This window comes from Phocoena phocoena, chromosome 8, assembly GCF_963924675.1.
Source record: "Phocoena phocoena chromosome 8, mPhoPho1.1, whole genome shotgun sequence".
In the NCBI taxonomy this organism is placed as follows: domain Eukaryota; kingdom Metazoa; phylum Chordata; class Mammalia; order Artiodactyla; family Phocoenidae; genus Phocoena; species Phocoena phocoena.
The window spans coordinates 58715517-58966929 of NC_089226.1; the positions used below are offsets into that span (position 1 = coordinate 58715517).

The following is a 251413-nucleotide window of genomic DNA, read 5'->3' on the forward strand; positions in this document are numbered from 1 at the left end:
CCACAACAGTGAGAGACCCGCGTACTGCAAAAAAAAAAAAACAAAAAAAAAAAACCCCAGGTTATGTATAATGGATGTGTATGGTTTAAAGAATAATGATGTAATGAACACTTGTGAACCCACCACTTGGCTTGAAAACTAAAGCATCACTAATACCTTAAAGTCCTGATCACATCCCCTCCTCTCCCTTCCTGAATTTACCTATATTGGTCGACTATTGCCACAAAATGCCAAGTATTGCCTCAAAATTCAATGAGCATTTGTCTCACTCTCATGGTCCACAGGTTAACTGCTTTGCACTAATCTAGGCTGGGTGGTTCTGCTTCAGGTTGTGAGTCAGCTGGATTTGGATCCAGTCTGCTCTACGTGTCTCATCTTACTTGGATCAGAGTCTACCTGGGGCCTATACTTCTTTCGGCAGCTCACTGAAGCATGAGAGCCACGTCCAACGGCAGGAGCACAAGGCACTGCTCATGTTATATCTACTAACAGCCCACTGGCCAAAGCAAGTCACATGGCTAAGCCCAACCCCAGTGGGGCGGGGAAGTGCAGTCCTTCACAGCAGAGGGAGGCACAGTGAACATTTGCTAAACCATAATCCAGACTGTCACAAGCATGCCTTTTGTTTTCTTTGAGGCTTTACCAAATAGGGATGTATCTCTAAATTATATTATGTATAATACAATATATATAATATTACATAATATATCAGTTGTTTTCTTCTGTTTTTGAACTTTGTACAGTGGATTAAGAGTGGATATGTTTTTTCTGAGCTACTTTTCTCCTGCTTCCTCCTAACTTGCTCTCTCCCTGTTCTATCTGTGAGGATGTTGGTTATTAACACAGACACCATTCCCAGCTCACTTAAAGGAAGGGAATTTATTGGAAGGGTGTTAGGTAGTTCATAGAATTGATGGGAAAGCTGGAGAACCAGGCTCAGGGAGCAGACAGGTTGCAGATCAGGTAGTGGCCTGAGGCTGGAGATGGAGTAGGAATTCCCTGTAAAGGGGTGCAAGGAAACTTTGGGCAGTGATGGAAATATTTTGTATCTTGATTATGGCAATGGTTACACAGGATATATGCATTTGTCAAAGTTCATCAAACTACATGTTTTATTTTAATTTATTTTTTAAAATATATTTATTTTTGCCTGTGTTGGGTCTTTGTTGCTGAGTGCAGGCTTTCGCGGCGAGCGGGGGCTGCTCTTCATTGCGGTGTGTGGGCTTCTTATTGCAGTGGCTTCTCTTGTTGTGGAGCACGGGCTCTAGGCGCGTGGGCTTCAGTAGTTGCAGCACATGGGCTCAGTAGTTGTGGCTCGCAGGCTCTAGAGGGCAGGCTCAGTAGTTGTGGTGCACGGGCTTAGCCACTCTGCAGCATGTGGGATCTTCCCGGACGAGGGCTCGAACCCATGTCCCCTGCATTGGCAGGCGGATTCTTAACCACTGCACCACCACGGAAGCCCAAACTATGTCTTTTAAATGGGTGTAGTTTATTGTATGTGAATTAGACATTAAGTTGATATTTTTAAAAAAAGAACCTGCTTCATTTAATAATCATTTTAAAAAGTCTGTAGTGGCTAGGGTTTGAGAAAGCAGCTGTGGGGTTCTCCCCAGACCAGTGTTATATGATTTGGGGTGATATTTCTGTCTCCATACCTGGTTCCGTAGGCCTCTTGTTAATTCTGTGAGATCCCTGATAGCATTTTTTGTTTTTTGAATATAACGGGTTTATTGAGATATGTCTCAATAAACAATTCAGTGCTTTTCAGTATATTCACAGAGTTGTTCAGCCACCACCACAATCAATTTTAGAACTGTCACCACCCCAAAAAGAAAGCCTGGATTCTTTAGCAGTCCCTCATAATTTCCCTTTAGTCCCCTGTATTAGTTTGCTAAGACTGCCATAAAAAAGTACCATAAACTGGGTGGCTTAAAGCACCAGAAATTTGTTCTCTCGCAGTTCTGGAGGCTAGGAGTCCAAAATCAAGGTACTGGCAGCATCACGTGCTCTCTGCAGGCTCTAGGTGAGCGTCTGTTTCATGCTTTTCTCATAGTTTCTCATGTTGTCGGCAATCCTTGGTGTTCCTTGGCTTGTAGGTGCATGGCTCCAACTGCTGCCCCCATTGTCACATGACATTCTCCCTGTGTCTTGTGTTTTCACATGGCATTCTTTCTCTGTGTGTCTCTTTGTGTGTCTATTCTCTTCTTATAAAGACATCAGTCATAATAGATTAAGAACCCACCCTACTCTAGTGTGACCTTATCTTAATTTACATCTTAATTACATCTGCAAAGACCCTGTTTCCAAATAAGGTCACATTCACAGGTACAGTAAGTCCCCTACATACATACGAATGAGTTCCATTCGAGAGTGCATTCCTAAGTCCAATATGTTCATAAGTCCGAGAAAGTTAGACTAGGTACCCAGCTAACACAATCGGCTATATAGTACTGTACTGTAATAGGTTTATTATACTTTCCACACAAATAATACATAAAAAACAAACAAACACAAAAAGTAAAACATTTTTAATCTTACAGCACAGTACCTTGAAAAGTACAGTGGTACAGTACACAGCTGGCATACAGGGACACGTTTGCATCTTTGAAAGTTCGCAACTTGAAGGTTCGTAGGTAGGGGACTTCCTGTACTAGAGGTTAAAACTTTAACATATCTCTGTGGGGGACAATTCAACTACAACCTCTCATCCCTAGGCAACCACTAATCCACTGTCTGTATTTATGGATTTACTTACTCTGGACATTTCATATTGATCTTGGGTGGCCTCAACCTGCAGTGGGTTGAAGCAGGATCTGAGTTCCCTGACAAGAGACTGAAGCCAGGCCACGGCAGAGCAAGTGCTGAATCCTAACCACTAGACCACAAGGGCCAGTGGCTAGTGACAAGGCCCTGGCTTGTCTGCTTTGGAGAAATGAATTTCAACAAAGAGATGGAAAGTAGTGAAACAAATAAAGTGTTTATTAGAAGAAAAAAATGGTACATGTGGATAGACACACATGGGTCGGCTCAGAGAGAGAGAATCACATCTTTGTGGTAGTTTAAATCATTTATATGGGGCAGTTCTTCTGGGTTTCCTCTGGCCAATCATCTTACTTTGCGTGGCTCTGAGTCCACATTTGGTTTAACTCAGGGTCCTCCCCTGTGCATGTGCACATCTCTTAGCCAAGATGGATTTCAGAGCAGAGACCTACGGGAAGGTTGATACCACCTATTATGGGGTTGTGCCCCCTCCCTTTTTGACCCCTAAGGAGGCTTTCTGAACATGTGTAGTCAAGGAGGTCTCCTTGACCTCAAGAATGAGAAATACATGGTCTCTTTATCTCTTATCTGAGCAGGACTCAGCTCCTCCTTGCTCCTGCCATTATCTTTATCTTGGAGTATCTGTCCACAGGGGACAGATTCCAGCTGCTCAGCCTGGGGCCCATCTATCTCCTGCCTCAATATAGGTGTTATTATACAATGTATAGTCTTTTGTGACTAGTTTCTCTCACATAGCATAATATTTTCAAGGTACATCCATGTTGTGGCATGTTGGATCACTACTCCATTACTTTTTATTCCAAATAACATTCCACTGTATGGATATATCACATTTTGTTTATTCATTCATTAATTGATGGACATTTGGGTTGTTTCCACTCTTTGGCTATTATGAATAGCACTCTCTGAATATTCATGTACACATTTTTGCATGGACATACGTTTTAATTTCTCTTGGGTATATACCTAGGAGTGAAATTGTTGGGTCATATGGTAACTCTATGTTTAATCTTACGAAGACCTGCCTGATTGTTTTCCAAAGCAGCTACACCATTTTCATTCCTACCAACAATGTATGGGGTTTCCAATTTCTTCACATCCTTGCCAACACTTGTTGTTATCTGTCTTTTTACTTATTAGCCATCCTAGTGAGTTTAATGAATATCTCATTGTGGTTTTGACTTGCATTTCTCTAATGACTAATGATGTTGAGCATCTTTTCATGTGCTTATTCCCATATTTTTAGATAAATCTCCTCTCTTAAGGGCCAGAAATTTTTGTCATGTTTTTGTTGCTTACAATTGTGAATCCCAGAAATGTTCCTGAAGGTCTCCTTGAGAGGTGTCTGTCTTCTGAGTTGGTTGTGGGCCTAAGAAAGGGGTTCTCTAAGGGTCTTTTGAGTCCTCACTAAGGTCCCTGAAGATCCCATGGGTACAAAAGTTTCATTCCATGGAGACATTCCAAATTCACCAAGGCCTTCAGGGATGAGAAGCTGTTTCCTAACTCATTCAATCATTCAGTAAACACTCGCTGACTCTCCCTACCTGTCCCTTGTCTGGCTCTGTGCCTGGGGTTCCGCCTTCAAGGAGATCATCATCTGCTACAGAAGGCAGATGTGGACATAGCTGGTCACTGCTCAGAGTGACCAGTGCTACTGCAGAGGAAAACGCAGGGGCTCTCTGTCCCTGGGAACAGGAGGCTTCTTAGAGATGGAGACAGCTGAGGTAAGACCTAGAGGATGAATGGGAGATAGCCAGGTGACGGGGCAGGGAGTGTGGTGGTGATCAAGGAAGGACTCAGTCAGAGGGACAGCTTTGTATTAGTGGTGATATACGTTCAACTGCTGTAACAGTGATCCTAAGGGACATAAACAGATCATCTTTAACAGTTCAAGGTAAGCAGTCCAAGTAGGAGTATAAATTACCTATTTCTTCATAAGAAATTACGCCAAAACTTAGTGGCTTAAAACAGTAGAGATTTGTTGTCTCATGTATTTTCTGTGGTCAAGAATTTGGAAGTGGCTTAACTCGGTGATTCTGGCTCAAGGTTCTCATGAGGTTGCAGTCAAGACTTCAGACAGGGCTGTAGCATCTGAAGCTTAACAAGAAGCTTGGGTGTTGGTGGGAGGTCTCAGTTCCTCATAATGTGTATCTGCTCTCATGATACAGCAGCTGGCTTCTGCCAGAGCAAGTGATCCAAGAAAAAGTGAGACAAGCCACAAAACTTTTTTTTTAGTCTCAGAAGTCATACTCTGCAGGGATGTGAATACCTGGAGGTAAGGATTGTTGGAGGCCATCTTGGAGGCTGGTTTATGTAATCTGCCTTCTTAACTCCAGTGATTTATTTATTTATTTGTTTGTTTATTTTTGGCCATACCATGCAGTTTGTGGGCTCTTAGGTCCCCAGCCAGGGATTGAACCTGGGCCCTCGGCAGTGAAAGCGCAGAGTCCTAACCACTGGACCGCCTGGGAATTCCCCTTAACCCCAGTGATTTATAGCTCTCCTACATGTAACACACTCTCACCCTCCTTCAGCTCCCTCAAAAGACTCATCCCATTACAGCATCAACGTGGAATCCAGAGTTTTGTTATTTTAGTCCAGTTCAGCTGCAAATGAGGCTCCTCGGAAGTAATTCCTTAAGTATTCTTATCAAGTACAGTTCTGCTTTATTCGAACACTAGCAAGAGAGAGACAAGTTATCTGCTCTCTACCCACCCAACATACAATGATGGGACAGGCCTAGGACAACTGCTATGGACTCTCCTACTCGAAAAGGGAGGAAATAGGAGGCACAAAGGAGTCACTGCTCCATAGCAATTCTGAAATCAAGCAAGGCACATTGATTCTGAAATCAAGAAGTTCCATGATTCAGACCCAACCTGAGAATACACTGTGGGTCTCTGAGTCATCTTTTTTTTTTTTTTCCCATGAACATTAGCCTGTTTTTGTAGCTAAGTAGTTTTTTCAGCCAATTTCTTATTTGTACAAGTTTAGGAGTCTAAAGCCTTCTTTTCATCTTATATCATCTCTGTCTCTTTCAAATGTAGGCATTTGAATTTGTGACACATGGAATAGACAAAGGTCTTATATGAAAAAATAAAATCTGCATTCAGGAAACTAGGAGTTCAGCGTGGCCAAAACACTTGGTGTTCCCTGGGTTTCTTTCTACTAGAATGTCTAAATATACTCACAATTATTGTCTAGTTATACATCAGCCCTCACACCCAACTGTGAGAGCCTCTAGGACAGGGCCTCTTTCTCAAAGAGAAATGACAAATCCATAAATATGGTAGATTTTCACACAACTCTCTCAGCGACTGTTAGAATATGCAAATTGAAAAATCAATAAGGATAAACAAGATTTGAATAAGATGTTTAAAATTTTTGACCTAATTGACATATATAGAGAACACTGGATCCAATAACTATAAAATACAAATTCCTTTCAAGTGTATATGGAATATTTATTGATACGCTAGGCCATTACATAAGTTTAACCAAATTTCAAAGAACTGAAATCATGTAGAGAATGCTCCATGATCGGTGTTGGATTACGGTAGTAATACATTTTTTTTTTAATTAAAAAAAAAGGAAAAGAAAAATGTTTGGAAATTGAACAGTATACTACCAAATAATCTATAGGTCAGCAAATAAACCACAATAGAAATTTACAAAATATTTAAAAACTTGTGGAATGCAGCCAAAGCAGTACTTAAAGTGAAATTTATGTTTTAAATGTATGTAGTGGAAAGAAAAAAAATTGCTGAAAATTAATTATCTATATATCTACCTCAAATAGGTAGGAAAAGCACCCAGAAATTAAATCCAAATAAAGTAGGAAGAAAATAATAAAGATGAGAGAAGAGTTAATAAAATAGAAAACATGAAAGAGAGCATCAAAAGAACCAAACGTTAATTCTCTGATAAGACTCCTAAAACTGATACATTTCTGGCAAGACTGATGAATGAAAAATAGAAGATACCCAACTATCACTTTAGAAATGAAAAGAGTGTGTCATCATTACCAATTCTACATTCATCAAAAAGATAACAAGAGGGGAATTCCCTAGTGGTCCAGTGGTTAGTACTCAGCGCTTTCATTGCCGAGTGCCCGGGTTCAATCCCTGGTCGGAGAAGTAAGATCCCACAAGCCGTGCAGCGAAGGTATTATGAATAACTATATCCCAACAAACTTGAAAATTCAGATGAAATGGACAAATTCCTAGAAAAACAAAGCCTATTAAAATTGACACAAGAAGAAATAGGAGGGCTTCCCTGGTGGCGCAGTGGTTGAGAGTCTGCCTGCTAATGCAGGGGACACGGGTTCGAGCCCTGGTCTGGGAGGATCCAACATGCCGCGGAGCAACTAGGCCCGTGAGCCACAACTACTGAGCCTGCGCGTCTGGAGCCTGTGCTCCGCAACAAGAGAGTCCGCGATAGTGAGAGGTCCGCGCACCGCAATGAAGAGTGGCCCCCGCTTGCCACAACTAGAGAAAGCCCTCACACAGAAACGAAGATCCAATACAGCAAAATTAAATTAATTAATTAATAAACTCCTACCCCCAACATCTTCTTTAAAAAAAAAAAAAAAGAAATAGGAAAACTGAGCAGTCCTGTTTCTAATAAAGAAATTGAATTAAAAAAAAAATCTTCCCACAAAGAAAACTCCAGGTCCAGATATTTCCAGAGAATAGAAAAAGTGGAAGTACTTTTTGACATATTTTATGTGATCAGCATTACCTAGGTACAAAAACCTAACAAGAACATTGTGAGGAAAGAAAATTACAGGTCAAACAGAGATGCAAAAATTCTAAACGAAATATCAGCAAAACTAAACCAAGATCTATAAATAAGATAATATGGGACTTCCCTGGTGGCACAGTGGTTAAGAATCTGCCTGCCAATGCAGAGAACACGGATTTAGTCCCTGGTCTGGGAAGATCCCACGTGCGAGGAGCAACTAAGCCCAAGAGCCACAACTACCGAGCCCGCATGCCACAACTACTGAAGCCCGCTAGCCTAGAGCCTGTGCTCCGCAATGAGAAGCCCCTGCTCGCCTCAACTAGCTAAAGCCCGAGTGAAGCAATGAAGACCCAACGCAGCCATAAATAAATAAATAAATTTATATATTTAAAAAAGGATAATATTACACAACGAAATTTTGTTTATTCCAGGAACACAAAGTTGGTTTGACATTTGAAAATTAATATAATTCACCCCAATAACAGAATAAAGTTTTTAAAAATCGCAGATCATCTCAAGAGATGTAGGAAAATAACATTTGATAAAAGTCACTGCCCATTTATGGTAAAATCCTTTTCAAACTACACATGGAAGGGAACTTCCTTTATCTGATAAAGAGTAGGCACAAACAACCTACAGCAAACATCATGCTTTTTGGGAATATATAAAAATCTTTCCCCCTGAGATGGGGATAGAACAGGGTGCCCACTATCACAATTTCTATTCAACATTGTAGTAGAGGTTCTCCCAATAAAATAAAAAGAAAACTTAAAAGATTAGGGGCAAGAGCTTCCCTGGTGGCGCAGTGGTTGAGAGTCCGCCTGCCGATGCAGGGGACACGGGTTCGTGCCCCGGTCCGGGAAGATCCCACATGCCGCGGAGCGGCTGGGCCCGTAAGCCATGGCCGCTGAGCCTGCGCGTCCGGAGCCTGTGCTCCGCAATGGGAGAGGCCACAATAGTGAGAGGCCCGCGTATCGCAAAAAAAAAAAAAAAAAAGATTAGGGACAGAAAAAGGTAAAACTGTCATCATTTGAGGGTTTGGTCTGATTCTTCTGCCAGGGCCTGGCACAGAGTAGGTGTTTGGTGAATAACTGCTGAGTGGACAGATGGAGCAATAGATGGACCATGAGAATGTTAAGTAATGGGCCCCAAGGCAGGGGCCTTCACTATGGACACTGGCCACTACACAATCAGTAGAAAAAATAAAACAACAGTGAAATTCCATACAGGGAGAATTTTTATTGATGAAAAGTTGTTGGAAGAATCACAGAAATCTTGATAAAATGCAGACCAGCCAAGTCCTGTCTCCATTTCTATTTTCTCTCTAGGAGCTTCAGTAGAGTGGTCAGGAATTTGGCCCACTGTTTTGACCCTAAGGATGTTTTTGTCTTGTGTTTATAAATGCAGATTTTTAGATGGAATTATATCATATTGATTACTTTTGTCTGAGATAATATTCCCCAGAACAAATGCCATTAGGTCAGTTCAATACTTTTGATTTTTCTACACAGCCTATTAAATCTATTTCCAACCTATCCACATTCACTTAAACTGAGCTACAATTATCTTCATCTGAAAAACAGTTTTTTATATAAATTTTATAATGATGATATGAGTTAGTCAATTAAAAAGATCCATATCACAGTTTAATAATTATAGCTTCTGCCATCGTAAGGTATCTTCTGTGGTCATTATTTCTGTGTTTTAGCAGGTCTACTTTTCCTGGGACAAATATGCCAATCTACATTTTGTCAAGAAGATTTATTTGATTTTTCCATCAAGTTTTAGTCAATAAGTAATTTCTCTGTGTGCAATTTAGCTACTGTCAGAGTTATTTTTTTCTCTTGATTACGTAGTGGGTACAAATCCTACTCCACAAACTTAGGGGAGTAAGAAATGACATTATTTTATTCAATTTAAATCAGATTAAGTCCTGGTCATTATTTGGGTTCCTTCCCTTCCAAAGATCTGGGGTGTTAGGCAAGAAAAATATTTGGGGAGTCTCCTTCCCATGCTTAATGGATACCAATAGACTTCTGTCTACCATGCCACCTCCAGAGAACAGGCCACACACATGTCCAAGCCCCAGACCTCCCTGGTTCTAGGAATCTCCTCTCTTTCACTGCCTTCAAAGGCACTGGCCTTCTTTCCTCCACCCCTTAACACTCCCCGCCCCCAGCATAATCATTTCATGGCCTTTCCAGAAAACAGCCTCCCAGACTGTCTTGGGTGAGAAACAGACAAATTTCTCTTCCCCTTAATTTATCTATTTAAGGACTGGAGTATTTCAAGGGAAGTTTAGGAGAAAGCAAAATGCCTAGAAGAAAATATGAGAGCTGGAAAGGATGGAGTTGGTCTGGGAGCACAGATTTCTCATTCTCTTTGAAATCAGTCTTGATGGACAAAGGATGGTCATCCACAATATATAAAGACTTTCTAAAATTAGAGAAAAAAAGAACCGCCTCCCCCTTAAGACCACAGTGAGAGCAGACTGGTGGGTACACTGGTGGTTGCTATTCTGTCCTCAGACCTTTTCCATCTCTTGGACTTCATTAATGTAGCAGGCCCTACATATTTGGGCCAAGCCCCAGCCTTTGAGGGGTATCCTGGTTTCCAGGCTTTTCCCTCCTGGAGGTTGTCCTGTCTCCATCCTGCTCTCTCTGCACTGTTTTGTTTAACTAAAGTGCATTCTCTGAGAAGTGCTAAGATTGCTCCATCCTGAGACAACTTCTCCTTGCCTGAACTTGCCACTCTGCTCCATGCATCCGGTCATCCACAAGTGCCTTTTGTGAATCTTTCTGGAGCTTTCCTCCTTCATAAAGAACAAAAAAAATACAGTTGTAAGCAAACAAAACAGAAGGCAAAATACTTGTCTCTGTACAGAGCTTAAGGGTTAAAGAGAAATTTACATTAGACTCTCAGAACAGCCTTGTGAGGTGTATGTGAGTAAACTTTCCCAAGGGACCTCAGTCCAGAATGGAATTTGATGACTAGAGTGCCAGTGACCCCTGTCTTGCCCCCTTCCCATTCCCATCCTTGCGCAGCCATTGCAGGAGTGTCTGTGCAGGGCAGCCTATTTCTCTGGCAATGCAAGGAGCTTGCTTTGCTGGTGATCTTTGATGGAATAGGTTAGCAAGGCCAAGTCAGAAGCTGGAAGGAGGCCTGCTGAAGCTCCAGGTACAAGAGCCCTGAATGCCTTGGGGCCCAGGTGACTGCACAGCACAGAGCTGGGGAGAGGACCCATCTCTCCTCTTCTGAATGGAATCTGGTGCTCTACTGAACCTGAGGCTGAGCTAAGGGGATGTCAGCACAGGACACAGGGGAGCTGGGCCAGGGTTGAAGGAGCATGGGATTTACACAGGGAATTTTTTGTTTCCCTAGACCTTGAAGTTCATGAAATCTTGCTTGTTTTGGCTCACAACTCAGAACCCAGAATCCAATATGGTATCTGGCAAATGGTAGATACTCAGGAAAAGCCTGATGAATGAATAAATGCATGGACATTATACCTGTGGGAGTGGGGGTTGGAGGGGCTTTGTAGGGGCACAAAGTCCTGTGCAATGTGACTTAGTTTATATTCACCCACTTGACAAATATTACTGCGTGATTAATATGGGCCTGGCGCTGTTACTGTGTTGGGGATACAGTAGTAAACAAAATAGACAAACATCCTGGCCCTCATGAAACTTAAAGTGTCTTGAAAAGAATCTGCAGGTGGCAACACTATCCTCATACTTGACCTCTTGGCCTGGGTTAGGTGTTCCCTCTGGGCTCCCACAGTCCCTCACTTTCTTCCACCATGACACTGATCACATTGGGATATAACTGTCTGTCAGCAGATTCCCCTAGACTGTGAGCTCCTTGGGGACAAGGCCATGTTCAATTAACCCTGGGGCCCTATCACCAGCAAAGGATCTGGGGTCAGTACCTTAAGCTGAATGAATGATGAATAAATATCGAACATGGTCCATCTTCTTCCACAGGGGTCCACAGAACCCAGCTGGAGGAACCTCAGCTCTTCTGGGAATAGAAGCCCTTTGTTCTTACCCTTTTTATGGAAGGCTTACCCACCTTCTAGTTTAAATGAAAATTGGTGGCTCCCTCCCTCCTCCTTCCCCATCATCCATACATAACTCAGAAAAAAAAGGAAAAAAACGAAGGAAGGAACAAGGGGAAAGAAAAAAGAAAGGAAGAAAGAAAGAAAGGAAGGAAGGAAGAAAGAAGGAAGAGAGGGAGGAAGGATCTCTCCTGCTCTCTGGACAAAGCAAAGTTATGAAACTCCTAGGGGTCAGGCACTGAGTTTTCCGTGAATTAACTCATTTCACCCTATAGGGAGATAATTTTAGCCACATCTTACAAGTGAGGACTTGGAGGTCCCGTAAGGAGAAATGATTTTCCCAATGTTATAGCCTCTAAGTGACTGAGCTGGGTTATGAACCCAGGTCTGGCCTCCTCATATCTGTACATTTTGTATGACACCAGAGTTCTTCACACTGATTTGAAGTATGAGCCATCCCAGGAGGCAGGGAAAGAACTAAGAGTGCAAGAAGGATTAAGAACAGAAAAGGCACAGATTCAAAGACAATGGATGTTAACACCAGTTTTCCATAGCTGCTGTTAGAGATGACAGATTAAGTGAAACTGAGAAACATTTATTTCCCAAAATAGGTTACTCTGAATCTATTTGGGGGACTTAAGATATTCGCTAATTACTTGATTATGTGGGTTTCCAGTTTAATTGGTGTATTAGTTTCCTCCCTGCTGTCTTAACAAATTGCTACAAACTGGGTGGCTTAAAACAACAGAAATTTAGGGCTTCCCTGGTGGCGCAGTGGTTGAGAGTCCGCCTGCCGATGCAGGGGCCGTGGGTTCGTGCCCCGGTCCGGGAAGGTCCCACATGCCGCGGAGCGGCTGGGCCCATGAGCCATGGCCGCTGAGCCTGCACGTCCGGGGCCTGTGCTCCGCAACGGGAGAGGCCACAACAGTGAGAGGCCCGCGTACTGCAAAAAAAAACAACAGAAATTTATTCTCTTACAGTTGTGGAGGCCAGAAGTCTGAAATCAAGGTGTCGGCAGCGCTGGTTCCATCTGGAGGGTCTGAAGGAGAATCCCTCTATGCCTTTCTCCTAGCCTCTGGTGGCTGCCAGCAAGCCTCGGTGTGCCTTGCTTGGGGCCACATGCGTAATCTCTGCCTCTGTCCTCACATAGCCTTCCCCTTGCTGTTTCTGTGTTTCAGATCTCCTCTCCTTTCTCTTATAAAGACATCACGTATTGGGTTTAGGGTCCACCTAAATCCAGAACTGATTTCATCCTGCCTTCTTAACTGCCAAGACCTTCCTACCAAATGAGGCCACATTCACAAGTATGCAGGTATGGGGGTTAGGACTTGGACATATCTTTTTTGGGAGATGCAATTCACGACTCAACGCACTATAATTGGTATGCTTTTTTGGGGGTTAAGTTTATCAACATGAGCAGCTTTATGTAAAAGATTCTCCTAAGTGTAAACTTTCCTCCAAATTCTCTTCTAACCTTTATCACTAACAGCCCTCACCTTGGTCAGCTCTTCATAGCTTGTAAAGCATCTGGTGCCTTAATTAACTATTTTATCTACCCTGGGAGTTCTGCAAGGTCAGCCATTTTCCAGATATGGAAATAGGTGCAGGAGGGGAGGGAATGTGAGGACACCCAATCCTGGCTGAAGCGGCATTTGAACCCAGGATGTCAAGGCTCTTTCTTCACTGCTGCTGCTGCGCTGGAGCTTTGGTAGCTGTAATCAGTTTTTGCCGATTCATTTGTAATTTACTTGTGCCCTAAATTTTATTTAATGTGCTCTTTTCCATTGTCAGTAATTTTTTTCAGCTTTATCAAGATATTTCCCTTGTCATTTTAATTGATTATCTATAGCGTCTATATACGTCATGTTAATTGATTGATTCATTCATTAATTCAACCACCATTTACAGAAGCCTTACCCTGTGAGAAGCTTCAGGCTGAACTGAGCTCTATGCCACAGAGATGAATGGGACCACCTTGGTCCTTGTCCTCGAGGGCAGTAAATTGACAATGAACATCCAGTGTGAGCTGGCTGTGGGAGCTGAGTGATCTCCTAACCTAACTGGGGGGTCAGAAGAGGCTTCCTGATGTCTGAATTAGGTCTTAAAGGATAGGCAGAATGCAATGTTATTCCTTTACTATTGGCTATTAGAATTAAATATTAGGATGGGCATTTGACATTCATCTGCTGAATGTCAGGAGTGTGCTATTAGTTTTCTAGCACTCTTCCAAGCTGGCATAACAGGTTTATATATCAGCCTTCATCACAAATGGCAGAAACATCCATTTGCCCAATGTCGGGTCATTTACAAAACATTTTCACACTCCTGGTCTCATTTGCTGTCACAAAAACTCTTTGAGAATGCTTTGTTTATATCCACATATTCCTCTTGCTTTGTATCCTAGTCAAACTCAAAAATTTTAATTTTCCAACAAGATGAAGTGCAGGGACTTCCCAGGTGGTCCAGGGGTTAAGACTGCACTCCCAATGCAAAGGGCACAGATTTGATCCCTACTTGGGGAACTAAGATCCCAAATGCCATGTGGCTCAGCCAGAAAACAAACAACAGGATGAAGTACAAAAGTTTTTAAATTAAATCAGATAATTTTGGAAAGTATAATCATTCAAATTGCACTGAGAATTAAACCAGGGCCTGGTTTCTGTTCCTAACACGGCCAATATCTCCTTCTCTGGGTCTTAATTTCCTCTACTATAAAATGGCCATGTGAAGGAAATTTAGGCTGTAGGATTAAATGAGATAATGGATCTTAGACCCCAGCACAGCCCCTGGCTCATTAAAGATTGGTTCTCCTAACATGGTCTCTAACATCCATTTTCCTGCAATTCTGAGGCATTCTTAAAGTAATACTCCAGCCCACACTGTGTGCCAAGGCTCCTTCCTAAAGAGGTGCTTTGAGAGAGAGAGCTCAAAGCCGGCTCATTAACATAGCTGGGACAAAACCATTTCACAGTCTGAGTCAATCAGATAGTAACAGGCAAAGGATAATGTTTTGACACTGTCATTTTGTCCCTGAGTTTGTTTTTGTTGGGTTGCAGAAAAAAAATTGGACGGGTAGAAATAACACAAAATAAAACTGACAATGGCTAAAACTACACGTGGTAAAAATTTCTTATGGATGGAAAAGCAAACTGAATGATCCCATCTTTGTTGGTAACATTGAACATTGCAAAGTTGACCCCTGGGAAAATTCCACTTGGTAGAAATAATCAACACAAAATAAAACTGCCAATGGCTCAAATTGCTTCCAAGAAAAGGTGGACTTTGTGGAAATAATGACTAGAAATTTCATGACAGCTGAAGCAATAATCAGTAAAAATCGATAAAGATAAAAGATAACAGATGAATCAAATCTTATAAAACTGATAGAGAAAAGGATATATCTTATGAAATTTCAATTTAGAAAAAAGTCTAGGAAAGTCAGAAATTGTTTAACTGTGCTATATAGAAAATTTATCAAGAAATTAAATTGGCTTAATAGAGCAAATTCCTTAAATACTTTAATAAATTCATTAATAAGAATATAATTCTGAGTAAAAAGTTTACATGCCAAGGATTAGATGCAGGGATTTGGAGAGAGAGTTCTCAAATTAGATGAAGGGCTGGATTGTAAGTGGCAATTTACAGTCTTCAAAGCACTTTCATACCCACTGTTTTATTGGACTCTCCTAATAACGTTATGAGGTGACACGCCAGGAATCATCCTTTCATTTTACAGACGTAAACATGAGGTTCAGAAAAAATAATAATAATAAGGGACTTACTAAAGGTCACCCAGCATGCTCATGGCAAGGTCTAATTTAGGATCTGATTACCAGATTCCTAGTCTGGTAAGCTTCCTCATACCTATTCCCGTAGCTCAGATATGCTTTCCTCGCTGGACAGATCCATCCCTTTTAATTTTTTTTTTTTCATCCCTTTTAATTTTGATTGCCCATCTTCCACTGTCTGCCAGTTGGAGAAGTGGAGAAGAGGAGAAGGAATGAAGTGGATTTAGAAGATGGGATGGTCAGTGCCACACTCAGAGAGGGGAAGGGACTTAGCCCACATTTCATAGGCACATTTCTTATTATTCTCAGAGAAGGGAGCAGAGGATATAGGAATTTTGGTGGGGGAGGGGACCTGGAATTTTAAGGCTGGGAGAATAGGATGAAAAATGAGGTAGTTTGAAAAAGACAGTGCCTGATGTATTTGGGGAAAATGAGTCATAAGGCATAGGAGTGTAATTAGATTTAGGTGGGGTGAGGCTGCTGAAGAGATTGCAGCAGGACTATGGACTAAATTAACCTTTGATTCAGGTAACCTGGGCTTTCTCTGATAGGCCTGTGCTTCTCCAGCGGGCTGGCTAGTGGAGCTCGAATGTTCTGGTGTTTTCTTGCAGAACGGTGAGGAATAATTACACAAAATCTAAAATACTGTAATTGAATACTGGATTTATGTTAAGTCACAGATCATCTGATACTATATTCCATATTCTAGAAGAGCTGGACACAGAAGGAAACAAATTTTTTTTCACGTGCCATGTGGGATTTTAGTTCCCCCACCAGGGATGGAACCCATGCCTTGTGCAGTGGAAGTGCGGCGTCTTAACCAGTGGACCTCCAGGGAAGTCCCAGAAGGAAACAATTTTTAAGTGTAAGACTTATTTCTTCAGTCTATAGACAATGCTTTGTTTAAATATTGCTTTGTAGACCCTTTACAATAACTTTATTTCTCCCTCTTCATTCCTCTTCCCCACAGTGATCTCTGGCTCACAGATTAGAAACCATCGCTAGAAGAATTCAGACACAAGGAAAATCAGTATGCCTAAAATATATGTTCTAGGGAAGGTAGGACTTTGGCTTTAGTTTCAAGAATGAGTAGGAGAAAAGGAGGAAATGGGTGTGGAAAGACCAGAAGAAGGAAAAATTTGAGAAGAGACAATGAAAATTGAGAAAATCCTCTCTACTAACTTAATGTTCTTTTGTGAATTGTAAGTGACCACCATTATTTGTTTTACTTATTTTTATTTATTTATTTATTTATTTTTTTGCGGTACGCGGGCCTCTCACCGTCACAGCCCCTCCCGCTGCGGAGCACAGGCTCCGGACGCGCAGGCTCAGCGGCCATGGCTCAGGGGCCCAGCCGCTCCACGGCATGTGGGGTCTTCCCAGACCAGGGCACGAACCCGTGTCCCCTGCATCGGCAGGCGGACTCGCAACCACTGCGCCACCAGGGAAGCCCTACTTATTTATTTTTAAAATATTTGGCTGCACTGGGTCTTAGCTGTGGCACGTGGGATCTTTGTTGCTGAGCGCAGGACTTTTAGTGGCAGCATGCAGGATCTTTTAGTTTCGGCATGCGGGCTCTAGTTCCCTGACCAGGGATTGAACCCAGGCCCCCCGCATTGGGAGCTTGGAGTCTTGGCCACTGGACCACCCGGGAAGTCCCCACCATTATTTGTTTTAATTAGTGGAAATGTTGAGCTCCCAGAAAATCCAGACAGACCTCGTTTTGGAGTACCACTGAGGGCAATAGAAAGCCATGAAAAGCTTTTAGGAAGCAAAGACAGGCTGTTGTTGGATTTGAAAATTATATTTTTTGAAAATAGTTTTATAGCTTAAAAAGTTATGTGCTCTTTTTAAACAATTCAGGCAATATGAAAATGAAAATTACTTGAAATCTGACACTCTTTACTCCAAGATAATCACAGATGTTATTTTGGGGAACCTCTTTCCTGAAATCTTTCTATGCTTATAGAACATTGTCTCAAGCTTCATATAAATTAGATCATTCTAAACTTGCTATTCTCTTATCAATTTTTTCTCTCGATAATAAATTGTGAATAGCTTTTGATGTCAAGAAAAAGATCCATATCATTATTTTAAACAGCTGCTTAGTAATGCATTGTTTGTATATATAATTTAACCAGCTCCTGTTGAAGGACATTTACGTTTACCTCACTGTAATCAACAATCTCAGATAACAACCTTGTCCATTCATCTTTTCCAAATTGTTTGATTATCTTTCTAAGGTAAATTCTTAAAAGTAGCGGAGCTGGGACAAGAAGTACGCTCTTTTTATATTTGGGTTCAAGCTGCCAAATCGTCTACAGTTTTGCAGGGAGAGCAGAAGGAGGCTGCTGCATTAGCTCTGGTGCGAGACAGTGGCAACGGGTATTGCGAAGAAAGTACAGACTTCCAAGTGATCTAGCCAATGTAGGCCTGTTCTCGGTGGGTTGACATATTTCCTTCCTTTTTTCCTCTCTTTCACTTCTTTTTCTTAACATGGAGGAAGAACTGAGAACTGCATCTCCCAGCATTTCGCAAGGACCACACTCCCTGGGAACTGTAGTACCGGGTCTGAGAAGGGTCCGGAAGGAGGGCGAGAGTCTGTGGGCATGCTGGGAAATGTAGTCCAGCGGGAGGTGGTGGCGGGGCTCCGTGTGCGGAGGTGTGCGCGCGCGTAAAGAAGGCGGAGACGCTGCTAAAAGCGTCCCTTGGGGGATGGGGCCGCTGTGGTGCCTAACTTGCCTCCTATGTGGTCTTTGAGTCTACAAAAGCCACCCGCGGATGGTTGGCTTTATTCCACTGTCCGAGACCTAGGAGGGAATAGTCCCTCCGCATCGGGCGCGCGCCGGGGGGCGCCGGCTGCGCGCGGACCGGAGTGGGGCATGCCGGGAGTTGTGGTCCCGGCGGGCTGAGGCTGTGGGACGTGTCGCGGCGCTGCGCTGGCTCCTCCTTCCCAGCCCTTCTCAGCGGTCCCCCGCCCCTTCCCTCAGCCTCCTCCTCTCTAGCCCGCAGCCCAGCGTCCCCTCCCCCCACCCGTCGGGCTCCTCGGCGGCTACTGCAGAGGATTCAGAGCCGAGTCGCTGAGAAGGAGGAGGCTCCCAGTCCCTGCGCGCCATCCGCCACCTTACTGGACACGGGCGAGGGAGCGAGAGCGTCGCCTCTGTAGCCTTCAGAGAAGACAAGGGCATCGCCGCTTCAGCTGCCGCCGCCGCCGTTTTCGCCTGCAGCAGCTCGCCGGTGAGGAGATCACCCCCCCACCCTACCCCGGTCCGCTCTCCCTGAGCCTGGGCCGGTGGTACTGGGGAGAATGAGAGTGGGGACTGCGGAGCCCCTTCGCGGGTTGGGGGAAGGGGGTTGAGGTCGCGATGGAACGGCGGGCTGGCTGGGGAGACTTGTCCAGGCGCGGGCTGGGGGTGGGGTGAGGGTGGGACACAAGCAGGTTGGGGGGGGGAGAGACAAGGGAAGGGGACTTTTAATGGGAACGATCTGGGACAGGAGCGTGGGGTTGTAGGGTTGGGGTGGAATTTGGATGGTTTTGGGCGAAATGGATGTTGAGACTGGAGTGGGATGGCTTTTAATGGGGGAGGGGACTGACTGAGGGTGGTGGATTTGGGGTTGGCCTGGAGCAATTGACAGCTTGGGATCTGGGCCGGGTTGCGGGGTAAGGGGTTGATTGTAATAGAGAGTGCGACTGCAGAGTTGGATAGGACCCTGGGGGGTGACTAATTCAGGAGGGTGGAATTTGGGGTGGACCTAGGGCAGGCTGATAGAGGTGGTAGGAGCCGGGGGTGAGGAGGGTCTTGGCATGGGCTGAGACCTGAGCTTGAAGTGGGCGCTTGCCATCTGGGGGTGGTGGAATTTGTTGAGATTTTATGGAATAGCGTGGGTTAGGAAAGCAGAGGAGGTAGAATTCGGGGTTTTCCTGGGGAGTGCTTATGGAGGTTGGAATAGGAGCTGGTGGGGGGTGGGACTTTGAATGAGGGGAGTGTGAGGGTGAGCTGGCAGGAGGGGGTAAAGTAGAAGTTAGGCCCAAAATGGGCGAACAAGGATTGGAATTGGGCGGGGAGGGGAAGCGGGGGAGCACAGTGGGATGGGATTTAGAGTGATCTTAGAAGCACTGGTGGCTTCCTGGGTACAGGGTGAAGGCAGAGGGCACAGAAGATGCTTCTGGGCTGGACTTACTGAAAGAATAGTGGCAGGTGGTGAGCAAGGTTGGGGGATGGTATCTTGAAGAAAATGTCCCTTGGCCAAGGTGGCAGAGGGAGTTTTGGAGCAAGAATGTCTGAGATGAACTGGTAGGACTGGAGAGGTGGTTGCTGATAGTGAGGTAGCAGATGTGGCTAATTAAGGAGTGGGAAACCTGGGGTTGTTGGTATGGAGGGGGCAGGGAGGATAGAGAGGGGCAGTGAGCAGTGCTGGGAAGAGGTGGATTGGATGATTCTGGAGAAGGATTGAGATGGCCTCCAAGAGACACAAGAGGGTTGGGGGTTGGACTTAAATGGACAGCTTTGGAGGCTGTGGTTGGGGAGAGAGAAGGTACATAAAAGACTTTTCTAGAGGACTTCTTAAGCTGTTAGTTTTTGTTTGTTTCACTTGTATTAGTATCATTTGGAAGTAAACCAACATAAAGGGTAAAGTTGAGAGGGGCTTCAGTTAAGGTAGAATTGAGGAGGGGAAAGTATCTTTTTTTTTTTTTGAGGAGGGAAAAGTATCTTCTATTATTCATGTATTATAAAAAGAAAGTTGGGGGAGAAAACCCCACTCCAATAACTAAAGATGAAGAAGATGAAACTGGAATGTGATAGATGTCTTTCTATTTGACGTCTCTGCCTTCTCCTTTCCTCTCTCCTCCAGGTGCATTTAAAAATTAGTCTTGGAATTTGGTATTAAATAGATTTGATGAGCTTGAGGTGGTTAAGGGAGCATTCCTTGCTTGAGAACTGATGAATGAGACTGAAAAATACAAGGCTGAATTTATTTCCCAGTCAGGCAACGTGCATGTATTCAGAAAGAGCTTAGGCCTTTTTTTCCCCCTCCTCTTAAAATTGATTGCTTGAAGACTCCATTTATTGGTGTCCTGGTTTGCAAGGCAATTAGGCCCATCATTGTATTGCAGGCTAATAATCCAGAGATGAATCTTGGTACCACCGTTTTATGTAAACAGAGAGAAGACAGAAAATATGGAAATGTCATAAATATTCATTGGTGAGATAGTTTGGTATTTTCATTTGATTCTCTTTTGACATTACCTGATAAGATTTAAAATAATTGGACTATATTTCTGTAGATTGAATTTTCTTCTAAAGGAATTCAGGTGGTTAGAATTCTGTCAGATGTGGATAAAAACATAAAGAATCATTTTTATTTTATTTTATTTAGGAGATGTAAGCGTATTCCATTAACTACAAAAACAATACTTCCATCTATTCAGAAATTTTATTTAAAGCTTAATGATATGCTCATTCTCATGGCAGAAGAGTGATGCTGGAAAGTAGAGAAGGGTGTTAATGGAGGAGACATCTTTAGGAAAATAGTTTTCTGGACTTAATTGCATTAACTGTGATATGTTAAACCTGAAATGGCTGTTGATTAGAGCTTAGATTGGGGAAAAAATGGGGAGGGATGTAAAGAGGGATGTAAGGCACCAACGGGATCAAAATAATTCTTTTTTTGTTCAAGCTTCAGGGTTCAGCTTGTAAACAAACCATTTTCCTTGGCCTTCACAATTGAACACATGAAAATACCCAATATTAAGAATCTTTTTTTTTTTTTTCGGTACGCGGGCCTCTCACTGTTGTGGCCTCTCCCGTTATGGAGCACAGGCTCCGGACATGCAAGCCCAGCAGCCATGGCTCACGGGCCCAGCCGCTCTGCGGCATGTGGGATCTTCCCGGACCGGGGCACGAACCCGTGTCCCCCGCATTGGCAGGCGGACTCTCAACCACTGCACCACCAGGGAAGCCCCAAGAATCTTTTTTTTTTTTATTGTAGCTCCAAAATGGGCAGAATGATTGAAGGTTGGACTTATCCTTGGAATTGAAAGTGTTTTGTTATGAGGAAGCTTTCTGTATTGCAATAAAAATCAGGTTTGAGCAGTTACCCATAATTTGATGAGAGAGTAATCTAACTAATGCAAGCATTTCTCCTCATAACTTTACTCTGGGGTCCAGACGTTGCTTTTGTGGATCTGCAGGCTTGATTTAGAGGTGGGATATTTATATGAAAGCCCTAGCTTTTGAGAGCTCAAAATGGAAGGTAATCGCTTGGGAGAATTGTCTTGGTGGATTTTCTTTTTCCCCCTCACAGCTGTGTTCACCTGTGCAGTAGAAATGTATATAAAGTGTTTTAGTATCTTCATCTCATTTGATTCTTCCAGTATTCTGGTGAGAAGGGGATAGCAGTGGAGGTATTGGTAGACAGGTACCTTGGTAGAATGAATAGCTTGTTAATTTAGAGGTTAAGAGTCCTGAGTTCAAATCCCCTTTCTACCACTTGATAACCTAGTGATTTTAGTAAAGTCATTAAAAACCTTTCATACTTAGTGGTAATGGTTGCATAACATTGTGAATGTACTTACTTCCACTAAATTGTACAATTAAATACAGTTAAAATTGTAAAAAAGTGAACAAAAAACAGTTGTCAAGGAGCTTTCAGTGTCATGGGAGAGATAGATGATTTAAATGTCGTGAGAAAAGTGAGGCAAAACTAACGTAGTGGTCAAGAGTGTGGGTTCTGAAGTTTGTCCACCATTTACTACTACCTATGTGACCTTGGGCACCGTGGTCTCATCTGTAAAATGGGCATAAGAGAACTAATCTCATAGGGTTGTTTTGAGGATTAAACAAAAGAATCCATGGTAAGCATTTAATACAATGTGTTACATTGTACACTATAAAAATATTAGATGTTATTATTATTAGATAGAAGAGACTAGAATGTGAATAGCCTTGTGTGTCCTACCGCTGAGTTCTTAGTATTATGATCTATTATTTAGTAAGGAGGTATTACTTTGTATTATTATCTCACAGTTTATCTGCATATTAGTATGTTGGTACTATAGTCTAGGAACTTAAAAAAATATATATTTATTTATTTGGTTCCGCCGGGTCTTAGTTGCAGCTCGCAACTAAGCCCATGAGCCTTTATTGAGGCATGCGAACTCTTAGTTGCGGCATGCATGTGGGATCTAGTTCCCTGACCAGGGATCAACCCAGGCCCCCTGCATTGGGAACGCAGAGTCTTAACCACTGTGCCACCAGGGAAGTCCCTAGTCTAGGAACTTTAAACAGTAAAGTAGTAAACATATATTAGTTGTTAGTTTCCTCATCTATAAAATAAGAAGAAAAACTGCTGAGAGGTAGAATGACTTGCTTAAGATTACACAGTGAGTGGAATAGTTTGGGTTACAGCCCTGAAATTCTGATTCTTCAACCCTGTTTATATCTTCTTTTTAAATTGTGAGATAAACCATATGTATAAAAGTGCATATAATATAAATCTTTAATTTAAAGAATGATAACAAATTGAAGGCCTATGTTTTTGCTACCCAGTTTAACAAAAAGGAGATTTTTAGTACCTTTAAAGCTTCTTGTGATTCCCTGCCTGATTGAATCTCTGTCCTTCTCCCTCAGAAGTAACCACTTTCCTGAATTTTGTGTGAATCATTCCCTTGCTTTTAAAAATAGTTTTACCAAACAAGTATGTATCCTAAACAATATATTTTGTACCTTTATAACTTTATATAAATAGAATCATAGTGTTAAGTATTTTTCTGTGACTTGCTTTTTTCTTATTTATTATCCTTATTTTTTAATTTTAAAAGAGCTTTATTCCACCATTAATTAAAATAACATGCTCATAGCAGAAATTGGAAATTACAGAAAAAGTAAAAGAAGCAATATTATTGTCTATAGTCCCATTACTCAGCAACACTTCTTATTTGTATGTATATTATATATACACATATAAAAATATATTCTTTAGTATATGTCTGTAAGTATGCGTGTACATACATATATGGGTAGTCTAGATGGCAAGAGGAAGCCAGTTTGCATTTATGGATGATCAGATTATCCAGATGTGGATCAATCATACTTGGAAATAGGAATGGGAGAGGGTAGTAGCAGCCTTTGTGAGCTGTGAAAGAACAGCATCTTAAGAGTTTTTTCTTATTGGCGGGTTTTTTATTTACTAGATACTGATTCTTTTAATACCAGCTTAGAGCTTTATGTCATGTTTTGGCAAGTCACGTAACTCTTCTGATCAGAATTTCTGTGCATGTTTCTTTTTGCAGAAAGGCAGCCTGGTACATTGGTCCTCACCTGATTGTACAGGAGGGTCTGTCCTCTGATGTACAGAGTGGACCATGAATAGGAAGTCATTAGTTATGCATATCAGAAGCTTAGCAACCTAAACCCCAAGAATTTTTTGTCTAAGAGATGTGAAATCCAAATGCATTAATAATCTGTTAGAGTTTCAGTTTACTCTCCTGTAAAGTGGGGCTCAAATGAGGTAATAAATGTGAAAATACTCTTTAAACTGTAAAGCACTATATAAATGTTAGTTGGGGTTTTTTTTTTTTTTTTTTTTTTCCTCTTTAGTTTACAAAAATGAAGTCAGGGCACCCCACACAGAGGTGAAAAGCTTGTTATATTTGGTTTATTGCCTTTCCAAAGGGTTCTCCCAGTGGAGGAGGAATACGTGAAGATCAGTTCACAGTTTCTCCCTTAAAACTTGAAGATTGTTGGATATAGTGGGACAGAGAGGGTGCTAGAGGACTTTCTCCTAGTGAATTTATGGGACCTGGTTCTACATTAACTGTGCTGGCTTGCTCAAAATGAAACAATTGATGCTTTTTGAAGTGGAGAATGCAGTATACAACATTTGCTCTTCACTATCCTGACAAATACAGTCATTTTCCTCTTAGTTTTCTACTTGTAACTTATTACAAGGTAGAGTAGTACAGTGAGATGGATTATTTATGCATATGTAAAAGAGAGATAATACTCAGTTATTGGGTTGTTAATGGATTATATGAGATAAGGACAAAGAACCCAGAACACTGAATGGCACATACGTAGTTGATGCTTAATATGGTAAATACTACTGTTGTTATTTTTATTTTACTTATGAATTGTTTACAGCTAACTTTTCCTCCAGGCTATTCTTTTATTATTCAGTGTTTTCCTGCTGCTATATCTCCCCTTACTCATTTTACATTTGGAATATAAATTTATTTTAAAATTATCATAAGTAAAGCAAAACAAAGAATGTAAATCCTCAATGCATTCCAAGACCAAGGAGCTAGTAGTCGGTGTGTGACAGATATGTTTAAGACATCTGTTCAACAAGTATCTATTGAGTGGTTATTAGATGACAGTCAGGGAGTGCTGGGAGTATGGGATACAAAAATTAAAATTCCCTACTCTTAAGGAGCTTATAGTTAATCTAGTGTGGAGACAGACATGTCACACATAACTGTAGCATAATGGAATAATTGCTATGGTGGGGACCTGGGCAAGGGCCATGGGGAGGATGGAGGTTGACATGGCCTGACCTGCCTGAGAGAGCAAGGAAGAGAGAGATGCTTGGGGGAGTTAATGCTTGAGCTGAGACCTGAAGGATATGTGGATGTACTGGGGAAGTAGAGGTTACAAATGTTTCATGACGTCAACAGCACAATCTTCCTCGATTTTTCCCTCCCAGTGTTCTTGTAGGCCTTACTTTGTACCTCTTTTTAAGGGCTTTCTAGCATATATGCCTACTGTAAAACCAAATAAACCGGGGCTTAACCGCTGGTGGCGCAGTGGTTAAGAATCCACCTGCCAATGCAGGGGACACGGGTTCGAGTCCTGGTCTGGGAAGATCCCACATGTTGCGGAGCAGCTAAGCCTGTGCACCACAACTACTGAGCCTGCGCTCTAGAGCCCGCGAGCCACGACTACTGAGCCGTGTGCCACAACTACTAAAGCCCGCACGCCTAGAGCCCGTGCTCTGCAACAAAGAGGAGCCACTGCGATGAGAAGTCCGTGCACCACAACAAAGAGTAGTCCCCTGTTCGCCGCAACTAGAGACAGCCCACGCATAGCAACAAAGACCCAAAGCAGCCAAAAATAAATAAAATAAATGAATTAAAAAGAAAAAAATAAGGGGAGAGGTTCTCCCCTCCCTTTTAAAAAAAGACATGCTGTACTATTATGCCCTTATTCTTTCCATATGTTGTGCCTTCCACCTGGAAAGCCCTCCCCCTACTGAGTTCCTTAATCTTTACTTTGTCCATTAGATGAGCTGTACTAATGAATGTATTTCATGGTTGTTCTTTCCAGTCTGTTGTTTAGCAGGAAGAGATTTTTGAAGCTTTTGAAACTACCTTATATTTAAGAAGAGATCTTTATTGTTTCTGCTTTCTCAGTAAATGTTGATATTCCTTAGTGTTGGCTCTTTGACTCACTGGACTTTTTAAGTTTCTTTCTTTGAGTAGTGTTGCCCACTCTATTGGCTTTAACTGCTGCTGTATGGTGATGACTCTCAAAATCCCTATCTCCAGCTCAGACCTCTTTCCTGAGCTCTAGACTTGTATATCTCACTGTCTACTGGCAACCTGCATACATCCATTTTGATGGTCCTTAAATTAAGTAGGTCCAGAACAACTCATTTTCCCCATCTCCTTCTTCTGGCCTCTCCCCTTTTGTATCTCCCTCAAAAGCTAAAGTCATCTATTCCTGTAGTTTTGTCCTAACTTAAAGGCACTGCTGTTCATCCAGTCATTCAAGATATGAATCTGTGCTATTAGTTTTTTCTTCTCCATTATCTCTATAGCCAAAAATAAATCCTTCTAAATATTTCTGAAACTCATCTCCCCTTTCCTACGGTTATCCCCTTAGTTCAGGCCCTAATCTTACCTGGACAAGGGCAGTAGCCTCCTAACTAGTTTGTATATCACCCATGTAGTAAACCTGTCTTCCATCCAGCAGCCGGAACATCTACCCAGTGGTGTATATGTCCACATCACTCCCTTGCTTAAATCCCTTCATTGGCTCTACAGTCTTAAGCTCCTTAGCATGACATATTAGGCCTTCTATGACCTGTCGTTATGTACTCCTTCTGCCTGATCGCCCATCACTGGTAATACTGAGTAGCATGTAGTTTCTACAGATATTTTACAGTTTCACACCTTTGCTCATGCTGTTTCTCCTTTTATTCATCCCTCTGGGTTAAGTGCATCTCCCCTAAGGAACCTTACAGAATCCTTAAGGTTGTCATAAGTGCCCCCATTTTGTTCACAGGGAGTATCCAGTGTGTGCCTCTGTCATAATATTGATATTGCCCTGTTTTAGGAAAATTGACTGTTTCTGTCTGCTCCTTCACTTAACTGTAAGTTTCTTGGGGGCAGGGGCTGTGTTCTAGTCATCTTATACAGTCCTAGGTCCTTGGAGGGTGCCTTGCAGGTAGTGAATGATTAATTTTTGAAGTGAACATAGTAAGGAGAGATGACAAAGTATGTCATGTTCTAACGAGGAGTAAGGTGATAGGTGTTTTTCCAGATGTAGGTTTTTATTTACTTAGAATGGAATTTAGAATTTAATTGGATTGATAAAGGCTTTGATGATGATGGTGTATAGCACAAGGTTCAAAAGTAGAAGACAGCAAGATGGTGTGCTCAGGGGTTGGCAAATGCTTTCTGTAAAAAAATATTTTAGGCTTTGTGGGTCACATACAGTGTCTATTATTTTTTTCTCCTTCTCTTTCCCTTCCCCATCTTCTCCCTTCTTCCCCCCTCCTATGTTTCATTCTTAGCTCACAAGCCATACAGAAACAGGCCATGGGTGTACCATAGCTTGACAATCCCTGGTACATTATCAGAAATCAGACTTAAAGTTGTAGACTCCCCACCCCCAACCCCGCCACCCCGAGGCTTGCGGGGTTCCCCGAACTGAGCCCCCTGCAGTGGAAGCACGGCATCTTAACTACTGAACTGCCAGGGAAGTCCCTTAAAGTTGTAGCCTAGTGAAGAGCAAAGAGACTAAAGCAAGTTCATTTTTCTTGTTTTATTTATTATAAAATTAATTCCTTAGGAAATTATGCATATCTTTAGTACTAAAAATAATTGTACAGAATCTTTTTGTCAAACTACTGTTTATCTAAAAGTTTATTTTGTTAAATAGGCCATCGATTTAAAAAAATATATATATATTTATTTATTTATTTGCTTGTGCTGGGTCTTAGTTGCAGCAGGCAGGCTCCTCAGTTGCGGCTTGTTGAGTCCTCTGTTGTGGCATGCGTGTGGGATCTAGTTCCTTGACTAGGGATCGAACCCGGGCCCCCTGCATTGGGAGCGTGGAGTCTTAACCACTGCACCACCAGGGAAGTCCCTAGGCCATCGATTTCTGTATAAAGATGCTATGAAAACACCTTGGTTTATAAAGCTCCAATACAACTCCCCCACCTTCTTCCTTTTAGGCAGGTGTCTGGGTACTTTCAGAATATGCCTATTTTTATGATATTATAGATTGTGTTTTCTCTTAGATACAGACATTTTGAAGGAACCCTGGGCTGATATATTTTTCACAGTAAGCTTCAATCCCTGGCTGACTAGAGATTATAATCTCGATTTGGCTTCTGATCATGTCCTTCAGGCTTGATAGTTTCTGCTGATGCTCATATTTTCTAGCTTCTGTTTTATAGCCTTATATACATATCCTAGTTTTCTTTTCTTTTTTTTTTTTTAAAGTATTATGTTTTTGTTTTAGTTTTTTTGGGCCGCACCACGAGGTTTGTGGGATCTCAGCTCCCTGACCAGGGATTGAACCCAGACCATGGGAGTGAAAGCCCGGAATCCTAACCACTAGGCCACCAGGGAACTCCCTATCTTAATTTTCTAATGTGTTGTCCTCTCTCTTTTATTTTGAGTTGGTAGCAGAAATCCCTGTCTGTAAATATAGTTACACTATTTATACTTCTGCAAATATAATTATGCTATTTTATTTGATCTACAGTGTATAGGTTGGTCATGTAGCATTATTTTCATTTTAAGGATGAAGAAATCAAGAGTCAAGAGGGTAATTTATTTTTGGCCTTAGGAGTAGTAGGAGATGAAGGTGGAAAGACAGAAAGGACTTAATATTTGAATATCTGTGGTAGGCAATATGCTGGGTGCTTTCTCTCCCTTATATAATTTAATCCTCACATTTACCCTGTTTAGGGTATTGTGCCCATTTTACAGAAGAGGAAGCTGAAGCAACTGAGGCCTATAGGGATTAAGTAGCTTGCTTGCATTTGGTTACATAGTAAAAGAAGAGAAACTTGTATTAAAAACCTGATCTGCCTTGCTCCAAAGTCCTTGTTCTTTTTACTGTGTTGTATATAAAAGTTCCCTGGTTTTAAATTCTTAGATCAGTATTTTTCAACCTACTTAGGTGAGTAGTAGCTTGGCTACACATTAGAATCACCTGAAAATCTGTCTTTAAAAAAAAAAAAAGCCCTACTTCTACCCTGACCAGTGTTAACAAAATTTCTTCACGTGAGCCTAAAGCAGGTGTGTGTATGGGTGTATTTTTTTTTAGAGAATATAGATTAAAAAGAAATTGTATTGAGGTATATATACAAGAAAAAGTGCACAAAAAGTGTAACCAGCACTCAGATCAAGAAAGGGAACGTTGGGAATTCCCTGGCAGTCCAGTGGTTGGGACTCGATGCTTTCACTGCTGTGGCCCGGATTCAGTCCCCGGTTGGGTAACGAATATGCTGACTTCCAATACCATAGATTATTTTTGCCTACTTATGAACTTTTATAAGGTATGACTGGCTTTTGCACTCAGCTTTGTTTGTGAGGTTCATTTATGTTCTTGTATGTAGCAATAGTTTATCCTTCTCATTGCTATATAGCAATAGTTCTAAAAAATTTTGGCGTCTTCACTCTTCCTATTAAAGACTCCAAAGAGCTTTTGTTTGTGGGTTGTGTGTACCAGTATTTACTGTGTTAAAAATTAAAACTGTGCATTTAAAAATAATAAACTTATTAAATGTTAGCATATTTTAATGAAAATAACTATATTCCACAAAATAGAAGAATAATATTTAAAATTTTTCCAAATCTCTTCACTGTCTGACTGGATACATATCTGCTTCTACATTCAGTCTGCTGCAACTGGTTGTTTTGTTGGTGGTATATTAAAAAAATCCAGTCCCACATATATGTGGCTAGAAAAGGGAAGAATTTTTTTTTTAAATAAATAAATCTATTTATCTATTTATTTATTTATGGCTGTGTTGGGTCTTTGTTGCTGTGCACAGGCTTTCTCTGGTTGTGGCGAGCAGAGGTTACTCTTCGTTGCTCTTCTCATTGCGGTGGCTTCTCTGCTGCAGAGCACCGGCTCTAGGCACGCAGGCCTATTTGTGGCACACGAGCTTAGTTGCTCCACAGCAACTTAGTTGCTCCTCGTATTTGTGGCACGAGGGCTCTAGAGCGCAGGCTCAGTAGTTGTGGCACACGAGCTTAGTTGCTCCGCAGCATGTGGGATCTTCCCGGATCAGGGCTCGAACCCGTGTCCCTTACATTGGCAGGCGGATTCTTAACCACTGTGCCACCAGGGAAGCCCTGACAGGCGGATTCTTAACCACTTCGCCACCAGGAAAGTCCCAGGAGGAATGTTTTAATTGACTTCTTTTTTTTTTGGCTGCACCGAGAGGCTTCTGGGATCCTAGTTCCCCTATCAGGGATTGAACCCAGGTCCCCGGCAGTGGAAGCGCAGAGTTCTAACCACTGGGCTGCCAGGGAATTCCCTTGATTGACTTTTTAGATAACTATGGATATTCTTTTTTTATATACTACACCAAAACTTGTCAGTTGGTAGTTTCTTTAGAGGTCCATTATTTTGTGGAATCTGAAACCATATCAGTGAGCCTTTCATACTCTGTTACACTAAAGTCCATTGGTCGTTTTGTACTTTGAATGGATTTTTTACTCATGCATAATTTTGTGTCATCATGCTTTGGTCATTTCGAAAACACTGGTTCATTGAGTTACACAGATCTTCTAAAATGTTGACATATTTTATTATACAGTATCAAAAAATCACATTTGTTAATATCTCTACCCATTTCATCAGACAAGTCTTCTCTAGTTTTTGCTTGAAAGCCCAAATTCTATCATTGGCAACAAATACTGACAGTTGTTTTCCTTGAAGTGACAGTCTCACATTGTTCATTTTTGAAAGAATGTCTGCCAAACATCCAAGTCTGAATAATCAGTTTGTCTGGCAGTTGTTCTTTCAAGTAAAAATGGTGTTTCATGAAAAAAAGCAGGTAGTTCAGCTTGCAACTTAATTGCACAAGTGCCTAAGTGCTTTTCCTTGAGATAACTCTTGTACTTTGCTATGCAGAAAGATGTGTAGTTAAGGACTGAGACTTTTGTGGCTTCAGCAAGACCTCAGAATAGTTCTTTTTTTTTTTTTTTGGCATGGCTATGTAGAATGCAATGACACTATTACAGTTTGATGTCACTGCCTTAATTCAATACAATATGATATAGTTTTATTTATTAGTATAATTATGTTTCCAGGCTTTACTGATTGCTTATTGAAGGAATAGGTGGATTTGTTAAACCTTTACTAAAAGTACTGCTTTGAAAGCTAGCATGAATGCAGTTGGTCTTTCACTTAGTAGAACTTTAGAGTTGAGCAGTTTTACAGCTTTGTCAGGATGTTAGAAAATCATTGGGCTTGGGACTTCCCTGGCGGTCCAGTGGTTAAGACTTTGCCTTCCAGTGCAGGGCGTGCGGTTTCGATCCCTGGTTGGGGAACTAAGATCCCACATGCCTTGTGGCCAAAAAACCAAAACATAAAACAGAAGCAGTGTTGTAACAAATTCAATAAAGACTTTAAAAATGGTCCACATCAAAAAAAAAAAAAAAAAAGAAAAAGAAAATCATTGGGTTTGATGCTTATTCTTTACCACTTGTGTACGCGCGCGCGCGCGTGTGTGTGTTTTAATATTTATTTATTTATTTTGGCTGTGCCGGGTCTTAGTTGCAGCATGCGGGATCCTTTGTTGTGGTGTGAGGGATCTTTAGTTGCGGCATGCATGCAGGATCTAGTGCCCCTACCAGGGATCGAAACCGCACGCCCTGCCTTGGGAGCGTGGAGTCTTACTCACTGGACCACCAGGGAAGTCCCACCACTTGTGTGGAAAGAAAGGCATGAAGTAGTCTTTAGAGAACTGTGCATAGCTATGTATAAAAGTGATTCTGTGTCTTCCTACCCTTAACCTGGGGCATTTGCCGCAGAAAAAGAAAAAGATGCAGATGAAGCCACAGCCAAGTGATCTTGTTGTGTAATGACTTTGGTTTTTCACTATGATTGGGCAGAGGGGGATGGAGGAGGTTGGCTAAATAAGTCATAACAATGAGCATTGTTTTACCTTTCAGCCAACACCCCTATACAGCCTGGATCCTTAGTTCTGGGGGGAGGAGAATTAACATTCATTGTGTGCCTGCATTGTGCTAGGCCCTTTATGTGTGGTAACTTATTTAAACTCACAATTAGACTGTAGGGTGGCCATAATTATTTTATTTTACACATGAGAAAGCTTAGGCTCAGAGATGTAGCACCTACTCAGGCCCACCAGCCAGTAAGTGACTAGGGTGGGATTTATTCTCAGACTTTGCTACCTCCATAGCCTATGAATGGTCTTTCCTATATTCTGTGCTATCTTCCAAGGACAGTGTGTCACTGATTATTTCTGTATCCTTGATACCTGGAACCTAGTAGGGTTTAGTTTTTTTTCTTTTTTTTTTTTTTTGCGGTACGCGGGCCTCTCACTGGTGTGGCCTCTCCTGTTGCGGAGCACAGGCTCCAGACGCGCAGGCTCAGCGCCCATGGCTCACGGGCCCAGCTGCTCCGTGGCATGTGGGATCTTCCCGGACCGGGGCACGAACCCATGTCCCCTGCATCGGCAGGCGGACTCTCAACCACTGCGCCACCAGGGAAGCCTGGTTTAGTACATTTTTGTTGAATAATTGAGTTGGTGCTAAATGAGTGAACCAGTTTTTACAGAGTAGGATATAACCTAGCAGCCCTGGGCTACTGTGTAGATTGGTGCATGGTAGGGTCTGGTCACCATTTGTTGTTGTGGGGAAAGGGTCAATCTTCTTAATGATAGACTCTTTGAAACTATTTAAATAATTTGGATATTTAGGAATTGAAGAGATCTAATAGGATGAATTTTCCTTAGATTGTCAATAATCTCTTCAGAAATAGGTAATATATCTATGCTGCCCTTGTTTTCTCCCATACTAGCTGTGAGACCTTGGGCAAGTTACTTTACTTTACTGTACCTCATTTTTTTAATCTTTAAAAAGGGAAGGACAGCAATAATAGTACATAATTCCTAGGTAGTTGTGAGGATTGAATGAGACAATTCATATAAAGAACTTAGCACAGTGCTTGGCATATATTACTGTCAATGAATGGGAGCTGTTATTCATATTATCCTTCTAGAATGAAGCCTGGATTTAATGTGACTTTTAGCATGTGAAGAAGGAACAGTATTTTGGCTTTTAAAGCATTTTTATTAGAGAAATAAAGCACTGAATTTATTGGGGTTTTTTTTTTTTTTTGAATTTGTTTTCTGAGTTTAGTTTACTTGGTCTTCCTGGCAGGGAAGGTCTATAATTTTGGCTGTTTGCCTGGGTTTGTTGGTGAACCAATGCAGGTATAGTATGGCTTTTGGCTCTCCATCAACTTTTTAAACTTTTTAGTCTAGTTGAAACAGTTTGAATTGTTCTGGAGAGTTCACTGATGTTGATAGTTCTTTCTAGATGAAAAATGTCTGTGAATGTGAGAAATGCCCCTTTCTAAATTTTTTTTCTAACTATACCACTCATTACTGAGGGGATCAAATATTTCTCCATAGTACTCTGCCCCAGAACCAAAGGAGGAGGGTGTTTTTTGAATTTTTCCTGCATTTATTTTTGTTGGTGGTAATTTTATCCATACTTTTGAGGTTTATGGCTTTGACAGAACTTTTTTTTTTTTTTTTTGAAGTATAGTTGACAGTACATTTTGATCAGGCTGTGGAGTTATAGAGGAGAAAACCAGCTATCCATTCTAAATGAACATATCTGAAAGCCTGCCTGCCCTTCAGTCAAGTGTCAGTGTAGGTACACTGTCTCCTAGATGGGGTTCCCTAGTATGTTTTTTTTTTCTTTTTTCGGTACGTGGGCCTCTCACTGTTGTGGCCTCTCCCGTTGCTGAGCACAGGCTCCAGACGCGCAGGCTCAGCAGCCATGGCTCACGGGCCCAGCCGCTCCGCGGCATGTGGGATCCCCCCGGACCGGGGCACAAACCCGTGTTCCCTGCATGGGCAGGTGGGCTCTCAACCATTGCGCCACCAGGGAAGCCCCCCAGTATGGTTTTTAGTAAGAGAGTTAGCTCAGTGTTCTCTCCCTAACTCTCTCCAGTGTCATTCATTGTTTGCCTCTCCTCCCAGCTTACATGTTTTACCTTTAATACTAATGATGTGTATATTGTTTGGTGTTTGCAGTTCTCCAGACTTGCCAAGCTTCTTGCTTTAATGTCTTTGCACATACTCTTCTCTGGGCCTGGACATCTCCTTTTAACTTTTAACTTGTCTAACTCCTACTCAGCCTTTAAGACTCAGCCTAGGAGTTAACCTTTTCCAGAAAGCTTTCCTTGACTTTTCCGGGTTGGGATTGGGTGCCCTGTCTCTGGGTTGCCCTATCTCTGGGGTGTAATTATCCATTTATTATTTATTGGTCTCCTCTACTTGCAGTGAGCAGGGATTGCATCTAATCATCCTTTTATTCTCAAGAGCTCATTTTTGGACCTTACACAGAATAGGCACCAGTAAGGTCTTGTTGAGTGAATCCATAGTTTCAGCCTGGTCTGTTAGCACTGTAACTTCCCAACCATGTTGTTCTAGGCTGAGTTTTAGTAGAATGACTTTTCTTTAGTGGCCATTGCACCTTCCCCTGCCTCCCCTTGTGTTGTGTCCACTATACTTCAGCTTACACTTATCCTCTATTCTTTGCCCATAGCTGGGTCAGTGGAATGGTATACACACTAGACATGTATATCTTCATAAAGAACTTGATTTGTGACAGATCCTGGAATCTCACTTGGAATGAATGAAGTCACATTGATAAATGGAGAAGTTGGGACCTTATGATTGCTTTTCTAACTCTTAGCTCTTTTCTCCGCTTCCAAGTTTCATCTTTATTAATTTTTTTGTCAATTTTAACTTTTAGGTAACATAAAATGAATGCTACAAAACCAAACCACAAGTACTCTGCTTATGCATTTGATTTTTTTGAGCCTAAGTATAGGATTTGACCTCTCTGTTATGGTGGTGGGATGACTGAGACTTTAAGAAATGTAGGGTTTTTAACGCTTATTAAGCCCTTCATAGCTCCTGACACATGATTTAAATTATGGCTTCCAAAAAAAGTTTTGTTGATTAGAGTCTTAGTAGCAGGCAAAAATAATCATTTATGCTTGCATTCATTTAGTTAACATGGATATCAGGTTCTTTGCTAGGTAGGTTCTGATGATACACAGAGGTGAGTGAGATGTGGTCTCTGTCTCCAAGGAACTCCCAGGTGCAAGGGAGAAGCTATAAATAAATACATTACAGTTCAGTGTATGGTACATGCTGTAGAATAAGTAGCAGAGAGGGAGGTGTTAATGACTTTTTCAGGGAAGAGTTCTTGGAGGAATAGACACCTGAGCTTATTTCTGAAAGAACATTAGGTCTTGTGTATGGAAGGTTCTGGATATATGGTCATAAAATCTGGATTTGAACCCCACCTCTGCCACTTACTAGCTGTTTGACTTGGGGCAAGTTGTGTAAGCACTCTGAATCTCAGTTTTTTTCCCCTGTTAAGTGAGGATGACCATGTCTGTATCTGCTTTTGAAAGTTGTGAGGATTTAATATACGTGAAAGAATTTCATAAATGTGCTAAACAAATATTATATCCTATTTGTTTTTCCTTTTAATAAATTTATTCATTTATTTTTGGCTGCATTGGGTCTTCATTGCCGCACGCAGGCTTTCTCTAGTTGTGGCGAGCGGGGGATACTCTTCGTTGTGGTGCTTGGGTTTCTCATTGCGGTGGCTTCTCTTTGTTGCGGAGCACGGACTCTAGGTGCATGGACTTCAGTAGTTGTGGCACAGAGGCTCAGTAGTTGTGGCTTGCAGGCTCTAGAGTGCAGGTTCAGTAGTTGTGGCACACAGGCTTAGTTGCTCCACTGCATGTAGGATCTTCCCAGACCAGGGCTCGAACCCCTGTCCCCTGCATTGGCAGGTGGATTCTTAACCACTGAGCCACAGGGAAGTCCCTATATCCTGGTTTTTGTGTTTTATTTATTCATTGATAATAGTATTTTGACAGATTGGAGCATAAGTTTTCTTACTCAAGCCAGAAATGAGAAAAAGAAAAAGATTGAGTATGTTAGTGTATAGATGTCGTTTATAAAGCATTAACACTGTATAGACATCACGATTTAGAGCAAAGAGTTTTTAAGTCCAGAATCCATGAAACTTTGGTTCTGTGCTTCTATGGAAGATACTGCTTAAGATGCTTAAGGAGTGGTCTCTGAAAAAGTACTGAGTGTGGTTCTGAGTGACTTGGATGGCAATAAGCCAGACTGGAAAGAGCTCCATTTCTTGTCAGGAGACTTATATCTGTGCCACTATTAAAGGTTATTTAACATTTCAGAATTGCATTTTCCCCATCAATAAAACAGAAAAAAATAATAGTAATTTGCAGACTGAGAATTAGGGATAAAATGGGTAAAGTGCATACTATTAGCCATAATCAGTTAAAAGTTTGATTTGTAGAATATTAAAACAAATTTTCTCCTCTTTCAATACAAGAGACTTCTTTTAGAGAAACTTGTTTAAAGAATAGAGGGGAGTTTCAATCATTTGTACTATACTAAGACTTATAGTATTTTACTTCTTTCTTCAAGTTCATTCCTCAGAAAAATTTTGCAAGGTGAGTTTAAATCCCACCTCTTGCACTCACTGGCTGTATGACCTCAAAGTTACTTAATCTTTCTGTAACTTATTTTATGCATCTGTGAGATAGGGATATAGTGGTATTTACAATGTATAGTTGTTGGGAAGATTAAATGAGATAATTACATAAAGTGCTTAGATTGGTGTTTGGCACATGGTACGATTTCAATAAATGGTAGCATTGTTATTATCACTTTCATTTTATAAATGAGGAACTGGATACAGATTTAGCAACCTGAATAGATTCACTTGAATCCTGGGATTCAATCCAGGTTTGTGCAATGCCATTACTCTTTATCCTTTTACCAGGCTGCATTTTGTAATTAACATTTTATTTGTTTGGATACTATTCTGAAGTGCTGTAGAGTGTTTGGAAATAATCTATTACTCTTAGGTATTTAAAACGTCCTTTCTGTGATGTTTTACTAATAGTTTATATAAACTCAGAACTAAATTGGTTAGGGAAAGAACTCTTTGGCCTGGTTTTCCTGTGATTAGACACAATTTAAGGGCAGATATTCTGGGGTCATGGTCAGTGATTAGTAAAAAGAACAATGTGTTTTTTCCTTCCTGAACAGGTTTATTGAGGTAAAACTGACAAACAGTAAATGACACAAATTTAATGTAGTTTGCTAAATTTTAGCATGTGTGTACATCTGTGAAACCATCACTGCAATTCAAATAGTGAATATATCTATCACCTCCCAAAAGTTTCCTGGTACCCCTATGCAATCCCTTCTTCCTGCTCTCTCTGATCCCTTATCCAAGCAAACATTGGTCTGCCTTCTATAACTTTTTACTTCTATTATTATTATAGATTAAACAATGGTTTTGAAGTCAGAGCAATCAGGACTGAGATCCCCAGTCTGCCACTGTGTTAGTTGGGTGACTTTGGAGAAGTCATTTTATCTCTCAGCCTGGTTTACTCACGTGTAAAATAGGGATTCTATCACCGGCGCAGAGGACCATGAGGAAGAGAGGAACAGTGTGTAGAAAGAGCCTAGCGTGGCGCCTGACTCATAGCTGGCCTTCAGTCCCTGGAAGTTGCTGGCCCAGAGTGCATTTAGGAGTCAGAGCTCCAAAATGCTTTTCTATCACCTAGACCTTGTGTTCCCTCTTAGTGAATGAGCTTTCTTGAAATAGGAAAGTTTAGATTAGGCAGCTTAAGGACCTAAAGGGCTTTCTGGTACTCCTTCCTTCCCTCCTCCATGCCCACTGTTCCACGTGCTATTAATTATGAACAGATGTTCTTCATAAATAAGCAAAGAACTCCACCACAGATTTTTGAGTTCTTTATGCCTGTGTTTAAGTCTGGCATTGTGATAAAGCTGCATGAGCAATGAGGTTGTAGTCAAAGTTCTGGGTTTTAGTTTCCATGCTGCCTTGGGCAAATTGTAAAATCTTTCTGAGCCTCAGTTTTCTCAGATATAAAGCTGGGACTCGGCTTCCCTGGTGGCACAGTGGTTAAGAATCTGCCTGCCAGTGTAGGGGACACGGGTTTGAGCCCTGGTCCGGGAAGATCCCACATGCCACGGAGCAGCTAAGCCCGTGCACCACAACTACTGAGCCTGCGCTCTAGAGCCCGTGCTCTGCAACAAGAGAAGCTACCGCAATGAGAAGCCTGCACACCACAACAAAGGGTAGCCCCTGCTCGCACCAACTAGAGAAAGCCCGCGTGCAGCAGCAAAGACCTAACACAGACAAAAAAAATAAAATAAAATAAAAGTAAAGCTGGGGCGGATCATACCACACAAATTTGTTGGGAGGATTAAATGAGAATTTTGAAAATGAATTGTATGATGATGTCATAGTTCATCTGCATTGTCCCATGACTGCCTTGCAGTGTTAGAACTCTGTGAAAGGTTCAGGTAGCATTTAAATTTGTTATCCTAGAGGTTTGTTTGTTTGTTTTTAAAAGTATATTTTATTAGGTTTTACTAATAGGTAGCACAAAAAAGCAAAATCCAAAGGTTAAAAGTGCTTAGAATTTAAAGTCAGAGAAACGTTAATTCAAATTTTAGTTTTAGTGGCTGTGTGACCTTGGGCAAGTTATTTATTTTCTCTGAGCCTTAAATTCTCACCTGTCAATAAGGGATATCTGGTCTTCCTCTGAGGGTTCTTGTGAGGATTAGAAATAATGTGTATACAGTGGTTGGCAAATAGCAGATAGCCAGTGATGCTAGTTTCTTTCCTTCCATTTCCAAAATTGGTAGATTTGTGAAGTTCAGTGAACTATTACTGAAGGGATTACTTTTGTGTTCCCTATTCCATGATACAGTTTGGCCCAGGATAGCCATTAGGTGGTGTCTCAGATTTCCCATTTAAGTCTGAAAATGCAGCTCGAGGTTTATGATGCCAGCAGTTATTGTAAAGGGATTTTCTTTTTCCTAATGGAGGAACTGATGCCATGTTTTTGTACTTTGTGATTAATTTTCATTGCTGTAGATGGAGGTACTTTGTATTGTGGGAGCCAGGGAAACCGGTATCCATTTTCCTTGTCTCTTCTGTCTGTGTTTGTTTGGGTTGGAGAATTGTCTAAAGGCTTCTTAGTGAATAAAGTAGATTTGCTAAGTTCAGATTCTTCCTTCCTGGGTGAGCCCAGGAACAACCTAGTGGGGGGAAAAACAAATAGGAGAACGTGGGGGTGATTGGTGAGTTCTGCTTGTAAAGTTGTCAGCAACTTTGAGTTTGGGGGCAGCGGAGAAGAGTTGTTCCTCCGTTCCCCTCTTCCCCTCCAGAGCGTTTACAGCCCAACACAAAGGGAGCTTTAAGATGGAGGTCTGCATTGTAATTTCCTAGAAATTGCAGCTTCTGGTAACCGCTCATTCAGTTTGCACCTCTTTGCTGCAGTAGATGAAACAATGGGGACAATAAAGCCATTTATCTGATAGCTGTAGCCTCAATGGCATGTTTGTTTTAATAATGGTATAATTTGCAGGGCTCATAAATTGTGATTTTATTCTCATGGAAATACTGCCTGGTGGTATTTGGATTCTCAGGTCTCCTGTTGTGGATAATTTCACTAACATTCTGGCTGACAATTCTCTTTATTCCACACTTCGTTTTAGATTGTTCAGGCTGGTTGGGTAATTAGACCAGTGCAGAGCCAATTTTCTTTAGTTTGGGGCTGGCAGGTGGTTACTAGGTAACTAGAGGATCTTCTGAACAGGCAAGAAATTCTGCTTAGGGGTTCAAGGCATAAAAGCCGAGTTTGTTTTTGATTGTCATATGGAATTTTTCTTTTTTTTTTTGTGGTACGCGGGCCTCTCACTGTTGTGGCCTCTCCCGTTGCGGAGCACAGGCTCTGGATGCGCAGGCTCATCGGCCATGGCTCACGGGCCCAGCTGCTCCGTGGCATGTGGGATCTTCCCGGACCGGGGCACGAACCTGTGTCCCCTGCATCGGCAGGCGGACTCTCAACCACTGCGCCACCAGGGAAGCCCCTGGAATTTTTTTTTTAAGGTTTTGTCTATCCAATGCCAAAACATCTGAAAGAAAAAAAAATTTTTTTTTTCAATCATCTGAATATTTACTTTCCATGGTACCAAATATCCCATTCTATTTGGAAAATCATATAGTTGAGTTTTTAATTTTCATCTACATGTTTTTTTCTGGGAGTATTCACAGAGGGCAAAGGATGAGACTAGCTACCATGTGCTAGACATTGTCCTAGGTGATGCACACATTATCTCTAAATCTTAATTAGAACCCTGAGAGGTAGGTATTGTTTCTTCCATTTTACATATGCAGAAACCTAAATTCAGAGAATTTAAGTAACCAAATTAAGGTATCTCAGTTAATAAGTGGTGGGCAGTTTACTGGACTCAAACCTCATGTTAGGTTTTCAGTTATAGCATAAGATATTCTGAAGATACATTAAAGTTTCTCTTCAGCTCTTAGATATTACAGTGATTGGCTCAGTAATATACTGTACATGAATTAGTACCTGTCATCAGATGTATATCTGATTGTTCTTCCTGTCATCTAATTTTTTTTAATCTAATTTTTATTTTATATTGGAGTATAGTTGATTTACAATGTTGTGTTAGTTTCAGGTGTACAGCAAAGTAATTCAGTTGTACATACACATACATCCATTCTTTTTCAGATTCTTTTCCCATACAGGTTATTACAGAATATTGAGTAAAGTTCTCTGTGCTATACAGTAGGTCCTTGTTGGTTATCTATTTTATATATAGTAGTGTTATATGTGTCATCTAATCTTATATTATTATAGCAGTTAAGGTTCATGGAGTATTTTGATTATCTTACCGAAATTAAAGGCCTTCCAGACATACTCTGTTTTAGGAATTCTTTAAAAGTTTGGCACTATATCATGTGCCAAAACATGATAGAGTCGCTGGAAATAACCTCAGACTTGTAGTTTGGGAACTGGGTTTTAAAATCTGGGCACTGCCACTTATTGGATGGTTTTGGATAAACCTTTTAACCCTCATTGGCTAACTGTTACTCCTTGCATATAAGCCTCGTTTTGCTCATCTGATAAGAATAGGGATATGATACCCACATTAAGGGATTTTAGGGTTAGTGCCTAGTATATGCCTGTAACATAGTAGGGGCTCAATAAGTGCTGGCTTCCTTCCTTCTTGACTTACTCTATTACTGAACTATTGGGATAATTTGATGCTTCTTTCATCATTGGCCACAGGATTTATTAAAAGATGGCCAACTTCTAGTGCTATTTTGTTACATTTTATGTTGATGCTGTTAAACTGATAAGAGTTCATTTTTCTCTAGGAACTTGCTGCTCAAACTAGGTAATTTGTTTAAGGGACATTTAGACATCTGGTTCATTGTTTATACTCTCTTAGTCAGGAGAGTGAGTGCGTATATGGAAAGGGCATTGGATTTGTGATTATACAAACTTGGTTAAAGTTCTAGCTTTGCTTCTTACTAGCTGAATTGCTTGGGACAACTGACTTTCTCTAGCTGAGACTTGGAGGAGGAATAATAATAATAACTGACCTGTTTTGTTGTGAGGATCAAATGAGAATGGATGTGAAGATGCCTTTTAAATTGAAAAATGCTAGGTGAGATAGTAATCATTACGTGACTTTCATAGTTAGACCAGGTGGGGCTTAGTGAGAATCCACTGCTGTTTTAAGAGAGAAATTTTAAATTTGACTTGAACTGTATAAAGGAAACATTTTGTTGAGTTTTATGTTAGCTCTTGGGGACAGCTGATGAGAACAGGCCAGAATGAGTTCCTGGGTAGAGAAAGTATTGAGTGACTATAATTGGATGGTAGAGGTGAGAATGGGGTGGGGTGGGAGTACAGCTGTGAGGCAGGCCAAGGGAACTTAGAGAATAGTTAAGACATGAAGTTTGGATCTTGGTCTAGTCTTGATCCATAGAGCAAAATGAGGGAGGCTCCTTGATTAGAAAATCTTAGAACACTGAGCAGTGTGTGGAGAACTGGTTGAAAGAGTAGGGATGAGAGAAGCTAACAGTTTTAGCTTCTCTCGTGAGGACACTCAAGTTGAAATCCCAGTTTTAAGTCTTCTAGGAATACGTACAGAAGTAAAATAGATTTTGTTTCATTCCCAGCCCCTCCTACCCCACAACAGCTGTGTGTCCATCTGGGGGGGGGGGGGACGTTCCAAGTAAAGCTTGTGCTTATTGTGCATGAATCACTTGGTGGCTCTCAGGTGGGCACATCGGCATATTTTCATTTAAAGAGGTGCAGGTGGCTGGCAAGTGGGGGATCTGCTTTTACAGACTAGAAAGCTTAATTTTATGCAGTCATATTCAGGTTATCTCTTCCCTGAAAATTGGTTCTGTTTACAGCATTTCAGTAATGCAGATGGTATTTTTCCTAAGTGGAACATCAACCCAAAATTTTTTTTTTAAATAAATTTATTTATTTTTTATTTTTGGCTGCGTTGAGTCTTCGTTGCTGCACGTGGGCTTGTCTAGTTGCAGAGAGCGGGGGCTCTTTGTTGCGGTGCACAGGCTTCTCATTACGGTGGCTTCTCTTGTTGCGGAGCACTGGCTCTAGGCTCATAGGCTTCAGTAGTTGTGGCGCACGGGCTTAGTTGCTCCACAGAATGTGGGATGTTCCCAGACCAGGGCTCGAACCTGTGTCCCCTGCATTGGCAGGCGGATTCTCAACCACTGCGCCACCAGGGAAGCCCAACCAAAAATTTTAATGTGTTTAATTATTGATATGTCTGAATGGTGCAGTGTATTGGTTAAGATAAAGATTTTTTCATATGAAGAAAGCCTTCTGGCTCTGAAGTTTGGTACTACACCAGTTTTTTCATTTTTCTCTCAGGAGGATGTTTTTTTCTTTACTACAAGTGCCTGCATTATGCTTTCTGCATCATTGCCTTCTCTTTTGAGTGTTGAGGTAGAATAGTTGTTTTATAGGATAGTTTCAAAGTCTCCATTTTATTTGATTATCAGAACACATTTAGGCTTCTGTTTTCTACCTCCTTTGTCTATTAGTTTGAAGGTGTTGCAGTGATTAGGTAGGAGATGGATTTCTATAGGCTCCACTCAGAATCAGTCTGAGTTATTTTATATTAACTTCTTATATAATAATGTCAACTGATATTTGCATAATTTTTTTAGGTAGGTATTTTGTTATTAAAATTTTTTCTTCTGACCTGTTTCTTGCACTAAATTGGTAGCTCTTTTGGGGCAGGACCATGTATTTCTTAATCTTTGTATTCACTGTATTCAGCACAGATCTAATAATGATGATGCTAGCTGCACTGTGCTATATGTCTGACATTGATCCAAGGGAAATATTTGTTTCAATCCTCCTTATCGCCATTTTATAGAAGAAAAAACTGAGACTTGGAGAGAGGAAGTAACTTGCTCAGTCTCACATATAATGAAGGGATGCAGCTGTGATTAGAACCCAAGTAGTCTGGGACTTCCCTGGTGGTCCGGTGGTTGAGACTCCAAGCTTCCCACTGCAGGGGGCATGGGTTCGATCCCTGGTCAGGGAACTAGGATCCCACATGCCGCGAGGCATGGGGCACCCCCCCCCCAAAAAAAAAAGAACCCAAGCAGTCTGACTTCAGAGCCTATGTACTTAACCTCTACCCTATAATTTTTCAGAAACTGCTTGTAAGCATATATAGGTATATATAAAATGTATCTGATTTGCACCTTAAAACTCTGTGAAGCAGATATGCTGTATCCACTTTATAGATGAGGAAAAGTGAAGTAAATTAATTATACAAAGTTATGCATTTGTTGAGTGGCAGAATCTGGAGTCCAACTCCCTGGTTTCCTGACTCCAACTCCTATATTTTTCCCCCTCTATCATTACTATAGCCATTGGTTAGAGCTATACATCTATTTTAGGAATAATGTTTTTAGGTATGGAAATAAATTTCTTTATCTAGACTATCTGGAGATAAGAGGCAGGTTTAAAGAATCTTTCTGTACTCCCTTCTTTTTCAAATCCAAGGGGCAAAATTCCCCAGTAGATAGACTATGAAAGCTCCTTGAGAGTAGATAGGACAGCTGTGTGTGTGTGTGTGTGTGTGTGTGTGTGTGTGTGTGTGTGTGTGTGTGTGTGAGAGAGAGAGAGAGAGAGAGAGAGAGAGAGAGAGAGGGAGAGAGAGAGATTGGAGGTGGGGAGAGAGAGGGAGAGAGAGAGAGAGAGAGTGAGAGAGAGAGAGAGAGGGAGGATCTCTATTTTCCGAGTACCTGACATGGAGTATGTTTTCTGTAAAGAAAGGTTGCTGACAGACTGCATGATTGAAAGAGTTCATGCTAAGTCTAGTACTATTAAAGAGTGATGATGCTAAAATTGCTAGATTACTTTTATATCCTTTGCTTTCTCCTGATTGCTTCATTCTTGGTCACTGATTATGTTTGAAAATTACAGTAACACTAATTATAATGGCATTTAATATATATTTGAGCCAGTATATGGTCACTGTCTATAACAGAGCCTTCATATGAGAGAGGGATTGCAGTTATGCATTTGTAATACTTGAAGAAGCAGTTTTTCTATGTCTAGGGGAACTTAATTGTACTGAACTCTTTCTGATTGCCGTGTCAGATTTTCTTTTTGTATTTCTATAAAGAAGATATGACAGTGGCAAATTAGTTTTCCAGTTTTTTTTGCTTAAATATGCATTTTAAATAAATTGAAGTAATGCTCTATTGTGACTTCCTTTTTTTACACTGAAATATTAACATTAAAATAAGGCTAACTCAGTAGTATATCATTAGAATATTTATGAACTTTGGAACTTCGTAGAGCTGGGTGAGATCATCATCTGCTCCACCCTCACACTGTCCTACATTTCAAATGAGGACTGGAAGCCCAGGAAAATCAGTTAATTTGTCCAAGGTCATACAGTTTGAAAATGGATAACCTGGGACTAGAACCTAAGTTTCTCTGTTTTTTCTACTCTTTTTCTCCTTTGAAAACTATTTTCTTACTTTGGCAATTTTGAAGCCAAATATTGCCTTTAAGTTGACATCATACGGCTGAAATCACAAGCTCAAGAGTTTTGGCTCATCTGTCCTGTAAATAAATAAATAGATAAATATAGATAGATTGTGTGGCTTTTGATAGGAACATCCTAATAGCAACAAACATCAAGGAGCAAGTTCCATTAATAGCTTTCTTCCTGGTCTTTGAGAAGAAGCTGGTTTTGTTTCATTTAGCTTCTAGGCAATATCACATTCAAATATGGTCATGACATAGCCTAGCTACTTAATTTTCTGGGTACGTTGCCCTGAATTATTTTTTGCGTATAATTATAGTGCAACATGTTTGAGAATTCCTAAGCCCCTCTTATTTTAGTCTGACATGGTTGTTATGTTCATGTAAATTACCCCTTACCTAGGAATGTCATAATTGATTCCTTTGTTCCAGATTGCAGATTTGAGTGTCAGGTAGTATTCTACATATTACTTTATCTTTTAAGAGTTAGTTGTTTTATTGTGGGAACTGTATGAGATCAAAAAATTTGAATTTTCAATCTTGATTACTTGGCTACAGTCCTGGTCCTACTCTGTCACTTGGCATACATCAATCCAGCTGTTTTCTCATTTTATGTCTGTGAGTGCACACGTGCATCATCATGAATGTTCCCCTCAAATCTTAAAGGTATTACCAATATATAGTAGGGCCCTGAGATTTGTCTTGCATAGTTCCTTGCAGGTTTTACAAGTTTAGAGGGTATATAATTAGAGTACAGGATAGCTGCTGAAACAGATACTCAAAAAGTCAGTGGCTCAAACAGAGACATTTATCTCTTACAGCTGGGTTGCATGTGCCTCAGTTAAATCTTGGCAGAAAGTGCGGGTAGGGTAGTGTCTATACTAAAAGGGAGAAACGGAAAATGGATACTCTTAGCAGCTTCTTCCACAGAGTCATAGGTAGAGCCCTTAATGTAGTCATAGGTAGAGCTCATAATGTAGCCCTTCCCACATCCATTATTCTCTTCAGTACTCACCACAGCCTTTGAGGTAAGTGGTATTATAACCATTTTGCTAACTAGGAAACTGATTCTGAGGTATTAAGTGACTGATTTAAAGTCACATGGTTGGCTCAAAACCTGAACCCATTATCTTCTTCCCCAAACCTTCTTCTCTAGTGTTTCTTGTCCTAACTAATGCCACCACCATTCTCTCAGTCACTCAAGCTGGAAATTTGGGATTTCCTTATCTTCCCATACTCCTGCAGTCACTAAGCTATATGGATATTATTATTAGTTTAAGTTTATTTTATTTATTTATTTTTGGCTGCATTGGGTCTTCATTGCTGCGCCTGGGCTTTCTCTAGTCGCGGCGAGTGGCAGCTACTCTTTGTTGCGGTTCGCAGGCTTCTCATTTGGTGGCTTCTCTTGTTGCGGAGCAGAGGCTCTAGGTGCACAGACTTCAGTAGTTGTGGCTCGCGGGCTCTAGAGCGCAGGCTTAGGAGTTGTGGCGCATGGGCTTAGTTGCTCCGCGGCATGTGGGATCTTCCTGGACCAGGGCTCGAACCCGTGTCCCCTGCATTGGCAGGCGGATTCTTAACCACTGTGCCACCAGGGAAGCCCTAAACTGTATGGATATTGTAACCTTAATATTTCCCAAATCTGTGCCTTTCTCTCCTCCCATAGCTGTTGCCTCAGCTCAGACTCTCAGTATCTCTTGTCCAGACAGTAGCTTCCATTCTTCCCTTTGCTGCCAGGGTCACCTCCAGTGACCCTCCCCACCCTTCTCAGCCTGACCTTGCCAAACTACTTGCAATCCCTGGGATTTACCATATGCTGTTATACTGTCAAACCATTACTCATGTTGTTACTTCTGTTCAAGTGGTCCTTCTCTTCTTACCCTGGCAACACACAGCCTTATTGTATTTTAAAAAATCTAGCACCAATATCGCATCCTGTATAAAGCTGTTGCTTTCTTTTCCAGGTAGAATTGACTGTTTTTCTTCATGTTTCTCCTGTGTTGATGCCTGTCATAGAACCTGTAATACTTTGTTGTATTCATTTATGTGTCTTCCTTGAACCACCAACACTTACTAATTGCTTGAATGAATGGAGTATATGACAGGTACTTAAATCCAAATTCTGTGTTTTTCTTATCATAATGACTCATCTCATGTGAGTGTGTACATATTTCTCGGGAGTTGCTTCCCAGCACCGAATCTGGAGTTCTGACCTTCTTGGAGCTCTTTTCTTTGGCAGTCAGGAGCAAACTCTGCTTGAACAGGGCTATTTCAACAAATAGGTGCCATTGTGGTATCATCATTGCCCTGTCACATGTTTAGAGTTCACATAAACATAAACAGTTTAATTTGTAAGAGTCCATCTCTCCGAAAGGACCTTAGAATAATCAAACTTGTGGGAAAATTATTTTTCCATTTTTGGGTTTTGTTTAATTTGGCTTTTAATGCAGGTGCTGCTAATACGATTGTCCGTGACCTGCAAAATAAATGTTGGATGTTTGGACTTAATTTTTTATTGATTAAATCAAGGGACGAAAGAGGTTTGCTATACATTTTGGAGGAAAAGTAGACAAGTTAGAAAAAAATGCATCCCCTTAAATGTGGTTTTATTCTTGAGGTTATTTACAAAGTAAATGAAAATGAAAAATAAATAACTTCAATTTACAATAGGCACAATTTAGGGAAACGTAACATCTTAGCCATGAGTGTAAATTCAACTTGGTCATTATCATTTCTGATCACTGAAGCTTACTTATTGTGGATTGAAACCATCTGTTTTGGTGTTAATCCTTTAAAACTCAATTGGTGGATGTTAACATGATAAAGGGTAATAAAGCTTGAAAGATGGTAGTCATTTGGTCTGGTTTACTTTTCAACTAATTGCATGCAAACTTAAGTGTCTTTGGGAAAAAGGAGAGGGAGGAATTAATGCTGTAATCAACTATTTTGATCTCAGCTTGAGCCCTGCACACCTGTCACTGGCTTGTGGAAGTTTTCCTCTGTAATTAAAGCTCCTCTCCCATATTATTACTTAATTGGATGCCACTAGAGCCTGGTGAAACAGTGGAATCCTCTTAATTGCATACCAGCTCTTAAAACAAATCACCAACGTTTAATGTGGTATTGTTTTTATAAGCCTTTCCTGGAAACAGTTTTGATCTTCCAAGTCCAGAAGGAAATGTAGTCCCTGTATTTTGAAGCATTGAGGATTCTGGTCTTTATAGAAGTCTTATACTACTTTGAAACATCTTTCCACAAAGAGTTAAAAAACAGTAATGTTTACACGATGGTTTACAATTTGATCATGTGCTTTCCCTTGCTCTGTGTTGTTTTTTTCCTATAACAGCTTCATGAAGAAAGAATATACTCATGTTTCCCATTTTACAGGTGAGGAGACTGAAGGTCAGAAAAGTGACTTGCCTGGTGTTACACAATTAGTAACTGGTGGGGACTGATGTAGACCCCAAATCCTACCTCCTTTTGGTACCTCATGCTGTCTCAATGAGCATAAAGTGCATGTGTGGAAATGTCATTTTTGTGGGTTTTAATTTTAATTCTGTTTTGTCATATGATAATGTGGTCTCAGCTTAGTGTGTTTGGTTCTTTGCTCTTTGAACTTTCAACCCTTATACATATAGTGGAAAGAGGCAGCGTGGTAGTAGGTAAAGAAGCTAAAATGCTGGGAAATGATGGATTGTTTAGTTCCATGTTTGGACCATGACTGTATCTAGCGGAAACATCTTTCTGTAGGGTTGGCATAGTCTTTGCAGTCCTGCTGCTTATGTGGACAAGGCCTTTGCAGTATATTTAAGTGCTGAGCAGTTTTGACAGCTAATTTAAGTGAGCTTCTGTGGCAGTCACCTCCGTTGATGCCCCAGTACCCATCTTCCTCTCCTACCATTAGGACCTAGTAGTGGAAGGAGCTCTTGACAGGGAATCAGGAAACCTTTGTTCTACTCTTGTAGCTGAGTGATTTGCTACCTGACCTGGAGTAAGTTTGGTTAGTACCACCTCTATGAAGACTTCCCTGAGTCCCCTGGTGGCCTTAATGCCTTTTGTTTCTGGATCCTGTGACACTTAGCTGCTGTAGCACTTATTGCTTTGTACTGCAGTTATGTTTCTTTCTTTTCCATTGGAACCATAACTCTAACCCTTTTTTCTACCAGACATTTGCACTTATGAATCATTGCCCTAAATTCTAAATTCCTTGAGAGCACAGTCACAGGGTTCCTTGTGGTGGACGTTTGTAATTTGCTTCTTTAGCTTGATAATGGCCTCAGATGTTGGTTTTAGGTACTTGTTTTTTTGTGGTTTGGGTAGGAACTTCTTAGCCCTGGTGTATCTGAACTAGGCCCAAGCTAACCAGCACATCACATTCCTCTAGCCACAGTGATTGATTTAGGGGTAAAAATATGTTCTAAGCCTCTCTAAACTGGATGTTCAAGACTTTTGTGGGAGCTACTATAGAAAACCCTCTCTCAATCCTGCTGGACTAGAAGGGTGCTAGCTTCTAGAAGGACTAGAAGATGCTAAGCTGTTTGGCCACCATAAGAGGGGACTCTGGCTCATGATAGAACCAACATTGAGGAAGCAAGGCTAAAGAGATGGAGATGATGACTTGAGCTCTGAATTAGAGGCTCTTACCTAGGCTTCCCTAATCCTGGGCTTCATTTAATTAAGCCAGTAATTAGACCTTTTGCTTAAACTAGTTTTGATTAAATTTTCTGTCATTTACAATGGAAAGAGTTTTAACTGATCTATTTCTCTTCTGCACCTAGCATAGTTCATGGCCTAGAATTTGTTACATGCGTAAATGATCTCTATGAACATGAACAGGAATTTTTTCTCTCTGTCTGGTTTTTTTTAATAAAATGAGAATAATAATTTCTGACTGTGTGATTCAAAGAGTTTTTGTGAATTTCTAGTCTCCTTCAGCACTTAGTCTATGCCAAACAATTTACCATTTAATTATATAATTATATATAATGGTTAACTTGTTTTCTCTCAACTAGACTGTTGAGAGACCCTCTAAAAGTGGGACTGCAGCTATACCTATTGTTTCACTCTAGTGCTCAGCACAGTGTTGGGAGAATAGTGGGAATTCATGAATGCTTATTAATGATGGTAATAACAGCTATAATTTTTTTTTTTTTTTTGCCCCGGACGTGCAGGCTCAGCAGCCATGGCTCATGGGCCCAGCCGCTCCGCGGCATGTGGGATCCTCCCGGACCGGGGCACGAACCCGAGTCCCCTGCATCGGCAGGTGGACTCTCAACCACTGTGCCACCAGGGAAGCCCTAACAGCTATAATTTATTGTATACTTTCTTTTAAAAAATATTTATTTGATTGTGCTGGGTCTTAGTTGTGGCAGGCAGGCTCCTTAGTTGTGGCTCACTCGCTCCTTCGTTGCAGCACATGGACTCCTTAGTTGTGGCATGTGAACTCTTAGTTGCAGCATACATGTGGGATCTAGTTCCCTGACCAGGGATGGAACCCGGGCCCCCCGCATTGGGAGCACAGAGTCTTAACCACTGCGCCACCAGGGAAGTCCCTGCACACTTTCTTTAGGCCAGACATTATGTAGAGATTCTACGTAAATTACCTTTAAAAGTTACTTAGCTAATAACACTACCTGTTAGGTAGCTATTAGATAAGTAGTGTTGTCTTCAGAAGTTAGGTCATATAGTTTACAAGTGAGAAAGCTGAAATTGTTGGTTGAGTTATGATGGGAAATAAATGTGACTGAGCCTTCCAGAACATATACTAGAAATGTTTGAGGGGTCTGGCTGAGGTGAACAATAGAGGTGAACATCAAGTAAATACCTGACAGGCCTGGAATTGCTTCAGAAGCCACCGTCGAGTCTCTTCTTGGCATAATTTCATTGATTTCCCCAATTTTATTAGTATTAAATAATGAAAGATATAGAGAGTAGAGGCTTTGGCAATTCCGGTTGTGAGTGTAGTGTATAGTATGGTGGTGATGCCCCATTGAATAGCCCAGTAAATGCCCGCTTCCTGGGTCCTTCATGAATTAATGCCTTAGCAAATGGGCTTGACTGGTGCTCAGAGAATATTTTGCTCAGGTTCTGGCAGAACTACCTTGCTAGTAGGTAACCTTTAGTTTTTGTTGGTTTTGTTTTTTTAAAATATTTATTTATTTGGCTGCATCGGGTCTTAATTGCGAAACCTTTAGTGTTTTTTTATTATTTATTTTATTTGGTTGTGCCAGCTCTTAGTTGTGACAGGCGGGCTCCTTAGTTGTGGCATGTGAACTCTTAGTTGCGGCATGCGTGGGGGATCTAGTTCCCTGACCAGGGATTGAACCCGGGACCCCTGCATTGGGAGCGTGGAGTCTTATCCACTGCACCACCAGGGAAGTCCTGAAACCTTTAGTTGTTTTTTGTTCTTTTTTAAATTTATTTATTATTTTATTAATTTTTGGCCACATTGGGTCTTCGTTGCTGCTTGTGGTCTTTCTCTAGTTGTGGCGAGTAGGGGCTACTCTTTGTTGCGGTGCTCAGGCTTTTCATTGCAGCGGCTTCTCTTGTTGCGGAGCATGGGCTCTAGGCGCGTGGGCTTCAGTAGTTGTGGCACACGGGCTCAGTAGTTGTGGTCCACAAGCTCAGTAGTTGTGGCTCATGGGCTCTAGAGCACAGGCTCAGTAGTTGTGGCACACGGGCTTAGTTGCTCTGTGGCATGGGGGATCTTCCCGCACCGGGGCTTGAACCCATGTCCCCCGCATTGGCAGGTGGATTCCTTTTTTTTAAAATAAACTTATTTATTTATTTATATTTGGCTGCATTGAGTCTTAATTGCTGTGTGCAGGCTTTTCACTATTTGCGTTGAGCGGGGGCTACTCTTTGTTGCAGTGTGCAGGCTTCTCATTGCAGTGGCTTCTCTTGATGCGGAGCATGGGCTCTAGGAGTGCAGGCTTCAGTAGTTGTGGCATGCGGACTCAGTAGTTGTGGCTTGCAGGCTCTAGAGCGCAGGCTCAGTAGTTGTGGCACACGGGCTTAGTTGCTCCGTGGCATGTGGGATCTTCCCGGACCGGGGCTTGAACCCGTGTCCCTTGCATTGACAGGAGGATTCTTGACCACTGTGCCACCAGGGAAGTCTGGCAGGCAGATTCTTAACCATGGCGCCACCAGGGAAGCCCCTGAAACCTTTAGTTTTTAATGAGCTTTTTTTCTTTTCATAAATACAATTTATTTATTTATTGGCTGTGCCACACAGCACGTGGGATCTTAGTTCCCTGACCAGGGATCGAACCTGTGCCCTCTGCCTTAGGAGCGCAGAGTCTTAACCACTGGACTACCAGGGAAGTCCCTTTAATAAGCTTTAAAGTCAAAAACCAGATTAAGCAAGACATCAGATGGAGAAAGTTCAGCATTATAGACTTCATTCTATGATCGAAAATACTGTCACCTTGAAGCAAGCCATTTAAATGGTAGACCAGGGTCTGAATCGTATGATGCTATTTATTGAGGACCTGCTAGATGATTTGCATATATTGTCTTATGTAATCTCCAAAAGAGCCCTTCAGGGTAAGTATTTCTATCCCCACTTGTGATGAGGGTCAGAGAGGTGAATAGAGGTCATACAGCTGTAAATATTCCCTTTTAGTGTTTTGAATCATAGTCCTTCCCAAGATTGTAGCATTGAACCTCAAAGCAATAACCACAAAAGAGAAGAGGATACTTAAATTATCAAAAAAAAGGTATTTTTATTTTCCAGAGTGTGTGGTGTCACTTTTTTTGTTGTTTTAATTGGGGCCTAGTTGTTTTACAATATTGTGTTAGTTTCTACTATACAACAAAATGGAGTTCCCTGTGCTATATGGCAGGTTCTCATCAGTTATCTACTTTATACATATTAGTGAAAGTGTCACTTTTTCCCCCTTGGTTAAAGTATACGGATATGAAAATAAGGTCATTTCAGTAATGGAAGGAGGCCTGATAAAGACCTCCTTTATCAGGAGGTCTTTGGTTTATGGATTTTTCTTTTAAGTGTTTGACTTGCCATTTCTGGTCAAGTGTTTGACTCTGCCATTTCTGCCATAATTTTAATATCCTTATTAGGGATATATTATTACCAAATTTGTGTGGTCTTTGTTGTATTCATTCTACAAAGAATTTAGGGTAGTTTACAATAGTAACTTAATAAAATAATATAAAAAAAAAGTTATTCAGTACTAATGAAAATGGAATAACATATGTGTCTCCCTACTTGCTGTAGGTGAGCTACAAATTTACTTCTGAATTTCCTAGAAACCTAGGAGAGAAGGATGACTTTTAAAAGGAGAAAACAAGGGAGTTCCCTGGAGGTCCAGTGGTTAGGACTCAGCGCTTTCATTGCCGTGGGCCCAGGTTTGATCCCTGGTTGGGGAACTAAGATCCCTCAGGCTGCACGGAGTGGACAAAAAAACAAACAAACAAAAATAGATATATACACACACACACACATACATACATACACACATGTTTACATACGTTTATGTATATATGTATATATAATATGTGTTTATATATATATATATATAAATGTGCAAGCTATAGTTTAAAGTAGTACAGGGTAAGTTCCCAGAGGTGGGATTAATCTGCACTTCTGTGATTATAGGAGCTCCGAGGAGAGGGAGGCCACTTTTGGCTGGGGTAACCAGGAAAGACTTCTCAGCAGAGCAGTGGGTATGTTGGGAGTCCAGCAGGTATGTCTGGCTGGAATGGGGACTTCGTGTAGGAGCCTGGGCCATCTAAACACATAGGTATTCAGACACTCCTGTTGCAGGATAGGTTTCAACCTTTTCCCCCTTTTCAGGACTCAGAGGCTCCTCGTTTCTCTATACCAGTTGCATCTTCTGCCAAGGCCCTCCTTTGTGGTCTGGTTTACCCCCATTTCCCAGGATGGATATACTTGAAGAAGCTACTTTACCTCCTATATGTTCAAACATGCTTACTCTTCTTTCTTTTTTCCTGAAATGACTTTTTCCCCAGCTTACATGTTTTTTTGCACCTTTCAGGCTCTTCTCACTGGAAAAAGGAGAGCTGGTGATACATTTGTGAGCTCCTGATATATTTGTTAATGGTGTAAAAAAAAAAAAGTGCTTTGGCATGTAGAGGTAATAACATATTTCTTAAGTATGTTAATAATAAATTAAGGTTAGGAAGTTTCCATATTAGAGAAAATCAATAGATTAGTCTCAGCAAAAAGTACCTTAATTTTAAAGTGGATAAACCAGGGATATCAAAATTGAAAAAAAATTTGGTTTTAGACAACATTGTACTAGATAAGTTTTTTGATGAATTATATTACATTACAGAATATCTTTACATAGTACCTGATGTATTGTAGATATTCAGTAATTTTTTTTTTAATTTTAATTTTTGGCTGCATTGGGTGGGTCTTCATTGCTGCACGTGGGCTTTCTCTAATAGTGGTGAGCAGGGGCTATTCTTGGTTGCAGTGCGCTAGCTTTTCATTGCAGTGGCTTCTCTTGTTGCAGAGCACGGGCTCTAGGCGCGCGGGCTTCATTAATTGTGGCACGCAGGCTCAGTAGTTGTGGCTCACAGGCTCTAGAGCGCAGGCTCAGTAGTTGTGGCGCCTGGACTTAGTTGCTCCGTGGCATGTGGGATCTTCCCGGACCAGGGCTCAAACCCCAGTCCCCTGCATTGGCAGGCGGATTCTTAACCACTGCACCACCAGGGAAGCCCAGTAAATGTTTGTTTAATTGTATTATTTAAAAAAAACAACAACAAAAAAACCCTTTTTATTTTGAAAGAAAGGTAGACTAGCAGGAAGTTACAGAACTAGACATAGAGTCCTGTGTAACCTTCCAACTTTCCCCAGTGGTGACATCTTATATAATGAAGAGAATGTCAAAACCAGGTAATTGGGCTTCCCTGGGGGCGCAGTGGTTAAGAGTCCACCTGCTGATGCTGGGGACACGGGTTTGTGCCCTGGTCCGGGAGGATCCCACATGCCGCAGGGCGGCTGGGCCCGTGAGCCATGGCTGCTGAGCCTGCGCGTCCGGAGCCTGTGCTCTGCAGCGGGAGAGGCCACAACAGTGAGAGGCCTGCGTACTACAAAAAACCCCAAACAAACCGGTAATTGACATTGATACAGTATATTTACTAGACTACAGACCTCATTCATTCATTTTACCATTGTTTTAAAAATGCATCGCTTTGTGTGTTTGTGTGTGTGTGTGTATAGGTCTATCTCATGTATAGACTTGTGTAACAGCTGCCGCAGTCAAGATACAGAGCTGTTCTATCACCACAAAGGAACTCCTCGTACTGCCCCCTTTATATTTGCACATAAACCTCCTTCTCTCCTCCAGCCTATTCCTATTGCTGTCCTCTGGCAATCACTAATGTGTTCTTCATCTGTAAACTAGTTTTGTAATTTTGAGAATGATATATAAATGGAATCATATAGTGTATAACCTTATGAGATTGACATCACTAATCATAATGCCCTTGAGAGTCATCCAGATTGTTGTGTGTATCATATCATATTGTCCTTTTTTGCTGAATAGAATTCCATTGTATGGATGTACCGGCATTTATTTAACCATTCACCTGTTGAAGGACATTTGGGTTGTTTCCAGGCTTTTGCTATTACAAATAAAGCTGCTATGAGCATTTGTATACAGGCTTTTGTGTTTTTATTTCTCTGGGATAAATGCCGAAGAGTGTGATTGCTGGGTTGTATAGTAAGTGCATGTTTTGTTTTATAAGAAACTGCCAAACTGTTTTCTAGGGTGGCTGTACAATTTTACATTCCCACCAGTAGTGTATGAGAAACCCAGTTTCTCTGCATCCTTGCCAGCATTTAGTATTATCATTGTGTTTTATTTCAGCTATTTTAATAGATATGTAATACTTCTTTCAGTTTTTCTTTGATTAAAGATACATTTGTCTTTAGCATATGGTGGGTTGATAGCTTTTCAGATTTGTTGTTTGTACCCATTGCACTTAATTTTTTTTTTTTTTAATGTACTTTACTTTTTTTTGGGCCACGTGTTATGGCTTGCGGGATGCAGGGATTGAACCCAGGCCCCCTGCAGTGGAAGCTTGGAGTCCTAACCACTAGACAGCCAGGGAATTCCCAATGTATTTTACATTTTTTAAAAAATGTAGGCCTACAAGGCTATTTAAAACTTTTTCCAGTATTTTAGTTTTCTCTTTGTCTCTACCTGTATCCTGGATCCCAGCAACAGGAGTATTAGCAAAAGTACCTTCACTGGGCTTTCCTGAGTGAGACTAATTCTATGGATACAGCCACCTGGACTTATTTAATGTTAGTGTAGTGCAATTGAGAATTTTGTTTATATTCTCATTTGTGGCAGCTCCCTAGAGATCTTGTTTTCTTTCCTGATGAGAATCAAGAAATGCCTTCTGTCCGTTGCTATAATTTGGGCTATGGGAAGAAAAGGCAATAACTCAGTTTTGGGGATGTGTTTGTAAGGGGAGTGTTCTCTTATTGACTGACTGAAGTGTGAAGTTCACATAACATGAAATTAACCATTTTAGAGTGAACAATCCAGTGGCATTTAGTACATTCACAATGTTGACAACTATATCTGTCTAGTTCCAAAACATTTTCATCACCTCAAACAGAAATCCTGTACCCATTAAGTAGTCATTCCCCATCCTTCCCTTCCCCCAGCCGCTGGCAACCACCAGTCCAATTCTGTCTCAGTGGATTTACCTATTCTGTATATTTCATGTAAATGAAATCATACCATATGTGGCCTTTTGTGTCTGGCTTCTTTCACTTAAGATAGTGATTTTGAGGTTCATCCACACTGTAGCATGTATCAGTGCTTCATTCCTTTTTATAGTTGAATAACGTTACATTGAATGGATATGTCACAATTTGTTTATCCATTCTCCCGTTGATGGACATTTAGGTTGGTTCTACCTTTTGATTATTGTGAGTAGTACTGCTGTGAACATGTGGGTACATGTATTGTTTGAGTACCTATTTTCAATTCTTTGGGGTCTATATCTAGGAGTAGAATTGCTGGGTCATACAATAATTGCTTAAGTTGTTGAGCTGCCAAACTGTTTTTCATAACAGTTGCACCATTTAACATTCCCACCAGCAATGTATGAGGGTTCAGATTTTTCCGCATCCTTGCCAACACTTGTTATATTCGCCTTTTTTTTTATGACCATTTTAGTGGATGTGATGTAGTATCTCATGGTTTTAATTTGTATTTTCTTATTAGGTTTTTTTTTCTTTTTTTTTTGGCCGGGCTATGCAGCATGCGGGATCTTAGTTCCCCAACCAGGGATCGAATCTGTGCCCCATACAGTGGAAGCATGGAGTCTTAACCACTGGACTACCAGGGAAGTCCTGCATTTTCTTATTGACTAATGATGTTAAGCATCTTTTCATGTGCTTGTTGGCCATTTATATATCTTTAGAGAAATAACTATTCAAGTTCATAATCCATTTTTAAATTGGGTTGTTTGCATTTTGGTTGTTGAATTGTAAACATTCTTTATATATTCTGGATACCAGATCTTTGTCAGATATATGATTTCCAAATATTTTCTCCCATTCTGTAGGTTGTCATTTCATTTTCTTGATCATGTCCTTTTTTGCAGAAAAGTTTTTAAATTTAATGAAGTCTAGTTTATCCATTTCTTTTGTTGCTCATGCTTTTGGTGTCATATCTAAGATCCATTGCCAAATCTAGGGTCATGAAGATTTACCCCTGTGTTTTCTTCTAGGAGTTTTATGGTTTTGGCTCTTATATTAGGTCACTGATCTATTTTGAATTAATTTTTATATATGGTATGAGGTAAGGGTCTAGCTTTATTCATTTGCATGTAAATATGCAGTTGTCCTGGCACCATTTGTTGAAGACACTAGTCTTTCCCCATTGATTGATCTTGACACGCTTGCCAAAAATCAGGTGGCCATAGGTGTATGGGTTTACTTCTGGACTCAGTTCTATTCCATTGATCTATATGTTTCGCCTTACACCAGTACCATGCTGTTTTGCTTACTGTAGTTTTATAGTCAATTTTGAAATTGAGACTTAGAGTTCTCCAACTTTCTTCTTCCTTTTCAAGATTGTTTTGGCTATTTGGAGCTCCTTGTAATTCCTTATGAATTTGAGCATTGGTTCTTCCATTTCTACAAAAAAAGGCTGTTGAAAGTTTGTTTTTAATTTTTTTTTTTTAATAATTAAAAAGAAAGTTTTTGGCCGCATTGAGCAGCATGTGGGATCTTAGTTCCCTGACCAGGGATAGAACCCATGTCCCCTGCATTGGAAGTGTGGAGTCTTAACCACTGGATTGCCAGGGAAGTCCCAAGGCTTTTGGAATTTTGATAGAGATTGTATTGAATTTGTAAATCTCTTTGGGTAATATTGACATCTTAACAGTGTTAAGTCTTCCAGTCAGTGAACATGGGATGTCTTTGCAGTAATAATTCAATTTTAAGGTCTTCACTTTTCCAGCCTCCCCTGTGAATCACGTTTTGAAAGAAGAATCCACCTTCTTTAATAATGTGGAAAACCCACTTTTTGGAGTCTTGGAGATTTACAGACATTCATGAAGCATCAAGTTCATCCCCCTTCTTAGTTTTTAGTTAAAACTGCTTAATCTAATAATCTTTGTGGTTCACTATCCTCAGTGGCATATACTGGAAATACCCTGAATTTTGTAATCAGATAGATCTGGGCTCCAATCTTGGCTCAGATTGTATAACATTGTGCAGTACAGATACTGTGCTGAGCAAAAATAGATATAGTTCCCATAAACTTATGGAGCTTACAGTCTAGTGGATGAGACATTGATCAAATGATCATACACACACAATGTATAAAATTATAACTGAGGTAAGTACTACCAATTAGTGCTTTGTGTTGCTCTGGGTAAATATCATATGGGAACCTGACCTAGTCTGGAAGTTCTGTGAAGGCTTCTCTAAGGAAGTGATATTGGATGTGAAGTCTGAAGGATGAATTGGAGTTTTTTAGGCAAAGGCAAGGTGGGGATGGTGAGTAGAGTCTTCTAGGTAAAGGGAACAGCATATATAAAGCCTCTGACAGAAAAGGGCTTGGTATATTTGAGAAAATGAAATAAGGATTGCCTATCTACAAAGTATAGAGCTAGAGGGGGGACATAAATGAAAAACATAGAGGACCTGATGTTTTTCTTTGTTTTTTTGTGTTTGTTTGGTTTTTGGTTTTGGCTGCGCCACGCAGCATGCAGGATCTTAGTTGCCTGACCAGGGATTGAACCTATGCCCCCTGCAGTGGAAGTGCAGCATCTTAACCACTGGACTGCCAGGGAAGTCCCTGATGTTTTTCTTTATACTAAGAATAAGTGGAAGCCATTAAAGAGTTTTTTTTAAGTTATTATAAAATATTGGCTGTATTCCGTGTGCTGTACAATACATCCTTGTAGCTTACTTATTTTATACATAGTAGTTTGTACCTCTTAGTCCCCTACTCTTATCTTACCCCTCCCCATTTCTGTCTCCCCACTGGTAACCACTAGTTTGTTCTCTATATCTGTGAGTCTGTTTCTGTTTTGTTATATTCATTTGTTTTATTTTTTAGATCCCACATATAAGTGATAACATTCAGTATTTGTCTTTCTCTGACTTATTTCACTAAGCATAATGCCTTTCATGTCCATCCATGTTGCTGCAAATGGCAAAATTCTTTTTTATGGCTGAGTAGTATTCCATTGTACATATATATCACATCTTCTTTATCCATTCCTCTGTTGATGGACACTTAGGTTGCGTCCATATTTTGGCAGTTGTAAATAATGCTGCTGTGAACGTTGGAGTGCATGAATCTTATCAAATTAGTGTTTTTGTTTTTTTCAGATATATACCCAGGAGTGGAATTGCTGGATCACATGGTACTTCTATTTTTAGTTTTTGGAGGAACCTCCATATTGTTTTACACAGTGGCTGCACCAATTTACATTACCACGAGCAGTGTACAAGTGTTCCCCTTTCTCCACATCCTTGCCAATGTTTGTTGTTTGTGGTCTTTTTATGATAGCTATTCTGATAGATGTGAGGTGATATCTCACTGTAGTTTTGATTGCATTTCTCTAATGATTAGCAATGTTGAGCATCTTTTCATGTCTATTCAGTTCTTTTGCCCATTTTTAAGTCAGGTGTTTTTTTTGATATTGAATTGTATCAGCTGTTCATGTACTTTGGATACTAACCCCTTATTGTTTATATCATTTGCAAATATTTTCTCCCCTTCAGTACGTTGTCTTTTCATTTTGTTGATGGTTCCCTTTGCTGTGCAAAAGCTTTTAAGTTTAATTAGGTCACATTAAGGTTTTTTTGCTTTTGTTTCCTTTGCCTTAGGAGGCAGATCCAAAAAAATATTTCTCCAATTTATGTCAAAGAGTGTTCTGCCTATGTTTTCTTCTAGGAGTCTTCTGGCCTTACATTTAGGTCTTTAATCCATTTTGAGTTTATTTTTGTAAATACATAGTGTGAGAAAATGTTCTAATTTTATTCTTTTACATGTAGCTGTCAATTTTCCCAGCACCACTTATTGAAGAGACTGTCTTTCCCCCATTGTATATTCTTGCCTCCTTTGTCATAGATTAGTTGACCATAGTGTGCTGGTTTATTTCTGGGTTCTCTATTCTGTTCCTTTGAGCTATATATCTTTTTTTGTACCAGCACTGTACTGTTTTGATGACTGTAGCTTTATAGTATAGTCTGAAGCTAGGGAGTGTGATACTTCCACCTCTCTTCTTCTTTCTCAAGATTGCTTTGGCTATTTGGGATCTTATGTTTCCATATGAATTTTAGAATTATTTTTTCTAGTTCTGTATATAATGCCATTGGTATTTTGATAGGGATTTCATTGAATCTGTAGAGTGCCTTGGATAGTATGGTCATTTTAACAATATTAATTCTTCCAATCCATGAACACAGTTTCTTTCTTTGTGTTGTCTTCAGTTTCTTTCATCTGTGTCTTATGGTTTTCCGAGTACAGTTCTTTTACCTCCTTAGTGAGATTTATTTATAAGTATTTTATTCTTTTTGATATGAAGGCAAATGGGATTGTTTCTTTAATTTCTCTTTCTGATAATTCATTGTTGTATATTAGTTTTGTATCCTGAAAATTTACCAGATTTATTGATGCACTCTAGTAGTTTTTTGGTGCTGCCTTTAGGATGTTTTCTATGTATAGTATCATGTCATCTGCAGACAGTGACAGTTTTACTCCTTCCTTTCTAATTTGGATTCCTTTTATTATTTTTCTTGTCTGATGGCTGTGTCTAGGGCTTCACATTAAAGGGTTTTATGCAAGGGAGAATTGCAAGATCTGAATTTGGAAAACAGCACTATGACTGAGATGTAGAGAAAAGATTATAGAGGAGTATCAGTCAGTGCAGGGATGCTCTTGCACAGATATGGTCCATGTAAGAGACCAGATGGTAGGTTGGATGAGGAGGATGGTAGGCAGAGATGAGGAGAAATGTAAGAGATGTATTTAGTAGGTTGAATTGCTAGAACTGTGTGATGGATTATATATTGGGGATAAAGGAGAAGGAAGTGATAAGGATGGCTCCCAGTGCCTGGCTTAATCACTAGGAGGTAGATGGTAGTACCTTTCACTGAAATGAGGACACTGGAAAGGGACTGGCTTGGGAATGGAGTATTATGAATTCAGTTTTGGACATGTTGAATTTGAGGTGACTTTAAGACATCCAAGTGATGATGTTGAGTAGGCAGTTAGATAAATGTGCCTGGAACTTAGAGAAAGGTAAGGGCCAGAGGAAAATTGGTTGTATGTTTGGCAGTTAGATGGTGAGTAAAGTCATGGATGTGGATTAGATTGTCTAGGGAGAGAGAATAGAGTGAGAAAAGAATAGAGAATAGTATAGTCTTTAACATTTAACCACTGGGCAGAAGAGGATAACCTTGGAAAGCAGGCAGAGAAGGGGCAGATAGAGAGGTAGGAGGAAAGTTAGGAGAATGTAATGTTCAGAAGCCAAGGGTTTCAATTAGGAGGAAATGAACAACAGTGCTAAATGATGCTGAAAGATCAAATAAAAATAAGCACTGTTCATTGGACTTATCAGTGTGAAGGTCATTCATAACTTTAGTGAAATATGGTGAAGTGATTAATGGGGGATTGTTTAGCTGATAACCTGTTTCATTGAAAAATAGAATGTTAACCTAGAAGGAAGGTCATCTAGTTTAGTGAATTAAAAAAAATTTTTTTTTCAGCGCTAGAACCCTTTTTCTACCAATTATTACGAGGCTCAATACAAAGAGATCGAATGAGAGCTATTCTAGTTTAAGTGGGATTTAAAACACTACTCCTTCGTATCCCCCTTCTATTTACTTCTGGTCCTGGATACCTTTTCATAACCCTTAATTCTCTGAAGACCAGTTTGAAAACACTTATCTAGGTGGTCTCTTATTACTAAAGGGGAAACTGAGGGTTGGGGAGAGGTAGTCCCTTAGCAAAGCCTACACAGCAGGATTTAAGTTTAGAACTAGTATTAGTATAGTATAGTATAGTATAGTATAGTATAGTATAGTATAGTATAGTGTAGAACTAGTATTAGTATAGTACTTTTACTAAAACTAAAGACTCTAGATCCTCTTCTAGAGCACGCTCCACAGACTCTGGACTCTAGTCTGTTCTCTTTTCCCCAGGCCAGCAGTTCTGACCCCTTGAGTCTTCAGGGTCCCTGTGACATGAAGAAAGCGTACTAAGAGGGGTCTGGAGGCAGCCTGCTTCCCTCATTGTTTTATATTTGTGTCCTTGAGGTGATGGGCACTGTGGTGGTTGTGTGTTTGCCAACTTTCATTACAACTCAAAGAATTAATTTGTCAGGTGGTCATGGTAATCCCTTGCCTCTTGCCAGTGAATGACTTAGGAACGAGTATGTGCCCAAAGTCTGGCCAGGGAGACATGGCAGGAATGCTACTAGAAACTTTTGAGAAAGGTTCTTGGCTTAAAAAAAACAAACAGAAAAAGATACCTGAAAAGGTGGCCTTTTTTTCTGGTGGATATTTTCTGCTACTTAATTTTTTAGAATAAACTGAGTCAGTTTGGTCAAATGGAGATTTTTTTTTTAAGTGAATTAAAAAAAATTTTTATTTATTTTGGTTGCGCCGGATCTTAGTTGCAGTTCATGGGCTCCTTAGTTGCGGCTCATCGGCTCCTTAGTTGTGGCTTGTCGGCTCCTTGGTTGTGGCTGGTGGGCTCCTTAGTTGCGGCCGGTGGGCTCCTTAGTTGCAGCTTGTGGGCTTCTTAGTTTTGGCATGCAAACCGTTGGTCGCAGCATGCATGTGGGATCTAGTTCCCTGATGAGGGATGGAACCCACGTCCCCTGCATTGGAAGGCAGATTCTTAACCACTGTGCCACCAGGGAAGTCCTGGTCACATGGAGATATTAATAGTAATCTCTCAGAGTTGCTGTAGGAGTAAATTATTTAATGCATTTGGAAATCTCTGAGAACTCTTTGTTCATTGGATAGTATTGTAGATCACCCAGTAGAGCTAGGTAGAGGAATGGGCCACAGGATTGGAATGTTTTTAAAGTATATGGAGGAATAAAAGATCTTATTTAAATTACCCTTGAACTTGGTGGTGCTGGGAGTGGGAGAGGATGAGGTAAACCGGCCAGAAGGAGACTGGAGCTGGTAATGATTTCTAGGGGTGGTCTGGGGGAGGAAAGGGAGTCAGGGTTATTAATCAGTGAAGCATTGTTAAGCAGTAGCAATATCTTGGGCAGTGCCAGTGGAGTGTTTTTGTGCTCCTGGAGGAAACATTGTAAACAAATGTCCTAAGTGTCTTTGTCCTGCTTGGTCAATTTGGGGTCTGAAAGACCTGTGGTGAGCCTCTCCTCTTTTCTCGTATAGTGGCTCAGTGTTGAGAGCATCCGCATCTCTGGCGACTGGGGATTACCTAGAAAAGTACTTGGTAATGACTCAATCTAGGTACTCCTAGCTGGTAACTTCTAGCAGAGCTGGAGGGGAGGACAGGTCAGGGGCCTAGGCCCTGGTTCTAACACAGGAGAGGTACCTGCTTGGGAAGAAGGTAGCATTTTTGTTGTTGTTTGGTTTTTTGTTTTTTTTTTTAGACAACAGTTGATCACTCCTCAAGGGTTTTGGAATCAGATCGACCTAGATTCACATTGCATCTTTACCATTTATATCATCCTAGATAAGTCGGTATGAAAACAAAATTGTAATATTTACCTTTCAGGGTTACTGTTATGATTAGAGATAATGTTTATAAAGCTCCAACCATAGGGCCCCATGCATATTAGCTGTTCAAGTAAATGATAGTTGTTTTGCTGTTACTACCAATTAACAAGGTTAAGTCAATGAGACCACTTTCATAACACATCTCTCAGATTATCCATGGATTTGCTTGTTTGTGGCCCTTTGGGGGTTCTATGCCTAGTATTTGTTTTAATTAGGACTCAATTGCATGTAAAATTACTAAATTGGATGTGGATGGAAATGGCAATTGAAGGGAGGGATGGGGGAGATATTGCTGTTTTCCTTTGGCTCCAAGCTCCTAAGGGTTGGCCTTAGTCTTCAGAGTTTTACTTCTTTATCCTTTTTTCCATTTCTTTTATTTTCCCCATTTTTTATCCTTAAGTAACTCTTTTTTGCATTTTGTAATTTTTGAAAAATTGTGGTGAAATATTTATATACACATGTTAAAATTTACCATTTTAACCATTTTAAAGTGTACAATTCAGTGACATTTAAGTACTTTCACATTGTTATGCAACCATCCTACCATCTATCTCCAGAACATTTTTCCTGTTGCACAACTGAAACTCATTAAACAGTAACTCCCCATTTTCCTCTCCTTCCAGCCCTCGGCAACAACGATTCTACTTTCTGTCACTGTGGAATCATACAGTTTTTGTCATTTTATGAGTGGCTTTCACTTAGCATAATGTCTTCAAGGTTCATCCATGTTGTAGCATGTGTCAGAATTTCCTTTTTAGGGCTGGATAATATTCCATTTTATGTATATACCATTTTAAAAAATCTGTTCATCTGTCAGTGAACACTTAGATTGCCTCTACCTTTTGACTGTTGTGAATTTCGCATTGCTTACTTGCTTATCTATCTATCTGTCTATCTATTTATTTATTTTTGGCTGCTTGGGATCTTTGTTGCTGTGCATGGGCTTTCTCTAGTTGCGGCGAGTGGGGACTCCTCTTCAGTGTAGTGTGTGGGCTTCTCATTGCAGTGGCTTCTCTTGTTGTGGAGCATGGGCTCTAGGAGTGCAGGGTTCAGTAGTTGTGGCATGTGGGCTCAGTAGTTGTGGCACACGGGCTTAGTTGCTCCGTAGCATGTGGGATCTTCCTAGACCAGGGATTGAACCCATATGCCCTGCATTGGCAGGTGGATTCTTATTCGCTGCGCCACCAGGGAAGTACCCCCACTGCTTTTTTTTTTTTTTTTTTTTTTGTGGCTGTGTTGGGTCTTTGCTGCTGTGCGCAGGCTTCTCATTGCAATGGCTTCTCGTTTCGGAGCATGGGCTCTAGGTGTGCAGGCTTCAGTAGTTGGCGGCGTGCAGGCTCAGTAGTTGTGACTCACAGGCTCTAGAGCGCAGGCTCAGTAGTTGTGGCACACGGGTTGAGTTGCTCCGCGGCACATGGGATCTTCCTGGACCGGGGCTTGAACCCATGTCCCCTGCATTGGCAGGCAGATTCTTAACCACTGCGCCACCAGGGAAAGTCCCCTCATTCATTTTTATTTTTGCTTTTTTTTTTTTTTTTTTTTTTTTTTTTTTTTTTTTTTTTTTTTTTTTTTTTTTTGCGTTACGTGGGCCTCTCACTACTGTGGCCTCTCCCATTGCGGAGCACAGGCCCCGGACGCGCAGGCTCAGCGGCCATGGCTCACGGGCCCAGCCGCTCTGGGGCATGTGGGATCCTCCCGTACCGGGGCACGAACCCGCGTCCCCTGCATCGGCAGGCGGACTCTCAACCACTGCACCACCAGGGAAGCCCCCTCATTGCTTTTTAATATAACAGCAAATCCCCCTCTCTCTTTTTCTTCACAAATATTTATAGAGCACCTTTTTCATGTTCACTGTTTTTAGTATTGGAGACATGGCAGTGAACAAGACAAAGCGTTTGGAGCTTACATTCTGCTGATGAAAATGGGTCCCCCTTTGGAAGTCTTGCGGGGGCTGGTGCTCTGATTTGCAGAGTTTGTGTCAGGCCAGAGTTTGTATCAGTAGTGTGCTACCATCTTGAATGTTGCTGCCCTTAGACCCATTTTTCCTTTGTGTCTCAACTTTGGCACCTTCTCTCAGAGGCCTTATATGAGCCCCCAGGCTGAATTGTTTGCTCCTACTCTGTGCTAACCACCTTTTACTTATCTTTACCATAATGCTACCTAACTGTCTCTTCTGCTGGAGTTATCTCCTACTGGACTGGCACCCTTGTTGATTGGTTCATGTGCAGCTGCTTGGCTATAGTACATCAGGCATTCAGGTCCTTTGGGACAGGCCCCTGATGACTTCTGCAACCATGTCTTTCACCACTGCCCGCCTTGCACTTTGTACTCTAGCAACACTGAAATGAATATCATTTCCCCAGATAAATTGTTAAATTGTTTCTATTCTCTAGACTGTGCCTTTTTCCTAGAATGCCCTTCTCCCCTTCTCCAGGTTCATTCCTTTTTCCTTTAAATGAGTCGTCTTTCAGAAAGCCTTTGTGGACCCTCTCTAGACTATTTTGCCACATTCTTTTTGCTGGCTTCTGTCATGGTCTTTAAAACACTGTATGGTAATTGACTGGTTTCATGCCATCAAGGAACTCACAGATTTTAGCACTAGGTATTAGCTGGATTTCTGCCATCTTCTTCCAGTCATCAAGCTTCAGTCCTCACCTCACTCATTGAACTTGACTTTGCTGTTGACAGACATTCTGGAAATGAAAGTGACCTCCTGGGAATCTGATTGGATTTCCTTCTTATTGCTCTCCCATTGTGTTTCACCCTTGTAGTTTTGTCAGTTCTCACTAGGATTAACGTAATCCTTCTGTATAGAAATAATATGCCTTTTATATTCTTCTCACCTGGCAGAGAGTCCAAAGATCTTGATCAATCCTGATAGTATTTAATATTCTGACTTTTCTTCTGTAAATCTCCTCCACCCTGTGGTTTTTTGAAAAATGCCTATTATGGAAAATTGGAAAACTTGGCAGCATCTCCCTATAGCCTATTCTTCCTACGTCCTACCATGCAGAAATAAACTTTAAAAATTTTCAGCATTTAAAAAAGTTTTTTTCCTATTTTATATAAAGATCATTATATATACTGTTTGTGGAGTGCTTTTTAATTTAATATTAGGTTATAAGCATTTTTCAGTGTCAAATTTTTTTGTTCAGTATCTATGACTATGCATTGCATGATGTGATTTATTTACTCATAACCTTATTGTTGGACATGTAAGTTACTTTCCATTTTTGGATATTATAATACTGGGATAAGCATCTTTGTAAATTTTGGTCTGTATTTTTTGTTAGCTTTATTCAGATAAAAAATTTAGGAATACAGTAATTGGGATAAAGGTATACTATTTTTAAGGCTCTTGCTATATACTGTCAAGTTGTTCTAGTTCATTGCAGGGACTCAATAAATATAATATTTGTTAAAGGAAAGAATAAATACTCTCTCAAAAGACTGTACCTAGTCATGCTTTCAACAGGAGGGAATGAGTACCTGTAACCCTCATACTGCCTTTCATATTTGACCCTATAAGCACCCTCTGTCCTTATTGGTTCATAGTTAGGGCTTTATTCTCTTGTTAGTTTCAGATTTAGTTGCTTTGTCTATTTTCAGGTCACGTAAAATCAGGTCTTTGCTCCTTCTCTCTCAAAGAAGAGACACTTTCTCCTTATTTGGTCATGTTCCTTCTTCACCCTTGCATCATTCGTTGGTAGTATCTTCTGACTCAGCGGTCTCTTCCTGTAACCACAGAGTATGGAAAAACTTGACCAGTCTCATAGGTAATGTTTAAAATATGGAAAGAGAGTAAGCCCTAGTAGAAGAAAATCTAGTACTAGTTTCTGAGAGACCAAAGGGGATTCTTGTTTCTGTCCTAGCTGAGTGATCTTAACCTTTATTCACTCTGGGACTGTTTCTTATCTGTGAGACAGACCTACAAGAATACTTTCCCTGTTTACCACATAGGCTTGGTTGGATTAATCAGTTCTTGGTGTGATTAATCAATTCAAAATACATTCTTTTTTTTTTTTTAAAGGAATGTATCAGTGTTGATTTTTATTTCTACACTTATTTACTGGACAGAAGAAAATCATCTCTCTTGATTCGTTTTATACAAGTTAACTTCTAATTTTTTTTTCACAATACATTCTTATTGAATGGCTGCTGTGTGAAGATTGTATGATAAATTCAGAGAGGTGTTCCTCTTGTCACAGAACTGTGATATCTTCAGTTCATTCATTCAACCAGTCATCCATTATTTATTCAGCTGGTCAGCAGATGTTTATTGAGGTTTTATGCTAAATATTAATGTGGAGGAAGACAGCAGATAAGTTGTAATTCAGTGTTGGTAGTAACAACAACAGCAACTAACAGTTAATGATTGCCTACTATGTGCCGGGTACTATTCTAAGCCCTTTACCTGTATTAATTCATTTAATTGTCACAATAAACTTTTAAGGTACATGCATAATTACTGTTCTATACAAATTACAGTAAGGTACAAAGGAGAATGTAAAAGTAGTTAACCATTTAGTGAATGCCCACATGAGCCAAATATTCTTTAGATAGTTTATGTACATTTTCTTTCATCCTCACCACAACTCTGTAGGTTTAGGTATTATCATTTTACACCTGAGAAAGTAGAGTCTCAGGAAGATTAAGAAATGTGTTAATTTCATACAGTGTGTAAGAGGTAGAGTTGGAATTGAACCCACTTTTAGTCCAGTTCCAAAGCCTTGGCTCTTAAGATTTTATTGGTTCAAGGCAGGAGGGTAGGTAAAGCTCTCTAGGCTAAGGAATTATGGGATCAAAGATATCAGAGTCCATTGTCTTTTAAGAGAATTGGAGGTAAACTGAAAGCTACTTTCTTAAAATTGTGAGATTGTGCCTTCCATTTCCCCATATATCCCCACCTTTCCGGGACAGGCTAAGTAATCCTCTTATACCAGTGTGAGCATGTAGGTAGTTTTTTTTTTTTTTTTTTGCGGTACGCGGGCCTCTCACTGTTGTGGCCTCTCCCGTTGCGGAGCACAGGCTCCGGATGCGCAGGCTCAGCGGCCATGGCCCACGGGCCCAGCTGCTTCGCGGCATGTGGGATCTTCCCAGACCGGGGCACGAACCTGTGTCCCCTGCATCGGCAGGCAGACTCTCAACCACTGCGCCACCAGGGAAGCCCATGTAGGTAGTTTTTAAGTACTGTACTTGTGACTCTTGCTGTTTGTTGATGGCACATGGCAGTTCTGAATGCTTTAGCCAAGTGCCTAATAACTGAAAATGTTATATTCATTCAGGACAGCTGTACCATGTAACCAGATGGGATTTTAAATTGACATGTTCATATTTTTAAAGCTAATTAAAAAATGTCAATTTGCAACCTGATGTTGCCATGTTAGAATCAATTTTTTTTCTCCAATAAAGAATAGGCAGTGTTTCGTTAAACTCCTGTTAAATTGTTCACACTTGTTGCACACTGCACAGATGTGCTCAGCTGGCTGAAGTGGTTTTCCAAGATTGTGTGCGGTGAAAAAGAGAAAAATGTACAGTTTTAGTCTGAAGTCCAGAATGGCTATTGAATAAAAACAGTGAGTATGATATTTTAGAGTTTATGTAACTGACTTTAATAGTTGCTTTTGTAGTTGTGCTATATAATTGAATCATGGTGTTACAGCTTTGGGTGGCATAGACTAATGGAGAGAGACCCATTTAAAATAGGTTGTGTTTAAAACTATTTGCATCAGATGGGCCTTGTCTCATCACTTTTTTTTTTTTTCCCATTTTTGAAAAAGAATTGTGGTAAAATATACTGTCTCTTCACTTTTTGCAGCAACTTCCTGACTGGTCTCCCTGCTTCTGTCTCACCTCCCCCAAATCATCCTTCATACTGCTGCTCTGTGAGTTTTAATGTAGCTTTCACTCCTCTTTCCTGCTTTAAAACTTTCGGAGGTTTCCCATAGCTTTGAGGATAAAATTCAAACTCCTTAGTTTAGCTTGCAGATCTTTTTCGTGATTCGGCCTCTGCTTGCCTCATTAGCCTCAAATTATCTTTCTCATATTGTTCCAGCCAACCTGAACTACTTGACATTTACTGTCAAGTCAAATTCCTATACCTTCATCAATGACGTTGTCTCTATTTGTGACACCCTCTCGCCCTTTCTTCATCTCCCAACCTTTTAATTTCCTTTCAAAATGTAGCTTGGGTTCATTTCTAAGCAGCCTCCCTTGTGGTTCCCCCACCCTTTGCCACATCACACCACTGGATTCTGAGCCTGTCCTTTGTGTTCTTCATAGTTTCTGGTATTTCCCCTTATCATAGAGCACTTCGCGCTTTGTATTATTCCAATTTAAATTTCTATCTGCCCAAACTAGAACTTATTTATTTCTCTTTCTTTAGCCCCTAGCCCTTATAGATGTTCAGAAAATGTGCCAAATGACTATTTTTTAATATAATGAGCGTACTTTATATTTTTTATATAGAGAGGATATATTGATTTGAGTCCCCAAAAGTGTGATAAATTTTGAACAGTGTCTCTCTGTTTTTATTTCTGCCGAGTTGTAAGATTGTTCCAGTATTTGAAAGAAATTCCTTTTAGAATCAACTGCAGTTTAATTACATGCCAAACTTGAAACAAGAAATAAGCTTCTTCTTTATCAAGTCTTACATTAAATAGTGGAGCCTTGGTTTGGGGAGAGGGACTGAACAAAGACTTTCTCATTACCTCTAGCTATCGTGGTTCCTACCTCTTTCCACAAGTTGGGATGATGGTGGGTAATTATACTGATTCTAGCCTATAAGGAACATTGAACTTATGGAGCATAGACTCTGGTGGGCTGTGATAATACGAAAGGTGGGACAAGCTCTCTGTTACCCAGTGTCATTCCTAAGAGACATTTACTGGGAGTTTAGTAAGTGCTAGATGCTGCGATAGAGAAATGAATTAGGCATAGCTCCTGCCAAACTGCCTGCTAGACTGTGTTCCTCAGAAAACATACACAATCTAGACACAGCCCTGTCCAATTGAACTTTCTGCAGTGATGGAAATATTCTATATCTGGGTTATCCAGTGTGGTAGTCACCAGCCATATGTGGCTGTTGAGTGCTTGAAATATAGCTAGTGAGGCTGAGGAACTGAATTTTAAATTTTATTTAGTTTTAGTTAACATAAATTTGAATTTAAGAAGGTATGTGTGGCTAATGTATGGGAAAGCAAACATCCAGAAGGGCAAATTGGTAGGTAGACAGACATGTAAGTAAGGAAGTATAATTAAGTGTATGTAATAGGTGCTATGATAGAAATATATCTAGGGTTCGGTCAGATAATATCTGGGGTAAAGTGGAACCCAAAGGAAGAAGTAGATTAGTCAATTCTGGCAGTGGAGAGAGGGATTTAAGAAAAGTTTCATACCTTTATGAGTCTTAAAAGATGAATGGGTATACCTGATTGTCACATGCTAGCTTAAACAGTTACCACTGTCTTAGAGCATTCACAGGTTACTAGTTTTCCAAGAATCAAGACATAGTAAAACATAGTTACTCTTGAAACATCGCTGTACAAGTGTAATCTTATCTTTGATTCAAAAAGAAATTTGGAGATAGGAACTTGTAAAAGTTTGGAGATAGATCATTATTTTTTTTTGATCATTATTATGAGAGCACTTATTGTATAAAATTGATGAGAAAGCTGGTAAATTGGTAATCCCTTTATTATATAATAATATAATAACTTATATTAGTTGGCACTTGCACTTTAAAATGGAAAAAAATGTACAATTTTTGCATGAACAAACAGCATTTACTAGAGATAGGCTAGTTTTCTAGCCACTGGCAATAGAGTAACACAGGTATGTTCTTGCTATAATGAGAGTTACTGGTTGGAGGAGCACACCATATTTTTTTTAATTGTATTTTTTTTAATTAATTTTTTTTTTTGGCTGTGTAGGATCTTAGTTGCGGCACACGGGATCTTCATTGAGGCATGTGGGATCTTTTGTTGTGGTGCACAGGCATTTCTCTAGTTGTGCGTGTGGGTTTTCTCTCTCTAGTTGTGACACACGGGCTCCAGGGCACATGAGCTCTGTAGTTGTGGTGCGTGGGTTCCAGAGTGCAAGGGCTCTGTAGTTTGCGGCATGTGGACTCTGTATTTGAGGCACACGAGCTCAGTAGTTGTGGCGCGCGGGCTTAATTGCCCCATGGCATGTGGGATCTTAGTTCCCTGACCAGGGATTGAACCCGCGTCCCTTGCATTGTAAGGTGGATTCTTTACCACTGGACCACCAGGGAAATCCCCATACCCTTGTATTGATCTATGTGTGGATATATGCCCTCTATGTAAAGATAACAACATGGTATTGTTGAATATGGGATGAGAGCTATGGATAGTACTGCCTTAAGTCAGGAAAGGAGATGAACACTATGATCTGGGTCAATTATAACAGATTTTGTAAAAATGGATGGGACCTGAGTTGTTTCATGAAAGGTGAATTGAACTTAGGTAAACCAAATTTTGGTGGTGATGAGTCTCATGGGAACTGCAGCAACAAAGGTGCTGAAGCAGGTTTTCAGGGCATACTTAAGGGGCAGAGGGCTTCATGTTTGGCAGGTGCTCAGAGTTCTTGAAAAGGTGTATCTGGAAAGAAAGGCAAGAGCCAGTTTACAGAAGGACCTTACATGCTAATTAAGGTGTATAGAGTTTATTCTGAAGGTAGTGGGGAGCTGCTGATAGGTTTTATTAGGGACTTGCTGTCTTTTTTTTTTCCAGAAGCAGTTGTGGGTTATCTAGAGCTCTTGGGGAGATGGCCTGCAGATGCACCATACTTTTGTGTGTGTGGGTATTTATGAGGAATTATGGATTGCATCATGGTGCTTATAGGAACCCTCCTTGTGTAGTACTAGTACACTGGAAAAGATGGATAAGCTCTTTCTTTTAATCTGACTTTATTCATTTATGCAATTATTTATATATTCAAATATGAGTGCTTCTCTGTGCCAGGTTCTGTGCCTGGGGATCTAGATGTAGGTTATAATTTCTGCCCTTAAGGAGCTCATAATCACGTTTTCGTCTGGCGTGAGTTTTTGTTTGATAAATCAGGGGCACCTGACCCATCCTGAGGACTAAGGATGAGGGCCCCAGTGGGTGGTGCTGACCATCCATTTTAGATATTCCTTAGTTCCCACCACATGGCAGTGACTCCTTTTCCTCCCCAGTAGATGCTTATTTCTCCTCTCACTTTGCCAGCCAGAGAATTCTTGCTTCCCCTGCAGCCTTGCTGCCTGGCTAGAACACTGTGGCTTTTTCTATTTCTGTCACTTTATGTTAATTAAGCTAATTGTGGCTTAAAAAAATTTTCCACCTGCGTATGTGTCTGTTTGTCTAAGGGAGAATAGAGGAGAGGAAGTAGTCTCTATGCAAGTTTCTGAGCAAAAAGAGCTCTGCTGCAAGCATCCCAGCTGCTAGGTGAGCCAGAAGTGCTCCCAAGATATCCCAGGTTTATGAACGTCCTTGTGAGGACCAAGACAAAACCAGTTAATAAGATAGCTAAGAAAAACAAAGTGTAAACTTTAAAAAATTGCCATTTGTTTGGAATAAGCCAACAAACCAGACATTTCAAGCATGAAGGAAAAAAGGAATAAAGCTAACATTTATTGAGGAGCAGCCCCTGATCTAAGTGCTTTGCATATAATTCCTACATCAACTCTTCTTTTTTTTAAACAATTTTATTGATTTATTGATTGATTGGCTGCGTTAGGTCTTTGTTGCAATGCGCGGGCTTCTCATTGTGGTGGTTTCTCGTTGCGGAGCATGGGCTCTAGAGCACGCAGGCTTCAGTAGATGCGGCGCCTGGGCTCAGTAGTTGTGGCTCGTGGGCTCTAGAGTGCAGGCTTGGTAGTTGTGGCTCATGGGCTTAGTTGCTCCACGACATGTGGGATCTTCCCAGACCAGGGCTTGAACCCTTGTCCCCTGCATTGGCGGGCGGATTCTTAACCACTCTGCCACCAGGAAAGCCCCCCTACATCAACTCTTGAAGATAGGTAATATTTCTTGCTGATGAGGAAATTAAAGTTTAGAGAGGTGAAATAGAAGGTCAGAGTTTGAATCCTGGCTCCTTTACTTCTTTCCCTTTGCTTTTTAGCTGTGAGATCTTTGCAAGTTACTTAACTGCCTGATTCTCACTTTACTTGGTGGTTAAAAAAAAAAAAAAAAAAAGGAAGGGTGGCAGCCAATAATACTTAAGTCAAAGGATTCTTTTTTAGGATTAAATGAAAAACCTCCTGTGAAAAAATCTAATTCAGAAACATAGTAGGTGCTCAGTTAAGTTTGGTTGAATGTGAACCTTTTGACACTTTGTTTAATCAGTGATTCCTTTTAAGGAACAGATTAAAATTCCTAGAAGGACTAAGATGTTTTTACAAAGAAACATGGAGACTTAAATGCAGTCTAGGATTAAATAAATACAGCTAACAGGTATATTTATTATTTGGTGTATTATGTTTATTTGATAGAAGCAACAGGAGAGAAAGGAACTTATGTGCTGAGGAGGCTTCGCTGACCTTCCTTGAATAATAAGGTCTGATTATGCAGAAAGTTAGAAAGTTAGTTCCACGTACCCTCTCCTCCATCATCAAGCTCCTCCTTAGGTCCCCGTTCATGCTGTTGGCACTTTAGTTTGGCTTATTGTGCTGCTTTTTTTTTTCTTTTTTAAAGTTTCTGCTTTTCAGATAAATAAGCACTGACACATAAGTCATAAACTATGAGGTATGAGGGAATAAAGAACTTAAGTAGAAACAAGGGATATTTGCTTAGTGTTGGGCATGGAGTTAAGTTATAGCATCCATTTGTGGGATGGGGATACAGAGTGTGATGTTTGTTCTGCAGAGCCTTGGGCTAAAGGGAACAGTCCTTTGCCCAGAGCAAATATGAAAACTACTCAAAAGTACAAAGTGCCACAAAGTAGGAAGGTGGCACTTTGAATCTGACAGTATTGGAGGGCAGTATTGAAATTGGGATGCTGGAGTCTCGGGCAGAGGGGGTCTTAGTAGATTGTGTGTGTGTGTGTTTCCTGCCTGTGATGATCTAGAGCTGTCATTATTTTGCTTTTCCTTTTATGGGCTGCATTGGGGCATGGTTCTGAAGGGAGTGACTGTGGAGCCAGCTACATTTAATTATGTACTTTTTTTACAAGAATGCTCTTGATGTTTCCACAATGCTTTTAATCTGCTATATTGGTTGTATAGTATGTCTGCTTCTAATGTGGTTCTGTTCATTTGAAAGCTTAGGTCGTCAGGACTAGCCTGAGTAGTTATATTTGTCAACTTCTATCTGTGATATTTAATATAGTATTTTATGCTGTAGTATAGTGGTTAAGGGCCTGGGCTATAGAGTCAGACTGCCTGAGTTTGAATTCAGTCTGAGTTAACTAGCTATGTGATCTTGAGCAAGTGGCTTGGCCTTACTAGGCTCAGCCTTCTCATTTGTGAAAGAGAGGTCTAATAGTTGGGGTTATGGTCAGGGTTAAGTGAAATAATGTGCTCGCTCATAGTAAACACTCATAAACATTAGCTATTACTATAATTTTACTTGAAGTAACATTACCACATATGCCTAGCTTATTTATTCATAAATAAATAAATTGTGGCTCATAAAATTTACCGTTTTTTTAACTATACAGTTCAGTGGTATTAAGCACATTAATATTCTTGTGCAACCTTCCCACCATCCATCTCCAGAACTCTCTTCATCTTGCAAAAGTAAAACTCTACACCCATTGAACAACCACCCCCCATTGTCCCCTCCCCCACCCCTGGCAACCACCATTTTACTTCCTGTCCCTGTGATTTTGACTACTCGAAGTACCTCATATAAGTGGAAGCATACAGTAGTTTTCTTTTGTGACTGGCTTATTTCATTTAGCATAATGTCCTCAAGGTTCATCCATGTTGTAGCATATGACAGAATTTCCTTCCTTTTTAAGGATGAATAATTGTATATATACACCAGATTTCGCTTATCCCTTCACTGTTAATGGATACTTAGGTTACACATTTTAGCTATTGTGAATAATGCTGCTATGAACACAGGTGTACAAACATCTATTTGAGACCCTGCTTTTAGTTTTTTTGAGTATATACCCAGAAATGAAACTGTTAGATCATATGGTTATTCTTTGTTTAATTTTTTTTTTTTTTTTTTTTTTTTTTTTTTTTTTATGCGTTACGCGGGCCTCTCACTGCTGTGGCCTCTCCCGTTGCGGAGGACAGGCTCCGGACGCGCAGGCTCAGCGGCCATGGCTCACGGGCCCAGCCGCTCCGCGGCATGTGGGATCCTCCCAGACCGGGGCACGAACCCGCGTCCCCTGCATCGGCAGGCGGACTCCCAACCACTGCGCCACCAGGGAAGCCCTGTTTAATTTTTTGAGGAAACATTTTAGTGTTTTCCACAGCAGCAATACCATTTTACATTTCCACCAATGGTGCACAAGGATTCCAATTTCTCCACATCCTCACCAACACTTGTTATTTTCTGTTTTTTTTTTTTTTTTTTGGTAATAGCCATCCTAATGAGTGTGAGGTGGTATCTCATTGTGGTTTTGATTTGTGTTTCTTTAATGATTAGTGATATTGAGCATCATTTCAGTGCTTATTGAGCATTTATATATCTTCTTTGGAGAAATGTCTGTTCAGGTCCTTTGCCCATTTTTGAATCAGGTTTTTGTTGTTGTTATTGTGAGTTTTAGGAGTTATCTATATATTCTGGATATTAATCCTTTATCAATATATGATTTACAAATATTTTCTTCCATTCTATGGGTTGCCTTTTTACTCTGTTGATAATGTCTTTTGATGCACAACAGCTTACTTTTTAATATGTATGCAGGTTTTCTTAAATTTTACTTTTATTTTTTATAAATTTATTTATTTATTTTTGACTGCGTTGGGTCTTCGTTGCTGCGTGCGGGCTTTCTCTAGTTGCGGCGAGTGGAGGCTACTCTTTGTTGTGCTGCGCGTGCTTCTCATTGCAGTGGCTTCTCTTGTTGCAGAGCGTGGGCTATAGGTGTGCGGACTTCAGTAATTGTGGCAGCCGGGCTCAGTAGTTGTGGCTCACAGGCTGTAGAGCACAGGCTCAGTAGTTGATGGCGCACGGGCTTAGTTGCTCCGCGGCACGTGGGATCTTCCCAGACCAGGGTTTGAACCCTGTCCCCTGCATTGGCAGGCAGATTCTTAACCCCTGCGCCACCAGGGAAGCCCCTTAAATTTTACTTTTAAGTTAACAGTAGAGTTGACCTTTCTGTGTCAGAATTTAATAATGCTTAGGTTTGTGTAATCACTACCACAGTCAAGGTACAGAATAGTTCCATCACCCCAAAAAACTTCCTTGTCACAGCCTAGCTTTTTAATAAGTGCTTTTGGTGGTATCATTAAGATGTCTTGTTTCAGGAATTACCAAGGTCAGTTACAAACCCGTCTGAAGTGTGTATGGTTCTTGATTGGTTTACTGGGGAATGCTGTGAACTTTTTTTTGTCTTTCTCTCTTTCTTTTTTTCCCCCATATAGGTGACCTTGGGAATCAGATCCAGCCAACTCTTTTTTCATGTAGCATAGCACTGCTGACCCAGTAGTTAAACGCAGGGATATTGGATTTTGTGTTATACAGTTTTGATCATCATTCTGTTAATCTGTGATTATAAATGTGTTCTTATGATCTCTTAGTTCTTAGTACTTACTTTTATGAGTAAGTGCTACAGCTAGGTCTTAATTATGCTTACTAGCAAGAAGTTGGGGATGAGAGGTGAGAAAGAGCCCTAGATTTGGAGATAGTGAATGCAGGACCAACTCCTGGCTCTGATAATTTACTATAGGTCTGAAATCATTTATTTATTTGGCTGCACCATGCGGCATGAGGGATCTTAGTTCCCCAACCAGGGATTGAACCTGTGCCCCCTGCATTGGGAGCGTGGAGTCTTCACCACTGGACCATCAGGGAAGTCCCTAAATCATTTAACTTTTATGAGCTATGGATTTCTTACCTGCAAAATGGATGAGTTGATAACTCCTGTCTCACAGCCTTTTTGGTTGTATTGAGTAAAATAAAGTGAGAGTTACCTAGCCTTCAATAAATGTTAACTTTTCTTTTTCCTTAAATTTTTTTTTATTTACTGTTTTACAAAAACTATTTTAATTTTTAGAAATTCCATATATTTGGCAACCACAGCCAAGGCCAGTCTCATCTGTGCTTGGCTTTTATAAGCTCTTATTTTATCTCCTAATGCCAAGGACTTGTTCAAAGTCTGTCTGAAGATGAGCTCTGGTGAGCAATTTGATAGCTGCTGCTGTGAGATGAAAATCCTACCCTGAATAAATGTTAATTTGAATGTGAATGGTAAGAATGTTGATAAATGGAACCTGAAATAAACCCCAGATTATATTTTTAAAGTTTTTTTTACTTTATTGAGCTATAATCCATGTACCATACAATTTGCCCATTTGAAGTGTACAGTTCAGTGCTTTTTTATTCACAGAATTGTGCAGCCATTGTCACAGTCAATTTTAGATCATTTTCATTACCTGCAAAAGAAACATGTACCCTTTAGCAGCCACCCATACTTCTCCCATCTCCACCAGCCCTAGGCAACCAGTAATCTATCTTCTTTTTTTAAAATATAAATTTCTTTCTTTCTTTTCTTTCTTTCTTTCTTTCTTTCTTTCTTTCTTTCTTTCTTTCTTTCTTTCTTTTCTTTCTTTCTTTCTTTTCTTTCTTTCTTGTTGGGTCTTTGTTGCTGCGCGCAGGCTCTTTCTAGTTGCGGCGAGTGTGGGCTATTCTTCGTTGTGGTGTGTGGGCTTCTCATTGTGGTGGCTTCTCTTGTGGAGCACGGGCTCTGGGCACACGGGCTTCAGCAGTTGTGTCACGTGGGCTCAGTAGTTGTGGCTTGCGGGATTTAGAGCGCAGGCTCAGTAGATGTGGCACACGGGCCGAGTTGCTCCGCGGCATGTGGGATCTTCCTGGACCAGGGTTCAAACCCATGTCCCCTGCATTGGGAGGGGGATTCTTAACCACTGTGCCACCAGGGAAGTCCACTAATCTATCTTCTACAGTAGATTTGCCTATTCTGGATATTTCATATAAAAGTTATCATATAGTAGTTGGCTTTTTATGACCAGACTTCTTTCATTTAGTATAATGTTTTCAAGGTTCATCCATGTTGTAGCATGTATCAATACTTCATTCCTTTTTACTGCAAAATATTCCATTGTATGGATATACCACATTTATTTATCTATTCATCAGTTAATAGACATTTGGGTAGTTTCTGCTTTTTAGCTATTATGAATAATGCTGCTGTGAACATTTGTATATGGAGTTTTTGCGTGGATATTTGTTATATGTTTTCATTTCCCTTAGGTAGAAGAAATAAATTCTAGGAGTGAAATTGCTGGATCACAGGGTAATTTTATGTTTAACCCTTTGAGGAACTTCAGACTGTTTTGCAAAGTGGCTGCACCATTTTATTCCCCCCAGCAGTGTATGAGGGTTCCGGTTTCTCCACATCCTCTCCACCACTTGTCTTTTTTATTTTGGTCATCCTAGTGAATGTGAATTGAATGGTGTTTCACCGTGATTTGGTTTGTATTTCCTTGATGGCTAATGATGCTGAGTGTCTTTTCATGTATTTATTATCCATCTTATTACTATTTTTATGTACCTCTCTATGTTTTACTACCTAGCTAGGTAATATCCTTCTTTAATAAGATGGTGCTCTGTACCTAAAGGTGCTTATTAATACTTACTGATTTGTTAGCTGATTATAAGAGGATCCCAGAAGAAGAAAAATATGGCTTCATTTTACCATTCTCTCCTTTTAAAATTACTTCTACATTATCACTAGTTGAATTGAAAGTTCTCAGAGAGGATATCCAGAATTGAGAGATTTTCATTTGAAAATAATATTTAGTCTGTTTAGGGGAAGACTAGATTGAGGACATAAGATATTAATTACAAAATAATTAATGGCTAAATTGATTGCTGGTATGGATTATAGAGCACATACAATCTTGGCACTGGGGATATATCAGTGAATAAATTAAAGTCCCTGATTTCAATGGCACTCTAGTGGGCAGAGATATGAAAAATTAGGCAATGTATGGGGAAAGGGAGTTATTGAAAAGGAGTCTGTTTTACTTTTATTATTTATTTTATTTTTGGCTGTGCCACACAGCTTGCAGGATCTTAGTTTCCCAACCAGGCCTGAACCTGGGCCTCTGGCAATAAGAGTGCCAAGTCCTAACCACTGAACCGCCAGGGAATTCCCAGGAGGGGTCTCTTTTAGATATGATTGGTTGACCTAGGCCTTTTTGGTGAGGTGAAATTTGAGAAGAGATGTTATGAAATAAAGGAACACATCATATTAATAGTTTGAGGGAAGAATGCTTTAGGCAGAGAGAACGTAAGCATTAAATCCCTGAGGTGGGGTTGTGCTCAGTTTATCAATGAACAACAAGGAGGGAAAGAATGTTCCTGCTGTTCACATTAAGGAGTCCAATGCTTGCATATTCTTGGTCTTTGCTTTTGGCCACTTCAGAGTGGTTCCCAAACAACATGAATGTTGGTGTTAAAATTTAATTTTACTGCAGTGTGGCTGAAGTGTAATGAGCAAAGAGGACAGTGGTAGTGGGTAAGATCAGATAGGTAGAATGGATCCGGATTACATGGTGTCTTGTAGCCCATGGTAATAACCTTTATTTTATTCTGGTTGAGATGAGAAACCATTGCAGGATTTCGAACAGAGTAGAGTGACATGCTCTAATTGAATTTAAAAGGATCATTTTGGCTTCTGAGGAGAGAGGGATAGGGGATGGATAGGGCAAGGGCAGAAGCAGGGGAATCAGATAGGAAGCTGTAGCAAGAGTTAGGGAATGAGATAAAGGAAGCTTGAGACAGTGTGGTAGCAGTAGAGGTGGTAAGAAATTGTTGGAATCAGGATATGTTTTGAAAGTAGAGCTGACAGAATTTGCTGATAGATTGAGGATTATGAGATTAAGAAAATAGTCAATGGAAGGTTTTTGACTTGAGTGACTATAAGATTGGAGTTGCTGTTTTCAGAGATGGGAAAGACTGGCAGGTGCAGGTTTGTAGAGGGAGGTCAAGTGTTTGATTTTAGACATATTACATTTCAGATGGCTGTAAGACAACCAAAAGGAGATGTTGGGTAGGCAGTTGGATATACAAGTCTGGAATTCAGAGAAGTCCAGGTCAGAAATGGAAATCATTAGTATATGTAAAGTCATGGAGTAGATGTGATCACCCAAGAAATGTGTATAGATAGAGCAGAGAAGAGATCTGACATTTGAGCTCTGGACACGCTGACCTAGGTGGTGGTGGGGCGGGGGTAGGGTTGAGAAGATCAAAGGATCAGCCAGTGAAGTACAAGAAGAATCAAGAGAAAGTAGAATACCAGAGGTCAACTAGTTTGGGGGGTAATGGCAGGTGTCCCAGCTTGGTTGCCTGGAGACCTAGAGTCTGATTATTTTTCTGTTCTAAATAACTGTGGGACATTGGACAGTTCACTTACCTTTTTGGGCCTTAGAGTGATCTCTGAAGTGAAAGCCTTGACTAGATTGTCTCTAAACTTTTTCTCATTGTCATAATTTCTCATCATATTTATATAACACATTATAGTTTGCATAAAACATTTTCATGTGTTTATTGGATTTAATCATCATAATAGATCTATGGGCCTTATTTTTTTATACCCACTTTACAGATTAAAATTAAAGAAGTTTAGAGACTTGTCCAAAGTCACACAGTCATAGTCAGTTAGAGACTTGAACCCACATCTGCCTGATTGCAAAGCCAGTGCTCCTTATGCTATGTAACAAGTACTTTTTTTTTTTTTTTTGCGGTACGCGGGCCTCTCGCTGTTGTGGCCTCTCCTGTTGCGGAGCACAGGCTCCAGACGCGCAGGCCCTGCGGCCATGGCTCACAGGCCCAGCCACTCCGCGCCATGTGGGATCTTCCCGGACTGGGGCACGAACCCGTGTCCCCTGCATCGGCAGGCGGACTCTCAACCACTGCGCCACCAGGGAAGCCCTGTAACAAGTACTTTTTTACACTAATATTCTAGAGCTCTGTGATTTTGATCACAGGATTCATTCATTGATTCACTGAATATTTGTTGAGCACCTGCAATGTACTAGTCACTGTTCTAAGCACAGGGGATACAGTTGTGATCAAGAAAAAGTCCTTGTCCTCAAAAATCTTTCATTCTAGGGGCTTTCCTGGTGGCGCAGTGGTTGAGAGTCCGCCTGCTGATGCAGGGGACACGGGTTCGTGCCCCGGTCCGGGAAGATCCCACATGCCGCGGAGCAGCTAGGCCCGTGAGCCATGGCCGCTGAGCCTGCACGTCCGGAGCCTGTGCTCCGCAACGGGAGAGGCCACAACAGTGAGAGGCCTGCGTACCGCAAAAAAAAAACCAAAAACCAAAAAACTTTCATTCTAGTGGGAGAGACTGACAGTAAGCAAACAAATAAACTAATAAATAATACAATTTTAGTGTCATAATAAAAAAATAAAGCAAAGTAAGGGAACAGTATATGTTGGGGGGGATGATCAAGAAAAGCTTCTCTGAAGAGATGGCGTTTGAGCAGAGCCCTGAATGATCTAGAGTAGAAAACGTTGAGAAGATGTGAAGGTAGAGGAAATAGCAAGCAGAAAGGTCCAGAGGTAGGAGTCTGCTAGCTGTGTTTGAGGAACCTCAAGAAGGCCACTATTGGTTGGACAGGAGGTTGACAAACAATGCATAGAGCTTTGGAATCATTTAGCCCTGGGGGGTCATTTCTGACTCCTGTCACTTAATTTGCTGTGTGACTGGGCAGAGTACCTGACTTTTCTGAGTTTTAATTTCCTTATATACAAAATGGAGATAAAAGAAAGGGTGTCTTGAGAATTAAAAGACAGTATATGTACAACACCTAGAATGTTGCCTGGCACGTTACTTTATTAAATATATGTTTACTGCACATCTACTATTATCAGCTGTGTCATTAGACACTCATTCCACTATCATCTGGTAAATTCAGTTCGTTTTTCTCTGTTTTTTCAAGTTATTTTACTCTGTTTTATCAAGTTGTTCTAGTCAGCAGATCTTAAAGTTCTATTCTTGTGCCTGGGCTCTGCTAGGCATTCTCCCTGAACTCACCTTTGTATTGAAAAATCAAGGAAGAAAGTGTTGGACTGAAAAGAAAATGATTTAGAAGTTGATGAGTAGGTACAAAAGTAAGGGCTTGGGATTCTGGTAATTGCAGCCTCTGATATATTCATTTATTTTGGAAGGAAACTACCTGTGCATTTCTGTCATCTTTCCTCATCACTGAATGCTAGCTCTACTCCGGCACTTCCCAGCCAGGCTTCCTGCTGACCCAAACCTGCTTGCCTTAGGAAAATCAGATAGGAGCCAAGTCCTCCATCCTTATAAGACCATCTGTTTTCAGAGCCACAGCTGCTATCCTTACAATTGCAACCCAACACAACTGGAATGATTTATTCATCTCCAGGTAACATTTGTGCACCAGGCTTCCAGCAAACTATAGTATCAGCTTTACACTTAATGAAGCATCCAGCACAGGTGGGGAGCTGTACCGTAAAGGATGCTTCTGGCTTACGAATGGCTGATGGACAGGTAGAGGTAAGCTCTTAATCCTGAACGTGTGGCCAGGGAGAGTAGAGTAAATACTGGGCAATAAGGGAGCATTTCTTGTCCAGTAAAGAGTCTCGATTGTATATACAATATTCCTGGAATTTCAAGATAGTATAACTCATCTTTAAGTTAAATGTTGTACCGCTGTTGAGTTAGGTGAGAAAATTAAAATCCAGAAAGGGGAAGAAAGAGACTTCATTTAAGCTGCATACCAGTTTGGCACAGTTAAGTCTAGAACTCAGGTATTCCATTTCCCAGCCCACTGTTTACCTCCACATGTTTCATTGTGCAGTGAAAAACTTTAAAGCAAAAATGAGATGGCATTATTATTTTTTTGCTCAGTTTATAACTTTCTGATACTGTGAACAAATCACAACTTTTGTCCCTTAATAACTAAATGACCGAGTTGCTAATTTTTTTGAACCTCTCTTCTTATATATAAAATGAGGATAATTAACACTTGTTCTGAATTATTTTATGGATTAAGCAAGGTAAAGTATACAAAAGCTGTTTAGGTTATTTTTATTAATCAGCAGATACTAAACAAATGCTAATTTGTCTTTTTCAGTTCACTTGAGCAGACACTGGTTAAACATCTACTTTGTGCCAGCTCAGTTTCTAGACTCTTTACTTACATTATCTTTTTCTTTTTTTTTAGAATAAATTTATTTATGTTTGGATGCGTGGGGTCTTCTTTGCTGAGCGCAGGCTTTCTCTAGCTGCGGCAAGCGGGGGCTACTCTTCGTTGCAGTGCACGCACGGGCTTCTCATTGCAGTGGCTTCTCGTTGCAGAGAACGGGCTCTAGGCGTGTGGGCTTCAGTAGGCATGCGGGCTTCAGTAGTTGTGGCACAGGGCTCAGTAGCTGTGGCTTGAGGGCTCTAGAGTGTAGTTGTGGCGCATGGGCCTAGTTGCTGTGTGGCATGTGGGATCCTCCTGGACCAGGGCTTGAACCCTTGTCCCCTGCCTTGGCAGGCAGATTCTTAACCACTGCTCCACCAGGGAAGTCCCACGTTATCTTATTTAACCTTTAGTTTCCTTTCTTTCTCCCCTTATTATATTTATGATCTAATTGATACAATAGTACTCTTTTTCCATAACAAAATACTTCTATAGTGAAATCTCTGTAACCGAGCACAGTTGTTGCAAACAAGTGATTCTTGCTTTAGAAAAATCTATAGTGTTAGTATGAACCTGTGATGATATCTGTGGACCAGTGCAGGTAGAGCTAGTCTATGAGTCTTGGCTTCTGCCCCTCCTACAAGATGCTTTGGGGACCCTGTGTTTAGAGGGCAAGTCATAACTATGACAGCACTCTTTGTCACCTCACAGAAAGTTTCTGTTTCGGAATGCTTGGTTTTAGTGAATTGCTTCCTTTTCCACCTTAGGTTTTAGGCTCTTTAACAAGCCATCTTCTTCTCAAATCCAATTTTCCTTTACCACCAAGGGCTTGTAGACAGTAGTTCAGATGGAGAAAAAAGCTTTCTCCAGTTCCTGGTGGTTCTGTAAGAGTGAGAAGTCCTCAGGGAGAGGTTGCATCTGCTTAATGGAATTCATTTGTGATGTGTGCCTGACTAGGCTGTATTTTACCAGGCACTCTGCTGGGGCTGGCTGAGGAGACGAGATTTAGAAATGGAGATCTGTCAACATGAGTTTTGGCTATTTCTGTACTTGCCAGTATCAGCTAGGGCTCCAAAGAGCTTGTTGGAATCGATGTTGCTGCTGCTGCTTATTTTCTTTTTCCTTTTCCTTTTCCTCTTCTCGTCTTTTCTTCTTTCTTTTCTTTTTGCTGCCTGTGTCTATTGTCCAAGTTTTCCATCTGCACCTGGTTCTTCTGTTTGGTTGTTTTTCTAGGTTGTTGATCTGTTCAATGAGTGGCTCAGTATAATGCAGTTCAACGACTAAGTGGAGATTTAGTAATGACTAAAATAAGGTACAGGGAAACCTAGTGTGAGGTGTAGTAGAAAAGCATTGGTAAACCCATAGACATGTGGCTTCAAATCTCAGCTTTGCCTTATACCTGCTCTGTGATCTTGGGTAAATCATTTGTTCTCTTTGAGAAATAGTTTCTTCATCTCTAAAAATGGGAATATAAATCTGCTTTGCTCAAAGTTGTGGTGAGGATTAAATGAGAGATTAAATGAGAGAAATGAGGAAAGAATCAAGCATTAAGTTGGTGCTTGTTAAATATTCCTTTCCATCTTTCCTCCCATCTCCTTGAAGGAGTGTACATGGGAAAATCAGACATGTATACAAATGAGTGTGTATGAGTGTGTGTGTGTTCTCATGTATCTATGTGTTAGTTTAATATAGCTCTGAGAAATGGCAGAAAATTGCCCTAGTCATTGGGAATTGGGAGGTGAGGGCTTGGGGTTGATGCATATCTTCCTTAAAACCAGGCTGAGAGACATACTCTGATACAAGGTAACATAACACAATCTTTGTGCCTTTAAAGAAGACCTTAGGGGAGAAATAGAAAGAACCTGGTGGTGGAGGCCTTGGGATGCTACATTCCTCAGGGGGATCATTAGAGTGTCTCTGGTAGCTACTGGTCTCTTAGAGGTAGAATAATCTGCTTCACAGTAAGCTGAGCGTTTGTAAGCGTGAGAGTTGCCTTTTAGGAACAGTTAGTACATAGCTTGGAAGGTTGTAGCCACCAACCTTCCCTTTCCCACCCCCAAAATCTGTTATATCATCATCAGAATGATCTTTTCCTAGATTCAAATCTAATCATCTTAATATGCTGTTAAAACTCTTCATTGGCTCCAAGTTGCCTTCAGGTTAGAGTCTAAATTCCTTGTATAACATACAAGGTCTTCCTTGATCTGATTTCTGCTCACCTCCTACTGCTCTTGCCTGTGCTCTAGTGACACTGCATTATTTGCAGCTTCTTAACCTCTCCATCCTCATGTATGTTGTGGCCCATGATAGTCTTTCTGCTGTGCTGTACTCTTTCCTGTTCTTCTGTTTTACTTGACGCTCTCTACTCTTTCTTTAAAACTCTTCTCAACTACTGTGTTTTCTGTGAAGTCTTCCCTGACTTCTGAAGGTGAGGTGCCATGGGATGAGAGACTTCCCTTCTCTAGGTTCATCTAGAATTTTGTACATACAGATGTCTAACTACATGTAGCATCAGTGATTAGTAGGCACAGTGATGTCTCTTAATGCTTTTATGACCCATTGGTTTCTTTATTTTAGTGCCTTCATTGGGACACTCAATCCATCCTTATGTAGATCTATACACAACAGATATCTTTAGAATTAGAAAAATAAATGCAGATACAATATAGCTCCTTCCCAGACTTAGCAAACTCTATTTTACTATATGCTTCTTATCCCTGATGAAGTGAATAGCCATCAGTAAAATGAACTATTAAGTTTGGAGGAGCTATTTATTATCAGGTTGATGGCATAAGTCCATCTGATCTGATTTTTTTTTTTTTTTTTGGCCATGCTGCGCGACTTGTGGGATCTTAGTTCCCTGACCAGGGATCAAACCTGGGCCCCCTGCAGTAGAAGTGCAGAGTCCTAACCACTGGACCGCCAGGGAATTCCCTGATCTGATTTTTTTTTTAAATAGACTATTGTATATTTTATTTTATTTTTCTTGATTGCTCCACCTTTTTATTGTATTTAACATCTTTATTGGAGTATAATTGCTGTACAATGGTGTGTTAGTTTCTGCTTTATAAAAAAGTGAATGAGCTGTACATATACATATATCCCCATAGCTCCTCCCTCTTGCATCTCCCTCCCATCCTCCCTATCCCACCTCTCTAGGTGGTCACAAAGCACCGAGCTGATCTCCCTGTGCTATGAGGCTGCTTCCCACTAGCTATCGATTTTACATTTGGTAGTATATATAAGTCCATGCCACTCTCTCACTTCATCCCAGCTTACCCTTCCCCCTCCCTGTGTCCTCAAGTCCATTCTTTATGTCTGCATCTTTATTCCTGTCCTGCCCCTAGGTTCTTCAGAACCATTTTTTTTTTTTAGATTCCATATATATGTGTTAGCATACGGTATTTATTTTTCTCTTTCTGACTTACTTCACTCTGTATGACAGTCTCTAGGTCCATCCACCTCACTACAAATAACTCAATTTCATTTCTTTTTATGGCTGAGTAATATTCCATTGTATATATGTGCCATTTCTTCTTTATCCATTCATCTGTTGATGGACACTTAGGTTGCTTCCATGTCCTGGCTATTGTAAATAGAGCTGCAGTGAACATTGTGGTACATGACTCTTTTTGAATTATGGTTTTCTCGGGGTATATGCCGAGTAGTGGGATTGCTGGGTCCTATGGTAGTTCTATTTTTAGTTTTTTAAGGAACCTCCATACTATTCTCCATAGTGGCTGTATCAATTTACATTCCCACCAACAATGCAAGAGGGTTCCCTTTTCTCCATACCCTCTCCAGCATTTGTTTGTAGATTTTTTGATGATGGCCATTCTGACTGGTGTGAGGTGTTACCTCATTGTAGTTTTGATTTGCATTTCTCTAATGATTAATGATGTTGAACATTCTTTCATGTGTTTGTTGGCAATCTGTATATCTTCTTTGGAGAAATGTCTATTTAGGTCTTCTGCCCATTTTTGGATTGGGTTGTTTGTTTTTTTGATATTGAGCTGTATGAGCTGCTTGTAAATTTTGGAGATTAATCCTTTGTCAGTTGCTTCGTTTGCAAGTATTTTCTCCCATTTGAGGGTTGTCTTTTCATCTTGTTTATGGTTTCCTTTGCTGTGCAAAAGCTTTTAAGTTTCATTAGGTCCCCTTTGTTTATTTTTGTTTTTGTTTCCATTTCTCTAGGAGTTGGGTCAAAAAGGATCTTGCTGTGATTTATGTCATAGAGTGTTCTGCCTTCATTTTCCTCTAAGTTTTATAGTGTCTGGCCTTACATTTAGGTCTTTAATCCATTTTGAGTTTATTTTTGTGTATGGTGTTAGGGAGTGTTCTGATTTTGTTCTTTTACATGTATGTCCAGTTTTCCCAGCACGACTTATTGAAGAGGCTCTCTTTTCTCCATTGTATATTATTGCTTCCGTTATCAAAAATAAGGTGACCATATGTGCGTGGGTTTATCTCTGGGCTCTCTGTCCTGTTCCATTCCTGATCTGATTTTTTAATCATTGGTAAACTTCGGCCAAGATAAGCATAATTGTTATGCTTTCTTTCAAATAACTTTTCACTTGCATCCTCAAATTTCTTCTGATATAAATAGGATCTGAATTCTGCTTTTCATTAGGAGTTTTCCCCAGATGTCTGGTAATCCTTGATTGTTTGTATTTTAAAATGGGATACTAAAAAACTGATTGGAAATTTTAAATATTTGGGTGGAGCTTACTGATTATGGACCTCAACTATAATGGTGATCTGCCTGGGCTATTTGCGGGGCAACTGCAATGTCAGTATCTTTAGATCTTTTTACTAGGGCTGGTCAGATTCTCTTGAAGGATCTTCTAGTCTCCTTCCTAGAGGTTATGGGCCTGGCTGCCAGTGGTCTGGAAGCTGGGGGGCGGGGGGCGCTGCAGGGGAAGGCTGTAGGGAGGCCCTCAATGTTCAGTTCGCTTAACACTATTATTTTCAGTATAGTAACCCTGCCTTCAACTGTGGTGCTCCCACATTATGAGTTTATTAGATATGTTTTTAAAGGAAGAGTGAGGCCCCAGGGACTCTACTGGTAGTCAAGTGTGAAGAATTAGAGGCAGTTAGTTTGGTTTTGAAGATGCTTTTTTTACTTACTTCCTAGTTCTCTGTGTGTTCCAGAAAGACAAGGTTAATTCCTAAGATGAGAATTCAGTGCAATAAGGAATAGTCCTCATTTGATCCTTATGGTAGCCCAGTGGGACAGGTAATATTTTTCCTATTTCCCCCCCAGGGAAATTGAAGCTCACTGAGATTAAATGACTTGTCCAAGGTCACTTGGCAAAATAAAGAGTGGCAGAGCTGGGACTCATTCTCTTCCTTTGACTCCAAATCCTACTCTCTGATTGCAGTGCATGATACTTCCTCCCTCAATATGAATGGGCTGCCAAAAGAGAAAATATGCCAGCCACATGGGTATTAGCAGTAGTTTGAACTGTTAGTAAACAGCCAAGTCCTCTTCCCTGGGAAGATTTCAGCTGATTAGAGTTCTCAGTCTATTTTTCCAATTTATGTAAAGGAGGAGGATAAAGAACTGTTGTGTTCGGACTTGCAACAAACTTTAATTCCTTTAGTGGAAGCACTAAAGATATACAGTTGCATTGCCAGTTTGGCACAAGGAAATACTTAAGCTCTCAAGTAGAAATAACTGAGTTTCTAGTACAGCTTAAATGTTCTGGACTCCAGGAGGGATTCATCATGAATCCGGGAGCGTTAAGGCTCTAAGATACATTCATTCTTGGGCTTGAAGGTTGAGTTTGTCTACACAATTCAGTAGAATAATTCTGTATACCTTTTTGAGCTCCTGCTTACTAGGAACAATAATAAACACTGGGAAATATCTTGCTTAGGAATCTCATGGTCCAGTTGGGAAGGGACATACAAACAAATAATTACATTATTTGTAAGAAATTAAGTGTAAGAAAGTACTATAATTGAGAGATATACAACAAGTGCTGAGCAAGGGATGATTCATTCTGCCCAGATCAAGGGTACAGGGAATGACTGGAGAAAACTTTACAGTGAAGATGATGATTGATTTGTGCTTTACAAGAAGGGTCAGATCTTTAGATAGATAGGAAATGAAGGGCATTGTAGGCAGAGGGAACAGTAAGTGCAAAATCCCAGAAAGAAGAAAGAGCTTGTTGTTTTGAGGGAAGCAGTGGGCAGCTTGATTCAGCTAGAACTAGAGAGTAAGGTAAACCAGGCCTCTTCTCTGGTCTAGGGCTCCAGGGTCCCTTCCTATCATGCTGTGCCAGCATCTGCTCACCATAGGCATATCCTTCCTAATATGCAAGTGTTCTCTGAAGCAGCCTGCATCTCCTGTCTATTCTTGCTTGCCTTTCTTCAGAGCTTATTTAGTATAATTACCTCTCTTCTCCAAACCTTTGTTGCCCTTTGAAAGCCAATGCAATTCCCTCCTAAGTTAATAACGACAAGTGTTCATCCATAATTTGTTTCTGTGTCGCTTCCTATTCTAGAAGGATTTTCCATTAGTGATATTTCTGATTATGCCCAGGGTGGAGGTTTATTGTTTGGTTACTTGCATTTCTTGAGCCTTGGTTATAGATTTATTTTCAAGTTAACCTTCTATTCAGCTCAGGAATCCTTCAGCTTAGAGAGTAAAGTGTGGTAAAATGAGACCACCTAGGAAGCATCTCTTACTAGAGAGATGAGCTAGTAATTTCTTTTTGTCTTGGTGTTTGTCACCCCTCCCTAGAACTTTCTCTTTTTTTAGTGTCTGTCTTCTCATCTAGATAGTGGACCATCTGAGAGCAGGGATTTATTATAGTTCATCTCTTGTGTTTTCAACAGCCAACATAGCGCCTGGACACAGAAGTGTTTGATACATGTTTATTATAGGAGTTCTAGTTTCAGGATATAGGAGTTCTAGTTTCAGTTCTACAAGTGTGTGACCTTGAGCAGATTACTGTCAATCTTTGAAACTGCAGTTTTCTTATCTGTAAAATACGGAGGCTGGACTCCGTGGGCAGTATCATAGCATTTATCCTACTTATAGCAGTCAGGGTCCGGTTGAAGTGATAGAAGTCACACCATTAATTTGAAACAGGTAAAATTTAATATAAAGAATTGTTAACTAGGTAAAAAGTAGTTAACTACTAAGAGAGATAAAAAGAGAACTCTGAGGTATAATAGAGGTGGTGACTGCAGAAAATGACTACCATCCCTAAGGCTGAGGGAAAAGCAAACAAGGAAGGAACTTACAAGCTTAAGGAAAGAGAGTTCCACAAGGCCAAGATTCTGAGGAGAGTGCATGGAATACACTCATAGGAATGTGCTGCTTATTGCTGTGGTGAAGAAACTGCCTAGAGGGCGCTCGCCTCAGAACCTGGAGAGCCCCTGTCTTCAAATCTACCATGTCCCCCTGTATGCTGATCTGCTTGCTGCCTTATAGAAAAACCAAACACTGGAAAAAGTCCTTTCTTTCTCCCTTAGCCTTGTAGTCTCCTTCCAGTACCTTTTATTGGCATAACCCGATGTGAACCAGCTGGGGAAGGAGAAATGTAGTCTGCAGAATCCAGTCAGAGTAGGGCAATGAAGAATTGGTTTGGAGCTGTAAGGTAAAAATTAACAATTTCTATATTGTAATAATCTGTTTCAATATTTGTCTTCCTCATTGCATCATGAGCTCGGTAGTCGCTGGAGTGTTGTCATATTTGTCTCTGCATTGACCCAGAATGGGCCTGGCACCTCAGAGTTGCTCAGTAAATACTGTTTGAATGAAGGAAAGTCTCTGTAAGATAGGGAAAATTAGGTGTTTATCTAGGTTGGCTTAAGTCTTATTATCTTGAAAGGGATTGGGGCTAGGCATCCTCCTCAGCAGTTAAAACCTTATTGAATGCTATTGTCTTGGGCCTATCGTGTGCATAGTTGCGTTAGATGCTAGAGTAAGGACAGGGAAAACATTCTGCAGTTAATATTCATATATTCTATGAAATTAAACATATTCCCTTTTCTAAAGGGTAACAATCTGAAATCTAGGTTAGGTGCTTTGTAATCAAGGGTATTCCTCAGAAGGGCAAGGAGACTAAGAGAGTCATGTGCAATTTAGTCCATTTCATCCCTACAGCCCATTGTATTATGCCCATTTTACAGATACAGGGCTTTCCCTGGTGGTCTGGTGGTTAAGACTCTGCGCTTCCACTGCAGGGGGTGCAGGTTTGATCCCTGGTCTGGGAACTAAGATTCCATGTGCCGTGAGGCCAAAAAAAAAAAGAAGAACCTCATATACAGAGAGAGAAACTGATGCTGGGCTTCCCTGGTGGTGCAGTGGTTAAGAATCTGCCTGCCAATGCAAGGGACATGGGTTCAAGCTCTGACCCGGGAAGATCCCACATGCCGTGGAGCAACTAAGCCCATGCATCACAACTACTGAGCCTTAGCTCTGGAGCTCGCAAGCCACAACTCCTGAGCCCACGTGCCACAACTGCTGAAGCCTGCATGCCTTGAGCCCATGCTCTGCAACAAGAGAAGCCACGACAATGAGAAGCCCACGCACCACTATGAAGAGTAGCCCCTGCTCACCACAACTAGAGAAAGCCTGCGCACAGCAACGAAGACCCAACACAGCTAAAAATAAATAAATTAATTAATTAAAAAAAAAAAAGAAACTGATGCTGAGGGATTTGACCAAAGTTATACAGTTAATAAGTGGCAAAGCTAGTCCAGGCTTGACTGTTTTAAAATTTGAACAGGGTGATATTCTCTCTCTTTTCCCCAGCTTATGAGGGCAAGCACAGAGTTTTTGTTAGCTGATGGCAATAGAAACCTGTGGAACTGATTTCTGTTTCTGGCTGTTTGGGGCTGAGCAAGTAACAACAGAACGAAATAGCAGCACTTGCAAGGCTGCAATCATAGTGTTTGCTAGTAATTGGCCTTTTGAATAAGCCAGTTTGAGCCTGTGCTTCAGACACCTGATTTGTGAAGCAGTTGCTATCTGGCAACAGGGTATTCTTCTTCCTCTTTTTTTTTTTTTAAAAATCCCACACTAGCAGCTCACAAAAGAGTTCTGATGCATTCCTTGCAACATTAAGCTTCTTTTCTCTTGCTCTTCCAGGTTTCTTCCCTTTTCTGGGGCCTGAAACTAGATAGACTGCTTAATTATTATTAGGAAGCAAAATTTATGAGGCTGGTAGTGTTTCTTGCTTCTGGGCCAGCACACACAAAGCCTTTAAGTAAGTTATTTAGGGTTGAGTGTCAGTTGTTCCTTTCTCAGGTCATCAGCCAGGCAGAGTTCGGGACCCTGATGCCTGTCTCATTGCCTGAAGGGTCAGAATATTGCAGATGGCCTGGGAGAGATACTCTTACAGGAAAAGTTTTCCATTAAAAGCACTGGAAGAGGCTGGTGATGTCAGGATTTGCTAATCAAATTATTCATCTGGTTATTTTGTGATTATCCATTGGGATGCCCACTGTGATTGGCTAATGTGGGAGTATGATTTCATCATGACAGTGAAAAGCTCTTGGACCAATGTCATCTATCCTTGGTTTCTTTTGTACTACCATTGACTAGGGAATCTTAGGATAGTCACCTTCCCCTTTGACTTTCCTGGGAGTAAATGCTGCTGCTTTACTGCTTTTCAGAAAAGATAACATTTATATTTTGGAAGGAGCTGAAGAAGGAGTCTATACATGTCATTTATTTTTAACTGCATACTCATTGGAGTTGAAGTCTTACTTTCATTTTGTGGTTTAGTATCAAACAAGAAAGGGGATGTAGTAGAACTAGTATGGGCTTTAATAGCAGAACCACCTGGCAAAACCCTATTTTGCTACTTAATAACTTAATAGTTATTTATACTGTCTGAGCTTCAGTTTCCTTATCATTAAAATGAGAATAGTAATACATAATAACAACAATAATAGTGATCCACAATTTTGGGTAAGTGAATTTCTGTGAACCTCAATTTATTTATCTGTAAAATGGAGGCAGTAATTCCTCAGTAATAGGTTTGGTTTGAGAAAGAAACTGGCTAACCTAAATGGAAGTGTCTAGTGGAGTGACTGGCACATAGTATTTGTGAAAGTTAAGTGCTAAATAAATGGCTATGACTGTTCTTAGGAGATCTGAAGGAAAAGATTCCTGAGGGTAGCATAGTTCCTGTGGGATGGGTCAGGGCTTAATAAATATTCATTGATTAATTCTTTCAGTAGGGAGCTCTTGTCATTTCCTTTAAGGGCAGTTTTACTTGATCTGCTGGTGTTCTTTCTCCTACCATCATTTCTCCAGACAGAGCTACGGAGTTGTTTCCCCTGAGAGTTTCCTTCCTAAGCTATAGTCTTGATTTTGTTGTTCCAAGTTGCTCTCTATAGAGAAAGTGGGGTACAAAGTCTGAGTTGTGGTTCAAAACCTAGTAGTGTGTATTTCTGGGTCAGTGTTTCGTATATAAGATCAAGGCGGGTTTGTCAGAGGTCTTTAAGGAGATGTGATCATGCTGTTATTTTGCTATTTCTTTGGTATATACCAAGAGGGAGGGCTGGGCAGTAAAAAAATGTTTTATGGACCAGTAAACTAGATACCTCCGTAAAGCTGGCCTGTGATCTACTTAACCTCTTCAGGCAAGAGACTCTGGCGAGTGTAAATTCCAACTGTTTTAGTACAGGGTTTCATTTCTCTTTTTGTCACAGAATTATAGAATCCTTAGAGATCTTCAGAAGCTGAAACACAGAGATTAGAGGGCTTAAGTCATGTGGTAAAAACAGAACCTATATTTCTTCCTTTTAACTCTCTTCCTGTAGTTTTTTGGAAAATTAGTGGTTTATTTCATAGAATGTCTAGCCAACAATAAACAGTTTATTTTTGAGAATACTCTGATTTTCCTTCTTACGAATGCTACAGGATTGTATTGAGCTGTGAAGTTTACAAGGTTCTTTCATGGCCAGTGTTGCCCTTCTCTTCACACCTTTGTGCCATAAGCAAGTCAAATACTCTTAATGATTTGAGTTTTTCTTCTTTTTTTTTTAAAAAAAAAAAACTGATGAGAAAATTGAGGCCCAGAGAGGGGAGATGACTTGTTCAGAGTCACATAGTGAGTGAATGGTAGGGTTAGTATTAGCAAGAAGGCCATTTTATTTTTAGGTTTTTGATTATCCCTGGGAATATTGTCATACCTTGTCATCACTGGATATTATTACTCTCTAAAATTTTTGCATGTCTGTTGAGAGAAAAATATCTTATTGTTTTAATTTTCATCTCCCTAGTGAAGTTAAATATTTTTTCATGTTTATTGGCCATTTGTAGTTGTTCTGTGAATTTTATGTCATTTATTGCACATTTTCTGCTGGTTTCTTTTTTTTTTTTAACATTTTTATTGGAGTATAATTGCTTTACAATGGTATGTTAGTTTCTGCTTTTTAACAAAGTGAATCAGTTCTACATATACATATATTCCCATATCTCTTCCCTCTTGTGTCTCCCTCCCTCCCACCCTCCCTATCCCACCCCTCTAGGTGGTCACAAAGCACCGAGCTGATCTCCCTGTGCTATGTGGCTGCTTCCCACTAGCCAACTATTTTACATTTGGTAGTGTATATATGTCCATGCCACTCTCCCACTTTGTCCCAGCTTACCCTTCCCCCTCCCCATATCCTCAAGTCCATTCTCTAGTAGGTCGGCGTCTTTATTCCCGTCTTGCCCCTAGGTTCTTCATGACCATTTTTTTTTTTTAGATTCCATATATATGTGCTAGCATATGGTATTTGTTTTTCTCTTTCTGACTTACTTCACTCTGTGTGACAGACTCTAGGTCCATCCATCTCACTACGAATAACTTGATTTCGTTTCTTTTCATGGCTGAGTAATATTCCATTGTATATATGTGCCACTTCTTCTTTATCCATTCATCTGTTGATGGACACTTAGGTTGCTTCCATGTCCTGGCAATTGTAAATAGAGCTGCAATGAACATTGTGGTACATGACTCTTTTTGAATTATGGTTTTCTCAGGGTATATGCCCAGTAGTGGGATTGCTGGGTCGTATGGTAGTTCTATTTTTAGTTTTTTAAGGAACCTCCATACTGTTCTCCATAGTGGCTGTATCAACTTATATTCCCACCAACAATGCAAGAGGGTTCCCTTTTCTCCACACTCTCTCCAGCATTTATTGTTTGTAGAGTTTTGGGGGTTTTTTTTTTGCGGTACGCAGGCCTCTCACTGTTGTGGCCTGTCCTGTTGCGGAGCACAGGCTCCGGACACGCAGGCTCAGTAGCCATGGCTCACGGGCCTAGCTGCTCCGCGGCATGTGGGATCTTCCTGGACTGGGGCACGAACCCGTGTCCCCTGCATTGGCAGGCGGACTCTCAACCACTGTGCCACTGGGGAAGCTCTGTTTGTAGAGTTTTTGATGAAGGCCATTCTGACTGGTATGAGATGATATCTCATGTTTTTTTTTGCGGTACGCAGGCCTCTCACTGTTGTGGCCTCTCCCGTTGCAGAGCACAGGTTCCGGACGCGCAGGCTCAGTGGCCATGGCTCACAGGCCCAGCCGCTCCGCGGCATGTGGGATCTTCCTGGACCGGGTCACGAACCCATGTCCCCTGCATCGGCAGGCGGACTTTCTACCACTGCGCCACCAGGGAAGCCCCTCATTGTAGTTTTGATTTACATTTCTCTAATGATTAATGATGTTGAGCATTCTTTCATGTGTTTGTTGGCAATCTGTATATCTTCTTTGGAGAAATGTCTATTTAGGTCTTCTGCCCATTTTTGGATTGCGTTGTTTGTTTTTTTTATATTGAGCTGCATGAGCTGCTTGTAAATTTTGGAGATTAATCCTTTGTCAGTTGCTTCATTTGCAAATATTTTCTTCCATTCTGAGGGTAGTCTTTTCGTCTTGTTTATGGTTTCCTTTGCTGTTCAAAAGCTTTGAAGTTTCATTAAGTCCCATTTGTTTATTTTTATTTCCATTTCTCTAGGAGGTGGGTCAAAAAGGATCTTGTGATTTATGTCATAGAGAGTTCTGCCTATGTTTTCCTCTAAGAGTTTGATAGTGTCTGGCTTTATATTTAGGTCTTTAATCCATTTGGAGTTTATTTTTGTGTATGGTGTTAGGGAGTGTTCTAATTTCATTCTTTTACATGTAGCTGTCCAGTTTTCCCAGCACGACTTATTGAAGAGTCTGTCTTTTCTCCAATATATATTCTTGCCTCCTTTATCAAAGATAAGGTGACCGTATGTGCGTGGGTTTATCTCTGGGCTTTCTATCCTGTTCCATTGATCTATATTTCTGTTTTTGTGCCAGTACCATACTGTCTTGATTACTGTAGCTTTGCAGTATAGTCTGAAGTCAGGGAGCCTGATTCCTCCAGCTCCGTTTTTCGTTCTCAAGAGTGCTTTGGCTATTTGGGGTCTTTTGTGCTTCCATACAAATTGTGAAATTTTTTGTTCTAGTTCTGTGAAAAATGCCACTGGTAGTTTGATAGGGATTGCATTGAATCTGTAGATTGCTTTGGGTAGTTTAGTCATTTTCACAATGTTGATTCTTCCAATCCAAGACCATGGTATATCTCTTCATCTGTTTGTATCATATTTAACTTCTTTCATCAGTGTCTTACAATCTTCTGTATACAGGTCTTTTGTCTCCTTACGTAGGTCTATTCCTAGATATTTTATTCTTTTTGTTGCAATAGTAAATGGGAGTGTTTTCTTTTTTCTTTCTAATTAATTTTATTTATTTTTGGCTGCGTTGGGTCTTTGTTGCTGCACGCGGGCTTTCTGTAGTTGTGGTGAGCGGGGGCTACTCTTCTTTGTGGTGTGCGGACTTCCATTGTGGTGGCTTCTCTTGTTGCGGAGCATGGGCTTTAGGCACACAGGATTCAGTAGTTGTGGCACATGGGCTTAGTTGCTCCGCGGTATGTGGGATCTTCCCAGACCAGTGCTTGAACCCTTGTGCCTTGCATTGGCAGGCGGATTCTTAACCACTGCGCGACAAGGGAAGTCCTGGGAGTGTTTTCTTAATTTCACTTTCAGATTTTTCATCATTAGTGTGTAGGAATGCAAGAGATTTCTGTGCATTAATTTTGTATCCTGCTACTTTACCAAATGCATTGATTAGCTCTAGTAGTTTTGTGGTAGCATCTTTAGGATTTTCTATGTATACTATCATGTCATCTGCAAACAGTGACAGCTTTACTTCTTGTTTTCCAATTTGGATTCCTTTTTATTTCTTTTTCATCTCTGATTGCAATGGCTAAAACCTCCAAAACTATGTTGAATAATAGTGGTGAGAGTGGGCAACCTTGTCTTGTTCCTGATCGTAGTGAAAATGGTTTCAGTTTTTCACCATTGAGGACAATGTTGGCTGTGGGTTTGTCATGTATGGCCTTTATTATGTTGAGGTAAGTTCCCTCTATGCCGACTTTCTGGAGGCTTTTTATCATAAATGGGTGTTGAATTTTGTCGAAAGCTTTCTCTGCATCTATTGAGATGATCATATAGTTTTTATTGTTCAATTTGCCAGTATGATGTATCACATTGAATGATTTGCATATACTGAAGAATCCTTGCATTCCTGGGATAAACCCCACTAGATCATGGTGTATGATCTTTTTAATTTGCTGTTGGATTCTGTTTACTAGTATGTTGTTGAAGACTTTTGCATCTGTGTTCATCAGTGATATTGGCCTGTAGTTTTCTTTCTTTGTGACATCTTTGTCTGGTTTCGGAATCAGGGTGATGGTGGCCTTGTAGAATGAGTTTAGGAGTGTTCCTCCCTCTGCTATATTTTGGAAGAGTTTGAGAAGGATAGGTGTTAGCTCTTCTCTGTTTTTTTGTTTTTTTGCGGTACGCGGGCCTCTCACTGTTGTGGCCTCTCCCGTTGCGTAGCACAGGCTCCAGATGCGCAGGCTCAGCGGCCATGGCTCACGGGCCCAGCTACTCCACGGCATGTGGGATCTTCCTGGGCCGGGGCAGGAACCCGCATCCCCTGCATCGGCAGGCGGACTCCCAACCACTGCGCAACCAGGGAAGCACTTCTATAACTGTTTGATGGAATTCGCCTGTAAAGCCATTTGGTCCTGGGCTGTTGTTTGTTGGAAGATTTTTAATCACAGTTTCAATTTCAGTGCTTGTGATTGGTCTGTTCATATTTTCTGTTTCTTCCTGGTTCAGTTTCAGACAGTTGTGCATTTCTAAGAATTTGTCCATTTCTTCCAGGTTGTCCATTTTATTGGCATATAGTTGCTTGTAGTAATTTCTCATGATCCTTTGCATTTCTGCAGTGTCAGTTGTTACTTCTCCTTTTTCATTTCTAATTCTATTGATTTGAGTCTTCTCCCTTTTTTTCTTGATGAGTCTGGCTAATGGTTTATCATTTTTGTTTATCTTCTCAAAGAACCAGCTTTTGGTTTTATTGATCTTTGCTATTGTTTCCTTCATTTCTTTTTCATTTATTTCTGATCTGATCTTTATGATTTCTTTCCTTCTGCTAACTTTGGGGGTTTTTTGTTCTTCTTTCTCTAATTACTTTAGGTGTAAGGTTAGGTTGCTTATTTGAGATGTTTTTTGTTTCTTAAGGTAGGATTGTATTGCTGTAAACTTCCTTCTTAGAACTGCTTTCGCTGCATCCCATAGGTTTTGGGTTGTCGTGTTTTCATTGTCATTTGTTTCTAGGTACTTTTTGATTTTCTTTTTGATTTCTTCAGTGATCTCTTGGTAATTAAGTTGTGTATTGTTTAGCCTCCATGTATTTGTATTTTTTACAGTTTTTCCTATAATTGACATCTAGTCTTATAGCATTGAGGTCAGAAAAGATACTTGATACGATTTTAATTTTCTTAAATTTACCAAAGCTTGATTTGTGACCCAAGATATGATGTATCCTGGAGACTGTTCCATGAGCACTTGAGACGAAGTGTATTCTGTTGTCTTTGGATGGAATGTCCTATAAATATCAATTAAGTCCATCTGTTCTAATATGTCTTTTAAAGCTTGTGTTTCCTTAATTATTTTCATTTTGGATGATCTGTCCATTTGTGAAAGTGGGGTGTTAAAGTCCCCAACTATGATTGTGTTACTATCAATTTCCCCTTTTATGGCTGTTAGTATTTGCCTTATGTATTGAGGTGCTCCTATGTTGGGTGCATAAATATTTACAATTGTTATATCTTCTTTTTGGATTGATCCCTTGATCATTATGTAGTGTCCTTCTTTGTCTCTTGTTATAGTGTTTATTTTAAAGTCTATTTTGTCTGATATGAGAATTGCTAGTCCAGCTTTCTTTTGATTTCCATTTGCGTGGGATATCTTTTTCCATCCCCTCACTTTCAGTCTGTATGTGTCCCTATGTCTGAAGTGGGTCTCTTGTAGACAGCATATATATGGGTTTTGTTTTTGTATCCATTCAGCCAGTCTGTGTCTTTTGGTTGGAGCATTTAATCCATTTACATTTAAGGTAATTATTGATATGTATGTTCCTTTTACCATTTTCTTAATTGTTTTGGGTCTGTAATTATAGGTCTTTTCCTTCTCTTGTGTTTCTTGCCTAGAGAAGTTCCTTTATCATTTGTTGTAAAGCTGGTTTGGTGGTGCTGAAGTCTTAGCTTTTGCTTGTCTGTAAAAAGGACTTTAAATATGTCCTGCCAGTCCCTTCTGGCTTGCAGAGTTTCTGCTGAAAGATCAGCTGTTAACCTTATGGGGATTCCCTTGTGTGTAATTTGTTGTTTTTCCCTTGCTGCTTTTAATATGTTTTCTTTGTATTTAATTTTTGACAGTTTGATTAATATGTGTCTTGGCGTGTTTCTCCTTTGATTTATCCTGTATGGGACTCTCTGTGCTTCCTGGACTTGATTTACTATTTCCTTTCCCCTATTAGGGAAGTTTTCAACTATAATCTTTTCAAATATTTTCTCAGTCCCTTTCTTTTTCTCTTCTTTTTCTGGGACTCCTATAATTCGAATGTTGGTGCATTTAATGTTGTCCCAGAGGTCTCTGAGACTGTCCTCAGTTCTTTTCATTCTTTTTTCTTTATTCTGCTCTGCAGTAGTCCACTGTTTTATCTTCCAGGTCTCTTATTTTTTCTTCTGCCTCAGTTTTTCTGCTATTGATCCCTTCTAGAGAATTTTAAATTTCATTTATTGTGTTGTTCTTCACTGTTTGTTTGCTCTTTAGTTCTTCTAGGTCCTTGTTAAACGTTTCTTGTGTTTTCTGCATTTTATTTCCAAGATTTTGGGTCACCTTTACTATCATTATTCTGAATTCTTTTTCAGGTAGACTGCCTATTTCCCCTTCATTTGTTAGGTCTGGTGGGTTTTTACCTTGCTTCTTCATCTGCTGTGTGTTTCTCTGTCTTCTCATTTTGCTTAACTTACTGTGTTTGGGGTTTCCTTTTCACAGGCGGCAGGTTCATAGTTCCCATTGTTTTTGGTGTCTGCCCCCAGTGGCTAAGGTTGGTTCAGTGTGTTGTGTAGGCTTCCTGGTGGAGGGGACTAGTGCCTGTGTTCTGGTGGATGAGGCTGGATCTTGTCCTTTTGGTGGGCAGGTCCATGTCTGGTGGTGTGTTTTGGGGTGTCTGTGGCCTTATTATGATTTTAGGCAGCGTCTCTGCTAATGGGTGGCGTTGTGTTCCTGTCTTGCTAGTTGTTTGGCATAGGGTGTCCAGCCCTGTAGCTTTCTGGTCGTTGAGTGGAGCTGGGTCTTGGTGTTGAGATGGAGATCTCTGGGAGATTTTCGCCATTTGATATTATATGGAGCTGGGAGGTCTCTTGTGGACCAATGTCCTGAACTTGTCTCTCCCACCTTAGAGGCACAGCCCTGACCGCTGGCTGGAGCACCAAGAGCCTGTCATTCACATGGCTCAGAATAAAAGGGAGAAAAGAAAGAAAGAGAGAAAGAGAGAGAGAGAGGGAGGGAGGGAGGGAGGAAGGGAGGGAGGGAAGAACGGAGGGAGGGAGGGAGGGAGAGAGAGAAAGAAAAGAAAGAAAGAAGATAAAATAAAATAGTTATTAGAATAAGAAGTAAAAAACAATTTAAAAAATTTTTTTAAGTAATTAAAAAAAAGAAAGAAGAGAGCAACCAAACCAGAAGACAAATCCACCAATGATAATGGGCACTAAAAACTATCCAAAAAAAAAAACCAAACAAAAAAACGGACAGACAGAACCCTAGGACAAATTGTAAAAGCAAAGCTATACACACAAAAATCACACACAGAAGCATACAAATACACACAAAAAGAGAAGAAGGAAAAAATATATATATATTGTTGCTCCCGAAGTCCACCTCCTCAATTTGGGATGATTCATTGTCTATTCAGGTATTCCACAGGTGCAGGGTACGTCAAGTTGATTGTGGAGATTTAATCTGCTGCTCGTGAGGCTGCTGGGAGAGATTTCCCTTTCTCTTCTTTGTTCGAATAGCTCCTGGAGTTCAGCTTTGGATTTGGCCCCGCCTCTGCCTGTAGGTCACCTGAGGGCATCTGTTCTTTGCTCAGACAGGACGTGGTTAAAGGAGCAGCTGCTTCAGGGGCTCTGGCTCACTCAGGCCGGGGGGAGGGAGGGGTACGGAGTGCAGGGCGAGCCTGTGGCGGCAGAGCCTAGCGTGACATTGCAATAGCCTGAGGTGCGCCGTGTGTTCTACCGGGGGTGTTGTCCCTGGATCACGGGACCCTGGCAGTGGCGGGCTGCACAGTTCCCAGGAGGGGAGGTGTGGATAGTGACCTGTGCTTGCACACAGGCTTCTTGGTGGCTGCAGCAGCAGCCTTAGTGTCTCATGCCCGTCTCTGGGGTCCGCGCTGATAGCCGCGGCTCGCGCCCGTCTCTGGAGCTCCTTTAAGCGGCGCTCTTAATCCCCTCTCCTCGCGCACCAGGAAACAAAGAGGCAAGAAAAAGTCTCTTGCCTCTTCGGCAGCTCCAGACTTTTTCCCGGACTTCCTCCCGGCTTGCTGTGGTGCACTAGCCCCCTTCAGGCTGCGTTCACGCAGCCAACCCCAGTCCTCTCCCTGGGATCCGACGGAAGCCCGAGCCTCAGCTCCCAGCCCCCACCTGTCCCGGCGTGTGAGCAGACAAGCCTCTCGGGCTGGTGAGTGCTGGTTAGCACAGATCCTCTGTGCGGGAATCTCTCTGCTTTGCCCTCCTCACCCCTGTTGCTGCACTCTCCTTCGTGGCTCCGAAGCTCCCCCCCTCCACCACCTGCAGTCTCCGCCCGAGAAGGGCCTTTCTAGTGTGTGGAGACGTTTCCTCCTTCACAGCTCCCTCCCACGGATGCAGGTCCTGTCCCTATTCTTTTGTCTCTGTTTTTTCTTTTGCCCTACCCAGGTACATGGGGAGTTTCTTGCCTTTTGGGAGGTCTGAGGTCTTCTGCCAGCATTCAGTAGGTGTTCTGTAGGAGTTGTTTAACATGTAGATGTATTTCTGATGTATTTGTGGGGAGGAAGGTGTTCTCCACGTCTTACTCTTCCACCATCTTGAAGCTCCCTCTCTGCTAGGTTCTTTGTCTCATCAATTTTGCAGGGTGGGGGGGCTCTTTGTATATTAAGGGTATTCACCTTTTGATATATATGCTGTAAATATTTTTCATGTTTTATTTATGAAACTTGGTGCTTCCCTGGAGCACCCAAAGAGAAGAATCCTTTATATTGGAATAGCTATTTAAAAAAAATAGCATACCAAAATAAAAACAAACAAATAAAAAAGATAAAAAAGAAGAAAAACATAGAATACTACTGCTACCACTAACACTATTATTGAACTTTTACTTTATATGTTTCCCAGAAACTTTCATATTCTGTATTTTGTCCTTTCAATAACTTCATGAGGGGGCTTATGATTAAAATAAATTGGATTGAACATGTATGTCTTACCTTATCTCCTTTTACAAACTCCGTTGAAATGGCATAAAACTAGTATTAACTCACAAAGACTAAGAGAATAGACAAGATGGGAAAGGCACAGATGGTGAATGATTTAGTGGATCAGGGAAAGCAGAAAGCTAAAGCTACAGAGGGGATGTGAATCTGTATAAAGGCATTTTGTCATACAAAACTCTAGAAAGCCCTACGTATTGGAGGTTCTTCACATCTTGACTATTAGGATGAGAGGTGGAGCTGAAAACAGGAGTTCAGAGGTATATAAGGAACAATTAAACCATGACATCTTTTCTCTATTTCAGCAGAACATTGGAGGTTTATCCTCTAGAGAAATAAAATCAGAGAGGTCCTGGCTTTGGGAATACCAAATTTAGCTGAAAGTAAAAGAGAGGTGCCATTCTAAAAACAGGGATTGAGTGAAGGGCTCCATCTAGTTCTTATCTCCTAGAAATAGGTAGTCAGGTTTATTTTCCTCAGGTGGGAGATTAGAGGATTCCTTGCTGAGAAACTGACTCACAGACATCTGGGAACCTCCCCAGTAAAAAACTGGCTTGACATTTTCTCTTGTTACATTGAAGCCTAGACGTTAACATGCCCTGCTGCTCATACAATGTTTCTCTGTGTGCCTTACTCTTAAATATGAAAGAAAAGGCAAAGATCACCTGATGTTTGAGAGAAACCTCTAACATGAATAACAAATGAAAACAGATATAAAGACCCCCATCCCTCCAAAAGAGAGCAGTGGGTAGAGACAGAGCACAAGAGACAATGTAGGAGCAAAAGAAAATTTGAAGAAAACTCAGATCAGAGAAGATACTGCCTCAGTGAAACAAGAATAGCGTTCTGTTAAAAAAAAGGAATAGTCAGAGAACAAAAAAGAAGTTTTGGACACTTAAAAAATATATCAGAGTAAAGAATTTAAAACAAAGAAGTAGAATATAAATAAGAGGATCAGTTTTAAGATTTATTTAAATATAAAAGTTATTTAAATTTAAGAGAATTGATATAATTATTTTTGATGATTTTATTCTCTCCAATTCCTGTAGTTTTTCTCCTTTAGATCTTTGGATCTCCTAATAGTCAGATGTGGGGTCATAGAGTGACAGAAATCATCAAAGAAATAACATAGCAATTTCCCAGAAGTTAAGTACACGTATGTTTATATTGAAAAAACCCCATCAAGCACTCAGTACAATGAATTTTAAAAAAGAAACACATCATTATGAAATTTCAGAACACTGAGTAGAGTGAGAATATTATAAAAGCTGCCAGAGAGAATTAACAAGTCACATACAAAGGCATTGGACTTCTCAAAAGCAATATTGGAAGCTAGAAGAAAGTGGAGGAATTGCCTTACATTCTGAGAAGAAATCATTTCCAACCTAGCATTCTATACCCAGTCAAAACTAGCAATCAAATATGAAAGTAGGGGGAAAAAAGACATTTTCAGACATCTCAAAAAGATTTATTTCCCATGTATGCTATCTCAGGCAACTTGGTAGTTTGATATACCATAATGAGATAGGAAAGAAATAGGAAGGCATGGACCCAGGAATCAAGGGAATCTAACATAGAAAAGTGAGTATAAGTCCCAGAATGATGATTAAGGGGTATTCCAGGACCACAGCTATGCAGGAGACCTACAGACTAGAGAGAGTTATCAGATTTGAACGAGAGGTTGGAGATTCCAAGAGAGATGCTTTAAAGCAGCGGTCCCCAACCTTTTTGGCACCAGGGACTAGTTTCCTGGAAGACAGTTTTTCCACACATGGGGTGGGGGTGGGGGTGGGGGGAGAGGATGGTTCAGGCGGTAATGCAAGCAATGGGGAGTGGCAGATGAAGCTTCCCTCGCTCGCCGCTTACCTCCTGCTGTGCGGTCCAGGGCCTGGGGGTTGGGGACCCCACTTTAAAGAAAATACAAAACGACATCAGTAAATTATCTGACATGTTTGACCATATTACAAAGAACCTTAAAGTTATTTTGGAGAATTTGGAGATGAATTGGGGAAAAGAACATTAAAACCAAGCAAATTAAAAACAAGACAACTATTAATTCTAGGAAAGACCAGAATTCTAATTGTCCAAGGAAGACAATGTAGTCATAATACACTATGTGGTTTAGCTATGAAAATCATTGTATAGATCCTGAGTATTCTTGAGAAAAACAAGAAAGTGTTGGAATACTGTTCCTCCAGCTAACAAAACATTAAAAAGCTTTGGTGATCACGCCTTGGTGTATTCCCAAGAGAAATGAAAGCAGATAGCCACATAAAGGCTTTTGTATAAATTTTCATAAAAACAATATTTATAATAGCTAAAATTTGAAATCAACCTCTTGTAGGTTGAATTGTATTCCCTCTAAATAAATATGTTGTGATTCCCCCGAAAATAATATAGACCTTGATATTAATGTTTTATTTAATTTTTATTGGGGTATAGTTGATTTATGAATATTAATTTTGAAAACATTTTATTTTGAAATAATTATAGATTGACAGGAAGTTGCAAAGATAAACAGAGAGGCCCTATATATCTTTTACCCAGTTTCCTCCAATGGTTAGATCTTGTGTAACTGTAGTACAGTATCAAAACCATGAAAATGACATTAGTGCAATGTGTATATATGGTTCTGTGCCATTTAATCACATGTGTAGATTTGTGTAACCACCACTGCAATCATGATACAGAATATTACATTACTATAAAGATTTTCCTCACTCTACCCCTTTATATTCACAGCACAACACCCCCTACCCCCATCCCTAACTCCTGGAAACCACTAGTTATTTAACATTTGTATAATTTTGTTATTTCAAGATAAATATATAAATGGAATCATACAGTATGTGACCTTTTTTTCACTCAGCATAATGCACTTGAGACCCATACAAGTGGTTGTATATCAATAGTTCATTCTTTTTGATTGCTGAGTAGTATTCCATGGAATGGGCATATCCTAAATATTAATTTAACTAAAAATTGTGATGTGACTGTGTTGGTGGAAGGAGAAGTGTGTGTACATGTGTATATATGGGTGGCCATGGGGGTGATGATCATGATATGAAAGAGCAGAACTTCAAAACAAAAAGATGATAAGTAATGACTAAAATTGACCCCAAAAGTGCCAATATAAGCATGTTTTTTTGAAATAAAGAGATAAATACTAAGAGAAAGAGCTAAAAGTTGAAAGTGATTGCCTTTGAGAAGCAGAAATTCAGAGTGAGGTAGGGGGCTGCTGCTTTTTGTTATACATCTGAAGTCAACTATTACCATACTTAAAAATAAGGCCCAGAGACTTAGGGGCCCAAAGTTTTAGAATGAATAACTAGAGAAGCTGAGCCTACAGCTCAGGCTCTCTGACTCTCACCAGGGACCTTTCTGCCTCTCCCTGCCTTGGAATGTTTGCTGATGTTTATATGAGTGAAAACTTGTGCTCCCAACAGAGCTCTTTCAATATTTTTTATATTGGTTGTTACAGCCTCTGCATTTGGGACACTGCAAAGTACCTGACATAGCAATCAAGAGTCCTAATGACTCAGTTCCTAAGTAGCTGATGCTGAGGTAATAAATTACCATAAAACTGCTTTTTGAAGTGCCAACTTGACAGCCATGTCCGTTTTCATTTCTTTTGATGAACTAGGGATGGCTCTTTTATAGGAATTGTATGGACCCATTTTTCGGTTTGTTTTGTTTTTTGTTTGAAAATCTGTTGCTGGCCCCTGACAAAATACCCCTGTCATGAGAGAGGGAAGTCACAGCCTAGGCTTAGGAGTCAGAGAACTTGAATGCAATCTACTGCTCCACTACTCTCTTTGCTTTTTTTGGTGGGGTGTGTGTGTGTGGGGGGGGGGGTGTTTGTTTCTCCTTTAGCAAGGTTGGATTCCTTCCTTTCTAAGCTACAATTTCAGCTTCCTTGAGAATTCGCTCCTTGACATCTTTGTTTAACTCTAGTGTTCCCAGATTTCCTGTGCCCCGATAGTTCTTTGGGTCACTTCTGCAAATGATTTATTGCTCATCCATCATGCGTGAGAATTTTATTTTCAGTGAGGAACCCCATTGTCTAGTGCTGGAGAATCATTCTTTGCTCTTCGCTCGCATGTGCCAACTATAAGATTCAAGCCCAGAGGGAAGGCTTCAGAATGAGCTAGCGCCCTAGTGGTTTACTTCAAATATTAGGTTATCCCCTTCCCAACTGTTGTTACCATTATAGCATTCTTGTCCACAGGCATTAGCCGCAAGCTCCCTTGGTTTTCTTTGCTTACTGATGAGGCTGCTCTGTGGTTGTTTTATCCAGCTGAAGACTAATTTCCTAATTGTGAAGATGAAAATAAGAGCTGTTATTCACCACCAGAGCAAAATGTCATGACCAGGTATGAGCACAACTGAGAACAGAGCTTCATTTTTATCACCTGCCACTCCTGGGCTCAGTGGAGAGGAAGAGGGGGGCCCTTAGCCTGGTCAAGTGCTCTTGACCAGAAGGTGGGTGGGGGTAGGTGTGTCTCAGCTCTCTTATCCCAAAGAGCGATCCCTTTGGAGGGTTCCACAGGTGTTGCAATAACAGTACAGACAAGAGTATAGAGTGCTGTTATTCAGACTGCCCTGGAGAGTGGGCCAAAGGGCTCCTTTTATGGCTCTTACTTGAGAGGCACAATAAACATTCATAGGCTAGGTTGCACATGCAGAAAAAAGCCATCAGTCCTTTCAAATTATAACTCTAAAATCAATCTCATTATTAAAATAATAGCACATATATTTCCTGAAACTACTGTTCTATAATAAAATTTTATCTCATTTATAACTTGGTACTTGCTGGTTTTAACTAATGTTAGAGATAGGCTTCTAGACAAAAGGATCTTGCTATAAAGTAGCGTTTGCTGGGAGGTCCCAGGCCCCTGAATTGGTTTTCTGGGAACAATTGCCAGTAATATTTTTTCAGCTGATGATTTCAGTTGTCTTTGGGTGCAGGGATAGATGTTTGATAGTAGTGTCAAATAATGTGTAAACCCATCTTTTTTTTTCTCCTGTGGGCTTGACATGTGATAAGAGGACAAAGGCTTTGGGTGGAGTAAGCCTTTGGGCAGGTTATTAGGGAGCTGCTTTGATGTTCTGAATTCTATAAAGGAGCTGTTTCTTTTTAGACAGGGCATCCTTTGGTGACAGGCTTGATCATCCTCCCCATTAGAGGATTGTGGTTTCAGTGAAACATTTTGAGATGACTGCTGAAGAAAACTAGGTCAAATCAGGTATGATTTATGAAATGTACCATTAAGGAGGCAATGAGAAAGTCAATTTTGTCTTTCTGTGCCCTGAAATTCTAAAGAGGTTAATTACAGGAAGTCCTTCAAACCATATGGTCCTTTGTCTTGGAAACATTCCCATTTTTGAATAATGTGCTTGTTATGTGACTACAGCTAGTCTTACAGTATCAGCACTTACTACTTGAGTTCTTTTGTTTTGCATCTGAACTTATATAAACCTGGCTTTAAAATAATATTTTAATTAGAATTTTGAGAGGTGAATCTACTGATATGCTATACTCACTGATCTATGATTAACCAAACAGTGTTGCTTCAAAAATTTCTTCTCAGGTCCTTTTGCTACTCTCCACCTTGTTCACTCTGTTCTGCCCATATTCATTGTCTCTTAGTTCCTCCAAAGCATGTCGAGTTCTTTTCTGCTTCAGTGCCTTTGCCCATGCTATTCCTTTCCCTGAAATGTTTCCCTGCTCCTCCCTCTGACATGACTAACTACTCATCTGTTATGGCTTATTTAAATGTCACCACCTTGGAGTGTTCTTTCTTGACTTGTCATTCTTGAGAAAATCTGTTTCCTTCTTTATGAGCACCTCTTACATGTTATAATTATAGGATATATTAGATTTTCCCACTTGCTCTTCATCTTTTTCCTCCTCTAGAGTATAAACTCTGTGAGGACAGGGACAGTGGCTGAGTGGTTCACTATTGCATTCTCAGTGCTTAAGACAATGTCTAGGGCCTGACACATAGTAGGAATTTGTAACAAATATTTGTTGAAAGCTTGAATGAATGAAGGAGCCCTTTCTTTTGCAGGAGCATCCAAAAGAGCCAGGCAAAAACTGAATGGCCTATAATTGACTATATTTATGGCTCATTTTTGACTTAGCTTTGGAAGTCACACAGCATTACTTCCTCTGCATCCTATTGATCGGGCTAGTCCAGCTCAGATTCACTGGGAGGAGAGTTAGGCTCTACCTCTTCATGGGATTGTGGCAATCTTTGGAAAATACAATCTGTCACAAGAGATTATTCCAAGCTGGGTACTGGATATCACCTCTAAGAAATGATGTAGCTCTATTCTAGGCATTTATACTACTCTGATATCCCTAGATAGACACTCCTGGAGTATAGAGAGGCAGAGGTTCAGATCATGATTCTGTCACTTACTAGTGATAGAGAAAGAAAAACTTATCCAAAAATTTAAGTGGTTCCTTCATTCATTCAGGCTTTCTGTAAATGTATTTTGAGTACTATGTGCCAAGACTCGGACATTGTGTTAGACACTGAGAATGCAGCAGTGAGCCAGGCAGCCTTTACTACTATCCTCAAAGCACACAGTCAATAAATGGAATCACTGAGACTCCCCCCTCTTTCTGCTAAACTCCACTGCCTCTTTTTAAAAAAAGACTCTATTAAAATAAATAAATAAATAATAAAAGACTCCATTTTCTTAGAGCAGTTTTAGGTTTACAACAAAATTGAGAGGGAGGTACAGAGATTTCCCATATACCTTTCTCTCCCACATGTGCATAGTCTCCCCCTTTATTTATTTATTATAAATATTGATATTTATCAATATCACTCATCAGAATGATATATTTTTTACCAAGGATTAGCTTACATTGACACATCAAGATTACCTAAAGTTCGTAGTTTACCTCAGGGTTCACTCCTGGTGTTATACATCCTATGGATTTGGACAAATATTTAATGACATATATACATCATTATAATATCATACAGAATATTTCACTGCCCTGAAAATCTTCTGTCTATTCATCCTACTCTCCCCTCCCCACCCCCACCAACCACTGATCTTTTTATTGTCTCCATAGTTTTTTTTAAACTTTTTAAATTGAAATATGGTTAATTTACAACGTTGTGTTAGTTCCAATTGTACAGCAGAGTGATTCAGTTTTACATATATATATATTTTTTTCAGATTCTTTTCCATTATAGGTTATTATAAGATATTGAGTATAGTTCCCTGTGCTATACAGTAGGTCCTTGTTTTTTACCTATTTTATATATAGCAGTGTGTATATGTTAATCCTAACCTCCTAATTTATCTTCCTTCTTGCCCGCCCCCATTATCCCCTTTGGTAACCATAAATTTGTTTTCTATCTCTGTGAGTCTATTTCTGTTTTGTAAATAAGTTCATTTATATCATTTTTAAAGATTCCATCTCCATAGTTTTTGCCTTTTCCAGAGTGTCATATAGTTGGAATCATACAGTATGTAGCCTTTTAAGATTATATATTTAGTAATATACATTTAAGTTTTCTCCATGTATTTTCATGGCTTGATAGCTTATTTCTTTTTAGAACTGAATAATATTCCATTGAGTGTACTACAGTTTATTTATCCTTTCACCTGCTGAAGGACATCTTGGTTGCTTCAAAGTTTTCACAATTATAAATAAAGCTATTATAAATATCTTTGTGCTGGCTTTTGTGTGGACATGAATAACAAGGAGTGTGATTGCTGGTTCATGTGGTAAGAATACGTTTAGTTTTGTAAGAAACTGACAGACTCTTCCAGAGTGACTGTACCATTTTGCATTCCCACCAGCAATGTACGAGTGTTCCTATTGCTCCACATCCTCACCAGCATTTGGTGGTGTCAGTATTCCAGATTTTGGTCATTCTAATAGATGTGTAGTGGCATCTTCTGTTGTTTTAATTTGCATCTCCCTGATGACATGTGATGTGGAGCATCTTTTTATATGCTGTTTTCCATCTGTATATCTTCTTTAGTCACATGTCTATTAAGGTCTTTGGTCTTGATTGCTGTAAGTCTTGAAGTTAGTAGCATCAGTCCTCCAACTTTGTTCTTTTCCTTCAATATTGTGTTGGCTATTCTGGGTCTTTTTCCTCTCCATATAAGCTTTAGAATCAGCTTGTCAATATCCGTAAAATAATTTGTTGGGATTTTTATTGGGATTGCATTGAATCCATAGATCAAGTTGGGAACAACTGCCATCTTAACAATATTGAGTCTTTCTATCCCTAAACATGGAATATCTTTCCATTTTATTTAGTTCTTCTTTTATTTCATTCATCAGAGTTTTGTACTTTTCCTTATATAGATCTTATAATATTTCGTTAGATTTATACCTAAGTATTTAATTTTCTTTGATGCTATTGTAAATGGTATTGTGTTTTTAATTTCACATTAACCTGTTCATTGTTAATATACAGAAAAACAATTGACTTTTATAATTAACCTTTTAGCCTGCAACCTTGCTATAATTGCTTATTAATTCTAGGAGTTTTTTGTCAATTCTTTTGAATTTTCTATGTGGATGATTATTTCATTTGTGAACAAATACAGTTTTACGTCTTCCTTCCCAACCTGTGTACCTTTCATTTCCTTTTCTTGCCTTACTGCATTAGCAAAGACTTCCAGTATGGTGTTGAAAGGAGTGGTAAGAGGGGACCTCCTTGCTTTGTATGGGATCTTAGTGGGAAAAGTTTGAGTTTCTCACCATTAAGTATGATGCTAGCTGTAGGTTTCTTATAGTCATTATCAAGTTAAGAAAGTTCTCCTCTTTCTAGTGTACTGAGAATTTTTATCATGAGTGCATGTTAGATTTTGTCAAATGCTTTTTCCTGCATCTATTAATATGATTATGTGATTTTTCTGTTTTTTTAGTCTATTAATGTGATGGATTACATTAATTGATTTTGAATGTTGAATCAGCCTTGCATAGCTGGGATAAATTCTGCTTGGTCATGGTATATAATTCTTTATATATTTTTTTAGATTCAATGTGCTAATATTTTGTTGAGGATTTTTGCATCTATGCTCATGAGAGATATTGGCCAATAGTTTTCTTTTCTTGTAATGTCTTTGTCTGGTTTTGGTATTAGGGTAATGCTGGACTCATAGAATGAGTTGGGAAATATTCCCTCTGCTTCTGTACTCTGAAAGAAATTGTAGAGAATTGGTATAATTTCTTCCTTAAATATTTGGTAGAATTTACCTGTGAACACACCTGGGCCTGGTGCTTTCTCTTTTAGAAGATTATTAATTATTGATTCAATTTCTTTAATAGATATTGGTCTATTCAGATTGTTTCTTCTTGTGTGTTTTGGCAGATAGTCTTTCAGTGAATTGGTCTATATCATGTAGAGTTGTTCATAATATTCCTTCATTATCCTTTTAATTTCCTAGGGGTCCGTAGTGATGTCCCTTTTTCATTTCTGATATAAGTTATTTGTGTCTTCTTTCTTTTTTTCTTAGCCTAGTTAGAGGCTTACTGATTTTATTGATCTTTTGGTTTTGTTGATTTTTCTCTGTTGATTTTCTATTTTCAGTTTTAGTGATTTCTACTCTAATTCTTAATGTTTTTTTCTTCTGCTTATTTTAGATTTAATTTGCTCTTCTTTTTCTAGTTTCCTAAGGCCCACTGCCTTTTTCATAGGCATTTACTATCAAGTTGCGACCCATGCTGAAAGGAATGGTTCCAAATCTTCTGCTTGTGTAATTGACCCCAACTTGAATGGCTTATGCTTCCCATCTTATGTTGAAAAGGTACAGTATCTGCCTTCATGTTAAAAAAAAACACCCAGGGTCATATCGGGTATTTCAAAAAGTGATTGGTATCCCTGAGTCAAGACCAAGGTTTGCAGTATAAAAGACACTTAATGAGATGTTTTCCCCTGATCTCCTTGAGGGACAGAAATATTTATTTTTACATTTAGGAGTGTACTTTCAGAGAACTAATGGCAACAAGTTCAGAGCTCTTGTTATTATAGGCTCATTTTCTAGAGTTCTGTAATGTTCCCTCAAAGGGCTAGAGTTCCTAGTGCTTTTGAGGAGTTTTCTAAGATTCTGATTCTTAGAACTCAGCCAAAATGCCATCTTTCATGATGCCTTTCCTGTGAGAAGTGATTTCTTCAGCCTCATTTCTCATTTATTAATATTCTGTGGCATTTTTACTTTTTAACTTTAGCTATGTGTGCCCAGTTTTTATCATTTCTCCTACTTATAGTCCTCTTGAGGGCAAGACAGTTGTTCTGGATATTTTTGTATTAATCAGCACATTTTCATTGAGCCCCTGCATTAGTTCATGGGCTTTTATAATTCATATATCATGAATGGTTATAGTTTTTCATACCTTCACTAGAATTCTTTTGTTATTTAAATAGATTGAGAGTGGCACTTTTTCTTTTCCTTCTTTTATTTATTAGATAGTTGTTTGGTTTGTAAGAAGTAACATAACTGTTGAAGTGTTACCCCTTCCTGGAATAAATGTCTTATAGAAGACACTATAATTGGCCAGAGGAAGCTCTTTTGAGGCAGAGTGAGTTACGGTACCTTTCCTTCACACCTGGAGGTAGTGATGAGGAAGCTGCTGACAGGGAAGTACTTTTTCATTCTGTTACTTTAAAAGGACACTTGTCTTTTCCTACTGATCCTTAGATAGGTGTAGATTAAGCTCTGGGGGCTTGTATTAATTTTTCTTTAATAAGAGTCTTTACCAGATTCTCGTGAAGATCAAATGTAGCAGTGTATAGGAGGTCATTTGGACATATAAAGTACCATACAGACAGGAGTATGGTTTTTTACCCCCCTCGAAAATTAATAACTGCTCTTTCTGAACTAGTTAAAGCACAGTTCTTCTCCCAAACAGTATGTTCTTTCTTGCTTTTGTCAGCATAGACTACTATTAGAATTTCTCAGTCAACCATCAGGTTCAATGTCACATTTTTGATGGTTCAATGTCACATTTTTTCCCCCAAAGGCAATTGCATTATGACACCTGTTTTTGTATATTTTATTTAATTATCATAACAACTCTGAGAGGATGCTGTTAACTACCTCCATTTAAAGTGGAGTAAATCAAGGACCAGTGAGTTTAAATAACTTAGCCAAAATAGTAAGAGGTAGAGTATAGATCTGAATTCATATACTCTGGGTTTGTTTCTTGTTAACATTTATATTAGGACATGCAGAATTATGCTGTGGTATCATATTGGCCACAAGATTTCAGTGGCTTAACATGACAAAGATTTGTTGAAAATTCTTGCTCATATGAATTCCACTGCAGGCCAGGTGACTCTGGAGGGCAGTTGTCCTCCAGGAAATGATGATTAGCGCATTTATGTTGCTTTTGTCTTATGATGCCACCATCTCAACATAAGACTTCCAATATGTCTTTGTAGAATGGAGAGAAAGGGAGGCAGGGAGGGAGGGAGGACGTGCATGTCAGAGCTGTAGGGTCATATACCAGATTTTTTTTTTTTTTTTTTTTTTTTTGCGGTACGCGGGCCTCTCACCGCTGCGGCCTCTCCCGCTGCGGAGCACAGGCTCCGGACGCGCAGGCTCAGCGGCCATGGCTCACGGGCACAGCCGCTCCGTGGCATGTGGGATCTTCCCGGACCGGGGCACGAACCCGCGTCCCCTGCATTGGCAGGCGGACTCTCAACCACTGCGCCACCAGGGGAGCCCCATATACCAGATTTTGAATACTTCTTCCTGAAAGTGAGACATGCCACCTTCGTTCACAGATCATTAGCGCTAACTAACTGCAAGAGGTCTGGGAACTGTGGGGGCCGGCCAGACCACTTCACCCAGATGTTTCCCAAGGGAAATTATTTTTACATAGAACATGTTTTCTTCTAGCTTGCAAGTTAGGGATAGTTTAACATGTCTGAGCCTCATTTTATACTGTGAATGCCTCAAGGTCAGGAATTAAATTAATAAATTCGATAATTTTTAAGTTCAATTCAGTTAAACATTATTGAGCAGTTTCAGGCCTTGTTTTCTTTCCAAAATCTATAGCCTATATCTATCTGTCTATCTATATTATAGGTAAGTAATAGTAACTAGATAGTTCTAGATTTTAAGTTCCTTGAGGACACTGTAGAATAACAGTTAAAAGCACTGATTTTGAGAATTAGAATTCTGGGTCTGTCACTTCCTAACTCTCTGATCCTCAGCAAGTTTGTTTGTTTTGGCCGCATTGCATGGCTTGTGGGATTTTAGTTCCTTAACCAGGGGTTGAACCCGGGCCCTTGGCAGTGAAAGCATGGAGCCCTAACCACCAGACCACCAGGGAATTCCCGTGTTTTTTTTTTGTTTGTTTGTTTTTAAACAGCTTTATTAAGATATAATATACCATAAAATCTACTCTTTTTTTTAAAAAATAAGTTTATTTTATTTTATAAATATATTTATTTATTTATTTTTGGCTGCATTGTGTCTCTGTTGCTGTGTGCGGGCTTTCTCTAGTTGTGGCGAGCAGGGGCTACTCTTCGTTGCTGTGCGCGGGCTTTCGCTAGTTGTGGCGAGCAGGGGCTACTCTTCGTTGCAGTGTGCGGCCTTCTCATTGCGGTGGCTTCTCGTTGCAGAGCATGGGCTTTAGGCACACAGGCTTCAGTAGTTGTGGTGTGCGGGCTCTAGAGCACAGGCTCAGTATTGTGGCACACGGGCTTAGTTGCTCTACGGCATATGGGATCTTCCCAGACCAGGGCTCGAACCCGTGTCCCCTGCATTGGCAGGCGGATTCTTAACCACTGCACCACCAGGGAAGTCCCATCAGCACATGTTTTAAAAAAATTCAAGCAGTGGCGCCCTGCTGTTGTATTCCTCCCTTTACCTGCTCTGGCAAGAGAAAAAACAAAAACAAAACACAAAAAAACTAAGGACCAAGAAGGCCCAAGATGTGGCCTCAGCTCTGGGCAGGATGGGCTATGTTTCATTTGGCTTTGTCCTTTGTCTCTCCTGCCAGGCTCCTGACTGGTCCCTCTCCTTCTCTGGTCAACGAGGCTTCTTTGTATGGGCAGGGACTTTGGGACCTCAGTGGAGTGTTTCTGCAGAGCTTCCTGTGAGAAGTGTTCCTGTGATTAGCCGTGACCTCCTAGCAGCAGATGCATTCATCATTTGGCTTCAACTTTCCCATCCCCCATTTGAAGTTCCATTGGATCTGCCCATCACAGAGCAGCTTCCATTGAATTCAGCAGCCTGTTTCTGGTTACATTAGGCATTATCTGTATTGCACTTTTGGCTCACCTCATGAATGGTTAGTACTATGGTTATTTTCCACAGAATATCAAAGTTGGCAGGGTCCTTAAAAATCCCTGACCTAGGGAATTCCCTGGTGGTCCAGTGGCTAGGACTCAGTGCATTCAATGCCAGGGGCCCAAGTTTAATCCCTGGTCGGGGAACTAAGATCCTGCAAACTGCATGGTGCACCCCCCACCGCCCCCCCAAAAAATCCCTGACATAACCCCTGCTCATTTCACAGAGGAAGAAAACTGAGACCTAATAAAGGGAAAGTATTTATCCAATCCCACAGTATCTGTGATAGAGGTAAGACCAGGAAGGTGATACCTTGACTCTAGCCAATTTTCCCTTTACCAGGCTCTGCTACCTCCTTCTCCCCAACTTACATAACATCATAAGCTCTTAGAGGGCAGAGATCATTCCTTATGTACCTTTATATCCCTCAGAGAGCCTAAGTTATTGGGTGTGCCTAATAACCTCTGAGATTTATTATCTAATTTTACATATGGTGAATATGTTGTCTAGTCGAAGAAGCTAGGTAGTTGTGGGTGGGGATCTTGGCTAGGAATTAATGGAGCTGGGGTTCCAACTCACATATTCCAAGTCCAGGTTGTCCAGTTTTCTTTCTAGTAAGTTATAACTGGATTTGTGTGATTTTGACAGTGGAAGAACAGTCCAGCCAAGCTCCAGAGACAGTAAGTGTTCATTTCATTTGGAGAGAAGCATTTAAACTGATGTGGCCAGGGCACAGGTTGAATTAAGTGGAGGGAGATGGAGGGAAGTCAATGAGAAATGAGGTGAAAAAGATTCAGAGCCAAAGAGGACAGATCCCTTTAATGTGGGCTTTTCAGAGGAAGCCTCCTGGAGTTGGGAGCCTTGAGCTGGGCCTGAAGGACGGTTAGGATTTGAATTTACAGGGATGGTGCAAGGTTTGAGAGCATATATTTCGATTCCTCTGTAAACAAAGTTAAAAAGCCAAGCACTAAAAAAAAAAAAAGCCAAGCACTGGTCTAATTTGCATAGAGCATTGTTGACAAGTGAAGGATGCTGGAGAGTAGAAGTTGGGGCTAGGTTTTTAAAAGCCTAGAATTTTAGGTGTGAGGATTTTACTTTTATTTCCATTAATATCACTGTATGTGCTTACTCGTTCTTCAAAGATGAGTTGTGGGAACACTGGATGGCAGCTGAGTAATGAACTCTCTGCCTTTTTACTGTGTACAGATTAGGACTTTGTTTTAGGCATTTCTCTTTGATGAACTTACCATATGTAGCTCTGGCTATTCTTGAGTGGCCTCAGGGGTCCATGACATGTCATAATTTACCACTTTCCTGAGATGAGCATTTGAAAAGTGTTTGATGAGGCAGTGGTGGATGAGAGTGATTTACTTAGCTAAGGAATGGCTCCCACTTACAGTTAATGACATTTCTAAATTCGCAGATTCTTAAGCCATCTCTGGGGATTTGTTCACAAATGATAAGGTTTTTAATATATTCTCTTCCTACATACTTTATACTCAAGTCCACAATTGGCCTAGTCCTGGGTTCTGATCTCAGCTCTACTCCTTGTCTGTGTGACCGCTGATAAGCCTCTTTCTCTTAGTTCTTATATCCATAATAACAATGATGCTGTGCTGGATAATCTCTAAAGGCTCTTCTGGTTCTGATATTTTAGGACTCTGTATATGGGATGCAGATCAGCCTTTTCTTTGGCATTCTTCATGTACACAGATCATAATGCATTAAAACGTATTTGTATCACAGTGACTACACACATATTGGCTTATTCATCACATGCTTATGAAACAGTTCCCATTGGTGATCATGCTACACTGACTTTTTGGGTATTTTTATTGTGTCCTCTCCTTTTTATGTCCTCTGCTGCTTTCATGTTCTGGCTGTACCTTCTGTCATCCCTCAGAGCAGGCCAGACCCAGATACCACTGTGTTCTAATAGTATCAGAAAAGCAAACAACAGAGAAATACAACCAGCTGCTTCAATTTAAACTGGCCTTCCTGGCGGCTACAGATTATCAATTCCTGCACAAGCAAGCCTACAGGTCTAGAAGGAGGAGATGACAGTTTTGTCCCAATTTGGTGGTAAAACCCCACGCCTTACCTTTCATGTTAGTTGCAATTACATTTGCAATTTGCATAGCTTGCATTTCCACTCCTGCTTTACTGCAGTATTAAAGATGTTTGGAAGGAGGCCAGAAATGCAAAAGAGGGAGCTAGCTATAAGGAACTATATTTAGAAAAATGTTTAAGACAACTGTCTTTGGACATGTTTTTTCCTCATTTTTATTAATTTCCTGCATAGTTTTGAATACGAGTAATAGTAATAAGTATTCCAAACATTTCATGGCACTTTAAACTTCAGAACCTTTTTTTCCCTTATCTAACACATCTTTATAAACAACCGGGAGATGATGCATACACACTATAGTTACTATAGTATGAGTATAAGTAACTATAGTTACTTTTTATTGAGTGCTTATTATGTGCCTGACACTGTGCTGAGTGCTTAACATGTATTATTTAATTTAACTTTTATATCAGCTGTAAAAGTGGTATTATCACCATTGAAACAGATGAAGACACTAGGAACCAAAGGGGTTAAGTAAGGTGCCCAAATTCACATAGTTTATATGTGATGGAGTTAAGATTTGAATCCAGCCAACAGTGCCTGGCTTCACAGCTGCTGGTTCTGTTAACTTCTGAGTTTTACAGACTCTCTGTGAAGTGTGGCGTTGTATCTTGCTCACTAGAGAGGTTATAACGTGCTAATAATCATGTGGCATGTATATGGTAGGTATAGGACCTGAATTTTGATCACTTGATTTAAATCTATGCCCCTGGTTTTTATTTGTTTTCATTTTTAACTGTCTTATTTTTATATCTTAATGAGATGAACTACTTAACATCCTTTTGGATTAGTCTTGGTATGGATTATAAATAAATTATAAAAAGGTCTTACTTGGGATGCAAAGGAAAATAAGATGTTTTCAAGGAACTAATAGTTGGTTGTAAGAAAAAGAAATGCACAAAAATAAATAAATAAGTAAATAAATAGTTAAAAAAATATATGTATACATACACACACATAATGGAATATTACTCAGCCATTAAAAAGAATTAAGTAATGCCATTTGCAGCAACAAGGATGGACCTAGAGATTGTCATACTGAGTGAAGTAAGTCAGACAGAGAAAGAGAAATATAAATGATACAAATGAACCTATTTACAAATCAGACTCACAGACTTAGAGAAAGAACTTATGGTTACAGAGTTGTGGGAGAAGGATGGGGGGAGGGATAGTCAGGGAGTTTGGGATTGATATGTACACACTGCTATATTTAAAATGGATAACCAACAAGGACCTACTATATAGCACAGGGAACTCTGCTCAGTGTTACATGGCAGCCTGGATGGGAGGGGCGTTTAGGGAAGAATGGATACATGCATATGTATGGCTGAGTCCCTTTGCTGTGCACCTGAAACTATCACAGTTGTTAATCGGCTATACTCTAATGTAAAATAAAAATTTTTATTTTTTTTTAAGAAGATGTTGGGGGTAGGAGTTTATTAATTAATTAATTTATTTTTGCTGTGTTGTGTCTTCGTTTCTGTGCGAGGGCTTTCTCTAGTTTTGCCAAGCGGGGGCCACTCTTCATCGCGGTGCGCAGGCCTCTCACTATGGCGGCCTCTCTTGTTGCGGAGCACAGGCTCCAGACGCACAGGCTCAGTAGTTGTGGCTCACGGGCCTAGTTGCTCTGTGGCATGTGGGATCCTCCCAGACCAGGGCTCGAACCTGTGTGCCCTGCATTAGCAGGCAGATTCTCAACCACTGCACCACCAGGGAAGCCCTAAAATAAAAAATTTTTTAAATAAAGTTGTAGGAGTAGAGGACGTAGCAGGGAGCTTGGCATATAGTAATAATAATAACTAATTAAAGTGACTTTTTTAGTTCTAGCTATATGGATTGTTGTATTTAGTACTCAAGGAATCCTATTAGGTGGGTACTATTTTTGTACCCATTTTATGTATGAGGAAATTAAATTATGTATAAGGAAATTAAATTACGTATGAGGAAGTTAAATCTCAGAAATGAACTCTGCTGGGCTCATAAAAAAAAAGTAAAAAAAAATTTTTTTTAAGAAAAAAAAATTAAAAAATAAAGAAAAATTAAAAGAGAAAAAGAAACAAAAAAAAACCATTAAAAATGAAAGAAAAAGACAGGTACAGAATTAGAGGTGCTCCCACTATATATTAAGTGGGGAAAAAACCCTAACTGAGTAGTTTGGACTATGAGTGATTTAAAGAAGGGAAATACAAGTGTGAGCTGTGATTTAATAGGGAGAGGATTTTTTTGGTGGGGGAGGGGGTTAAGTATAGTATATAATAATAAAAGACCCAAAACTCTCTTAAGTGTGATTAGGGAAAAAAAAAAAATTGGAGCCACATTTTGTTTTTAGTAGGAACACAACTCTGAAATGTTTCTGTGAATAGGAAACGCAATATATGTGAAACTTTCATGAATTCATCATTTAGTATATTTGTGTTTTCAGTGCCTAGCTTGCACAAATGTTTATTGAATGAATGAATTTTGGGTCTGACTCTGAAGGTGCGGGGGTGCTGTGCCATTATTGTAATACAATGTGCTATAAAGGGTTGAAGATGGAAGCTTTAAAGAATACCTAGTCTAGCTTCTACTTCTAACTGATGAGAGAAGTGGGACCCAGGGAGTGGAAGTGACTTTTCTAATAAGTTGTAAAGGAGGACTAGAATCCATTGCTCCTGGCAGCACTAATGGTTTTCTGGAGTAGATTGCCAGTATTTTCACAGAGGTTTCATGAACACAGATAAAATGTATAGAGTAAATATTGTTGAAAGTATTTTGATTCACTGACTTCTTTACAGATAAAGTGAGGATATAGCGATTTGTTCTTTTCTTCTTATTTCTGTAGATCTTGTGTACCAAGTTTAGATTAGAAAGTTTCAGTAGGTTGAACCTAACTTGATCATAGTTCTCTGGCAGTGCAAATATAGCAGAGCTTTTCCCCTCAAAGACCTGGTTGGAAGCAGTGGCCTTTATTTCTGATGTATAATTTACTTCTCCTTCCTGGTGTTTGAGTCTTGTTGGTCTTGATAAATGCCTGTTTTCTATGCACAGCATGCGGTTAACGTGGGGTCCTGGTGTGGAGCTGCTTAGGAAGTGGTGGGTGAGAGTGGGCAGTTAAAGGCAGCCTGGGTCTTTAACTCCTTTGGTTAATCCATTAATCCAGAGAATTTGTCTAATCATAGTGAATCTGTAAATCTCAGTGCAAGAATGGGAAACTGATGTGAAAAGGATTCATTGGTCTTGTTTCACTGCAGAAAGGAATGGAGGTCAAACAGGGTTCAGAAGTGGAGAAGAAATTGGAGTCAGTAGTCCCAGATTTGAATCTAAGCTCGGTCATTTATAAGCTATGTGACCTTGGACAGGTTCCTTAGTCTGAACTTCAGGTCTCCCATCAAAATGGTGTTAGTAATATCAAGTACCTCAGAGAGGATTCAGTTCTTCCCCAGATATCTGTGTGGCTTGCTCCTTTACTACTCTTTTCGGACCTTTTCTCAAGTATCACCTTCTCAGTGAAGGCTTCTCTAACTATCCTCTTAAAAATTGCAGTCCCTGTCCTGGCACTCCCTGTTCCCTTACCCTGCTTTATTTTTCTGCCATATCACTAAATGGCCATATTTTTTGTTACTATTTGTTGATTGTCTTTGCTCCCACTAATAACAATAACAAAATACAGCAATAATAGAACAGCTAGTTCTTATATTTGGGGCACTGTTTAACTAATTTAATCCTTATAGAAACCCTATTAGGCAGTACTGTTTTTTTCTTTTACATCTTTATTGGAGTATAATTGCTTTACAATGGTGTGTTAGTTTCTGCTTTATAACAAAATGACTCAGTTATGCATATACATATATTCCCATATCTCTTCCCTCTTACGTCTCCCTCCCCCAACCCTCCCTATCCCACCCCTCTAGTTGGTCACAAAGAACCGAGCTGATCTCCCTGTGCTATGCGGCTGCTTCCCACTAGCTATCTGTTTTACGTTTGGTAGTGTATATGTCCATGCCACTCTCTCACTTTGTCCCAGCTTACCCTTCCCCCCTTCCCATATCCTTAAGTCCATTCTCTAGTAGGTCTGTGTCTTTATTCCTGTCTTACCCCTAGGTTCTTCATGACATTTTTTTTTTCTTAGATTCCATATATATGTGTTAGCATACGGTATATGTCTTTCTCTTTCTGACTTACTTCACTCTGTATGACAGACTCTAGGTCCATCCACCTCACTACAAATAACTCAATTTCTTTCTTTTTTTTTTTAAGATGTTGGGGGTAGGAGTTTATTAATTTATTTATTTTTGCCGTGTTGGGTCTTCGTTTCTGTGTGAGGGCTTTCTCTAGTTGTGGCAAGCGGGGGCCAGTCTTCATCACGGTGAGCGGGCCTCTCACTATCATGGCCTCTCTTGTTGCAGAACACAGGCTCCAGACGCGCAGGCTTGGTAGTTGTGGCTCACGGGCCCAGCCACTCCGCGGCATGTGAGATCTTCCCAGACGGGGGCACGAACCCGCATCCCCTGCATTGGCAGGCGGAATCTCAACCACTGCGCCACCAGGGAATCCCTCGTTTCTTTATATGGCTGAGTAATATTCCATTGTATATATGTGCCACATCTTCTTTATCCATTCATCCGATGATGGACACTTAGGTTGCTTCCATCTCCTGGCTATTGTAAATAGAGCTGCAGTGAACATTTTGGTACATGACTCTTTTTGAATTACGATTTTCACAGGGTATATGCCCAGTAGTGGGATTGCTGGGTCATATGGTACTTCTATTTGTAGTTTTTTAAGGAACCTCCATACTGTTCTCCATAGTGGCTGTACCAATCACATTCCCACCAGCAGTGCAAGGGTGTTCCCTTTTCTCCACACCCTCTCCAGCATTTATTGTTTCTAGATTTTTTGATGATGGCCATTCTGACTGGTATGAGATGATATCTCATTGTAGTTTTGATTTGCATTTCTCTAATGATTAATGATGTTGAGCATTCTTTCATGTGTTTGCTGGCAATCTGTATATCTTCTTTGCAGAAATGTCTATTGAAATCTTCTGCCCATTTTTGGATTGGGTTGTTTCTTTTTTTGTTATTGAGCTGCATGAGCTGCTTGTAAATTTTGGAGTTTAATCCTCTGTCAGTTGCTTCATTTGCAAATATTTTCTCCCATTCTGAGGGTTGTCTTTTGGTCTTGTTTATGGTTTCCTTTGCTGTGTAAAAGCTTTGAAGTTTCATTAGGTCCCATTTGTTTATTTTTGTTTTTATTTCCATTTCTCTAGGAGTTGGGTCAAAAAGGATCTTGCTGTGATTTATGTCATAGAGTGTTCTGCCTATGTTTTCCTCTAAGAGTTTTATAGTGTCTGTCCTTACATTTAGGTCTTTAATCCATTTTGAGCTTATTTTTGTGTATGGTGTTAGGGAGTGTTCTAATCTCATACTTTTACATGTACCTGTCCAGTTTTCCCAGCACCACTTATTGAAGAGGCTCTCCTTTCTCCACTGTACTACATTTCTGCCTCCATTATCAAAGATAAGGTGACCATATGTGCGTGGGTTTATCTCTGGGCTTTCTATCCTGTTCCATTGATCTATATTTCTGTTTTTATACCAGTACCATACTGTCTTGATTACTGTTGCTTTGTAGTATAGTCTGAAGTCAGGGAGCCTGATTCCTCCAGCTCCGTTTTTTGTTCTCAAGATTGCTTTGGCTATTCGGGGTCTTTTGTGTTTCCATACAAATTGTGAAATTTTTTGTTCTAGTTCTGTGAAAAATGCCAGTGGTAGTTTGATAGGGATTGCATTGAATCTATAGATTACTTTGGGTAGTAGAGTCATTTTCACAATGTTGATTCTTCCAATCCAAGAACATGGTATATCTCTCCATCTATTTGTATCATCTTTAATTTCTTCCATTAGTGTCTTATAATTTTCTGCATACAGGTCTTTTGTCTCCTTAGGTAGGTTTATTCCTAGATATTTTATTCTTTTTGTTGCAGTGGTAAATAGGAGTGTTTTCTTAATTTCACTTTCAGATTTTTCATCATTAGTGTATAGGAATGCCAGAGATTTCTGTGCATTAATTTTGTATCCTGCTACTTTACCAAATTCATTGATTAGCTCTAGTAGTTTTCTGGTAGCATCTTTAGGATTCTCTATGTATAGTATCATGTCATCTGCAAACAGTGACAGCTTTACTTCTTTTTTTCCGATTTGGATTCCTTTTATTTCCTTTTCTTCCCTGACTGCTGTGGCTAAAACTTCCAAAACTATGTTGAATGAGAGTGGTGAGAGTGGGCAACCTTGTCTCATTCCTGATCTTAGTAGAAATGGTTTCAGTTTTTCACCATTGAGGACGATGTTGGCTGTGGGTTTGTCATATATGGACTGTATGATGTTGAGGAAAGTTCCCTCTATGCCGACTTTCTGCAGGGTTTTTATCATAAATCGGTGTTGAATTTTGTCAAAAGCCTTCTCTGCATCTATTGAGATGATCATATGGTTTTTCTCCTTCAGTTTGTTAATATGGTGTATCACGTTGATTGATTTGCATATATTGAAGAATCCGTGCATTCCTGGAATAAACCCCACTTGATCATGGTGTATGATCCTTTTAATGTGCTGTTGGATTCTGTTTGCTAGTATTTTGTTGAGGATTTTTGCGTCTATGTTCAGTGATTTTGGCCTGTAGTTTTCTTTCTTTGTGACATCCTTGTCTGGTTTTGGTATCAAGGTGATGGTGGCCTCGTAGAATGAGTTTGGGAGTGTTCCTCCCTCTGCTATATTTTGTAAGAGTTTGGAAAGGATAGGTGTTACCTCTTCTCTAAAAGTTTGATACAATTCGCCTGTGAAGCCATCTGGTCCTGGGCTTTTGTTTGTTGGAAGATTTTTAATCACAGTTTCAATTTCAGTGCTTGTGGTTGGTCTGTTCATATTTTCTATTTCTTCCTGATTCAGTCTTGGCAGGTTGTGCATTTCTAAGAATTTGTCCATTTCTTCCAGGTTGTCCATTTTATTGGCATATAGTTGCTTGTAGTAATCTCTCATGATCTTTTGTATTTCTGCAGTGTCAGTTGTTACTTCTCCTTTTTCATTTCTAATTCTATTGATTTGAGTCTTCTCCCTTTTTTTTCTTGATGAGTCTGGCTAATGGTTTATCAATTTTGTTTATCTTCTCGAAGAACCAGCTTTTAGTTTTATTGATCTTTGCTATTGTTTCCTTCATTTCTTTTTCATTTATTTCTGATCTGATCTTTATGATTTCTTTCCTTCTGCTAACTTTGGGGTTTTTTTGTTCTTCTTTCTCTAATTGCTTTAGGTGCAAGTTTAGGTTGTTTATTCGAGATGTTTCCTGTTTCTTAAGGTAGGATTGTATTGCTATAAACTTCTCTCCTAGAACTGCTTTTGCTGCATCCCATAGGTTTGGGGTTGTCATGTCTCCATTGTCATTTGTTTCTAGGTATTTATTGATTTCCTCTTTGATTTCTTCAGTGATCACTTCATTATTAAGTAGTGTATTGTTAGCCTCCATGTTTTTGTATTTTTTACACATCTTTTCCTGTAATTGATATCTAGTCTCATAGTGTTGTGGTCAGAAAAGATACTTGATACAATGTCAATTTTCTTAAATTTACCAAGGCTTGATTTGTGACCCATGATATGATCTATCCTGGAGAATGTTGCATGAGCACTTGATAAAATTGTGTATTCTGTTCTTTTTGGATGGAATATCCTATAAATATCAATTAAGTCCATCTTGTTTAATGTATCATTTAAAGCTTGTGTTTCCTTAATTATTTTCATTTTGGATGATCTGTCCATTGGTGAAAGTGGGGTGTTAAAGTCCCCTACTATGAATGTGTTACTGTCAATTTCCCCTTTTATGGCAGTTAGTATTTGCCTTATTTATTGAGGTGCTCCTATGTTGGGTAAATAAATATTGACAATTGTTATATCTTCTTCTTGGATCGATCCCTTGATCATTATGTAGTGTCCTTCTTTGTCTCTTCTAATAGTCTTTATTTTAAAGTCTATTTTGTTTTATATGAGAATTGCTACTCCAGCTTTCTTTTGGTTTCCCTTTGCATGGAATATCTTTTTCCATCCCCTCACTTTCAGTCTGTATATGTCCCTAGGTCTGAAGTGGGTCTCTTGTAGAGAGCATATATATGGGTCTTGTTTTTGTATCCATTCAGCCAGTCTGTGTCTTTCAGTTGGAGCATTTAATCCATTTACATTTAAAGTAATTATCAACATGTATGTTCCTATTCCCATTTTCTTAATTGTTTTGGGTTTGTTATTGTAGGTCTTTTCCTTCTCTTGTGTTTCTTGCCTAGAGAAGTTCCTTTAGCATTTGTTGTAAAGCTGATTTGGTGGTGCTGAACTCTCTCAGCCTTTGCTTGTCTGTAAAGGTTTTAATTTCTCCATCAAATCTGAATGAGATCCTTGCTGGGTAGAGTAATCTTGGTTGTAGGTTTTTCTCCTTCATCACTTTAAATATGTCCTGCCAGTCCCTTCTGGCTTTTAGAGTTTCTGCTGAAAGATCAGCTGTTAACCTTATGGGGATTCCCTTGTGTGTTCTTTGTTGTTTTTCCCTTGCTGCTTTTTTTTTTTTTTGCGGTACGCCGGCCTCTCACTGTTGTGGCCTCTCCCATTGCGGAGCACAGGCTCCGGACGTGCAGGCTCAGCGGCCATGGCTCACGGGCCCAGCCGCTCCGCGGCACGTGGGACCCTCCCAGACCGGGGCACGAACCCATGTTCCCTGCATCGGCAGGCAGACTCTCAACCACTGCGCCACCAGGGAAGCCCCCTTGCTGCTTTTAATATGTTTTCTTTGTATTTAATTTTTGACAGTTCGATTAATATGTGTCTTGGCATGTTTCTCCTTGGTTTTATCCTGTATGGGACTCTCTGTGCTTCCTGGACTTGATTAACTATTTCCTTTCCCATATTAGGGAAGTTTTCAACTATAATCTCTTCAAATATTTTCTCAGTCCCTTTCTTTTCCTCTTTTCCTTCTGGAACCCCTATAATTCGAATGTTGGTGCATTTAATGTTGTCCCAGAGGTCTCTGAGACTGTCCTCAGTTCTTTTCATTCTTTTTTCTTTATTCTGCTGTGCAGTAGTTATTTCCACTATTTTATCTTCCACGTCACTTATCCATTCTTCTGCCTCAGTTATTCTGCTATTGATCACTTCTAGAGTTTTTTTTTTTGTGGTATGCGGGCCTCTCACTGTTGTGGCCTCTCCCATTGCAGAGCACAGGCTCCGGACGCACAGGCTCAGTGGCCATGGCTCACGGGTCCAGCTGCTCTGCGGCATGTGGGATCCTCCCGGACCGGGGCATGAACCCGTGTCCCCTACATCGGCAGGCATACTCTTAACCACTGCGCCACCAGGGAAGCCCTCTTCTAGAGTATTTTTAATTTCACTTATTGTGTTGTTCATCGTTGCTTGTTTCCTCTTTAGTTCTTCTAGGTCCTTGTTAAATGTTTCTTGCATTATTCTATTTCCAAGATTTTGGATCATCTTTACTATCATTATTGTGAATCCTTTTTCAGATAGACTGCGTATTTCCTCTTCATTTGTTACCTCGGTGGGTTTTTATCTTGCTCCTTCATCTGCTGTGTGTTTTTCTGTCTTCTCATTTTGCTTATCTTACTGTGTTTGGGGTTTCCTTTTAGCAGGCTGCAGGTTTGTAGTTCCCGTTGTTTTTGGTGTCTGTCCCCAGTGGCTAAAGTTGGTTCAGAGTGTTGTGTAGGCTTCCTGGTGGAGGGGATTAGTGCCTGTGTTCTGGTGGATGAGGCTGGATCTTTTCTTTCTGGTGGGCAGGTCCACATCTGGTGGTGTGTTTGGGGTATCTGTGGCCTTATTATGATTTTAGGCAGCCTCTCTGCTAATGGGTGGGGTTTTGTTCCTGTCTTCCTAGTTGTTTGGCATAGGGTGTCCAGCACTGTAGCTTGCTGGTCGTTGAGTGAAGCTGGATGTTGGTGTCGAGATGGAGATCTCTGGGAGATTTTTGCCGTTTGATATTATGTGGAGCTGGGTGGTCTCTTGTGGACCAGTGTCCTGAAGTTGGCTCTCCCACCTCAGAGGCATAGCACTGACTCCTGGCTGCAGCACCAAGAGCCTTTCATCCACACGGCTGCTAGTGTTCGAGGGTCTCCTGCAGAGGTAGGGGGCAGCTGTGGCTCACTGCGGGGACAAGGACACTGGCAGCAGAAGTTATGGGAAGTACCCCATGTCATAAGCCCTCCCGGAGTCTGCCATTAGCCCCACCAAAAAGCCTGTCAGTACTATTATTATCCACTTTGATAGATTGAAAAACTGAGGCATGGAGAAGTTAAGTAATTTTCAGAGAGAACATAGGTAGTTAGCAGTGGAGCCAGACTCTGAACCTAAGCTCTCCGGCTCCAAAGTCCTTGCTTTGATCACTATCCTATACTGCCTCATTAGAACATAAGCTTCTTTTTCTTTTCTGTTTTTAATAAATTTATTTATTTATTTATTTATGGCTGTGTTGGGTTTTTTTTTGCTCTGCGCGGGCTTTCTCTAGTTGCAGTGAGCGGGGGCTACCTTTTGTTGCGGTGTGCGGGCCTCTTATTGTTGTGGCTTCTTTTGTTGCTGAGCATGGGCTCTAGGCATGCAGGCTTCAGTAGTTGTGGCACGTGGGCTCAGTAGTTGTGGCTTGCGGAGTCTAGAGCTCAGGCTCAGTAGTTGTGGCATGTGGGCTCAGTAGTTGTGGCTTGGCAGCTCTAGAGCTCAGGCTCAGTAGGTGTGGCACACGGGCTCAGTAGTTGTGGCACACAGGCTTAGTTGCTCAGCAGCATGTGGAATCTTCAGGGCTGGAACCTGTGTCCCCTTCATTGGCAGGCAGATTCTTAACCACTGCGCCACCAGGGAAGTCCGAGAGCAGGGATGTTTGTCTTTTTGTTTACTGTTGTTTCCCCAGGACCTAGAATAGTACCTGGCACATAGTAAGCAGTGAATATTTGTTGAATGAATGAATGTGTAGTGATAATATGTGAGGGAAAAAATGTTAAATGGCATTGTTTTTACCTTGACCCTTCTTTATCTTCTGGGGTCCTAACTATTGCTTTAGTCCTGTTCTGTTCAATACAGTAGCCAGTAGCCACGTTTCAGGTGCTCAGTAGCCACATGTGGCTAATAGCTTCTATATTGAACAGCACAGATGTAGAACGTTTCTATCACTGTAGAAAGTTCTCTTTGGATCAGGCAGAGGGCAAGTAAAGTGAGGCCTGAGGAGGAGCAAGTGGTGAGAATGGAGAGGTAGAGAGGGATGGGCTCCTAGAGGGCTTTGGATGCTAACATAAAGTTTGGACTTTATTTTGAAGCCCATGGTTGCTGAATTTGGCCACATAGTAGAAAAACCTAGGGAAGCTTGTCTAAAATTCTGACTCCCAGGTGGTCTTTTTTTTTTTATTTGGCTGCATTGGGTCTTAGTTGTGACATGTGGGATCTTTTATTGCAGCGTGCAGGCTCTCTAGTTGTGGCACGCAGGCTCTAGAGTGTGCAGGCTCAGTAGTTGTGGTGTGTGGGCTTAGTTGCCCCGCAGCATGTGGATTCTTGGTTCCCTGACCAGGGATCGAACCAGCGTCCCCTGCACTGGAAGGCAGATTCTTAACCACTGGACCACGAGGGAAGTCCCCATCCTAACCATTTTTAAGTGTGCAGTACAGTAGTATTAACTATATGTACCTTGTTGTTCAGCAGATCTCTAGTACTTTCCTCTGGCAAAACTGAAACTGTACCCATTAAATAATTCCGCATCCCCCAACAGCCCCTGGCAACCACCATTTTTTCCTGTTTCTCAAGGTTTGTCTGCTTTAGATACCTCTTATAAGTGTAGTCATGTAGTATTTGTCTTTTTGTGACTGGTTTATTTCACCTATCATACACTTATTCACAGTGTAGCGTATGACAGGATTTTCTTCTTTGTTAAGGCTTAATAATATTATTTTGTATATATACACCATATTTTCTTTATCCATTCATCTGTCAGTGGACATTTAATTTTCTTCCACCTCTTGGACATTGGGAATAATCCTGCAGTGAACATGGGTGTGCACATATCTCTTCAAGATCCTATTTTCAATTCTTTTGGATCTAGACCCAGAAGTGGGATTGCTGGATCATATACTAATTATATTTTTACTTTTTTGGAGGAACCTCCATACTGTTTTCCATAGTGGCTGCACCATTTTACATTCCCACAGATAGTCCACAAGGTTCCAATTTTTCTGCATCCTTGCTAACACTTGTTATTTTCTGGGTTTTTTGGTTTGTTTTGTTGTTTTAATAGTGGCTATCCTCACAGATTTGAGATGGTATTTGATTTGCATTTCCCTGATGATTAGTGATGTTGAACATCTTTTCATATGTGTGTTGGCCATTCGCATGTCTTCTCTGGAGAAATGTCTGTTCATATTCTTTGCCCGTTTTAAATCAAGTTATTTGTAAAACTCTGTTGTAAATAAGAACCCCAGGTGATTCTGATGGAGGGTGGTGGTGAGTGGGCCAGCAGCTGTGTTGGAGAGTGAGGAGGCTTGGATCACTCAAGTTGCATTATTCTTGACTAGGTTATTCTTGGCATCACATCTCCAGTTTGATTTTTTGTGTGTGATGTCTATACCATTAAGGTTCAAATTAGACAGGCGCTTCCCTGGGGAGTCTTTACCATGTCCTGAAATTACCCTCTCTTCCATTTTCTGAGCTTTTAGCCTCTTCTAATACAATCTCTTTCCTTTTCATCAAGAGTGCTTTCTTAGTGTTGGTGCTTTGGGGCAGGAATCTAACTCTCCTTTGCTCCCATCCCCCCCCCCCCTTTTTTTTTTTTCAGTTTTTCTTCAGCTTCATCACAGTAAAACTCTTCCTGATCCTGTGCCCAGGCCTGTAGCCCAGAGCATCCTGGGGTCTTTGCATCTAACAAGGGTGGTTCTGCCAGGTTTTTCTGAGCCTTTTTGTCCTGAGACAAAAGATTTGGCCTCATATTTAGAGTCTCAACTGTTTGGAATGCAGAAGCTCCTGATCAGTCTTAGACCTCCCATTGCAAGGGCCCAGTAGGCTTTGAACTAACCAGTAAGCAGAGGAGATCTCTTGTGCTTTGGGTAGAAAAGTGGCCTCATTGCCACTCTTCTGGCTGGGAGTCTGGAGGCCTGAGGTCCAGTCCTGGATCTGTTACTGACTTGCTCTGTGACTGAGCAAGTTACTGGGTCTCTGTTTTCTCTGTTGCAAAATGAAAGGCTTGAATTAAATGATCTTTGAGATCCTGCCAAGCTCTAACTTCTCTGGTTCATTTCAGTTACTTAATAGTGTCCTTGGCTCTGTATTAGCCAGTAAGGAACTCCATAGGTTAACAAGATAGCCTCTGCTTTCACAGAGCTCATAGCCCAGGAGAGAAGTAGTCATGTAAACAACCTGGTCTGACTTGAAGCAAGTCTAGAATGGGGCTATCACCAAGTGTGTTTGGAACAGAGTGATTAGTTCCAGTTGGAAGGATATGTGAAGCTTTATGTAGGTTGGAGTGTTTGAGCCTTTGGTCCTGTCTTCATCTCTTCTGTTGTTCTTTCTTCTCCCATCTCATATGAATAGCCAAGCCCATTCCCTTCCTAAACTGTCACAGTTTTCATGGTAAATCATGTTCCTCCTTAAAAAACAAAAACTAACAAAAAACCTAAAACAAAACAAAACAAAAAACCTAAAAATTAAAGACACACAGTCACAGAAATCCTCTCCTCCTTTCTCCAAACTCCTGCAATAGTTTATAGGTTACCTATAAAATTCCTTTAACTATTATTGTCTTGCCTTTCTTTTCTTATTTGGAACTCTGAGTTCAAGCTGCTTCTCTCATTTTGTCTGCTACCAGGAGTTTCAGCTCTGAGTAACTGGGTCTCATTTTTGCTACTAGATTGTGAGCTCCATAAGGGCAAACAATATATCTTAATCTCTCATCATCTATGCCTCTTCCAAGTGATTTACATAGTAGAGTGTCATTAAATGTAGGTTTGTTTATTTTAAACCAAGTCTCTTCACTCTGATATGGATGTCATATTTGCATATTTATTCAGCATGTGCTTTTTATGTTGTTAAGTGATTAATTTATAACATGTAACAGTCTTTTTGTCACTCTTGATCCTTCTTTCTTGCTTTAACCATCTTCTTGGCTCTAAGAAGTATAGTGAACATCATGACATGTTGGAAGGAGCACTGGGCTTGGAGTGTGAAGAGTCAGAGTAAAATCTGGGCAAGTTGCTTTTCTTCTTTGAGGCTTTTCTCATCTGTAAAGTAGATCTCAGCCCTGATTCCCCATTGAGTTGTTGGATGGCCACAGAAATGCTTTGGAAAGTCAAAAATCAATCTTTTTATTTCTTTGGCTTTTTGGGCATTTTTAATTTAACAGACATTCACAAAGTACATATTATGTGCTAAGTCCTGTGCTAGAGGGGCAGAAGGAAGAATCAGATATGGCCTTTGCCCTCCAAGGACTTTACACACTAATTGGACAGGTAGGTATGAACACAAAGGAATCAAGGGAGTGAATAAAGAGGAAAATAATTGGGGAAATGCTTGAATGTGGGACTTGCCAGCTTATGGGGTTCAGTTTGGGCACTTGGCTTGCCTTGTGAAGATCCCATCTATGATATCTTTTCTCAGAGTATAGCTGAAGTTGGAGAGAGGGTCAGTGTTCAATCAGTTAGTTTTATACAACAATAACAGTGTGGCAGAGGAAAAAGAACAGGGAACTTGAGTTTAAATCTCTCGTCTGTCACCTAGAGGATATGCATCCTTGAGTGTGTCATGTAATTTTGCTGAAAGCTCAGCTTCATCATGAGTAAAATTGGAGAATGAATGCCTCAAATTTAACAGACATTTATAGGAGTCTACTCTGCTAGCTGGATTCTGAAGTTGCAAGAGTGAAAGGATAGTCTCCCAGGAACTCTGTGGGAAGAATTGTGCCATTTAGAGTGTGAAACAAACCACGTGAGAGCATCCTTTGACTGTAAATGCTATATAAACATGAAGACTTCCACCATGGATGGCTGTTCATAGGGCTGCTTCCCACTGGAATGGTGTTACCATAAGTAATGTCCCATCATATCTCCTTTCTGTTTGTGATCCTCTCTCTCAGCCTAGCTCTGTGTGTGTGTGTGTGTGTGTGTGTGTGTGTGTGTGTGTATGTGTGTTTTCTTTATGATCAGCTGGCCCCTGAAAGCTCTGGATTATTATAAGGAGTAAATATAATAATATCCCAGTGAGGTCAACTGGGATTATCATCTGATACACAGTAGGCAGTGACTAATGGGAGCTTTCATTATCCATGATCTGTGTGTCATCCAAGTCACAGAACAAGGGCAACCTCTCAAATTACTGCCATGTTCTGGGTCTTGATCTAGGTACTAAGGGCACAACAGTGAACAAAATAGTTGAAAATCCCTACCATCATGGGACTTATAATTTTGAGGAAGACACATAATTAACAAAGTAAAATATTAAGTATGGTGGATAAGTGGGAAAGAAGAAAAATAAAACAAGGAAGGGAGAACCATGGGGTGATGGGGGGGTGGTGAAGATTTAACTTTTAAATAGGGAGCCAAGGAAGGCCTCACTTGAGAAGGTGACTTTTGATTAAGACTTGAAGGTGAGAGAATGTACTAGAGGAGGAACATTCCAGGCAGAGGGAACAGCAAGTGCCAAGGCTCTGAAACCAGACCTGGTATGTTTCAAGGAATGGCAGAAGACAAGGATGGCTGAAGTGAAGTGGTCAGAAGGGAGATCAATAGAAGAGGGCAGAGAATTGTGATGGGAGCACATCTGTTTGGGTCTTCTAGATTCTAGTAACGAGTTGGCTTTTCTGTTGAGTGAGATGGGAAGTCACTGAGGATTTTGGTCAGAAGAGTGACTTTTCCATACGTTTTCATAGAATCATTCTGACTGCTGTGTTGAGAATAGAAGAAGTGGTAAATGCAAAAGCAGGAGACTAGTTAGGAAGCAATTGCATTAATCCTGGTAAGAGATGATGGTGGCTTAGGTTAAGATGGTGGAATTGGGGGTAATGACAATTGATTTTAAAGATAGAACTGAAAAAGATTTGTTGATGGACTAGTTGTGAGGTATAAGAAAAAGAGAAGTCAAGACTGACACCAAAATTTTGACCTGTGCAATTGAAAGGATGGAGTTGTCATTGGCTGAACTGGGAGAAGACAGGAGAAACAGATTTCAGGCGAGGGGATGAGTGAATATAAAAATATGGTGGTATTTAGATCATGAGATTAGATGAGGTGACCTTGGGAGTGCATAACGATAGAAAAGAGACTCAACATTTGAGCCTAGGTCACCATAAAGTTTAGAAATTGAGAATAAGCTGTCAGAATAATGGGGGGAAAACAAAACACTCCCCCCTCCGCAAACTCAGTATAGTGTCTGGAAACCAAATGAAAGAAGTATCTAGGGCTTCCCTGGTGGCACAGTGGTTGAGAGTCCGCCTGCCGATGCAGGGAACGTGGGTTCGTGCCCCGGTCCGGGAGGATCCCACATGCCACGGAGTGGCTGGGCCCGTGAGCCATGGCCGCTGAGCCTGCGCGTCCGGAGCCTGTGCTCCGCGACGGGAAAGGCCACAGCGGTGAGAGGCCTGCGTACCGCAAAAAAAAAAAAAAAGTATCTAAAAGAAGGAGAGAGTGGTCAACTGGGTGACATGCTGCTGTGACATATCCAGGAAAATGAGAGCTGAAAATAGGTCAGTAATTGTAGCATGGTGGAAAGGTCATTGGTGACTTTGATAAGAACAGTTGTGGTGGTATAGTGGGAATGAAAGTCTGGTTGGAGTGAGTTCAGAAGAATGGGAGGAAAGATGAGAGAAAGCAAATATATATATATATATATATATATATATATATATATATATATATATATATATATCTTTCTAGAAGCTTTGATGTGAAGGGAAGGAGAGAAATGGATTGGTAGCTGGTGTGTTAGATGGAATAAAGGAAGAAGTTTTTATTTGTTTATCTTATTTAGTTTTTAGACAAGACAAGTAGCAGTATGTTAATTGGAATAATTCTGAAGAAAAGGAAAATCCTGATGACGTGGGAGAAAGGGGGGAAATGCCTCTTGTTTGATGAAGGGATGTAATCTAGTGTATCAGTGGAGGGTTGGACATGGACTGTTATCCATAGTAATAGGAGAGAAGTTAGTTAATGTGCTCAGATGCAGTTTGATAGGTAAAAGGAAGGGGTCTTGTGAAACTGCTCTTCTGGATGATTGATTTTATGTAGACAAATAAGCTAAATCACTGGATGAAAGTGAGATTAGGAGCAGAGAAAGCATGAAATTGTCTAGGAAAGTAAATTGTCTTCGCAAATATAGAATGACTGTCAGGTTGCATTTAGAGTCCACATGAAAATAGTGATCATGAATTTAAAGTTTAACTATAGTGAGTATAGTTGTATATGTTTTCCTCCTCCCAAGACCTGTGCCAGTATAAGCAGAGAGTAGATGGTGAATTGGATTTAACCAGCATTGTTGGTTTAATCAAACTAGTGTTAATATAAGTGATAGAGGGCCAAGGGAGTGATTTTAAAAATCGATTGAGGGACTTCCCTGGTGGCGCAGTGGTTAAGAATCTGCCTGCCAATGCAGGGGACATGGGTTCGAGCCCTGGTCCGGGAAGTTCCCACATGCAGCGGAGCAACTAAGCCTGTGCACCACAACTACTGAGCCCGCGCTCTAGAGCCCGCAACCCACAACTACTGAAGCCCGCGTGCTGCAACTACTGAAGCCCGTGCACCTAGAGCCTGTGCTGTGCAACAAGAGAAGCCACTGCAATGAGAAACCCGTGCACCACAATGAAGAGTAACCCCTGCTCGCCACAACTAGAGAAAGCCCACTTGCAGCAACGAAGACCCAATGCAGCCAAAAATAAATAAATAAATTTATATTAAAAAAAAAAATCGACTGAGGAATTTAAACCTGCCAGGGTTAGGAGTAAGGAAGCTGATGGATAGGTAGGTAGGATCAATAGATTAAATGTCCTGATAGGCTAAAGGATTATCAGAGGTGGGGTACTACAGTGAGAAAACTGGAAAAACAAGAGATAGTGGTTGGAGAATGAAATCTTTGGGATTATGATTACAGAAGATTGGTAGTTATTGGTAACGACAAAGTCAAGAGTATAACCAGAGGAATGGGAGGCTGAAATAGAGTGGAAGTCAAGATCAACAGAGGAGAGGCAGTCAAGTAACTGGGAGGGCAGTATGTTGTAACCATTATTTATATAGTTATTAAAATTACCAAGAATTATGGCAAGAATGGTGTTGGAGTGGATTTCTGGGAGCCACAATCTTTAAGCATTAAAAGGGAGTAACTTGGGGGTGGTAAATGGCTGCAAGGAAGAGTGATGTTGAATCTGATAATGTCAGATTCAAAACTGGTTGTTTGCATACAGGAGGGTCTGGAAAGAACAACGAGGTTCAAGGCCCACTGGTAGATAGGGAGTGAGAGAAAACCAGCCACCCTTTGAGAGGGGTGCAGAGGAAATATTATAAGGGACTGCCAGATTTTACTTAGAGCAGGAAGGTGAAGGGGGCATTCACAGAAGAGGTTGAAGATACATACAGAAATTTAGCTAACCTTGAGGTCCAGAGGTTACAGTGGAAAAAAAATGTCAGGAGTTGAAGAGCGGAGAGAGATGAGAATCAGAACGTGTAATGTATAGAGGCACATAGGATTAAAGTCTGGGAAATGAGAGATGGCCTGGGTGTCCTGGGGGCAGGGGCAGGGGGCAGGTGGGGTGCGGAACAAATGACACTCCCAACAGAGAAGGAGGAGGTCTTTTCTAATTGCTTGTAGTAAGATTATCCACATTGGTCTTCCAATGCCATTTGGAAAGATATGATTTGCTGGTTAAAAAATAATCCATGTGGATAATATACAGTGTGGATAATAGAAATTTGTTTGAAAATGTTAAAAACATGCTACTTTGGAATAGGAAACATTTATAGATGTATTATGAAAACCAGACAGATACATACTTGTCCTCCTCCAAGAAAATGTTTGGTAATATCAAAGCAGATCAGTATCTTGTTCTAAACATTAATCTTCTTTATTCAAACATTGATCCCGTATTGTCTTTTTTATTGAGGGTTATTTTGCTTCCTAATAAACACGTTGGAATTTATTTTCAGAGTAGCAGTTTACTCCATCTGAATGATCTATAGTTGGAAATAGATGTGCAAGATTGCAAATCAATTTGGTAATCTCAGTAGAACCAGAAGGAAAAAAATCCTACAGTGAGCTTTTGATTTTATCTTGAAAAGCTAAGTAAATGGTGGTCAGCTTTATAGTTTGTGATCAACTTTATCTGAAATTGAAAGTCTGGAATTTTTGTTTGTTTGTTTTTTGCTGTGCCATGTCTTGCAGAATCTTAGTTCCCCAACCAGGGATTGAACCCGGGCCCTGGCAGTGAAAGCACTGAGTCCTAACCACTGGGCCGCCAGGGAGTTCCCTGGAATGTTTTAAGAACTAATGTTTTCATGCTACAATATGGATAAACCTTGAAAACATTATGCTAACTGAAATGGAAAGTAGCATGATGGTTGCTAGGGAGAGGAGAGAATGAGGAGTTAGTGTTTAATGGGTACAGAGTTTCAGATGGGAAGGATGGAAATGTTCTGGAAATAGATGGTGGTGATTTGCACACCAGTGTAAAGGTACTTAATGCCACAAAATTGTATACTTAAAAATGGTTAAAATGGTAAATTTTATGGTATATATTTACCACCACAAACCAAAAAATACTTCCAGTGTTTTAAGTGTCCAATGCCTACAAGACTGCTTGTCAAATTTTGGTCAACTGTACTTGCATCATATTACAAATAATGAACCCCTTTGTCTTCAACACCTTATGTTAGTGTAGTACTCTACAGTTTAGGAACTGTCTTCTTACCTGCTTTCCCTTTGGATCTTCAGAACAGCCACAAGAAATACATAGATAGGAATAGATAAGGGATTCTAAGAGATTTGTAGGTCAGGGACAGAGATAAGTGTCTAGACCAATATGGTCTGTCTAGTTCCAGAACCTCCCAATCCATAAATGCGGGGGCTGAAAACTTAAAATGGGAGCTTTTCAAGAGTAGAGCCTTGGGATCTTTGAAGCAATATAGTTCCTCCAGCAAAGGCTTCCTTTATTAGAGCTCAGAGGCAGTTGAGCTCTACACTGCTGACTTGCACATGGGGCCTGGTTTGTCTCCAGACCTTCAGCAAAGCATCTGGGCAAAGGAGAATGATCATATCACATCATCACATCAAAGCTTGATTGACTAAATACTATATACCCAACTTTATTTTCCCTAGAGGAAATTAGTTTTAAAAATATGCACAATGTAGTAGGATCAAAAGTAAATAAAGGGGCTTCCCTGGTGGCGCAGTGGTTGAGAGCCCGCCTGCCGATGCAGGGGACATGGGTTCGTGCCCCGGTCCGGGAGGATCCCACATGCCGCGGAGTGGCTAGGCCCACGAGCTATGGCCGCTGGACCTGCGCGTCCGGAGCCTGTGCCCCGCAACGGGAGAGGCCCCAACAGTGAGAGGCCCGCATACCGCAAAAAAAAAAAAAAAAAAAAAAGTAAATAAAGAGTTTCACAGTGAAGGAGGAAATAAGGAAAACAGAGTAAGTGAATCCAGAAGTTCTAGTTTATTGCTAAGGTTTGGTTCAACCCTGAGCTTCCTAGTGGCCAGAGCAAGGCCTGGTCCAAGGTTCACAGGATCCAGCATTTATTCATTTATTCTTTCAACTGATAGTTTATTCCTTTTAAGTGTTTGAATAGTCAGAAGACACACACACTGATCTCTGGGTGTAATATCTGAAGAAAATAGAGCTCATCTTAAACAATAGACGACATTAGTGTTTGCCACAATAAACTTGATGGTAGAGTCTATGTCTGGTTTATTTCTGTTTAGCCTATACCTGGCACCAGTAATTGGCTTAGACTGAATACTTACTATGGATCTACTGAATGAATAAGAAATGGTTGCTTTTTAAGGATCTGATGTAAAACTTGGACAAAGAAATGACTTCATAACAGTCATTTTGATGTTCAGCAAATACTGAATACCTTTGGTGTATACTTGGTCCTGTAGGAGATAAAGACATGAATAAATTACGGCTTTATCCTCAAGGGGTATTTTTAAAACACCAAGGATACAAAGTAGTGTGTGATGATATAAAATGCTTTGGGAGGACAATGAGAGCTCAGAGGAGAGTTCTTTGTAGGCCAACTGTCCAGTTTTCCCATTGGTAAGTTGGGAATAATAAATAGTACTTCATAAGGTAGATGTGAAAATTAAAGGAGGTAACATAATGTAAATATCTAAGAAAAATTCCTCTCCTAGCTAAACATTTCATAAATGTTAGCTAATATAATATTCAGGGAAGACATCCTGGAGAAGGAGTGCATGGAGTTAGGTTCTCTAGACCTCCATGCTCATCTCTACTGCAGCACATGGGTGTCCTTGTTTGACTCTTTACCTGTTTCCCTTCTTTGCTAGCACCAAGGTCCTTAAGGGCATGTTCCATAACTTATTCATCTTCATATCCCTAATGCTGGTACTGGGCCTGGTATAAAATAAAGGCCTAGTGAGGTTTATTGACTGAAAGAAGGAAGCAAGCAAGCATATTGGGAACCAAGCAGGCTTGCTTCTTTAGTGACTGAGAAAGTTCTAAAGATATGCTTTAAGGGAGCCCTACTCAGCTCTGAATTACATCCGACAGCATATTCTCTGTGCTGTTATTCTTCTTCCATGTTTCTTCATTCCTTACTGCTTTTATACGCTTACTGGACTACTACTTTTTTTTTTCAGCCGCGCAATGCGACTTGTGGGATCTTAGTTCCCTGACCAGGGATTGAACCCGGGCTATGGCAGTGAAAGCGCCGAGTCCTAACCATTGGACAGCCAGAGAATTCCCTGGACCACTTCGGCTAACCTCTAAGCAAATGAACATAATGGTTGGTGGGTAGTTAGTTCGCAACAGTCATAGTCTCTCAGATCAGTATTTCCAGATACCCAGCTGTTCGTTGGACATCTCTGCCTCTGCTTGTTCAAAAATGAACACTATCTTTTAGTGCTTACGCTAGAAACCCCTTACTTTCCCCTCATCAAGCCCTGCATATAGAGAGTTTCTAAATCTGTCAGTTCTGACTCGAAAATATTTCCTATATTCTTTCCTTCTTTTCTGTTTCGCCTTTTTTTTAGTTAAGACCTTCTGTTTCTTTTCTGCCAGTCCATCCTCCATCTTCTCATGAAATATTGTTCTAAAACACAGATATGTTTATGGCACTTTGTTACTTTAATCCTTCATGGCTCCCTGTTCATCTTCATAGCAATTCTTTGGATTAAATGGTAGTGTTTCCATATTATAGATGAGGAGATAATTGCCTTCCTGTAGCAGACAGCCTCAAGGTGACTAGTACCCCTCTTACTCTTTTGAGGCTTTCTAATTACCCTTCTAAAGCCATAGACCTGGGAAGAGGATAGTCCACAGTCCTGGGTGTCACTATGGACATTGCGGGTCCCAGGCCATTGAAATCACATGTGATGGATGAGGATGTTTCCCCAGATGAAATAATGATAAAGCCACCATTTGTTGTGTTTACATGTCCTCTGGCAAAACAAACATTGTCTCATTTAATCCTCTCAACAATCCTAGGATGTAGTTATCCCTGGTATTTCCACTATACAGAAGAGGAAACTGAAATTAAGTAAGCTCTCGAAGGCCTCACAGCTTGTGGTGATTTAAAAACCTATGTTCTTGGGCTTCCCTAGTGGTGCAGTGGTTAAGAATCCACCTGCCAATGGAGGGGACACAGGTTCAAGCCCTGGTCCGGGAAGATCCCACATGCCGTGGAGCAACTAAGCCCGTGTGCCACAACTACTGAAGCCCATGTGCCTAGAGCCTGTGCTCTGCAACAAGAGAAGCCACCACAATGTGAAGCCTGTGCACTGCAATGAAGAGTAGTCCCCGCTAGCCACAACTAGAGAAAGCCCGCGTGCAGCAACGAAGACCGAACGAAGCCAAAAATAAATATAAACCTATGTTCTTAACCATTCATTATATGAAATTGCTAGGCAGCAGTTTGCACATGTTACTTCCCCAGGAAAGGTGATGACTTTGGGTGCTATAAACTGTTGAGAATTCCCAATATAGTGGGCTTCATGGGTTTGCTTCAGAGAACTAACATACTTTGGTTACACTTTGACTGAATGGGTTCTTCAAACAAATACCTGCATTTCTTTATATTCCCTTAGTATCCTATGTCTCATGACAGATGGATCTAAAATGCCAAGAAAGAGACTTCGCTGGTGGTCCAGTGGTTAAGACTCCACGCTCCCAATGCAGGGGGCCCGGATTCGATCCCTGGTCAGGGAACTAGATCCCACACGCCGCAACTAAGACGCAGTGCAGCCAAATAAATATTTAAAAAATGAAATGCCAAGAAAGACACAGGGCCAGCAAAACGGCAGAGGGGCATTCCTGGAACTGTATTGTCATACAGCTTATTTGTTCATTTCTCTTTCCACTTAATTGTTTGATCATCTGTCCACCCAAAGGATGGTAGCAAGGTGATACAGTGGAAAGCCTCCAGTCTAAGGGCAGGAGACCTGGGTTTTGTTCAGGGCACTGTCCACAACTCTGACTTGCCATGTATTTCTAGGGTAGTCCTTTCCCTTCTCTGTGCCTCAGTTTTCGCTTCTAAATAAAAATAAATAAAGCTATTGGGTGTCATGACCATAGTCCTCTTCCAACTAGCTCTCTGCAACTAGAAGGTGATGGAGATAATATGGCACTCGTACTTTTCAAAAGGAGCACCATTATTTTTATACTGTGTCACAGGCCTTACTAAAAAGATAAAATATGGTTTATATCTTTGCATTGCAAATCTAGCCTCTTGTGTGTAACCATTAAAGAGGGACTCTCAGGATTGCTGATTCATAGTCTCTCTAGAAATGCCTGATCACTCACTGTTTCTTGTAGTTTGGGATGTTATAGCAAGTGTGGCTGCAGCAACCCATTTCCAGCAAATTATAACTTTGCTTTAGAGCTGTGTGATAATTTACAGTCATTGTATTATGTGGTTGTGAAACTGTGTTTATTCAGCAAGTATTTTCAAAGCACATACTTTGTGCCTGACTTTGTTCTAGGTGTCAGGGATCCCTGCTGTCATGTGCTTTACAAGCAGGAGTGTGATACAATTACATTACAGTTGACTCTTTTTAAGTCAACTTAAAAATTAATTAATTTAATTTTTGGCTGCCTTAGGTCTTCATTGCTGCCCGCGGACTTTTTCTAGTTGTGGCGAGCGGGGGCTGCTCTTCATTGAGGTGTGCAGGCTTCTCATTGCAGTGGCTTCTCTTGTTGCAGAGCACGGGCTCTAGGTGTGCGGGCTTCAGTTGTTGTGGCTCGCGGGCTCCAGAGCACAGGCTCAGTAGTTGTGGTGCACAGGCCTAGTTGCCCCGCAGCCTGTGGGATCTTCCCGAACCAGGGCTCGAACCTGTGTCCCCTGCATTGGCAGGCGGATTCTTAACCATGGCGCCACCGGGGAAGTCCCTACCGTTGATTCTTGAACAACACAGATTGAGCTGCGTGGTTCCACTTACACATGGAATTTTTGCAATAAGTACGTACTACAGTACTACACAATCCATGGGAGATTGAATCCACAGATGCTGAACCATGGATACGGAGGGCTGACTATAAAAGTTATACTTGGATTTTCGACTGCATGGTTGGTTTGCACCCCTAATCCCTGCATTGTTTGAGAGTCAACTGTGTAATGTGGTAAATACTACAGAAGCTTCTCAATGAAAGTAGCATTTAATTGAGCCCTGAAAAGAAGAGTAGGAATTGTCCAGACTAAAAGATAGGGAGACTGAGGAAGAAACCCCTGTGATTCAGAAGGGTGGTATTTCAGACAGGGAGAATAGCATGTGTAAAGACTCAGAGGCAAGAGAGTATAGTATGTTCAGGGGAACTCAGAGAAGATCGAATCTGCTGGATTCTAAAGTGTGAAGGCAAGAAAATGTTATTTTGAAATTACAGCCGTTTTAGGTATCATGCCTGGATTGTGAAACAGCATGATGTCATGGAAGGGCACAGGACTTGGAATCTAAAGACCTAGGTTATAGTCCCTGGCTTTCCACTAACCACCTCTGGAATCTTGAACTAAATCATTTAACTTTTCGGATTCTGTTTCTTTATCTGTGAAGTGGTAATTGTTAACTCTTGCACCATCCTTATAAGCTATAAAAGGGCTGCACTATGAAAGCTTTCCTTGACCCTTCTGCCAAACAAAATGAATTCTCTCTGTTTTAAGCACTTTATTTTAAAATATAACACTTTTATTGTAGTCATTCTTTTACAAAACTGTTTCCTCACTAAAAGATGAATTATTTTAAGGACAGAGAAATGACACATAGTAAATCCCAAGTACTTGTGAGGTTTAATGAATAATTGGATTCTATATTAAGGGAGATTTGTTTGCCCTTAAACACAAAATTTGTTTGCCCTTAAACACAAAGCAAAACAAAACAAAACAAAACAAAAACCTTGAGAAGAAATTTTGTATTATTTGCAAGCATTTGGCTTTAAAGACAATTTTGTTGTGTTTTTGACTAGGAAAAAGCCATTTTCTTAAAGCTGTTTCAATGGGCTGAACGCTTTAGTCGTTAGAGTGTGACATTTTGCAGATAAGCATTTCATTAACAGGTAGGCACAAGAGGTGGTATTGAGCCTTTAGATGGAAAGATCTGTTAACTGTGGGAGCCTTTTTGATATTGAGATCCTCTTGGCAGATTCCTAGAAATCAGAGTTCTCCTCCATTTCATCTTTAAATTGAAATATTTTTGGAGATGAAATGATATATACAGAACTGCAAAACACAGAAATATAATGTGCAGTCTGATTACATTTGGCAGACAGTATGAAGAAGTAGATAGCTGCTATAAGAACCGGGCTTCCTTCAGCTGCATAGCACAGGGAGATCAGCACCGTGCTTTGTGACCATCTAGAGGGGTGGGATAGGGAGGGTAGGAGGGAGGCTCAAGAGGGAGGGGATATGGGGACATATGTATGCATATGGCTGATTCACTTTGTTGTGCAACAGAAAATAACAGTGTTGTGAAGCAATTATACTCCAATAAAGATCTATTAAAAAAAACACCTGGGCTTCCTTTTGTATAGAATTAAGGGGGAAAAATGCCGAAACTGTGTTTTCTTAAATTTGGTAAGAAGTTAATGTGATATTAAACTATTGAATTCCAATAAAGCTTTCTTTTAACTTACTCATTAGTTACTTCATTGATCTAGTCAAAAATATTTACTGAACACCCTGCTTTATACCAGGCCCTTTACTAGAAATTCAGTAGTGAATAAAACAGATATGGTCCCTTGACCTTATGTTGCTTAAAATGTAGCAGGAGGAAAAGAATTGGGCAAGCAAGTTACAGCTGCAACAAGTATTTATAACAGACAAGTTCAGAGAGCTCTGGGATCATAAAATGGCCTGTAGCCATGCCCAGTCTGGCTTTCTGAGATCCTTTTTTTTTTTTTTTTAAGCTGTGCTGCACGGCTTGCTGGATCTTAGTTCCCTGACCAGGGATTGAACCTGCACCCTTGGCAGTGAAAGTGCAGAGTTCTAACCACTGGACCGCCGGGGTCTGAGATCCTTCATAAGAGTTGAGAGGACACAATTGAGAAATGGGGACAGGATGATAATATTACTGCCATGTTTTCCCTCAGATTCTGTGTCCCAGCCTTTCAGAACTATTCAGTATTCTCTGAATGTGCCTTGCTCTCTCATGGTATAATTTCATGAATGGCTTTTCCTTCCCCTTCTCCCTGTAGAATTCCTATTATCCTTCAAAACATAGATCAAATGACACATTCTTTTGAAATCTTATATATCTTTCTCCCCAATTAAATAGGATTAGGTTCAGCTACATATAACAAATCTAAAATAACAGTGGTTTAAAAACACAGGATTTTATTTTCTTATGTAATAGAGTACACAGGTAGTCCAGGGCTGAAATGATCAAGGATCCAGGCTCCTTCTGCCGTCCTTGGTTTGAGACTTCCATTCTCAAGGTCACTTCACGGAAAAGGCTGACGAGCTCCAGTCATTATGTCCTAATTCTAGATAGCAGGAACGAGTAAGGGGAGAAGGAAGGGCACCTCCCCCAGCTAACACTGTTCCCTTTAAGCAGGCTTTAAGCATAAGTCCTATACTATATTTCAGTTATATCTCATTGAGCAGAACTAACCACATAGCCGCACTTAACTACAAGAGAGTGGGAAATAGAATCCTTTAACTGAGCATATTGCCATCTAGTGGCAGTTAGAGCATTTCTCCCCCCCCACCCCCCCCACCCCCGGTTAAATTAGTTGTTCTTTCTTTAAATTCTAGCACTCAGTATAATAAGAGTACAATTTTGCTATTAATTCTCAGTCCATGTCTGTCTCCCTCATATAAACACCCCAGGGACAGAAATTATGTCCTGTTATATCTGACCTAGTAACACTTTGCTCAGAGCTTGGCACAAGAGGTTTCAGTTCACGTGTATAAAATAAGGGTATTGAATTAAATAACTTAATTCCTTTCAGCTTATTTTTTAAAATCTGTATTTTTTCTTTGCTGATTCAAAAATTACCAATTTGTATTATTTTAAGTAGCTTTATTAAGGTATAACATATATGATAAAACTCAACCATTTTAAGTGTACAATTCAGTGCTTTTTAGTGAATTTACAGAGTTTTGCAACTATCACCAAAATCCAATTTTAGACCATTTTTAGTTACCCCAAAGAGATCTCCTGCTCTCATGTGATGTCAATCCCCATTCCCTCTCCAGGTCCCAGGTAACCAAATATCTATCTGCTCCTTTTTTTTTTTTTGCCTTTATTTATTTAGTTTTTATACAGTAGGTTCTTATTAGTTATCTGTTTTATACATATTAGTGTATACATGTCAATCCCAATCTCCCAATTCATCCCCCCACACACTTTCCCCCCTTGGTGTCCATAAAGTTTGTTCTCTACATCTGTGTTTCTATTTCTGCCTTGCAAACCGGTTCATCTGTACTATTTTTCTAGATTCCATATATATGCGTTAATATACAATATTTGTTTTTCTCTTTCTGACTTACTTCACTCTGTATGAAAGTCTCCAGGTCCATCTACGTCTCTACAAATGACCCAATTTTGTTCCCTTTTATGGCTGAGTAGTATTTCATTGTATGTATGTACCACAGCTTCTTTATCCATTCCTCTGTCGATGGGCATTTAAGTTGCTTCCATGACCTGGCTATTGTACGAATAGTGCTGCAATGAACATGCAGCACTTTTTGAATTATGGTTTTCTCTGGGTATATGCCCAGTAGTGGATTGCTGGATCATATGGTAATTCTATTTTTAGTCTTTTAAGGTACCTCCATACTGTTCTCCATAGTGTCTGTATCAGTTTACATTGCCACCAACAGTGCAAGAGGGTTCCCTTTTCTCCACACCCTCTCCAGCATTTGTTGTTTGTAGATTTTCTGATGATGCCCATTCTAACCGGTGTGAGGTGAATGAACTACCTCATTGTACTTTTGATTTGCATTTCTCTAATGATTAGTGATGTTGAGCAGCTTTTCATATGCTTCCTGGCCATCTGTATGTCTTCTTTGGAGAGATGTCTATTTAGGTCTTCTGCCCATTTTTTGATTGGGTTGTTTATTTTTCTAATATTGAGCTGCATGAGTTGTTCATATATTTTGGAGATTAATCTTTTGTCCATTGATTCATTTGAAAATATTTTCTCCCATTCTGAGGGTTATCTTTTCGTTTTGCTTATAGTTTCCTTTGCTGTGCAACAGCTTTTAAGTTCGATTAGGCCCCATTTGTTTATTTTTGTTTTTATTTCCATTACTCTAGGAGGTGGTCAAAAAGGATCTTGCTGTGATTTATGTCAAAGAGTATTCTTCCTATGTTTTCATCTAAGAGTTTTGTAGTGTCCAGTCTTTCATTTAGGTCTTTAATCCATTTTAAGTTTATTTTTGTATATGGTGTTAGGGAGTGTTATAATTCCATTCTTTTACATGTAGCTGTCCAGTTTTCCCAGCATCACTAATTGAAGAGACTGTCTTTTCTCCATTGTATATCCTTGCCTCCCTTGTCATAGATTAGTTGACCATAGGTGCATGGGTTTATGTCTGGGCTTTCTGTCCTGTTCCATTGATCTATATTTCTGTTTCTGTGCCAGTACCATATTGTCTTGATTACTGTAGCTTTGTAGTATAATCTGAAGTCAGGGAGTCTGATCCTCCAGCTCCATTTTTTCCCCTCAAGACTGCTTTGTCTATTTGGGGTCTTGTGTCTCCATACAAAATTTTTTTTAAAAAAAAGATTATTTATTTATTTATTTATTTATCTTTGGCTGTGCTGGGTCCTCGTTTCTGTGCGAGGGCCCTCTCCAGCTGCGACGAGCGGGGGCCACTCTTCATCGCGGTGTGCAGGCCTCTCACCGTCGCGGCCTCTCTCGTTGCAGAGCACAGGCCCCAGATGCGCAGGCTTAGCAGCTGTGGCTCACGAGCCCAGCTGCTCTGTGGCATGTGAGATCCTCCCAGACCAGGGCTCGAACCTGTGTCCCCTGCATTGGCAGGCAGAGTCTCAACCACTGTGCCACAAGGGAAGCCCCATCCATACAAATTTTAAGATTTTTTGTTCTAGTTCTGTAAAAAATGCCACTGATAATTTGATAGGGATTGTATTGAATCTGTAGATTGCTTTGGGTTGTATAGTCATTTTCACAATATTGATTCTTCCAATCCAAGAACATGGTATATCTCTCCATCTCTTTGTATCATCTTTGATTTCTTTCAACAGTGTCTTAATAGTTTTCTGAGTACAGGTCTTTTACCTCCTTAGATAGGTTTATTCCTAGGTATTTTATTACTTTTGTTGCAATGGTAAACGGGAGTGTTTTCTTAATTTCTCTTTCTGATCTTTCATTGTTAGTGTACAGGAATGCAAGAGATTTCTGTGCATTAATTTTGTATGCTGCAGCTTTACCAAATTCATTGATTAGCTCTAGTAGTTTTCTGGTGGCATCCTTAGGATTTTCTATGTATAGTAGCATGTCACCTGCAAACAGTGACAGCTTTACTTCTTCTTTTCCAATTTGTATTCCTTTTATTTCTTTTTTTTTCTCTGATTGCCATGGCTAGGACTTCCAAAACTATGTTGAATAAGAGTGGTGAGAGTGGACATTCTTGTCTTGTTCTTGATCTTAGAGGAAATGCTTTCAGTTTTTCACCATTGAGAATAATGTTTGCTGTGGGTTTGTCATATATGGGCTTTATTATGTTGTGGTAGGTTCCTTCTTTGCCCACTTTCTGGAGAGTTTTTACCATAAATGGGTGTTGAATTTTGTCAAAAGCTTTCTCTGCATCTATTGAGATGATCATATGGTTTTTATTCTTCAATTTGTTAATATGGTGTATCACATTGATTGATTTGCATATGTTGAAGAATCCTTGCATCCCTGGGATAAATCCCAGTTGTTCATGGTGTATGATTCTTTTAATGTGTTGTTGGATTCTGTTTGCTAGTTATTTTGTTGAGGATTTTTGCATCTATATTCATCAGTGATTTTGGTCTGTAATTTTCTTTTTTTGTAGTATCTCTGTCTGGTTTTGGTATCAGGGTGATGGTGGCCTCGTATAAGATTGGGAGTGTTCCTTCCTCTGCAATTTTTTGGAAGAGTTTGGGAAGGGTGAGTGTTAGCTCTTCTCTAAATGTTTGATAGAATTCACCTGTGAAGCCATCTGGTCCTGGACTTTTGTTGGAAGATTTTTAATCACAGTTTCAATTTCATTACTTGTGATTGGTCTGTTCATATATTCTATTTCTTCCTGTTTCAGTCTTGGAAGGCTGTACCTTTCTAAGAATTTGTCTGTTTCTTCCAGGTTGTCCATTTTATTGGCATAGAGTTGTTTGTAGTAGTCTCTTAGGATGCTTTGTATTTCTGTGGTGTCCATTGTAACTTCTCCTTTCTAATTTTATTGATTTGAGCCCTCTCCCTCTTTTTTTTTTTTTGCAGTACGCAGGTCTCTCACTGTTGTGGCCTCTCCCTTTGTGGAGCACAGGCTCCGGACGTGCAGGCTCAGTGGCCATGGCTCACGGGCACAGCCGCTCCGCAGCATGTGGGATCTTCCCAGACCGGGGCACGAACCCGTGTCCCCTGCACCGGCAGGTGGACTCTCAACCACTGCGCCACCAGGGAAGCCCTTCCTCTTTTTCTTGATGAGTCTGGCTAAAGGTTTATCAATTTTGTTGATCTTCTCAAAGAACCAGCTTTTAGTTTTATTGATCTTTGCTATTGTTTTCTTTATTTCTATTTCATTTATTTCTGCTCTGATGTTTATGATTTCTTTCCTTCTACTAACTTTGGGCTTTGTTTGTTCTTCTTTCTCTAGTTCCTTTAGGTGTAAGGTTAGATTGTTTATTTGAGATTTTTCTTGTTTCTTGAGGTAGGATTGTATTGCTATAAACTTCCCTCTTAGAACTGCTTTTGCTGTATTCCATAGGTTTTGGATCGTTGTGTTTTCATTGTCATTTGTCTCTAGGTATTTTTTGATTTCCTCTTTGATTTCTTCAGTGATCTCTTGGTTATTTAGTAACATTGTTTAGCCTCCATGTGTTTTTTTCCTTGTAGTTGACTTCTAATCTCATAGTGTTGTGGTCGGAAAAGATTCTTGATATGATATCAGTTTTCTTCAGTTTCCTGAGGCTTGATTTGTGACCCAAGATGTGATCTATCCTGGAGAATGTTTCATGCGCACCTGAGAAGAAAGTGTAATCTGCTGTTTTTGGATGGAATGTCCTATAAATATCAATTAAATCTATCTGGTCTGTTGTGGCATTTAAAGCTTGTGTTTCCTTATTAGTTTTCTGTTGTATGATCTGTCCATTGGTGTTAGTGAGGTGTTAAAGTTCCCCACTATTATTGTGTTACTGTCAATTTCCTCTTTATAGCTGTTAGCAGTTTCCTTATGTATTGAAGTGCTTCTATGTTGGATGCATATATATTTATAATTGTTATATGTTCTTCTTGGATTGATCCCTTGATCATTATGTAGTGTCCTTCCTTGTCTCTTGTAACATTCTTTATTTTAAAGTTTATTTTATCTGATATGAGTATTGCTACTCCACCTTTCTTTTGATTTCCATTTGCGTGGAATATCTTTTTTCATCCCCTCACTTTCAGTCTGTATGTGTCCCTAGGTCTGAAGTAGGTCTCTTGTAGACAGCATATATATTTGTCTTGTTTTTTGTATCCATTCAGCAAGCCTGTATCTTTTGGTTGGAGCATTTAATCCATTCGCGTTTCAGGTAATTATCGATGTGTATGTTCCTATTACCATTTTCTTAATTGTTTTGGGTTTGTTTTTGTAGGTCCTTTTCTTCTCTTGTGTTTCCCACTTAGAGAAGTTCCTTTAGCATTTGTTGTAGAGCTGGTTTGGTGGTGCTGAATTCTCTTAGCTTTTGCTTGTCTGTAAAGCTTTTGATTTCTCCATCGAATCTGAATGAGATCCTTGCTGGGTAGAGTAACCTTGGTTGTAGTTTCTTCCCTTTCATCACTTTAAATATATTGTGCCACTCCCTTCTGGCTTGTAGAGTTTCTGCTGAAAAATCAGCTGTTAACCTTATGGGAGTTCCCTTGTATGTTATTTGTCATTTTTCCCTTGCTGCTTTCAATAATTTTTCTTTGTCTTTAATTTTTGCCAGTTTGATTACTATGTGTCTCGGTGTGTTTCTCCTTGGGTTTATCCTGCCTGGGACTCTCTGCGCTTCCTGGACTTGGGTGCCCATTTCCTTTCCCATGTTAGGGAAGTTTTCGACTATAATCTCTTCAGATATTTTCTTGGGTTCTTCCTCTCTCTGTTCTCCTTCTGGGACCCCTATAATGCGGATGTTGGTGTATTTAATGTTGTCCCAGAGGTCTCTTAGGCTGTCATCATTTCTTTCCATTCTTTTTTCTTTATTCTTTTCTGTGGCAGTGAATTCCACCATTCTGTTTTCCAGGTCACTTATCCATTCTTCTGCCTCAGTTATTCTGCTATTGATTCCTTCTAGTGTATTTTTCTTTTCAGTTATTGTATTGTTCATCTCTGTTTGTTTGTTCTCTAATTCTTCTAGGTCTTTGTTAAACATTTCTTGTATCTTCTTGATCTTTGCCTCCATTCTTTTTCCGAGTTCCTGGATCATCTCACTATCATTATTCTAAATTCTTTTTCTGGAAGATTGCCCATCTCCACTTCATTTAGTTGTTTTTCTGGGGTTTTATCTTGTTCTGTCATGTGGTACATAGTCCTCTGCCTTTTCATTTTGCTGTCTGTGAATGTGGTTTTCATTCCAGAGGCTGCAGGATTGTACTTCTTCTTGCTTCTTATGTATCTGCTTCTGTAGATTTGCCCTTTCTGAACATTTTGTATAAATGGAATCACACCATGTGTTGTCCTTTGCTCTGGCTTCTTAAACTTAGCCCAGTATTTTCGAGGTTAATTCATGCTGTGATATGTATCAGTGGTTTGTTCCTTTTTATTGTTGATATCATTGATATTTTTATTAAATTTTAAAAATTGTTTTCTTAGTGGTTGCTTTGGGGATTAAATATATATCTTCATTTTTTACAAATTACATATTGATTATAATCTACTTCATATACAATCTACTTCAAATATAAGCTAACTTAATTTCAATAAAATTTAGAAACTTTGTTCAGGTGTAGCTCCATTTTCCCTGTCTTTTACTTTGCACCCTTGTTTTTCTGTAAATTAAATCTTTATATGTTCATATACCCAACAATATAGTTTTAAAGTTATTGTATAGAACTGTCTTTTAAGTGTATTAAGAGAAAAATATTTATACTATCTTTATATTTACCTACGTAATCGCCTTTACTGGTGCTCTTTATCTTTTCATGTGGATTTGAATTGCTCTGTAGTGCCAGTTCCTTTCAGCCAGAAGGCTTTAAGTATGTCTTTAGGGTTTTTGAAAGGCAGGTTGCTAGCAGTGAATCATCTCAGTTGTTATCTATTTGGGAATGTCTTTATGCCTTTAATTTTGGATTTTTAAAAAAATTAATGTATTTAAATTTTTGGCTGTGTTGGGTCTTTATTGCTGCCCATGGTCTTTCTCTAGTTGAGGAGAGCGGCGGCTGCTCTTCGTTGTGGTGCGTGGGCTTCTCATTGCAGTGGCTTCTCTTGTTGCAGAGCATAGGCTCGAGGCATGCAGGCTTCAGTAGTTGTGGCATGTGGGCTCAGTAGTTGTGACTTGGGGGCTCTAGAGCACAGGCTCAATAGTTGTGGCTCACGGGCTTAGTTGCTCCATGGCATGTGGGATCTTCCCGTACCAGGGCTTGAACCCGTGTCCCCTGCACTGGCAGGCAGATTCTTAACCACTATGCCACCAGGGAAGTCCCTTACGTTTAATTTTGAATGATAGTTTTACTGGGATCAGAAATCATGGTTGGTACTTTTTTTTCTTTCTTTCAGCACATTTATTATTCCACTGCTGCTGGACTCCATTGTTTCTAGTGAGAATTGAGCTGTTAATCTTATTGTTGATCCCTTTTATCTGATAAGCCTTTTCTCTTGCCACTTTCAAAATTTTCTCTTTGGCTTTCAACAGTTAATGATTTGTACAGGTGTGGCTCTTTTTGTGTTTAGCCCACTTGGAGTTCTCTGTCTGTCTTGGGTGTAGTTTAATGTTTGTTTGTTTGTTTGTTTTTAAAATCAAATTTGGGAAGCTTTTGATGATTATATCTTCAGATATTTTTTCTACTCCTTTCTTTCTTCTTGCTAGAACTCCCATTACTTGTAATGTTGGTTTGCTCCAGAGTTTCCCACAGGTCTCTGACTTCATTTTTCATTTTTTCTTTTTGTTTTTTAGATTGCATTATCTATGTTGATCTCTCTTTGAGTTCTGTGATTCTTTGTTCTGCCAGCTCAGATTTGTTTTTGAGTCCTCTTAAATGTTTCATTTCAGGATACAACTTCCAGGGACTTCCCTGGTGGTCCAGCGTTTAAGACTCTGCACTTCCACTACAGGGGGCATGGGTTCGATCCCTAGTCGGGGAACTAAGTTTCAACATGCCGTGCAGCACGGCCAAAAGTGAAAAAACAAAACAAAACAAATAATTTCCATTTGGTTCTTTTTATAATTTCTATTTATTGACATTCTCTATTTGATGAGTAATTATCATCATACTTTCATTTAATTCTTTAAATATGGCTTCCTTTAGTTCTTTAAAGTACTTATAATAGCTGCTTTGAAATACTTATCTGCTGATTCCAACATCTGGGCCCCCATAGAGGCAATATCTATACGTAGTCTCCTGTTTTTTCCCCCCCTGGTAAATGGGTCACACTTCCCTCTTTCTTTGCATGTTTTATGATTTTTTTTTGTTGAAAAACTATGTTTTAGATAATATAGCGACTCTTGATTCAGATTCTTCTACCACTAGCAGATGGGAGGGTTGTTGCTGTGTTTTTGTTTTTTTTTTTCTTTTTGGTTTATTCAGTGACTTGTTCAGACAATTCTTTATCTGTCTCCTTTGTAGTGTGTAACTGCTGATGTCTCTCTCTCCTTTTAACCATACGTATTTATTTAATTATTTATTTAACATGCAAGTAGTTTATTCTGGTCATATTTTTTAAATTATTGTTTTAATTTTTAAACTTGGCTTCTTAAAGGTCACCCTTTGGGTCAGTATAGATTAGTGATCAACAATGACTGGCTTCAATCCTAGGCCAAGAAATCTTCTACCCTTTGTTGATGGATTTGTTTGTTGAAATGTATTCAAATGCATTTGTTTGTTGGAATGCATTCAAAGTCCAGGCAATTTGCAGTTCTGCTCCAACCTTTACTTTCAGTGTGTTCAAGACCTTACATTCACATAGGATCAGTAGATAGCTAGGACCTCTCCAGTTTCTCCTTAGCAGGTATGAAACCTTGTAGATCACCAGAGATCCCATAGTGGGTCTTATGTTTTGTTCCCCAGCACTCCCTTTAAAATTTCTGGCTTATCTGCAGGCCTGTTGCCTGCCCTAACGAGCATTATGACCTTAGGCCAGCTGTAGTAGTGGCCTTCCTGGATAACTTACTATTGTTACCCAGATTGTCCCTCTATTGTTTTTGACAATGACCCTGGGCAATATCCAGAGCAAATTTTCTACACTCAGCTTCAAATTAAATCAGCCCACTCTGGCAAGAGTCATCCTCTTGTCCTGGCCTGATGGAATTACCCCCAGGGAGCTGGGGGTTGTGGAGTAGGAGCAGCTTCAGGCTAAAATGCCACAGATTCTCACTGTTCTTAATATGGTTCAGTAATGCTTCTTGAATAAACATTTCTCAACTTGATGTATGCCTTTGGTTAATTTTCAGAGGCCGGAAATGGTTGTTTTTGACAGTCTTGTTCGGTTTTATTGTTGCTTTTAGGGAAGAGTTTGCTAAGCAGTTTAGGTATTCCAGAAGTTCCACCTCCTTGTATTACTTATGGCATCTTTATTTTTATTTAACTTTTAAAATTCCCTAGCTAGACCATAACCTCCTTTGGGCAGACACTATCTATATCTTTTCCCTACAGTGTCCATCCTAATATGCATTAAAACTTTAAGCTTTAATTTCTTTATCTGTCTGATGAAATTAATAATCCTTGTGTTGCTTACTTCAAAGGATCAAGTGAAATAGTGGCTAAAATCTCATTGTAAACTACAGATCTTCCTCAACTTACAATGGGGTTACATCCCAATAAACCCATTGTGAATTGAAAATGCATTTAATACACCTAACCTACCAAACATCATGGTTTAGCCTAGCCTACTTTAAATATGCTCAGAACACAGCAGCCTACAGTTGGGCAAAATCGTCCAACACAAAGTCTATTTTGTAATGTTGAATATCTCATGTAATTTATTGAATACTATATTTTAAGTGAAAAACAGGATGGTTATATTTTTACAGAATGGTTGCAAGTGTAAATCGGTTCTTTACCCTCGATCACATGGCTGACTTGGAGCTGCAGCTCGCTGCTGCTGCTGCCCAGCATCACAAGAGAGTTTTGTGCTACATACCACTAGCTCAGGAAAAGAACAAAATTCAGAATTCAAAGTATGTTCCTACTGAATTCGTATTGCTTTGATACCATTGTAAAGTTGAAAAATCTTAAGCGAACCATCCTGATTTGGGGACCATCTGTATAAGCTTTGTAAATGGTAATGTTATTATTATTTTTTTTTTTGCGGTACACGGGCCTCTCACTGTTGTGGCCTCTCCTGTTGCGGAGCACAGGCTCCGGACGTGCAGGCTCAGCGGCCATGGCTCAGGGGCCCAGCTGCTCCGCGGCATGTGGGATCTTCCCGGACCGGGGCACGAACCCATGTCCCCTGCATCAGCAGGCGGACTCTCAACCACTGCGCCACCAGGGAAGCCCATGGTAAAGTTCTTTAAAAAGTTTTAAGGAGTTTGTAAAGTACAACACTGCAACCTGTTGTGCATGTGGTACTTCCAAGTGTTCACCCTTCAACCGTGTATCCTTTTTCTTGTCATTTTGTGCTCATAGATTTTGCTGTTGATTTGAAAGAAATAGTTCAGGTGGTTTTGAGGACAGCAGCAGGCTATTTGCAAAATGGTCTGGGAATGAATGCCAGTTCCACTAGGAGGGAGGTCTTTAGCACCTCTGTCTGTTTTCCTCAGTCGTCATGCCACCACCTGGCTCACCATTGCTTGTTCTGCCCAAGATGAGCTATCGGTAGAGGCTTCTCTGAATATTGGAAGTAAATGCTGTAGAGATGTGAAGCCAAGTAGTTGACTGAGATATGCCAAGAAGTGCCAAGCACCTTGAAACTTTTTCCAGAGTTGTTTTTTGGAGTATCATGAAGGATGGTTCGTTATTTATTCAACTATGCATTTAGTGCCCATTATATGCTGGTAATATTCTGAGTATTGGGGATACGAGACAAAATAAACAGAATCCTTGTTCTCATGGAACTTATAACTCTAATTGGGGAAAGAATAAACAAATACGCAAGAAAATATATCAGTTAGTGATTGGTGTCAATAGGAAAAGTAAAGCAGGAATTGGGGACAGAGAACAGTAGGAGTTATTTTTAGATAGGTTGGTTAAAGAAGTAATTTCTGGCAAGGTGAAATTTGTGCAGAGACCTGAATAAAGTAAGGGAGTATGCCATTTGAATATCTGGGGGAAGGGCATTTTAGGTGTTGGAAAGCACAAGTGCAAAGACCCTGAGGCATAAGCATACATGTGTGTTCAGGGAACAAGGAGGTCATTGTGAGTGGAGCGGAGAAAGCAAGGGATAGTGGTAGGAGTTGCAACTAGAGAGGAGGGCATGTGAGACCAGATCATATAAGGTCCTGTAGACCTTTATAAGAACTTTGGATTTTATTCTGAATAAGATGGGAAGCTATTGCAGAGTTGTGTTTGCTGACACAAGTAATGTAGACTTACTGTGGTTCAACTCCAGGGAACAGGGGAAATTCCTTACTTGGCTCTGGAGAGGGAGCTAGACGGGACTTGCACAGCAGGCACTTATCTTACTTGACTTACTTAAGAAGTAAAATCAGGGCTTCCCTGGTGGCGCAGTGGTTGAGAGTCCGCCTGCCGATGCAGGGAATACGGGTTTGTGCCCCGGCCCGGGAAGATCCCACATGCCGCCGAGTGGCTGAGCCTGTGGGTCCGGAGCCTGTGCTCCGCAATGGGAGAGGCCACAACAGTGAGAGGCCCGCGTACCGCAAAAAAAAAAGAAGTAAAATCAGGTTGGATCGGGAGCATATCGCAGCTAAGATCCTAGACAGCTGGCAGTAATAGAAGTCAGGCAGACAGTGCTTTTATTCTCTCATAACTGCCTGTGTGTGTCCAGCAGCGACCCAGTAGGTAGATTTGAACTGCCTCCATGGTGGGATCTATCAGGGTCCAAAAAGAGCACAAAGGGCCCTGAGGTAAAGGAGGGTTAGGGAGGGGCCTGCTATTCCAGAGGAGAAACCAGTGCTGGGTTGGGAGACTAGGGAGACTGGGAAACTCAAACTCATCTAGCACAGTGGAATTAGCTTGGACATTGGAATCAGAAGACCTGGTTATTCTCTCAATTCTTAGTTATGAGACTTTGGGCAAGTTGCTTCATTTCTCTGGACTTAAGTTTATCCACCTATAGTACAGTGAAAATAATACCTATTTTGCAAGATCATTGTGATCTTATGAGACCTATAGGGACTAATAAGGTAAGTCGGTAGCACAGTATTTGTCACCTGGTAGATCTTCAATAAATAGTAGCTGCTGGTAGTAGAGGTAATATTTATAATAGTAGTAATGGTTGTTTACCTTTACAGAATGCTCATTGTATACCAACCATTGTTTTAAGCAGAATTCTTAGGCATCTCAAATTTAAGTCCAAATCCAAATTTCTGTCCTTCACACCAAAACATGCTCCTTTCATAGTTCTCATCCCAGTAAATGGCATTTTTATTATTCCAGTTTCTCAAGTTAACTTTGGAGTCATCCTTGATGTCTTTCTTCCTCTCATACTCTATAGTCAATCTGTTAGTAGTTCCCATCAGCTTGATCTTCAGATTATACCCAAAATATGACTACTTCCCACCACCACCACTGCTACCACCCTATTTCAAGCCACCATTACCTTTCATGTGGATCATTTTAATAGGATCCTAACTCATCTCCCTGATTCTCCTCTTGCCTTCCTGCTTTCTGATCTCAGCTCAACAGTCAAAGTAATGTTCTTAAAATGAAGTCAAATCAAGTCACTCTTCTGCTTGAAACACTCCTAATCTCATTTAGAATAAAAAACAACATCCTTATACTGGCCTACAAGGCTGTACATGATTTGGCCTTCATCACCTGTCTGATCTCACTGCCTACTCTTTTCTCTTTCATTCACTGTGTGTGCTCCAGCTAAACTGGCCTTCATGCTATTTCTCAGACATGGTTCCACTTCAGGGCATTTGCCTTTGCTGTTTTCTCTACTTGGACAGTTTCCCCTCAAGAGACCTGCATGGCTTGCTCCTTCAGCTTTTTCAGGTCTCTGCTTAGATGTCACTCAATAACATTTTCTCTAACTATCTTATTTAAAATTGTACCTCCTCCCCTTGGTACTCCCTATCCACCTTCAGAGGATTTCTCTAGCATTTACTGCCATCTGATATACAGTATATTTTACTTTTTAAAAAAATTTTGTGTCTTCCTCCCCCCTCCCAACTGGAATGTAAGCAGGAATTTTTATTAGTCTCGTTCACTGCTGTATCTCAATTCCTCTATCAAGCTTATGTAAGACAAATGGCATTTGACATAGAAAGTCTCAGGCAGTGTCTTCAAACTGGGCATCAAAATATCCTTGGAAACACAAATACATAGATTCCTGAGCCCCATGCCAGATAGAGCATAGAGGATCTTCTATACCATGTGAAGGAGTAGGGATTTTATTCCCAAGGCTTTTGAGGGGAGTAATGCCCTTATCCAACCTATGCTTCAATAAAGAATTCAAGGATTAATTAGAGTTGGTTAGAATGGGGGAAAAGAGTCCTGTTAGGACTGTTTAATATTTCAGACAAGAGATATTGAAATTTGTACTAGAGAGCAGTAGCAATGAGAAAGGTAAGTTTATGAGGACTTGGTGATTGATTGGGTGTGAAAGAGTGGGAGGAATTTAGGATGACTTTCAGGGTTTCTGGCTTAAAGTGCCAGGTGGATAGATTGTCAATAACTGTGAGACGGCCAATACTGGATGGAAGAATGGGCTTGGGGAAGAATGTTGAGTTTAGTTTTTTTTTTTTTTTTTTTTTATGCGTTACGCGGGCCTCTCACTGTTGTGGCCTCTCCCGTTGCGGAGGACAGGCTCCGGACGCGCAGGCTCAGCGGCCATGGCTCACGGGCCCAGCCGCTCCGCGGCATGTGGGATCTTCCCAGACCGGGGCACGAACCCGTGTCCCCTGCATCGGCAGGCGGACTCTCAACCACTGCGCCACCAGGGAAGCCCTTGAGTTTAGTTTTGAATGTTGTGAGTTTGAATTGCTTATGGAGTTATCAGGAAGAAACGTTCAGGAAGTAGGTATGTGTGAAAGTAGATGTAGGTGAGTACTGCATTATAATAATTGTTTTAAGAGAGATGTGAATTTCATATATCATGAACTAATCTAGACAACTACAAATCTATTTTCTGTCTCTGTAGATTTGCCTATTCTGGACATTTCAGAAAAATGGAATCACAGAATATGTGGCCTTTTGTGATGGGTTTTTTTCACTTCATATGCTTTCAAGGTTCATCCATGTTGTAGTATGTATCAATACTTCATTCCTTTTTATTTCCAAATATTCCATTGTATGGATATACCACATTTCATTTATCCATTCATAAGTTGAACATTTGGATTGTTTCCACCTTTTGACTATTATGGATAATGCTGCTATGAACATTTGTGTTCATACATTTTTATTTCTTTTGGTATATATCTAGAAGCGGCATTGCTGGGTCATGTGGTAACTCTGTGTTTAACTATTTGAGGAACTGTCAGATGTTTTCCCAAAGTGGCCATATCGTTTTACATTCCCACCAGCATTGTATAAGGGTCTAGATTTCTCCACATCCTTGCCAACACATTTTATTATCTTTTTGATTATAGCCATCCTAGTGTATGTGAAGTGGTATCTCGTGGTTTCGATTTGCATCTTTTCATGTGCTTATTAGCCATGTATATAACTTCTTTGAAGAAATGTATGTTGAGATTCTTTTCCCATTTTTTAAATTGGGTTATTGGCCTTTTTATTATTGAGCTAAGAGTTCCTTATATATTTTAAATACAAATCCCTTATGTAAATGATCTGCAAAAATCTTCTGGCATTCTGTGGGTTGTCTTTCACTTTCTCGATGGTGTCCTTTAGTACATGAAAGCTTTTAGTTTTCCTTGCCTTTTTTTTAAAATACATTTATCTATTTATGTATTTATTTTTGGCTGCGTTGGGTCTTCGTTGCTGCACACAGGCTTTCTCTAGTTGCAGAGAACAGGGGCTACTCTTCGTTGTGGTGCATTTCTCTTGTTGTGGAGCATGGGCTCTAGGTGCGTGGCTTCAGTAGTTGTGGCTCTTGGGCTCAGTAGTTGGGGCTTACAGGCTCTAGAGTGCAGGATCAGTAGTTGTCGCGCACAGGCTTAGTTGCTCAACGGCATGTGGAATCTTCCCGGAACAGGGCTCGAACCCATATTCCGGGCATTGGTAGGTGGATTCTTAACCACTGTGCCACCAGGGGAGTCCCAAAAGTTTTTAGTTTTTTTTTTTTTTTTTAACATCTTTATTGGGGTATAATTGCTTTACAATGTGTTAGTTTCTGCTTTATAACAAAGTGAATCAGTTATACATATACATATGTTCCCATATCTCTTCCCTCTTGCGTCTCCCTCCTTCCCACACTTCCTATCCCACCCCTCCAGGCGGTCACAAAGCACAGAGCTGATCTCCCTGTGCTATGCGGCTGCTTCCCACTAGCTAGCTACCTTACATTTGGTAGTGTATATATGTCCATGCCTCTCTCTCGCTTTGTCACAGCCACCCTTCCTCCTCTCCATATCCTCAAGTCCGTTCTCTAGTAGGTCTGTGTCATTATTCCTGTCTTACCCCTAGGTTCTTCATGACATTTTTTTCCTCTTAAATTCTATATATATGTGTTAGCATACGGTATTTGTCTTTCTCTTTCTGATTTACTTCACTCTGTATGACAGACTCTAGGTCTATCCACCTCATTACAAACAGCTCAATTTCGTTTCTTTTTATGGCTGAGTAATATTCCATTGTATATATGTACCACATCTTCTTTATCCATTCATCCGATGATGGACACTTAGGTTGCTTCCATCTCTGGGCTATTGTAAATAGAGCTGCAATGAAAATTTTGGTACATGACTCTTTTTGAAGTATGGTTTTCTCAAGGTATATACCCAGTAGTGGGATTGCTGGGTCATATGGTAGTGCTATTTGTAGTTTTTTAAGGAACATCCATACTGTTCTCCATAGTGGCTGTACCAATTCACATTCCCACCAGCAGTGCAAGAGTGTTCCCTTTTCTCCACACCCTCTCCAGCATTTATTGTTTCTAGATTTTTTGATGATGCCCATTCTGACTGGTGTGAGATGATATCTCATTGTAGTTTTGATTTGCATTTCTCTAATGATTAATGATGTTGAGCATTCTTTCATGTGTTTGTTGGCAGTCTGTATATCTTCTTTGGATAAATGTCTATTTAGATCTTCTGCCCATTATTGGATTGGGTTGTTTGTTTTTTGTTATTGAGCTGCATGAGCTGCTTGTAAATTTTGGAGATTAATCCTTTGTCAGTTGCTTCATTTGCAAATATTTTCTCCCATTCTGAGGGTTGTCTTTTGGTCTTGTTTATGGTTTCCTTTGCTGTGCAAAAGCTTTAAAGTTTCATTAGGTCCCATTTGTTTATTTTTGTTTTTATTTCCATTTCTCTAGGAGTTGGGTCAAAAAGGATCTTGCTGTGATTTATGTCATAGAGTGTTCTGCCTATGTTTTCCTCTAAGAGTTTGAGAGTTTCTGGCCTTACATTTAGGTCTTTAATCCATTTTGAGCTTATTTTTGTGTATGGTGTTAGGGAGTGATCTAATCTCATACTTTTACATGTACCTGTCCAGTTTTCCCAGCACCACTTATTGAAGAGGCTGTCCTTTCTCCACTGTACATTCCTGCCTCCTTTATCAAAGATAAGGTGACCATATGTGCGTGGGTTTATCTCTGGGCTTTCTATCCTGTTCCATTGAAATATCTTTCTGTTTTTGTGCCAGTACCATACTGTCTTGATTATTGTAGCTTTGTAGTATAGTCTGAAGTCAGGGAGCCTGATTCCTCCAGCTCCATTTTTTGTTCTCAAGATTGCTTTGGCTATTCGGGGTCTTCTGTTTCCATACAAATTGTGAAATTTTTTGTTCTAGTTCTGTGAAAAATGCCAGTGGTAGTTTGATAGGGATTGCATTGAATCTGTAGATTGCTTTGGGTAGTAGAGTCATTTTCACAATGTTGATTCTTCCAATCCAAGAACATGGTATATCTCTCCATCTATTTGTATCATCTTTAATTTCTTTCATCAGTCTTATAATTTTCTGCATACAGGTCTTTTGTCTCCTTAAGTAGGTTTATTCCTAGATATTTTATTCTTTTTGTTGCAGTGGTAAATGGGAGTGTTTTCTCGATTTCACTTTCAGATTTTTCATCATTAGTGTATAGGAATGCCAGAGATTTCTGTGCATTAATTTTGTATCCTGCTACTTTACCAAATTCATTGATTAGCTCTAGTAGTTTTCTGGTAGCATCTTTAGGATTCTCTATGTATAGTAGCATGTCATTTGCAAATAGTGACAGCTTTACTTCTTCTTTTCCGATTTGGATTCCTTTTATTTCCTTTTCTTCTCTGACTGCTGTGGCTAAAACTTCCAAAACTATGTTGAATAAGAGTGGTGAGAGTGGGCAACCTTGTCTTGTTCCTGATCTTAGTGGAAATGCTTTCAGTTTTTCACCATTGAGGATGATGTTGGCTGTGGGTTTGTCATATATGGCCTTTTTTATGTTTAGGAAAGTTCCCTCTATGCCTACTTTCTGCAGGGTTTTTATCATAAATCGGTGTTGAATTTTGTCGAAAGCTTTCTCTGCATCTATTGAGATGATCATATGTTTTTTCTCCTTCAGTTTGTTAATATGGTTTATCACATTGATTGATTTGCGTATATTGAAGAATACTTGCATTTGCATTCCTGGAATAAACCCCACTTGATCATGGTGTATGATCCTTTTAATGTGCTGTTGGATTCTGTTTGCTAGTATTTTGTTGAGGATTTTTGCATCTATGTTCATCAGTGATATGGGCCTGTAGTTTTCTTTCTTTGTGACATCCTTGTCTGGTTTTGGTATCAAGGTGATGGTGGCCTCGTAGAATGAATTTGGGAGTGTTCCTCCCTCTGCTATATTTTGGAAGAGTTTGAGAAGGATAGGTGTTAGCTCTTCTCTAACTGTTTGATAGAATTCGCCTGTGAAGCCATCTGGTCCTGGGCTTTTGTTTGTTGGAAGATTTTTAATCACAATTTCAATTTCAGTGCTTGTGATTGGTCTGTTCATATTTTCTATTTCTTCCTGATTCAGTCTTGGCAGGTTGTGCATTTCTAAGAATTTGTCCATTTCTTCCAGGTTGTCCATTTTATTGGCATAGAGTTGCTTGTAGTAATCTCTCATCTGCAGTGTCAGTTGTTACTTCCCCTTTTTCATTTCTAATTCTATTGATTTGAGTCTTCTCCCTTTTTTTCTTGATGAGTCTGGCTAATGGTTTATCTATTTTGTTTATCTTCTTGAAGAACCAGCTTTTAGTTTTATTGATCTTTGCTATTTTTTCCTTCATTTCTTTTTCATTTATTTCTGATCTGATCTTTATGATTTCTTTCCTTCTGCTAACTTTGGGGTTTTTTTTGTTCTTCATTCTCTAATTGATTTAGGTGCAAGGTTAGGTTGTTTATTCGAGATGTCTCCTGTTTCTTAAGGTGGGCTTGTACTGCTATAAACTTCCTTCTTAGAACTGCTTTTGTTGCATCCCATAGGTTTTGGGTTGTCATGTCTCCATTGTCATTTGTTTCTAGGTATTTTTTGATTTCCTCTTTGATTTCTTCAGTGATCACTTCGTTATTAAGTAGTATATTGTTTAGCCTCCGTGTGTTTGTATTTTTTACACATCTTTTCCCTTAATTGATATCTAGTCTCATAGTGTTGTGGTCGGAAAAGATACTTGATACAATTTCAATTTTCTTAAATTTACCAAGGCTTGATTTGTGACCCAAGATATGATCTATCCTGGAGAATGTTCCATGAGCACTTGAGAAAAATGTGTATTCTGTTGTTTTTGGATGGAGTGTCCTATAAATATCAGTTAAGTCCATCTTGTTTAATGTATCATTTAAAGCTTGTGTTTCCTTATTTATTTTCATTTTGGATGATCTGTCCATTGGTGAAAATGGCATGTTAAAGTCCCCTACTGAATGTGTTGCTGTCGATTTCCCCTTTTATGGCTGTTAGTATTTGCCTTATGTATTGAGGTGCTCCTATGTTGGGTGCATAAATATTTACAATTGTTATACCTTCTTCTTGGATCGATCCCTTGATCATTATGTAGTGTCCTTCTTTGTCTCTTCTAATAGTCTTTATTTTAAAGTCTATTTTGTCTGACATGAGAATTGCTACTCCAGCTTTCTCTTGGTTTCCATTTGCATGGAATATCTTTTTCCATCCCCTTACTTTCAGTCTGTATGTGTCTCTAGGTCTGAAGTGGGTCTCTTGTAGACAGCATATATATGGGTTTTGTTTTTGTATCCATTCAGCCAATCTGTGTCTTTTGGTGGGAGCATTTAGTCCATTTACATTTAAGGTAATTATTGATATGTATGTTCCTATTCCCATTTACTAAATTGTTTTGGGTTTGCTATCGTAGGTCTTTTCCTTCTCTTGTGTTTCTTGCCTAGAGAAGTTCCTTTAGCATTTGTTGTAAAGCTGATTTGGTGGTGCTGAACTCTCTTAGCTTTTGCTTGTCTGTAAAGGTTTTAATTTCTCCATCAAATCTGAATGAGATCCTTGCTGGGTAGAGTAATCTTGGTTGCACGTTTTTCTCCTTCATCACTTTAAATATGTCCTGCCAGTCCCTTCTGGCTTGCAGAGTTTCTGCTGAAAGATCAGCTGTTAAACTTATGGGGATTCCCTTGTGTGTTGTTTTTCCCTTGCTGCTTTTAATGTTTTCCTTGTATTTAATTTTTGACAGTTCGATTAATATGTGTCTTGGCGAATTTCTCCTTGGATTTATCCTGTATAGGACTCTCTGTGCTTCCTGGACTTGATTAACTATTTCCTTTCCCATATTAGGGAAGTTTTCAACTATAATCTCTTCAAATATTTTCTCAGTCCCTTTCTTTTTCTCTTCTTCTTCTGGAACCCCTATAATTTGAATGTTGGTGCGTTTCATGTTGTCCCAGAGGTCTCTGAGACTGTCCTCAGTTCTTTTCATTCTTTTTTCTTTATTCTGCTTTGCAGTAGTTATTTCTACTATTTTATCTTCCAGGTCACTTATCCATTCTTCTGCCTCAGGTATTCTGCTATTGATCCCATCTAGAGTACTTTTAATTTCATTTATTGTGTTGTTCATTATTGTTTGTTTCATCTTTAGTTCTTCTAGGTCCTTGTTAAATGTTTTTTGCATTTTGTCTATTCTATTTCCAAGATTTTGGATCATCTTCAGCATCATTATTCTGAATTCTTTTTCAGGTAGACTGCCTATTTCCTCTTCATTTGTTAGGTCTGGTGGGTTTTTATCTTGCTCCTTCATCTGCTGTGTGTTTTTCTGTCTTCTCATTTTGCTTATCTTACTGTGTTTGGGGTCTCCTTTTAGCAGGCTGCAGGTTCGTAGTTTCCGTTGTTTTTGGTGTCTGTTCCCAGTGGCTAAGGTTGGTTCAGTGTGTTGTGTAGGCTTCCTGGTGGAGGGGACTAGTGCCTGTGTTCTGGTGGATGAGGCTGGATCTTGTCTCTTTGGTGGGCAGGTCCACGTCTGGTGGTGTGTTTTGGGGTGTCTGTGGCCTTATTATGATTTTAGGCAGCCTCTCTGCTAATGCATGGGGTTGCGTTCCTGTTTTGCTAGCTGTTTGGCATAGGGTGTCCAGCACTGTAGCTTGCTGGTCATTGAGTGAAGCTGGGTGCTGGCGTTGAGATGGAGATCTCTGGGAGATTTTCACCGTTTGATATTATGTGGAGCTGGGAGGTCTCTTGTTGAACAGTGTCCTGAAATTGGCTCTCCCACCTCAGAGGCACAGCACTGACTCCTGGCTGCAGCACCAAGAGCCTTTCATCCACACAGCTCAGAATAAAAGGGAGAAAAAGTAGAGAGAAAGAATTAGTAGAAGTAGGAAGAAAGAAAGGAAGGAAGAAGAAAGGAAGGGAAGAAGGAAAGAAAGAAAAGAAAGAAAGGAGGGAGGGAGGGAGGGACGGTGGGAGGAAGGACGGAGGGAAGGAAGGACAAAAGAAAGAAGGTAAAGTAAAATAAAATAAAGTTATTAAATTAAAAAATAATTATTAAGAAAAAAATAAGGGACAGATAGAACCTTAGGACAAATGGTGGAAGCAAAGCTATACAGACAAAATCTCATACAGAAGCATACACATACACACTCACAAAAAGAGGAAAAGGGGAAAAAATCATAAATCTTGCTCTCAAAGTCCACCTCCTCAATTTGGAATGATTTGTTGTCTAAAGGAGGGAGGGAGGGAGGGAAGGAAGGCAGTAAGGAAGGAAGGAAGGAAGATAAAGTAAAATAAAATAAAGTTATTAAAATAAAAAATAATTATTAAGAAAAAAATTTTTTAAATAACGAAAAAAACACCGGACGGATAGAACCCTAGGACAAATGGTGGAAGCAAAGCTATACAGACAAAATCTCACACAGAAGCATACACATACACACTCACAAAAAGAGGAAAAGGGGAAAAAAATCATAAATCTTGTTCTCAAAGCCCACCTCCTCAATTTGGGATGATTCGTTGTCTATTCATGTATTCCACAGATTCAGGGTACATCAAGTTGATTGTGGAGCTTTAATCCGCTGCTTCTGAGGCTGCTGGGAGAGATTTTCCTTCTCTTCTTTGTTCTCACAGCTCCCAGGGGCTCAGCTTTGGATTTGGCCCCGCCTCTGCGTGTAGGTCACCGGAGGGCGTCTGTTTTTCGCTCAGACAGGACGGGGTTAAAGGAGCCGCTGGTTTGGGGGCTCTGGCTCACTCAGGCCGGGGAGAGGGAGGGGCACGGAGTGCCGGACGAGCCTGCGGCGGCAGAGACCAGCGTGACGTTGCACCAGCGTGAGGCGCGCCGTACGTTCTCCCGGGGAAGTTGTCCCTGGATCCCGGGAACCTGGCAGTGGCGGGCTGCACAGGCTCCCCGGAAGGGGGGTGTGGAGAGTGACCTGTGCTTGCACACAGGCTTCTTGGCGGCAGCAGCAGCCTTAGCGTCTCATGCCCGTCTCTGGGGTCCGTGCTTTTAGCTGCGGCTCGTGCCCGTCTCTGGAGCTCCTTTAAGCAGTGCTCTTAATCCCCTCTCCTCTCGCACCAGGAAACAAAGAGGGAAGAAAAAGTCTCTTGCCTCATCGGCAGCTTCAGACCTTTTCCCGGACTCCCTACCGGCTAGCCGTGGCGCACTGACCCCTTTCAGGCTGTGTTCACGCAGCCAACCCCAGTCCTCTCCCTGCGCTCTGACCGTAGCCCGAGCCTCAGCTCGCAGCCTCGCCCGCCCCAGCGGGTGAGTAGACAAGCCTCTCCGGCAGGTGAGTGCCGGTCGGCACTGATTCTCTGTGCGGGAATCTCTCCGCTTTGCCCTCCGCACCCCTGTTGCTGCGCTCTCCTCCGCGGCTCCAAAGCTCCCCCCCTCCGCCACCCCCAGTCTCCGCCTGCGAAGGGACTTCCTAGTGTGTGGAAACCTTTCCTCCTTCACAGCTCCCTCCCACTGGTGCAGGTCCCGTCCCTATTCTTTTGTCTCTGTTTTATCTTTTTTTCTTTTGCCCTACCCAGGTACGTGGGGAGTTTCTTGCCTTTTGGGAGGTCTGAGGTCTTCTGCCAGCGTTCAGTAGGTGTTTTGTAGGAGTTGTTCCACGTGTAGATGTATTTCTGGTGTATTTGTGGGGAGGAAGGTGATCTCCGCGTCTTACTCTTCCGCCATATTCCACTCGTACCGTCCGCACTGTGCAGTCCACGTCGCATTGGCAAAGTCAGCTGGCTGCTCCGTCTAAACCCCGTCTGGCTTCCCTGAGGCCTTGGTGGAAGGTGTGACGACCCCAGTATGTCTGCCCTAGGCCAAGAGGTGGAGACGGCCTTCCCCTCACCCCGCCGCTCTCTGCTGGGCTCTGCAGAGCCGCGTGTACCCGGGGCAGCACGCCCTCCCCCGCGGTCGCCAGTTTTTAGTTTTGATGAATCCATTTTATCTATTTTTTTCCTTTTGTTGTTTGTGCTATTGGTATCATAATTACCATTGCCAAATCCGAGGTCACAAAGGTTTAGGCTATCTTTTCTTCTTTCTTCTAAGAGTTTTATGTTTTTAGCTCTCTCATTTAGGTCTTTGATCCATTTGGGGTGCTAATCTTGACCTTGTCCCTTACTTTGTGACCTTGGACTGTTCATTTGTCTTTTTCAGCCTCACTTATTTCATCTGTTAAAATAAAAGTTGATATGTGAGTGCACAAAACAACAACAGAAAACAGAACAGTGGTTGCCACAGCTGGGAGTTGTGAGCAGGGTATTGACCACAAAGATGAGAGAACTTTTGGGGGTGATGAAAATACTTTGTATCTTAATTGTGGTGATGTTTGTACAACTATATACATTTTTCAGGGCTCATAGAACTGTATACCTAAAGGGAGTAAATTTTACTGTATGTATGTTATACCTCAGTAAACCTAGCTTTAAAAAAAAACCACACAAAAGCCTTACAACAACTCTACAAAGTATGTGTTATTCTTTTCCATTTTGAGGCTAGAGGAAACTGATACTTAGGAAAGTTAGTGGACTTGCCTATGGTCCCACATTTGGTATGTGGCAGTTCTAGGATTTTAACCTAAATCTGCCTGATTGTAGAGCTTGTGATCTTCCTACTCATTTTTAGCCTGTCCCTGACAGTGTGTGGATTCTGTTGTAAAAGGCTAACCTTCTCGTGACAGCCAGGAACCCTGTCTGCCTGTGAGCCACTCCCCAGAAGTAGCTGTCTTATTCTTATTCCAAATTCTGAACCCCTGGCAGATCTCATTTCTGCCAGTCATTAATTGAGATTGGAATCCATGCTGTTGTGGAGTGTTACTCAGGCATGGTCTCCTGAGACTGTGGCCCTCATTTTGGAGCATCAGGAGACCAGTTTCAAAACTGATGAGTTTCTTTGGTTATGAAAAGCAATTTCTAACTTTGTCCATCAGCAGCACAGAGTACCTTCTCCGTAGGAGAGTGCTCAGATGTTTACAGGGCCCGTTGTGCTGCTTAGCACAGTCTTCCTTACTCTGGCTTATTTAGCAGAGAACCGATCGGGTGGAAGAGAGATCCAGGGCAATCACCGTCATCATTTACATCTGCATGCCACTTTATAGTTTGCAGTGTATTTTAACATCTGTGAACTCTCTTAATTTTCTTAGCACCTTGCCAGGAGAGTGCTTATATTTAGAGAGAGTGTATTCTTGGATAACTCGGGCTGCGTGTCTTTTCCTTAAATTGTGCTGGAATGTGTATATCTCCTGTAACTTTTATCCTCGAATTGTTCTAGTTTCAGTTTGTCAACTGGTGGTAGTTTCATCTAGCCTCTTGCCCTGGGATGATTTGGCATCACTGCGCATTGGGTACATTTCAAGTTCTATCCTCTGAATTTGACCAACATCATTTCCTTTTTTGCCTGTTTGACTGCCCCACCTTCCTCTCTTTGGGAGCCCATCTTTCCTCCACCTCTCATTCCAGAACCCTGGACAGAGTAATTAATCTCAGAGCAATCGTCATCAAGCCAGCTGTTGACTTTAACAGCCTGTCTTCAATGTTTGACTTGTTTCCTATCCTGAGGTGCTATGGGAGAAGTTAATGACCTAAAAAATTGCCCATCTATCATGTGAGCCTAGTTAGGAGGGAATTGTTTGATTTTTTATGACGTGTAAATAATATGTTTGGAGACATTTTCAAACATGTGTTGGCCTGTGTGTCAGAGCTGATTCCCTAAACAAGGTGGGACAAATTGGCTGGGTAATAGAGCTTAATGACAGATTTTCCATTCATCAGAATGGAGAACGTGCTTTATTAAGATAATTAACAGATCACTTGTACAGGTGATACTTATTGCACAGAAATTTCCAAGTTTTTTTCCCTTGAATAAGCTTTGAAAGAGATCTTGGCTATGTTTCCTTGTTTGCATTAAAATGATCAATGGCAGTAAATTCCCGTTTTTTTCCAAAACTGCTAGTAACTAGTATCCTGTCCTCTGTAAGTGCAAAAGGTGGGTGACACACTTGCTGCTCTTCCAGCAGTCTGTGTGTTTATCACCAGGTACTCGGGCTCCCCTGGTGAGGAGTAGAATTGCATCCTTTCCCAGCTCCTAGACTAGCATCCTTAGAATTAGAAAGGGCCTCAGAGAGCCTAAAGTAATTGATTTTACATCAGGACACTGAAGCCCAGAGAGGGGACGGGACTTGGCCAGTGCCACACAGTACACTCATGGTAGAGGCATCTGTGGGATAGTGGGACTAGTACTGAACTGAGAATCAAAAGGCCGGGGTTGACATTAGGCAAATTGTGTCACCTCTCTGCCTCTCAGTATCTTCATGTGTACAATGGGAAAAGTGTCTAGCATAGGGCCAAATACAAACAAATGGCTTTTTTGTAGTCCTCTTTCTACTGTACCATGTTGCTTCTCTATGAGTGTAACCTGAAGATTATAGATCAGAAGTTGATGTCAGGGAGAATGAGCAATCTTTAATCAATGCTGTTTTTTTGTTTGTTTGTTTGTGTCTCCGTAGGATTCTCAGTTGTCCACAATGAACCCTGTTTATAGCCCCGTGCAGCCTGGGGCTCCTTATGGCAACCCTAAGAACATGGCCTACACAGGTGAGTGGTGTGGGAATGGCTCTCATTTTGAGAAGTGGTGGTTAAGGATGTTATCTCATAACATTGTGAATGACTTTTGGTATACTGTGCCTCCAAAAGCCCTAGTAAAGCTTGGGAACTTGTAGAAGGGAGACATGTCTGGAGTCTAGTGCAGATGGAAATGACATTCTTAAGACCATGGTCTATTGAATTGCCAACTAGGAGAAAGGAAGGGAGGTAACATTTATTTATTACTGAGTACCTACCATGGGCCTAGCCCTGCGCTGGGCACTTTTACATATCATGTTTAACTTTAATCTTAGAAGTAGTTGTACAGGGTGTGGTTTATTATCGCCATTGCACAGATGAGAAACTACAGTTTCAGTAAGAGGCCACAAACAAAAATAGATATTTGAACCCAGGTCTGCTGATTCTGAAGGCTGATCTTTTTCCTGACTGCATACCATGCTGTTTCCTACTGCACTGCCTTTGTGTATGTTGTCCCTCTGTCTAGAATGCCATTGTCCCCTGACAACTTCACCTTATCCTTTAAGATCTCGGCTCTGAGCTCAGACAGCACTTTTCCAGGGAGAATTCTCTCCCTTACTTGGCCTTGGGCAAGCTTTTTTTTTTTTAATTTATTTATTGATTGATTGATTTGGGGCTGCGTTGGGTCTTCGTTGCTGTGTGTGGGCTTTCTCTAGGTGCGGTGAGCAGGGGCTACTCTTTGTTGCGGTGCGCAGGCTTCTTATTCGGTGGCTTTCTCTTGTTGCAGAGCACAGGCTCTAGGCACGCGGGCTTCGCTAGGTTTGGCTTGCGGGCTCTAGAGCACAGGCTCAGTAGTTGTGGCACATGGACTTAGTTGCTATGGGGCATGTGGGATCTTCCCGGACCAGGGCTCAATCCTGTGTCACCTGCATTGACAGGCGGATTCTTAAAGCTCTTTCAGATAATAGCTAGATGACTTTGGACAAGTTGCTTAGCCTCTCTGAATTTAAATTTATTTTATAAATTGAGATCATATTATCTATTTCACAGGATAGTTATGAGAATTAAATGAGATAATTAGTACTCCATAGGGAGAAAGGGAGGATTGTCTTTGGTTCTGCTAATCAGTGAAGATCAGTATCAGCCTGGAACTATGGGGCTGCGTTGGGTCTTCGTTTCTATGCTCAGGCTTTCTCTAGTTGCGGCGAGCAGGAACTACTCTTCGTTGTGGTGCATGGGCTTCTCATTGCGGTGGCTTCTCTTGTTGTGGAGCATGGGCTCTAGGTGTGCGGCTTTCAGTAGTTGCAGCATGTGGGCTCAGTAGTGGTGGCTCGCGGGCTTAGTTGCTCTGCTGCATGTGGGATCTTCCCAGACCAGGGGTCGAACCTGCGTCCCCTGCATTGGCAGGCGCATTTTTAACCACTGTGCCACCAGGAAAGTCCCTGGAACTATGTTTTCAGTTAATTTTTCTGCTGGGATTCTAAGACTACACAGATAGTATAAACTCCACATAAGTAGAATACAATCAAACTTCACACAGGCCAAGGTTTCAAATTCTTCAGGAAACTTTCTTTTTTACCCTTAGCTTCCTGTTGTCTCTGTACTTTTCAGACAAATTTTTTTTCTTTTAAACTGACTTATGACTTCTCTAAATTCTCAGCTTTATGCAGGGGAATTTGAGTTCCAGCTCTTGGCTTCTCCAAGGCCCAGAGCCTCATCTCCCATCGCCTCCATAGCTATGAAAAGCAAGCCCTTTGATTGCCCAGACCGAAAAACCTTCCCAGAGCATCCCAATATCAGTTCACTGTGAGACTTCCTGATTTTTCATTTCATTTTTTGACCCTGGAGATTTTTTTCTTTCCTAAAATCTCAAGTCTGCCTGTGTTTGTTATATAACATAAACTGTTTGTTATACTTTTTATCCAGCTTTTCTAAGTGTTACGGAGTAGGCAGATTTTCAGGTTATCTTTTCCTCCACATTGCAAGAAATAAAGATCCAAGTGAGATAATCTGTAAGCAAATGCCAAATACAATGCTTTAGAGTAAACATTCGTTATTATTGTTAGTAACAATAATGGTTATGTTAAAGAGTGTTAATTACCATTTGGCAAGCACATACTAGGTACTTTATATATATTAATTATAATCTTATTAATCATAAACCCCATAGTACTCTTCTTTTAGCTAAGTAACTGGTAGTTTAATTCAGGTTGTATTACTTGGCCAGTATATGTAGCTTCTGAAGGATGAGGAAAGATTTGAACTCGGATCTTTATGATATCAAAGTGATATGCTTTCTGTTATAGCAAGCTGATTTGTCTTAAAATATGTGCTTCTTTCACTGCTTCCAGTGATAAGCTAGGGGAGAGGGTTTTCTTTTCAGTTTCTAGGACTAGGGAGCCTCACCTTTGAGGAGCTAGGAGCCTGCTCCTGGCCAGCAATTTGGGGTAGACTGGGAAGGGGGCAGTAGAAGTGGAGGGTCAAGTCCATTGTGCTGTCATCTGCTTCAGGGGTAATGGGGTGGTGGACACAGGGAATAGAGAAGTTGGGAAAATTCCTGATTTTAAATTCTCTCTGAAATGTAAGAGGGAAATAAAATACAGCTTTGCAATTATAATTCTGACACTAATTCCAATGTGCGGGTTCTTTCCGCACACCAAGCTGTTCTCTGACACCAGCTGGGTGTCCTACAGTTCAACTCAATTCTGACACTGTCTACCTGGAGATAATGTCATTTCAGAGGTTGAGAGCTCAGCCCCGCAAAACTGTCCTCATTTCGGATGCCAATCACAAGTCCAGGTTGTGACCTGTGCTTCTGACTGATTGGCTATAAATCAGAGGTTCCCATAACCCCCCTCCTTGGGTTCAATTAATTTGCCAGAGCAGCTCATAGAACTTAGGAAACCAGTTTACTCACTAGATTATTGGTTTATTATAAAAGGATGTAGCTCAAGAACAGGCAGATGGAAGAGATGCATAGGGCAATGTATGCAGAAAGGAATGTGGATCCTCTAGAGCAGGGGTCTCCAACCCCCCGGGCCATGGACAACTACAGGTCCAGGCCTGTTAGGAACCGGGCCTCACAGCAGGAGGTTAGTTGCAGGCCAGCGAGCAAAAGCTTAGTCTGTCACTCCCCATAGCTCGCATTACCGCCTGAACCATCCCCCACATTGCTCTCATTACCGCCTGAACACCCCACCCCACCCCACCACCCCTCCCCCGTCCGTGGAAAAATTGTCTTCCATGAAACTTGTCCCTCATGCCGAAAAGGTTGGGGACCGCTGCTCTAGAGGGTGCCACTCTCCCAGCACCTCCACATGTTCACCAACCTAGAAGCTCTCGTCCTTTTTGGTTTTTATGTTGGCTTCAGTACATAGGTATGATTGGCCATTGCTGATTGATTCAACTTGCAGCCCCTCTCCTCTCCCCAGAGGTCAAGAGGAGGGGTGGGACTGAAAGTTTCAAATCTTCAATAACATTCTTGGTCTCCTTGGCAACTAGCTGCCATCCTTAGGTGCTTTCCAAAAGTTACCTTATTAACATAAACTCGGGTGTGGTTGAAAGGGGTTTGTCATGAATATCAAGACATCCTTTGGGAATTCCCTGGCAGTCTAGTGGTTAGGACTCTGCACTTCCAATGCAGGGGCAGGGGTTTGATCCCTGGTCAGGCCGTAGGATCCTGCATACCATGCAGCGTGGACAAAACAGCAACAACAACAAAAAGACATCTTTATTGCTCTTACCACTTAGGAAATTTCAAGGGTTTTTAGGACCCCTGTGCCAGGAACAGGGATGAAGACCAAATATATACTTATTATGTCACAATATCACAGCAATACAATGTATTCCAGTGAACAGTTGTCTTCTAGCCAATTGACAGCGTTCTCTCTCTCTCCTTTTAAAAGCTCTTTTACTGAGCACTTATTGTGTGCCAAAAATTGAGCTCAGTGTTTTACAGACTTTTTATTTTTTATTTATTTATTTATTTTTTGTGGTACGTGGGCCTCTCACTGCTGTGGCCTCTCCTGTTGTGGAGCACAGGCTCCGGACGCGCAGACTCAGCGGCCATGGCTCATGGGCCTAGCCGCTCCGCGGCATGTGGGATCTTCCCAGACCAGGGCACAAATCCTTGTCCCCTGCATCGGCAGGCAGACTCTCAACCACTGCGCCACCAGGGAAGCCCCAGACTATTTTTATACTTGCAGTAATCCTATGAAGTGGTTATAACTAGCTCCTTGAACGCCTTGGAAAAGTGAATTTAGAGAATATAATCTGTTCATATACTTTCAAATAACTGAATGTGTAGATAGAGTTGTAGAATGAATATTTATGTCCCCCCAGATTCATATGTTGAAGCTCTAACCCGCAATGTCATAGTATTTGGAGATGGGGCCTTTGGGAGATAATTAGGTTTAGATGAGGTCATGAGGGTGGGGCCTTCATAGTGGGATTAGTATGCTTATAAGAAGAGGAGGAGACACCAGAGTTCTCTCTCTGTCATGGGAGGACACAGCAAGAAGGCTGCCATCAGCAAACCAGGAAGAGAGAGCCCTCACTATAACTCAACCAGGCTGGCACCCTGATCACATACTTCCAGCCTCCAGAATTGTGAGAAAGAAATTTCTGTTCTTTAAGCCACCCAGTCTATGGTATTTTGTTGTGGCAGCTCCAGCTGACAATAAAGATAGTACAGTGAACACTTGAATATGCTTCACATAGATTCACCATGACAATGGGCTTTTTACAGACTGGACATTTCTTTTTCTGAAAGGCCTCAGAAATGTTTCTCTGCTAGAAGTTTGAAATGAAGTCAAGACCAAAACATTCTCTATTTTTCTTTTCTTTCTTTTTCTCTTCTTTTCTTAAAATATTCTAATAGTGAGAGTGTCCAAGGATCACCAGAGGTCTGGTATATGTGCTGAAGAGAGGACAGGTTTTGGAACCTATCAGATCTGGAGTAGAATCTAGGCTCTGCCACTAATTAGCTGCGTGAGCTTGAGTGAGTTATTTAACCTTTCTGAATCTCAGTTTCCTCAACTGTGAAATGGGATAATGATCTATACAGATGGTTGGTTCATGGGTCCATGTTTATAAAGCCTCTGACACCAGACTTACAGTTGACACTGTTAATGGTTATCACAATGCACAGCAATGAGTATACCTCTGTAGGGGAAAGAATATGGGATATGGAGTTAGTGACTTAGATTATAGACCTGATTCTGCCACTTAAAAACTATGTGACATCAGATAAATTATTAAACTTTCTGGGCCTCAGTGTATCCTTTGCAAAAAGAAAAAGGACTAGGAATGCCTTCTTTACAAGACAGCTGAGAGTAATAAATGTAACAGGGCCAACCATTGACTTGTGAAGTTTCAAAAACCCAATTAGAAAAGAATTCTGAAATGTGAAAACAGATGGACTCCCTTATACTAACCCATCATTTTATAGGTGAGAAGATAGAGGAGTGTTTGAGGAAAGTGTTGGAGCTAGGTCTTGTACCTAGGTCTTCCCACAAAGTAACAACCAAGGTTTTATCCTTGAAAACCTTGCTTGTCAACATCCTGTCCTGGCCACTTCCCAATCTTATGCTGGCCCAGACCAGCTCACATGCTCTCCCCACTCCTGTTCTGAGCCCTAAATGCATTTCCTAGCTTCAGCATGCAGCAAACATGTTAAATACTTCATATACCTCCCACAAAAGACATGACCCTCAAGGTTGCAAAGCTAGGAAATCGATCTGTTCATATACTTCACTAGCGTTTTTCATCAGTTCATTTTCCCCTAGAATGCTTTCTTTACTTAAAAAAATAAAGTCAATTTAAGAAGCAGATCTGGGGACTTCCCTGGTGGCACAGTGGTTAAGAATCCACCTGCCAATGTAGGGGACACAGTTTTCATCCCTGACCCGGGAAGACGCCACGTGCTGTGGAGCAGCTAAGCCCATGCACCACAACTACTGAGCCTGCGCTCTAGAGCCTGCGAGCCACAACTGCCGAGCCTGTGCACCACAACTACTGAAGCCCATGTGCTCTAGGGCCCACATGCCACAACTACTGAGCCCGTGTGCCGCAACTACTGAAGCCCGTGCACCACAACAAGAGAAGCCACCGCAATGAGAAGCCCACGCACCACAACAAAGAGTAGCCCCCACTTGCCATAACTAGAGAAAGCCCTTGCGCAGCAACGAAGACCCAATGCAGCCAAAAATAAATTTAAATTAAAAAAGTTTTAAAAAAGCAGATTTGTATTTGACATGGCAGTTTATCAGCTAGAGGACCTCAATAATTAAGCTGACAGCCTGCAAATACAATGAATAATCTGATATATCAGTAAGGTTTAAAAAAAAAAAAAATCTTTCTCTGCAGTGACCCAGGCCCTGTACCTTTCACCCTTCTCTGTTAAGGATCACCTGGTGGAGGTTTTAAGACTAACTGACATTTGTACTTTGTTCTTTGCAAAGAACTTTTGTGGGTTTTTCCCCTATATATTTCTTATAACAAGTCTGGGGAGATAGCCCTTATTTTCCAAATAAAATGACTGGGGATGAGCTTTCCCAAGGTCATGCTGCTACTGAGCCCGTGTGCCACAACTGCTGAAGCCCACGTGCCTAGAGCCCGTGCTCCGCAACAAGAGAAGCCACCACAATGAGAAGCCTGCGAACCACAACGAAGAGTAACCCCCACTCACTGCAACTAGAGAAAGCTCATGTGGAGCGACGAAGACCCAATGCAGCCAAAAAAAAAAAAAAAAAAAAATCAAGTTCTCCCTTTTAAAATAAATAAATAAGTAAATAAATAAATACCTTTATGTTTCTCAGATTACATCTTTCTTCCCCATCCTTCCCACCCTTTATCATTCAGGCCATTCTTACTCTTTCTTGGATTATTTACACTGCCCCCCAACTGGTCTTTCTGACTCCTATCACATACCTTCTCCCCAATGTGTTCTTTACAAATCAACTAAAATCATTTTTCTAACTTGAAAATTTGACCACATCACTCAAGTGCTTAAAACCCTTTAGTGATTCTTCACTGTCCTTTGGATAAAGTCGAAACTTCTTAGCTTGCAATAGGAGATTTTTATGACATGACCATTCAGATCTCTCCAGCCCATCTTCTGCTCATCTTATCTATCTATATTCTCAGTCCAGATGGTGGCTGTCATTATGTTTTAGAGCTATAATTTCATTAGAGGTCATCAAATACAATCTTATTCTCAGATGAGGAATCTGAGGTCTTATAAGTGCCTAAGGAAAGAACTTATTACAGTTCACAGTGAATTCAGTATCTGATTTACTAGTACCCAGCTTGCCCCTGGCATACCATGAATATTGTCTAAATATTTTTTGGGTAAATAGATGGATGGACAAATATCAAAATTGGAAGTAGAAACCAAAACTTTGGCAGCCAATCTAGTTCTCTTTCTACTTACTTTATGCTGCTTCTTTATTTCCAAGAATGAATATGTATATATAAACACCTGGTATGTAGTTAGGCCCTCATTAGGTACTAAAACATTAGTAGCCATTGTTTTATTAGTCATCATTATATCCCCAGAGCCTAGCACAAAGATGGGTACAGAGTAGATTCTCGGTAAATTTCAAAGGGAGAAGTGAAGGAGAAGAGAAAGGAAGGAAGGAAAGGAGGGAGGGAGGGAGGGAGAGAGAAGAGGAGGGGAGGGGATGGGGTCACATCAGAGAATTATGAGATGGGGTTGAGGGAAAGACTCCTTTGATCTGGCTGCCCTTTCTAATGAGTAGCCCTCTGTCATGGCAGGAAGAGTCTGGGACAGGTTGCCAGTGTGGGAGAGATTGTTCTTGCTTTGTAGGTGAATGAACTGAGCCTCAGAGAATTTAATTTGGATGATCTGTTGTGACTGGTCAACCCTTTGGATGGACCAGATGGAACAGGGGGATTTTTCTCCTTATGAGTTATGAAGAGACAGCAGAGATCCTCAGAGAAAACAAAAGGGATCTTCTCCCCTTGCCTACTTGGTTTATAGCAAATTTTCTTTTTTAACAATGATAGTTGAAGTCTAACAATTCCTTCGAGCTTCTTAGAAAGGAAGAGGTATCCTCAAACCTCCTACATTACCTATGTAGTCAGCCTTGGACTGGCTTACTTTGGGTTTCAGTTTCTTTGCTAACAAAGCCAGATTTGACTTCTAAAAACAAAATTAACTTTCAGTTATAAGATAAATAAGTACTAGGAACGTAATGTACAACATAATAAATATAATTAACACTGCTGTATTTTATATATGAAATTTACTAAGAGCAAATCCTGCATCCTCATCACAAATAAAAAAATATATTTTTCTATTTGATTTTATATCTATATGAGATTATGGATGTCCACTAAACTTATCGTGATAACCATTTCATGATGTATGTAAGTCAAATCATTATGCTGTACACCTTAAACTTATTATAAGTTATTATTATAAGTCAATTATAATAAGTCAGTTATATAAGTCAGTAACTTATTATTATAAGTCAATTATATCTCAGTAAAACTGGAAGAAAAAAATTGGACTCGCCTTTACCAAATTTTCTCTGAAGCTTTAGAAAACAAGGGTCCGCAGAACCCCATGTAATAATAGATAAGAAGTAAAATACAACTTTACCATTTGTAATTTCATTGAATCCTTATAACAGTTGTATGAGGTAGAAATTTTTATTAAAAAATTGATTTTACAGATGAAGAAAGACTAAGAAAAGTCAGTAAGTGTGTACAAGCTTTTACTGCTTGTAAGCGGCAAAGCTAAGACTAGAGCTTAGGTTTACTGGAATCTAAATCCAATTCCAGTGTACTTCCCACTCCACCAGGCTGTCAGGCAAGACCTCTCTGGGTTTTAAAGGGAACACAAGCAGTGTGTCTGCCTCTGATACATTATATGTGGTGTCGGTACAAAAAGCAAATGGATTAAATCTTGTCTGGGCAAGAATCATGCACATTAAACTGATTTGCTCTTTGCTTGTGGCTGATTTACTTGCCTGGATCACAAAATTATTTCCCACTTTGGTAGGAAAGAAAGCAGTGTTTTCCCCCAAAGAAAGAAGTGTTGACCTTGAGTTATTATTCCCCTGCTCCTTTTGTCTTCCTGTTCTCTGAAGAAGTTGTTCATTAATTTCATGTCTTTCTAGACTGTGAGCTCCTTAAGTATAAAAGTTAAGAACCTCCTGTGCCTAGAAGAGAGCAGGCAGTTAGTTACTCATTAAATATTCATTGAATTAAGTTATTATCATTATGTTTATATTAATTATAAATTACTGTTGCTGTAGGTAATTATTTTATAATAATAACTACCATTAATGTTAAGAAAGCTAGGGTGGCTATGCTATTATCAGACAGAATAGACTTTAAAGCAACAACAAAAAATGTTACTAGAGTTAAAGAGGGACATTTTATAATAATAATAAAAGAGTCAATCATTCATGAAGGTATAACAATTATAAACATATATACACCTAACAATAGAATCCCAAAATATGTGAAACAAACTATACCTAACAGATATCTGTAGGACACGCCAACAACAGAATTTAGTTGTCTCCAGTACACATGAAACATTCTCCAGGATAGTCAGTATGCTGGGCCATAAAACAACTCTCAGTACATTTAGAGGATTGAACTCATACAGAGTATGTTCTCCAGTCACAATGGAATGAAGTTATAAATTAGTAATAAAAAGAAATTTGAGAAATTTACAATTTAGCGAAAAATAACACACTCCTGAATAATCAATGGGTCAAAGAAGAAATCACAAGGGAAATTAGAAAATACTTGGAGATGAGTAAAACACACCATACCAAAATTTATGGGATGTAGCTAAAGTATACTTAGAAGGAAATTTATAGCTATAAATGCCAACATTAAAAATGAAGAAAAGGGGCTTCCCTGTTGGTGCAGTGGTTGAGAGTCCGCCTGCTGATGCAGGGGACGCGGGTTCGTGCCCCAGTCCGGGAGGATCCCACATGCCGTGGAGCGGCTGGGCCTGTGAGTCGTGGCCGTTGAGCCTGCGCGTCCAGAGCCTGTGCTCCACAGTGGGAGAGGCCACAACAGTGAGAGGCCCACATACCGCAAAAAAAAAAAAAAAAAAAAAAAAAAAAGAAGAGTGATCTCAACTCAGTAACCTAACCTTCCACCTTAACACACTGGGGGGAAAAAAAGAGTAAACTAAACCTAAAGCAAGTAAAGGGAAGGGAATAATAAAGATTAGAGTAGAAATCAATGAAATTAAAAAACAGAAGAACAATAGAGAAAATCAATAAATCAAAAGTTGGTTCTTTGAAAAGAGCAACAAAATTAACAAACTTTTATCTAGACTGATTAAGAATAAAAGAGAGAAGACTTAAATTAGTAAAATCAGGAATGATACAGGGGGCATTATTACTGATTTTACAGAAATAAAAAGGATTATAAGGGCATATTATGAACAGTTATATGCCAACAAATCAGATATCTAGGAGAATGGAAGAACTACAGATGGTACCTGACTTATGATGATTCAACTTAGGATTTTTCAACTTTGCAATGGTGTGAAAGTAGAAAATCTGAATAGACCTATAACATAATTAGTAAAAAAACAAACAAACTTTCTACAAAGAAAAGCCCAGGACAAACATCTTCATTGGTGAGTTCTAACAAATATTTAAATAAGAATTAACACTCACCTTCCACAGACTCTTCCAAAAAATAGAGGAGGGGGGAGTACTCTCGGCAAGTATTGTCCTGATACCAAAATCAGACAAAGACATCATAAGAAAACTATAGACTAATATCCCACTTGAATATAAATGCAAAAGTCCTCAACAAAATAGTAGCAAAACGAGCAATAACGTATAGAAAGGGTTATATTATACACTATGACCAAGTGGGATTTATCCCAGGGGGGAAGATCCATTCAACATAGGAAAATCAATCAGTGTAACACACCATATTAAAAATTAAAGGACAGAACTCACATAATCATCTCAATAGATACAGAAAAAGCTTTTGACAAACTCTAATACCCTTTCATGATTTAAAGAAACAAAGAAATGAACAAAAACTCCAACAAACTAGGAATAGAAGGAACTTCCTCAACCTGATACAGGATATTTATGAAAAACCCATGGCTGTCATCATACTTAATAGAAAAAGACTGAATGCTTTTCCCATAACATTGTGAACAGGCAAGGATTTCAGGTTTCACCACTTCTATTGAACATTGTGCTGGAGGTTCTAACCAGGTCAGTTGGGCAAGAAAACGAAATAAAAGTCATCCAGATTGGAATGGAAGAAGTAAACTAGCTGTCTTTGCAGATGACACGATCTTGCATAGGGAAAATTCTGAGGAATCCATGCAGAAACTATTAGAACTAGTAAATGAGTTCAGCAAGGTTGCAGGATATAAGATCAATATATAAAAATCAATCATATTTCTGTACAGTTGTAAAAAATAATCCAAAAATGAAATTATGAAAACAATTCTGTTTACAGTAGCATCAAAACAAAAAAATAGGAATCAATTTAACAAAAGAAGCATAAAATATAAACTCTGAAAACTACAAAACATTCTTGAAAGAAATTAACGATCTAAATAATTAGAAAAATATCCCATGTTCATGGATTGAAAGATTTAATATTTTTAAGATGGTAATACTCCCCAAATTGATCTACAGATTCAACACAGTCCCTATCAGAATCCCAGCTGACTTGTTTGCATATTTTGACAAGCTGTTCCCAAACTTCACATGGAAATTCAAAGGACCCGTATTAGCCAAAACAATCTTGAACAGGAACAAATTCAGAAGACCCACACTTCCCAATTTCCCAGAGCTTATTAGAAAGCTACAGGTAATCAAGACTGTGTTTTTGGCATAGGGGTAGACATATGGATCACTGGAATAGTATTGAGTGTCCAGAAATAAACCTTCATATTTACAGTCAGTGATTTTCAACAAGGGTACCAAAAACAATTCAGTGGGGGAATTAACAGTCTTTTCAACATATGGTGCTGGGACAACTAGATATCTACATGTGAAAGAATGAAATAGGACCCCTCTTTCACATCATATGCAAAAATTAACTCAGAATGGTTCAAAGACCTAAATATAAGAGCTAGAACTATAAAACTCTTATAAGAAAACTTGAAGGTAAATCTTTGTGACCTTAGATTTGGCAAGGGTTTCTTACATATGATACCAGTAGCACAAGAAGCCAAAGAAAAAATAGGTAAATTGGACTTAATCAAAATTTAAAACTTTTGTACTTCAAAGGACACCATCAATAAAACAAAAAGAGGGCTTCCCTGGTGGCGCAGTGGTTGGGAGTCCGCCTGCCGCTGCAGGGGACGCGGGTTCGTGCCCCGGTCCGGGAGGATCCCACGTGCCGCGGAGCGGCTGGGCCCGTGACCCATGGCCGCTGGGCCTGCGCGTCCGGAGCCTGTGCTCCGCGGCGGGAGGGGCCGCAGCAGTGGGAGGCCCGCGTACCACAAAAAAATAAAAAATAAAAAAAAATAAAAAATAAAACAAAAAGACAACCTACATATTTGGGATAAAATATTTGCAAATCATCTGACAGATAAGGGACTTGTACCAATGTTTATATGTCAAGAACTCTTACAAGTCAATAATAAAGACAACCCAATTAAGAAATATGCAAAGAATCTGAATAGATAGTTCTCCAAAGAAAATATAAAGATGGCTAATAAACACATGAGAAGGTGTTCAACATAATTAGTCATCAGGGAAATGCAAATCAAAACCACAGTAAGGTTCTATTTAACACCCTTAGAATGGCTATAATTAAAAAGGCAGATAATAACAAGTGTTGGCAAGGATATGGAGAAATTAAAACTCTCATATACTGACGCTAGGAGTGTAAAAATGGTATAGCCACTTTGGAAAAGAGTCTGGCTATTCCTCAAATGGTTTCCTGTCTCTATGACCTTGCTTATACTGTTTTTATTTGGGAATGCCAGTTCTTTTATCTTTGCCTGTCAGAATCCTGCCTATTCCACAAGGCCCAGCTCCAATTCCAGTTCCCCAAGCTTATATACTTAGAAACAGATTCTGCTAGGTTGTATGTCTTTATTTGGTATTACAAAATTGCCTTTCAGAATGCTTTTATTAATTCCCATTGTTTCAGATCCTTCCTAACACTTGATATTGTCAGACTTCAAAATATTTGTCAGTCTGATAGGTGTGAAATGATATTGTATTCCATCTACTTGCATTTTGCTGATTACTAGTGTCGTTGAACATCTTTTTCTTTTCTCCTCCATCTCCCGACTCATTTGAGTGATTTCTTCCATGAATTGCATGATTAGATTCTCTTGGCTTATTTTCATTTTCTTACTGATTAATATGAGTTTTTTATTCTGGATACTAGTTCTTTTTAAATGTGTGATAAATATCTTTTCTTACTCTGTGCTTGCTATTTTTTTTTTTTTTCGGTATGTGGGCCTCTCACTGTTGTGGCCTCTCCCGTTGTGGAGCACAGGCTCCAGATGCGCAGGCTCAGCAGCCATGGCTCATGGGCCTAGCCACTCCACGGCATGTGGGATCTTCCCAGACCGGGGCACGAACTCGTGTCCCGGGCATCGGTAGGCCGACTCTCAACCACTGCGCCACCAGGGAAGCCCTCTGCGCTTGCTTTTTAACTCTGTTTATAGCATCTTGTCATACAGATTTAAATTTTGATAAGTTAAATTTATCAACCTTTTGGTCTCATCTAAGAAATATTGATACTTTCTAATCCCAAGGTCAAACTGATATCCTCCTTTTTTTTTTTTCTAATAGTTTTAAAGTTTTTGTTTCTTTGTTTAATTTAGGTCTTTGGTCTTTCTGGAGTTGGAGAAGTGAGAGGTGGGGATCTAATTATTTTTTCTTCACATGAAAAACCAAGTATCCCAATATATTTTATTGAATCTGAGCAAGATTCTTTCCTTTACCAAATCTTGTTAAACAGAATAATGAAATGAAAGAGTGAATTGATCTGGGAGGGAAAGGGATTCATGGACCAAGTCATCAGTTTGCAAGATTTCATCTTGCTTTTTTATCTCTTTTAAAAGATAAATGCAGGGAGGGCAGGAATCATTCACGAACAGTCTGTAAAGTGCTGAGCACCTCCCATCTGTCTTATAGATGGTGGCGGGGCGGGGGGAGCAGCAGCATACTCCTGGAGTGGTGGTTGAGACAGAATAGGCCATCTGCTTTCCATTAAAATTTCTCCCATACTGGCAGATAGGGAACTTTGGTGATATTTTTAGATTTGTAAAAGAATGTTTCCCCCTGAGGAATAGAACACACTTACCTTATGTGCTTACTTAGTAGCAATTTTATTACTAGCTTGAACCTAGCCTATTTTCTTATCTTTTTTTGTTGTGATATTGTTTTTATACTGAAGACATATCAAGCTAGGCCTGCTCTGGTTTTAGCAGCCTTTCTCTTCTAGGGCCCAGCCAAGGTGAATGACCCGCAGGTTGGTGGCCTTTCACCTGATGGATGAGTTCTCCCTGAAGATGCAACAACGTAACTCAGAGCACAGTTGATTACAGGATAGTGCCCCCTTTCTTGTTACCTCACGGGGGAGTTACCTTGCCCCAACTAAGAACAATGCCTCACTTACACCCTTATATTTCCCTGGGGCTCACTAGTGGGAGGCTGGGTGGGTGGGCCTTGAATCCAGTGTACAGGCTTCCTCACATTCAGGTCTGGTGGGCTGCTCCAGAGCCAGCACTGCAGAACTGCTGCCTGCCTCCCTGACCTACATTCCCACCAGTATAGCACTCTTAGCAGCCAGGCCTCCCAACTAGTAAGAGGAATTCAGATTTAGGCTTTTTATCTGGAGCGAACACATTCAAGGGTCCATTTAATTTATTTTCTTTCCTTCTGCCTATTTAAAGAAAAGGGGGAAAAAAAGCCCACAAACCCTGCATTTAGAATGTTTCCCATCTTTACTTTTAGCCTTTCAGCTCAGTGCAATAAAAATGATTTTGCTGTCAGGATGAAGTTTTGTGAGCTCTGTCTCCTAAACATCTTTGTAATTCCACTCTCTTTATCCCTTTGTTACTGTTTTAGCTTTGCCTTTGGGCTGTTGCACCAACTTCCCATCTGGTCCCTCCTTCTCTGATCTCACCCACTCTGAACCCCTTTCTACATTGCTACTGTAGTTGTTTTTATAAAACACAAATTTGAAACTCCCCAATTTAAAATCCTCCAATGGATTCTTAAATTCCATGTCTTAGCCTGACATTCAGATCTCTTCACAATCTGTCCCCAGTGTTGTTGTTTTTTTTTGCGGTACGTGGGCCTCTCACTGTTGTGGCCTCTCCCGTTGGGAGCACAGGCTCCGGACGCGCAGGCTCAGCGGCCATGGCTCACGGGCCCAGCCGCTCCGCGGCATGTGGGATCTTCCCGGACCGGGGCACGAACCCGTGTCCCCTGCATCGGCAGGCGGACTCTCAACCACTGCGCCACCAGGGAAGCCCCCCCGAGCGTATTTTTTAAACCTTCATTTCCTGCCACTCTTCCCCACTCACTGTAACCTCCAACCACACTGAACTATTTGCCATTTGCCTGATATGGGATACATTTTCATGCCTTCATGCATGAAACGAATATATATTTCTTTGTCTGCACCCTCACACACCTCTGACAAACTCCTCTTATTCATTGTTCAAGGCCAGCTAAAATCTTTCTTCATCTGAAAAGCTATTCCCAACTGTCCCAGACCTGTTCTTCACTCCTTCCTCAGCATTTCCACAATACCCCAACATTCTCTGATTATATATCATATATATTGCCTATAGATTAATATAAATAATCTATGTTACTTCCCTGTTAGACTGTAAGCTCTTATGTAGAGAACCTAGCACCATGCTTGGCACGGTAAGCATGTGCTAGATGCTAACTATGCTGATGGATAATGATGAAGAAATCTGGATTAAGTCACTTTAGGCCTTCATTGACCACTTATTACCAGTCTTGTTGTGTCAATTCATTTCTTTTTTTTTTTTTTTTAAATCAAGGGAAAAAAAGAAGAGTGAGCGAGGCAGGAAGAAAATGGAATTATTTTAAGGGAAGATGATTTGTAAATTGAAGTCTGACCAAAGGTGGACAATCAGGATGGGGAAGAGTTGAAGGAATTGAGTCTGGATTTGAGCAAGAGAAAGTTCAGGAAGAATAACAGATATCTTCATATCTGTGGACAGTTGTGCTGGAGCAGAGGAAACAGACATGTTCTGTGAGGGTGGAACGAGGACCAGTAGTTTAGAAGCTGTTCAGGGTTAGATTCCTTACAAGGTTGATTTTTAGCGCAGAGTAAAGAATTTCTTAACCTCCAGAGCTCTCCAACAGGAGCTTTGACTGCCTCAAGAGATTCTGAACACACCATCATTAGAAGGTGTGCTGGCAGAGGCCATGTGGCCAGCCATGTGGGCCACTATAGAAGATATTACAGTGCTGAGTGTCAAATTAGACTCAATCATCTCTAATAACTCTTCTAACTGTGTAATTCAGTGCCTGTGTGATACTTTTCAGTAACGTGAGCATGACCTATATTAGGATACTGAGTGGGAACAGAATAGCTTTTTTTTTTTTTTTTAAAAATAACTGTACCATCTTTGACCAAATCGATTCTCCTGAGTAATTTCCTGTTTTCTCAGGTTTTGAATCTGAAATAAAAGAATGTTGGCAAAGAAAACGGCAGCCAAATCCAGAGGTTTACACAAAGTAGACTCATGTTTTGAGGGAGGTTGTTAGAATGGACTTTGTCTCATTCAGCAGGCCCAGTTCTGTCTCCACTCTCTTTTTAGTAGTTGTGTAAGATAAGTCTAAGCTTCAATATCCTCATCTATAAAATGGGACTAATAATGTATTTCATAGAGTTAAGGTAAAAATTAAGTCAGATAAAGAAGTGCCTGGCACAGTGCTCAGAACGTGTTACAGATTCAAAACTGTATCCTTCCTCTTGCCCTCTTCTTTTTTATTTTGAGAGAATTAAAGATTTTTGTTTTGCTTGTATGGTTTTTTTGGTCGCCCCTAGGGTTGGGGGACAGTTTTCTTCATTTTAATTGTGAGCTTCAGAACTAAAGCTCTCTCTTCATTGCATAAGTGTTCCCCCTGCTCACAAAGGAATAATCCTCTTTGTCTTCCTGACCCAAGGAGTTAGTCTTCCACTACCTTTTTGATACTCTGCTATTTTTACTTCCTAAAGATCAAGTAGTTTCAGAAACAGTTTCTGATTTCTTTGAAAGTAATTTCTAATTTCCATATTAATCAAAAAAATAGCTTTACATTTCTTCAGTCCTAATCCTAGTAACAAGAAGTAAAAGGGGTTAGATTGTATTAACATCTGTAAAGCAGTTAAAATGTACACATCAGAATCCTAGGAAACCTGATCACTACTGTAGCCTTTGAGGTACAGAGGAGAAAAGCTTACTTGTGTCCATTTATTCTCTTCACTCTTGACCTCCAAAGAATATAAATACAGGAGGGGCACATTTGTTCCCAAGGAGCAAGTCATAGTTATTTGGTAGGTGTGGAAAAGGCCAGTTTCCACCACTGATTTACTGAATAATCTCAGCCAAAATATCACTTTACCTCTTTGAGCCTTGATTTCCTTATCTACAAAATGGGGAAAGTAACATTAGTGTTGTTTTGAGGCTTGAATGACATAGCATGTATGAAAATATCTTTTGTCTGAGTGGTGGGTGAAATATCCATGGTGTATTATTTGAATTCCATGTCTTTACCCCCAATGCACTTTAACAGATCCAGGCAGTCTTGGGGAACTGGGACTTGGAGTGCACTCCACTCGCTTTGGTGGGGCAGAACCTATCCAGAGTCTTGGGAGTGTGCTGAGAGGAGACTTCAGCAGGTAATAGCCAGTCTAGCAAGTGTTACTATGACCTGAAACTTACATTCTAGTAGTGGGAGATAGGCAGTCTCCCATAAATACGTAAACATATAGTATATCAGGTTGTTAACTGCTGTGAAGGAAAACAAAGCATGATAAGGAGCACAGAGAGTAATGAAAGTTGAAGATAGTATTTTAGAATGTAAGGTGACCTTTGAACAGAGTTCCAGAAGGGAAGAAAGGGTCAGGGTAAAGGCTCTGAGATGGGAAAGTGCTTGACACATTTGAAGAACAGCAAGGAGGCCATCGTGGCTGGAGTAGATTAGCATGCGGGCAAGGAGAGGAGGTTAGAGAGGTAGCTCGTGGGTCATTGAAAGGATTTCACCATAATTGTCTTGGGAAGCTACTGTGGGGCTTAAAGAGAGGAGTGTCATGATCTGATTTAATGTTTTAATGGATCTGTTCTGGCTGCTGTGGTAAAGAGACTGTATAGGATCAAAGGTAGAAGCAGGGAGACCCATTAAGAAGCTATTGCAATAATCTAGGTGAGAAATAACAATGACTTGGACTAGGATAGAAAGTATGTAGGCAATGAGATGTGGTCAGATTTTAAATATATTCTAAAGGTGGAACTGAAAGGATTTGCTGATGGATTAGATGTGGATAGGAGAAGAAGAGTAGAGTCAAGGACGACTCTAAGATTTTTGGCCTGAGGAGCTAGAAGAATGAGTTGTCATTTACTGGTGTGGAGAAAAAGCTTAGAGAACAGATTTGGAAGGGAATGGGAAGATAAAAGTAAATATTTAATTTTGAATGTCATAAGTTTAAAATAACAATAGCTAACTTTTTGAAGTCTTAACGGTTTGCCTGGCTCCTAGTACTTTGAGGTCTTACTAATTTAATACTTATAGCAACCTATTAAGTAAATAATAGTATTATTCCCACTTTACAAATGAGAAAACTAAAGCACAGAGAGGTTAAGTAAGTGGCCCAAAGTCACACAAATAATTAGTGGTGTTGCTGGAATTCAAACCTAAGCTTAGATCTAGCTCCAGAGACCGTACTCTTAGCCACTCTACCCATATAGCCTTGATGTCTAGCAAACATCCAAGTGGAGATGTTAAGTAGGTAGTTAGATACTGTGAGTCTGGAGTTAAGGACAACAGTCCAGTCTAGCAATATGAAACTTGGGCATAGGTAGTGGACAGATGAAACTGAAAAGGTAAGTTAGGATCAGTGACTGTAAAGGGAGATATGGTCACAAGAAGACAAAATGATGAGATCAAGACCTAAAAGGCAACCTACCCTTTTAGGTGTGGTTAACCCATCAGTCCTGCTTCATAGAGCCAAGGAAGGTACAAGCCAAGCCACTTATGGATGTCCCCAAAATGCTACACTTCATCCTTCTGCCTGGAATGTTCTTCCTCTCCTTCTTTTGTCCACATCAAAGGGACACCTAGTGCCCAGTATAATCCCTGGCAGACAGTAGGTACTAAATAAATGTTGGTTGATAAAGGCCCCTTTTCTGCTCACTTTACATCCTTGTCATGGCACTTTTCGGGCTGCATTCTAACTGTCCACTCATCTGTTTTTCTCTCTCATTACTTGGTGACACTCTCAAAGCCAGGGACCCTCTTGGATTTGTTTCTTTTGTTTTTAAACCTTTCATAGCTCCAGAATACAATGCCCTGGGTAATCTCTTTATTGAGTACCTATTCTCTACAGTTATCTGTGCTAGGCACTAGAGATGCCAGCATCATCAACAGAGGCAGCAGGATGAATAATATCAGTTGGGGACAAGGAAACAAAATAAACAAAACAAACCCAGAAAAGTTGTAGGAAGGAAGCCCAGCTTTCATATGATGCCCTTTTTGGACAGGGGAAGTTGATGGTTGGGAAGGGATACTCTCTACTGGCCACAAAGACTATTTATTCATCACCACCCTGTGTTTGAGAAGCTTGGATGCTTGCTGTCCAGGCTGAGGGGAAGAGGAAGTGGTGGTATGCTCAGGGAGTAGAAAATAGGAACTGATCAAGAGCTGTTGTGTACATGCAAATGAGACATAGCTATGCCTTCAAGAAGCTTACAGATTGGGGAAAGCGGGGCGGACAGGAAATATAAACAAACCGTTGAAGTACACTGTGATAAGTTCTGTCATTGGGGACGCATGTGTCTTCAAATTTGTTCTGTTCTACAGGGTAGAAGGTACAGATAGAGTTTGGTGAAGTATGAGATGTCCCTTTCAGACAATCAGAGCAGTTTCACAGTGGAGGGGGCTGCCGAGTCTCAGGAAAGGACAGAGTTTATTATGGTCAGTAGAGGCGTAAGAGCGGGGATGAATGATGCGTGAGTGTGTTGCAGAGTAACCCTAGCCTCAAATGGCCTTGAAGGTGCTTCTGACCTCTGTAATCCCTTCCTTTTTCTCAGCCTAAGGATGTCACCTAGAAAATTAAGAGGGCTCTTTCTAATGCTGCCATTCTTTGATACCTGCCAAATTCAAGTGAATGAAAAATAATTCTACTTAGAAACACTGAAGGAAGATCCTGTAATTGCCCCTAAAGTAAAAGACATCTGAAATGACATAATAGGGGTATGATTACCCTTGGCTGTACAATCTCTCACATGAAGCTGAATACAGATTTCAGCCATGAGACCAGGTCACTTCGCTTCCCAGATTAAACCCTTGACTTTCTCCTTGAGAAGTGGCAGACCTCCATATTGCTAATTAAGTGACAACAAGTTGGCTGCCTTGGTTCTGAAATCAGAAAATGATTGGGAGTAAAGAGAGATGAATTTTCTTTGGAATTGGAAAGGATTTAGGGAAGGGTATATTAACAAAGATACATTATTAAAGCTCAATATTTATAAATCCCAAAGAAGCTTTTAGGGATTTGGGGATTTAATCTTTGACTTTTAAAATCAGCTTTCCATTGTCAGTCAAAATACCAATGAGCATTTAAAAACTGCAGGGAGCAATGAGACAGGCACTTACACACTGCTAGTGTGAGTACAAATTGATAGTCTTTCTAGAAAGCAGTGTGGCAAAGTATGTGAAGATTCTTAGCATGTCACTTATCATTTCTGCTGCTACTTCCCTGATCTGAGCCCCATCATCTATTGCAAGGAGTTTGCAGTAGCCTCCTAACTGGTCTCTCTGCTTCTCTACTCTTCCCCCATTATAGTCTGTTTTCCACACAGCAATCAGAGTGACTCTTTTCAAACGTAAGTCAGACCATGTTATTATTCTGCTCAAGACCCCATCATGGCTTCTCATTTCACTCAGAGTAAAAGTTGAAGTCCTTACAGTAGCCTGAAGGCCCTACACGAACTGACCAGCCTTTTATCTCTCTGACTCCTCTACAACTACTTTCCCCCTCACTTGTTCCACTTCAGCTACACTGGCCTCTTTGCTATTCCTCAGACATATCCCATATCATATACTCCCAACTTAGGGCCTTTGAACTGACTGTTTCCTTCCTGTGAAATGCTCTTCCTTCAGCCATCTTGCTTGGTTAACTCTATTTCCTTCAAGTCTGTGTGGAAACCTTACTTTCTCAGTGTGTCTTATACTGGTTACCCTATTTAATAGTGCAGTCCCAACACCGTGGCACATCTGATGCCCTTTACCCTGCCCTTCTTCTCTTTTCCATAGCACTTAAGACTGTTTTTTTAATATTTACTATTTATCCACTGCCTTCTCCAACCCTCTTAAAATATAAGCTCCACAAGGGCAGGGATCACAGTGTCTGGCACAGAGTAGATACTGAAATACTTGTTGAATGAATGGGCTTTAAAAATAGCACTATCTTTTGACCTAGAAAGCTCACTTCTAGAATTCATTCCTGAAAAAATAATCAGAAATGCAGCCAAAGATTTATTTGGGTTGTTCTCATACCTTTATTTATAATAATGAAAATTTGAAAACAACCTAAACCTATAAAAACAGAGTTATGGTTAAATAATTTGATATATCTACATAATGGAATATTATCAAGATATTAAAAAGTGTTTTGAAGAGAATTACGTGGGAAAATGCTTATAATGTTAAAGTGAAAAAATAGAATTTAAAACAACATTTACCCTTATCTCACACCACATACAAAAATGAATTAATGATGGGAATTCCACGGCAGTCCAGTGGTTAGGACTCCATGCTTTCACTGCCGAGGGCCCGGGTTCAGTCCCTGGTCAAGGAACTAAGATCCCCACAAGCCGTGCAGCACAGCCAAAAAAAAGGGTCAATGATACAAATATAAGGGTCAAAGCCTTAAAACTCTTAGAAGAAAATATAGGGTAAATCTTCATGACCTTGGATTTAGGAAGTGTATTCTTAGATATGACACCAAAAACATGAGCAACAAAGGAAAAACAGATAAATTGGATTTCATCAAAATTAAATCTGATAAAGTTTTTTTGTTTTCTTAGTTTTTAATGGAGTATAGTTGATTTACAATGTTATTAGTTTCTGCTGAACAGCAAAGTGAATCAGTTATACATATACATATATCCACTCATTTTTAGATTCTTCTTCCATATAGTTCATTCCAGAGAACTGACCTATGCTATACAGTAGGTCCTTATTAGTTATATATTTTATACATAGTAGTGTTGTATATGTCAATCCCAATCTCCCAATTTATCCCCCTCCCCCCACTTTCCCCCCCAGTAACCATAAGTGTGTTTTCTACATTTGTGACTCTATTTCTGTTTTGTAAATAAGTTCATTTGTACCATTTTTTTTTTTTAGATTCCACATATAAGCAATATCATATATTTGTCTTTCTCTGTCTGGCTTACTTCACTCAGTATGACAAATCTGATAAAGGTTTAATATCCAGAATATATTAAAAAGTCCTACAACTCAACAACAAAACAACCCAACTTTTTAAATGGGCAAATGTTTTGAATAGACATTTCTCCAAACAAATGTACAAATGACCAATAAGCACATGAAAAGATGTTCAGCATCATTAATTATTAGGGAAATGTGCATCAAAACCACAAAGAGATACCAATTCACACCTGCTAGGATGGCTATAATTTTTAAAAAATAGAAAAAAATAATAGGTGTTGGTGAGGATGTGTAAAAATTGGAACCCTCATGCATTGCTGGTGGGAGTGTAAAATGGTATAGCTACTGTGAAAAACAGTTTGGTGGCTCCTGAAAAAGCTAAAGGTAAAATTACCATATAACCCAGCAATTCTGCTCCTCAGTATATACCCCCAAAAATTGAAAACAGGGACTCAAACTGATACTTGTATATCAGTGTTCACAGCAGCATTATTCACAATATCCAAAAGGTGGAAACAACCCAAGTGTCCATCAACAGGTGAATAGATAAACAAAATGTGGTATATATATATACAGTGGAATATTACTCAGCCATAAAAAGGAATGAAGTTCTGATACATGCTAAAACATGAATGAACTCTGAAAAAATTATGCTAAGAAGCCAGGCACAAAAGAATAAATAGTGTTTGATTCCATGTGTTAGAATACATGAAGTATCTAGAATAGGCAAATTCATAGAGACAGAAAGTAGATTAGAAGTTAATCATGAAGAACCTAGGGCCAGGACAGGAATAAAGATGCAGACCTACTAGAGAATGGACTTGAGGATACGGGGAGGGGGAAGGGTAAGCTGGGACAAAATGAGTGGCATGGACATATATACACTACCAAATGCAAAATAGATAGCTAGTGGGAAGCAGCCGCATAGCACAGGGAGATCAGCTCGGTGCTTTGTGACCGCCTGGAGGGGTGGGATAGGGAGGGTGGGAGGGAGGGAGACGCAAAAGGGAAGAGATATGGGAATATATGTATATGTATAACTGATTCACTTTGTTATAAAGCAGAAACGAACATACAATTGTAAAGCAATTATACTCCAATAAACATATTAAAAAAAAAAGTTAAGATGGGTATGGGAAGAGGGAATGGAGTGTTATTGCTTAATGGGTACAGAGTTCTGTTTGGGGTGGTTAAAAACTTTTAGAAAAATACATAGTGGGGATGGTTGCACAACATTGTGAATGTAATTAGTGCCACTGAATCGTACACTTAAATGGTTAAAATCACAAATTTTATATATATTTTGTCACAATTAAAAAACGTTTTTTTAATCCTTATATGTAATATGCAGTGGTGGACTGGATCAGGCTTGTGTGGGCTCTCTAGACCCAATTGTGAGCTTCTCAGCTACTTATACTTATTCAGTGATGTTGGTAGCTTGAAATTGGCCATGGTTGGGAGTGCTTACACCATGGAACTTAGCAAATGCTACAAATAGGGCTCCGCCCCAATCCCCTTGAGCCAGTTGTTAAATATTTACTAGCTCACCACTGAATATATGTGTATAAAAATTAATAGAAAACTATCTGGAGACATAGATGCCAAACTGCTATTATCTCTGGGGAGGAGAGTAGTATTATGGCAGGAATGTGAAAGTAAACTTACACTTTCTACCATATATACTTCCATAGTGTTTCAGGGTTTTTTACAGTGAGCATATAGACATATATTTCTTGTACTGCTTTGAAAAAACATACAGAAAAATGTGTATATGTTGGGACTGTGGTATTGGTGATTTTTCTTGAGAGGCTAAAACCAGTCACATATACTACCTGAAATGGCCCATGAAGAGGCTGAAGGCCAAGCTTGGGACTTGGATTCCATTTCCTCAGAAATCTGCTTTCTTCTTGCCCAACTAAATGGAACTTTTTTGTCTCTTCATAGGTTACCCTACAGCCTATCCAGCTGCAGCCCCTGCCTACAATCCCAGCCTGTACCCCACCAATAGCCCCAGTTATGCTCCAGGTGAGGAAAAAGTGAAGCCAACAGTGGTGAGTGGGGTGGGAGGTGAGGCTCTATTTGGGAAAATAAAGCCTGAAACACTTGCTGGCCTTTTCATGTCCTTAATTGCTCTGGGCTCAGCCTGTCCACGCTTGATTGTTCAGGGAGTCCCCTCTGGGAACTGGGGCAGTTCAGCCTCTGGGAATAGAATTTCTTCCATTCTCCTTGGGACTTAAAGTTGGCCCATCTCTCTTCTGCTGGAATATCTGAGACGTGTATCCTCCTCACAGAACCTTTTCTGCTCTCCCAGTATCCACACCCAGTTTTTGCTCGGTTTCCCGAGGCTGCCGTTCACACACACACACACACACACACACACACACACCCTCGGTTTCCCCTGAGGCTGCCATTCACACACACACACACACACACACACACACACACACACACATCCTCGGTTTCCCCTGAGGCTGCCGTTGACACATATACACACACACACACACATACACACACCCTTGGTTTCCCCTGAGGCTGCTGTTGACACATATACACACACACACACCACCCACCCACCCCTTCCTGAACGTGGATTTGGAAGAGAGTGAGAGACTTGCCACATTTTCAATCTTCAGCGAGGAACTTGTTTTCCAAAAATAATAAAGGCCCAACACTCCTTGGATAGAGGTTGAAATAGATTTGAAAGTTTCGAAGTTTGTTTCAGTTTGGGAGCAATGCAGAGGTTTTACCACCATCTTGACCCCCACGCTCAAAAAAACAAGCCACTCTCAGCTGGTGCTTTAATATTCAAGGAGCAGGAGAAAGAATGTGGGCTCTGCAGTTAGTAAGTCCTGGGTTTGAATCCTGATTACTCAACTCACTAGTTGTGAGTCCTTAGACAAGTTACCTCACCTCTCTGAGAAATGTGCTACACCTACCTCATGGTTGTAGATGGTTTTATGTAAGTTCCTCTTCATTTACTCAACAAGTATTTATTTGCTGAATGTCCTCCCCACTAGAATAGAAAAAAGGAAGGATACTGTCTTTGCCTGAAGTAGCTTACAGTCCATTTGGAAGCTGACGTGTGAGCAAATTCGTGGCTGTACAGTGTGATGAATATTGTAAAAGGAATACGTACAAGAAGAGAGGAAGTGGAGGAGGGAACAACCTCTGTCTGGGGTTGAGGGTGTAGGGGAGGCTTCACAGAGGACCTAGCAGTGGAGACTTGAGGGAGAAGTAAGAGGCATTGTTTTTTGTTTGTTTGGTTGTTTTTTTGTTGTTGCTGTTAAGAGGCATTCTTTTAAACATACAAAGGAAGAGTTGGGCATTCTAGGCAGAGTAGAGCCTGGACAAAGACATGGAGGTGTGAGGAATGACACTGAAGAAACTTGAAGTAGTGAGAATGGTTGAAGCATAGGCTCTAGGGTGGCGGCGTAATACATGAATCTGGACTACAGATGTGCGAGGGCCAGATTTGGAAAGGCCTTGAATGTCATGATAATACCCTCATTTTCTTGTTTAGTAATTATTTTTTTTAATACCATTTGTTTTATTTGGCAATTGTGACTTTTTAAAATAATTTATTTATATCTTCTTTATTTTGGGCTGCTTTGGGTCTTCATTGCTGCGCAGGCTTTCTCTAGTTGTGGCGAGCGGGGGCTACTCTTTGTTGCCATGTACATGCTTCTCATTGCGGTGGCTTCTCTAGTTGTGGAGCACGGGCTCTAGGTTCACAGGCTACAGTAGTTGTGGCGCGTGGGCTCAGTAGTTGTGGCTCGCGGGTTCTAGAGCGCAGGCTCAGTAGTTGTGGTGCATGGGCTTAGTTGCTCCACGGCATGTGGGATCTTCCCGGACCAGATATCGAACCTGTGTCCCCTGCATCAGCAGGTGGATTCTTAACCACTTCGCCAACAGGGAAGTCCCTGCATGCATTCTTTTTTTTTAATTTATTTATTTACTTATTTATTTATTTTTGGCTATATTGGGTCTTTTTTTTTTAATTTATTTAACTTTATTTTTGGCTGTGTTGGGTCTTCGTTGCTGCGCGTGGGCTTTCTCTAGTTGCAGTGAGCGGGGGCTACTCTTCATTGCAGTGTGCGGGCTTCCCATTGAGGTGGCTTCTCTTGTTGCAGAGCATGGGCTCTAGGCAAGCGGGCTTCTGTAGTTGTGTCTCATGGCCTCTAGAGCACAGACAGTCTCAGTAGTTGTGGCTCATGGGCTTAGTTGATCCACGGCATGTGGGATCTTCCCGGACCAGGGCTTGAACCTGTGTCCCCTTCATTGGCAGATGGATTCTTAACTACTGCGTCACCAGGGAAGCCCCCCGCATGCATTCTTAACCACAACATTATAGTTGCAGTCGGCTAGAGAGAAATTGAGGTGTTAGACTAGAGCAGTCAGATTAGAGAGGAAAGGGAGAGCAGACAGGAAGAGCCTGAGACTGTGGGGATGCGGGGAAGGGAGAAATTGGAAAGCTCCTGGCATGTGTAAAGTACTGATTAAGTTTTAATTTTAAAGCACACAAAATATCAACCCACGTCTAACTTGATTTTCCCCAATTTTACTTTTGAAAAGTCAACATATTTCTAAGCTGTGACTAAACCAACCCAGACCATTTTCTCACACAGTCCACTAGACAGGGTGGTATTAGCACATTGTGTCAGAAAGCCCCAAACTGGGAGTTGGAAGACTGGAGTTATAGCACTAACTCTGCTACTGATTTTGGTGTGACTTTGGGCAGATCCTTTTCCCTTTGGAGTTACACATACACACAACTGGTCCGTGTCATATGTTGGGAGGCTGGCCTCTGCTTCTACCAGGTCTCCTGACTGCAGTGGAGGAGCTGACTCAAGGTCAGAGAGGACAGTGTACGTACTCTCAGCTTCCTTCCGGAGCTGGCCGTTTGTGATGCTGAGAGATGCCTGCGGGATAGAAGCCTGCAAAGGAGCCAGGCTCTCAGTTTTAAATTCCTCTCAGCTTTTTCAAGAAGACCAAGAAGTTGCTTCAGAAAGAGCTATTTTTAGCAGCTCTAAATACCCAAAGATGTCCTCTATCCAGGATGCAGGGAAATATTTCACTCCTTTATTGGTTCTGAAAGCAATGTGGGTACTTGAAGTTTTCTTCCAAGCTCTTAGTGACTTCAGGGATCTTACTTAAGAACTGTTTGGCCCCGCAGAAGGCAGAGCCAATAGAGACTTGTTTTCAAAATCTGGAGACCAAAAGATGGGTCATATTAATGGTAATCTGACTTGAAAATGAAGGGAAAGGATAAACAGGATAACTAATATAGGTAAAAATGAAATACCTCCTCACAAAAAAATCTGTTTATCAGTCATTGTCATCTGTTGTCTCACTTGATTCCATAGCAGCATTGTAAAGTACAATTACTCCCATTTTGCATATGATGAACCTGGGGAAGGGGAGGGAAAAGGAATTTGAGTTTTCTGAACACCTGCCATGTTCCAGACACTATGCAAGTCTTGTCACAAATCTTAATTTTTTTTCCGTAATCTTGTGAGTTAGAGCTTCTTGCCTTCAGTTTTGCTCAGAGAGGTTAAATAACGTGTCCAAAGTTGTACAGCTAAAAAGCAGTGGAGCTCAGATTCAAAGCCAAGCTGTCTGCCCACAGTCTGTGCCCCTTGTACAGCACCATGCTCTCCCAGAGGTCTCAGGGAATTAAGTGCCTCTGCATTGGTCCTGGCCCTCTAGGACTTTAAACAGAGCTCTTCAGAGGCCAAAGATGATTGGTTTTGTCCCTGAACCTTTACCTCCTCTAGCACATGAAGCCTCTGTCATGTGTGAAGTCCCTTTGCAATGCTTGGGAGACTTGAAATTTATTCTTAGCATGGACAAGCAAAGAGCAGGAACTTGGACTTACATACTTCCAGGCAGCTTCTGGGTCAGCTGCCTGGAGGATGTCATGGCATCCAAGGACATACCCTTCCTCAATGAATGGGCTTTCCTGGATGGCAAGTCTGTCACCCTCTCCAGGGTAGAGGTACTTTGCACCCTTTGCGTTCACTGTTTCTTGCGTAGCCTGGGGGAAACTGCTTTTTTAAGACAAAGTTTGTTTTTGTAACTGCAATATGTACTACTTTGCACAGATTCTTAGTGGTAATTTCAACTAACATTTCTATCCAACAGAGTTTCAGTTCCTGCATTCAGCTTATGGTAGGAGAGCTATTTTTCCTCATCTGTATTATGGCCTATGAATGTGTTATCTCGTAACAAAAGTAGATCCCCTCTCCTTTCCTCCCCAAATCCCATCCCCTAGGCTTGGGCTCCCCCAGGTGGCTCAGCAGCAGTTCCTGAAGCATGCAGGAACATGTCTGATGGTGCAAAATCATGGGTTGGAGACACACACGAACCGTCCCCTAGGGCAGCAGTGAAGGACCATGGCACTAAAAGGCGTCTCTCCCCTTCCTCACCTCTGGGGTCCCATCTGACCGAGGTCGGAAACCTTTACCCTCACGTGGCTGCTGAATTCAAACAAACAAGTGAACAAAAATTCCTGGGTCTCTATGGCTCCTCTGTTGGCTTTATGGCAGCCCCTGCGGAGGAGTACCTGGATTATGCCTGTAAGAATGCAAAACACCAGTCTGCCCCACGATCAGATTTTCCATCTCCATTGGCAGTCTCACATGTTTGAAGACCTGGTTAACTTTAGATACAATCTATTCCCTTAGCCCAGCGAGCTCTGGCTCATTTGGGGAGCATTTTCCTGGATGGTGAGAGGTGAGGGTCAAGTGTGCTAATAAGCCAGGGACCAGAGCTGGATTCTCTGGGCAGTGTGGACTCCAGGCCCAAGGCACCACGGGAACTTCTGGGCACCTGTGAGGGTCCCAGCAGTGTAACTTGACTAGGTCCTTTTTTGTCATAGACAGGAAGGGACCATAGGAGGGACTTGCTGCTTTCACCACCCTCACCTGGGCTGCTCAGGACAATGTTTTCGTAAAGTCTCTGCACACTTTCTCGACTTTTAACCTTGAATTATTTGGATGTTGAAAATTGAATTTGTGTGTGGCACATCTTTTAGGAGATGAGCTGTGAAAATCTCTTCTTGCTGCTGCTGTGGGCTGCGTGATCTTGGGCAATTTGCTAATGTCTCCAGGCCATAGATAAAGTGTTTTATTCCAGATGATCTCTGAGGTCCCTTTAAATGCTAACAGGTTGCCCTCTTACAATCTTATTCTTTCAATTTTGCTAGTCACAGACCCATTTCTCTTATTGTTTATGAGGAGTCGTGTTTGTTTGCCTCAGGATATATGAACTTGAACAGAAGACTCCATATGAAGTGAGAGAAGCTCTCCTGCCTCCTCACCTCTCCTGTTATAGCATCTGAAATAGAAATACTAAAGTGTATGTATGGAGCTCTTCTCTTCACAAAATGTTCTGTCCCAGACCCTAAGCTGGCCCTTTGAAGATACAAAGTTCAGTAAGACAGGGTTCCTGTTTTCAAGGAGCTCAAAGTTTAGCGGAGGAGATGGACAAACTAGCAAGTACAAGGGCTTCTAAGAATCACAGGAACTGGGATAGTGAACCAAGTGGGATACATGAGGGGGCTGTGATCAAGAAGTGGGGAAAAGAAAGGACTTCATAATAGAGGTGAGTCTTCAGCTCCTGGTTTATGGATTAATAAATGTCTACCAGGTGGTATTTGGGGAAGAACATGCCAGGAAGAGTGAGAGCAAAAATACAGAGGAGTGATGCTTCTTGGCATAGTCTGGGAATGGTGAACAGTTTGTGTGGCTGTCATGTAGGGTTTGAGAGTGAGAACAGTGAGTCTAGAGAGATCATAGGACTAGATCACGAGGGGCCTTGAGTGCCACACAAGGAGTTAGGTAATGGAGAACCATGGAATGTTTTTAAGAAAGAAGTTTTTGTGATTAGGTTTAGGTCTTAGAAATATCACTCTGACTGCAGCTTGGAGATTGGAGTTGGCAGGTTTAAAAACAAACAGAACAGTGAGGAAGCAGTTGCAATAATTCAGGTAAGAGGTGATGAGAGCTTCCATTGGAGCTGTCCACACCTGTGGGGATGGAAGAGTAGACAGACACCAGAATTAGAAACTGTAAGACTGGCTGACACTTGACCTTTGATCCTCACGATCAATACTATGAAGCAATCAAGGAGTGGTTATTATTGCCATTTTATGAGACAACAGACCTGAAGTTTAGAAAGGTATAGTGACTTGCCCAAGGTCCCACAGCTAATAAGTGGCACAGCCCAGGCTAGAACTCAGATTTCCTGACTTACTACATTGTTCAGGATGATGGTCCCTTGCTGCCTCTCCTCCTTGTAAGTGTGCTTAACAGATTGTTCAAGTGTCAGAGGGCGTGAGGGCCCCGTGTCCAGGGATGTGAACAACCCAGCACTTGGACGTGGGCCGCATGCTGTGACTGGGCCGTGGCCCTTCACTGCCATGGGTTCTCTCTCTCTCTTTTTTTAAATTGAGGAATAGTACATATATAGTACTACATAAAGTGCAAAAGTACGTAGTCTCAAACGTACACCTCAATAATATTTGACGTATATACACTTGTATTTATTCAAAATATAAACCGTTTCTAGGAGTTGGTACCTTTCATGGCACCCAAGAACAGGCATACCTGTCAGAGCAGCGTCCTCTATTACCATGCCTCTAAAAGCTTCAGTTGGATTGTCTTCATCCCACAGCTGAGCTCTGAATCACTACCAGCAGCAGAATGGGTTTCTTTAGAATTGTATGTGGACGTATAGCTAACTAATGAGGAAGTCAAGTCGACAGCTGTTATTTGTTGTTTTTTGTTTTCAGCCTTCATATTTATCCAGTTATTTAAATTATTATATATTCATATATACAGAAAAATATAGAAAATATTAGTATTTGTTTTCTTTATAATGAAGCCAGAAGAAAATACCCACTTCTTCAGGAACATGTTTAGGTTAGCTCACTTGCTCAGTTGGGAAACACATAATCAAAGGCACGGTCGCACTTCCTTCTTTCCTGGTTAATCTGGAACATTGTTTTACTGTGTGTAATGCTGTCTTGTTCACTCTCTGGTTGGCGTGTGGCTGTGTTGCATCCCCAGCTAGACCATAAATACCTGGTGTGCAGTGACCATGACCCACGTGTGTTCCTGTCCACCGTGGCGCTCCCCTCAGTGCTGAGTGCAGTGTAGGCCTCAGTCACTCTTTGGTTAATTTTGATTTACTTACTTTAATTGTCACACAGTCCTTTAGGCTGTCAGACTTTTGGCTTATGATTAAAATTATGGTAAAGATGCACCACTTGGGTTAAAAACTGGACCAGAACAGGTCCTCCAAATTCTCAGCAGCCAAATTTAGGCCTCCTGCTCCCTGGTGGATTCCTGTGGGGTCTTGAGGGCCTGGGCTTGCTCTATCGGACTTCTCAGAGCTACATGTTTCACTTTTTAGGGAGTTGTTTTAGGTGGCCAGGGCTTTCCAGCCACGTGGAGTGGTAGATTCTAAATCTGGAGCTATCTTAATAAGATTTTTCAACACTAATTGGGTCCTTTATTAATTCCCACCACTCTACCCATCCCTGCCCCCTAGGAAAAGAAACCCATGATAATTGTTTAAATTGACTGCCCTCCTCCTGTGTTGTCTGCAGAGTCATGTTGTAATGTCCAGCAAAGGCCCTGGACTCTGCATTGGAATTCTGCTGGATCTCCATTTTCTTCTACCAGAATTCTCCTTTTAGTGTCACTTCCCTGCCCATGATTTCCTTCTCATTTCTCAGCATCCGCTGTATATATTGCGGGCCATTGATGCAAGCGCAGAGTCAGCCCAGAACAGCTATACTTCTATCCTTGGTTCAGCAAAAACAGTAGAGTCTTTGACCTCCTCCTCTGACCCCAGTACTTCCATGACTGAAGGAACCAGAGGCATTTCCTGTTACCTGGACAGGCAGAGGAGTTTATGGAGATCTCTCTGGAGGTGGATTATCCTTGTCCTGATGGAATGAGAGGGTATAGGCAAACTTGCTTCTCATACCGCCCTGTCTTACCTAGCCCCTTGTTAAAATGTTTCACGTATATCCAACTGTTGCCAATACTAATATACTTTAAAACACCCCATATCCATGTCTCCCAAGACCTCATCTGAGTGGAAAAGATACTGTTAAAATCATTCTTCAGCCACAAGTAGAAATTTGGGTCAAGAATATTTCTCCTCGGGAATTCCCTGGTGGTCCTGTGGTTAGGACTCCCCACTTTCACTGCCAAGGGCCCGTGTTCAATCCCTGGTCGGGGAACTTGGATTCCAAAAGCCGCACGGTGTGGCCAAAAAAAAAAAAAAAAATTTTTTTTCCCTCTATTGTTTGAAAATATATCAAGGGAGATACCTAAAATGTTAGGCAATCCCTCCCCCCACCCCCTTTGAAACCCTATTTCCTCTCCTTCCCTACAGGACACATGAAGGTAAGTTTTTTGAGTCACTCCCCACTTCTATTCCATAGGAAACATCATCCTTCAAATTTCTCAAGCTGAGCTTTGAGTCAGCCTGGGAAGTCTCTGCAGATTTCTTTCAAACTGAGCCTCATCTCTATTTCACACCTACCCCAAATTTGACATTTGCTTTCTAAGTGGCCCAAAAGATCATCTCTAATTCATGAGGCGATATCTCAGGTGGAGCACCAGTAGCACCTCAGCAGGAGACATAAAAGGTGCAAGAGGTTTGTCTGGCCCTGGCTAGGTCTACAGGAGAAGAGGTTTGCAGGTAGTGTCCCGCTGGACAGCCTTGCCTTGTAAGCCACCAAAGCTCAGTCCCTTTAGAGGAAATGGCAGTCCAGCAAGGTTCATGTCATGTGGTTATTAGTATTTTGGGGTCGCTCTTTGAAAACAATTTGTTAAATACACCTCCAGATGAGATTTCAGGCATAAAAAGGGGTACTCAGTTGATCTGGCCCAGTACATAGTCAAAGGCTCTGAGTTGCTACACGTTAACGAGCGGGTGGCTAAGGAGTATCCCAGAGTCTTAGGCTAGAATGTCAGGCAGTAGAAGGCAGTATTCATAAGCATTTTCATGGGTTTGGTAGTGGGTAGAAAATCCTGACTCCCCTACTTAGTATAAGCTTAGGTCTTCTCAGTTTCAAATCGTTTAGAAGGTCACTTCAGCACTCCTCCCAACCACTCACCCATCTCAGAAAGCTGAACCATCCTGTGTGTCTGAACAGGGCCCCTTGGGTTATATGTTTCCGTCCAGCTCAAGATCCTTGCTTTTGTGTCTGTGATTGGTGGTGCCCACTTCTTATTTCTGCCTAATGCCATTCTTGTGTCTTCCCTTAAGCAACTCTGCTGATGAAACAGGCCTGGCCACAGAACTCGTCTTCCTGTGGCACTGAAGGCACCTTCCACCTCCCAGTGGACACCGGGACCGAGAACCGAACTTACCAAGCATCCTCTGCGGCTTTCAGTAAATACAGCCTGTCTCCTCCTTTCCTTGTTCCCCTTGGTTGGGACTGATTTGCCTCTTAGGAAGAAAGGAAAGGGAACTTTTAAAACTGACATTTATAGGACACTGTTTTAAGAGGTTCTCTCTCCTACCCACCAAAAAATTGGCCCTCCTCATATAGAAACGGTCATCCTCTTTGATCACACACCCTGCTTTGAGGAGACACAAAGCAGTGAGGGAGAGAAAAGGAAGTACTCACCTGGCCAATGAGTTTGATGAGGGAAGGACTGTTACTGCATTTCAAGGGAAGGACAGAGGGCACTTTAAAGTCTTGTGGACTTTTGGACAGAGGGGGTTCCTCCAACTAGCACAGGGTTTTTCAACCTCAGCACTGTGGACATGGGGAGCAGATAATTCTTGGTTGGGGGGGTGCTGTCCTGTGCATATCCCCGGGGGCAAAATTGCCCCCTGCTTGAGAAACACTGCCCTCATGGAGGCTACACTGTGAGAGCAAGGTATGTGCAGGAAGTCCTCGTGAAGGTCGGAAACCATCTGGCCTGTCAGATTGGTCACTTCACTCGAGGCTCAGTAGAGTGACTGATGGTTTCACCTTCACATCTGATTTTTAACACAAAATGGCTCCACTGGGTAAAATGAGGACGAGTGTTTAGAAATGACTGAGTGGCATTTTGACTCTGTATGAGGAAAAGCTTCGTGCCTTGTTGCAGTTGTCCAAAAGAGGAGTGGCTGGCTTTGGATGTGGTGAGTGCCAGTCTCTTAAGTTGTGCCAGCAAGGGCTGCACAGGCCCTCGGAGGGATGTTGCAGACTAGGCCCGATGGTTTGGGGTTCAGTGAAGTGTTAATCTATTAAGTAAGTAAATTAGAAGAATACATTGTATTTAAATTTTTTCTTCAAAATGTTATTTTCTCCTTAGCTATCATTGCCCCTTCAGGTCAACATCAACTTACGTTTATACAACATAACTTTCACCTTTTGCAGAATATGTTTTCATGATCACCCTCTCATTTAATCTACACTGTAGTCCTATTTAGGTGGATTTTTATTCCAGTTTGAACGCTGAGGCTCAGAAAGGTAATATGCCCAATGCCATCCAACTGGTAAGCAGCACGACTAGAAAAGTGTATCACCCAAGTTAAGTTTCTATTACTGACTTTTTTCCTTGAGATTAATTTTACTCTTATTTAAGAGAGGGATGATAGCACTAGGGAATTTTTCCAGGTACCTATGATATTATATATGTAAATGGGCATATACATGCATATTCGGTCTTATATCTGCACATATGGAGGTAGATGCATATAGACACACCTGCTGTAATGTAGCAGAAAGAAGCCTGGAGTGGAAGACCAAAAGAGTTGGATTCTAGACTTGGTTCTGTGTAACCTTGGTTAATTCATGTCTGTGCTTTGGACCTTGCTTTTTCCAAATGTAACATGAGTGGGTTGGACTAGGTCATCTTTAAGGTTCTCTCTAGCTATTAGGCTCCTGATTCTATCACCTTGGTGCTGTATACCCAATATCTTCCACTCTTTCAGGGGCCTCCTGTCTAGCTGCCCAGGCCAGTAGTTGGCCAACTAGCCTTTGTTCACACATCTCCAGGTATGGAGTATTCATTCCCTCCAGAAGCAACCCTTTCCACAATGAGAAAGTCTGAGTATTCGAAGGCCTTGCCTTCTACTATGTTGACATCTTCCTAAAGTTCCACTGAGAAGTCCAGTAGCTATATCCCACTGTCCTCTCACAGGCTATCACAGTCCCTAGAAAGGGCCAAGATGTGCTCTCTTTCTTATAATCCGTAAATAGAGGTGGGATTGACTGGTCCTCCCATGTCCCACCAGAGTTCTTCCCAGCACACAGATTTTGTGGCTTCTAATACCACAGAAAACTCAGGGCACTTTGACAAATTCAATGTAATTTCACTAACACTTGCTAAGCCTGTTTGTAGTTAGGTCTCCCTTCTACTTATTCAGCACTCTCTTGTTCAGCTGCCAACAAGGAGACTGGGGGGTCAAGGCAAGAATCATACATAGAGCTTTGTCCAGACATATAAATCTGATAGTCAATAAACTGATCCGTCTAAAAGGCATCCTTGATATGAGGATCAATGTGTTTGAAGGTGGTAGGGGCTCTACAACTGAAAAAGATTTATGACAGTGCAGAAGGATTGAAGAGAGGGCTGAAAAAGTTTTATCTTGCTAATGTACACACTCTCTTTATTACCCTATTTGATGGAGTCTAAAATTATGGTTAGCAACCTGAGAGAAAGAATAGGGTACCATAAACAAAGCCTCTTTCATAAGTCAGGGCTGGGACTGCTAGTGATCAGATTCCTTTTTCCTTTCACAATATTGCCTTTAATGAAATGAAGACACAAAGGCCAATATACCAAATGTCCAAGATTGGACTACAGAGACGTATAATTTCAGAAATAAGCTCTGCCCAGGGCATGGTAAGCCCTGAACTCTGGGCCCAGCCCCGCACTGATTTGCTGTGCAGTTTTGGGAAAGTTGCTGCTCCCCTGGGCTCTAGGTTCTTCATCTGAATTGGAGAGGATTGAATTCAAGTCTCTAATGTCCTTAAGGTATAGCATTCCAAAGTCCTAATTCTGTAACCTTCAGACGGAGGTAGAACTCTTTTCAGGAGACCCAGGCCCTGAGTGAGTGAGTTGAATCTAAGTTCATTTGAGCAAAATCAGTGAGTTTCTGTTTTGACTTGGTTTTGTTTCATTTTTGTTTGCATCAAATCCAACAGCTTTTTTTTTTTTTTTAACTTAGGTGCATAAAGTAATAAACCCTGAATTTTGTGATACCCAAGGTAGCCCAGGCTACAGCCCCAGGGGAATTTCCAGTGATCCTCAGGGGTATGGACAGGACCATCAGTCAGTTGTGGAATGTCCTCTGCAATGATTTTCTAATAGAAGTCCCACTGAAATACTCAGAACGTAGAATATCAGCACTAGAAAGGTCCTCTGATATTATCTAGTCCAGTGAAGGTATTCCTTGAGAGAAGAATTGACCTGAATCACTGACAGAGCCCAGGACTGGGACCACTGTAGTCAGAGGAGGGAACATTGAGTCCTGGGTCCTCGTGAGCCTTCGCTCATTTGCTCGCGTCTCATCTGTGAAACGTTTGCATTGGTCTTGATGATCTCTAAGGTCTTTTCTAGCTCTGCAGTTCTGCTTCTCCCTTCTCAACCTGTCTGGACAAATAGGCAAGGCCTTCTTCTCCAGCATCATCTTTTCGGCCACCCAGTGTGTTTTGGCTACTGATTTGTATTTTGAGTTTGTGTGTGTCTCATTTCATAACATGAAGAAAGGATACATTTGTAGACAAGGTTATTCTTGGATGTGGAAACCAAATTCTACTGCAGTCTCTTGGAACCTTTTGATTTTCCTCAGAGGGATAATCTCAACACTTTGTTAGATGGTTGTCCTTGTGACAGAGAGGGTTAGTGCAGGCTTCCTCAGAGGATAAAACTTCAGCACACATTCTCTGGCAGCATAAAGGAAAGTCACCAGCACTGTTGGCCTGTTATCTTTAAAGAATCTTAAAATCATGGCATTTTAAACCATCAAATTTTAGAATCTTAGAATCCTGGAGTCTGTGTTCCAAGCTGGATCACACCATAAAAGTCATACTAGTTTAACCTCCTATGTACTGTCATCTTTCAGACCAGTCTCTGCTTGTATACCCCCTAGAACAGGAAGCTTACTATCTCTCTATACAGTGAAAGAGAAAAGAATAATAGCTAACCTTTATGAACTGCTTTTAATGTGTCAGGCATTCTTTTAAGGGCTTTGCACTTATTAGTTAATGTATTCATCACAGTAACCCTACGAAGTAAGTGCTATTATTATCCTCATTTTATAGATGAGGAGACAGATGTATTCTACAGCTGTTAAGTAGGAGGGCTGGGGTTTGGACCCAGGCAGTCAGTCTGGCTCCAGACTACTTATAATCACAGCCCCGTGCTGTGTAGCTTTCAGAGACAGGCATCTTAGGATTCAGGGGTGTCCTGCCCTCCTGCATGGAAGAGAGGTGCTCTCCACTCTGGCAGGACTCCCCATAACCTGTTTTATTCCTTTAAATCAGAAGTTAGCAGGCTTTTCCTGTAAAGGCCAGATAATAAATATCTTAGGCTTTTGGGGCCTTATGATGTCTGCCATAACTACCATTCTACCAGTAAAGCAGCCATAGTCAGTATGTAAATGAATGGGCATGGCTGTGTTACAGTAAAATTTGATTTACCAAAACAAGCTACAGTCACACACAAAATTGTAGTTTGCATGTTTTAAATGTGAATAGGATGAATAAAAGATCCTGTGGTAAAACAAATTTGGAAATAGTCTCCTGCATATCCCTATCTTGGAGATTCACAGTTCATCCTATCATTTTAAAACTTCTCAGTGTCATGGAATAAAACCTATTTTCTCTCTTATTTTATATTTCTCCTCCTCCTCCCCCTCTTCCCCCTTCCCTCCCACCTTCTCCTTGTCCTTTTTTTTTTGGCGGGGGGGTGGGGGGGGGCGGGGTGGCAAAAGAACACTTAGGATCCCTTGTATACTCTTGGGACACACCCATCTTGAGAATCCCCTTTGTTTTACAGACAAGTAAACTGTGTCTCCAAGGTGAAGTACACCTCAAATAGCTCCTTCTAGATGTCTGCAAACCTAGACTCCCTGTCTTCCCCACAGTATCTGTTTCTCCTCCTGTGACCACATTTCATGATTAGCTGCACAATCTAGAAACTTGGAGGAACCTGCTCTAGACTTTTTCCTCAACTGACTCGTACCTCCACTTCCAGTTAGTTTCTAATCAGTGCTACCTTCTCATTAATGTATTTTTCCAGCCCCATTGCTACTTATTTCCCAAGCATATTTGACCACAAAATCAGTTTCTCCAGTTTCTCATGGAACAAACTATGGGTCTGCAGGTGGAAAGATAAATGACATGATTCCAGAGGAGAGGGCAGGACAGCTTTTCGGTGGTGCCTTGGGTGGTGACTAAATAACTGCTCTCATACCCTTCTGAGTAGCTCATCAGGGGCAGGGGGTCACCATGCCAAAGCTGTGGTGTGACTTGAGAGAGATTTGTGACTGTGTGGCAGCTTGCTTTAACTTGGGGTTAGGGTAGAAGAGACCCAGGGTCTTCAGAAAAATGGGATTTTAGTTCAGGAAGAGATCTTCATTTTTAGCCTTCTAATTTTACAAAATAGGAAACTAAGGCCCAGAGACTTGCCAATAGTCACAGCAGATTGGAGGAAATCCTGGCCTGAAGCCTGGACCTCTTCTCTTCCAGTAAAGCACCCTTTTCACTCTGGCCCCAGTCCCTTCTTGTAAAAACAGCCCCATGTTACTGAAAGGGTCCTTGGTGAGCATCTTGTAGGAGAAAGACCTGAGGCCAAGAGAGGTTCAGTGATGTGTCAGCCAGACCAAGCCAGGACGGGGACAGGGAAGAAGCCCCAGCGGCACCCCATTGGACATCCAAAGCCAGGATCCCTTGGCACTGTCCCTTCAACTCAGAAAGAAGGTGGTGTTCCTAAAAAGACTTGCTCTTTCTGAACCCCAGGATCCCCTAGTACAGAGTAAGAGAGTGGGGGCTACTTGATGATCACTTGGGTTCCAAAGAATCATTCCATTTTGTGATTCTCTAAGAACACAGTCTTGTTCCTGAGTGATTCATGTTTCAGGTTTTTCCCGCAAACTTAGGATCTGACTCTCTTTTCCAGAAAATTCAAAGGCAGCACAATTTGTTTGAATGGCTGATTGTGAGCTTCCTGGGGCCTGACTTCTCAGCCCCTACCCAGCTTCAGTCCACCCTGCTGACCCCACATGGCCTGGGTTCCAGGTCGATGTGAACCTTTTTGATCCTTGACTTCAGTCTTTCAGACAGTGGTGGCCCTCCCCCAAACCCCAGGAGGGGAGGAAAGGCCAGCTGTGTAGAGCAAAGTTTTTCAGCATCCCAGAAGATGAGGGTCTCTGAATGGGGTTTTCAGTGGGGTTTCCACCTTAAAACTTGGCAGGGAAGAAGGGGAACATGGTGGAGGGCAGTCCAAAAAGGGAGAGAGATAAAAGGAGAAAGAGAATACAGGAGAAAGCAAGACAGAAGGGGCAGGAGAGGATGCCCTGAGGTGCTGAGTACGGAGACAGAAAAGCAAGAGGAGAGAGTGCAGTATAGAGCGAGCAGGTTGAGGGTCTCCCGTCCATGCACACCTGCCTGTCTCATGGCACATGGCTCAGAGTCCCAGACTGTTTGAGCTGCAAGGGTCCCTTAAGAGATCATCTGGTCCCAGCCTCTTATTTTATAGATCAGAGTCCTGAGACAGAGAAATAAAAGATGCCACACATGCAGCCACTGAGGGAGCTGCCTCTGGGGCCCGGGCTCTCTGGGTGGAGCCCTGTTCTCTGTCTGTTCTCATCTGTGTTTCCAGCCTGGATTCAGCCCATGTTTGTCTGGGGAGTCGTTGACTGGGACCTGCTGCCTTCCAGCGATGCTGTTCTGCCAACTAATTGAAAGTCTCTCTTATTGCCTTGGTACAGGATATACTGCGGGGACACCATACAAGGTCCCACCGACCCAGAGTAATACTGCTCCGCCCCCCTACTCCCCATCACCCAACCCCTATCAGACGGCCATGTATCCCATCAGAAGTGCCTACCCCCAGCAGAATCTGTATGCCCAGGTAGGTACATGTAGAAGCCCGGGACCACTTCTTCTGCAGGTAAAGGAGCCACCAGCCTGGGTAGGGTGGAGGGGGGTGAAGAAGAGAGTTCGTGGCTCTGATGAACTGTCGCTGTTGTGTCATTAAAACAATAACCTTGCAGTCTACACACTCCCCCAGTCTACCTCAGTCCACAGTCTGAGGCTCTTGTTATTATTTAGCAAAAACATTTGAGAAGCTCTGGATTAAGATGATCAGCAGACCTGTGGGGCTGTGACAGCACAAAGCAGTCATGTGATCCAGGCAGTGGGATGTCACCTCAGACCATTGTCTCCATCCTCAACCTTTTTTGCCTCCAGGGAAATAGATAGTAAGAGACATTTGGGGAAGTGCTCTGCATTTATGACATTTTTCCAGTATGTAGAATGGCAGCATTCACACCAGTGTGATACTCCCACCAGTAATCTCTCATGTGTGCCCATGCACAGTGCCCTGAAGTTCACCAGCCTCCTCCACACCCCTCTTCACTCACTGATCGTGGTCCCTACCTTTATATTTTAAGCAGTCTAAGAAGAAGCACATTGCAATAAGATAAACATAGTAGATCATCATAGCAGCCCTAGGAGCGAGGCAGGACAGGGTTCAAGCCTTATTTTTCAGACCAGAAGCTGAACCCAGCACTGAACTGTCCACAGCCACGTAGAAGACAGAAGCAGAGCCCCAGACCTTGTGTCCCTGGGCCAGAGCTTCTCTGACCCCATCCCTTAGGGTTTGGGACAGGCTCCCCTCCTCTCCAGAAGCCTGTGTGACCTCAGCCTTTTTTCCCCCAGGGAGCCTACTACACACAGCCGGTGTATGCTGCCCAGCCCCATGTCATCCACCACACCACGGTCGTCCAGCCCAACAGCATTCCCTCTGCCATCTACCCGGCACCTGTCGCTGCTCCCAGGACCAATGGTGTGGCCATGGGCATGGTGGCCGGCACCACCATGGCGATGTCAGCAGGTAAGGGCAACATCTGTGTTGGTGTCCATCCCCTTCCTCCAGGAACTCATGACAGTGGAGAACACAGTCATGGAATCGATTGTAGCAAAGCATGAAGAATTCTATGCCTGGGGGTTCTGGGAACACAGAGGAGGACCCTCTAACTCTGTCCACAGGGATGGGGAAGATTTCACCAAGGAGGACGTATTGAGCTAGGCCTTAAAGGGTGAACAGAGGCTAACCAGAGAGACGAAAAAGGGAAGGGCAGTCCAGGGGTAAAAAACATGGGTAAAGCACATTCACAGAATGGAAATGGTCTAAATCACTTAGAAAATAGGGGCATGGAGTTGGAAGGGTGGCTGGAATAGTTGTCAGAGATAAAGTGGTGGAGAGTCTTGAATACCTTTAGGTAATGGGGAGATAGAAAGGGGTTTAAGCAGAGGAGAGATGGAGTTTGGTTTAATCATTCTCTCTGGCTGCAAGGTGGAGGCAGGCTTAGCCAGGGGGAAGCTCTGGTTTAGAGGAGACATGATGATGCTAGGACTCTGGTAGCAGCAGGGTTCCAGAAAGGAGGGCATAGGGCAATGTTATTTAGCAGGCAGGAGCTTAAGGACCTGTCCAATAATTAATTGTGAGGCTTAGGAGAAGCAGGAGTCCAAGAGGACCCCTTCTCCATTTCTGGCTTACTCCAGAAACCCTGCCCTTCGGGAACCTTGAGAATGGGGGCAGGGAGAGATGCCAGAGGAAGAGCAGGTTTAGGGAAGTCTTTGGATGAACTGGCATTAAAAAGAAAGGCATGAGAAGAAAAGAGGGCTCTGAATAACCTTTAGAGACCCAACTTTCAAAGAATCAGCTAGGTCACCTTCTGGGGGAAGAGAGTATGAGGGGTTGAGTGGACAGGAGTTGGGAGTTGGGATTTTATTCTGCCCCCTAATGTAGGCGTTGTTGAGGCCTCTCACTCCCCAGATCAGGTCAGCAAGCTATTGAATGTCTGCTGGGTGCCAGCCTTGTTGGTTGGGTCCTGGGGACCAAATACTGATAGATCAGACCAGAACCCTACCTGTAGGAACAACTAGGTTAGTGGGAACACAACGATGTGAACCAGCGATCACCACTCAGTGTGATGTTGGTGCAGTGAGGGGAGCATACAAAGAAGGGTGAAAGGAGGCCACTGAAGATGAGTGAGTGACTGTCCTGGAGCATGAGGAACGCTTCCCCTGGCAAGATGCGGAAGGGTGGGCAGCAGCTGTGTGAAAGGCTGTGGCTTCATCCTCTTCATCCCAGCGCTCTGGGACGGCCTCATCAGGTTTCCTCTTCTCTCTCTGGATGCTCAGGTACCCTGCTGACTGCACCCCAGCACACCGCGATTGGGGCACACCCTGTCTCCATGCCAGCATACAGGGCCCAAGGGACCCCTGCGTACAGCTATGTGCCCCCGCACTGGTAAAGCCTGCATCCCATCCAAGTGAGTGGGGCCCAGGGTGGGAGAGGTAGGAGGGTGACAAAACAGAATTGTTTCAAAGCCCCTGTCTTGGTCTGAAGCACAGGTGTCAGCAAGGGGCAGGTGACAGTTACCAGTTACTTTCCTGCTCCAGGTTCAGTAATATCGCTCTTAATAATAGCTGTAACTTTATATATATTCTAGATACTTAACGTATGCTCTCTCATGATCATCACAGTAGCTCTGTGAAATAAGGATCATTAGCTCTATTTTACAGATAAATACATAGTTCAACATCACTTAGCCAGTAAAAACTGGGACTTGAACTCCAATCCTCTAGTACTAAATTCTGTGCTCTTTACCATACAGTCTTCAGGCGTCTTCTACCTGTGGGCCCCATTCTTCCAATGAACTTTTACCTCAGTCAGATGTTGGCTCTGACTGGGCCCAGGCAGAAACCCTGGGCCATCCCCACCACCAGATTCCTTGCTGCCCTCCGCAGCTGCTGAGGCAGTGCCAGTGAACTGCAGGGCTCCAGGGATTTGAAAATCCTCTGCCCTACTTCCTTATCTCCCCTGCTGTCCTCCTCCAGGAGCTCTTGGCACTGGACGGGAAACAGGCAGCTCCACTGGGAAGGCACAGAGGACTCCATTTAGGGCTCCCAGCGTGAGGGGAGGGGGTCCAGTAGCTTCCTGAAGTGGCCTCAGGGATATCACTGTCACTAACGGCCTTCCCCTTCCTCCCCCAGATCTGGAGTCACACATTGTATGCAACTACTCAAGTCTTACACAGGTGCTGGAGCAGCTCCCTAGCAGCACCACCTCTATTTGCAAGAAGAGACAACGGAAGTGCAAGGGTCACTTTATGCATCTTTAACGGTTTTGGTTTTTATTTTCGGTTTTTGTAAAAGCTGCTTTTTCTAATCTCCTGCCTCTCCCCACTGTCCCCCTTTTAGCCACTGCCCTTCCAGCTCTAGCCCTCCTCCTACCTGACCAGGCACATCCTCTCTGCTCTTCTTTTCTTCCCCAAGAATCCAGTTCCGGGAGCCTAGTCTAGCAGCAGTCAGAGAGTGGGGTCTGTTGCAGTGGTTCAGCTGAAGGCGCAATTTCCTTTGAAGAGCATGAGAGATGTGATCCTCAGGTCCAGGGTAGGAACTCAGAGCTGTTGAGCAGGGCACATCTCTGGGGGATTGTTTCTTTTTTGATTTTCCTCAAGCAGGATTAGTTTAAGACATTACCACGTCCTGACACAAATGAAATCTCTTCTGAGAACCATCGCAACAGACCAAGAACAAAACCACCTGATTAGGTAGGAGTGTTCATAGCAGCTTAATAATACCCCAGATCAGAACCTGGGAAAACCAGATTCTTTCTTTGGGAGAACTTGGGGGAGGGTGGGGGGGGTGGAGGGCACTATGGAAAGGAAGAGGGAAGAGGGTCGAGAGGCGCTTGCCTGCGGGCTTTGGTTGGTAAGGTCTCTGGCCAAATTGTCTGGGCCTGGACCCCCTCTGACTTGCACAGTGATGTTAACTGACTTGGCACTTCCTCAGAAGGTGATTTTGACCTCAGACCTACCAAGCAGCTGCAGGGTGGTGGGATCCCAGCCTCCCAAAGCCTTGGAAGGCCAGGTGTCCTGTGTAATCCAGACCTTGGCCCCTGGGCCCTCATGGATCCACTCTGATAGGGAGCTTGCTCCTGATTAGAGTGGAAACCTATGGCATTTCTCTCCCTTCCCTTTGCCCTTCCCACTGCCAGGGCTCACCTGTCTGTCCATGGCGCTGGCAGACAGGCCAAGTTCTTGGTTACCTTGTGCCATTCATGGCCACAGTGAAGGAACCACATTCCAGGCGGGTGCTGGCAGCTCTGAAGGTCAGGATAGTGAAGGAAAAGCAATAGCAATAAACACTTCATAGACTCATGGAACTGAAGGGACCTTAGCAACCATCTCATCCATTCCCCTGTTTGACAGATGAGGAAGCTGAGGCCCAGAGAAGCGGAAAGGACTTCCCTAGACCTTGCAGTAAATCAGCATTAAATGCAGCCTTCCTGCCTGGGGCATGTTGCCCATGAAAATTTACCTAGGGATGGATTGGCTTGGTTTTGTAAAAATGAAGTCAGCAGTGCCCACACCTGGTGAGCTCGGGAACAGTCTCTGGGCTTTTGTTTCTGCTCTTTCCCTCCATGGATTCCAAAGGCAGGGATTGAAGACTGGGCAGAGGTGACATGGGGGCAGATGGCAGGAACAGAAATTGCAAATGAAGAAATAGCATTTGGAAATTCTGTGAAGACATCTGGAACTCTCATCCTATTACCTGACTCCAGCCCTAGGGATGGCTGAAAAGGAGTCCATGCTTTTAAGACAGTAGCCCCTCATCCTGAGAGGAGAGGAGGAGGAGACACGGGCTCTCCTGGGAGAAGAGGGACGCACTGGTCTCAGCCAGGAGCCCGGTAGTCTAGCACTGTCCCCCTACTCCCAGCACTTGGCTGGGCCAGCAGCCCCTTTGGGGATGCGGGGAGAGGAACATTTTACTGTACAGAATGGAATCATTGATAACATTTATAACTTTTAAATAACTCTCTTCATTTTAAATTCATGCATACTTGGACATAATCCCTACCCCTACCTGCCGTGTCTCCCTAAAGGAGGAGAAAATCAGGAAGCCCTTGGGCCAGAAGGACCTCAGAGGCTATCTGGCTGTTCCCAGGAGGGCAAAGCCCAGCAGCATCCTCAACCCAGAGCCAGGAGTTGAGGGCCCACCTTCTTGGCTTTCCAGGGAAATGCAGCACTGGTAAGGAGAAGCCCAGCTGTCCTAAATTAAATGGTCTGTTCTGGGGTGCTGAAGAGGTTTCATTTTAAAACAATAGGAAGTTTTCCAGTGTTAATCCATTTTTTGCAAATACCTCCTCCTACTCTCTGGTTTTCTAAGGGTGGGTGAAGGTTGTTTTAGATTATGTCATACATGTTTAGAAAATGCCAAAATAATAATAATGATTATAATAATAATAGGAAACCTTTGCATTTGTCAGGTGCCTCATAGACTTCAGAGCACTTCACAGCCTTTAATTTACTGGCCCTGAGAGAAAGGGTCAGAGTTATTACACCCATTTGACAAATGAGGAAACTGGTTCTAAAAGGAAAGGGAACTTGCCCAAAGTGAGCAGAATGCTGGTATCCTGACAAGCTTCCCTGAACCCTGCTGCCTCCAGATGGGCTAGGGTAGGACCACAGAGAGAAGGAAAAAGGGAGGAGATCTAGGAATGACCTTTTTATTTTTGTTCATTCTATACCAGTAAGTAAAAACTAACATCTAGTACCTCACAGTTTACAGTTTCATATCCATCATCTGGTTTAACCCTGTGAAATAGATTATTCTCTCATTTGATCCATGAGGAAACTGAGACTTGGAAAAGCAAAGTGACTTGCTCATAAGTGGCAGAGCCATTTGAATCCCAGCCTGCTGCCTCTGTCCCTGCAGTCTGAATCCACACACGGCTCATGGACAGAAACATCAATGCTCAGTACCCTCTCTTAGCCCTAGTATGTAATTCAAGATCAAAGACAGGCCCCAAGGCAAAAACAAGGTGTGAAAAGGCTGTGGTCTGGAAGAGCCCAGGCCCAGCGCCCCTTTTTCAGCCTGAGCCACTGGAGTCCCAGTTCAGCTGGCCTCACCCTTTTGCTTTGACAGAGATCCACAAGCCTGGCCAAGCTTGGGGAGTCATTGCAGAGGGACTGAGCCCAGGAGAACAGGGGCAGTAGTGTGCCTGTGGTAGGATGAGAGCACACCTGGTAGGATCACAGGTGTCTGTTGGGAGGTACCATGGGTGTTATCCAAAGATACTGGATGGCCCAGTGGTCAAGCTGGACAGAGGTCAGAGCTGGAAGGGCCCTGCCATTGTAGGAAGGCCAGCAAGCCAGAAAGGACAAGGGGTGTGCCCACATACATAGCAAGCTACAGCGTGGCACCAGCAAAGCCCCCTCTCCACCCCACTCCACTGCCTCTCCCTAGTACCACAGGCTTGGTGGCCAGGGTCAGGGGTACAGGTGGTTCCAGTCATCAGCCAACCCTCTTGGCTTCTGCCACTTCTACCTGGCTCCTCCTCATTAGTCTGGGGTCTAGGAAGCTGGAGTCTGGAGTGCCCCCAAGTGGTTAAGAGCCTGGAATTTATCTTTCTGCCGCGTTTTGAAAAAATGTGTTTAATTTCTTCCCCATGAGACAGGGCAGTTGCTGCTGTTCCTCTTTCTCTCCTGGCAGTGACCCAAAAGTACGTATCCCACTCCTGTATCTTGAAAAAGGACACTCGCACCTGTCCAGAGTTTTCTGTCTGTGTACAAAGTACTTCAACATTGATTGCCAAAAATCCCCATTTTGTAGATGGAAAAACTAAGTCTCAGAAGGCTTAAGAGACTTGCCAAAGGTCACACAGCTCATAAGAGAAAGAGCCAAGATTTGAACTGTTTAAATCCTCTGCTTTCTGCTGGCACCTGCTGGGTCTGGGTGGCAGGCATGCAGAAGGGATGGGCTACCTATCTGCCCCCAAACAGAGGAAGACCCCACGGAAACCTGGGGAGCTCAGTCCTGCCAACTGAGCAGATTTTTATGAGGAGCCCTGGGAACCCAGAGGCATATCCAGATGGCAGCACCCAGAGGATGAGAATTTGCAAGAAAAGGCTTAACTTGAGCAAAACATTTTGGGGTCATGAGGTTTAGGACTGAAGACATGTTCAAGGGCAGCCCCAGGCACCTGTCCGTTGAAAGACCCATGTCCCTGGGAAGCCTGCGTACCCTTACTTTTTGACCCTGGAGAGCCTGCCCACTGTCCAGACCTGGCGAGTTGGCACTTCCAGGGGACCTGGTGTAGCCCTGAATGGCCAAAAGCACATCTGACTCAAGTCTCTGGGCCTGTTTTTCCCCTGGGTGAGGACCAGGATCTAGAGAGACACTGTGCAGTCCTTTCTCCTTGTCCCAACTCTGACCCTTGGGCACCCAAAGTGTTCCAAGTTTGAGGTATCCCACTCCCAGAGATCTGGGAGTGCTTCTTTGGAGAGGCTGGCTTTGTTCTGAGTAGGCTTCAGAAATGAATCACATGGAGCATAAAAGTAGTGCAGATCCTCTGGTCACCAAGTTCTGGTGTCCTCACTGTACAGACAGGACTCTGGCTGAGTCAGGCCTGGAGCCCTGCATATCAGATCCTCAGCTGTGCTCTGTGGCCAGAGAGGGAGGGCCTAGACGGCATGGGTCTTGGAGTGCTCTTGGCCCCAGCACTGTGGTTGAAGCAGTCATTTAGATGTCACCATGGCATTTTCTCCTCAATTGCTGTTGAGTGAAAGTATGTGGAAGCTCTGCTTTTCCACCCTGTATTCCACATCACATAGGATATGTGGTCCCCAGCTGCTTGCCAAGCTTGGGAATCCGGAGGGGGCAGGTTGGGCAGCGGAGGGGGCAGGTGAGGAGGCTCCATACTTGTGTCGAGCCCCAGGGGAATCCAGGCCAGACCTACCTCCAAAAGCAGGATCACAGCAGAGGAGACCCAGCCAGGCTAACATCTAATTCCACACCTGAGCCTCTGAGAGCTCAGCCTACTATGGGTGTGCCAGGCTGGTGGCAGGATTTGTCCTTTACCTGTCCATGTTCCCTTCTCCTAGATAACTTGTTTCTGAAATTAGGCATTACGTGGTTCTAGGGCCCGGCCTTTAAAATTCCCGACAGGCCAGTTTCAACATTCCATTACCAACCTTGCCTGAGCCAGACTTGGGTCTCACTCCCTCACTTTCTCCAATGGGTATTTTCTATCTTGTGTGCTGTTGAGTCCAGCCCAGTGGCTAGGTGATTGGGGTTGGTTGTCACAGAGCCAGACAGGGAAACTAGAACTCTTGCTTCCCTGTGGCTGCATGCGTAGTCCCTGGGTATTCTTGCTGTGGCAGTGAGGCCCTGTACCCAGTCCAGCTCCTGGTAGAGGGGGTATTTTCCTTTCTGAGGAGAACAGATATAACAGCCTTGCTGATAAGTACCAGCCCATAGGACTCAAATGGGTGAAGTCATCTTTGGGCCTGACCCCAGCAAGACCAGCAATCTCCAGGCTCCAGCCTTCCTCCTCATGCCTGGGAGTCAGGGAAAGAGTGGGACTGCCCAAAGACCACCTTCTTGGGTCAGCCAGATTATCTGGATCTGTGGTGGGACTCCAGCTCTTCCTTACCCAAGGGGATGTAAGGCCAGGCCTTTAGCAATGTGGAGTTGTCTGTAGTGACCTTTAAAGGCCCAAGGGCCTGTTCCCGTCTCCTGACTAAAAGGTATCTTCATCCCTGTTCATGTCACACGACAGAGAAAACTTGTTCTCGTGACATGTACCATCCCTGTGAGAGAGCGTTGTATATGATTTTGTATTTTTTAATTCATTTTAATCTACAGGTTGGAATCTAATTTTTAAATTTTATTGGAACTCACATTTTAAAAAGAAAAACATTTAAAATAATAATAATAAACATTTGACCAGTGTCTTCCAAGTAGTTTGATCAAAGAACTTATAGGTGTTTTCAAAACACAGCCTGGAGTGTAAAGATTGGAAAGCCCCATGGCCTCGCTTGTGTGTATGAAGTGTAAATCTGGTTTTGTTTTGTTGTTTTGGATTCTTTTGGGTTTTTGTTTCGTTTTGTTTTGAAGATCAGATAGTGATCACTCTAAAAGATTGAAGCCAAGAATTTGTAACTATGATATTTACTGTAAGCTGTAGAACATTCAATAACTATTAAAAAAATTTCCAAAAAAAGTCTGGGGTGACCAGACTGGTGGTTCTTGGGGGAGGGGGACACAGACACCTCCTGGGCCAGTGAGAGTCCCCTGGGTTTCTTCCCAAGTTGATCCTAAACTTGTTTTCACCAGTCAGGTAACACCTACGCTGCATCTCCGGGGAGGCCCTGGGACTCACAGTTGGGCCTGGGAAGTGGCCATCAGCACCTGGACTAAGGTGTGTGATACCGAGTGCCCACCATGTGGCCAGCACTGTGCTTTATGCTTCGCAACTCATAATCCTCACAGCAGGATGGGAGGTGAGCCCTGTTGTTAGCCCTGTCCTTGGTAGTGGGCAGCTAAGGAGGGTTAAGTAAGTACCTCGACCAAGGTTACAGAGCTAGTGAGGGGTGGAGTTGGAACTTACACTTGGTCTGGCTCCAAAGCCCAGGCACCAAGCCCCAAGCCCCACATTCTCCTGCCCACCCTGGAGGAGGCAATGCCTGTAACTCACTTCAAGGGTAAATTGGTCAGGAGGGAAACCAAGGGAAGGGCTTAGTGTGGTTTGTAGTCCCAGAAGGACAGTTGAAGGCAGTCATATGGTCTCCATCCAAATGGTCATCAAGTGCTGTCAGTTTTATTTACATCCTAAACATCTCTCTCTTGTCCAAGCCTGGGCTTCTCTCCCTGGTTATCACAGCCACCATCCCATCCTAGGGCCTGGCCCCTGCAGTCCATGCTCTCCCAGCCTCCAGGTATTCAGCTTCCTCAAATGGAGAGAATACTTGAGGCCCAAAGAGGCTAAGTGACCTGGCTGTAACTAACACTCAGGACTCCTGACTCTCGAGCCCTTTCCACCAAACCATACCCTGGGCCTCCATAATGCCTTCCCCAGTTTCCTCTCCTGTCCTCACCTGACATGAAACTTATTCTCCCTCCCTTGCGATGGCAGAAAGCGCTGTCGGGTGTGGTAGGGGAGGGCCTTGCTGGGCTCTCTTCCCCTGCACAGGAAGGGGATTTTTCCCAGGGACTCAGCTCCAGGTCAGTGGCAGGGCTGGGGGCCAGGAGCAGGTGGAAGGCAGAGACCGGGGCCCCAGCACCCACCATTCTGGCCCATGGAGGAGGGGTTATGGAGTGAGAGAGGGCAGTCTCAGAACTGTCCTCAGTGGTTGGCCCAGGGGCCCCACCGTGTCCTCCAGCTCCCAGCCCTGCCAACAGCCTGGGCCTGCCTTGCTCAAGAGCAGGATTTAGAGCCAAGAAAGCTTCCACGTGAGGGTGGGGGCCCTAAAAGCCAAGGGTTATCAGACACACCCCTACCTGATCCCTCAGCAACTCATCCCACTCTTTTGGGAGCTGGCCTCAGTATCCTCCAGGGACAAGAGACTGGGGCCAGGGCTATTCTTTCTCTTACCTTCCAGCAAGCAGGAAATTGGGGTGGTGGGAGTAGTCTGGAGGGGAGCAGTGCTTATTACCCCAGGGCCCAGCACTGAGATGGGGTGTGCGTTACCTAACCCGGGAAGCCCAGATCCAGCCTCAGCCTCCACCGTTGCTGGCATCTGTATGTGCCTCACCCCAGGCAAGAGGGCATCCAGAGACCAGAGTCCAACTTCCCCCTGGGAAAGGAGGCCAGAGAGTGGGAGGGCTCAGCCTCCCACCCCTTTCCCCCAGGGCACTGTCTCATCCTCATCTCAATGTGTCACACAAGTCCTCGGTGAAGTGGGGTTGGTTGGCTGAGGGGACAGCCAAGTTTGAGAGGCCACACCCTGAGGCGCAGCTGAACAGCTGGCCAGTAGGGACACCAGTCGCACCATGGCGGCCCCAGGGAACATCCCACTGGTCCCCTACAACAGACACCCTGTTCTAGACTTTGGCAACCTTTGTTGCTCCAGAAAATTCCTCCTGATGTCCAGCCTGTCTCTTTCCCTCCCCTCTCCTAGAGCAGGTGATGCTTTGCCTCCTGGGTCCTCAGAGGTGCCCTCCCTTTCCTTCCCACCTGAGAAGCCCCAGAGAGAGAAGCCTGTGCCCTAAGAGAGGTGAGAGAAAGGGAGAGGTCGAATCTCAAAGCTCAGCCTCCCCTCAGGCCGGGATTTTTCTCTGAAGCTGCTAGGCCGGCCCCTTGTCATGGCTTCTGCCCTGTGTGAAGCCTGGGCCTCCCGCAGGGTGTCCCTTTCCACACCTCCCCAGGTTCCATGAACCATCACTTTTTGGTTCTTCAGCCTCTCCTTGGGCCTCTTTCCCATTAGTGTTGAAATATGTCCTTTTCTTCCATCTTTTTTTTCTTTTTTGGCCACACCACGCAGCATGCGGGGATCCTTAGTTCCTCGACCAGGGATTGAACCCGCTCCCCCTGAAGTGGATGTGCGGAGTCTTAATCACTGGACTGCCAGGGAAGACCCTCCGTCTTTTAAAAGCATACCAAACACCAAAAGAACCTGGAATTAACTAAAAACCCTCTCTCCCTGGAGCCTGAGGGCCTACTAGCTATTACCTGGCACAGGCTTCTGCAGAAAGCTCAGCCCACTGGGACCTGGCTCTGGTCTCGCCACATCCCTGTGTTGGCTAGCCAGGGGACGCTAGTCCTGACCCTGCAGCAGCGCCTGGCTTTGTGACCCACTCTGCTCCCCACACTCCCGTCCTTCCCTGGCTTCCAGGACGCTGCACTCTCCTGCTTGCTTTCCTTCCCACCGTTCTGGGTCTTCCCTGAGCTCTCTCCCTGGAACGTGCTCCCTCCCAGTCCAGTCCTGGTGCAAATGCCCATCTGAGTGCTTCCAGGTATCATCGTACGCCAGGTCTGTCCCTCGAGCGCCGCGGACCTGCACGTGCAGGTGCCTCAAGACATCCCGTGGGTCTGCATCACTGCTCCCCACCCAGCTGGCCCTAATCCCGTGAGCCACATCCCGGCACCAAGGCCTAGCAGTTCCATCCTCTGTCCCAGGAGTCTTTCCATCGCCCCCGCAAACCCCTGCTCCTCCGTCTCTTGTCTGGATGGCTGCAACAGCCGCCTGTGGATCCCTGCTCCCGCAGCTCCTGCACCCTCCACAGGAATGAGCTGGCTAGTCATACTTTTTAGCCTTCCTGAATGCTCTAGAGGCTCCTTGGGCATCCCTGGCATAGGGCCAGTGGCTTCCAAGAGCCCATGTGGCTGCCTTCTGCTGCCACCCCCAGTCCAGCCTTCACACCTGAGTCACTCTATACTGGAAGCTTCTCCGGCTCCTCATATTTTCATTGCCGTCCGGCCTTTGTACATGCTGTTCCCCCTCTGTGGAACACAGCTCCCCTTCCCACATTCTCCAGCCCTCAATATGCCTTACTTACCCCATCCATTTGCCAGGCTCCACTTCCTCTAGAGCTGTGCTGTCCAATACAGGAGCCACTAGCCACATGAGGTTATCAAGCCCTTGAAATGTGCTACTTCATATTAAGACATGCTTTAAGTGTATTTACCACATTTCAAAGCAAAAAAATGGTTAATTCATAATTTTTATACTGATTTCATATTGAAATGAAAGTATTTTAGTATTTTGGTTAAGTAAAATACATTGTTGATATCATTTAAAATAAGTTCACTTGGTTCTTTTTACTTTTTAAAATGTGGCTATTAGAAAAATTTTAATTACATACGTGGCGCACACTCTATTTCCGTTGGACAGCACTGCTTCTAGGGCCTGCAGTGAGAACCAGGTGACCTGAGAGGCCGCCTCCGGCCCCACTTCAGCTGCTGCCTGATGTCCACCTGCCAAACAGCAGGCGCTGCCAGGGGAGGGATGGCCTGACCCACACACGGAGCCCGACACACAACTATTCACTGAATGGGCAGACCTGAGAAGAGACACAGGGAAAAAGAAGCGCCTCATGACACTACCTTCCCACCTTTTATTATTCAACAAATGGATGATGTGGAGACACAAGGGTGGGACAACAGCAAAGTTTCAATAAATAAGAGAAACGGGGACAGCAGTGGGCCCATGCCTGCACAGCCCCACATAAATAACGAGGTTGCTGAGCCAGAGTGGAGACGCGGGCTGGGCAGTCGCCTGCACTGCCCAGGCCAGGGGACGGACACACCAGTACCACAGGGACACAGAAACCACCGAGGCCAGAGGCCTCACCCCTTACCCTCCAAAGCGCCTGAGATCTTGTGGGTGGCTGGGCAGGTTGGGACTCTGTACCACAGCCCCGCCCAGGTCAAGTCTGTTTTTTCAATTTCAATAAAAACAGCAGGGGCAGGGGCAGGCACGTGCATTATGCCCCTTCTGTAGGCAGAACCATGGATGGGCAGCCCCTTGGGAGCCTTGAAGGTGGTGGCCCTGAAGCAGCAAAAAACGGGGCCAGATAAAACTAGTGGGAGGGGTGGCAAGGGTCAAGTTCTCCATCTACACGACCCAGCCCAGAGCCTGCAAGATGCAGGAAGGCCCTGGGCACCGAGACGCCACTCTCTCCCCGCTTCACAGTCAGAAGAATTGGGACCCAGTAATGGCCAGGGGCTTGCCCAGGAACTCGGTTCCTAGCTCATGGCTTTTTGTTGACCCCTCCCTTTGCAGGACCTCTCAGGAAGGAGGGGGAGGTCCCCTCTACAGAGGCAAGGAGTGGCTCATCACTAAGGCGTGGGGCCAGGGTTGCCAGGTAGAGGGCCCCTCCCCACCACTGAGGCCTAGCCACCTGGCGGTGCAGAGGACCCTGTGGGCTCCTAGGATCCAGCCAGGGCAGGGCACGGCATCAGGGACATCCTGCAGGGAAGGAAATGGGCGGCAGGGACGGGAGGGGCTCTCAACCTGCTCCTGCACACAGCACCCGCCGGCACGCTGGCCTGCCTCCTCACTGGGGTGGACGCTCCCACCTCCAGGCCTTGGCCTTGGCTGTTCTGTCTGCTGGGCCATTCTGGATCCTCACTAGCTCAGCTGCAGCTCTACCTCCTCCAGGAAGCTTGCCTTCGGAACCTCCCAGGGCAAGGCTGCAGTATCCTCAGACGAGACAGCCCCTCAGATGACCAGGTTGCTCTCACTCAGCCGGACCACATAGCAGTTCTCCTGGGGGACAGGGGTGAGGGGTCAGAGCTGTCAGGGGGCTTCTGGACTCCAAGAAGGAGTATCACAGCAAACAGCTGGCACAGACCAGCCACAGGCCTCTGCCCAGGTGAGTGGGCAAGGAGGGCCCCAAACCAGGGCCCAGGAGACCCCAGGAGGTAGTGAAGGGGAAGCGGGGTGACAGGAGGGGCAACATACCCAAGTGGTGAGTCCCCAGGAGGCAGTAGCCCTCTGTACCTCCACCCCTGCCCCATCTGCAGTCGGGGTTGGCACAGGTGCCAACAGACACCTTTCCCCTCTGGTCCTCACCTCGGCCTTGTTCTCTGCTGGGGACTTCAGCCATTTAGGGTGGCTTCCACCACTTCCCAGCAGTGTCCGCTGCTCACTGGAGAGGCCACGTCGTGGGGAGTCAGGGAGATCACCCCCTGAGGGCCCGGCCTCCGTGATGGTCTTCACCTCTGAGGCCACCGAACTCATCCGCTGCTCAGGAATTCGGGCCACACGGAACCTGTGGGGAGAGGTAGTGCGATCATCCTGCATTAGAGGGCGGACCCCAGGTGTGGAGGGCGCAGCACCCACCAGGGTCACACAGCAAGTTCATGGGTCAGAGCCTGAGCCCTCCCCACGTCTTCCCACCCACTGACAAGCTCCCAACACCTCCCGACACTAGGCTGCAGGTGGACAGGCTCTTAGCCTGAGGCGGCGCAGGTGTGATGGGGGCTATGACCCTGCCCTGGGGGACCAGGGACTCCATGTGAGAGAGCGTAGCTGGGAAGACCTGGCTTTTCCCTGGCCGCCCCCACTGCAAAGAGGCCCACTGAGGCCAGGAAGGGTGAGGCCACCACTGAACCCACTGTTCATGGATCAGGCTAGGGCCCTGCCACCCCCAGAGCTGTCATGTCATGTTGTGGCACCCTGCTGTGTCTATGCCCTCCTCACCTGCCCACAGACAAGATGGTGATCTCGCCCTGGCGTCCTGCCTTGGCCCCGACCTTGGGCACCCTGGCCGGGTTGGGCAGGAGTCTGGGAGTAGGAGTGGTGGCAGCTGCAGCCTCGGGGGACAGCAGCACCTCGGGCCACTTCTGGCTACAACGGGAGCAGCAGGGGCCAGAGAGTGAGGCCAGGCCCTGCACAGTGTGGAGGTGGTGGCGATGCGGGCAGATGTGTGGCATGCTGGGTGGGCCCGGCGGCAGCCTGTGGAAGACACAGGTGGGAGCGGTCACTGGGGCAGGGCAGGCCCAGGAGACCCCAGGAGGTAGGTGAAGGGGAAGCAGGGTGACAGGAGGAGCAACATACCCAAGTGGTGAGTCCCCAGGAGGCAGGCTGATTACCTGCGGTTTGGGGCCCTCCCTGCCCACCTGCCCACTCACCTGGGCAGAGGCCTGTGGCTGGTCTGCGCCAGCTGTTTGCTGTGATACTCCTTCAGCAGCTCCTCCAGGGCCGCTGCATTCTCTGTGGGCAGCTGTAGTCAGAACCCGGCTCTGGGCCGTGAGGGGCACTCCCCCCAACCTCCTGCCCCAGCACAAATCCCCCTACCTACCCGCCACCCCCTCCCTGGCCCAGGCTGTGTGCCTTTTCCTCCACCTCTCACCAGGCAAGAGCAGGCAGAGAGGCGGGAGCACCATGGTCAGAGAGGGGGCACGCTGGCCTGAGGTATCCCGGCGGGAGGGGCAGAGCAGAGCTCTGGGAGGGATGGGGTCAGACCTCCCCCCTCACCTTTCTTCTCTGTGATCAGGCGCACCAGGACCCCAATGGTGTCCTCATTGGCGTCATCAGTATGGTAGGCAGGGTTGACCCCTGGGGAAGAACAGAGAACCATGATCCTAGGGAAGGAGGCAGTGGGACACTCTGGGCTCACAGGCTACACCAGGACATGGCAGCAGAGGGCGCCCCTGGCCTGGCTGTATGCGTACCTAAGGGCCTCCGCTCTGATTCTGAGCCCATTATCACCTTCACTACTTACTCAGCATCACTGCTCCCCGCACCCAGCAGCACCAGGGGCTTAGCGGTTTCAGGGCCATCTGAACTCCACCGTCCCTGCAGATGTGTGGGATGAGGGAACCAGCCTCTCCCAGGGCCTGCCCTCTCCTCTCTTTAGCCTCAGGGAGCTGTGGGCTGCCTCTCTGCCCATGACCTCCGACAGCCCCAGCAAACTCTGCCATCCCAGGCCTATCACCTCCCTGCACACCGCCCTGTCGGTATAACTAACTGAGGACCCGAACCTCAAGAGCACGAGAATGGGCCATGCAATCATTCCTGGGCCAGCAGCAAACAGAACTCCTAGGACTCGCACCCAGGCAGCAGCCAACAGTTAAAGGGAGTCCTAGGCCAGGAAAACAAGTGCAGTTCCAGGCAAAATGGCCTGAGTTGCCACTTTTCTGCCTGCCTAAAGCGCCTGTCCCCCTCCTGACTCTGCAGACTGCAGTGTCGGAGGTTGAAAAGGGCGCTGGCATGGCAGGCGCCATTCTATCTTGACTTGGCCCCCAATTTCTGTGAGCAGTGTATGTGCATGTGGGATCCCGGCCCTACTGGCCCTCAGGGGACAGCGCAGAGGGGTAAGGGGAAGAAGAAAAGGGACCCAGGGCCCTGGGGTAGGGGCAGGAGGAACATGTCTCTCCTTCTGGGTCCAGGGTTCCTAACTCAAACCACAGCCTGGAGCTGAAACCTGAGCCTCTCATGGTCCTTGTCCAAGACAGCTGCCCTGCCAGCCCTTCAGGCCAGAGGTCGGAGGTCACCCTGAGTACCCAGAAAGCAGTCCAACCCTTGAACCACACACACAACTACAGCCCCTGAGGAGTCCAGGCCCTTACAGCTGGGTAGGGCCTCACACAGGGAGGGAATCCCACTGAAGCCACTTGACCTCTGCTCTGCCTCTGCTCTGCCCCAGTTGCCACGTCGGGCCGCCTCACCCTTCCTTCTACTTTGCCAGTCCGCAGTGTCTCCTCTGCGGCCCACGTGCGGCACCTCCGGGAAACTCTCCTGATTAGCCCTCTGCAGGCCTCTCCATGTCAGACCCTCCAGACCAAGTAGGTTCTCAGCTGCGCCCTCTGACCTCCCCACCCAGCCCCAGGCTGGGCCTTACCGCTGCCTCCGCCTCCAGGACCAGGCCCGACCTCCTTGTGGGCCGTGCAGTGGTAGCCCTTCCGTTTGAGCAGGTTACACACCAGGATGCCTAGCAGCCCCATGAGGCAGAAGATGGGCACAATGGCAATAACCGCATACTGGGCAGCTGTCTCCTCGGGGCTGCCCGCCCGTGTGCTGTTCCCAGGCTGCCGCGTCTCCCCCGCGCCGCTCGCCGCTGCTGCCACCTCCATGCCACGTCGGGCCCGTCGCCCCTGCTCTGAGCACCACGGAGGATGGAGGCATGGAGGAAAGAGGCAGAGAGAAACACACTCAGAGAGGCCCAGGGCCCGGGTTACTGTGGGCAGGGGTCGGGGCAGTGGGTGATACCGGCATGTCCAGAGCACCCACTCTCCACCATGGTGGGGAAGTAAAGGGCAACTCACACCCTCCTTTTTGGCCATCTGACCAGTCAGCCAGCCTGAGCAAGGCCTCCTCAGCCCTCAGGACGGCCAGACCCTGAGGCCCCTGTCCACCCCTCATGATGGGTCAGAGGGGTGAACAAAAGGCAACGGTGCACATGCCTGGGCACAGCAACACCGGATCCTGCCTCCCCACAGCCTGACCCATGAGTTAGTTGCCTCAGAAGGTGACCAACTCAACAGGTGAGAGGAGGTGCATGTGTGTAAGTGTATGTGCTCACACTCAGCTACGTGGGTTATTTCGAGGGGATAAGGACAGGAGACTGGTTGGGATGTGAAACCCAAGCTGTGGCAGCCACCTGCTGGACAGTCTCTGCCACTCAAAGACGGGGTGAGAAGATACAGCCAGTGGACCTGCTGGACACCCTGTGGCTGCACACCCTCCCCTGGGCTAGGGGAGTGAGGACCCCCACTGCCCCAGACGGACACTGCGGGGCCCTTGGGCTCAAGCTCGCCAGACCCCTTCCCACACATACCCCGCCAGTCCTAGCCATCACCTGCCACTCACCGTAACAGCCGCGAGTACCCAGGGGTGTCCAGGAGCACGGCTGACAGGGAACATGGGGGACCTCTGATGGGGCAAACCACCTGCAGGGAGGGAAGATGTTACTGAAGCCCAAAAACTATCCTTAAGAGAGGCTCCGGACCTTCCTACTGGGCACCCTCACTGGTCCTGACCCACCCCATTTCACAGATGGGAAGACTGTGGCCCACTCAAGAGGTGAGTGAGCCTGGGACCCCAGGATCTCAAGTCCTGGTCACCTGGTCATGAACACCCACACCCCACCCCATGGCTCACCCAGGCTGGCAGTTTCCACATAGTGTGTCTCGAGTTGCCGTGCCCACCTGGGCCTCCAGCCTCCCTTGAGGGCTGCAGCGGGAGTGCGGCTGGCAAGGGCTAGAGCCCCAGGAAGCTGAGAAGGTGCCTGGGGGGCAGGACCTGCATAATGTGCCCCGCCCTGGTTCCTGCAGGAGGGAAAGAGTGAGAACAAAGCCAGGAGCCAGGCCTGAGGTCCCTGCCCCTGGCCCTCAACAGTCTTCCCAGGAGAGGTGGATGGGCAGGGCGAGCTCACCAGGTTGGGCTCCTCGCCGGGTGGGCACGGCCAAGGGGTTGTTGATGTTGCAGTGGCCAGAGGCCAGGGCAACAGCTGGAAGAAAAGAGGGCAGGACACACTGAGGGAGCGGAAAGCACCGGGACATGGCATCTCTGGGGCCACCTACCCCCACCCACTTTCAGTCACCCCAGGCACAAGGACCACCAATATACAGGGCCACCCCCAGGCTTTGGGGACACTCTCTAACCTCAGTCCCTTGTGCTACAAGTAAAATCTGCCTGTCCCAGACCTGCTGCATTGCCATTGCCTAGGCAGGGGAGAACCACATCTGCTTCTGGAAAGTGCTGAAACGCCTCAGACAGGGCCAGATCAGGATCTTGAGCCCCTGGGTCTGTGAGTCACGCCCTTGTAGCTAACCAGGATGATGATGAGGAAATTCTTCCGAATTCCTCTCTCAGGTTCCGCCCCCCTTCCTGCTGCCTTGGTCCACACACCACAGCTGAAAATGTCATTAACCAGCCTCAGTTCATCATCCGTGGGGCCGAGACTGCAGATGGTGCCTCGGGGCCTCGGCTAAGTCTCTGGGACCACATCCTCCTCCGTGACCTTTCCACAACACAAGGCCAGCCCGTTCACACCCTGGGACCCACACAGAGCATGACAGGCCCCAAAGGAAGGATCTTCTCCATTCGTGTCCTCCCCCTATTCCTCTCGGAGCTCCCTCTCTTCCCATTCCAGGTGTGAACTATCTGCCCTGAATCCTGCCCGCAGGGGAGATCCCCCAGTCCTCCAGTTGGGCCCCAGTTTGGGGCAGGCACAGCGTATAGCCAGCTACCCTGAAGGGCAGAGGGAATGTCACACGGGAGGTGCCAGAGACCTCCTCAGGCCCTAGACGTGGCTCCAGCACGTGCCAAACACTGGGAGGCCGACGGCACCAGGAGCACGTGGGGCAGGAGGCGCTTCCTAGGGTCAGACTGCCTCGATTCTTCAAAAGAAGAGCCATGTAACCAACCCCAGTACCCGCCGCAGCACGAGGTTCCTGAGCGCGGGGCTCAGGACTCACCTTCCCCACGGTCCCATCCCCAACTCACCACAAGGAGGCAGGATAGGGGCCAGCGTGGTGGGCTCAGCTTCATCCTCAAGCCCCAGTGGGTAGCCAGCCTCAGGCAGAGGAGGAGAGGCTCAGACGGGGATGGGACAGGCAGGCAGGCAGGCAGCTGCAGTCCTCCTTCCAGGACGGGGCTGGACGGGAACATGGAGAGGTGTCACCAGGCAGGCAGAATGCTGGGGTGGCTTGGCCTACGCTCACCGGCCCTGCCCTCTGGTCCACTGCAGGCCCTAGCAGAGGTGGGGGCACCCTATCTGGGGCCAGCCTCCCAGGGCAGCTTCCCAGTGGAGGAAGGGCTTCCTGCCTCTTCCATAAACAGCCAGCTGCCCTAGGCCCAGGCAGGGGAGCAGGGGAGGAAGGAAGCCTACAGCCTATAGCCTACAGCCTCAGCCCCGGGGGTGGAAGGAACGAGAGTGCTGACAGCGACCCCACGCCCGGCCCCCCCACTTGCATCCCCAGCTCTCAGGCTCCTGCCTCTCAGAACTCCTTGGGGCGCACAAGCATGCCCGCCTCTCCTACTTCTCTGCCTTCACTCTTGCTGTTTCTGCTCCAAGGAAGGCCTTTTCTGTCACATTTCAAAGCCCAACACAAAGGCCTCTTGTTGTGGAAGCCTCTCTAGACTTCCATTTCCCCAAAGCTCCCCCACCCCAACCCCATCACTGTGCTGGTCCTCCCACGGGTCCCACGGTCCCGCCTGGCAGACTTCTCCAGAGATCTGGGATGTGTCTGACTGCATCTCTTGAGCCGCGGGCAGACCTGCAGGGGTGGGGAGTGACAGCCAGCATTCAAGCCTTCTGTCTTCTCTTGGGCACCTGCTGTGTGCTGGGCACTGCCCTCAGCACGGGAAAAGGTATGAACAAGACAGGCGCTGTCCCTGTCCTCAGGGAACTCACACCCCAGGGGGAGACCAACGACCAACAGATAAACAGTGAGTGTCCCGTGCCAGAGCGAGGGAAGTGCCAAGAAACCAAATAAGGCATGTGAGGGCACAGAGGGTGATGGGCACAGGCCTGAGGCTGAGCCCCCAGGCTCAAGGGTGTGGCCTCCTCTGTAGAAAAGTCTCCAGCGGAGGACAAGGTTGGAAGAGCAGGAAGAAGAATTTGGATTGCACAAAAGGGATAGTGGCAGAACAAGGGAATTCAATGACCTCTTTCCAGGAGGCCTGTCTCCAGGCTCAGGAGGGTGAAGGAGGAGTGTACATGGAGGACCTCAGGCACAGGCCACAGGCAGCCTCGGACCCCCAAGGGGCAGCCTCGAGCAGCCAAGCCCAGCCTGTTGAGGGGGCCCTGCCCGGAACCCCGGGGATGTCTGATGCCCAGCCTGGCAGGAGAAGCACTGCCTGCAGTAAACCCCAGGTCACGGAAGAGCCGAGAGCCCCTTGGCCTACAGGCGGCCCGGACTTCCCACCAGGAAAAGCAGCCAGAGGAAACTGATCCGGCTGCGCTGTGGGCCTGGCCTGGCACAGACCTTGGCGGGCCAGGGGTTTGAATTACACCCAGGGGAGGGGCTGGGGCAGTGGTCACACTATCCTCAGGACTCTCCAGGTCACTGGCAGTGGCTCTCGGCCCAAGGCCAGCTCAGGGGAAAACCTGGGACAGAAGGTCCAGCCACAGAGTAGAGTGAAGGCTGCACCCTGGCAGTCAGCACCCAACAGGTGGCATCCTCTGACCCATCCTCCACCGGTCCCTCCTCCAACATGGTCACAAGTGTCCCCCTGCCCAGGCCCAGTTCCTACTCAAGCCCATCTCTCCATGGCCCCCTCCTTGGTTTTCCATGGGAGCTCACCCACAGACTTGACCACGAGCCCCAAGACCTCAGGTTGGCCCCGTGGCCCTGTCCAGCCCCCAGACCCAGCACCCGTCCATATCCCCAGGGTGGGCCAGAGAGCTGGGGCAGGGGTGGAAAGTAAGAGACCCAACGTCCACCGAGGAGAGACTCCCCCCTAGTCCCACCCCTGGCCGTGACTGGCACCTGCTGGGTGACCTGAGCTCACAGGGAGGGGCTGTGCAGCTGCCCACCTCCAGACAGACGGGGAGCTATGGTCTCCAGACTTCGAGGAGGTAAGTGGGGTCCAAAGGCCCAGACTCAAAGCCAGCGAGGGCCCACTCAGGCACATTCACAGACGCTCGGTGCCTAGCGCCCTGACGCCTTCTAATTATGTGCCTTCTAATTACCCTAAACCAGCACTTACTCCAGTCTGCCTGCCCGAGTCTCTGCTTACAGCAGCTCCCCCTGCCCCCACAATCAGCCTGAGCCCCCAGAGGACCTGCCCGGTCAGGCAGCCGCTGGCCTCCACCCAGAACCCCCCTGCACACACGTGGACCCCTGCTGCTCTGACTCCCCTCTGCGCCTTCTCCCCACCCAGCCTCCAGGACCTATGCTCTAAGCCCTGGAACCCTGACTGAAAAGCAAGTTCAGATCAAGCCCCTTGGCTGGGGGAGGGGAGACTGAGAAGGCTCCATCCCCACCCCTCTGCCTTCCAGAAGGCAGGGCAATCAGTGACCTTCCAAAGCCCTGCACCTCGGGGCACCTCCTGAGGGCTTCCTGGGGGAGGGCTGTCAAAGATGGGCAGTGGTGGTGGTCTTCTCCGGCCTCAGGGCTCCTGGCGGAGGAGAACCACCCTTCAAGGCCCCAGGGGCAGAGAAGGAAGTTAGCTTAGAGGCCACTCCTCCCTGAAATCTCAGCCTGGGGGCTGTTCCCACTGTCACCAGCTCCCTGGGGGACCAGAGCCCCTGCTTCACCTTGCTGGGTCTCAGTTTCCTCACCTGCAAGATGGGGATGTTTACGTCCCAGAGCAAGGCTGTCATGAGGTTTAAATGAGGTAACGAGCCTGATGTAGGTCATGTGACTTCCTCCCCATCACCCCTTCTTTCCCTCTACACCTCCCACCGAGGCTTATGACCGTTTGCTTACTTGTTTATTGCTTGCCCCCGTCCCCCTCCACCAGATAGCAGCGAGGGCAGGGATGTCTGTCTCACTCACCACAAAACCCTGCCCCAGTGTCTGGAGCAGGAGGCCTCCAGAAAATAGGTTCACAGGGGAGGGGGGAGGGGCTCCTCACACTCAGCCCGTCCCCACCCTCCAAAAAAAACGCCCAAACCATTAGAACCAGAAATTCCCTGGAAGAAAGCCAACTAGCAAAGCTGAGACCAGGGCCCCAAGCGGGAGATGCCAGAGCCCCAGGGAGGCACAGCCCAGGAGTCCTCAAAGAAAGAGGAAGCTGTGTCACCACCCAGGCCTCCTCAGGCCTCAGCAGCTTCCCCTTTCCCAGAACTGAAGCTCATGGGGTCACCCGGCCCCAGCCTGGGGCCCCATCTCTGCGCATTCCCTCTCCAGCCTCACCCGCCTCCGCGGTGGCCTCCTCCGAGGGTCTCCCACAGCTCCATGCTCACCCCACCCCTCGCCTGCCCCCTGGCCTCCTCCCTGGCCTCCACTTCAGCCCCCCACAGCTTAGGCGTCTCAACACCCAGATCTGACCCCCGTCCCTCCCCGCAACTCCAGCCACTGAGAGCTGCTTTCTGTCCCCCACACTTGCCTCTCTCACCTGGCACTGGTACCTGCTGTTTCCTCTGCCCAGAAACCCCTCCCATCACCCTACTGACAGCTACCCTTCCTTCAGAGCTTAGCTCGAAGTCACTTCCTCCTGGAAGCCCCCAACCACCACCTCACTTGTGCAGTCCTCGCCCTGGGTGTGACCAGGCTACGCACCCACCCTTTCCCCACTGACGTGCTGCCCCCGTACCAGGTGCCCAGCACGTGAATAGGTATGTGCTGAACCAGGGGGATCAAAAAAGGCACTCAGGAGAGGGTCCACCTTCTCCCAAGGTCAAGAGGACCAGGGAGCAGGCTGACGATTAAGAAGCCCAGAGGCTGGGCTCGGGGTGGGGGACTGAACCCGGATCTGAAGCCCTTGCCTGACTTGAGAACCAGCCTTCCTTGCTCTGCTCTTCACTGGCTCGGTGGCTGTGGACCCCACCCCCATTCCCCATCCCTCAGAGGGCTGTTGTGAGGCCGAGAGAACACACATTAAATGCTCAGCACAGAGCCCGACACAGAGCAGGCCCTCAGTAAGCATTCACCGTGCCTCAGGTTCCCCACGTGTAAATCGTGGAGGGGGTTATGGCACATACTCGATGGGAGATACGAGGTACAAATGAGATTCTCTTATATTTATGTACAATGCTTGGCGCAGAGCCTGGTACACGGGAGGTGCCCGAAGATACACACTGACAATCTGGGGGATTGGGAGGGTGTAGGAAGGGAGAGGAAAGGTTGGTGAGCAGATCCCAGGTCACACCAAGCTTAGGCTGCAAGCTGAGAAGCCTGCATTTCCCCCAGGGCCTTGAAGGGTTAGCGGGGGAGGGAGAGGTGCGGGACAACTTGCGTCTCAGAGGGCTTGCTGGGCTGCCTGCCAAGTGAGGCAGAGCTGGGGAGACGGAGGTGGGAAGCAGGTAGCCACCTGGAGCAGGGGGTGCGGGGCAGGTATTTGTTTCCCAGCCAGCTTGGGGACCTCCCTGCAGCCTCCAGGGGCTAGGGTTGCCTGGAAACACAGCTGGACACAGGCCTTTCTCGGCAGTGGCTGCACCCTAGGCAGGAAGACAAAGGCCGCCCATCAATAGAGAAATCCAGGTTAGCAAGGAAGCCAGTAGTTCCTTGGCAACTGGGGCTGAAGTAGGGCAGTGCCCACAGTGGGGGGTAGTGAGGACAGCTAGGCATTGCCTCCTTTTCATCCTCTGCCCTCACAGGGAAGGGAACAGACTCCCATCGCCTCGGGCCAGGCCCTCATCCTGGGTTGCCTCCACTCCTCACAGGAGAGGTGAGCGTCCCTGCTTCACCCTTGGGTAACTGAGGTCACCCAGCCAGGGGGAGGTAAAGCAGGGGTGGAGCCCAGGCCTACCTGACAGCTTCCCACCTCACTCTGGCCCCTCCTACCCAGGAGCCTGGCCCAGGGCCTGGCGCAAAACAGATGTTCTGAGCGTTTGCCAACCTGACGGCAGAGACTAGGGAGCTGGCGGCACACAGGAGGCGGCTCACCTGAAAGACTATTACAAAGCGCGCGGGCAGGCGCCAGGGAAGGAGGTACTGCCGCCATGGGGGTCTCTGGGGCCTCTGAGGTTTCCTGCATGCAAAGTGCCCTAGTCTACCACAGCTCCAGTAGGAAAAGGCACTGGGACCTGTGAGAAGCAGGAAGCCCAGGGAAGGAGGGGGAAGAGGAAGATCCCAGGATAAAGCCCAGCTCCCTAGGACTAATGAGGGGCTGGGAGCCCAGAGATGTGCAGAGGCTGCCTCAGGGCCACTCAGTGAGAAGGGCTCCCCCATTCCCACCCCCAGCCCAGCCTCAGGCAGCCAAGATCTCCCAGGTCACAACCCTGGGGTGAGGACTCCAGGCACACCAAGCAGCAGCTGCTCCCTGGCCCCCCACCAGGCCTGGGCTTAGAAGGCTCAGGGGTGTGAGGTGGGGCCGAGGGGGCTAATTGGCCCTTGAGGCTAAGAAAAGGGCTGAGGCAGCCAGACAGGGCCCACTCAGCCCCTCCCAGTCTGGGTGCAGATGCAATCCCTGCCCCCTCCCTGGCCTAAGCCTGGGGCTGGGAGGTGTGGCAGGGACCCAAACTAGACAGTCGTCTCTGAGGCAGAGCTGGGGGTCCCCAACACCCCTCACTAAGAACCTACTACATGCCCATTCCCTTACCAGGCCTCAAAGACAGGGTTCCAGGCTTCACAAATGAGGAAACTGAGACTCAGAGTACCCTGTAACCACTTAGTCTGAAAGGAGACAAGGTTTCCCATGCCGAGTGGGGACAGGCAGCTGGCAGCCCCTGCTCTTGCCACCCGGACCTGGCATTCCCGCTGCTCCCACACGCCCTGCTCCAGCCCAGCACCCAAGCACTCAGAACCAGAGCCTTCCTGGAGGGAGGCCGCGCCAGTTTCCAGGACAGGATGGCAAAGCGCTAGGAGGGCTGGAGGACACCCCACTGCCCACCAGCTGTCGCCACTGCTACCTTCTCCTCCGAGAAGCCACCTTTGCCTCCTGCCCTGGCCGTGAATCTGTACCAATCACTACTGTGCCAGGGCACCCAGAGTTGCTCAGCCCCGACCAGGCTGACCTGGGGAGGCTTTGAGAGAGACTGAGGGGAGATCACAGGCCCAGCCTGCCCCGTTCTCTGACTCCTCCTCCAGACTCAAGGTGCTGGGGGAAAGAGATTCCCCTGACCCCAGCAATTCCAGGTCAGGACCTAATGAACAGAGCCTGAGGATGGAGGTCAGCCTGAGGGGAAGGCTGGACCCGGAGCAGTCACACCTGGGTTCAAGCTCTAGGTCATCACTTAGGAGCTCTGTGACCTTGGGCAAGTTACTAACCCACCCTGAGCTTCAAGGTCCTCCCCTGCAAACAGGGGTTCTGGTCCCTGTCTCCAGGGATGCTGAGGGATAAATGGAGCCCACTGTAAGTAATACTGGTCAGGGCCTGGCCTGACCAGGCCTCTCCTGAGCACCAGTCCTCAACAGCCCACAAGGGCCAGAGGAGAAGCCAAGCTCAGAACCAAGCAGCATCCAACGAAGGTCACCCAGTGGCTCGGGAGCAGGCAAGAGTGCTTGGGGAACCCAACATCAGTCCCAACAGCATGGGTGGATGAGTCTTGGACTCGCCAGGTGGACCCTGGGTGCCCATTTCCCAGCCCTTACACAGGCCTGTGTGCACCTGCTCCCACGCCAACTGAAGCCACAGTCAGGAAGGCGAGGGGTGCTGAGCAGTCAGGACCCAGCCCTACATCCCCGAACTTGTTTCCGCCTCTGTGATTTGGGACAACTGTGCCTGTCCAGCTGACCTCTTGGCATGGCTGGAGGTTCCATGGTTCATCAGGGAACAGCGACTCTTCTTACAATCAGGCCTCAGCCCAGGTGCCACCTCCTGTAGGAAGCCTTCCCAGCCTCCCTGTCAGGGTGGACCCGCCCCTCTCCTGGCCCCTTCAGCCATCATTGTTCGAGGTCCCCTTCAGGGAGGGAGGCAAGCAAGTGCACGCAGGAGGCGGGGCACAGCTCCATCCCTGTGCTCACTGCTCCTTCTTACCGTGAGGGTGTACAGGTCCAAGTTAGGCCCCTCCTTCTGGAAGCCCTCCTTCCTTCTCCCTCCAACCACACACTCAGACCCTGCCTCTAATTGGCTGCAGAGGCCCCTCCATCCCTCTCCTGTGTCAAGTAGCCAGGGCACACGCTCATAGCCACATGGGCAGTTTATTTATAGAGCACTCATCTTTCCCAGGGTGGCCTCGGAAAAAGCTCTGGCCTTCCAGGCAAACATACCTGGGTTAGGATCCCAGTGACACTGGAGTCCTGCAAGTCCCTTCCCGTCTCTGGGCCCTCTTCTCAATGCCTGTACCTGGACGGGGCTGCTGATGACCTGGGCATGAGGCTGAGGATGAGAGCCTCATGGTCCTACCCAGGGCTAAACACACAGCAGGGATGCAGCATCGGCACCTCAGTCTTCCCTGCCACCCCAACTGGGTGCTAAGGTCTGCCAGAGGTCATGTCCCAATCCTGAGTCGGGGTTGGGTGGGGGGGGGGGGCGGGGGGGGGCTGCTGGCTGATCTCAGGCAAAATGCCTCCCCCTCTGGTCCAGCCCTCCTGCCTAACCTGGCAGAAGGGCTGGCCCTATAACGGACGGACGGAGTGGGCCTGAGCAGCCCTACCACCACTTCCTCCTCCCCCTGCAGGTAGCCAGCCTGGTCCTTCTTTGAAAACTGACACCAGAGTTGTCAGACAACCCTCGCCTCCCACCTGGCGCCTGTGGGAGATGGGGCTGGGGGCTGGGCACGAGCTCGAGTGCCAGACTCCAGCACCAGCGACTGTGTGACTCAGACTAGGACTGGACCCTTCTGCCCTCTGAGTCTGGGTTCCCCACTGAGCAGCTTTGGAAGGAAAGGGATGCCCTGCCAGTGCTGCTGCATGGAGCCCTGCACCCAGAACCTAACACACATTAGGGCCTCAGGGGGGAGCATCCTCTGCTGGCCCAGAATGAGAGGCTTGCCTGAGGAGTCCAGGGCAAGCACCAAACTGGCCCCTACGCACAGGAGTGGCCTTGAGTTTTCGCCCTTAACCCCCAGCACACACTCGGGAGCGCTGGAGACCCTGGGTACCAACCTCCCTGTGCATCCTAACACACAGTAGGCCCTCAGCCTACGATGGCTGCCCTTCCTCAGGAAGAGGCCTGGCCAACACAGATATGGCAGCAGGAGAGGAGAGGCTGTTGGCCAGGCCGGCCCCACCCAACTGGGCATGTGGTGCCCATGAGGACCCCACCCCTGTGCCTATTCCCAGAGGTGAGGGGGGACATGTGGCACATGGACCACACAATGAAGAAGGACTAACGTTGGGCTGGGAGGGCTTCCTGGGGGAGGCAGTGGGGCTGGGGCTGTACCCTGAATGGTTAGGAGGGTTCTAGAAAGGGGAGACAGCAAATACAAAGGCAGAGTACAACCAAGGCATCTGGTAGGGAAGGAAGAGAGTGAAAATATAAAGTTCAAAAGGGTCCTGGAAGGAAAACCTCGATGCTAGGATGAGGAGTCTGGACTATATTTTGCAGGCAAACAGTACAAGTTACCTTAGGGAGGCCACTCTGGCACCGTATGTGAGGGAACTGGAAACGGAGGCAGAAAGGCCAATACAGGAGTTTGGGCAAGGACAGCGAGGCCCAAGCTGGAACATAAGAGACGCCCTGATTTTGCAAAGGCATGTCTCAGGCCTGCTTCCAGTCCTGGGCCACGTCCAGTCTTCTGGGGGACGTGTGGCAGGACAGAAGGTAGGTTCCCTGTCTGGAGGGTGAGAGCCAGAATATCAGGGTTGTGCGGGGCCTTGGTAAGTCCCAGCACTTCTCAGAACCTCGTCTCTCCCTCTGTAAAATGAGGCTGACCCTATGAGCAGGGGAAGGGGGCTGAAAGCTTCCCCTCCTTGACCAGAAATGGGCACCTGCCTCCAGCAACTGTCACATGAGTCCCAACTGGGGCCACACTGGAAACCCAGCCGGACCCCACCACCATCCCTGTGGTCCAGGCAGCACAAGTTTCCAAAAAGGTTTGGCTTGGGCAGGGCACAGGGTGGGGCTGGGACCAGAAGAGGAGGTTAACCCTTGGTTAACCCTTCCCCTCTCCCTCCCCTTCCAGGGCCCTGAGCTATTTCCACCTCTTTGCTGGGGATGGAAATAACTCAGGCTCAGCCCCAGGAGACCAAGACAGCTATTCTGATCAGCCCCAAGAAGCACAACTCCAGTCATTCCAGAGAGGACAGAGGGACACCCGGATCCCCAGCTCCAGCTCTCGGCAAAGCAGCAGCAGTGGGCAGAGCTAGCAGGGTCCTCAGGGAAGAATGGGGACACTGAGGCCCTGAGCGGGTAGGCACAAGCTCAAGGTCACTACTAGCCTTTCCCTCAACCCCCGCAGTGTGTGGGTGGACTGGGGAAAGTGCCCCTAGAACAACTCTGAGCGGGGGCACAGGGCCTCTCAGGTATGGTGAAGGTCAAGTGGGACTCAATTCTCCTGCCACTCTTGGAGCCTGGGCTATGCTGCTGACTCCCAACATTCTTCAGAGCCACATGGATGCTCCCCAAACCAGTTACAGGCTCTAGAAGGCAGGAGACAGGACTTTCTGGTGACCTCTGGCTAGGAGGTGAGAGTTAGGGGGAGGGAGGAGGAACAGGAAGACCATGAAACCCAGCCACCCCTAATGTTCTAGACACGTGTACACCACACTCAGAACTCACAATGGCACACCCTGCCGAGGCCACGTTGCCAGCCTGCGTTTGAGAGAAGGAAGCCCAGAAAAGCCATGAGCAGATATTAGGAAGGGGAGTGGCCCTCTCCAAGCATCTTACAGGGCTTCAGGCACAGGAGACCTGAATTCCAGTCCTGGCACTGTCCTGACTCTGTGTGACCTTGGGCAAGTCACTTCGCTTCTCTGAGGTTCTGTTTCCTTCTCTGAAAAACAGTCATCACATCTCAGAGCCACTGTGAGGATTCAACAAGAGCACACCATAAAGCATTCAGCATAGCACCTGGCACTGTCTCCCCAAACTCTCTCCCCGACCCAGAATGCAATCAACATTTTCAGAGGATGACAGCAGAGGAGAGAACGTGCAGATCCTTCAGCAGGTGTCTCCTCACCTCTCCTGGGCTAGGGAGCCTGATTTCCATTCCACTTTGCACGAACCCAACAGACCCTCTTGTGTGGGTGGGGGCCTCAGGAGGGTCTAACCCAGATGGCGAAGAGGCCCTGCTCCAGCTCTCCAAAGCAGAGACGACTCATGCCCCCCAGGAACATGCCCCCTCTCCCCCCAAGAAGAGAACTGAAGAAAGGAGATGGGCACCAGAGAAGTCAACGTCTATGGGTCAGAATTTTCGGTGTGATCTGAGGAGCTGTGCTTCCAACCCTGTCACCAGCACCTGGGCGCAGCCCTGGGCCACTCTGTCCCCAGCAGACAGCCTGCTCCCACCCCCTACTGCAGTCCTTCTGCCTGAAGGGTGGTAGGGGAGAACAGAGACAGTTGACAGTTGACCCCAAAACAATAGAGGATCCCAAAGTGATGATTCACAGTCCATTCTCAGCCCAACACCTCAGTGTGCAGACAGGGAAACTGAGGCCCAGCGAGGGTGAGCGGGATCTGAGGGCAAGATTATGCCTGGGCCCAGTGAGAATACAGGTTACCAGGGACAGAGCTTAGGCCTCTTGGACCTCGCGCACGCGTGTGTGTGTGTGTGTGTGTGTGTGTGTGTGTGTGTGTGAGACAGAGAGAGAGATGGAGCCTGAGGCTACCTCAGAGGCCCTCAGCTGCTGCCAGACCTATCACCCCACCAGATGCCCCTCAGCCTTGGCCCCTCTCCCTCTGCCAGGGCAAGTCACTCAGGGTCCACCCCCCTCACTAAACTGAGCTCCTGAGGGATGCCCTCTTGGGGACAGTCCTGGAGAGACCCTTGTCCCCTCCCTGGCCGCTCTCCCTCCAGCCCCCATCTGCTAGTAGGTGTTTGAGGTTCCTCCTCTTTCCGCCTTTTACTCATTTCCCTGAGGTGCAGACGCGGACACAGGCGGGCGGACACACACACACACACACACACACACACACACACACACACTGCACTGCACTACTTGACCCCACAGCACACTATGACCCCAGTGCTTCAGGGGCTGGTTCTCACAGTCACTTGGGGTTCCTCCCCCTCTATACCATATTCACTCACGTTCATGAGGGCCCTGGTGTCCTGGTCACACCCCAGGCCACACACACACTCAGTGACCCCAGTAACCCGGGGTTGCACTCACAGTGGGCTGGGGTCACGGTCACGCGTAGTGACCCGGGGTGTCTCTCTCACACAGTCACACGCACACACTCTGCCTGTCACAGACACACAGAGCCCCTCGGTGTCTCCCCCACGGCCCAACGTCACTGCCCAGTGTCCGAGCCACACGTTCGCCCTGGCTGGGCCGCCTCACGCGCCGTGTCACCCACAGTCACGGGCTGACACCGTTCAGAACCCCCCCTCCGGCCGCCCCGCGCCGCAGGCACACTGAGAAGCCGCCGTCCCGCCCCGCACCCCGTCCTGGTCTCAGTCCAAGTATCCCAGGCCGGCGCGTCTCCGAGGCCCGCCGGCTCCTCAAACTGCAAGTTCCGCCGCCGCCTTCCCATCACGCACGGTCGGGCCAGGAGCCGCGGCCGGAGGACACACAGGTCCCCGGGCAGGGAGCTCAGAGACGGGCGGGAGTCCGCGCGCGGAAGGCGCCGGGACAGGACGCGGGGGCGGGGGCGGGGGGCCGCGGGGCCTGGGCTGCGGCATCCGCCTCGCCGGCGAACTTCCTCAGAGACGCTGGGAGGCAGGGGGCGCCGCTCGGGCCCGCATCCGTCTGGCCCCGGCCTCCGGGCTGGGGCTCCGCGCGTCCTCCTTACCTGGCCGCCCCGCAGCAGCTCCAGCAGCCCAGCTCGCAGGCCGACGCGGCGTCCGAGCCCGGCTCGGCGTGCGCACGGGCGGCCACGCAGCCTGCGCGCCTTTTGAATGAATCGCCGCCCGGTCCGGGAAGGCGCGCAGCCCCGCCCCCGCGCGTCACGGCCGCCGGCCCCGCCTCCGACGTCAGAGCCCAGGTTCGCGACCCCCGCCCCCAGCCCCTGGAGACCGCCATGGGGCTCGCGCTCTGCAGCCCGGCCGTGCTGTTCTGTGTCGCCATCTCTCGCGCTCCCCGGGAACTGCAGGGGGCTGCGCCGGACAAGGCCTCTCGGATCAGCCGCTTCTGGGCTCCAAACCAATAAAGAAGGGGTTGCAAGATGCAAGATAGACTGGAGACTTGGATGCTTCTCTGAGACCTGTCACCACTGCCAGTGCAAACGGGGCCACCGCTGTCCCTCCCTGGGTCTCGTTTTCCTCCTGGAAATTGGCAGTCAGGGACAAGGACCTCACTTTGCCTTGTTGAAGAGGCCCAGGTCCACCCCCAGAAACCCCACCTAGTTGTTGAGAAAGGCCTGGTGAAAGTGAATCTATAATGGAGGCCCACTTGGTGGTCTCCTGCCCATTCTTCAGGGCCCAGCCCAAACCTCCTTCCTCCAGGAGGCCTTTCCTGTCTCCATTCCCCGCCCCTTCCCTCTCTGCAAGGATAGTTAGTCCCTCCTTCCAGCAGGACAGATGATACACTGCTGTCCCTTCCCTACCACCAGCTGTCCCACCCTGCTGATTCCCAATGCCAGCCATCAGGGTGCCCAGCAGGGTGTGACTAAAGACCCCAGGGCACTATTCATATTGTATTACCAGCTCTGTGAATCGTGCCCCTTGGAGTTGTGCCATATGGTGGGCCAGAACTGGAGGCAGCAGCTCAAGAGCCAGGGTTTCCCCGACTCAGTACCATTCAGGGGATCCCAGGTGGCCCTCCCAGGACAGCAGGGCTGGGAGGAGATGCAGACAGTAGGAAGGGCCTTGTGCTGGGGAGGCAGAGGCCTAGCTGGGATCAAGATAATCACAGCTCATGGCAGAGGTGGACGAAGGTAAATAAGTTGTTAGGGATACATTGTGAGGGGAGGTGGAGAATTCTAAATAAACTATCATAGCATCTGAGCCATGGGGTGAGGGGGTGGGAAAGGTAAGGTCTCCAGGGTCCAGCAGATCCCAGGAGGAGAACTGGACACCTGCAGAGGGAGGGGGAAAGGGGAAGAGTTTCCATTTCCTTGGGCCAGGCCCAGGTTGTGTGGGAAGGGCAGAAAGAGCTCCAGGTCACTGATGTTGGGATCACAGCACCAGCCAGGCCCCTTGTATGTCAACGGACACCCCCAGAGCTAGGTCAGGGGTGATCCCACATCCGAGCCCACAGAAGGAGTCCGGAGAAGATCCATGCTGGGGACCTGCTGAGGGGGCTAGAGCAGCCCAGGACGCTATGCCTGCAAATGTTTTCTTTGTAAGGGGACCTTCTATGCCCCAGTTCCAAGTACTGGAGTTCAAATGGTGGCATTTCACACGCACCCAGTAGGCCAAATGGGGATATGCTTTTTGGTCAAGGAGCACTGGCTATTAATCAGACATCCTATAGAGGGTCCAGGCCTGTCTCTACTACCAGCTCTCAAATCCTTCCCCAACTCAGTTTCCCCATCTGAAAATTAGGCTGCCAAACTCGTTGCCTGGATGTCATTCCAGTTCTCTGTGGGAGGAGGCAATCTGCCTGACGTGGCCGAGTGGGAAGGGTGAGCAGCCACCAGAGACAGAAGAAATGACCAGGGATGGAGGGGCCGAGGCAGTCCCTCCTGTCCTCTGAACCACAGCAAGCTGCAGCTGGGACCCTGCCCAAGAGTCCGGGAACATTTAGCCGCTACAGTGAGGAGACAGGGAAGGAGTTGTGGAGGCCGCGAGAGAGATTTAGATCGGCTTTTTATGGAGGTTGGAGAACCACAGGCTCGAGAACAAAGGACTCTCAGAATCACAGGCTTTTAAAACTCCTGGCATCTCAGATGGATCCACGGAATCTTAGCATTACAAGTCCTGAGCCCAAGGACCTCAGAGACGATCTTGTTGAACCTCTAATAGTGCAGCCAGAAAAGTGAGCCCAGAGAAGGCCCACACCTCATCCTAGGTGGCACAGCACAATAAGCTGGGATGTGCTGTGGTGATCCAGAGGCAGGGACATGGACTCCATGTCCCACTGAGACTCTCCCCGAGGTGGGGTGGGGATCCTGGGCCACAGGATTAGAGGAAGGGGGGGGAGGTGTTTGCAGGGGATCTGAGCAGATGGCAGCCCCTGGGGTTATGGACCAGAAATGGTGGTACCCTCTGCTGGCTACCCTTAAATTCCAACGTGGACGTCCAAAGCAAGAGGAAATGTCCCAGCTCAGATTTAAATTTCAAAACTCTGCACTTGGCTAACCCCCCAACTGGCCAAGTTCTACCTCAGAAGGTGGGCTGTCCTCCTGTGTTTGTGCCTTAGCTCCAGGGGGAGGGTGGGCTTGGTTTAAGGAAAAACTGGGGTTGGGAGGCCAGGGTGGGGCTCAGCTTGGGGCAGGAGCTGAGCTGGGGCTGCTAGGCCTGAGAGCTGAGTTCTGTCCACCATTTAGGTCCAGACCCTGGCTTGGGTTTGGAATCTCACTGGGGTTGGGCTTTGGTGTCACACAGTTAGGGGTCAAGTCCTAGTTCTGCCATTGTCAGGTTGTATGGCCTTAAACTAGTGACCTCACCTCTCTGAATGCAAGCTCACCTGCCCAGGGTGTTGTGAGGATCTGCTGAGACTCCATTTGGGGGATACCAGCTTATTCTAGGCTGCTGGGCTCAGAACCCCCATCTGCTCCCTCTGGTCCCCCACCCTCAGTGTTTGCCCTGTGTCTCTCCGCAGCCCAGCATCTGGGCTCTGCCCCCATTTCTCCCTGAGGCCTGCACATTGCCCCCTCCCCGTTCAGACCTGCATCCTGCCCCTGACCCAGCCCCTTCACTTGCCTTTGCCAGGCAGGGCTCCTCATTGGCCATAATGGGCCCAAAATAGCACTTCCCCTTGCCGCTTCCTGCAACCTGGCCTGTGGCTTAAGGTCTGTGAGGAGGACAGAAGAGAGACTTGGCGTTTGGCAGGCATGCAAAAGATGTGAAGAGCTCTCAGAGGTCACCTGAGTAAACTTTCTTCCTTTTCTGACCACAGGAAATCTTCCTGCCTGGTTCTCCTGTACACCCACCCCAGCCTCAATGCTGCCTTGCTGTGTGATGTTAGGTAAGTCTCTATCCCTTTCTGTGCCTCATCTTCCTTGGGAGGTAGATGTCTACCTTAAACCCTGCTGCTTGTCCCTAGCCCAAGGAAACACCTGGAGAACCCCCTTGGAGAGATGGCTTTTGGCCCTGACTCTCTCTTCTGAAGTCAGGACATCCTTCCCAGGGCTGGTCTGAGGAACATGTGCCAGATACCTCAAGAGTGACTGGATGTGTCTCTAGCTGCTCAGACTCTGTGTCCTGTCCTCCAGCCACCCCATGTGGCTGCCCTTCCTCTCTTCCATGAGGCACAGAGACCTGAGCAGACAGATCATGTGTGAATCCAGGCTCTACTGCTTAGTAGGCAGGTGACCTTGAGGAAGACTTTTAACCTCTCTGTACCTCAGTTTCCTCACCTGAAAAAGATGATAATAATGGTATCAACCTCCCAGGACCACTGAGGATTAAACCGGATGATCCATGCTCCTGGCTTGCAGCAAACAAATGGGAGCTGGGGCTATTGTTTTGTGACATTCAAGACCTGGAAGGGGATCCCAACTGAATTCTCTAGATTTAATTAAACAGATACTTATTGAGCACCTGCTGTGTATCAGGCACTGCAGGTGGCCTGGGGATGGAGCAATGAACAAAACGTCCCTCCCCCCTCCTGGAGCTCACATTCTGGCTTCCCTGCCTTTTCCTCTTTCCCCTCTGCTCCAGCTGGGCCTACACCTCGGACCCCTCGCTCCAGGCTCCCCCACCCCTCCTTGCCTTGATTCAAGCTGTTCCTTCCCTCTCACATCAAACCCAGCGGGATCTTAGTTCCCCATCAGGGACTGAACCCGGGCCCACAGCTGTGAAAGCGCAGAGCCCTAACCACTGGACCGCTGGCAAAGTCCCTGGCTGTGCCCTTTAAAGCAGTGGTTCTCCACCTCACTAGCAAAACTAAACCATGGTGTCAGAAGCCAGGGTGGTTGTTACCCTAGAAGGGGAGACTGGGAGGGGGCATGTGGGGAGCTTTTGCATGGAAGAACGTTCTCTTTTTTGGCCGCACCACGCGGCATGTGGGATTTTAGTTCCCTGACCAGGGGTTGCAGAGGCTACCCCTCCTGCAATGGAAGCGCGGAGTCTTAACTGCTCAACTGCCAGGGAAGTCCCAGAAGGTTCTATTTCTTGATCTGGGTGCATTTATGAAAACTTACCTAGCTGCCCACTAATGACTTGAGTACCTTTCTGTACAGATGTTATACTTCAACTGTTTTCCTGAAAATATTACGGACACCTGGGTCCTACTCTCAGCATTCTCATTTAATTGGTCTGGAATGTGGCCTGGCCCCCTCAGGTGATTAGAATGTACAGCCAAGATTGAGAAGGACTGCTTTAGAGGAGCTAGTTCTTCCAGGCTCTCCCCTGGGCTGGGTGCCTAACAACTGTGCATCCCAGGACCTCCCTGCCCACAGTTGACCTACTCAGGGCTGTGCACCTGTCTCTCCACAGGCTGCCCAATGCCCTGGGATGTGACCTGCTAAGAACAGTGGGCTGGGCCGGGCCCATTCCTACCAAGGCACTTGAGGAAAAATGATGAGGATTCAGCCTTGGGTAACCAGTGCTCCAAGTGAAGTCTATCCAGAGGCGGAAGAGGGCCTAAGGAAGCAGAAGCTGGGAAGCAGAGAGAACGGCAGCTGGCTGGCGGCAAGGCAGAGACCAGAGACTCAAGGTGGAGAGGCCTGGGGTCTTGAGATGGACCAGCAATAGCTGGGCCACTGTACTGAGAGCTATTTGCTTCCAGTTCATGTCTCCACTAATTAGCTCCCCTTTTATTTCTGGGCAGAATGAATCTCTTCCTTGCAATCCAAAGACCTGTGCACACCAAGCAAGAGTCCCGTGGGGGAAAGGATCGTCAGCCCCGATTTACAGATGAGTAAATGGAGACTCAGAGGGAATATAGCTCATCCAGAGTCCCATGGCTAGTTAGTGGCAAAATTGAGGTTTCTGTTCAGCTTCAAAGCCTGTGCTCCCTCTATGCTTTGTTTCATAAATTCCACCCCATGAATGTGGCTTTCTACTCTGTATCTGTGTTTTCTGTAATCCCCTCCTCCAGACTGTCCCAGCAGTGATGCTGCAAGGACATGTTTCATGCATGTCCCACGGCATCAGGGGCCTGGCAGACCCGAGATATGTGTATACCAGTGTGCAAAGCATAAGCCTGCACTCCCCTTTAGCAACTGATTTCTGTAAAGTCTTAATCATTTAGGTTGGAAAATGTTGAAACGTGTTCAGGAGAGCTGAGGCACAGTTTGTCCTTTTCTAGAAGTCACCCCCTTGCGCCTTGCCAGTGTACCCTGGTGGGAAGGGCTCTCTGCCCCTGCAAAGAATGGCCCCATGTTGTTGGCCTTTACATCCTTATGTCTGATTTAATGACCAGAAATCAGACAGACTTGGATTCTACCCCTGCTCACCTTGGCCTCTGTCAGATTCCGAGCCTCATGAGGCTTTGGAGAGCACCGATTCCTGGAGTTGTAGACAGGCTCACATTCGCCTCGTTTTTCCCTTACAGCATGTGTCAGCTTCAGATTTCCAAGCCTTATCCAAGACCCACTGACTCAGGAGCTAAGGGGAGCCTGGAAATGTGTATTTAGATATAAGTATAATTTATGTATTATGCTTTGTGCTTACAATGTAACCTGTAAGGGATTCTAACATGCAGCCCTGGTTATAAAGCATCTGACTAGCACAACTCTTGGTTTTCCTGACGAGGAAGCTGCACCCCAAACAGAGGCAGTGACCTGCCTGGGAAAACACAGCAAATCAGTGGCCGCCTTGCCATCTCAGCACTCTTCTGGGTCTCTGAGTCCCACTTCTGCCCAAGTGGGTGGGTGTTGGGAGGCCCACGCAGCTAGGGAGCCCTGAGGTTGCTGGCAGGAGGCCTCCACGGCTGCCGATGGGGACCAGTCATTTGGTGTTTCTATTTATTGACTCTTTAAACTTCATCATCCAAGGGAAGTTAATACATGACTGTTTGGTAGCAAGAGAAACATAGTCTAAGACCGCAATGACCCGCCCACCCCAAACAAAAACAGAACCAAACAGAACAAAAACAAACCCCAACTGACACCAGACCTTTGGAGCTGCAGCTGAAGAAGCACGGGGGCTGGGGTCAGACTGGCTCCTGCAGTCGGGGGGCAGGGGAGAGGCTGCCCTCCATGGTAGCCTTCCCAGCCAAAGAGGCCATGTCCAGCCCCTCAGCTTTGGGCATCCTTCCTGGAAGGGCTGCCCCTGGCAGGAGAGGGTGTGAAGA

General features: G+C 43.1%; 2 protein-coding genes and 2 non-coding genes across 4 annotated transcripts; 1 reads left to right on the top strand and 3 right to left on the bottom strand.

The window, feature by feature from the left end:
- The first annotated feature begins 18437 nt into the window (after nt 1–18437).
- FAM168A (family with sequence similarity 168 member A) lies at nt 18438–215489 on the top strand. The gene is made up of 8 exons (XM_065882840.1): nt 18438–18606; nt 172290–172377; nt 196929–197009; nt 201126–201152; nt 206271–206396; nt 212937–213079; nt 213889–214063; nt 215377–215489. The coding sequence occupies exons 2-8, from the start codon at nt 172308–172310 to the stop codon at nt 215487–215489; spliced, it is 735 nt and encodes a 244-aa protein (XP_065738912.1). The 5' UTR covers nt 18438–18606; nt 172290–172307.
- On the bottom strand, nt 52090–52162 carry TRNAR-CCU (transfer RNA arginine (anticodon CCU)). The gene has a single exon. It is a non-coding gene; the product is annotated as a tRNA-Arg (tRNA).
- TRNAR-UCU (transfer RNA arginine (anticodon UCU)) lies at nt 87230–87302 on the bottom strand. The gene has a single exon. It is a non-coding gene; the product is annotated as a tRNA-Arg (tRNA).
- An 11697-nt stretch (nt 215490–227186) lies between the features above and the next one.
- Nucleotides 227187–236322, bottom strand: RELT (RELT TNF receptor). Its single transcript, XM_065882382.1, has 11 exons — nt 236279–236322; nt 232920–233070; nt 231847–231921; nt 231573–231739; nt 231282–231361; nt 230314–230571; nt 228948–229028; nt 228602–228683; nt 228171–228425; nt 227541–227739; nt 227187–227234 (listed from the first exon to the last, which is right to left on the bottom strand). The coding sequence occupies exons 1-11, from the start codon at nt 236320–236322 to the stop codon at nt 227187–227189; spliced, it is 1440 nt and encodes a 479-aa protein (XP_065738454.1).
- Nucleotides 236323–251413: the final 15091 nt, after the last annotated feature.

Coding starts and splice junctions, on each gene's coding strand:
- FAM168A (XM_065882840.1), top strand. CDS start 172,308: ATGAACCCTGTTTATAGCCCCGTGCAGCCTGGGGCTCCTTATGGCAAC. Junction 172,378..196,928: donor TAAGAACATGGCCTACACAG/GTGAGTGGTGTG, acceptor GTCTCTTCATAG/GTTACCCTACAGCCTATCCA. Junction 201,153..206,270: donor GTTCCTGCATTCAGCTTATG/GTAGGAGAGCTA, acceptor TCTTCCCTTAAG/CAACTCTGCTGATGAAACAG.
- RELT (XM_065882382.1), bottom strand. CDS start 236,322: ATGGAGCTGTGGGAGACCCTCGGAGGAGGCCACCGCGGAGGCGG. Junction 228,426..228,601: donor AGCCACAGGCCTCTGCCCAG/GTGAGTGGGCAG, acceptor TGTCTTCCACAG/GCTGCCGCCGGGCCCACCCA. Junction 227,235..227,540: donor CAGCAGAGAACAAGGCCGAG/GTGAGGACCAGA, acceptor CCTGTCCCCCAG/GAGAACTGCTATGTGGTCCG.